The following is a 261,618-nucleotide window of genomic DNA, read 5'->3' on the forward strand; positions in this document are numbered from 1 at the left end:
TAAGATTAACCCAACAAATTACTCCTGGACTGGGTGAAAAACTTAAAATAGTTGAAAACACATAGTTCTAATGTATTTGTGTGGAGGATATATATTATGATTATTCGGGGTGATATGGTGATAGCAGACAAACAATTAACAAACAACAAAACTATGAAATCATATGAGAAATCATGTAGGGGGATATTAAAGCTGGGTGATAGGTGAAAATAGCCCTTAGCCCATAACTTGGAGGTGTAATTTGGAAGTGATGGACCCAGTAAAGACAACACTGGGTCACTTCAGAATGTTGCAGTTTAGAAATACCAAATAATTGTGTCTTGAATAGTAAGTCAAACAGGATGACCAGCAACAAAAACGTGCATGCTTCTCTGTATTTCACAAGTACATGGTTCCTGAAGCCAAAAAGCATCAAAATATAAATTTGCACTGATGTAATGACTTCACTTAGTCCAAGCAATTCTCATCTTTGTTTTGAGCTCCTCACTAGTGTTTCTTTGCATCAGTTCAAACAGAAAGGTTTATTTCAAGCAGCCATCTCCCAACAGTGGATGATGAAATGCTAGATTTGCTATTTGAACTCTGGAAATCACTGCGATGCCACTTTTGGGAATCCGCATAGCAAGAATTGGACTCATATTCTGCAGCAGAAGTAATTCTGTGTCTTACTTTTCTGGTCTTTCTTCATTAAAATATCTGACACTTAAGATCATACAATACAGTAAATCTGCAAAAGAAATGTCTTGAATGATCCAGAGTTTTGCCTGGTACAATTGCTGCTAAAAATATTAATAGCAACTCTATTCTAACCTAAGTGTCCTCTTGACTGTGTAACTGAGCCAACATGAGCAACACCAGACCTGAAATAGCTTATCTGACATCAGAGATCATAATTTGTTAAACTACACCAGCACTTTTCTCACTGGTACATTAAAATGCCTTAAAGTACAAAATAAACCGGAAAGTGCTGTAGTTTGATTTTAAATGTATTCTTTATTTATTCAAGCAACTACACTTTACAACCTAAATGAAAATGAGAAACTGGGGCTGCGTTAGAGGGCAGCGCCAACTAGCTTATAAAGAGATAAAATTAATATTGAGCAGTACTGAGTTCAGAATATTAACCTTATTTCTTAATAAACTTTTTGGTTTCTCATGTGGCTCCCTGGGAAATTCATTGTTCACCCTGAAGAGCTATTATAACTATTATTAACTTTGACCTTTCTCACAATTTTAATACAGTGGGAGAAATAATTGTTTGATGGCCTGCTGATTTGTAGTTTTGCTCACTTAAAAAAAGAAACGAACTGTCTGTAATTTTATGGTGGTTTCATTTTAATGGAGAGAGACAGAATATCAAAAATCCAGAAAAAACACATTACATTAAAGTTTTGAATTGATTTACATGTTACTGAGTGAACAAAGTATTTGATCTCAGAGCAAAATGTGACTTAGTACTTGGTGGGAAAACCCTTGTTGACAAGCACAGCGATAAGATGTTTCTTGTAGCTGGTCACCAAGTTTCCACACATTTCTCTCCTCTTTACAGAAATTCCCTAGATCCTTCAGGATGCTTGGCTGCTGCTTGACAACTCAAAATTTCAGCTCCCTCCACCAACTTTCTATAGGATTGAGGTCTGGAGACTGGCTCGGCTGCTCCATGACCTTAATGTGCTTCTTCTTTAACCACTCCTTTGTTGCCTTGGTGGTTTGTTTTAGGTCATCGTTACGCTGGCAGACCAAACTTCCACCTGACGGTCTTGTCCCTGATGTCCTGTGACATCGCCCATGATGGTGGAGAGGTTGCAATGGCAGAAACTGATTCTGTGGGCAGGTGTGTTTTATATACATAATGAGTTTAGATCAGGAGTATCTGTAATTGAATCATTGATTTGATTGATATAGACAGAGGCCTACTTTTAAATGATTTATAATAAGTTGAGTATTTCACCCGGTTTGTCTTATGGAGCTCATAGTTTATTCATCTAAACCTGGCCTCTGAATTTTTGACCCTGGAGCCAGGAGAGGATAATGCTGCTGAGCTATGCAATAAAGAAGCAAGGACAGTTCTGCTTGTCTGCCCTTCTTCTGTCACTTGATTCACACAGTCTAATGATAAATGCAAGGACAACTCAATAAGGAGAGAAACGAGCACTCAGATACACATACAGTACCATTCAATATTTCAACACAAATCTAGGGAGGGATTGCAGTGAAGATGTGATTATTCAAACAGATTAAATGGTGTGAAAAGTCCAAACCCCATTGTCTGTGTGGAAATGACCAAAATAGAATTTCCTCTCATGTTCTTGTTGCTAAATTTAGCAACTATGTCTGGACCAAGTGGCACGACAATAGAACACAAGGTCATGTCCTGCAATCTGTGTGTCAGTGCCTAGCTGCAACTCTTGGGCCCTGAAGAGCCATTACCAACAGCAGGAGGACAGGGTGTACTGAGAAAATGACAGACTTGGTCAATACTGGCAGCCTGTTAGCCTTGCCGCTGCACCGAGCTAATTATGTATAATTGGCCCTCACTGCTTTGAGTGCATTACTGGCACCATGACTCCAGGGATGAACGTTATCGAGAAACTGATGTTCTGTAATGTGAGACTGAACTCAGAGTTGAACAGGTGCAAACATACACGGGCGATTTACATAACTCATGTACAAATGCACATAGATTTCTACATGAACTCATACACACATGCAAATGCTGACCTTCACTGCACTCGCCTACCTGAGCTGTCACCTGAACCCAAGAGCAATCTCATTCTGATCTGCGTCATAGCGACTCTTGTTTTCAGGCTATTCTTCATATCTTAAATTGACCCACCATGTTTATGGAGCCTGATAGTGATCAGCATCCCAGAAGATCAATCCCGTGCACCCAGCTTTTCTCTGACCTCAGGGAACCTGGCTACTTAAGCCTTACCAAGGACAAGTTGTACAGGCGTGTATCTGGCTGAACTCTGTATTACCTGGAAAGACCTTCTCCTGGCTGTGATGAGAAGGATATAATTCATTAATGGTTAAAGTGGAATTTTATTATTTTCTTGATAGTTCTTAAAGTACTTGAAAAGTTAAACAGAGTTTAGCTTATTAGAAAATAGCCATGGATGCTCCATGGATATCCTTATGGAAATCCATGGAGTATTACAGTAGGGCTCTAACCCTTTCATCATTTTCCCAAAAATGCACAAAAAATGTTTTATACCATTAATTCTTACTACTAATTCTTACAACTTACTATTTTAGAGGCTTTAATCAGATATTGAATCTATACATCAGGGGTGGGGCGGCGGGGGGGGTCTGGAGTTCCCCACCCCTGCTATACATAATCTGTTGCTGAATTGAGCTTTTGTGAAACCCCTTTAAAAGCTTACTGAAGAGTACACATTTTGTGCTACTCAAAAGTTGCATTTAAATCCATACTAGGCAGCATTCATATGGACTAGTGCAGGTTCTTGTTCTTGTTGGCAATTTTGTGCTCTAGCTAGCGAGATTATCAGACATCAATTTAAATTCAAGGTGTTGGTGCTGATTAGATTCCCTGACCTTACCGAATTCTAACCTTTATACTAGTTTCATATCTGTTTAACTACAAACCAGCCATATAGCCCACTGCTCATTGTTTGTTGAATTCAGTTGGCTAAATCCACAAAGAGTAGTGAACGTCAGTGTAGCAGCACAGGTCAGCTGATCATCACCTGCACACAAAGAAACATCTACTGGAGCTCAAAAGAAACAAATTACGTTTGAAAAGAATGACTTGTTTCTAAGTCATTATTTTCCCCCACCTGCCAAATGCTTTAACCCCAAAAAGCCACCCCATGACTCACTAACCTTTAGAACCATCTATATGTATATGTATGAATTATTCAATCTCTTTCATTACTGTGGAGGAATTTTCTCCCACTGTTCTTTACAAGACTGCTTAATTTCTTTGAGTTTGGTGGGCATTTGTTGATGCACAGGTCTCTTGCCACACCATTTCAGTCAAGTTGTGGTCTGGACTGACCACTGACTGGGCCATTGCAACACTTTGATTTGTTTCTTCTGGAGCCATTCTGCTGTTGATTGGATATATACAAGGGGGGTTGTGGTTGATTCAGTTACAATAGGGTGCCCTGGTCTTGTGACTGCAAAAACAACCATGCTTATTAGTTGGTTGAAGTATTTGTGCTAAAGTGGCACTATGTGTTGTAGCCAAACATCTCCGCTTTGGTCGTGTATGTCCAAAAGCCTTTGTTTTAGAAGTCTTGTGGTGCAGTTTTGCAAGCCTAAGCTGTGTTGCTATGTTCTTTTTAGCGAGAGGAAGCTTTCTCCTAACAACCCTTCCGAGAAAATACTTGTTCAGTCTTTTTCTAATTGTTCTGTCATGTCAAGTTCATTTCATTAGCAGCACCTGTCTGCTACTTAATGTCTTCATTCCTGTGGAAGCTTCAAAGATGAACTTAATTTTCCACAGCAATGCATAAAGTCTTCTTAATGCTAATTAGCTCTAAAACGACCTTCTTCCTAAGATAGCTATGTGTCACTAAGTTTTCTTTCACTGAACATCAAGCACTCAACAATGCTTTTTTCAAAGTAATCTCCAGAATTTAAAGTTAAAACCTTTTTGTTTTTCTTTTAAAAAGACCTCTCACATTTTTGCACTGAACTTAAGTTTTCAGTTGCATTTACATGGAAATGTAATTTCAAAGAAATTGTTCTGTGATATTACTCCGTGTTCAGCCTGTGTCAGAAGAACACTTCATGAAGACACACATCACCTGCAATGCAGTCAGGTGTTGTCATTCACAGGGGGGGAATTTTGAATAGTGTATTGTTCCTTCTGTGTGTTACGTCATGCCACCCTGTTGACCCTTTTACATGCAGTACGAGATGTGATTATTTAAAAAAAAGCTGGTTTGACTTACTGACTTACTTAGGCTCAGTCTTGTTATTTAATACCCAGACCTTATATTTATGAACATGTACTCATTTTTATGGTTAAGAGAACATGAACTAATGGATACAAATCTGAATATACAACAAAATATCAGCTTCCTCATTCTCACTCACCCTGGTACCTGCTGACAAGGCAAATTACTCAATGGCAGATGTCTAACAAGAGAAGATGCAACAGGCTAAGCTACAATTGATTTGTGTCGTTTAGCAAAGCTGGTAAAAGCAAATCTGCGTGTTAGATTAAAGGGATGCAGGAAGACAACGGAAAAAGGGATTTGCTTGATGTTGCACTTAAATGTGATTAGTCTTGCTATCCTGTAATAGCTAATCGGGTGTCGCACCTCCATCCTTTTTCGATTTTCTCAAAGCCTTTGAAGATCAAAGGACAGAGACTATGACATCTTCTATGTTTGTCTATTAGACGCATTGAAAAGAAGATTACATAACTTTCAATATGACTGCAGCCGTTAATGCCATAACTGAAAATTAAATATCACCCCCAGCAAGATTATAATGAAAATAGATTTATTTTTGAGCGCTTGATGTGAAAGTCAATATTCTTTCCTGTTCTGTGCTATAATAAAATGGCTTGATGCGTGTTTATGTGCTGTAACAGGACTGTACATTCACAGCAAGGCTGATTTCCAAACACAGGTAGTACCGTATATCCCTATTTGTGTCCTTGGTATCTCAGTTCTAACAAAAATGATCTGTTGTGAAAACTCTTTCCAAGGACTTTCTGTACTTTTCTGTATCACATGAATAAATATCAACTATTAAAATTTTAATAAAACCAGTTAGTTTAGATCTACATGGATGACAAAGAAAGTAATAAGGTCTGCACCTCATTCTCACCCCACTCTAATTCAACAACAGCAGATTTTGTATTTGTGGCAACAACTTCAATTTAATTAAGAATATGTTTTTATTTTTTTTTCCTATATATCCGTACAAAGGGCATGTCCCACCAGGAGGAGGCCCCGGGGCAGACCCAGGACACACTGGAGAGATTATATCTCTCTGCTGGCCCTGGGAACGCCTTGGTGGGGAGAGGGAGGTCTGGGCTTCTCTGCTTGGGCTGCTGCCCCCGTGACCTGGGCCCGGATAAGTGGAAGAAGATGGATGGATGGATGGATATCAGCACAAAGTTAAAATTAGTTAAAGATGGTCAGTCTACTCTAGTAATGTGATGTTTGATCATGATTCAAACTTTTTTCTAAAAAGTTAAATATTACTGCCATCAAATCTGGGAAAAAATGTAAAAATGCTTTTTCTAGTATAATATACATATTCTTTATTTTCATCTATGAAAACTGAAGTGAATCCCAGTGAGATTGATTAGAGATTTCTAGTAGAGAGCAGGTGAGACCCATGCCTACATATCTAATAAAATAACACAAATCATTTATTTGCAGAAAAAGAATTCAGATAAGTCTGCATTGTTTTTTATAGATCCAAGAGTAGATTCAAAATCAACACGTATGTATTCTGGGTGTAATTATTTTGAATGTGTATGCAATTCTCCAAAAATGTTGAGCAATGGATTACAAAATCTTGAAGAGAAACCACAATCACCAAATCCTTCTTGGGATTATCTGTTTATTTGTGTCACAAGTTAAATTTGGCACATTTGGTATTTTTTATTAACACTACACAAGGACTAATAAGGGCAATACATCTTCTGGAACATATACAGGAGAAGCCTGAACACTGAGTTTCAGCTATGACTGCTGCAAGAACAGCTGGGAGGGAGGGCTGTTATCCAATACATGTGCTCCCTCTGTACAAGGACAAGGACACACCTGTCCTTATAGAGCTCTATGGGTGTGTTTATTTTTGCCGGACCCAGTGACCCATTACAACTGCATATAGAAAACCCTGTAAGAGGATTATTGTTTCTGGTATGCATTTCCATTATTAAAAACAGAAACACTATGTGAATCACCCTTCATCCCCTTGTTTCAAAAGCGTACTGAATGTTTAATCTACCTGCTAAACGCTGACTGAATCTATCTTTATTATTTAACAAACTCTCAATCTCAACATTTATGCAACAGAAACAGAAGTTTATTGTGTCCTGACTTTCTCTCATTCTGAACAATTTACACATTAAGCTCATGGTGAGCACTTTTGCTCACCATTGCCACATAAAGGATTTTGGCCGCTATTAGAGTGGAATAGAACATTCTCACCCTTTGGCTCATTGTCTAGCAGGTTAGTTAGTTACTTTAAATAAAGCTTTTATATGAAAAGAAATTTGAATTTGACGCAGACGCTGAATCTCAAAAGCAAGTGCAAGGGAGAAAGAAATATAATGAAGTTTTCTTGACCATCACATTCTGTTCTTTCGCGAGAATGAGGAAAAAAGCATCCGCAGACACTTTCATTAGCTCTGTGGCAATATCACAAGACCCCGATGCCACCTAAGGCCATCACAGCAAGAGCATAATTAAAAGAGCAGAACATTATCCCAGGTGCTTAGCACAGCCTGGACCAAAAAGTAAAACCTGTAGTGGAAAAGGTTAAGAGGAGAGGACGCCTAGATCTGGTTCTCTAACAGCTAACACACACACAAGCTCACACACAAGGGCGCACACATACACACTGGACAAGCTGTTCCCTCTCCTGAATCTGCTAGCTAAACACAGTCTGATCTGTGAGTGTGCACGCGCTCTTGTTTTGCACATCTTCTCTACACTTTGCGCAGTTATTTTTCCTCTTGGTCTGTCCCAATTACAACAGCTGACTCTCTCTCTCTTTCTCCGAAACACATACACTCACATAAACACAAACACAAGTGCACACACAAAAGACGCATACTGTTCTTGTTTGCATTTAACAGGGCCAGAATTTTTTTTTCTATTCTTCAGACCAAAAGGAAAAGTGTCATCTTCCACTCATCATTCTGGACATCCACCCACTTGGACTGCACAGTCAGGACTCTTTTAATCCCTATCAGTGATATCGAACAGCAGGTAAGATCTTGACATTCTGACTTGTCATTTCCAATAGGAAGAAGATGAAACAGATGATAAAGCATATGTTTATGTATGAGTACATCTTGCACTGGGTAATCCTGTTGAAATGTATTTGAGTTAGTGGTAGGTGGCACGTAACAAAAAACCTGCTCGATTCAGAGAATACCCAGTCTTTGTTTCTGTTCCTTAGTTTTATTTGTTTTTATTATACAATATACATATACATATATGTGTGTGTGTGGAGGGGTGGGGTGTGGGTTATGACCCTCACCTCCCCTTTGCCTCCATATTTGATAGACAGTAATTGAAAATGATTTTTTAAAAAGAAAATAACTCATTCCCAGCCTTTTAGAGTGTTTGTCTAAAGACTGTGGCGAGACATGATAGGCTGAGGATATGTCAACACATTTACAGGACCAACTCTAACAGGGAAAACATGTTTTTGTTTTTTTGCAGTGCCGCTTAGTAGTGGATAACCTCAGGAAGCGTGATCAAGCCAATACATCAAATTTGCTGGTATAAGAGCTCATTTCCTGTTTGGTAGCTTTGCCAGAGACTTTGACTATAAACAGCCAAAAGGTCTTCAAAGTTAAAAACAAAGTTAGAAACTTATTATGAAGATTTTCTGTGCCAGACCTAAACCGGACAAGCAGTTAAAAAATATGTATAGATGGATTGCTCATGTCTTAGAAAAGGAAGGATATTTAGCTGAACAATTTAAGCAAAATCAACCTTGTACTTCACCTTCTTTTTTCTGGTACAAGAAAGATTTCTTAGGTCATCCATCCTTCCTTTCATCCATCTTTTTTTGTAAGGTGGTGACTAATCTGAGCCCCAGCAAAATGCCTGAGCAGTTCATTCTATTTCTAACACTCAGCCCAGCCAGCTTTTACTGGAAGCTTATTTCTGCCACTTATATCCCACCCAGGTACTTGTACATTGCTGTGTCTGTCTGATCAGGTGCTGACTGCAAACAAGAGTCAGGAATTCCCCAAATCAGGCACAGGGAAACAATACCCTCACCCACCAGGGAAAACCCCAGCACAAGCCAAACCAATATGAAAACAGGTTTTAATCAGGTTGGTATAGTTGTTAATTTCTTGGTTGCGTATAATAATAAATAATAATAAGCTATGCTTTAGCTATTAGCAATGGCTCATGGTCAAAGTAGTCATTCATTTTACATGAATCTTTAAACCTCTTTATTCATAATTATGTTCCTCCATCAATTTTCTTACCACATTAATTTCACCTTCCTCCACATCTTCCTCACTTCTTCACAGCTGGTGCTAGCAGCATTACAGGGATAGCTCAGTAGGTAGAGTGGTGGACAGGTCAGGGGTTCGAATCTACTGAACAGCTACCCTGAGGTACCCCTGAGCAAGGTACCGTCCCTACACACTGCTCCCTGGGCGCCCAATGGCTGCCCACTGCTTCACTGAGTGAATGGGTTAAATGCAGAGAACAATTTCCCCACGGGGATCAGTAAAGTATACATTATTGTTATTAGCGTCCTGTGACTGTGAGGCTTGGTTACTAGTTGTTGCTGATGCTACTGCTCATGGTGCAGCAGCCCCGACAGCCAATATGCCAGTTAAGTTGACACATTTTCCTGCATCTATTTTTAGTTGATTTTTATTTTTTTCTTTCGGCTTTTGAGCTCCACTTTTTCTCCACTTCCTTCACACTGAACTTTTCTACAAGCTACATGAGCGGACAGCCAGGTACGGGAGGGGCCGGCCACATTAAGAGACATTGGTGTAACTTTGTTTGTTTGATTAAACATGCAACTATTTTGCTCGTAATAACTGAAATGAGTAAAGAAAATCAACAGCCTGTTTTTGCAAGATAATTCATAATTTGGTTGTTGGGGGGGGGGGGGGTTATATTGGTTGGGTCCCTAACCCCCCTGGAAATTACACCCCTGTTAAGAGATCTAATTGGACAATTCAGTGTCAGTAATGAAAATGAACTAATGGGCTGCTGTCAGTGGCTGTACGGCTGATGCGCATTTGCCCTTCAGGCTGGACCTTTGCCCGGTATGCCAGATTACCAGACCACCCCTCTACGCTACCTTTCTCACCGTGACTCAGGAATCGCACGTAGTGTGAGTGGTACAGTCCCTCATCAGTCTCCTGGTAAGGGGCTGGACTCTGTACCAATGGCCATTTGCCATTTTACTCAAATATTAGACATTTTCCTTAAGAGGAAAATTCTTCAAAACATATGTGTTTACTTTAGATGGCTCAGAGAAGTACCTACTTAATGATTTGATCAGAGGTTTTTAACCTGTGCTAGCTTCAGCTTCATTTGGCCTGTTACAGCTACAGTTCATTGATTGCAGTGTATTGAAAAACAGAATTTGCCACTATTCAGTTTAATTGGGACATTTACAGTAATTGGGACAAAACTACTGCAATTTGCGTCCTTCCTAAATGATTACAGGCTTTATGTAAAGAAGAAATGATGCACCACAGTGGTAAACATATTGCAACTCCAGTCTTGCTGCATAAAAAATTGCCTTTTTTCAGCAGCAAGATTGTTTCTAAGTTATTTGAAATTCATTGCATTCTGTTTTATTTCATATCTTAGATAGATCTCCAGCTCTTCTGGTTTTAGCAGAAAACTTATGATGCATGGAAAATCACAAGCACTTGTTATTTCTTTTGAAACCTATTATTCTACTGTTAGATAATGTAACACTCAAAAAATCTATAACTTTGAGAAATTCACTGATATATACTGAAGGCCCTCAGGCTGGAGGAAAACACACAATTTCCCAGCATATAAGCAAAAGTCTCCTCTACTGATGCCTTCATGCCCACATGCCCAGGCCTGTAGCATTTGCAGAAATTATTAGGCAGTAGTAGCGCCTGTGAATCATCATCCCAGGGTGGAGGAAGACAAAAGCAGAGGACAGACCTTGTTACAGGCTTTGTGCTTCACATTGCTCACACACAGAGTAAAACATACTGTTGAGCACATGAAAGCAACATTGTTACCAGCCTACTGAGCTGCTGACGTCGAATCTGTTCTCCAGCTCACACACAAAGACACGTGCCTGGACCGCAATGAGACACACACTTTGAAATACACACAGATACACATTCATTGTTTATACACATGTATGCAATGGCTTAAAAACAGGAGGTTTATACCTTTTTGTGCCATCAATGGTTTTAAAACAACAAATAATAAAATAATAGAGCTGCCACAAATGAAATGTCCAGTTCATCAAATAAAGAAATCATATTCATTGTCATTAGTGACTAGAATAAATCTAAATCATCTAGTGAACAATTTTAAGATATTTTCAGTGGGGTTAAATATGAATGAATTATAAGTCAGGATGTGGTTGTTAGGATGCAGTTAAAATACAGTTAAGTCAGACTGGTTGATTTGCATGATATAGGTTCTTTCAGATTTCTTCTAAATGTGTGTTACTAGAAATAGAAAGAAATCGCTTTTCTGTTTTGCTTTATTTTCTTAATTTTTGTTTTACTGGGTTCAAAAAATGCTTACAGCATAATGGTAACTCATAGAGGCAGCCTGACTCCTGAGACTTACCACTGACTGCATAATTAACCATTATAGCTGGGTCACTGTCAGGACTTACCAGAGCAGAATGAACATAGAGGTATTTTTCTGAAAGGTGGGTAAACAGGCACAGCAAACTGAATAAAAATCAAAAAGTAAACAGTGAATTTATGACTTATGTGACTAAACATATAGGGACTAAAGCAAAGGTATCCTTGTAAAGGATTGAGTATTGTGCATTAAAAGTCTTTATACATTAATGAAGATGAGTAATAACAGACCCATTAATTCCTGACTTTCTGTTTGATCTGTTGGCCTCTAGTTGGCGCTATAGGTTCCTAAAATCAAAGTCTCAGAAACAGCTTCTTTTCAAGTGCCATAGCAACACTGAACCTCTGTATGCTCTAACTCCCCACACTACAATTACCACCAACTCCTTCTCTTCCTCTTCCTGGAAGGATTTCTCTCCTGTGCAATATCGCAGCCAAGTGCAATAATTAATCAGTTAGCGATATTTTAAGTTATTAGAATATACTGCAACATTCTAATAGGAGGTGTACTTCACAAATGTGCCATTCAGAAGTCTTCTTTTTGAATTTCTCACTGTAGTCTGTTTACTCATAAACTTTCCCCATCTTTGGATTTATTTCACAAAATGTTTTCATTCTGAAAAGTCGGTCACACTTGTCCAATTCAGGCTCCCCAGGGAGCTGGAGCCTACTCCGGCTAACATAAAATAAAGGGTAGGGTACACACAGAAAGAGACAGATAATGTTTCTTAATTTTTCTACAACCAAATTAGAATCACCAATTAACCAAACAGCTAAAGTACCCGAGAGAACACATAGAGAGAACATGCAAGCTCCACACGAAAGGCCCCAGCTGCCGTTAACCAGTGCACCACTGTGCTGACCCACTGGTGATTAAATCAGGCTGGGTTCTTTTTTTTCCTCTAATTAATTAGACTTCATTAGACTTTAATATGACTTAGTTACAATAAACAAAAATGTTTTGTTGTACAAAGATGACACATTATAAAGATATTTTCTTGTTGAGCTTCTCTGTTGAGTTTATGTAAATGACATGCAGGTACATTTTACATTCACCTATTCACGTTGCTACAAGTGGTGGCTTAACTTCAAAACCAAAGAAATTAAAGTTAAAAACAGAGTTTTCAAAGCTTCCATCTGCTGTTTACTTATTAATACCTGCGTCTGTTTACGTCACCAGGAGGTGGAAAAGAAGTTCATGCCTTTTTTTGTTTGTTTTTTTTTAAGTAAGGTAATACTTCACATAGTACACATAATACTTCTTCGAGAAGCCCCTAAATTATCAGGGGAGAATCTTACTGGAAATTATTATCACAGGGGTTCATGACTTAATCCTGTTCTGAGCAAGTAAGTCAACAACATTCGAGCATGATGTGCCAATAAAATTCAGTTTCTTTGCTCTTTAACTCTGACATCCTAAGGTCAATTCCTACTTGAGAAATACTACAAAACAATCAAAACAAAGACGATTTGGACTGAAGCTGCTATGTAGCTCTGTGAATGCTATGTGTGTATACATATGTACAGGGTTAAATATAAATTGTACAAAACCAGTTCATTTTTAAAGGCGCAACATTTCAGTGTCCGACAGACTTGGTAAGTGCAATATTTTTAAGCCTGCTTCTAGACAGACAAAGCTCTGTCCGTCCCTCAGATCTCTCCATGGCCTAAAATTTTAACCTTACCAGAAAAGATCTCAGAGTTATTCTCCTTTAAATTTTAATCGTAAGTGTCTCTAACATCGTATAGTTTTACATGTATTGCCATATACAGGATCTGTAAGTGTGTCTGTGAGAGTGAAACCTCTCCAGAGAAGGGCTAATTACCAGGCCTGGAACAGATCTTGTGGATATGAAACGGATATAAAAAGTCTAGTTTGCTGTCATGGAACAAGTTACTTCAATCCCTCTGTCTATTAATTAACTTTTACTTATAATTTTCAATAACGTGTTTTGTGTCTGTCTATTTATGTTAAAATACGAAACAATATACAGATCTAGTATTCAAGGTTTAAAAATGGGGGTGTTTCCTCCACAGATTCTTCTATTTATAAAGCCTCAGTCAGCTCGGGTTTTTCACCCCCACCTTATGTTCAGTTAGCATTTTTCTTGACTTTTCCTGAACATCTTCTTTTCTCCTTCTTAATATAAGGCCTCAGCAGTATTGCAATTTCTTTCTCTAGCCCGCCCTTTCAGTCACAGCTTTTTAGTAGAAAATGTCAAACTAAAATTGAAATCAAATCTTAAACTTTTGTTTGTTTTGAGTAATTAATAGTCTAATTTGAGCATGTGCATCAGCAGGGAGTTAATCTGCAGTTTGTTGAAGCTTTACTGTGGAGGTAAACCTCTTCTCAGCATCAAAGCGTTTTAAAAGCTGATGCGTGGGATTAAAAATAGACACTTTTGCTCAGGTTGAGTCGCAAACATCATCAAGAAATCTTCTCATCCTGGACACCACCTTTTCACTCTGGAAGGCGCTACAGATCAATAAGGGCCTGCATATCCAGACATCAGAAAAAATAATGTCCAAGCCATCAAAGTACCAAACAACATCCTGTGCCATTAAAGTTTGCTATTTGCACTGCTCAGAGAGATGTTCCAAATGTCATTGTGCACCCACACAATGACCACATATAATCACAGACACCAGAATGGTGTTGGGCCCAATTTACTGTTATTTCAAAAACCAATTAGAGTCTTTTTGGCATCTTGCCGTTGGGGGTGTCTTTAAGGTAAAATAAATAAATAAAAAAAACAGGAAATTGTTGTTTAAAAAAAAGCACATATAATATTTTCATGTAATAAAATTACATTGTAATAAAAACAAGCAAGTACACAAGGAAACAGTTAACAGTTAATGGAGACCATTTAGTTTATGAGCTTTTTGAAAGAGTGAGGGTTTTTTTTACACTATGAAAAAATGTAGGGACAGAATGAATTTGGTACCAGTGGACAAAGTATATACTTAAAGGCACAAGTATATAAGCACAGCTTCACCAAGGAAACTGAAGCTATAAAATTAAACCCTTTTTTTCACAAAAGTCCACAAGGGGACTCCAAACCACTCAAAACAAAACAAATCAGGAATGTAACTCTTCTCATTTCACCTCATCCCTTCTAATTTCATCTTATTACATCTCGTCATATTCATCTCAAATAAATCCCCGGTGAAGAACAAATACAGCTAGTAGTCCCTTGGATGGTTTTAAGACCTGATTAAGAAACACTGATCTGCCTTCCTAGATGATCAGCCACATTAATCTTCTTTAATGAGGAAAAAAAACTTGTTGCTGATGCATCAAAAATATGTTTCTACATGTCCAGCACCATAGTAGCGACAAGATGCAGTCCAATTATGCCTCTCTAACTGATTAGATTTCTAATTAAAGTAAAGCAACAGCTGTAAAAAAGCACTGTATCAAGGAGAGTGGTGGAAAAAAGAATAAGCAACAGCAGCACTAAACAGCCATTAAAGATTCTACTGTTAATAAATTCTAATCAAGTGCAAAGACCTCTTTTTTGTTTTATTGTTTGTTGTTTTTCAGTAAGGTACCTTCAGTGTCTTTTTTTTTTGTTCTTATTACAAAAAATCTTGTAAACTTGAAACACCTTGTCCTACCTTTACAATAATAAATACATGTGAGTGTATGTAAAATAATATGTAAAGTATTTTAGTAATATAATGGATAAAGTTTTGTCTTTCTGTACAACCCAAAAACTGTTAAAAAAAAAAGCCTTTTCCCCCAGCACTTTTCCACTCACCAGCCCTTTCATCTTGCTAGTTCTGATTTTAACCCCTTGACTTAACAACTGCCGTCTTTCTTTCTACAAGGTGCTGCAAAGATTTTGGTCCATAATGACGGGATAGCATCACACAATTGCTGCAGATCTCTCAGTTCCACATCCATGATGTGAGTCTCCTGATTCGCTACATCCCAAAGGAGCTTTACTGGACTGAGATCAGGTGACTGTGGAAGCTATTTCAGTATAGTGAACTCATTGTCATGTTCAAGGAACCAATCTGAGATGATTTGAGGTTTGGGACGTAGTGTGTCACAATGACATGTGTGTGCTGTAGTCATAACAGGATGGACACGGTCATAGTCAGAAACAATACTCAGGTAGGCTGTGGTACTGCTCAGTTTGTACTTAAGATCATGGTGTGCTGATAAAGTATTCCTCACCCCATTATACCACCAGTTAATTAGGTGTTTATATTAACGAGCAGTTTATTAGGTACACTTAATTAGCTGTATCTTATATGTTGAGATATAATAGGCACTTACAAACCACTTTGTTCAAACATAGTTAGCACTGTTAACTTGCCTTCATTTTCTCTATTCATAGCAGGCATGTGAGTCTCCTGATACTGGTGATTCACTTAGGAAGCTAAATTAAAAAGTCACTTTTGATCAAAGACAGAATCATTACTGCACACGCAAAACACATTAGCATGTGCGTGCATCCACAAATGTCTGCACGCACATTAGCATGTGCGTGCATCCACAAATGTCTGCACTGAGTGACACAAACATACACACAGACATGCACGAGGGCAAAAGTAGATGGATCCAGGTGGGTCAGGTCACTAGATCAGCCAGTCACTAAACAACAAGTACAGCTCTGTTACATGAGGAACATGATAGGGCCGTGCAAAGCTGATGATCATCGTACATCACAGGAACCTTAGAAAGCGTGTGTTCATACGATACTTGAATATGTGTCTAGAGCCCTGTGACACCCATATAATCTAATTCATCAACGTCAACGTGTGTGTATCCATGCCACACTAGCAGCATCTGCCCAATCTTAGCACATGTTGTCAACACAGCTTTTGTAATTCTAGAGTTACTTGCATTTGTTCAACACCGCACTTGTATAACTCATTAACTACTAACAATATGACAGTGAACAAAAAAGTCAGTGGGCAAACCTTTCCCTTAGATTAAACTCTTTAAAATGCGTAGTGAGTCTTAATAAGATTCTTTTTTTAATGAAAGGCTGCTGATCCGTGGGATATTTTAAAATGGAAGCTGCCTTTCTTGTGGATAAAAGCTCTCTGTTCTGCCGTTTCCTGACTGCAGTCTTGGCAGAAGAGGAAAAAAAGAGATCAAAGATAATGTGGAAGCAAATAATAAAAGTCCTAATCGGACTTCCACGTGCAGGAAAGGTGTTAATACATGTGCATATTAATTGAAAAGGCATCATGTGCCAAACCGAGAACACTGAGATTACAAAGAAATTTATCACACTGCACATGGGAAAGCACTCAGATGTTCTTTCAAGAACTATTCCGCTAAAATATGGTTTTATTCAGCGTTTGCATGCATTAAAATATTTTTCTAATATGCTTTCTAAATACTTAAAGAGTGTTAATTCCAGCTCAACTACTCGTCATTTCAGGGTCAGAAAACTTGCATATAATGTGTTCCTATTACACTGTATATATGTTATTCATGATGTCTTATTGGGAAGAAGAAACACACACACACACACACACACACACACACACACACACACACACACACACACACACACACATATATGTATGATGTCTTTTTTAAAAAAAATATATGTTTAATTTAATTTAATTTTTTTACATTTTAGATATTCTATATGTCATATAAAAGTTACCTTGCAGAATGCGGTTACCAAGCTCTAATACAAAACCAATGGGGCAAAACACGGGAGGGGAAGAGAGTTCACCAAGTTGTAGGTGGTGTTCTCAATCCAGTTTCATCCAGTCAGGCAGATCCAAACCATGGGCTACTGTTGAGCTTGCATTTCATTTATTTCCACTCAGTGCTAACAGATGGATTCCTTACTGGACAAGACATAAAGCCACATTGTTTTCACTGCCCTCCATTACGCACTTGAGACCATTAATATATTTTTTTCCTACCTCACTAACATCCTTCACACAGAGGTCCCACTGCCCTCCACTGGCACATGTGTGTGTCTGGCAGAGCCCACTAATTCAAAACACCTCATCGTGGTTATTTTGCTGTGGCATTAAAAGGAAATGAATTTCTCTTCAGCACAGAGAATATGCCTCTTTCCCTAAGGGTGTTTTGTGCCGAGGCTCTTTTTTTCGTTCCTTTCAAGATCCATTAAGGGCACAAATGTAATACAACTGAATATGTCTGATTGATAAGAGGGCTGTCTGTGTACTTTTTTTTTTAAGATACAATCTTATAATGCATTTCTAAAAGCAAAAGGAGCACTCCAGTGGCTGAGCGTGGATAAGGGCACGGTGAAATTGAAATAGAAAAAAAAGACTTTAATAAGCACAGGAGAGTTTAAGGTCGCTGCGAATGTGCTTGTTCCTCTCTTAGCGACAACTACACAACCAAATTTAATTTGCTTGTAGCTTGCCGGTACAGACACTGGGTCACAGGCTGAGCTCCAAAAAGTCCTTCAACCTGAATGGCCAACAATTTCTCATCCCAGGGCATCTGATACTGCTAGATATTGGTCATGGTTGAAGGATGAGACCTTCAGTTTAAAAATCCAAACAATTAGTAAGTAGTGCCTCGTTTTATTTTCTGGGTTTTCTTGAGCCATCAATCGGTCCATCACACACCGTCTTTGTTCCACAAAACATTGATGTATACCAAACAATACAACCATAGTGGACAAACTGTGACATGTGACATCCCATCCCATCCCATTCCAACTAATAATTTATTAGTTAGTAGTTGATCAGGTGACCCTGGGCCCTACCTTAGTTAAGCTGAGGCCTTGGTCTGTCAATATACAGGACTATGATGAATATGTGACTGGGTACATTAGCACCTTTGTTGACAATGCTGTGCCCACCACACACGTCAGAAAGTTCCCCAACCAGAAGCCTTGGATCAACAGTCAGGTATGACACATGCTGTATACTCGGTCTCTTGCATTTAGATCAGGCAATGAGACAGAGTACAAAGCTGTGAAGTATGGACTGAGGAAAGCCATTACAGCGGCTAAGAGGCAGTACAGAGAGAAGCTGGATGGCTTCTACTCTTCTGCTGACTGCGGGTGGATGTAGCAGGGCTTACAGCACATCACAGAGTACAGGGCCACCATCAGCACCATCAGGTCTTCAGTCAGTCTGCTGGATGACCTCAATTGATTCTACGCCCACTTCGAGACCCTCCAGACCTCCCAGACCTTCCAGAACCCCCAGGTATGCCTACGCCGGTGTAGTGTAGGTAACACTCGGCCTACACCCAACCCTATGTGACTGGCTACAGGACTTTTTGACTGGCAGACCCCAGTCCGTCAGGATCGGCAACAGGACTTCAGCCAGCATTAGTACTAACACTGGCATTCCACAGGGTTGCATCCTCAGTCCCATCCTCTACACCCTGTACACCTACGACTGTTTCGCCTCCAATAGGGATAACACCATACTAAAGTTCGCGGACGACACTGCAGTGATTGGTCGCATCACTGGAAGAGATAAGCGGCTTATAGGAGACTGGTGTCATGGTGTGAGGACAACAACGTCACCCTCAACACTGATAAAACAAAAGAGATGATATTGGACACAAGGAAGAGGAGGAGGCCTCACCAACCACTGTTTATCCGGGGGCTTGAAATGGAGAGGGTGAGCAGCTTTAGATACCTGGGCGTCTACATCACTGAGGACCTCACCTGGACTACAGCTGCATTGTGGAGAGCACCCTGACCAGCTGCATCTCTGCAGCATGGTGCAACAGCACTACTGCTATGGACCGCAAATGCCTGAGGAGAGTGATAACAACTGCGGAGAAGATCATCAGAAGAAGTGTGAAATCCAGAACTCAACAACTCCTTCTTCCTCACTGCTATCAGACTCTTGAACAGCCGACCTATTTTTAACAGTAGGGATAATTATTGCACAGCAGGTCATCTCACAAATGAACTAGCATATTAAGCTCATAGCTCTTTTGCACATAAATCTATTTAATACTTCAATTTTTTCTTTTTTGTCTCCATTTATTTATTCATGCTATTTGTATTTTATCTATTGTACATATTAACCGTCATCTGTGTGTGGACAGCAGAGAAAGAATTTCATTGTACAGAGAAATGCTTTTCTTGGTACACATGACAATAATATATAATATATATCTTGGTCTCAGCCTCAAGAGCTTCCTATGATGCACTTAGTGTTTTTTCTCCACTCGCCTCTTTTCATGCTTTATGTGTTTTTGCACAACTTTCCATTTAATCATTAACTATTATGAATCTCAGTCTTCCTGGTTCTGTTGGAGGTTTCTTCCTGTTAAAAGGGAGTTTTTTCTTCCTACTGTCGTCACGTGCTTGCACCAAGGGGGTCGTCTGATTGTTGGCGTTTTCTCTCTATAATTTTAGGGTCTTTGCTATACAATATAAAGTGCCTTGAGCTGACTGTTGTTGTAAGCATAAAACTGAATCGAACTTAACTGAAATGAGTGTTAGCATATTTGTCACACATCTGTTGCACTGAAGCATGTTCAAATGGCATCTAATGGCTGGAACCAGTGGGAGCAATAACTATAAAACAAACCAATACTGTTACAGGAGGTCAGCGAAGCATCTTAACTAAACACTTATCAAACATTTCAAACTGATTTATTTTGTGATGACCAGACATAAAGAAAATATTCAATGGGTGATTAATTATGCCTTTGGCACACCTCACATGTACATTTAGTTGAAGTCATAGAGCGACATGATATTTTCTGTGTTTCACTGATGGGTTCTGCTTGAGCGTCAGTTGTCCGTCATTCACTGTGACTCATTTTGCTGCAGGCTAAAAAAAAGACAAGAGAAACCTGCTGAATTATAATCCTAATGTCTTCTTGTGCTTGGAAAATCATTTTAAATTGATTAATTTCTCCATAACCCCTGTCCGAAATCTGTAGCAAGGGAAAGGATAAAAGGTAGAGATTTTAGTTGACTTGTATGAAAGGATCGCCAAGCGGCAGCTTAAACATTATATCCGCTTTATCCTCAAAGTGAACTATGCAGTGTTCTCAGTAAAGATTCTAAAGGACAAGATAAGAACGGCTGGAGTTATTAAACTGTAGCAAGTTTAATAAGTTAATTCATACCGGTGACATTGCGTCCCCCCCCCCCCGCCAACGAACACCTCAGTGTCTTCAAGCGTAGGCTTAGCCTCTACATGTACATTAAGGCATTTTTTTTTTTAACTTTTTATTTTGTACTTTTTCCAATTTTATAGTACATGCAAACAAAAATATGAAAAAAGAACACAAAAGAAACAAACTTAAAAAAAAAAAAAAAAAAACCCAACGAGGAGAGGTCCCTGCCTTATGGGGCTGAGTGAGTCTTATAGGCTATCCATTTTGTCCACTGTTTTCGGTGTTTGTTAGATTTCAGTCTCAAAGTGTAGGTCATTTTCTCCATTATATATATGTCCTCGATTACATCAGTCCATTCTTCCAATTTTAAAGGGTCACTTTTCAGCCAGTTTTTTGTTATTACCTTTTTGCTTGACAACAACATAATTTTAAACAAGTAATGGTCCTCCTTTCTTACATTTTCCCATATTCCAAAATACATTACTTGTGCCTCACACAGCACGTCATACCCCAGCACTTTCTTCATTGTTACCGCAATGCTTTCCCAGTAAGGTTTGATATTTTTACACTTCCAAAACACATGAGAATGATTGGCGTCCCAGTCTCCACATAATCTCCAGCATTGTTGGGGTGTTTTCAGCTGCTTGCTTTTGATATAAGGAGTAATAAAGAACCTAATCACATTTTTCCAGCCATATTCTCTCCATCGTCTAGAGCTGGTGGAATTATGGTGTGTGAGACATACGGATCGCCAGTCATCCTCTGACAACTCAAGATGTAATTCAGATTCCCACTTTTGTTTGATATATAATGTTTCATTCCTATTCAAATTTTGCAGGCCATTATATAATTTCGATAAAATTCTTGATGGAGGATTTTTATATGCACCTGTTATTATTTCTATTATATGGCTTCCTTCTCTCAAGAACTTCTTCCTAATTTCTGTATTGTAAAAATGTCTTAATTGAAAATACCTAAATAAATCTGATTTATCCAGTCCAAATTGTCTCTGTAGATTCTCGAAGGATTTGAATGTTGTCCCGTCTATTAATGTGCACATTGCTGTAATTCCTTTATTGACCCATCTTAAAAATGTACTATCCCATTGTCCACTTTGGAATTTTCGAGAATATGCAGGCCAAATCAGTAATTTACAGTCTTCTATAATTCTATATTTCTTCACTATAATCCACCAGAGTTTAATAGTGAATTCAGTAATGAGATTTGTGTTCGTAGACTGGATAGTTTCTTCTCCCAATCTTGCTTGTGGATAACATGATAAGCAATAATTTATCTCCATATGTTTCCATTTTGAGGTGTAATCCGGTGAACACCAGTAAACAATATATCTCAGCTGGGCTGCATAGAAATATTCCTTGAAATTCGGGAGGTCAAGTCCTCCTTTTTCTTTTCTTAATTGGAGTATTTTAAATCTTATTCTTGGCTTTATCCCTTTCCAAATAAATCTACTAACTAATTTATCCCATCTACCAAATTGTGCATCTGGTATATGGACTGGCAATGAAGTGAATAGATACAGTAGTCGAGGAAGCACATTCATTTTTATTACCTCTATTCTTGAGCTAAGGTCCATGACAAGCGGAGCCCATTTAATCAAATCTTTTTGGATTGTATTACTAATCTTTACATAATTTGCCTTGTATAGTGTACTTATTTCGCTAGTTAGATAGACACCTAAATATTTGATCTTATTTGAGTCCCATTTTAGTTTATATTCGTTTTGAATTGATTCTTTGGGGAAATAATTCAGACAGAGTACTTGAGTCTTTACGATATTTAATTTATATCCTGAATTTTTGCCAAAATATTTTAATGCTTTAATCAACCGAGGAAAGGTCGTGTCAGGATCCTGTAGGTATATAATTATATCATCAGCAAAGAGACCTATTCGTTGTTCAATTTTGGAAACTAAAACCCCTTTTAAGTCTGCACTTTGCCGTATATACTGAGCCAAAGGCTCGATATACAGAGCAAAAAGGGCTGGACTCAGGCAGCAACCCTGCCTGGTTCCTCTGAAGAGCTCAAAACTGTCTGTCAGGTCCCCATTTATTTTAACTCTAGCCAATGGCCTGTGGTACAAGGATTGTATACACTCGATGAAGATACTGTTAAAGCCCATTCTTTTCAAAACAGCAAAAAGAAATATCCAAGAGACTCTATCGAAGGCCTTTTCAGCATCTAAGCTCACTAAGGCTGTTGGGATTTTCTCTTTATTAACTTCATTAATTATATGCAATGTGCATCGTATATTATCTTGTGTCTGTCGCCCCTTAATGAACCCTGTCTGGTCTTCATCCATCAGATCTGGGAGAAACAGCTCTAAGCGTCTTGTGATTATGGATGTAAATAATTTATAATCCACATTTAAAATAGAGATTGGGCGATAAGAGTCACAGTTTTCCTTGTTTTTACCTTCTTTTGGTAAGACTGATATAATGGCCTCTTTCCAAGAGGGTGGAGTTTTAGCGTGTTTTAATGTCCAGTTAAAGGAATCTATCAAAATAGGAGCCAAAACCTCTTTAAAAGTCTTATACCACTCATTGGGATACCCATCACTCCCTGGACTTTTATTAGATTTCAATCTCCTTATTGCCTTATCCAGTTCTTCCTTAGTGATTGGTTTAGTTAAAAATTCATTTTGAGTTGTCCCAATAGAAGGAAGGTCTAACTGATCCAAGTACTCTTCAATTTCTTGTCTGTTTTTCTGGTCGGGTTGATTATACAATGTTTTATAATATTTTTGAAAGGCATTTTTTATCTGTATTGGTTCATATAATAGTTCCTTGGTGTTTGGATCTCTAATCTTATTAACTGCATTACTTATTTGTATTGATTTTAACCGTTTAGCCAGTACTTTGGTTGCTTTAGGAACCAGACTCATAAAATGTTTGTTTTGTGAATCTCAGTTTCTTTTCTATTTCCTCCATAGACAGATCGCTTAGTTGTTTTCTTACATCTTTAATGCTTTCGACCAAGTCGGCACTCAAATCTGTATGCTGTTTTTTTTCTAAATCCCTTAATTGCTGTTCTAATTTGAATTGTGTGAGCTTTTTCATTTTTTTTGATATGGGTAGTCCTTGATATCAGATACCCTCGGATTACTGCTTTAACAGTATCCCAAATTATTGTTGGATCCATCTGTTCATCCTTGTTGTCAGCAATACAGACTTGTAATTCTTTTTTAATCTCTTGCACCACAGATTCATTGTTGAGAATACCAGTATTTAATTTCCACAATGATTTCTTATTCTGATTGTATAAGTGAATAGTCAAGTGTATGGTGTTGTGATCTGACAGATCAGCTATACCGATATTACACTCTATGACTCTATGTTTATCGCTTCTATTTATCAAAAAGAAATCTATCCTTGAGTGTACCTTATGGGCTACTGAAAAATGTGTATAGTCCTTCTCCAGAGGGTGTAATTCTCTCCATACATCGCAAAGATCCACTTCCTTTATAAGTACATTAAGAGCCTTGGATTTATTATTTTTGCGTCTTTTTAAGCTTGTAGTATCTTTAGTATGATTTAATACACAGTTCCAGTCACCCCCACATATCAGAGTCCCTTCACTAAAACTAATCATTTTTTCAGATAATTTTTGATAGAATTTTGGGTTGCCCTCTGGAGGGGCATACACATTTATCAGAGATACCACATTATTATTAATCCTCCCTTTAACAGCAACATATCTACCATCCTTGTCACAGACTTCCTCTAGCATTTCAAAATTTACCGTATTAGAAATTAAAGTTATAACTCCTCTTCGTCTGCTATTCTTACATGAGCTGTAAAAGGAATTTACATAGCCAAACTTTTTAAATTTTTCATGTTCTTCTTTTGACATATGAGTTTCTTGAATGAATATACATTAAGGCATTTTATAGTTTCTCATAGCCTATGCAGTTTGTTCCAATACTATTTGGAAGTGGGCTTCTCAGCCTAAGCAGAACCCAAAGCAATTGGTCAACATTTACTGATCTTCTGAGTGTTACCTGCACACAAGACATCACACCATATGCAGTTCTGAACACTATCTTCATATTAGCCTTTAGTTTACTGTGCAAAGTAGACAGACTTTCTTAGAATTTTTAAGTGGTCTTGAGCTACGATTTTTCAGGTCAGATGGTCTTCCAAAGTTTTTCTTTGGACACTGCCTGCTTTTTAACTCATCTTGAAAAGATGGATGGAATTGTGAATGTAGAAAAGTATCATCGCTTTACAATAAGTGTCTGGAAAGTGTCTGATATAGCAACAGCTTGATTTTTCAGGATAACAGTGATTCCAAACACTGCCGGGTAGGGCTGGGCCATATCATACCGTTCACGGTAACGCCGGTATAATGTTGGGCAACGATAAGAAAATGAAATATCGCGATAGAATATGGGTAAAACGCACATGCGCAGTGCCTTTGTTTTCATACGCACATGGCGGAAAAAGCATGGCGGAGAATGAGAAGGGCGAAAGCGGATTGTTGAATGAAACGGTTGAACCAGAAGTGGTTTGTAAAAATGCTGCAACTTCAGTGGTGTGGAACTGGTTTAGCTGTAGTCCGTCAGATACACAACAAAGCACTATTTTTGGTAGAGCATGCCAGCGGGCCGTGTTTTTTGGAAAATACGGCACACTTAAAATCAATCCTTTGATTTTTCTGAAAATCCACAGTGCCCCTTATAATCCCGTGTGCCTTATGTATGAATTCTGGTTGTGTTTACTGACCTCGAAACGATTTTATGTGGTAGATGGCGCTCGAAAATCTATCAAGTGTTTTAGCACGACTTTGCTAAGCTACGAAGCCGCACCGCTTGATGGATTGTCGGAGCATTACGGCTATCGTAGGCAGGAGCCTCGCGGAGTGATACGTACTGTGCTTCAACATAATGTTACCGTATTGTGTGTGTATAACCTCTTTTTAAGTTTTGTGGATATTATACATGGTTATGCTGAGGATATGTCAGCCAATTTCCACTAGAAATGCCTCTTGGTTAAACTGTCAGCAAGAAATTTGCATTTGCACTGTTAAATCTTTATATAACTTTAATGCACATAAAAAACAGCTGCTTGTTTAAGTGAAAATACATTGATGATTTTTTTTTTTTGCACTTATAAAGTTGTGGAGTTGTAAAGTGTTTTGTCTAGTGTCAATTATATCGTCAGTTATATCGTTATCACAAATTTTCAAATGTATATCGTAATAAATATTTTTGGTCATATCGCCCTGCTCTACTGCCGGGAAGTAAAAGCATACCTGGATTGAAAAACACAGACACTACCATGAACAGGTTTGAAATGGAAACTGCACATTGATATGGGTTTTTAGAACAAAATATAATGATTCAGGCTTTTTGGTGTTATTTTAAAATGTGTGTCTGTGTGTGTGTGTGTGTGTGTGTGTGTGTGTGTGTGTGTGTGTGTGTGTGTGTGTGTGTGTGTGTGTGTGTGTGCGCGCGCGTGTTACATCTTCAGTGGAACTTGTATCAACCACACTGCAGGAGGTAATAGTCACATGTTGATTAACAGTTTTTTGCCATCTTGGATCCTCTTTAGATTCATTTGTAGGTCAGTCATGTTTGTGCCTGCTTCATTCAAGAACCCTCTTACAAAAGCAGAAACTGGCAAATTGGGGATTCTCAGTGTTGTCTAAGAGGCCACAGAGTGAAGAAAAGAAAGGCCAAATGGCATTATGAGGGCATGCAACGAGACACCCAGTCATCAATGAGAGCTGCCACAGTGAACTATGACACTTTTTCAGTGTGTTACTCCCTGTTCTGGTCACACCTCAAAGTAAAGGTCAGTCACACCTATTATAGACACTATTATGACTTGTGGCAGGAAAATGCACAGATAACTGCATCATGTTTCAGGCTTACTTAAGTTTTCAGCTTCACAGTAGCAAACATTAGATAAATTGGCCTAATCCCTGCTACGTACTCCTTGTGTGTTCCTTAAACTTGGTTTGTCAACCAGAGTCCCAAAAGTCTGAGGGTTTTGTGCCATGTCCTACCTGATTCCTTGGACTGCACTCTTCTGTACAGAGCCCTCTGATGTGGTCTCTGGAATCTGTTGGAGCCACTCTTCCAGCTTGAGGTTTACCATCCCTAACACTTCCATTACCACTGGGATCACTTTGGATTTTGCTTTCCACATCTGCTCCGGTTATTCCTTCACCCTCTGATACTTCTCTATTTTCTCATGCTCCTTTTTTGTAGTGTTGCTGTATCCTGAGAATGCCACATCTGTCACAGCTGTGTTCTTCTGCTCCTTTTCAGCCACTGCTATGTCTGGTTTGTTGACCACCAGCTTCTTCTCTGTCTGGAACTTGAAGTCCCACAGGACCTTAGCTCTGTTTAGTGAGGTCTTCCATCTGCAATTGGGCATTTCTAATCCATATGTGACACAGATGTTGCTGCTAACTATCCCAGCCACTTGGTTGTGTCTTCTCGGTGTATTGTTCCAGTTTGCATTCTACATCCTGCTACTATGTGATGAATAGTCTCCGAGGCACCTTTGCACAACCTGCAACTTGTGTCTGGCAGAGTTCTACCTCTGTGGATCTGCTGCTTAGAGCCTGTTCTTGTGTTGCCATGATCAGAACCTCTGCTGTCTGTTAAGCTGGGTTTTTCTAGCCAGCTTGTAAACAAGAACAATAATACAGCAGGAGATGAAACTAAGACTCAAGGAAACCACACCGACAGGAGTGCACATGAAATGAGAGATGAGGGAGGATGCGACAAAGAACAGAAGCAAACTAAGGCTTTAAAAACACAAAAGCTGATTAGAGCGGAATGGATTCAGAGTGAACCGAATCTAACAAATTATACAGGGAAAGCAAAACTGAACATAATGCACACAGAATGAGGGACTGTCAAAATAAATCAGGAAGTAACAGAAACACAGACTTGATACAAAGACAGAAAGGGAACCAAACACAGAGGTAAGACAGTCGTCATACAGTAGACACTAAGGATAAAACACAAACAAAATATTAGGACACACTGGACATGAAAGCCAACAAAATAATCAATAAGGAAAATATTAAGTATAAAGTATTAGAAGCAAAGATAAGCTCGAGCATTACAAAATAACATAATACTCAAAGGCTAAATGAAGAATTTGGTAATAAATCAGATCATAAATTCAAAGGACTTCATCATGAGTCCACAAGAACTAGGAACGCTGGGTCAAAAGGCCCAAGATCATGACGCTAACATCCTTTCAGACTTCCCTGATTTTGTCTTTCTGCCCTGTTCTCCACAAGGGGCATTCTGCTTCAGTGCTTGATCTTGTACCCAAGAGTCTCTAGGATTATTGTGGCAGAGGCATATATGAGTTCACTGGTTTCTGTTATACTAGCATTGAGAATGGTGAGCAGAGCTGTGTTCATGTCTGCAAGCATCTCCTCTGATGGAACTGTCAGCTCAGTAGATGCATCTGTTCAGTTAAACTGCTCTTTTTTTTTCACCAGTGTCTGCTCATCATGTCCATACTGGTCGCTATTGTTCCCATTGTACTGTAGCCTCTGGATCTGCAGCTTCAATAGGTTTCTTCTGCTAATGTGGTGCACTGAACTATAACACCTCCACATCCTCAGTTCAGTAGATAATTATTCCAGGTGGTTGGGCATTATCTAATTCAGTTGCACTGCTTTCTTTTATATATAACTTTTGTATTTTATTTGACATATATATATATATATATATATATATATATACACATACATATATATGTGTGTGTATATATATATATATATATATATATACATATATATATATATATATATATATATATATATATATATATATATATATATATATATATATATATATATATATATATATATATATATATGTGTGTGTGTGTCTCCATGTCAACAAATGCTGTTGCTAAGCACACTGTGGTATAGGAGCACATTAATACCTTTTCTGTTCATCCCCCTGCTCTCTCTTCTTCTCTTCTCACTGAACTTGTCTGGCATCAAAAACTAAAAAACAACAACTACAACAAAAAGCTAAATCTGTGGACTTTGGTCAAACAAAGTCAGTTATGAAGCAGAGCTTAATAACACTGCTATTAATTGCACCTGTGTAATTTTTGTATTTGTTAATAGTAGTATGAATTTTAATGCAATCTACAACAGCTCAGAGGAGCCCGGACAGTGCAATGCATTTTAGAAATTGACATATATTTATATTCAGTTTTGGTTTATTTAACTGCACTTTCTTTTAGATTGCTACAGGAATGAGGCACTAGTCTGATCATTCACAGGGCTGATACACGGATACAAAAAAGCACAAGTGAGCTCAAAGAAACATACCTGATGTGCCGTGTCGCTGGCTTTTCTTTAAATTTTGTTTAAACTCAAAGTTCATTTTTTCCAGTTGCTCCACACTGTGTAAGTGTGCTTGTTGTATGCTTTAAAGAGCTGACCTAAAAGTTTAATGAGGCATCGTCTGACATCAGTGATGCCATTTGCAGAGCCCAGGATATCAGTTTTGTTTGGTAAATGTAACTGAATAATAAAGCTAAGGGCATTAGACAGTGTAGGATTTCTCCACTGAAATCTGTTGGCATACTGTATTAGCACCATTTATATCTTTCCTCAAGCTATTTTCTCTATTTTTAAGGCATATCGTGACTAACAGCCAGTTGATTGTCTTAGGTGAAAGAACATTACATTTCTGCATATGGTGCATTTCCTCATATACATCAAACCCATGTTCTTCTAATGATCCTAAGACATACAGTCACTTCCAGTTATATTTCTATTCAACTCATTAGTCTTATCTAATTGTGATCATCCTCTCTTCTGGTCTGGAACTCGATACTAAACTTGTATTGATTCTTGAGCAAGAATTGAGAATTTACAAAGACCCACCAAGCTCTCACACCTCCAAATCTTTTTCTTTCTTTTATTCTGCCATCCTGTCCATTTAAACAAACAAGTGCAATGTGAGTGGCATCTGTCTCAGCTCTTATTGGAAGCTTTGCCGTGTCTAGTTAGAGGGCAACACCTTTATTTCACCCATTTTAAAAATTAACTGTCTTCAGACACATGAATTAAACAAAGCGCTAAATATCGAGACTTTTTCTGCATTCTCTAGAATGAAATAACAAAATAATAATAAACAATAAATAATAACAGCAATTTTTTTTCCCCAAAATTATTCATACAAATGCAATCTTTTTAAAATTCTCTAGAGTAAAGCTCACCTGGTGACATTTGACCTTATATTCGGTGAATTATGGTTGTGATGGAATATACTAATGCATACTAACATACTAACGCTTTATTTTTAATCCTGTCTAAAATTATTCATCCCCTTTACCTGCATTAGTATTAGGGCATATGTTATTTACAGTTTATGTATTTTAGCAAACCCAGAGTCTGTTGCAGAAGTTCTAGAAGTGTCTAGCGAATTCCTAGTGGGCTAAAAATTCAAGGGAGTTAGTAAAAGCACTTCCAATTGATAGTACAAGGACATCTGCCTTGAGTAAGAAGACAGAGGTAAGAGATGACCTCAGGTCATGTATTCTAGATTGTATTATCAAAACAGATTGGGGTAGGACTCAATAAGCATTTGCTTCCTCCTACTCCTTTTCCAACAGTAAAGGTTTTTGTTTTTTCCATGCAAATAGTTTTTCTCTCAATGATTTCATGTTTATTTTGATTTTTTATATGCCTTAAAGCTTGATGCTTATATGTTTGAAATAAAAATTTGGTTGACTGATGATGTTTCTAAGGATCCCCTGGGCTACAAACCCATATCCAAGCAACTCCAAGCCACTGAAGGTATAATCCAATGAATCATTGATGTTCACTAACAAGATAGGGGCCAAAATTCATGTGTTGAATTTTGTTAGGTGATTAACTACAAGAATTTAAAGGCTGTAACTGCAAATAAATGTGTTTCCACTGGTCAATAAGACAGTGTAAATAGATCTGAAGATTAGTTTTTTGTAAATATGTCAAATAAAATACAAAAGTTATTTAAAAAACGAAACCTTATGTGATTCTTATATTAATAAGAATTCATTTGATTTGTCAAAAGAAAGAAAGAAAGAAAGAAAGAAAGAAAGAAAGACTAATTTGGGGCATAATTGCAGGTAAGGGGCATTTGTAATGTGTGTTTTTGACCACTAAGTGGAGCAACAGATCCCAGAATCAAAATAATTGATTTAAAGTGCTGCAGTGCCATCATGTGGTGACCTGCTTCCTTTCAACAATCTCTCTTGGTACCAGTCATCTTTATGGAACTACATGTATCATTTACAGCATACAGCATGCTTGTGTAAGTGATTACATTGTTGTGAGAGTTAAGCTAAATATTTGCATGAACTGAAGTTTTATTTCACATACGTAGGAGAGGGTCATGTTACTCAGCGGCGACTGGTTTCTGTGGTAACAGGAAGAACAGGTGGAACATAGACTCTTCTTTGGGGAGGAACCTTCTCCAAAGCAACTCATACCACCTGTGCGTCTTAAATTTTCAAGTGAAAAGTGATGATGACACGCAGAGTCCCCAGTTGCAGTTCTGTAAGTTGATCATTTCGTTGGCTTGATTCCACTTTCCCCCTTGTTAAAAAGAGTTCCGAGGTGGGTCAACAGATAGAGTGAGTTTTAAATGTTACAAGAGACTCTGCATCTACTTCCTTTTCTGGTTGGATTAAATGTGCTTATGATAATTCTGGGATTGTAGGATGGTGGATAAACTTAGCATGCTTTAGAATGAAGTAGAATGAATATTTGCACAATTTAATTATTTCAGGTAGGACGTGCAGTCAAATAGCAGCAGCTATGAGGGGCATCTGTGGGAGATTATGTTGGCCCTCGTGCTACAAGTAAATAGGTTGAGCCTCAGCTGTTGTTATGAACTAAAGACCTGGGTGACTGGACAGCTGCAAGGGCCAAGAAAGCAAAAGTTCTTACTGCGCAGAGCAGTTGTCCTCTGTTGGGCTGCTGAACGTTATGATAGCACACAAAGAAAGTGAGAGGAGAAAGCTTTTGACCCCCTGTGATCACAGTCACATATAGATCTGCACATATCAATAGAAAATAGACAACAAAAGAATAAAAACAGCGTTTGGGATCAAAATAAAGCGTGTCTCCTAATAATAAAAACGGTTATATAGCGCATTAAATCTTGCACAAATGCCACTTTGCTGAAATAAAATTTGTAATAGTAAGCTAAACGTATTAACTTTGGAGATTTGATTAAACCAGCATGTGATATGCATGCATCTTCCCTTCCTGTCAGACGCAGTTTGATGATATTATACGACTGTGGTTTATATTTTTACTGAGATGGACCGTAGAACACAAATTACGGGGAAATCCCCTCAATGTTCCAGCCAGGATGCGGCTTGTTTGCTGTCAGGTGCCCTGGAGAGATTTCAGAGCAAAACTGGGAACAGGGAGGGGAGATGGGTAGGGCAATAGAAAGTTTGGCATGAAAAGCCAGTGATACCTCAGTGATGATGATGCCAGTGCACCTTGTGATGAAAGATCATGAGTGATATTTGGAAAGTCCCTGCAGGGCAAAAAGTTTACACAGCAAAGACTATCTATCTTTACCTTGGGGGGGAAATAAGCATCACATTTTAATCATCTTTTGCTTATCTTCACTTTGTTTTTGCTTTTTTTGTTGTTGATTTTTTATGTTTTGATGGGACTGTTCCCTGGGCAGAGAGGGTGACTGAGCTTCATGCAGAGGGAGTCTAGAATTATGGGCATCTGAAAGCTTTTCTGGACTGGGTTCAAGAAGTGCTGACGAAGCAAGACTAAACATCGCAAACCACAGTTGAAAGATCTGCACATGTGCTCGCACCCCCTTCTCCACTCCTGCCACCCCAGGATTAGTCCTGGAAGAGCAGCTACATTTACATGTGTGCAAACACACTCACTTGCTCACTCATGCGCATGCATATGCGCCCTATAATTGGAAAGAAAGAAGCAAAGCTTAGGGAGAGGGGTGTCAAGTGTGATGGGAAAATGAAAGAAAATGCAGATTCTTTACTGACCACAACTACTGCTGCAGCATAAATAAAGTAAGCAAAACCCATTTGCAGTGGGATCAAGTATTATGGGCCCAAGAACAAAGTGTACATTAGTCTTTATTTTGATAAGTAACAAAACCGTGAAGCGCAATATTTTTATTGAAAAAGATTGCTGTGGTGAGATTAAAATCTTAAATGGGTTTATGAAGGTACTTAACCAAGAAAGAAAGAAAGAAATCAAAACAATGACTTTACTTATTGGTGCTAGTTTAGAGAAATTTTAATAAGCAGGTGCATTTATTTACACTCTACCTAGACTTTAATTGCCCAAATCAGCCTGCCTGGTATATTTACCTACAGCTGTTCTCAATGCTGGCTGTTATCAAGCACAGCTGCATTATTATTATTATTATTATTATTATTATTATTATTATTATTGTTGTTGTTGTTGTTGTTGTTGTTGTTGTTATATTTTCCAATTTCTTATGCTTTCCAAACAATACAGATAATCTGAGAGCCTATATTATTCTTTAAAAAAAGACATTATTACATTAAATTTTCTGCTTACTCGAGTGACTTCATCCATTATTGCGAGGATTTCTAACCTCCAGTAACCTTCCCTGCAGCAATGAGAGCACCTCTTCTCAGGGATATCACACAGCAAAACAGGGAAAGGTCTGTTTTAACAAAAACTGACCCTCCCAAACTACAGATCATTTTTCACAGTTGATCAAATAATCCCTGCACATCATCCTACCCCACTTCCAGCACTCCCAGACTGTGAAATGCTCGCTACCTGTGTGTTTCCTTGAAGCAGGGCAATGCTTGAGTCTTAACTTACATGAAGGGTGATGATAATAATATATGCTAGCTCAGTATAAAGAGATCTGAGTCAAATTAGCAGGAGGATAATCAATATCTGTCCAAAATTACAGCACAGTTGCTTTCTAACCAAACCAAATGACTGAAAACAGTGGACACATGAGCTAATGTCATACTGTATGGCTGAAATATAGTTTTAGCGACACACACCATACATGTTTTCATTAGAATGTTTTAGTCTTCCAGCTCATTCCACCTTCCAAAAACCATAAAACGTTTAGGCAGCAACTGGGGCAATGTACCACCGAGTCCCCAGTCTATATAAGGGGTCAAAGTTCAAGCTCATTAGCTGCTACAGTTAATAGTCCCTCCTGCTGGCTAAAAGCACCCTCCTCGGCTCAGTCTTCTTTTTTTGTCTTTCTCATGTGTTTGTCTCAGGCTATTAAAATTTGACACAGGCGTTACTTCGTAGCCATGTGACATCATGGCTCTGTCATTAAGACAAATGGCACGTTTCATTTCTTTTCTCTCTCCTAATGAAGAGTGATGTAGCTCAGTGGGTTGTGACATGTGACCACGAGTGGGGTGTAGGATGACAATGGAGTGTTGTGGAGAAAAGCAAGACCTTTCCCTTTAACTTTTGGCTGGAGAACTGAGAAGATACTGATGAAGGAGACTTTTATCTTTGGTCATGGGGGAATTTTAGCCCGAAGCTTCATCAGAAGTGAAATTTAAATCATTTTATTGAATCTTTTGGTGTGTCTTTTTTTATAAACACACAACAAATGCCACTTAATGGCTGTTCAACCAGGCAGACATTTGATCCTTTTTGAAAACCAGCCGGCCTATTATACAGGCTGCTGCTTCTGACTGTGGATTTACCAACTGAATGCTAACCTTATGCTTATTCCCAGCATTCCTGTAAAGTCAACAAGGCGCCATCAAACGTCATTGTTGTTTCTCTATGAAATATCGTGATTGTAATAGTCGCTGAGCACTGACTGTTGTCGTTGCCGATTTTCAACGTGGGAGAAAAAGAAGACCAAAGCAAACATTCAGGAATACAGGAGTAAAGAACGGAGGGCTGGAAACCATAGAGTGTAGTCTCATCCCTGTCCTGTGTTACTGGCTGTTTGTGGTCAAGGTTTGCCTTTCCAGATGCAAATTCCACCTTTAAACATTTACATACAGTGAGTCATTTCTTCCTCCTTGTACGACTCACACTGAAAAGCACCAAGTTTGGAGTGTCACACTGGTGATGAGCTAGCAAGATCGTAAAGAGTGTCTTCTGCCCAATAATATCTCTTCCTCAAACAGCAAACAGGCTGATCTCATTTTCATTCATGCAAATCACCCTCTGCCTCTGCTGCTCCAAATATAACGCATTTGCATTGAGCAGCATTTGGCTGCTGCAGTTAAATCAGACTGCTGGTCTCCAGCACAGGAGCGTCATCAGATGTGACGCGGTTAGAGCACCTTAAAGTCACAGTTCAGGGTCTTTGCATCCCTTTTTGTCTGTGAGAGCAAGCATCGGTCAGGGACCCAGTGTCGGGTTGGAGGCGCCAGAGCATTGCGCAGCGGGTGACCTCTGCAACCACGGAGGTTTGCTGCTTTCACCATAGCTCAACCATAATGAACTCTGCAAACCACTAAAAGGTTAAGGCACTCGCTCACGATACATGCTCAGTCTGAGTTCCTCCAGCCTTGCTGAGGCTACAGTAACAGGAAAAGGGGTATCAAGCCACAGAAAGTATTGCTTTAAGCTGTAGTTGTGTTTGTTGCAGTACCGTTGTGTTTGTGTGTTGACCAAATGCAGATGATCAAGTTCTCCGGTTTGGTGTCAACCAAACCTAAACTTTGATAATTTTCTGTTGCATAACAGGAAACCCCATAGTGGGGAGGTACGAAGGTTCATGATTCATATTAGAGAGGATCTTTTTGATGCTACCCATTTGTAGCTCTTGCAAGTGGATAATAATCTCAATAATTTATATCAGGTTTTATGCTTATTCTTTGCAGGTGTGTGAATGGAAAAAAACAAAATAGCAAAAAGAGAAAAGAGAAAAGGAAAGATTGAATGAATCCTGGAAGGTTTTGTCATTGAATGCATGTCTCACTATGCATTCAACGTGAGAAACCTGTTTGGAGACGGTTGCTGTTAATACAGTGTGTAGTTCACTTGGAAGCCGAGGTAGGGAGTGCTGTTCACTGTGTGAGGACTGCGATAAGGAGAGAGAGAGCGGTGTACATACCCTTTTCAGCCACTCGCTTTTTAGGTCCTCACACAACACACCTCTGGCCTCATATTGTTTTATTCTTTGACAATAAATTCAGTTACATAATGAACCCCATCCATATCAAAGGCTGAACCAAGGGTAGACTGGCGTGGCTCCAAGCCCACTCAGAACAGGCCCAAACCACATGGGAGAACAAACTCTTCCCTATTTTTTCCTCCCCCCCCCGCCTACCCTGCTCTTTGTCATACCACAAGCGCTATCAAGTGTGAGAGAACAGACATGTGTTGCTGATCATATGCATATTAAATAAATATTGCAATGGTCACCTAATATGTTGCGGTGTACTTTCCATTTCACTATAGGCCCATAAACCAGAAAAAGTGTGGCAAACAACACATGATTTTAAAATGCATTCCCCATGGCACTGCAGTACAGCCATGTGAAAGCTGCAGGCTTATGGGGAATATTAGTGCTAGCTGGGTAAATGGGTTTTGATGGGCTCTGCTGGTTGTGTGTGAATCGCCATGTTTTGCTGGGCGTCAAGATTTGGTGCTCCCACAGAGAGCACTCACACACAGCTCTGCCAACACTAAGCAACATTTAAAACTCTGGTCCTGCTGTCCCTGCTGCACCTTCTGCCAAGCAGCTCTGCAAATAACAAGAGAAACGTTTTTTTTTTCCTTCTTCTTTCTACCTGAGAGTTTCCGTCCTTCTGTCCGCTTCCTCTGAATTCTTTTCCCCCTCTCTCTTTTCGTAGACCGCCGACTTCTTCTTTCCTTTTCACTCTCTCCTCTTGTTTTGTCTCTACCTCAACCACCTCTCCAAATCAATAGCGTTAAAATTTTATGGCAAATGTTCCTCCCACACCCGACATTCCGGGGTCTTGCTGGTGGCTCAGTCTCTCTCTCTCTCTCCCTCTCTCCCTCTCGTCCGTGTCACTGGTAACAGAAGAGTGTAACTTGTGTGGGTGTTGGGGGCTGTGGGACTGGGCAACAATGCAAATTGGGAGGGGGGGAGGCGGGGGATAATTCATCATCCTTAATTATATCAGCCAGAAAATAAATTCCCTAGTTGGCATGATAATTTTGTATTAACCATTGATTACAATTAAGTTCCTGCGTATGTCACTTTAAATGACAGAAAGCTCTAAATAATGTTTATAATAACATTTTTATGGTAGCTTAAAGGGCCATAATACAATAAATCAATACATCTACAAAATAATCTACATGCAGAAGCAGAAGATTTGCCATAAGTTAAACTTTAATTTCGCATATTTTAGAAATGTTTTGTCAACCATTAAAAGTTGTTTCATTGAGACAGTAAACTCACTCACAGCATGGGACTCAGGATGCAGGAAGGGAAAAAGGTTTAGATGAGATAACTTCAAGTAAAGATGGAGAAAGTACATGATGATGGAATGATTCCACAGTTCAACAAAAGCAGAAAGCTGTGACAATGAAAACACAGCCTCAGTTACTAATCAACAAGTCTTAAAGCTGTGGAAACAAGATGAGCAGCTATGCTGCCACCCCATTCACAATTGCGATGTGCCAAGAAAAGTGAAAAGGAGAGAACAAATGAAAAAAGAAAGTGAAAGACTGTGGACAACTGTTCAGGGAACAGAACATGACCAGATGTCAAACTGTTGCTGTATTTTTTCGCATTTCTTTATTTCTTAAAAAAAGGAGAATGTTCCACCTGTGGTAAAAGATATCACTAATATAATTTCAGAGGGCTGACAAAGCCCAATTTTAATAATATCTTTTTCATTATTTTGAATAATATCTAACCTTTTTTATGCTTTTATCAGAATTAGAATTTGTTGTTTTTTTCCAAATGTGAAATTCATAACAGGAGAAAGTTTCATTAATCAGAAAAGTAGTAAAAGTAACCTGACATTCTCTGACTCTCCCTGGTGCAGTAATCCCTCCCATCTGGCGCTCCAAGCAGGTTGAAACAGACACAGAATTATTTGCAAATACTTTTAGACCCAGGTCTGATTATCTTTTCAGTAAACAACTGTAATCAGACACTCCATTGAGACATTTTTACTTCAGAATGTTTTTTTTTTCTTTTAATGCCCGACTAAAGAATAGATTAAAAAATTTGCGATTAAAAAGTTTTCAAAGAGCTTAATTTACGGATCCTTCCTAATTTACCGAGAAACATTCCAGTACCTAAACTGCAACTTCATAAACATTTAAAAAATGTTTTTGAATTTCAAACTTCTGTTCTTTTTTTTCTGTACTTATTCTGTTCTCGGTTGAGTAGTTGCAGCATCAAAAAAAGAAAGGTTGAAGTAAGCATTGCCGGCCAATCTTAGGTGACCTTGGTGGAGCCGGCATCAATTTAGTGCCATTTAGAAAACCTTAGTGTTGGCACTGTACCTTCTTCAATTCCTTTCTGCGCTGGCCCATCTGTGAGGAATTGGGGAAGTTAATGTTGGTTCTGTCTGCCACTCTGTTTTACTTGGCCTGGCGATCCCAACAAATACAGGACACACCAATAATAAAATAGATTCCTCTATTCGATGAGAAAAACAGGGAGACAAGACCGAATAAGCCACGGGGAATCGTTTACTTGGGTGGAGCTGCTAAAGTTTAGTTGAAATTGTTTGTTTTGGAAGCAGCGTGAGTTACTGAAGTAAACAAGAGAGCCCGAGAGCTTTTCTTTAAAAACATGTCATATGCCATCTTGACTTAAACTGGTTTATGCAAATACGCAGCTGATGTAAAATTCACAGTAAAATAAACTCAAGCAGCGTGGCTCTGTCCTCAAGTCTTAGAGATAATACCTGATTTTATGACAATGATAAATAAATTGTTGTGAAAGCAAAATGTAATAAAGGGGTTAAAAATACACAACTTAATCTGCCCTATAACTCAATTCATTTTTATCATTTTGTGTAGGAAGTATATTTGCTTGGTTTGCAAGGCAAGAGAAAATGCCATCAGTGATGAGGTATGAGATAAATGCATGATTAAGATTTGGAGAACTTAAAAGAAACTCAGTACATCAATTGGAATGAGGCTAGGCGGATTCGGCGGCGGGCAATAACCGTGCTTTATGTCCACTCCATTTCCCTTGCAAATCAGCCTCACATTCTTAGGGTTTTCACAGTTCCCAGCTCCCCTTTTTCCCTCCCCCAAAACATGCCCTGAGTCAGCCAGGCTCATTAGGCAGGATGAGACTATTACCAGGCGAGTTATCCCAGTCTGAACAATGGGATGTGGTCAGGTGGTAGAAGCACCAGTTTCACTCGTTTCATCTTGCTTTCCCCTCATGTCCCCTGGGTCCGAGACCACGACTTCGACTTTGGCAAATAACGCTCTTCCTCCATCAACAATTAAATTGACAGCTGGAATGCAGCACAGACTCAACGCTGCAAAATGAATGTGCATTATATTTTATTTTCATTTCCAGTTCCTGCATGAATGCGCATGTGGACTGACAGGGTTTGTGTCAGTGTGCGCACGAGGATATCTGCATGCTGTTGAGCTATTTTTGTGCATTAAGTAGGTTGGACACATACCTATGAACTGCTTTTACTGAAAGCTCTGATTGCGACACAAAACTGTTCCATGCGATTTCCTTTTTTGGTTTGTTTATTAATTCAGTGTATTGTGCTAATGTAGCTCGCAGTAAAGTTCCCTGCTGCACTTCACTTTTTCAGTTATTTACAGTAGGGCTTTTCAAGAGGCCCAATCAGAAACTGTGGACAAGTTCCAGGGAAACAGGACCCAAGCACCCTGAAGAGCCTTTTTGCCTCACTTTTATTCACTCCTGTTCTTTCTCAAGAGTTCCTCCTGAAAGTATTTGGCAAACACTTGTGAAAAAAAAAGAGTTTCAGGGAAGAAAAACAACAAGTCGTTCTTGAGCCACCCACACCCCATCTGCTGTGGTATTATCTTCTTTTATTATCTACAGATTATGTGCGCTGATATTATTTCTGCAGTTTGGTCTGCTGGTCATTGTGGTTGTTGTTCTTGTTGTTTTTTGTTTGTGGAGCACTGTGATATGAGACAGCGACAGGGAGGGGAGGGGTCCTCCACCATGTGCATCTAATCGTCCATTCAGGACCCTCTTAATGGCTTGTCAGTTCCCCTTGCCCTTCCATTTTCTGTCCAATTAATTCCTTTCTAGCTGTCCGGATAAAGGGACACAATGGGGCCCCTCCACAGCATAATGAATCATTAAAATTCAGCAGCGCGGCCCTGGCACTTGGCTTCTCCCTGGGCTGGTTAGGGACGGCTGCTTGGCATGCATGCCAGGGCCAACTTAAGCATTCTACCCACTGGACCAGCGTAGATAGGATCTCTCCCCATTCCTCTCATTTATGGTTTAATGGGTAAAAAATCATAAATATATATTTGTGAAGATAGCTATTCTGATATATATGACTACAGGCACATATGAAATGCTGGAAAAATCTCCGGTGCAGTCCAAAGGTTCTGAAAGTGGCAGAAGTAATTATAATAAGATGCTTTTTATGGTTTTTGTTTTTACATATAACATTACACGCTACGTTTAAATTTCAGAATAAAGGCTCATGAGTTCTTAAAGCAAAATATTATTTTTGTTATTTATGTAAACACAATTCAGCGCATGATCGGAGCACAATCCAATTAGATTTACTGTGAAGGGATCACAGGGAAAATAATGACTCTATAAAAGTCTCACTACAGCTATAGCAAACAGTACAGATGTTAGACAAGGAGTCTAACAGCTGGTGTTCGGCGAAAAGGCAAACCCAACAACACGGCGTGCTTCTGTTCAGTTAATTCTTTTTTTTTTTCCAGTTTTGTTTTTTGTTAAGAACAAAAACATCGGAAACCATATGTGAATCCAAAAAGGAAGGACGAATACAAGTATCAACAAAAAGTTTTTTATTAAAAAAAAAAAGTCAGCGCATGAGTTAGCTGTGCATGTGCGAGTGAAACTCTAGTTAATAGAACAACAATTCTTTTCACAGCCTCTCTCAAAAACTGATACACCATAAAGATACAAAACACAGTTCTGCGGACAAAAGCATGATTCTCTGTACGTTTCACATACAGCATGTCACACAACATTACAAACCAAGGCTGTAAGGAATGATATCAAATTAAGGACATAGCCAGAAGCAAGGTAACTGTTGGAGTCTCTGGTGTTGATTACCGATTGTGTGCTGCCCGGAGTTTGTTAATAATTCCTTGTCATATAAAAATACTGACAATAAGCATTAGAAGGCACAAAAATGTTTTATGCGACTGCAGCAGTGAGTTGGCACTTAATGGTTGATGATAAACTGGCAAATACTCGCACACTTAATTTCACTTTTAAACCCTAAATTCTCTTATTTGAGAAAAAGTTAAAAGATGAATTTCGGTTTAAAAAAACAAACGAACCAAAAAACATATAGTTTGTGTCACGGGTTATATATGCAACTTTTTCCCAAGGAAATGGCTCGCGCATGCATGTGCATGTTTGACACCACATTATCTCCCTGACACACCAACGCGGATGCATGTACGTAGACGTAGTCTTGTGTTGTCCATCGACATATACACGAGATCCAGCTGACATGTCACTCAGAGTGTGTGGTGTTATTTTACCCCATTTCCTTTAACCCTAGATCATGACTAATCGCAATTTGCCAAGCATAGATTTCAGACACCTGTTCTGTCCTGTGCGAGTCTGTTGGTCCCGTCTGTTTGTGTGCAACTTGGAATGGAGATGTTTCTGGAAAAATTGGTCTTTAACTGAATAATATCAAACACGGCACTTGTACCACCTTATTTACCTAGTTTTCATTGAAAGCCAAACAGTACTCTAAATAACCAAACCCACATTATATGTGTTCATCTACTTAAGAACAAAACCAAATAATGCATGAACATAAATAGATATAAGACTTTTATGCCAAAATGACACTAGATTCATAGGAGCCAGTTATTTAAGACTGATCCACTGATGCAAACAGTGTGCGGCGACATGGCTCTGGCCGTTAAGTGTTACTGAAAATGCACATTATAGGTCATGTGTACATTGACAGAGTTTGGCCAAACCATTTCAGTCCTGCACGATTCAGCGTCAGGCCTTTTCTTTACCTCAAGTGTGCACACACATGCAATCTTTAACTGGAAAGAAGGGTGTACAGGATGTAGGCGTAGGCGATATGTCCTCATGGAGGAGTCTGGCTCACCAACAACACAATTTCTCTTTGTGTAAAAAGTCTGTACAAGTGTGTTTTCGTCGCAACAATAAAACTCTGTATAAAATCAGCAGGCACTTTTTTCTCGTCTGTCTCAGGTTCAAATGGTCACATTTAGCCTACTAGCCCCTACGCACACTACTCCTTCTCCTCCTTACTTCCTTCGTTAGTAGTGCATCGATCTGAATGAGTCTCCAGTGCGAACGGGCTGTTTCTGTACTCTTAAGGTCGAGACAGTGTGGTGTAGACCGGCTGGTCCCAGCTGGATGCGTTGGGGCTGTGAGGAGGAGCCATGGACAGACTGTTGAGGATTGGGCTGCTATAGGGCCGCCTGGATGAATGGAAGTAGGGATACTGATAAAGGCTAGAAGGATAGCTAGAGTAAGGGTTGTAATAGTTGGAGCTCTGAAGGTCAGTATAGTCACACTGGGAGCTGGAGAAAGAGGAAGCGGCTGAGGCAGCTGATGTGGCTGATGTGACACAAGCCTGGCTACTGTACGAGCCGTAATCAGAGTGTGAGGGCGAGCCGTGAGAGTGCTCGTTGTAATGGCTGGGGCTCAGTTGCTCTGTTTTAATATGGAGACGGTGCTGGCCCACCTCACCGGTGGAGGGAGAGGAGGAGGACATGGAACTCTTTCGGCTCCACGTTGACCCGTTGCTGCTTGTATGGCTGTATGAGGAAGTGTAAGCGCTGCCAGGCAGTGGAGCCTGGCTGTGGCTGTGGCTGTGGTCTGAGGAGCCTGAGGCGTGGCCATTGAGCGGGAGGTACTGGTCAAACTCGTGAACGTCAAAGGTCTCCATATTGCTGATGACATCAGTGCTGAGCTCAGAGATGTCTACATTGCTGAAGTCAATGTTTTGCCTGCTGCTGTCAACAAGTCGACGGCCTTCATGTTTCAAATCCTGCTTCACCCCATGGTGGAGGTCTGTTTTAGGAGTAGTGGGTGGTGTAGGTGGACCATGGGGCTGTCCTGAAAAAAAGAGATGTAAATCAGAAATGAAGGTTCGTCACTTCAAACACAAAATTATCTCAAGAATTAAACAAATTAGCCGCAAAGTACATACCTGCATGGTCAGGATGGTGGTGTCCATCACTCATTCCTCCCAGTCCTCCCATCCCTGGTTCAGCTTTGTACATGTGATGAGCCAGTTCTGCTCCAGAATCTGAGTCGCTCTGGCCTGGTTTCACATTCTTCCGTCTTCGAGGCTGGTACTTGTAGTCTGGATGATCTTTCTTGTGCTGAACTCGAAGCCTCTCTGCTTCATCTACGAATGGCCTCTTTTCACTCTCTGAAAGCAAGCTAAGGTAGAAAAATAAATAAATAAAATAGAGAAAATTATTGAGCTGAAGTAAACAAAGACACAGTTGTTAAATTTAAAGTTACTTTAGCGCTTTTGTTTCCTAGAAAAACGTCGAGAAAAACACGCATTAAAAGATGTTTTCTGTCTTGGTTTGTTCAAAAAATCTATTTATTTCCAAATCATTTCACCAAATACAACAAAAGAAAGCGTTATAATATTATAATCATGTCCGTGTTCAAAACTCCAGCCACAGCGTCGTTTTTATGTTACTTTACACTTACATAAAATATTCTTGAATTTCTCTACACCCCAATCTACATACATAAATATATATAATTTTATTGGAAATATATATTTTTTCTTACCGCCAAAGTTTCCCCAGGGTCTTGCTCAGTTCTGCGTTGTGCAGGTGTGGATACTGATCCGCGAGCTTTCTGCGGGCCGCTTGCGCCCAGACCATGAACGCATTCATGGGTCTCTTGACGTGAGGTTTACTCTTCAGGGATCCGTTCCCTCTCACGGGCATTGGCACCAAGGACCAGTCGTACCCCTTTAGGACCTGAGAGACGGCATCTCGTATACACGCAGGGAACCTTTCATCATCTTCGGAGTCCAGTTTCTTGCCCATACCGGCGAGCAGGGATCCTTGACCATCGGAGCCTGTCGGCGAGGACGGAGCATCGGAGTCGGACTCGTCCTGGGACATGGAACTGTTTGTACCCGATGGACTGCATGGCTGGTCACCGACACACTTGTCATGCTCCTCCGTCATTTTTAACATTATTTGTTCAGTCCTTTGGAAATGAAAATTCAGATGTTGCCACTGAAGTTCAAGCCTTCACCAAATTGGCCAGTGCGCTTTTGCGCGCGTTGCGCCAAAGTAAATTCCTTTAACAGTTTCAGTCAGTGCGAGCCTGTTGTTTTTCCCCCGCTTTCCTGTTTGTTTGCCTTGTTGTCCCGGGCTGTCGTGGAGGGGGGTGCTGTCGTGAAACTTGTGGTTCTCACTGTGAGCTGAAGTGCTGCATGTTAGAGCAACTTGAGTTGGAGTTTTAAAAGCGTCACTCCACCTTCGGCCTCTGGTTGGCTGGAACAAATCGCTACTTTCTCCTCATTGGTTCAGGATCTATGTGGGCTTCATTATGATAATGACTTTTTAATCGGTGGCACAATTCTGTTTTTGTTAATTTATTCACGAGGTGTGACAAGCAGATATTTCACAAATTGCGCATTTCTACAATAATTTCTGAACTCAATATGAAAAGCATCTTCATTGTGTTAATGTCAAAATAACCTGACACATTATTGATTGTATACTTTATGATACAGAGTTATATATTTTTTATTTTTATATTTCTATCATATTTATTCAGATCGGATCATCAAAAGATGTTGCATGCACAGAGTAAAAAGAGAACTTTTGTATAATCTGACAAAAACAATAGTATGAGGCGCTCAAAAATGTTTTGAAACGTGGAATAGCTCAAAAAAATCTTACTTGGCATATTACATCAGGTCTGACAGACTCTCCAGTCAAATTCACAGCAATAGGGTGACACCCTCCACAAGATTCAACTGATGGGTTTCTCTTTCTTTTTGCATAATACATGTGCTCTTTTAAAACTCATGCAACAATATTTTTAGCGCGATCATCACACGATACCAAGCCTTTCAGATCTTTTTATTTAAATTACTTGTCTCCACACGAACTTATAGGAAAAACTAAATTTGAATCTAAACAAATCATCAAGTCTCATCCCAGAACACACCAAAAACAAAGGTTAAAAAGTTTGATAATAAACTGCAGCCCAACTGCAACTTTGACAAATGCTCCAACTTTAGACACGGAAGTTAACGTGTCCCGTTTGTTTGTGATCCATAATTCACTTCTCATCTCCAGTGAAGCATGCTTTTTACGACACAGAAGATACTGAGAGCAGAGAAGATAAGAGTGTAGATTGAATCACAGCCTTTGTTAAAGGTGTCTTTGTTCATATATTGTGGGATGATTTTTATCACTGGCCTCCCCATGAAAAGACAAGGTATGTTTGTGCTGGACGGCAGTTTGCTTTGCTCAATGCACACTGCAGGTGGCTGAGGGAAGAGGAGAGCTTGTAATGTGGAAATAATAGAAACTGTGGCTTGGTTATACAGACGCTGTTTTTCAGTGTGAAAGGTGATGGCTTGCACAGAAAGGTAAGGAGTTTTTATTGTTTGTTCTTTTATTATTAGCAATGTTTTTTTATTGTGACTTTGTATTAACCTTTAGTGTTCAGTGTATTGTGTTTGAAGGACAATGACTGCATGGTCCATGCAACACAAAATAAGCTTGTTTTCCTTGAAAGTATAATTCACAGTTGATATAGTTAAACTGTGTTGCTCTGGCTTGAGCTGTCTTACTTTCTAGCAGCTGCTTTGAAAACACTTAGCTGGATCAAGTTCAGAGTTTGTGTGCGTGTGTGTGTGTGTGTGTGTGTGTGTGTGTGTGTGTGTGTGTGTGTGTGTGTGTGTGTGTGTGCATGAATTCAGACAGACAGGACAGCATCTAGCTTTCAGATGAGAGTGGCTGTGGCCTGTTTCTCTTGTAACACACACAGAAAAGTATTAAATATGCGCTGCTATTTTTTGCATGTATAGATTCAATTATATTTCTTCATACTAATTTTAGTTATTCACCAGTTGCTCGCTCTGGTATAAAGTTGCTCTTATTGTTAACAGCTAAGTAGAAAGATCCACTGGCACAATTATCAGTAACATCTTGTCAAGTCTCATGAGGTTTAATTCTTGTCACATTTTGACTATTTGAACATCCCCTCTGGATTTCCAATCAAATCATCTCATCTGGGTAACATATAATGCTGTAAAATCCTTCCTCTAATACACCTTTGAAACTGAATCAACTGTTCCTAGCTCAAGTCCCACCTTCCAACCAAATTTCATGGAAATTCATTTGCCCGGGCTGAGGTATCCTGCAGAAAGACAAACAAACAAGCAAGTAGATTTCAGTAAGTGTGATGTAGTTCCAAAAGTACTTTATTTGGGTTTTTATTTCTGGGGAAAATTAAGGGATCCATTGTGTTGTAATACCATTTTAATAGCTCCATGTTGACGTAAGTGTGACGCTAAACATATTAAAACTCACTTTAGCATTTAATGAAAAGGCAGAAGAAAAATAAATTCCAAGCAACTCGCACTGACATGACTCTTCAATCATCTGCTCACAGGTATGACAGTGAGTGTAAATCAGCACGAGTCCAACATGAGTGGCAGCTGCCGTCACTTCCCACTTAGCTCTGGGATCGTATTCGTTTTTGGGGTAGACAGCAAGAGACAGAAAGGAGGAGACAGACTTAAACAGACTCCAGCCTTCCCTCTTAATGTCTGCCTGTATTGTGGGGAAAAACTCTGGTCAGAGTTTGTGGGCTTTGGGCTCTTGATTAGAAAAGGAAGAAACAACAGAGGAGAGGCAACCGCGCATGAACCTTAAGTGTCCTAAAGAATGAAGGAAGGTTTTAATTTTCCTATTTTTGTGAGCTTCATCTCAAAAGAAAGACCCGGGTAAAGATTTTCAGACTTTTGCAGAGCATGTTGGCCAATTTCTCCTGGGCCTCAGTCACTTCTACCCCACATGTAAATTATACTTTCTGGCTTCTAATGTGCATACAAAATTAAATTACACAGTCACCCACAGGAATCTTGCTTCCTTTGGTCTCTGCTTCTGTGTTTTAATACAGTTAGGCACATTTCTTTGTTCAAGCCAAGTTATAATGCTGAGCAGTTAAATTGGCATAAATTGCCACAGTATTGACATGATTCTGAAGTTCATCTGGTCATCAGGTCCATAAATACCATATATAAAACATTTAAAACCATATTTTTCTGTGCATGACGTGTAAATCCTGCAACACTGGAATCTTAAAACAACTTCTTTATAATTTCCTACATGAGGATAAGCTCTCTTTGCAGCCACCACAGCATCCTAAACCTAACCCAAAACAGCAGGCCTTCATTTTGTCTAATAATCTCCTTGATTGCACTCTGAGTCAGTTTAAACTTGGTGAACTGTGAAGACTGGCATGCCCCCCATCTCACCCAGTCAATCCCAACCACTCCATAACCACATGTGGAGCAAACTCCTGGGCTACTAACAAACCATATTTCACCCCTGCACCGCATCAACCAGACCACTTTTCTTTGGTTTCACACTCTTTAGGGCAGAATTTACAGTTGTAGCAAATGCTAATGGAAGGCTAAGATGCAGGTTTTGGACATTATTTATTAAGTTATGAAATCTAACATTTAACATGTCTGGGGAAGTTAAAGGATACATACACTTTTACATCTTTAAGCCAAAAAGATGCAGATTTTTAGTTAGGTTCACACACAGTAAAGCAAACTCTCAGTGACGGATGTACGCACTGTTTTCAGATTCATTGCTACTCATCACACCTCCTCTGAAACCGTGTAGTGGTGGATGTTTTCCATTTTGGTCTGCAGCCAAATGTATTTTCCAGGTTGTCTACTTAGCAAGGTCAAAGACCCGGGGATGCTTGACTCCACTGGTTCCAATCACAGTCCAACCCCCATGACAGCTGCTGCGCGTTAGGTCCTCCCATTGACCTCTGACCTCACACTATCCTAAATTCATTCTATTAAAATACCATAATGTGGGGTTTACTGGACCAATTGCAGGTTTTATTTAAACCTATTAGTAGATGCAGAAAGGTGGAGGTGAGGGGTTGCAAAGAAAGGAGTTTTGAAGAGATGTAAGGGGGAGTGTTTGAAACTGAAGGAAACAATTAGTCCAAAACATCTTTGGGTGTGTTTGGCCTTTGGCCACTCTCACATTTTAATGTCAGGAGCATAAAAAGAGCTCAAGTGTTTCCAGATTATTTGCTGTGTTTTCTCCCTGACACATAACTGCTTAGTGAGGCAGTGGTTTTGCTTGCGATAGTTGTATATGTTCATATGAATTAGGGATTATGAACAGGGAGGTTTTGGAAGTGGTTGCAGTAGCCTGTTGGGAAGAATTATTTTAAACAGTTCCTCAGTCTCTTGTCATTCGTAGGCCTTTTTGGAAATCTTTGATCTAAAAGCTGTTAGTAGGTATCCTGGTTGTGTGACTCAATTCATGTGCAAGCTTGTGAAGTACAGAAAAGTTGTGACTATCAGCATAATAGTTTCTTAATATTGGGTAAAGGTGAAGCTCTAGGTCGATTCCAGGAGAACAGATCAGTAAACTTTCATTTAATCTTACACATGCACAGTAGAAATGTCCATTCCACATTATTTTCTTCTGAAATAACAGCCTAACTGCTTAGATGCTCGGATCGGACAATATTTCACATATCTTTTCTCAGTATTTTCCCAGGAGGAGTGAGGCGGTATGTGGGTTCCTTTTTTTACACTTTGTGATCTATACCCCCATCATTCTTTCTTTCTTTCTTCCTTGACATCTTCAGGGCATATGTTCTGAGTAAAACTTGTGGTGTGCTCAGTTTTCCACATTGTCTACTTTTTTGATCCTTGATTCTCATAAATCATCTCCCTAATTTGCTTGAGAATTAGATGGTGCGGGACATGTAGACATTAAGAACAGGACTCAGGGGCGGCGAAAGAACAGAAAGCCCACCCCTTGACTTTACGGGAAATGAGAGCCTGTTCCACAATACTAAGTCTATTTAAAAGAGTTGTCTGGCTGTGGGGCCTTTGCCTCATCGTGCTATGATAACTGCGGTCCATTGTTTTTATTTACAGATAATTAAAACAAGAATAAAAAACCCATTTTCACTCTTGATTTTTATGTCCCTTTTACGAGCACAAGACTGCACTGATTTTTGCACGCATGCAAGTGCACAAAGCCAGTGTGCAGCACAGTGCACACACACTAACCAGAGTGAAACCTAAATCTCTTGTGTACAATTCGCATAATTTATAAGCTATTAAAACGATTATTGGTGAAGTGGATCAAATTCTCCAATTAGGCTTTTAGTGCAACAAGCCAAGACTTTCAGTGTTTATGAGCGGCAGTTAGTCTGCATGTCTCCAGCCTGTCTGCAACCTGATTTTGCAAAAACTTTTTAAAAAAAGCGCATAAGCACACCTGCTCCTAACCGCATGAAGAAGTAGTGTGTTGTGATCATGTTGATGAGCTTTATAGTATGTGATGTTACAGCCCTGAGGGTATTCCCATGGCTTGATGTGGATTCACTTAATGTGCAAGTGAAAACTGGTTGGTGCTACAGGATTTACCGTCCCCACAGGGCTCATGTCAGAGAAATTGCAAAACTCCTTTCACGAACTTCAGTTGGACTTTACTTTCAGCCTCGTTCAGAGTAAATAGATTTGGATACTTCTCACCCGGCGTATCGACGGCTGAAGTAAACAGTGGACTGACGGCCTTCCCAGATAGCAAAAGACTCTGGGGCGGATCCGGTCAGGAGTCGCTGTCTGGGTACGCTCACTACAGATGATGGTGGCCACAGTTTTTAAGGTTCCCTTAGGGGTTAAAATATAAAACACTGCAAAAATATTTAGTTGACATATATTCTGTCCTGATTTATTGCTAGGTGATGATTTTATTCAAATATGCTAAAATATAGTGTGTACAAAAATGTAGTAGGAACACGTTTGCTGTGGCATCTAAATCTAACGACTAATGTCTAAAGTTAATGTTTTTGATCTCTCTCAGCTGACTAAAACATCTTTGTTCTATAGCGGCCCCGTAGCTAGTCTTATTCACTTGAATTGCTCAGGGCTAAGAACAGCGCAGACAGTTGGTTGCAGTCTGCAATCTACTGACATCTAGAGATGATATTTTACCCTTTGTAACTTTAATTAGTCATTCAGGTTTGTCTGAATGGACCAGGGGATCAGTGTTGTAGCACGTAAACGACCAGCATATACAGATCATAAATTAGCCACACACAGCAAAGAGCCAAAAACTAACTTCAGGTGCTCCCTTATTCACAAGAGCTTGCCACAACAGGGTAATGCCGGCTGTTTGATTGCCAGTTTTTTGTTGTTTTTTTTACACTGGATGCAACCTACAAATGATTTGGATCTCCTCTTGGGAACAAACTGGGAAGCTTTCACTTGTTAGGTGAATATGTAAAGCACTATACTGTGAAGCCACTACAAACAGCACAGCGTAAGCCAACAGAAAAAGGAATCCTGCACATCTGTGAAAGAGCGCCTCCTTTTTGTTGTTAGTTTTTTCTTTGTTTGTTTGTTTTTTTGTTTTGTTTTGAGTTTTTTGCTCATTTACCTTGTGTGACACGTCGTGCCATATAGGTTCCCTACTGACGGTTACACAGACATCACCCGCCTCAGGCAAGGAAAGAAGGAAGCAATTGCCAACCGTTTCCACTGGTTATAGGTTGCAGGGTATTTCCTGGTTACCACTTCACTATTTCTAACTGTTTGGCTGCCTGTTGCAAACATGCAAAGCAACAAAGTGAAATGAAGTCATGTGTAATATTTAGGCTCACTCTCACAGTAAACTTGAAGTTAAACATGGATGTGACGTACAGTGAAGGTAAAGCTGTTGTTCTGTTGAACATATGGGTTTGTATGTATGTGTGCTCTGGTCAGGTGCTGGTGGTGTCCACCTTCATAATACAGCGTGGGAAACCAAGGTCATCGAGGTCACTTCCTGTTCACTCTGAATAGGTGCAGAGGTGTATTTTGGGACAGAAGAGTCAGTGGGAATATTTGTGTAGCAGGAAGGATAGGGCTTTTTAGATGGTCATTAAGTCTGATGTTTTCAGAAGAATTTCACTTTCTCCTAACTTTTTCCCTTTTTAAATATTTCATGTTCTGCCTTTGGTTATTTTCTCTAAATATGACTATTTGCTTTTATCTAATAAGTTATATGTGTTTTGTCTCCCTAATAATTAACCTTTTAAGAGTTTTGTATGGCTCAGATCACTTCAGGCCACTGTATCACTTTTGATGAGTGTTTACCCTCAACTCACTGGTGACTCTGTTCAGCTCTGAGGGTTATCAGTGTGGAGATGAAATTACATATTAGCTGAAGATGGTCAAATCACCAACATTTGATTCCACTCAACACACTCACCTTGGATTACCTCTGTGTTTGTTTGTTTCAGTGCTCTTTGCCTGTTGGTTCAGTCACTTTTTCCTTCAAAGATAATGATTTCTAAATATTTTGATCTAAATAACAGTAGGATTTTTAAGACGAATGTTTTCAGTTACACTTATTACTAGTTATCTGTCTATTTTAGCAAAATTAAGAAGATATACTTTTACTTTACCACTTTTTGCCTGCTAATGACCACCCCAGGACAGCTTTGGCTGCATTTAATGCAGCGTATAAATCTACCCAACTACAGGGTCCTTATGGTGATGTGCAAAAATTAACTTCCTCTTGTGGATTATATAAAGACCCATTGCTGGTTAGCCTGATTGATGAAGGCCAGTTTTACTTTTGGGAATTTCTCATTAAAATTTGGCCCACTTATAACCCTTTGAATCGAGACTTAAATCTAAGAGTAAAACAGCTCAATTCTCTGACTTGTTTGATGAAAGTTTTAAAAATATTTAAATACTATATGTGTGTATGTGTTGAATATGTTTGTGGTGATGAATGTTCAGCTCAGACCAGTTTTGTAGCCACAAATAGCTCCATGCTTGTGGATAAATTGGGGCCAAATTTAAAAACAGCAAATAACCTTGCCCCCCCATAGCCCAATTTTAGCTCCATTGGTGCCTTTATAGCTTGAAACTCAGGTACATATATTTATGACGGCTGTAAAGTATTGCTGCTGTAGTTAATCTCCTAATGACGTCTCTCTTCCTCTGCTACCAGTATACCAGTAAGTCTGGGTTCGGACTTCAGGGACCAGTTGGCTGGAGACAGGAGGGGGGAACGTGGTCTATGATTTTGGGATGCAAATTTTAGGGGGCTAGGGGCTTAAACTAAACTGTGTTTGTGATTGAAAAAGGTGAAAGAGACCGGGTTTCTTCTCTTTCTTTTTTTCCTTTCCTTTTCTTTTCTTTTCTTTTCTTTTCTTTTTTTGATGACATGCATGTGACATGGCATATTTCAGACGCATGAGATCTATTACAAGTGAGAGTGCCAGGAAGAAATTTTGCTAATGGGAAACAAATGGGCCACACTTCTGAGCTCGTGTCACTTTTGCAGGCAGTTTGTTGCCATCTTTTTTTTTTTCTTTTTTTTATAGACATTCATTTGCAAAGATGCTTTGCATACACCTTATAATAATATTCACCAAACCATCGTGCAGTCTGCTCTTGCATACGTGCTTGTGCACAGGTGAGAGTGTACAGTCATATCATTTATGTGGATATGAGGTTGTTGTTTTCTTAGTACCTGACCCTTCACTTATAGATATAGGATGATGCCCCGGTGACACTGGTACACACCGAGCACAGCAGTTACTGCCTCTTCCCTCTTTCTGTCTCCACTGTCCATCTTCCCTCCTCCTTCCTCTCGCCTCTCCTGGTTGCAGTTGTATTTGTGCGCCTTGGGAAGATTACAAAGAGGTGCTTTGTGAGGGGATGCAGCTGCTGAAATCCGACTAGATCCAGCTGAAGAGAGAAGGGAGCAGGTGGGTCAACAACGCCACCCTGCTGTTCCCAGAATATCAGGCTGCAGAGCTGTGCCTCCCTCCCCCACACAGGCACTCTCGCACAGACAAACACACAGCAACACATGCACACACATCCTCAGAGCACCCCAATCCCAGCCCATTACACACAAACATTATAACATGTCAAAATAAAAACACAGCAACACCCACAAAACAGCAATACAGCAATATGCACATGTCAAAGGACTACCTCTGTGGAAATACTGCCCACTCAAACAAGTGTGTTTAACAAGAATCATTCATGTAGTGGGAGAATTTTGGCAGAAAGTTTGAAAGCTACACAAATTATTCACGCACACACACTTAGTGCTGTGTACTAAGGCCTTATGCTAATTCTAGGTCGCACCTTATGATTTAATTAACAGCAGCAATGACACGGGCAGTCCACATGCTGTAGAAAGCAGAGGAAGATCCTGTCAGCTTTGTGAAGCTAAGATGTTAACAGGTCAGGATGCTGCCAAAATGTTGGATTTCTGAATCACAATGGGGACATTGGTAAGATGACCCTCATCCGGCTTTGTGCAGCTCAAAAAAAGGGCGGCAGGAGATGGAGAGAGGAAAGGAATGAAAGAGAGAAGAGGAAGTCATGCAGGCGAGCGTTCTCGCTCCCGTTGAAGTGGATCAGATGTCTCATCGCCAACCTGACTGCAGGGGACACGATGCTGGACCAAGGTGACATAAAAAGCACAAAATTTACTTTGTTTTTACTTCTTCTTCTTTTTTGTACTGCTGAACTTGAAAAATTCAAATGTTGATGATGTTTCCACTTTCCTTTATCATCTCCTTCTACAGCCTTAATCAGCTCCAGATCCAAATTCTGTACTTTATACTTTATAGAAACACCCACCAAATTATAGATGCATTTTTGTATTAACTTTGCATATGTGTCCTCTCTCCTGTCATGTCCCATAAGCAAGCTTTTTGATAATCATAAAAGAAATATGCTAATAGGATGCAAAGCAGTTGTGCTGCACTGAAAGCTGTGGGCTTTGTGAACTATTCTTCAGCTTTATGTTTCTCTTACTGAAGTCTTTCTGTATACTTAATGAGAGTTTTGACGCACATGGCTCCCTCCCCATTGCCTTGGAGCGCCCAACCCCCCTTCATGTGTGGAATAATTCAGCCACATTGATAATAAGTTCTTCTGTCCCTCCCTGAAAATGCTTGAATGTCATTTCATACACTAGGCTTTACTCTGAAAGATGCCACTGTCCTGCACACTTAGTATTCTTTGCTGTCCCTCACCATATTCGCCACATTTTTGCTTAGGTAAAAACCAGCAACTTTAAAATTTCCTTCAGCTACTTCTTCCACTTCTCAAAACAAAAACAAAATAAACGTAAGCTGGCAATATGTCACCAAAATAATCCATATTTCTTTCCCTCTATTATGTCTAAATGACTTCATTTTTTTTATGGGTCGGTTATCGTCCACATTTCACGTAGCTTTATCTGTGGGTACACTTGAGTTCAGTGACATGATATCCATCACAATTCTGTCACAAGCACCCCGCTGACCTCTCGCTGCCTCTTGCGCCAGCGTGGAAAACGCGGGTCCCACTGTTCGTGCAGTGCTTCAGGTTGTTATTCTTTTTTCTAATATGTCATCCCGGTTCATGTGATATCGAAGAAACAACACATTCTGGGTCATTGTGGGTTTCTTTCTTGCTCAGATAACAGTTTGTGTGGGAGAGTGATCGCCATTAGAAGGTGGATCTCTGAAAATGCAGACTCTCAGCCATCTGGAGTTCCATCTCTACACATGTTTTAGAGTGTGGGAAGCTGCAAGAGTGTGTCACTGGTTTATATCAAATCACTAAATATTTCATCAACTCTGTGCTCAGTCGTGGGTGTGTGGAAGTTATTCTTTGAGTGGTTTTCCTTTTTTTTTTTCTTGTGGCCAATTACTCTCCCATCGCTGTCATTTACCTTCATTTACATCAATTCATTTGTCATATTAAATTTGTTTAAGCCATGCAATCTGTGTCCAACCCACGTTTCTGGAGTTTGACAAAATGAAGCCATATGCTGTTGATGTGGCACTAATCAGATGCGTTTAGCTTAGCACTGTCTAATGTTAACCAACTCTAGGCAGCAGCAGAGGATGAGCCAGCTCCTACCTCTTTTCCATATCTTTGCTATAAGTGTAATGGTCCACACATTTCCTAGTGAAGCATTGGGCCCGATTGTCGTCATTCTCACATCTGCTTCCTGGAATAGCAGTGGGGAAGTCTCCAAAGAGCTCCCAGTGGAGTGTGGGGCATGTGTGCTCACATATGAGGCGAGAGTTTTGAGACGGGGGCTTGCCGGTGTGGTTTATTTTCAAAGGGTTGTGCTGAGGATGTGTTGAGAGGTTGAGGAGTAGAGAGAGTTCTCTGCACTCTGGTTTGGGTTTCACCTCCCCGGGACACAGCTGGGGAGTTTAGGTTAGGAACCGGGGGATGGGCCCGCAAGGATTTTGTGTTTAGACCAAAGCACAAACAATAGAAAATTTTATTTTCTGTGTGTATTTTAGAGCGACAACAAATAGAAAGTGCACAGCCTTGTTCGTAATGTTATAATCTTGCTGTGAAATGATTACCTAGTTCTTTTTGACATTTCTGTGAACTGGTACACATAGTCTGAAATGAGAAAAAAAACATGCAAACAACTAAACTGAACTCCAGCAGAAGAAGGAAGTAAATTATCCACACCAGTCTACCTAACTGTCATATTTGCACCATTCATTTCCCTATTTTTCACCAGCCACAGTAATGTGGGCAGTGATGGGCATCGCTCCAAGTGGGCCACTTTGCATTAAAAAAAAAAGCTTTGGCAATATGGAAAATGCACAGAGGTAAACTGAACTTATTTGCTTATTCAAAGCTGTCACTCTCTCTTTTCTGGGCCGCGTTCTCCAGCAGTCATAGCAAACTGGAAAGTTTTGAATGCAAAATAAGATGCAAAACAAAAAAATTTGCATCACTGTACAGTTTCAGTACAGAGCCGCCTAGCCTCACATGTTAAACAGAGACATTATTTAAGATGGTGTATTTAAGTATTTAGGGTGATAAATGTCTAACTGAGTGTTCAGTGCAATTTTGAGCAAGTGGAGCATGTACTCTCATTAAGCCAAGTGTGCTCCCAGCAATGTTTTCTCTGTAGAAAAAATCACTTTAAAAGCGTCACAGGCAAGATCACTGCACGCAGAGCAACTTGTTGACTATAAATTTGAACTATATTAGTTTAAATTTAGTGGGCAGTTACTGAGTGGGATTATTTTTAAATGTCTTTTGTGCTCATCGTCTGCTTGTCAGTACTTGTTTTTCCTTTCAGCTGCAATTCTGATTCTTTTCCACACTTTCATTTTTAAACTGTAAACATCCTATTTTACGCCCACCTCTGGGTTACTGCTGCCTTCTTGTACTTTATGTTGAGAATACATATTGGAAAGCAGACAGACAGCGTGTCTGGATTTTTTCCCCTCCCCTTTTTAATGATTCTTACTGTTTCTCTGCATTTGCTGCATGGTGTTGCCTGCCAAACCCCAAGAGTGCCACAGTGTGCTGCTAGCTGCTGGTGTTTTTTCAATCAGGCTGGTGCGGACCTGGGAAGCATTGTCCGTGCCTTGTTGAAATTCAGGTGCCAAGAATATAATTTTCCTTAAGTGCTTACAACTGTAAAAACCAACGCTGAGACTGAAAGCAATTGCAGATCATTTAAATTGGAGAAAAAGGTGAAGCAGCAAGTTCTTTAGTTTTCGTAGAACTCGGGAAACATTATGCGGTCTGTCTAATATATGTTTCATTTAAATGGTTTAATTTTTAACTTGGTAATTTATGTTGGCTGTGTGTGATTCCTCTGGGGGAAATGCCACTGGCTGTGGTTAAACCGAAGACTACAATTTGTGGAAGATGTATTGGGCTTTCATATCAATACTAATTTACCAAAGTAAAATATGGAATGAAAAGGACAGCAACATCTAGTCTTTAACATCTGCCTATGGCTGTCACTTGAACTGATTGCCTCTGTTTAAACTAGTCTGTATGACTGTCTATAGCCTGGTTTCTCTTTGCTTAGAGGTGAACTTATAACTATGTTCTGTTTTGGCTCAGCAGGAGTTCATCACCCAGACTATGTGAGCATGACGTTGCACCTGTCAGAGAGGAAGGCTTCAATCATTTCTGTAGGCTGTAGCTAGGGAGAGCCTTCGGTCAGAGTCATCTTCCGGCCTCAGGCACGCCTGAATTTAATCATTTTTATTATTTTTTTTAAAATGTTTTAAGTACAGTAATGATAGAGAATTTCCCCTGTGATTCCCACGCCTTCTCACTGTTCCCACTGCTCCTTGGAGCTTCCCCTTTCCAACACTTTTCTATCTTTTTCAGACATCAGAACATTTCTCTGTTTTCCCTCTTAACTCATCTGACTATTAGTAGGATGATTACAACCTGATTCATATTTGCTGACTCATCTCTGCTGTTCTTGGGATTAGCTGGCTTGCCATTGGCTCCCTCAGGTCCGAAAGAGTGGAGAAGGTTTCTCTGGTCTCTTTCTTTCTCCCTCTTCCACCGTATGTTGAGTCATTCTCTGGGAAAAGCAAATCAGCGCTCCATAGAGATTACAGAGAATACGCTCTCCAGTTCTGTTGACGAAGGGTGAGGTTCTTCTTCTTCTTCTTCTCACCTCTTGAGGCAGGACCACACAGCATGTGAAAATCTGCTCCGCAGACACACCTCGGTTTCCATGTGCAATAAAACATACATGTTTTCCCACAACGAATTGCTTCACATGACAAATGAGAGATGCAGACTCATCCGCGCTTTGTTGTGGGAATAACCTCAAAAATAATTCAATTTGTGCATATCTCAGGAAACAGGTAACAAATGAAAGACGGCGGCACTGCTGCAATCTAAACAACTGAAAGCAAATAGACATTTTTCCTGGAGTTCAGCGGCATTAGTATGTCAATTTTTTCCAAACAGAAAAAAATTTTCTCCTATTAAAATCAGATGTGGATGTCAGAGCCTACCTCAGTTACAAAACTTGCGAACACCAGTCTTTTTCAGTTGTATATGTTTTCTGTTTTGTTTTCAGTTCCAGGAAGCTGCTCCAAATTTATATTACGTCGAATTTGGCCAGGCAGACTAAGATTGAATTTTGTAAAGTCATTTGTGTTTGCGTGTGTCTGGTGTAACTAATTGCATTTGGTCGGCACATTCAGCCGCTTCATGTTTGTCAGTAATAATTCGAAGTGACCACCATGACATTCTTTGAAAATTCAAACCCTCGATTTCATTGAACTAATCTCTTTATACCTTCCACATTGTTCATTTTCCTTAAATAACTGTAACCGCTGAAGCAGCCCAATTACTGCAGCCAGTAATACAAAATCTTAGAATTCTAAAGGTGTCTTTTTGCAGCTTTCTTTGTTGGAAGAAAACTGAGAAACCAACTTTCTAACAAGTAAAGAAGCAAAGGCCATCTCTGGTGTTTTTAGTGCTTCAAAATAAAATAAAGTCACAGTTTAAATGAATTCCCCATGACACCATTAGAGACCAAAAAGTGTCTTAGCCACCGTTACACAACTTTCTTTTAAAGTGGGAAGTGTAGTGGAGGTGGTAAAAAGGAAAATAAGCATAAAAATATCACAAATACCATGTAATTGTGTATTAGACATGATGTACACTAAATCACTGTGGGTGTGATGGTGAAGCAGTGTTTAACATTTGACTTAAAATCCAAATAATGTGATTTTAGTTGGAGTTTTATGGAGTTTTATGTCCCAAGTGAATCGTCAATAAGCAGTCATTTCAACAGATCTCTACTGAAGAGTGGACTAGGCGTGAAAAGGAGTGCCTGCCATCATCAGGGTGCTTCCATTTATAGCCACCACCTCCTTATTTTTTCACTTTTTGTCTTTCACGCCTTTCCCTCTGTGTCTTTTGACCACGTCCTTCATCCAGGGGACAAGGCCGAAGTGGTACTTCTTGAGTTTTGTTTCCTAAATGGGCTTGTTTGTTGTGTCTAGTGTCTGAGCTTTTGCAGGGCTGAGCTGAAACATAATATAATGCTGCACTGGGCACATGGCAAGTGGTGGTTTTTGGGATCCTCTTAGTGGCTGGTGGCTTCTTAATTCTGGACACTGCAGACTTCTTGTTATGGGCAAAGACTTCTCATCATGGGAACATGGTTTTCTGGCTTCCTCTACCAACTGTGACCTAAATTTTCCTTAAATACAGCTTACTGTCTTAAGTTTTAGTTAGTGAGATAGAAAACTTGTTGAAGCGTTAGTAACAAAGAAGAGCATTATGGTTAGAAACTGACTGCGTGAATAAACATTCTACTACTGTAGGCTTTAACCCCCAAAAATCTATCAGATTTTCTAACTATAGAATCAAGACCTTATCTCAAAGCTCTCATCTTCTAACATCCACATAAATTCACTGGCTAGAAATGCACAATAATTCCTTTTTTTGTTTTTGTTTTTTTGCATTTTTTCTTAAAATTCAGTTAAAAATTGGGCTATATCTGGAATCAAACTTGATAATCGCTCTTTTGTGAAGCCCGTTTTAGGGAAAGGCCACATGATTGCAAGACACCTAAATAAAATTCCGTTTGTTCATTCAATCATTCATTCATTCAATAAAGGTGGCGGTTAAGAGTCTGACGCTTTTTTTTAATTCATGAGGAAATGGTATGATCTGCTTGGATCATACCATGTGAGGTTAAAGTGTGTTTCCTTGGTTAAAACAAAAAAAACCATTCTCATGAATCTCTGCTGCAACATCCAGATGTTGGGATCAGTATTTGGCATAAACATGAAAGCATGTATCAATGTTTTCGTGCTGCTGGTTGTGGTATAATGTTCCAGGGGATATTTTTTGGTACATTTTTCATTCAATTGTGCATCAATTAAAAACCACAGCCTACCTGAGTATTGCTGCTAAAAATGTCCATCCCTTTATGGCCACCATCTACCCATCCTGTGTTCACTGCTTCCAACAGGATAGCATGCCACGTCACGTAAATCATTTCAAAAAGGCTTTTGGTTTAACCATAAATTGAATGTGCTTAAATGGCCTCCAAAGCCACCAGATGTTGATCCAATAGAGAACCTTTGGAAAGCAGTGAGAGATTCATATCATGGATCTCTAGATGGGAAAACCACCAGTAACTACTTGATGCTACTACGTCAATATGGGCCAAAATCTTTTATTAAGGCATTAAGGACTTAAGGCAGTTCTTAAGTCAAAAGAGGGTCCAACCCAGTACTAGTTCATTGATCGATAACTGTCTTGAATTGGATTGAGCATTGCTGAATCACTATTTCATGACAGCATTGTATCACAGTGTATCGCTAATCTGTAATTCCTCCTTATGAGTGTTTCCTATGATAGATTTCCGTGGCTGTGTTGTGATGACACTTTAACAGCAGCTTCTTCTGTTAGACTGCTACTGTGGCTTTCTCCATCTACCTGATAGGCCACGATGCACAAACACAGTCACACAAAATACTGTGGGTCCCCTGGTCTGGCTGGGCTGTGGGTAGCTTGTAACCCAAGTGTTTTATTAGCAACTGGTCCAACACAGCTAATTGCTTCCTGAGGGAACCGCCTCCCTTCGCTCAGTGAATGATGAACGGCCCACATTATGTGTCTCGACAACCTTAACAATTTTTTTTTCTTCTTGGTCACAAAACTTTTTATTACACTGCGCTGCCACAAATCTTCAGTTTAAACATTCCTTCAAACCACTTTTAATTGTGAAGCAGTTAAAGCATTCAAAAATGATTTTGTTGCTCTAATTAATGTTAAACAGTGTTATATGTATATATATATATATACATATATATATATACATATAACACTAATATATATATATATATATATATATATATATATATATATATATATATATATATATATATATATATATATTCCACAGTATGTATCCATCTAGATAAATCTCACCAGTTTTTCATTGTGCATTACACATCAGCACATCCTCAGACAGCTACACAACTGCACCCTTCTACAAATTTTATTGAAACTTGAAAAGAAAACAAGATCAGATTTGAATATTCGGTTACTACATTGCACGCATGATGTAACTATATATTGGTGGGCTAAAACCATGCATCATCTGGTTTTTGACCTGTTACTCCCAAAAAGAAAATCCCCAATATATGTTTGATCATTTAATGTGTGTGTGGGTTGACATCAGATTTGTGAGGGCTGAGAACTTCTCTTCTTTATTTTCTTTGTATGTGTGTGTGAGCGTGTGTGCGCATGTGTCTGCAGATATTTATTTAAAATATGCCTTTTCATCCTCTCTAAAGCTTTGTTCTTGAAAATCTTAATTACAAATGCCGAATTTCTGGTCATAAAAAAGTCACCGGTTTCCGGGCTGTTCTTCTTGCATGTTCTTGTCTCATATGTGTCTTTGATGATGCCATTGGGAGCTATGAGATGGGTTTCAAAAGGCTGCTTTCCCAAACAGGATATAGATGATGTGTAGGCCCATGATCTCTGAAGCAAGGATCAAATGGTGTTCTTCCACCCCCTGCTGCTCCCTCCATCTCTATAGGGTGGAGTCCGGATGGATGGCCTGAGAAGGAGGAGTGTGCTTTAAGGTCAAATTGTCATAGCTCCATCACCTTTATTTCCTCTGGTTTTCATAATATGTACAGTCATCTGAAAAACAGATGATGAGGTAGTACTGTTAAAAAACAAAGTATACCCTTACTGCTTCCATTGGAATTAAAAATGTAAGTTGTAGCCAGATACTGCTCATCAAATGGATTTGATCAACTAATCATCAGCAAGAGTGAGCATGTCTACAAAAACAGAGGTTTGGCAATTTGCAATGTGAAGCATTGAGGTGTATGTAACATAATGTTAAAATATTGATAAAAACTTTACAAATGATCAGAGGTCAGACTGTGCAGTGTTCACAGAATCTGCAAAACACCCAAGAGCTACATCTCAGACTCTACGGACCTCAGTTTACAACTTAAAATGTTAAAGTTCATGACAGTACAGTTAGAAAAAGACTGGTTGAGTAAGGCTTGTTTGGATTGGTTGCCAGGAGAAAGCCTCTTCTCACTGTTTGCATCTGAACAAACGGCAAAAGTTTTAGGCTAATGTCCTTTGGATAGATGGGAATCAACTGGAGATGTTTGGTCACAATACACAGCACCATATTTGGTGGAAACCATACACAAGAAACCATACACAGAATTATAGGGGAGGTGATGATTTGGCTTGTTTTGCATCTACACGACCTGGGCACCCTCCCTTCATTGAGTCGACCAGGAACTTTGTATACCAAAGTCTTCAAGAGTCAATTGTGGCGCCATCTTTACAACTGCTAAACTTTTGACCAAAACTAGATCACGCAACAACACAATGGTGGCAAGCACGGCAGCAAATCTACAGAATGGCTGAATGAGAAAAGTATTAAGGTGTTGCAATGACCCAGTCAAAAGTCAGGCCTAAACCTGACTGAAATGCTGCACATAAACAAATGACGACAAGGGTCAATGAACTGAAGCAACTTGACAAAAAAGTAGGCCAAAAATCCTCCACAACAATGTGAGGGATTGATAACGTCAAGGTGGTTCTACAAACTGTTCAAACATGGGGTGTACTTTGTTCTCACAGGACTGCATAGATTCCTGTGAAAACTTTCTTTTTCACATGACTATGAAATCCACATTGTCTCATTCCTGATGTTTTTTTAAAGGGAGTGTTCACTCCAAAATTAAATTTACATGCTTTTCCTCTGGCCTATAGCACTGTTTATCTAAACTGCTTAGGTTGCCTAGTGTTGGATATTTTGCCTGTAGGAAGGAAGGAAGTTAAATGACACTTGCTTGTCAAAGTACAGAATTTTTTTTTAATTAAATCAAATTAAATTAAATAAAAAAACATCTTAAAACCCTTTCAATACCAGGATACTCAAAAAAACGATTCCATGGATGTAGTTGGTTGGCCAGTTTCAACCAACCTACATTCACCAACCAAAAGAAGTGTGCAGCTTGCTGATGTTACGATGCAGCTGGGAAAATGGCGTCACTAGCTTGAATGCATGCTTTGTAAATGTGTTAATTTGCAATCTGACAACTGCAAGATAAGCTGTATTATTTTAAAGAGAGTACAGACATCTCCACAGCACATATCCCAAGACTGGGAAAACTCCATTATAATCTAGTTGGATAAATACCACAACAGACCAGACGAAAAACATGAGCAAAACTGATTTTGGGGTGAAATATCTTTGAAACCAAATCATATCATCTTTCTTCATCATTCGGCACCTCGTTTTGACCCCTACACACAGAACTCTTTAATTATTGTCATAGTTGCATATACAATGGTAAATCATGGCTCTGAAGCCATGTTCAGTCAAACTGTGGTGACAAATGCATATTTCTGGTTTGGATTTGGAAGGAGCCCTCCTGTGTCTTTTCTCTGAAGTTCAGAAACGACATCAAACACAGAAATACGTTATTGACATGGATTTCTTTTGTACCGTTTCTTTTCAGTATTTTTTTCCATAAACATGACTGAATCTGAGACATCTGTCTCAGTGTGGACTCATCAGATGGATCTGTCCTCTGCAGTGCACTCAACATGTGTTTCAGCATTTGCGCAGCTATTGCTTAACAGAGGACAGTGGCACTAGAACTGGCACTGACATCAGGAGCCGTAGAGCAAACGCAAAGACTCATTTGGTTCAGACAGATTTCTCTGCCCAGTGTGGTGGCAACACTTTGGGCAAAGCAATTGGATGTGGCTAATAGGAAAGAGACAGGAGGAGGAGGAGTCACTTTTGCATTAGCAGAATCACATTTTGAGATAGATGCAGCATTCCAGGACCTCTTTATTTGATTACTATAATGTCATAAATGCAAGAATGTACTCTGATAAATGGCAAAAGTAGCTGATGAATTAGTTATTCCCGTCAGCAAATACCCACGCTAGCTTGCCCTCCCTGTCCTCATCCCACGGGCCACATTGCCTCCTCAATCTGCAATATGGAGCATAATTATACTAATTTCTCTCTATTGCATTAGCAAGGGCCTGGAGAAAAGAAAGGCTGTCTTTCTAAGCAGGAGTCTTGACTATGCAGTCAGCCTCCTTCCATGCACCTCAGAGAGCAAGTACAGGGGGAGGCAACATGACCTCTGGTCACCCCCCACCCCCCTCCCCAACACACATACACATAACCACCCCTTCATTTGCCTGTACTTCCCTTGCTTGCTTCATTCCCCCCAACTCTTGTCTCTTTTCCTCATTCTGTGTTTTGTTCCCACACTGACAGCTTCATCTGATGTGAAATGAAACTTTAATACTCAAAACACAAAAGTGTTTCTGGTACTTGTTAAAATAAAAATTTAGTCTTAGTGTGTGTATTTCCGTGTGTGCATGCATTTGATGTTTCCTTTTCTGTCCTTAGAGGAAGAAATATGAAGTTTTAGAGGCTTGTTTTTATATGCCCTTGAAGACCTTTAACTTTTGTTTCAGCTTGTGTTCAAACAGTCCCACTCCATAACATTAAACTCAAAGCTGGAAAATCTTTTTAGCTGTACAGCTGTTAGGGTCAGTTCTGAAAATGTTCTATTACTTTAAAATTTTCATCTACACCCTAGTCTCACATTAGAAACTATATTTTGAATTTAAATTTTGCTTTAGTGGATAGATATTTATACGAGCAAAATATGATTTAAAAAAGATTATACAAAGATACAATTCCTTCTTTCTGTGTTTCCTCCTTAAGAAGAACCAGTCCACCATGACCAGGTCACATCAGATCAGCCTGGTGGATGAGGGACTCTGGGGGACAGCGGGGTGCTGGTAGTGGGAACGCTGCCTCAGTTATGAAAGACGCCATTGTCCTATCTGGCTCGCCAACATAGAAAATGAATAAATCAAAGTGGAGAGATCAAGAGTGGAGGAGAAGAGGGGACGGTGAAGGGGGGGGGGGGGCTATCTGACATCTGCATTTTTAAACTGGGCATTGAGCTCTGGAAGAATGCTGTTATCATCCACCCGCAATTGCTACAATGGTGAAGAATTCTGCATCACATTATAGCATGTTCAGACATCTGAAAAGCTCTAAATCCCCTCTTTGCCTCACACTCCCTACACCCATGAGATGGGGGTTCTACTTGTAATCCCTGTTTTGTGGTCATGCCTTTGGTTTTAGGCTTTTTGTAAAGAATAGTCAAAAAAAATAAAAAGTTTTTTTCAAATGTATATTTTTTTGTCCATAGATGCTATGCATTATGAAATAATGGAATTGCTACAAAGTTTGTTAGTGTAAATAGGTTAAAGTGGAGGTGATTTATATCCACGAGTCTGTAATGATCAATCAGATAGGTCAGCCAGGATGGTTGCAACAGATGCTATTTTTGCCTCCATATCAAGCAGTTGCAGTGATGCATGCAGACACAATTCTATTTCTGTTTATTTGATTGAGGGATTAGATTTGAAATCAAACAGCAGTTTTCACTGATAATACATTATTTGGCATTGGTGCTTTTAGTAACACAAATAGATAGCCTTTTCAGCAGATAAAGCTAACAAGACTTGGATTCATCCATTGAGAATTGTGCTAATGCAATCATCAGAACTCAATATAACTGAAAAAATGTGACGTTCTGGTCAAAAGATCAAAGGATGAACATAGTGAAGTAGCGAAGACAGTTTCTTTTTTAAACTCTAGGTAGCCATGACTATAATATTTTCCAATATAGCTGAAAAATATTACATTTATTCTTTTTTTTCAGTCTCATGCTCTACTCACGTCAGTATTTGCATGCCTTTTTTGTGGATTTCCCATATTTAGCTCACTTTAAGCAACATCAGCAGTTGCTGCTAATCCTGGGGTTTGCAGAGCGTATGAAATCCTTCCAAGTAAAAAGTAAAGTCCTTGCCGTTAGACATTTATACTGAATTCAAGGTCAAGTTCAAAGGGGTTTTTTGTATTTTTTATTTTAAAAGCTAAAATCCCTTATTTATAGCATGAGTCTACATCTGTGATAGATTCAAATGTGAGTACAGTATATCATTAGATTTGTATGTGTAACATTTTGGGGGATATATTGGAGAATTGTCCATTTTCTCGTCTTCATTTCTAAGAGGGGGAAAGACTTTATACATTATAAATGGTTACATGTCAGTGAACTATCACTGTCTGGTCACTCTACTTGTGAGGGGCGCACAGGGCAGCCAGTCAGTCACCCAGCCTCTGCCTGACCTCTCCAGTTGCACAGCCAGTCCAGACCAGTATACTGGTAGATCCCTTTAACAGCAAGACAGCAGCTGGCTTGCTGATTCAATTCAACATTTAACACAGTGGGACTTTGCTACTGCCTTCAGTCCCAGGTGTGTGTGTGTGTGTGTGTGTGTGTGTGTGTGTGTGTGTGTGTATCTGTGCGTGTGCATGTGTGTGTATGTGTGCATAAATGATGACCACACAATGGTCGCCCTGTGTGACCCTGTGCATCTGTGTCTGCCCGGACAAGCTCCACTGTCCTGCCTGCCGCTGCAGTCTCTCTTCAGTGTTGACGGCATGCTACAGGTGCCCCGCACATCTGGTGCTTCACACGACCAAACACATCTGCTGAGGCACTGATAAGTTAAATTAAGATGGCCCTCAAAGGAATACACTATCAAAATCGGCAGGAACATAACAGAATGCTTTCAGTTGCTACTCTAAGACGTGAGAGAAGTTAAGTGACTTTTTTTTCTTTTGCTGGACCACAAACGGATTCATTATTTGACCAGGCCACAAGTTCATGACCAGACCTCTGCTCATTAATGAAAGACTGTGTTTGGGGCGGGATTTTGAACAGTCATCACACTGTTATTTCATCTAACACCCCCCCCCCACACCACCACCATCTTTCAGTACCAAACACATTCTGCACATAATCAATGCTCTGTCTAACAACAACCTCTGTTTGCTAACTCTGGACAGGCAGAAAAGTTTGGTTGAAAGAAGCCATTTATAGATGTTTTTGTACGCTAAGAGAATATTTGTGAATCATTTGGCTGCTTCTGAAACAGTGGCACCCTACAGTTGTAGCTGCTTATTTGTGCTTCACTCTGCATACTGCTGTTCAACACATCTTGGCTGCAAATTAGAATATAAACCACTCGCTGGTCGCAAAATAAAAAAAAGAAAAGAAATTTCAGCCCAGCCCATCCCAGCCCAGTTATGCAGTAAGCTATGCAAATAAATCATGTAAGTTAGTTTCATATTTCTGGCAAATAAATGCAACAGACAGATCATCATCTCTGGTTTGTCACACTGAAATGCAGACCAAAGGTTAAGCTGTTCACAGGTGCACTTCCTCCTTCACCTGCATGAATATTTGCATGAATATCCAATGAGGAACCATCATCTGCGCCACCTGTCATACTGATCAGTGAGCAAAGCTTGTTGCATGCTTGGTGTTTAATCTCTTCCTCATTAACCTGTGGAACAGGTTTCTTTTTTAAGATACCAGAACTGCTCGGGGAGAAACTCTTATCATCATGTTTAAATGATTTGTCCAAGCTCAGATCACTTTAAAGGAAGTTTTTGCAGCATCGGTAACAAAATGTACATTGTGTTTTAGGTTGTCATGTCGAGGGGGGCTAAATATCTTTACAGAGTTACATTATGAGGGTGCTATTTTATGCAGAAGATATATTAAAAGGTATTATTAGGTTAAGATTTTGGTTAGGGTTGGTAAAAGTTAGGGCTAGGCAAGCAGAAGTTATGGTTAAGGTTAGTCGAAGTGTCCAACAAATTCATATTTGTCCTGTGAAGTCATGAAAACAAGGCTTTTTATTCGTCTATGTTATTGTAAGTTCCAGGTTTGGTAGGTCAGGTCACAGGACATGACAGTTTGCTGGTGGAATAAAGCCTCTAGGCTAGTGCAAGCCCCTTCTCACTCTGGGTGGCCTGTGTTTACGAGTTCCAGGAGCAGGTCATCACTGTGCTGAGAACATGGTCTGTGCAAGGGGACTGTTATTGGGTCATACCCGGAGGAGCAACCAGGAATTTTTTCCTCGCTGTGCACGTCTTAATGTGTGTGTGTGCGCACTGACTGATGTGTGTTGATTCAGACTTCCTGTGTGCAACAGTGCGGGGGAACTGGAGGTGGGGGGGGGAGCTGACCCTCGACCCTGACCACATGTCCCAGTCTGTTGGTTGATCATCCACACTTCCGCTGTGCAGAGGCTCTTTGGGCTAAAGAAACCTCCAAACTCATCAGCACCACTGTTATAATAAGGATGATCATCAGCAGCATTGTGCAAGTTCACACTTCAAAAAAGCTAGTGAAATGTTTCATCACACTGAATAAAACTTTAGACTCTAGAGCCAAAGTTGACAGTCAAAAAGCAAACTGGTTCACTTTTATGTTTTTTAGCTGTTCTCTTTCAGTATTTCTCCACATATCCATCAGTACTGTTTCCAGTCATTCCTACTAACCAAACAACTATATAGTCACAGATTTATAACTTTAAAAAAAAGCACAAAAAAACGCAAGTATATGTTTTTATCATCTAAACAATGTAAATGGTGCTGGTGTACAAATTTAATGCTGTTACTTCTGTTGGATCAGGTTGTCGTTCTTTATTATTATTTTCTGTTGTCGTCGGTCTGTGATTGATGACACCAAGTCAATAATGGATGTTTCACAAGACTCTTCAGATGCTTCTACTCGTGGAGTTGTTTGAAACTCAATTGCTGATGTGGCTGATGCAGAGAAAAGTTTGAGTGCTTTACTAAAACTTTCTGGGAATGTTTTTCTAACAGTATAAGTGTAAACGGCATGTTGGATTATGGATTTTCCAAATTACCTCTTAAGAGCTACATATGTAATAGCCATTCCATTTTGTGAAGCCATGTTGAAAATCAAATGTTTATAGTGTTAGAGGTCATGCTTTACAGCCAACTTAAAGGCCCAATGTCACAGAGAAGCTAGGATGAGAGATTGTCTTTTTAACTCATCTCCCCACATGTGAATAAGGTGTGAAAATTAGCTTGACTGGTTCCAAAAGTTAGGCAGCACATAATAAAGCAGCACAGATGTTGGAGGGGAATCTGACAACCTGACACGCAGTTTGGACAGTCCATAAATCCCGCTTATGTTTCAGCTCCCATGGCAGTGCCTGTCTGACAGTTGTGTGTCAGTGCTGTTAGACGGTTTTCCACCAATTTGCATGGTGAGTCACACACACTGTAGCTTGTAGCACAGCATATTTTGTCACTTTTTCTTTGTCACTCCCACATATATATTTTTTACTTTCTCAGGTATTTGTAACTTTAAACTTTATATATTTTAATATTTACCAGCCAGATAGCATAGCAAAGTCATTTGGTGGGTAGTTGGTGTTACAGGTGTTGGGCAGATGTTGTCAAAGGAACTGTATTAAAACTGTGCTCAAAACAGTTTAGTAATTTTTATAGGTGTGTAGTGTGTTTAATGGATGATATCTAGCTTGGGTAAAATGGTGCTACTAATAAAAGTAATGGATTTTTAGACTGTTTTAGAAGATACTCCGAGAGATTTTACAAAAGTTTCCAACATATGCAGACAATTGATAATATACTCGAAGCACAAGGTGGGTTGGGATCTGCCAAGCGAGTTAGCATAGCTTCCTGGCTAGCTTGATCTATTTCTTTTTAGCTCCTTAAGGTGACAACAATTAATCATACTGTCAAATACAGTAAATGTTTTCCAATAATAGGTCTACGTGTTTATTTTTAATTTAAAAAAAAAAGGTTTTTCCATTCTAAACTTTTTATCTGTTTTAGCCATTTTCAAACCCCGTGTTGATTTTTCAAATACGAAGACGTTAATAATCAACCACGATGCTTGATCACTGGAGACCTTTTAACCCCCCGGTTTCCCTGGGAACATGCTCATTCCTGTGCTCTCACTCACACAGCAGTAGTCACTGGCTCAGGTCAAACCAACCACAAGGCTTCCTTTGACTACGCCTAATGAGAAGACTATGGTACAGGATTGCAACCAACACAGAGAGGTTTACATCCATTACTTTTCTGCTTATTGGCGAGTGAATCACAGATTATCCAATTATGTACATCTCCGCTTTCCAAGGATTATGCCCACTCCCATTAGTGCACACTATTCTATTAATGTAGTTAAATACAGTTAAATTGTGTAATCACAGAGGCTGCAATTAGTGCAGTATGCTTGTCAATAAAGGGCCTAGTATGTCTGTTGGCAGAGTGCGCTCCCCCTACGACATCCCAATTCCTGTAATTAAATGTAGGGGTCTGCATTTTAGTCTATTCAATTTATTTCGACTTATTGGCCCTGGCATTGACTGATGGGTAAAACAGCGGTGGTGTTTGGCTTAAACAGAGAGGGATCTGGGACGATGTGTGAGCAAATTGTCCTACAACTGCTAGGACAATCCACCCAGAAGGTCAAAGGGCAACACATATACAATCAAATGTAAAGCCTCTTTGCGCTTTCAGACACAAACACCAACGTTTATTTGCTTTCTTTCCTGAATAATATTCCATGTTTTTCCTTCAGAGCCTGAAATTTGCTTATGTGCAAAGCCAACATTTGTAGGTTGTGGGAGTGTGTTTGGAGTGGCATTTACTGTGTTTATTTGGTCAGGGGTGTCAGACAGATTAGCTGGTGTGTTACAGGTGCTATAAAAGTTGTTGCTTTGGACACGGCTCATGAACAGCATAATGACTCTCGGTTCATGTTAATCTCACCCTGCCTGGCTCCATCTTGGGCTGCTGGACAGTTTAGTTGCCAGGCTCAGCCTAAGCTAAGATGACGCATAGAACAGGACAGCGCTACAGCATTACGCCTACTGGCACAGGTTGGGGAAAAGGCCAGAGAGGGAGGGAAAAAAGAAAAGCCTGAACAAGGAAGAAGCTGAATACTATAATCAAGGTCCTTATTTTTTGTAGCTTTTTTCATCCATTACTGTTCTCCTTTTTGTCATATGCTTTCCTGTCTTTTATTTACAGATATTGTAGGTTCAGTTTTTTGTTTTTTGAAATAGTTTGAGATTCAAAAAAAGAGAATGATTTAGTGCAGAGCAAAGGAGAGCACAAGAATATGGAGAAGAAAAGAGTAAAGGAGAGGGTTCAGTTGCTGTCTTCTGCTCGGGGGGAGGTAAGAGTGTTGAAGAGTACATGCTGTTTGTTTTATTGCCCTTTAGAGGGGAAAAGGAACACAACATTTGTGCTGAATACCAGGAAGCACATGGCTTGTACCTTGTTTGTGGATGATATTCAACTCTTTGAAAGATCATTACAGGTCAAAGATTTGCTTCTAACTGTCACCCTAGTTTTCTGGTGCATCTGTCTTCCTCCTAGCTGGCCACTGCCTCTCACTATAACTTTTGCAATTGCTGTCTGTATTATCTATCTCTAGCTCATTCTTCAGTTACCTTATTTTGTTCCCCCTCTTTTTATAATCTTAATAAATTATAGCATGATGAGAGCATCAGACATGGTTCCCTAGTGAAGTAGGGCTTTCGGCCAGCCAGCACAAAGGTTGAAAACTTAGATGCAGTTTAGAACCACAGCGTTTATGAGGCAAACACTGGTGTAATCCAAGTAATTGTTTATTACAGACCTCAACCTATGTTATAAGTAATTACTTTCGGGTGCCCCTGCTCTGTAAAAATCAGTTTTGTTTCCTGTCTGGCTGCCTTAACACCAAAATCTAAGCCCCTCCTTTCAAAATGAATGTATTTTATTGCGCCTTGAGAATGACATTACATATAATTGTTGGTTTTCTGTTAGCTACACGGTTGTAAAATACATGCATTTGCTATTAGGGATCATTAGAGCTTTGATGGTGCAGAGCAATTCCTCAGTGACACTCCATCACCTGTGCCCATAAAATTCTGTGTGCCAAGTCAGTGGGGGAGGATTTTTAAATGTGGCATAGGGCTCTAATAGCCACTTCCTTATGCGAACGGCTGGCCAAATTGCAGTCATGAGCAACGTGCACGACATAGCTCTTGAAACACGTTAAAGTGAGTTAGCAGGGATAGGGAGCACGTGAGGGAGGATACGAAGGACGGGAGACAGGAGGAGAAGGTTGCTATCACAACCTGTGGTCCTATTAGGCCCTCGCTAGCTCAAATCAGCAAGGCTGATGTCATATTCATGCCACACATGCATGTAAGTACTCCTCTCACATGTATACAGTAGGCATGTGTGCAGGGATAGCCAAACGTGTGCACTGAAACCCACACAAACTGTGATTACAACAATCACACATACGCGCACACACTCAGCAGGGGGGGCAGATACCGTTCACACTCTGATTCACTCTGTTGTCCTTCTGTGCTATGTGAAACCGACTGCAACAACAAGTGAGCCTTCAAGTTACTGATACCTGTTCGTTTTTTTTCTTCTGTGTTCTGGGCTTAGTTTCCTTTTTTTTTCTCTTTCTGCCTTTGTATATTTTCTTTGGCCAGTTTCTTATCTCCTACTCTTTCATGTTCACGAAGTAGCTAATAAACAATCAGGGAACATTAAATACAGAGAACATCTTGAGTCGCCCTTCCTTTTGTTGAGAAGCCAGAATTCAAAAGACACACACATACACGGGATCATTCATACACACGCTGATAAAAAAGACTGTATGGATGACTGTGTACAAATACTGTACGCAGAAGTGCAAAGACGCATGTGCACGATTCACACAGCTGCACATGCTTAAGCAAAGCCAGCATCTGTCGCAGATACATCCGTCAGTGCCTTCACATCTGTGTGCTCCAGCTCAAACCTTTGGCTCCAGCCCCCACACCCCGCACACGTTCCCCTCAACAGGTTTGGCCTCGAGCCACCCTCCCTTATTTCTCCAGCTGAGTGATACATACACTAACCTCAGACAGCCTTACAGTCGTGTAGCCTATTTAAAGTATTCCTAACGGGAATGTGATACAGTAAGTTTTATTTGAAACATCTTTTTTAATTAAAGGGGAGACGTGACAATTCCCTATAACTGCAGTTCTAATGGCCTTAACATGGAATGTCTTTTTTTCCCCCACTGTGACACATGTTCAGGGATTTTCTGGCATGCACACTGAAGTAGCAAATGTTGTCCAGTGAAAAAAGTCCTTCATCTGTCTGAAACTTGACTTTTCTTTGTAGCAGCCTCACGGACGGGCATGAGTTAAATCACTGATACTGGCTCCTGAAGCCATTGTTTAGAAACAGTGACTGACATATCATATGCAAATCCAGAGCAGTTTCAGTTGTGAATCTAATTTGGATAGATTTTCATTTTGAGAACATTTTTGATGTCTTTTCAAATGTTGTTGCTGAGGCATCGACAGAGGCTGGGTTTTGACTCCTGTAATGATGTTATCCCTACCCCGCGATCATCAGTCCTGAGAGAGAGGGAGAGGGAAAGATTGCGAACAGTGTAGAGGAAATTGTGCAGAATGGATCCCATTGTCGTAGCCCCACAGGCCAGAGGGTGCTGTCTCATCCAGGAAAGTATCACCATTTGGACTACGCTCGTGGCCAATTGTGTTTTCTTGGGTGTCTGTGCAAGTGTGTGTTTATTTTTCTGTGAATGCTTGTGCGTGTGTGCGTGTTTGGCTACACGTCCATGTACAGTATGTGTTAATGTGTTTCTTCCCAGACATATCACCATGGCAACTGCTCTTTTTGGTTGTTCACATGCGATGTGACACCAGCTGACACCACCACATGAGCATGTGAAGCTTCTTACAAGCTCATTTGTAAACTTGTCTTTCATTATTGTTGCATCTAAAGGTATTTCCATATGTTGGCCGTGCAACCGGGAGCGTATGTGGAATTGCGTATGCGTGTTGGTGGGCGGATGGGTTTGCAAGAGATGGCTAATGTGAATTTATGTACTTGTGGTGAAATTATTACAGATTACCATAATCATATCTGGCTGTGACGTGACATTGATTTCCGGCCAGCTCTTTTTTTATGCATGTCAGCAAACCCATTCCCTCTTGGCTCGCCCTTTTAAACTGGTGTCCATTGTGTGATCGTACCTGGTTTCAGGATATTTGAGCCAAGGGAAAAATCAGCCTTTAATAAGTAAAGGGAAAGATTTAAACTGCCAACATGGCAGTACACTGTTCAGCTGGCGGGCTGCCAGCCAGCGAAAGAAGGATGGGATTAGAACCTAAGCAAAAATAAGAGTGATTTTTCTCCCAGGCCTCCTGTTGACAGCATGTAAGAATGTACATGTGAGAATGTGAAGACGCACTGCACCAACGCAACCTTGCAAAGTATGGAAAACATCCCGATAACAGGCTTCCAGGTCACGTGACCAGTAGCTACATCAGTAGCCACAACAACATTAGGACCCTTACCTATCTTGTTATTCCCCTACACTTTTGCTGCTGTGCTTTACCGGGTGCTAGTAGTTGTATGTTTTGTTGTATGTGAATCACAAGTCTGAGCTGAGTGGAGCTTGTTAGGGAGGAGGCTCCAGCATGTTGGAAAGCACAGAACTAACGGCGCCAACTCCAGTGAGAGAAGAATTATAGCTCCAGCTTCCCTGAAATCAAATAAATAATCTTTCCCTTATTTATTTACTCAGACTCTCTTTCTGATTTGTAGCCTCTTAATTATTCTAATTGAGTAATTGACCATGGTTTTCTTGTCACACTTTGCTTTCCCTCCTTGTACAAACGTCACTGCTGATATTCAGACACACACTTGTCACCTGTTTCTTTCATTTATATCGACGTCTGGATATTTCGTAATTAAATTAATTGCAGCCAGCCGGTCTATAGCAATGTAAATTCATTGTTAGGGCATTTATGCAGCAGCAGGCTTTGCTATTCCTACGCATGAGCACCGACAGAAGCAAAAGCATTCAGTCAGCCTATAAACACGCACACACACACACACACACACACACACATACATTCACACAGGTCCCAAGTAGCAACAGTGTTGCACCTATCAGAGCCTCTTGGCCATGTGTTGAGTGCAATAATGTTAAAGGCAATGACAGGCTCAGCTCATACTCTCAGTAAGGCTCCCCAAGTGCTAGGTGTGGAAAGGTGTCTGGCAAAATGCCTGACCACAGCACTCAAAGAGCACTTTGTCTGCACACCTCACACCCACCGTACCTGCTCATGTTGGGGTAACAGCCCAATGTTGTCACACAGTTGATTTAATAAAATTGGATCCTCAAAATGAGTCTTCTAGTGTTTCAGGGGCGCAATATTCGTAATGGAAACATATACTCCGCCACCCGTACCCCCACTTTGGCTTTACAGGCACCCTTCCAGAGTAAGAATGAGCAGGGGAGACCCGGGTAAACGGATACTTCCCCACTATGAGCCCAGTAGTCTGGGTATGGCACAAGTAAACCCACATCCATTGCAGGCTCATATCTAGCAACAGTCCTTGGCATTGCTGGAGCTCACAGAGTTGTTAAATGATGATTACTTAAACAGAAAAAGTCCCAAATGAAAATAAAGGTAGCGGCAGTGGAGCTGAGGTGTGGCTGTGGTTTTGTAAGTTGGTTTTGGGATTTTCGGGGAATCTGTTTAGTCTCACGTAGCTGAGACTAGTGCACAAGCTTTGAGAATGTTTACAGTAATTACATTTTATAATAAGTCCAAAGCCAAGCTTGATTTACTGAATTTATGCATATTTTTAAAGTATATCAACCAGTGTTCGCCAAAAGCTTGGAATGCAGGAGGATGATCAAATTGCCAAAAGGGTTGGCAGCAGCTGAGCTTGTGAACACAGAGCAGTGTGACATTATTTCCTGGAAATAAATTTACTTTGATGACGCATTTTTAAATAAGACTTAAACACATGAAAATAAATATGAAATGGAAAATATGTTCTTCATACGCTCTGTGTGAAAAACTTTTTTAAGGTGCAAAGACAAGAAGATGCTACTTTTGTAAGAAAAAAAATAAAAAATAGCCTGACTCTGGAGCTCTGAATCAATCAGTGCACATATATGCTATCTTTTATCTGGAAATCTGCAATCACTACTAGGTGTTATTACTCAAAAGGTAATGTATTAAACAAAAACATTATTTTATTTAATTTTTTTTAAACTGATGCATTAATGAAATGCTCTTTGAAGAAAATACTAATTGCATTGCTTTTGCATTAACTCATAACATGACCTGAGATGCTCTGTCAGATAATTACCAGGTAACAAGATAAACCTTAGGCTACAGTTTCACACACTAGCACAAATGCCTATCCTAATGAGGACACACACAGAGAATTGTTCTGTTTTAAGTTTTAACACATAGCTGACAGCAGGCCTGAAAACCAGACCAAAGATCCCTTGACAGCTATCACCACAGCAGTTCTGCTGTAGAAAACAAGCACTGGTAAAAGTGGAGGCTAGAATGCTACAAGCCTAACGTGTTTCCTTTTCTTTATGTTATGATCCTGCCTGTGTATATGCTTGCAAAGAATCAATCTAGTGCTATCAAGAGTTGGTTTTGGCCTGGACACTGTTTGCACTTCGCGGTTATGTTTTTAATCTTTTGTGCAATAAACATAAAATGTATGTCCATAGCTCCAATACTATAGCTCCAATAGTTTTGGACACTACTTTTCTCCTCCCTGCACAAAAACCAAAATAAGTTGATTGTAACACAAGTGTGTTTGAAACCCTCTCCCCAAAAAAGCATGTTTGATGACTTAAATCATACAGGCAAACAATCAATGAGCATATACAATGGCAAGGCAACCATTATCCATCTTTTTCAGTTCAAAGGAGTTCCTTTAAGAGTATTGATCAGATTTTACTGCACATAATGATCACCTAATTGGTTCACCCAAACTGTGCTCAAGGTCACAGTTTCCCTTTTATGGGCATTTTTCTATTGTTTCCTAATTATAACCTTCATCCCCCTGACATAGCTACTAAATAATATTCATTTTAAACCATTTAGCAAAGTCATTAACTTAATATTCTCAATGTTAAATTAGATTTTTTTTTTCCTTGCACAGCATTGTATCCCGTTAGATGAAGATAACGTCCTGTTTGTTACTATCATGGAGAGAGTCGTCCTATTAGTTGACGCCAACATTAGAAAGGCATGAATGGAGCCTTGCTACCAATATAGTCAGAGATATGAAATGCTGATACATTCCTATATTTTCATGGTTTTTCTAGCCCTAAAGCCATTTGGAGATGAGCTAGATTAATTCATCTGTGCCATTTTTTTTTTTTCATTTAACCTGTATTTAACCAGGTTATTACCATTGAGATCTAAGATTTCATTAACAAGGGACACCTATCCAAGAAGGGAGCAACACTGATTCACAGAAACACACATCATACTCAATTAACAACATTAAAACTCACTCACATAAAACACTTGCACACAGACAAGTTAAACTGTAATGATCTCACCAGATCTTTAAACATCTTTACTGTAAGAAGGGCGTGAAGCAAAATTCAGATTGATATGACAGTCGTGTTGATTTCTCAGCTTCATTTCTCATGCGTGTGCAATATAACAATGTATGAAGTATTTATCTACTTCATACATTACAGTTATCTGTAAACTGCAATGAGCCGGATGAGCTATAGTGTCGTCTACATCCTCTGTTGTTGTTACTGCACCTAATTTAGTGCAGTTTGCATGGCATTTTTCTGTAATCACGTTACAGAAAAACATAATGTGACAACAATAACATGTTGTTTTGTAACTTATTACAATTCAGTCTGCTAATTCAGCAATAATGGTCCTAAAATGTGGAATAAATTAGGACGCTGCTCAGCATATTTCTGGCCACTGTTAGGATAGGTGGCATTACACATAACAGACTCCCAGTTTCATGTTCTAATAATATAGTGATTTTATCAACAGATGATGATCCATATGTCTTTTCCACGCTATTCTTCTATATATATACTGTGTCTTGGAGTGATTTCCTCTCTCTTGGAACACACTTTTGCCAGCAGCCACCCAGCATTTTATGTTAGTATGCAGAATATAGCCATTTGCACATTTGACAATGTAACTGCAACATGTTTTTCTTTATCATTTAATCCTTAATGTTACCAGAAATGTCCCTGGTTCCTTCAAGCGCTGCTGTGGCTCAGGAGGTAGAGCAGGTTGTTTAATACGGTTCGTGGGTCCATCGCCGCCTTGTTTGAGAGAGATCACATTGGCCATGATGCTATAAAATATTTTGGTTAGGTTTAGATTTTTTACACACAGATAAAAAGAGAAAGCACAAAGTTACATTTTTATACAATGGAAATGCTTGCAGGCAAACAGAAAAGCCACTAGTGGGGTAAACAGTTTTTTACAGCCACCATAAAACATCTAATGTTGTATAATGTTTAATAATGCGTGACATTATTAAAGTTTCATGTGAAAAGTGTCATTTAAATTTGAAGATCTATAATAATACATACATTGTTACCATCTTAAATTCAGCTCTTTGAGTTTCAGGATTTTGGTTTGTTGCTGTTTAATATTCAAAAACAAAGGGAACAAAGGCAAACGCTGCCACTCATAGATGGCTTCTTTAGGTAAATACACTATGCTTTCTCCCATCTTGTTAAATTGTGCAAAATATTAACACACCCATTTTTTTCCCTTCTTCTGTGTATAACAACACTTATTTTTCATTTTCTCGTTTTTCTATTACCGTAATACTAAATATGATAGCAGCATAGGCATTTTAAAAAAACTACAATTATTAAGCCATGCAGTCAGATTACTCTCACAGGGTGGGGGTAGCATAATGGTCACTTGGTAAACAGGTAAACACCCTGCTGAAATGTGTATTTGTTTACCCGCCAAGGTGTGTTGACACACACATATTGCCACAGGGCTCTTAGGAAGGGGTGGGGTGTCACAGGCTTATTTATGCATCCATGTGTGTGGTACGGGGTCGTTAAAAAACACACATTATGGATGGAAAGTGGGTGTAACAGAGACACCTTTTTAAAATGAAGGAAAATGGTCCTTAACTGCAGGAAAGTTTCCTCAAAACAGTGTAATTTCTAAATCAGGTACTTTTAAAAAATGGTCTTAATTTACACATTTTCATTACAGAAAATTAGGTTGAAGCAGTGAAGAGTCTTTGATCATGTGATTGAGATTAGAAATAACAGGGCTGGCTGTGAGTTTCACACAGCTTGTTCCATAAATGGAAAAAGCTTATTCGCTCCAGAGCAATTTGCTATCTTTAAATGTGTTCATCTTAAACTCGGTCTCTGTTTTGTCCTTACAGCGTGTTCGAATGCGCATGCACGTCCATACATCACAGAGCCATCTCCAGCCACGATGATGTAGATGGATTTGTGAGGTTAAATCTTGTGGCCTTCAACGTGGAGGTTTACTTCCATAATTACACTTTGCAGGGTTATTCGTGTATTTTATGGGTCTGAACTTGTGACCCTGGATGCATCGTGGAACCATTTATGATTTCTATTTCTTTCCCCCCTGTACATGATAAACATCTGCAAACCTCCCCAGAGCTGACGACGATGACAGCTTACAGAGAAAGAGTTTTGTTTTTTTTAAATGAGAATAGCAGAAATCTCTCTTTTCCTCTCTACCTCCCTTGTGCCTTCCCTGTCCTCTTATCCCTCTCTTCTTCTTCACTTCCATGTGTTTCTGTAGTCTTTGGAGTCTGGAGACAGAGTGGGGGGACAGATCCTGCTGCACATCTGAAGTTTATTTGGCCTCCCCCTAGGGAGCGTGGTGAATCTCTGCATTTCAAGGAAATTGCCAGCACTTTTTGGTCAGCTTGGCACACTGTCAAACACACAGTACACACACACATTTATATATATATTCTCACTCCCAGTGGCAAAGTTTCTCCAGCTTTGCAGCCCTCAGCATCCAGTCCATATTATTTTAATATACATTCCTGTTGTTTTAACATTTATGTGAACACACGATGCTTGAATTGTAATTTTGATACCTGGATTTTTTGTTTTTTGTTTTAAAGTTGCACTTTTGAAGGTCATACGTAAAAAAATATATACATTGAGTAAGCTGGTGTCAAAGCAGATCTAAAAGCTGCACAAAACAAATGAAATTCAGATTGAAAAGATCAGATGGATGCTACCAAACTGCAGTAGATTGCTCATATTCTAATGTACAAATACTGTATAACCACACAATAACATACAGTACCGCTGCCAGCTTGCCACGCTGCCATTTTTCTCATTTTTCTTTGTTTAAGTGAGGAACACAATTAGTTGGTTTTTTGTCAGATGGACATGTTGGATTGTTGCCAATGTTTCTACCTCACTCCTACCCTCATTTGTGCTCCAGACTTCCAGCTGGTGGAGGGTGGACACGAAGACAAAAATTATGCCATCTCCCTGCTCAAACACTGACTTCTTCCATTTCCTGCTATCCTCTCTAGATCCAGCACCCATCCCCCCTCTCCCTGCCTCTACTCCCCACCTGGCTGTCATTGAGGTTTCCATCTACGGGTGGTGGGGGCTTCAAATGCAGAGGCAGACAATCAGACGCAGGTGTCTCCTCTAGTGACCCGGATGTACTTATCCCCCGATGCCTGGTGACCCTGACAGGAAGTGATTCGCTGGCCAAGTGACCTCCCCTGGTGGCCCTTCCTGTCCCCGTGTTGCCTCTCAGGAAGGAAGGATGCGGTTTGTTGTCCTCAGGCGCCTCTCTCTCACTCTCCTGTCCTCAGCCTGACGAGAGAAACTAGATTATTGATTCCAGGCTCGTCTCTCCTCGTCCTGTCTTTTTTTTATTCTTCTTTTTCTGTCTGCTCCATTCTTCATCTCTTTCTCTCTTGTCTCAGCACCCACTTTATTTTCTTTTGACATCATCCCTTTCTTCTTTTGTTACTTTTTCCCCGTCCGTACGAGATGTGAGTAAACACTGCGGACACAGGCAAACCGCATCGTCCCCGATCCCATTCAATTACACTCAGGGGGCTAACAAGTCTTTTGATTTATAGGCTCCGCTTTATTTTATTTCTGACACTGATTTATTTATTTGTTTTACTGTTATTTTATTGCCCATGCATTCACATTAAATATGGCAGTCAATTCATGTGGTGGAGAACTTCCAAGGTCAGGCTTCTGGGTTTAGTCTGCTCTAAAATGAAGTGCATGCACACTGCAGATTAAAGACACCATTTGGTCATATTTAGGATGGGAAGGGGACTTCCAGGCAGAGACAGAGACAGAGACCTCACTAACAGCATCAAATGCTGTTTTTGTTGTTCTTGGCTGTAGATTAAGAACAGGAACTTAAACCAACAAGGTGAAAAGGTCATGAAAAATCATTGCCATTGTTTGTTAATGTTGTATCTGTCAAGCAACAATGTCCAGGCAAGGAAAAACCTTATCTCCTGAGGACTTTCACTGCTTTCCAATGTGAGCATAGAGCATAATTTATAATAATTTGTTTGGTGTAACGATGGCGACAAAACCGTTTTTATGTTTTATTATAGTAGAATATTTCTCTTTGTCACTTGTTAATTAACATTTTGTAATTTCTGTCTTCAGGTGTAATAGTTTTATTGTGTTTGGTAATGTGCCTTCAGTATGTTTATGGTTTTAATTATTAAATGCATTAACATCAAAAATAATAAAGTTAAACCTTTTGTGAGCTTGTCCTAATTGTGTCTTTTTGTAGTTTTAATATTATGGGGGAAAAAAAGTAGAAACAGAAAAAGCTAACAGCAGAATATGATTTGTATCAGTTCAGGCAGCTTCAGCTGTAACTTATCTTTTATTGGTTAATGCTTCTTTACTTTCTTTAAATACAAATTAAAATATAATTGTCACTCCCGTTATAACAACTACTATAACAACTAACAATTGTCACATAATGAGAATAAATTTGTGTTTCTAAAACATTTGGATCTAATTAAAAAAATGACTGCAAAAACCAGCAAAACTGAATTATGTCTATCTAGTCCATTCTCGTTTTCTTTGTGTTGTTAACGGAGAAAATAAATGAATTTAGCTGTTAATAGGGTGCTCGATTCTTTGTTTTCTAAACGGCAACATAACGTGTTCCAAAAGAGACGGGAGAATAACAGGACAGCAGGGAGAGAGTGTGAAGTGAGATGCTGTAGTCCCACAGGTGTTTTTCTCTCCTCTGTAATGTCAGTCTGCAACTTTATTGCCACCTAGTGGGAGTGGATGTTTACTGTTTTTAGACCATGGCGGTTTTAATTCATTTATAGCTGTTAAACGTAGATGGTCTATTTAAAGTTTAGGTAAAGCAGTGAAATAATTAAGCCCAGAATAAGTGTTCAGATCAGCAGTTTCTTACCATCATTGCCTATGTCAGCAAACTGCTGTACTGTGACAGTGAATTTTTCCAGCTGAGCTCCTCTGTCAAGTCCTCCAGTAAATCTCCAACCAGTGAGTTCACATCTGGAGTCTGAGTGGGGAGATACACATCAGCAGGCCTTCGGGCGATGAGCTGGGGCTGAGGAGCACATCTCCACAGTTGCAGAGGATCAAGAACACTCAAAATGAATAAATGTCAAAAGGCAGTACTTTTGTAAGAGCGGGGAGGGGGAATACACAAAGGAGCGTAAGGGTACAAGGACAGAAAATCCTGTAAAAGCAAGGGAGGTTTGGCTACATTTGTCTAATTGGTTTTACGTTTGTGTCCACTGGCAACTAATGAAGCGTGTAACTGCTGAGTTTTATGTAATTTCGGCATTTTTCCGAGAGACGCAGAATGCAGAACCACGCGTAGCACATCCTGCCACTCCTTAATGTATTTAACAGATGTTAGGCAAAGTGAATTTGAACCTGTTTCATCCATTTAAAGCTATTTTAGGTTTTCACACTCTAAACGTCAAGCTTACGTTTGAAGATTTTTAAAAAATGCTTTCATCTACTTCTTCCATCTTCATACCTATCTTCCATCTCTTTTAACCCTATCAAGTTATAAATGGTCATCCCTCTGACCTTCACCATTCTGTTTTGTACATCTTTCTTCAGCCATAGCTAAGGAGGTATGCAACATCAAAGCTCTGCTGTGGTCAGATGGCATCTGTCCTTTTAATAATCCTGGTTTTATAACTACACATCAAAGCGTTAAAGGCTAACATAATTGAGTTAACGAGTGTGTTTGGTATGTAACCTGATCCATTTTCCCTGTTAGGACTGTGGTCACAGTGTGTTGACCACAGATAGAGACAAACAGAGAGAGAGAGAGAGAAGGAGTGAGAAGGCCCTAAAGCCTTGCAACAACTGTAGATTCATGCTGTGGGTCTGGCAAGCTCCACAGCACTCTGGGCCAGCACCAAGCTAATGAAAAAACAACACAAGGGTAATGCTGGTGTGGAGCTGGGATCGCAGCACCGCGCACACGGCACAACTGCCCCGGTCAGCACTGGCACTGGCCACAGCGCCAGTTGTCACGGCCTTAATCCTGCCTGCTGAATGACCTCATCATTGCCTGCCTGCCTTGCTCAAATAGCTGCTGTGACTCGTTACAGCAGCAGCAATAGAATGACCTCACCGACTCAACACACTCACACAATCACATGCAAAGTAGGCTAATTGGCTGGTGTAATATCCAAAACATGCAAAACCAGAATAGATTAGACTTCTTCTTTTTTTTTTTTTTTTTAGATCATTTTAATGTTCAGTGTGAGAGTTCTACTTCCAGCTGATAAAGTGGAGGTGAATTAGTTTTATTTTGAGTATTTGGGGTAAAATTTATTCATTGTTTTTTATCATTCAATTTAAGCCCATAATAAAGTTTTGGCAGTAAGAAATGTGAACTCATTGAACTAGTAAATGAAACAGGATGAATACATGTTTGTTTGTTTTTTAAGATTAGAGCTAAAGTGTTGTGAACAAGCGTTTGCCCCCTTCCTTCTTATTTTTCCATTTTTGTCACAGACCATCAACTACATTTTATTAGACAAAGATAACCCGAGAAAATTGAAAATGCACTTTTTAAATGATGATTTTATTTATTTAGAGAAAAACTTTATTCAAGCCTACCTGGCTCTATGTCAGGTAGAAACACATGATGCAAAACACACTCTTCTCTGCAGAATTGTTTTAATTCAGCCACATTGGAGGGATTTTGAGCATGAACGGTCTGTTTAAGGTCATGCCAAAGCATCTCAATTGGATTTAAGTCCAGACTTTGACTTGGCCGGACCAAAACCTTCATTTTGTTTACCTTTTTTTTTCACTTAGCAATTGAGAGACAGACTTGCTGGTGTGTTTCAGCTTATTGTGCTGCTGTACGTCCTGACATTCTCCTTCAGGTACAATTCTTGGTAGAGAGCAAGAATCATGGTTCATCCATTTGGGCAAGTTCAGTCCAGGTGCTAAAGCAGCAAAGCAGCCCCAGACCATCACACTACCACCACCATGCTTGACTGTTTGACTATCGGTGTGATGCCATTTTTATGAAATGTGAGATGGGTTGCTTTTTGAGATCTTTTAGGCTACTTCACTTTCTCAAACAGGTTCTATTTAAGCAGTTTCTTAATTCAACAGGTCTGGCAGTAATCAAGTCTGAGTGCTGCTAGTGAAACTGAATGCACCTTTTCAAAAAGAATGGGGCTAATCACAGGTAAATCATGATTTAACAACAGGGGGCAGTCACTTTTTCACACAGGGCCAGGTAGGTTTGGATAGTTTGCTCCCTTAAAAAATGAAATCATCATTTATGAACTGCATTTTTGATTTAATCTGGTTATCCTGGTCTAATTGTAAAAGTATCTGATGATCTGATATATGGGCAAAAGAAAAGAAGATAAAATAGGACAATCAGAATCAGGGCAAATACGTTTTTAACAGCACTCTATACTTGTTTAAACTTTTCCTTGAGCATCCTCAAAAGTGACAAATACGACAAAACACATGATGCAAGTTTACATTTACTGCACTCGTATTAAATAAGATCCTGTCCTGCACGTACAGCCCAAATTATCATGAACATAGCTATTAACAGACATAAACACAGATGTACCTGCTGTCCATGAACATATATCCACACACAGACACACTTGTCTGTGATGAAAATAAAGAGACACTTGCTCTGTTGGCACCTCCTCCAATCACACAGGCCGCCTCCACTCCTTCATCCCAGCTGTCACAACTGCAAAAACTCTACAAATACACACGCGCACTCTTGCATATTCACACTCACCCACACACACCACTTTTCCTGCTCACACCTTTTCCCGCTCACCATGGCTCTCTCCAGTTGGTGCTCGTGTGCCCACTCTCAGCTGCAGCTTGTATGTAAAGTTTATGTTTGTGTGCATGTGTCGTGTCTTTTGTTGACGTGGTTCCAGCTGCGTGCAGACATGAAGAACCCACCTCTGCTCCTGAAGCAGTAGAGTGGACAAAGAGTTGCCGCCTTGAAGCTGTGAAAAATTACAGCCACCTAAAAGTCAGTCTGCTCTGTGTCTGAGAGAGGGGAAAGTATTGAAATGGCATCGGGTAATTTTGCATCTCCTTGTTGTGAATCTCTGCTTTTTCTCTGCTTTACACACCCTTATATGTTTGCTCCATGTGTCCAACCTGATACAGCTCACCTACTGAGTTAATTTTGGGCCACTGGATCTTATGATTAGTGCGTGTGAAATCACTCCTGTGCTTACTATGCATGTTTTCGTCTGTGTGTGTGTGAGAGTGAGTAAGTGCAACAACAAATGCTTCCTGTTTGACAGCAACACCATGTGCAAGGTCATAAATCTGATCACCAGAGCAGCAGATACAGTGACAGTGTTGCTCGCAGGAAGCACCCTGGATTAGCAAGGATTTATGGGTGGACTTTGGATAACACAACCCATCACTTGTGAATGCACCCAGTATCCTGTTTCTTAAGATGGCAGACTGGGATTTTTGCAAGTGAAAAGAAAAGTGTCTTGATACTTCAAATCCACGAAAATAGAAAATGCTCAGACTGAATTCAGCTTTAGTAACTATCTGCAATTGAATAGGGGAACTGAAATAAGGAGCAGATATCTGGGAGGGGAGTTGGACCTCTGTTAGTGATTATTGCCCATGTGGAGTTTTTTCCATTTTGGTACCCTGGCTCAGACTCTTATGTCTGGATCTTTTAAAGGGTCCAGTGAGGTTTGGGCATGTCTGATTTTCAACACTTCAGATTAAACTTTTCTACAGCTCCCCGAGGCCTTACTAATGCAGACCCCCTGTTGACTTGCAGCAAAATTGAAAAAGAAAAAAACACAACTGTGAAAACTAGAGGTGGAAATTGCATGTGTGACACTGGGATGATGTGGTGACGTCTTTGGAAAGGTAATAATTATCGTTGTCACCTTCGTTTTTTATGATGCCAAGGAAAGAGAATTAAAACATTTTCAGGATGACAGGTTTGAAGCGGGTGCTTGGCTTAATTTGTTTAGCACATTAAAAGAATTGAGGCATTGAAGGACATGATTGTGCCATGGCAATTTCAAGCAGCCTTAGCACATTGTTTCTGCAAAACACCGTTTCTTTGCAATTTCTCAGCTAAAGTACACAAAGGTTCCTTTATTTCTGCTTCTAGGTCAAAATTTATAAGTAGAGAAAAGTTAACAAAATGACCTTACGGCTGCAAAGAAACTGCATTAAAATTCAACTGAAATATCAGGATTTCACATTAGATATTCATGGTGTTAGTCAGACTATCCATCTAAAATATTTTCATTTGTCGTGAACTGGGCCAGAATTAGCCCGCCAAAGGCTGTCAAAGTGAAGAAGGGCATGAATTTTAGACTTTTAACTGTATTTTCAAAGGTTTTACAATTTTTTCTACTGATGAAACTAAAACCATTCATGTCACACCAAAGTAAATAAGCAATAGATAAACAATGAAATAGCAGAAGGTTCCTGTTTTCTATAATATTATCTAATATAGAAATGTGTGATCTTTAGAAACAAAGACAAAAAGAGGACATCAGTACATCTGTTAACAAAAAGTATCAATTTTATAATTGCAGGACAGTCAGCACAAATAGATAGTAGAACTTTTTTTTTTTTTTTTTTTTTTTACAATTTAGGCCCAAAGCAGCATTTCTTTCTCATGCAGAAAAACTGAGATGTACTCCTGAAATTGCACTTGTTTTTTTATTTTAGAATATGTCTAAACTGACATAAAGAGGAGTTTCTCTGACCGTTACAATGCTTTACTCTGTTGGGAAACCTCAGGTCTGTCCTTGGTAATATGGTAGCACACACACACATAATTATTGCAAACAGTCACAACAGCACTCCCTGATGGCCGGAGCCTCCAGCCTCCTCCAGAAGGGCAATTCACTCCCCCACACAGTGCCCAAACCATTAACCCAGCCTCACTTCAAAACATGATATGCCAGAACAAGCCTGATCCACAGAGGCTGACACCCCAAAACCCAGGCAGGACCCAAGTGATAAACTTCCAGCTTACTGGTGCTAGAAACCACAGGACATCCTCAGTCGTCCCTGTCCATACTCCAGTGGATCAAAGCTGTTTTCCTGGCATGTGGAAGCGCTCCTGATAGGTGATTTTAATATTGTGGTTTAATGGTCTATGAATTTGAATTTATTTTTGAAAATCAGACAAAGTGTCGTCAATATTTTTTTAAGAAATCAGAAAAAGAGTCCTAAAATACTGACAGCTAATGGAAACCTGGAACACAGAAAGGAATCATAAGTAATAAATGAAAAAGGTTGGGGAACATCACTACATAACAGTGTCAAAATAATCCAATAATACCTCTTTTTAATGTGTGTGTCCTGTAAGTATAAAGCTGTTTCCCTCACTAACTTATAACATGTGGCAAATGTCATGGAGTAAAAAGCAGGATAAGACTTATGGAATTATAGTTGAAGTAAAGCATTCCTTGAGTATTTAAATATCTATAATAAAAACTGTTCTGTTCATATTATACTTGTGCACTCTTTTTTAATGTTTTTTATTAAAATATATTTGATATAACCACATACAAACAACTAGCACCCACCCATACTTTTCTCTGAGACACACATATACACTCAGTGTGTTTTTCTCATTTAAGTTGCCTCGGGGAGCGAATAAGTGCCAGGCGGTACCAGTCCACTGTCGGCTGCTCTCGCCAAGGCCTGACAAACAGGGGTTCGGGCTGGCAAGATGCCCCCTGCCCCCTCTTGCAGCACTCAGGCCACAGGCAGCTGACAGAAGAAGCAGCCAAAAGATCAACAGTTGCTGTGACTTTGGTTGAGCGACTGGCCAGGCTGCTGCACGCCACCCAGCACACACTCAGGGCACCTGACCCTGAGTAAACTGACAAATGCCAAACATTTGGGTGTGCCTGCAGAGTGATGTGACCCTGAGGGTTCGATGACCTTACTGCACCAGGTACCCAGACACATACAAAACTACAGGTATTATTTTAACACTTTTTCCCCCTTTTTTGTCTGTCTTTCAAGCTCTCGACCAGCTATATTCCACTTGCAATCTCCCACACAGTAATCATCATGGAGCAAATCTAATGACCCTTGCACCAGGGAAAGAGTGCTGTAATTTGTGCCTGATTACCATGTTTATGTGACTGGATGCTGTTTTACAGTGCGCGATACTTAAACAAGTGCTTGAAATTAACGTCTGGTTTGTTACTTTCAGCAAAGAAAAAATACACTCGCTTCATTAGGTTTCTCTGAACTGCCTCCACATTTTGTATTCATGGGCCTTGGCACAGAAACTCATAAACATGCACAAGCATATGGCACCCTAACTGTACATTACAGCCTCTCGATGTAAAGTACAGTCGTCAGACATATTTAACTCATCTTGACAAGGATGTTAATTTTCCTGAAAGCAGGGATGGATTCCAGTGACCTTCCCTATCGATGTCCCTAATTCCCTCCAAAATGCCCAGCTGTTGCCACAGCAGACAGCTGCTTTGGGGGCAGAAGGAATCTCAGCTGTTGAAGGGAGCTGTGCAAAAAGGTTGGTGGATTTTCGGATTTGTATTCCCCCAAAATCCACTCACTGCCCTGCATGAAGCTGGGTGGAAAAATGCTGACAGACAGCAAACTGAGGGACGGAAAGCAGAGGCTACAGCTGTCCGTGTGTTAACAACCAAACTGCTCTGTTTCTACCCCCAGCTCAAAAACGACTGACTTTTGAGTTGGGGGTCAAATTAAGAGACATCCCCAAATAATCTGTGGGATATAATTTGGCTTGATGGGAAATTCAGTGTTGGGGATTCAAAAATAAAGAAAGGAAGAGATTAATTTGCCATTTTAGCAGCAAAAGTTTACTACAGTTATGTCAAAACCACTTAGGGATCAGCTAAATTCCAAATGCAGTGATTTCAATACACTGATCCCTCTATACATGTGACTCATAACCTGTTTAATGCTCTGTTGTTTCTTTCTGGATTGATTTTCAGTTGTAACTTGCATATCTAAAATGTGACTTCCTCTGTGGAAAATTCAGCCTGATATTACAATTACGGACGCACACTGAAAAGCTGAGGGGATAATGAGAGCTCACTTTGACTCCCTGATGTGGGCATCAAATAATGTCTCTGGGCTATGATTGCCATTAATAGACTAATGAGCCTGGACAGTCTGGAAAATGAACGGAAAGAAAACTGCTGCGGAAGTCATGCTGCGGAAGGAAAAACTATTATATGAATTAGAAAGGGCGTGGGTTAGTTCAGAGAGGATCAAGTGACCATCATTTACCATTCTTGATTATGGAGGCAACTGAAAAACCTACTGTAGTTTGGACAGAAGCAACCAGTAGTACTGATATATAAGCCAGACTCATGCAACAGTAGCACCTCTTTCTATTTTACTCCTAATAGTGATCTATTATAGTCGTTTCTCAATTTCTAAAACTCACACATTTAAATCAATCATATTCATTTTCTAGAAATCAAAGTATAAAGTGCAACTGTAGGTCTGAGTTTTAAGCTCTAGGACTTTGTTTCTTATTGCTATGCCGCCCTCTTGCGGCGCAATGTTGAAATCACAAGACAAGAACGTTCCACAGGTGGCCGAAGCGTTTCAGCTGTTTTTCTTTTGATTATTCATGTATAAGAGAACCTTTTAAAATTATTTGTACTGACCTGCAGCCACACGCCATGCATACAGAGAGAGAGAGAGAGAGAGAGAAAGAGAGAGAGAGAGATACATACATACCAAACAAAAAAAAAAATCTAAGCTAATCATCAGTATAATACATGGAAATGTTGGCGCACTCACCTTAAAACGGCTGCTGTAACACAAAGTAGGGTAAGCTTATTACTAAAAAAGCAAAACTAGCTGCTTTAAAAGCAGTTCTGTTTTAAAGTATAATGCAAATTATTATGAGGCTTTACAACATATCACCTTTATTACATAAAAATCAGACTGCTGACAGAGAAATATCTGAATGCTCTGTACTTTAGCACACACTGACCCAAAGTCCTGCAAATATCAAGGTTTCAATGAACGCAAAACTTCGTTTTTAGGTGGAAGAATTTCTTGCACACAAATCTGTAGCAAAGCTGTGTCGCTGATTTTTTTTTTCCTCCTCCTTCTCTTCTTTTTCAGGACCGCGGAGAGCGCCCCTGACCCCCTCGATTGGAGGTTATGCATTTGGAAGTCACGTGATTGTGTTTAAACCTGAAAATCCCCCCTCCTCTCTAAATCGACTTCAGCTCTGCCCCCTTCGGCTTTGCCGTTACTACGCGCAGTGCTGAAGCTGCTGTCCTGGAAAGAGCAACCTATCAAGAGCAGGAAGCGGCAGATCAACAACGGAAGCGACAGCGATTTGCGACAAATTCACTCCTACTTTGAGTGGAAAGGTGTCGAGGAACATGCGTTCAACGCACAGGTGAAAAAAATCACCTGATTTAACTTCTTCGCTGCTCCAACTTTTCGGCCCTACCTTGCGCAGATTCCGGTTAGATTTGCTTTTTGTTTGTTTGATTCTGTTGAGAATAGTTGTTTTTTTAAAGAAACAAACAAACTATAAAATCTTGAGACATGTCTCGCAAGAAGGCAGTCAAAGGCAAAGCAGCGACCAGCAGCCCGTCCGCGGGCAGCCCCTCCGGGAAAGGGACCGGGAAATCTGCGAGAGGAAGCCCGGGCATCGTTCAGATGAATGGTGTAGTCCATCCCAGCAGACCGTCCATCAGCAACAGCAGCGAGTTTTATGACATCGCTTTCAAGGTAAAGGTGTCCGCCGATGTTACTCAGTCAACCCAAGTCACGCAAAAGTCGACTGTGTTGTAGGACTTTGCATGAAAACATGAAAGGGTGCGGTGGGGTATAATTTGCGAAACAACACACCCACGAAGGTCAAAAACTAAATATTGAGCAAATGATATGCATGCTTTTGTGTATGTGTGTGTATTTTAGGCACGATAACCCCGATTGTAGTCTACTTTATCCCTGCTGCTGCCGTTGTCCTGCCCAGCTTTCATTGTCTTCCGTTTTACCACCACCTTTATCATTTAAACAGCAGCGAACCCGCGACAGCAGCTGTGTCAATAAACAATCGATAACCCGGAGAAGGGGCGCATCGCACTACAACAGCCAACCAACAAATCATTTGCTCCTTCCGTGCAACCGGTTAATAGCATGTTTTCCTCAGAAGCAGGTTGAGTTGTTGGTGTACACAACCTAATGTGAGAGTACTGGGTGTGAGCTGCCACTTCACCTCAACACAAACACAGATTTACACCCACAGATTCCCTGTGTGTACTCCCAGCATAGCTTCAAGGGGCCCTTGCCACCTACTCCGTGTTTTTGAAGCAGCTGTTTGATGTGAGAGGAGAGATGGCTTTGTGTTGCTTTTTTTCCATTTGAAAGAATGGATTGTTCCATGTAAGCCACTTAAATGAAGGGCTTCTACTTCCATATTTCCAAAAGGTTGGATTAACCTGTTTCAGTTTGGGCTCAGATTTCTACTGGTGAAAATCTCTACTGCCTGGCTTTTCTTCAGTAGCATCATATGCTGCCACACTGATTTCCTACAGCTCTGACAAGTGCTTTCGAAATTCTCTCTAATCCTTCTCTTTTGATTTCTTTTGATAATTCAGCACTGGATTATAGTCCAACCTGCAGATTCAAGGTTAGCAGCAGGCTTTTGAGAGATTGCACTGTACCTCTATCTGATCGTGCTCTGAAAAGTGTCATTTGTCGGGCATTTTGCTATGTTCCATGTATTATGGCTCTCTCTGGTCAATAATCGCATTAAATATAAGAGAGACAGAGAATCCAAGCACCTTCTCTTGCACACTCCTTCAAAGGTCTGAATATGGGTGAGGCTTCAGAGGGAGGGGTCATAAAAGAAACAAGATTTTTAGAGATAAAAAGAAGTGGGAGCAACTCCTTTTTTTATTCTCCTTCCTGGTTCTTTCGTGTTCTCTCTGCTTCCTCTCTACGGACCCAGGAGGCGCTTTTAATTTCCATACTCCAGGTCCCAAAGTGCCTCAGCTAAACTGATAATAGTAATCACATAAAACCTTTAACCTAATCACAGCTCTGAATAAAAAGAGAAATGTACAGCTCGCTTTTCTGCAATAAAGTTAGCCGCGTACGAATACATCATGCACTTACAGAAAGGCTTTAAGGACATCAACTGGCCGCAGCAAGGAGTCACACATTCATCCACATACACCTTCTTCCGTGGCCAAGCACCAGAATACCAGGACCGATTTAGCCGAATGATTCAGATGCGGCGATGACAAACAATCAGACGCTGATAGTTAATTAAACAAATGAGCAACAGCTCCCTCCTGTTCATGCTAATTATTTCAGTTATTTCTGGCATTTACTTTTTTTTGGGGGGGGGGATCATATCCCTTGCATGCCTCTAACTCACTCCTGCTGGAATACCTGTGCAGGTGATGCTGGTTGGAGATTCTGGTGTGGGGAAAACCTGTCTTCTGGTCCGATTCAAAGATGGAGCTTTCCTGGCCGGCAGCTTCATCTCCACTGTGGGCATCGACTTTAGGGTGAGTTTAAATCACGAGAGCCAAACAAAAACAAACATAAACCAATTCCCTGCACACATGCACTTTCATACACACTTTCAGATTGTGTTGTTTCTAAATGGGGCCATATTCTAATGGGGTTTTCTTTTTAAAGCTATTTAGTCACTTTACATGTCCCAGAACTCTGACTATCTCCTGTGTGAGATGTCTCACAAGATAAGATATTGATTTCTTAAATTAGTTCGACATGCTTTAGTTTTTTAGTCTCCCTGGGCAATCACAGTGCCTATCATGTGCCAGTTTCATGGTCCCGCATGGGCAACTATAGAGAAATTTATCCATGTCTTCATTTGATCACATTCAGGTGTCTGTGCATGTGACAGAAACAGGTGTTCACTTAGGTGATACTGAGAATCATATTTGCAAAAATGTGCTACTTTTAATCATTAAGTCATAAAATGCGTTGTTCAGTTTGATGCACATAGATTAAAATAAAAGTAGAAACAGGTATATCTTTTTGCTGTATATTCCTTTTCTTGATAGAATCAGGCAGATACAGTTGTGGTCAGTTTACATACACTTGTTATCAGAATGATTGTTGTAATAATTTTGGGTGCTTTTAAAAGATTTGAACTGTTCTTTTTCCAGGATGCAATAATTATACAGCACACATCTTTAATTACTTTTTTAAAAAACAAGAATTGGGTGTGCAATTTGAAATTTTGGGGGGGATTTTCTCTTCTCCACACACATTTGAAAGTATACATACAGGCTTAAATACACACACTTACTAATTGATGCTGAAGGCAATAAAAAGTTTTTTAACTTGACAAGGCCAAGGCTTATTAACATCATCGGTGATCATGATTGACTGCAACTGGTAGGTTCTCTTTGCCAGCATAAAAAGGATTTGTTTGACAGAATTTATTGGACTGATGTACTCAGAACAATGGGAAAGTCCAAGCAACTCAGTGAAGAGCTAAGAAGGAGAATTCTAGCTTTACTTTTGGTCACAATGACGAGATGTATGTTTAAAAGATGATAAAAGTGAGGCCTTCGCCAGCTGTCAAGCAAGGTGGTGGTAGCATTATCCTATGAGTCTGTTTTGCTGCCAGTGACACTGGATCATTGCACAAAGTGTATGGAATAACGAAAAAAGAGAACTACCTCCAAATTCTTCAATTTCACTTCAAATCAACAGCTAGACAGTTGAAACTTGAGACCATCAATAAGATTATTGAATGGCCAAAAGCTCTGACCTCAACCCTACAGTAACTGAATTTGTGGACTACGCTAAAAATCCAGGTCTGTGATGAGAAACCAATTGATTGAAATTGCCTCTATCATTTCTGTCAAGAACAACATTCATGCCCATGATGAGTGACTGCAAATCAGTTCAAACTCCACATGTAACCGAGAATAACATAAAAATAAATCTTTACATGTTCATGCTGAGATATTTTTTGCTTGTTTTTGACAATTATATGCTAATACTTTGTAGACTAATTAGATTCACTGGCGATAGTTCAGCAACATGGCTGGGTACAAAAAGCAGTTGTAGGAAAGTTTGGTTAGGTTTGCCGTTGTGTAAAATGTACCCCAATGATGGATGATGTACCCATCCACCCATTCACACACACATTCACACACTGGTGATGGCAAGCTACATTGTAGCCACAGCCACCCTGGGACTCACTGACAGAGGCAAGGCTGCCGGACACTGGCGCCACCGGGCCCTCTGACCACCACCAGTAGGCAATGGGTGAAGCATCTTGCCCAAGGACACAACGACCGAGACTGTCCAAGCCGGGGCTCGAACCAGCAACCTTCCGATTACAAGACAAACTCCCAACTCTTGAGCCACGATCGCCCCAGTTTAAAGAGTAAACTGAAAATTTTCAGTGTAGAAATGCAAAGAATTGAGATGTGATTAATGTGACTGCAAGTCATCACTACATCTACAAATTCTTTACCATAGAAAGTCAAAAATTTATATACTGTAAGCACTTTCCCCAGAAAGTAGTGTCATCAATACTATACTACTGTAAGCACTTTTTTTATTATAAGCATGTGCACACACTGCTGATCTACTTGTAGCAGCTGTGTTGCTTTCAGTCTGTATTATGTGTTTAATCTCTTCATATTTCTCTAAAATTAAAGCTTTTTAGTTTTAGCTTGCTTAATATATAATTCTGTTTTTGTCATAGGTTGCACGGCTTCCCAACTTTTTGGGGGGAACAGGGTTATAATATTACATAAATGTACAGTAGTCTAGTAATTTATGTTTGTGTGTGTCTGTGTGTCCCTGTGTGTGGTAAACTAAATATCCAACCATTGTATAGTCCCGTGTGGGCTGGACGAGTTTGTGGGTGGGTGAGCGGTTGAATTATTTACTTATGCAATGTCTCTTATGACACTTATAGCACCGTAATGCTGATGCACATTTAGGCCTCTCCAAGTACAGAGGAGGCCTCTGTCTGCTACATTTAATGCTAATGGAGGAAAAAGAACCGGATGCATAAAGTTTAGCACTTACTCAGCTCTTTTGCCTTATTGACTTATTATTTAATCGCAGTGTAGCACAGAGCTGTATTACGTGAATAATGATCTCTCGTCAAAGCTCCCTTTGTCTTCTGCATGGTTTCGCGTTAAGCAGTTCTGTTCTTGAAACAGATCGCCCAGGACTCATGAGGATCGTCTGCAGTTCTATTTCTCTTATTATATTTTGTTGGGGTTTTTAAAAATTTAAAACAGATCACCGAATGATTATAATTACATAATCGCTTAAAACTGGACACGGATATCTATGTAAACATGAATGTGAACTTGTTTAAACAGTGACAACAGTGAGCGGCTTATCTGTTTGTTTTTAAGACAAAAAGACCAGGGCTTTGTTGAGTTGGAGGGAAAAGTTGAAGGTCTGTGGTGTTTGTCTTCCCATGGAGAATACACAGAGAAAGGAAGAAGGATGGGGAGTGATTCTTATTTTTAGGACAGACAGTTTTGATCCCCTTTAGTTGGTGGGAAAGAGAGGCAATTTGCTTCGTATGGGGATTTGATCCAGTTCTCACTTCAAAGCTCTCCAGCAAGACGCAATGTTTTCCTTTCCCCTCTTGTTTATTGCATTCTCATCTCATTTAAACCTCAACATGTTCTCAGGACTAGAGTTGCACTAGTACATAGTTTAGCTTAAGATACAGTGAGTGTGAATGCAAAATGTGCTGCATCTCTGCATTTGTGTTTCGCTTCAAAAAATCCATGCAGGATGCTTATAAAGGATTAAATTACAGATAAGAGTGAAAGGTTAGACCGTACCTAGCTCTCTATTCCACACTCACGGCGATGACATGATATCAACCCTACCAGGTTAATAGGGTGTGAATTCAAGTCTCTAGCTGCCTAATGAATCACACCAAGAAATGTTTGTGTCGCAGATTTATCACTGGTTCCAGAAATGCGTAATTCTGTCTTTCAAATGCATTTCTACTTTCACATCACTGTTTTGCACATGTAAAAGTTTTTAGGAACTAAAATTTTAACCAGAGAAGTTCAGTTTTCAGGGTAATGAACTGTCTCTTGTTATAGTTCAATTGAAATTGAAAATTTGCATAAAAGTGGGACAAGTGATCATCTTCAGAGTCAGTGTGTTGACAGTTAATACAAGTGCTAATGGATCGGGACTTTGCAGGTATTAGTGTGTGTAAATGACTTCTTACCCAAGCATAAATAAATTATGACAGATATTAAATGATTGTTTTCAGAAATTACAAGAAATAAATTTTGATATTTTACTTTCATACACTGTGTTGCCAAAGGTTTTTGTCTACTGTCTGATGTCAGCCCACCCTTTGCTGAAACAGCTTCAACTCTTCTGGGAAGTCTTCTATCAGGTTGTGGTTAGGACTAAACTGTAAAGGCCACTCAAGTTCTTTCAAACTAAACTCATTCATTCATGTCTTTATGGACCTTGCTTTGCGCACTGGTGCGAACATGTTGGAACAGGAAGAGCTCATCCCCGAACTGTTAGCACAAAGTTGGGAGCATGAAATTTTCCAAAATGTCGTGGTATGCTGAAGCATAGGAGTTCCTTTCACTTGAACTAAGAGGCTAAGATGAACTCCTGAAACACAACCGCACCACAATCCCCCCCTCCATCAATCTTTACATTTGGCACAATGCAGTGAGACAGCACAGTTCTCCTGGCAACCTCCAAACTCAGACTCGTCCATCAGATGGCCAGACAGAGACGCGTTATTCGCCACTTCAGAGAATACGTCTCCGCTGCTCTAGAGTCCAGTGCCGGCATGCTTTCTAGCACTGCATCTGACATTTTGCAGTGTTCTTTATGACGTAAGGTTTGGACACAGCTGCTCAGCCATAGAAACCCTTTCCATGAAGCTCTCTACGCACTGTTCTTGAGCTAACCTGAAGGTCACATGACGTTTGGAGGTCTGTAATAAGGTCTGTAATAAGACTCTGCGCATCAGCATCCCCTGACCCCCGCTCTACCACTTCCTCACTGAGTTGCTATTGTTTCCTATCGATTCCACTTTGTTACAATGCCACTAACAGTTGACTGTGAAATATTTAGAAATTTCTCAGTGAGAAATTTCACGATTGGACTTGTTACACAATGGCATTCTATCACAGTACCACTGAGTGACACATTCTTTCACAAATGTTTGTAGAACCAGTGTGCATGCCTAGGTGCTTGTTTTTATACACCTGTGGCCACGGAAGTTACTAGAATGACTGGAATGGGTGAGTGACAGCTTTTACAATATAGCGTATGTTTGTGATTTACACATTTGCCTAACAAACAAAAGATTCCTGGTTTGATCCTGTGAGAAATTTTGGTGTCGCATCAGAAAGGGCATTTGGCATTAAAATCTGCCAAATTAAACAGTCTACCTAACAAGAGGCAAAGTAACTAAGGAAAAAAAATCACAGCATAATGACTGAAATATTATTACAAAAAGTCAAAACAATGGACAAACAAAAAAACAGCAAGGTTTTTGTTTCAAATTCTTCTGGAGACATCTCATCTTTTTCAACTCTTTTATCAATCTCCCTCTGCGCCATCTGTGAAAATCTACTCTCCTGCATTGTTATATCGCTGAAAAGCATGTGAAGCTCCTCTTGGTTGTGACTTGAGCCCAACTAGAATGTGCATGTAATATGCCAATATTAGGAGGTGCACAACACCAAAGTGCAGAGGAAAGCATGCACAAGGATAACAGAAGTGAGCATAAACTACCTGTATTAGTATTAAGTCCATCAATCTATCACCAAACAGTATTTAGCATGTCAGCCTGTACGTCTCTGTCCGTTGCAATGAGATTTTCATGCACTGAGAAACCAATATCAACTGTAATTGTTCACATCCATCATACATTAAGTTTCCTTCATTTTCCTGTCACTTCCCTCCCTGGCATCCCGTTTGGCATTTCTTGCATATTCTTGCTAAAAAATAATGTTTTGTTTATCCTTTTAAATGCTGGAGCCTGAAGGGATGCATTTTTTTCACGTTTAACTCAATCCCACAGTTCCAAATAGCAACAGGGAATTTATCTGAATTTAATTCAGTTTTATTTTTATAATGCCAATTTACAACAACAGTTGCCTCAAGGAGCTTTATATCACAAGGTAAAATCCCTACAATATTAGAGAGAGATCCCCAACAATCAGATAATCCACTATGAGCAAGGACTTGGAAACTGTGGGAAGGAAAAACTCTTTTAACCGGAAGAGCCCACTGCCTTATCGGGCTCAAGAATGGGCAACCATCTGCTGCAACCAGCTGGGGGATAAGTGGGAATTATAAAAGCTAGAGAAAGAAAACAAAAGTTAACAAAATGTATTTATAGCTTAGATAAGAAATGTTGTCTGAATGAAGAAACAAAGGGAAATAGAAAGGGAAATGATGCCAGAGAGAAAAAGAAACACAAAATGCTCAAAAAGAAGCCATTACTCCAACAAACCTTCCTTTTATGCCTGTACTTGGAAAAACAACCTTTCCTGCTGCTTCTTTTTCACAGTCTATTTCATTTAAGGACAACAGAGAGAACGAATACTTCAGTCCTTCATTTGACAGAGTGGTTGAGAGAAGAGCATCACTTCTCACCTCTAGTAAGAGACAAGGGAGCTGCTCTCAGCTGTTAGTTATGTCTGCTGCACCCAAAGTGATAGATCTCTTATGCAACCACAGATTTCGCCTCGGCTGGGCAGTTTCATTTTTCAGCATGTATTTCTATAGTAGTGAAATGAGATATGGGATGTTTATATGAAGTTTATATGGATATAGTTTAATGTTGTATTACCTAACCTGTTCTTCTGTAACTGTGTGCTTGTGTTTCTGTCCTCCCTCACATTCTCCGAACAGCCAGAGCCCAGTTGAAGAATTCATTATTATCTCAATATTTAAAGCTATATGTTGACTCAGTGTTACAGTAATATGTGTGGGAACAACACAGGTTCAGCGGCCATTGTTTGGACTATGTTGCTCTTATCCCCTTGCACTTACGGTGCTAGAATTAGACAAAAAGGGTTAAACATACTGAGCGGAAACACCTGATCAGTGAAATTGTTATTTTTAAGAAAATGTCTTAAAAAAATATGTCATGAGACCTATATTGCCTATAACTCCTGACTAACGTTTTCTCATTCAATGGGCTTAAAGTTAATGTTTCTTTTTCAGTTTGTGGTGATCTGCAAATTGTGCTTTACAGCAGCGGTCCCCAACCCCTGGGCCTCGGACCGGTACCGGTCCGTGAGTCGTTTGGTACCGGGCCGCGAGAGATGAGGCTCAGGTGTGAAATGTATGGTTTTCAGGGTTTTTATCAGTTTTCAGCGTTATTTTGTTATCGTTTTGATCGTTAACACGGTTTTCCTGGGTCTTTTCACGTGTGTTATGAATAAATCTTCTTTTTTTCGGTACCGGTACTAGTTTTATTTTGTTGTATTTATCCGCGACACCTTAAAGGCCGGTCCGTGAAAATATTGTCGGGCATAAACCGGTCCGTGGCGCAAAAAAGGTTGGAGACCGCTGCTTTACAGTGTGTGTGAATTTATGAATCATCCTTACCGACTGATATGCATTACCACCCTTGACCTAAGTTCTTTCCCTGCTTCTGTCTGATCTCTGAACAAAATTTCCAGGGGGCTCATCTCGTACTGGCATGTGGGCTAACCAGTATACTGAAAGTTGCCCAGTGAGCTAGGAACAGATCATTTTAACTCTGGAGGTGGGTCATATGGCCTTATGTCACTATATTTCAAAGAAACTTGCAATAATTATATAATTGATGATTTATATTTAAATACTAAGGCGTCCTTATTGGAGATTGCAACTTGCAGGCATCAGCATCTATAAGTGAGCTGCTGTCACTGATGTCATATTACCTAATTTGAAGTGTGAATCTACTGAGGTGCCAGCAGCTGGAAGATTATAATGCAGTATTAGTGACGCATTATATACAGTGACACAGCATGGGTCAAATGTAAGCACAAATGTAGCCCAGTTAGTGTCGCCAATGGAAAGTTTAGGCAAACGTATGACATAACTGCTTAATGCTTTAGTTTAATAGTGACAAAGGTAATGTCAAATGTCATTTGGGTCCCCCCTCTCCATCCCCACACACTTGATTGTGACCACAGCTGGCAAATGCTCTAGCGATACTCGATGAGTTATTTGTTGACTTTTGGGGTATCACATCACCAGCTGCTAGCATCACTTCTTCTTGTGCCTTTGTAGCCTTATTGTAGTTGCTGGTGTGCCTTTTTTCCTTTAAGTAATGAACAGTTGCAAATAATGTTGCTTTGCTGGAGGTTTTTAAAGTAACCTCCTTTTTAGCTAGTAAATTGCCATTGGAGACTGACACCCAGCTCTCGCTCTCAGACATAGCTGGGCTTGGTCATTATTGTGTATGCACGCAGATTTTTGTACAATACAATACAACTTTATTTATATAGAACATTTGAAACTGAAGGTACACAAAAGTGCTTCACAACAAGGTTAAAACATAAATCAGCTGGTTCTAACATCGCATTTTTCTGCTCTACTGGAGTACTTAAAGCACTTTAAAGAAGCAGTTTTTTCTATGTATGTATGTATTTGGCATGCAGACTGGAGCAGTCAAGGATCAAACCACTAACCTTCCAATTAGTGTATGACCTGCTCTACCTCTTGAGCTACAGCTACCCCATATAATACTGGTATTTTAATTATACCAGTATTATCGTGGACTTTATGATATGGCACAGCCCTAATAAATATCTTTATTTCTGAGGATTAAATCAGTTACAACTGACCACAGACTACAGCCCAGAACAGATGAAATATCACAACACAGTCTCAGTTCTCCAGTGTTCTAGTAGCGCTCTGTCTAGGAGTGGTCTATAAAATGTCCCTGACACATTTAAGAGACATGGATCACATCTTGAATACTAATTAATGTCTTCCTGCTTGTAGTCTGTATTGTACTTAAGACCTTTTATCAGTGCAGTGCAACTCTAGGCAATATTCATTCATGCTCTTCAGCTACAATGGATGAGTCCATGGTTATCACTGCGTTATGGGATGCACAAATATTGTTGCAGTAGCCTTGTCCTGGTAAACACTTTAATGCTCTTGTCTAGTGGTGTGCGTGTAAGAGAGTCAACCATGTTTTTTTGTGAGTCATAGAAAACCAAACTCTTTCTGAGCTGGATAAAAGAATGAAATGAATAATAGGTTGTGTTTTTGGTGGGGGGTGGGGGGGGTTAAATAACACACCATGTTACATAATGCATTTACTATACTTCAAAATAACTAAAACACAAGGTACTGTCTCTGCCTTCGTAAAGCTGCTTTCAACCGCTTCCTTATTGACAGGGCGTGGCCGAAGCGGGTGGCTCTGCATGTTTGATTTGGCTGGTGTTTATGGCGGATGCTCAAGGAGGATCTCTCGCTTGTTACGCAAATATGTAAACCAGTACACCGTGGAGCCACCTGCCCCTTACTGTATACTAATCATTATTCTTATCTGTAAATGTTCTCTAATATCCTCCTCCACTATCTTTTCCGCTTGCCTACAGACGTCACCTTGCACTTTCTCATTTGTACTAATGAACCTCAGACTCATGTGTGTCAGGATTTTCATACCTCACTGATGACGGAGAAGTATGTAAACATCAAGCTTCCATTTTTAAGTGCAGCAGGCGTGATTCGCACATTCACCAGGGAACAACATTGATTCATATTTCACTTTCCGCTGACGTTATTTGTGGTAGTACTTAATATGTGCAACATATGGGGGTGGGGTCTATGATGCAGGCAAACTGCAGAGACTTCCTACTACTGTTATAATGACAACGAGAGGTAGGCTCACTTTTATCTAAGTTAATGTGGATAATGGAGACATTTTTGTAATTGAAGGATTTCTTACAAAAGCTGGTATAGTCATTATCTTACACTGTGTCCATTTACCTTCATTTATCTCATGGGAATTGCCCGGTTAATTTTACTGAATTAGTCATCAGCAACAATTTATTTATAATTGATCTTTTTTCATCTGTGAACAGAGCAGATGTTGAATAATTCAAAGAAGTCTAGTCTTATTATGAAGGCAGTGCTGAGGATTGTCTGTTAAAGTGTGTGCATTTACATGACAGTGAAGATGGGTGTGTTCCTCCTGCCAATGCAGAAAGCACAGAGATATGACAGAGGCAGCGGCAGCACAGAGAGCTGAGAGAGAAGGTCAGTGGTGTTACAGAGGATTTGAATCAGCTGTAAATTATGTTGTCATCTTGGCACAGGAACAAAACATATCAATGAGCATGAATATGTTACATAATGAGGATGAAATGTAATGATTAATAGGGATTAGAATATTTCTCTGTGCTTTAGTCATTTCGTCTGTGAAATGTCAGAAATATCTATATTTTAAAACAGGACCTTGAATGAAATACACTGAAACCAAGTCTTATTCGTGTCTTAAAAGCGAGGAATCTTACCACGATGCAGAGGCCTGAACAGTACATGATTATTTTAAGTTGCTGCCATGGCTCAGACTTGTTACAGCACATACCATGTCAAAGCAAATATCCTGGTTAGATTTTTTTTTCTGGATCAGACCGTGTTTGGTAGGTATTCACTGTTACTGAAAGGATTGCGTTGCTTCTGGCCGAGTCACTTGGCAATAATAATTTGGCCCTTCCAAAAGTCACTCAGGTCAGCACGCCTGCCTATTTTCCTCACTTCCCATGGGCTGAGCATGATAACGACTGTTCTTTTATGTGGTATTCAGACTTGGAAAAAGCACACATTCTGAAGTAGAAGTAAAGATACTAGAATAAAGAAATACTCCAGTAAAAGTTGAAGTTCTGCTTCAACTTTTACTGGAGTAAAAGTAGAAAAGTACATGCTCTGAAATGTAGTAGTAAGAATGTAAAAAGTGGCTCTTTGGAAGATGTTTCTAACATCTATTTTTGTGCAAAGACTTAATGTAATAATAAAATAATAATAGTAGATGGGATACGAACTTTAGTCATTTTTTAATTCTGATAGTTGTAAACAAAAAACAGAAATGTGTTTTAGAAAAACATCTTTAAAACAAAAAATGGCATAAATATTGATTAGGCAAATCTGAGATGGTCTCAGGGACAATCCAGCACATAACAGCAGTGTGTACAATGCAAGCAGGCAGGGCATGACCAAGTGGCCAGCATAGTGTACAGGAACATCTATGATGAGTATGGCCAGGAAGTCCCATGGTCAAAATGGAATAATAGGGTGGTTGAGAATAACAGAGTTAAGATCCAGACATAGTAGTGGTGGACAAGCAGAAGAAGAAGACTGTAGTAACAGAGGTAGTTACACGAAGTGATAGCAACAAGAGGAAGAAGGAACACAAGATACTCGAGAAACCCGAGAAGGGAGCCAGAAAAGATGTGGACGGTAAAAGCAATAGTGCTACCCTTGATAATCAGAGTACTTGGAGTAGTGACCCCCAAAATGGGTAAGTCGCTCAAGCAGATTCCAGAAATGACATCTCTTCCCAGAAAAGTGCAGCCCTATGAACATCAAAGATACTGTGCAGGACTCTCAAGCTTGAAGGATAAAGACCACCCACAGGGCGAGTGGGGAATTTTTATTTATATATATATATATATATATATATATATGCTACAACAGAACTGAAAGGAAATTTACAATGGAAAATCCCACAGTATCAAAGCCTGAAGGCGGCTCATCAGATCATAAAGTGTGACCACAAGCATGTTAATTGTTTTTTCACCACTGATAGAGCCATGCACCATGAATTTGTCCCCCACAGTCAGACTGTCAATGCAGAGTTGTAGAACATCCTGAGGCATATGAAGAACATTTGCCACAAATGACCTGAGATGTGATGCGTGCCCATGTATGCGCCCACTCACTGTTTTGAGCAGTGATCGCAGTGCATAAGATATCAGGTCCTAAAACACATGCTCAGTGCAGCTTTACTACAAAGATACTGAATGCTTAAAGCGGTTATTTTTATTTTTTTTTAACCAGTTCCCTTTTGATTTAAAGTCATTAAACGTCATTGTGACCTTTCTAATTCTAAATGGAACTAGAAGTGTAATAGCTGATTTACTGTCTGACCTCTCACTCCAATAATACTGAGCCAGTCAACACACCTTTATGTGGTTGTCTTCGGTAGTTTGCAGTTGCACTGGAAGGCATATTTTAATCTGTGGTCAGTTGTTTTGATAGCAGCTTTATAGGTAAATGGGACATGCTTAACAGTCGGTTTATCAATCTTAAATTGACATTTTAGTGTGATTATCAGGCAGCGTTATCTTTCCAAGTAGATAATTGTGTAAAATATGCTTGTAATCGGTTGATTTGAATGGCCGTCCGGATGGGCTTAGTTGAATCATGGAGCGAGATGCTGGTGTGGTTTCCTTTCATTTCCTTTCAGTCACACGTTACGCTGCACATTTAGTAGCTGTTACGGACACGGACACACACAGATGTACGCAAAATGTACAACAGCAACCTGATAACGCTGCTCAACAGATGTGACGACTGTTAAGGAACCAGGGGAGATAAACGCAGGCAGCAGACTGTGTGTCTTACATCAGTGTTTGCACATACACTGCAGGTGGGCTGTTCTAAAGCAACATTTTTTATAAAAATAGGCTGCAAAGAAAAAAACGCATAATATTTTTAGCAAGCTTTAAAAAATGCAAGTGAGATAATAAAGAAAACATTTCTTCAACATTAATCAACATTAGTTCATCTGAAACTAGTTTCTTATGACTTCATTAATTGACCTTTTTTCTTTTTCTATTGAATGTGCGAATTTGTCACATTATTGTAAAATGACACGTTAAGTAACTGCAGAAAGTACATTTTCTTTACTTTTCTTTATATTTTCAAATCTGTTCTATTTTATCCTTCAACTCCACTAAGTTTGAGGATTTAGTATAGCATTTTTAAATATAGCTAATAGTAAATTTTACAGATTCGGATAATAAAAAGTATAATAGATGGGATGTGTGGCATCAGCACCAATGCAAATGGTCTGTTTTGAGCAAATAGAGTGCTGACCATGAAGCAATGTTGTTGACTCACCAGTCATTGAATGTTCTTACCCCGATGCAGGGCTATCACAGAGAGACAGACAACCATGGGCAATTTAGATTCACCGGTTAAACTGAAACCAGGTTCATTAATATTATAATTAAAAGTAATATATATGATTATTTAAGAACTTCTCAACAAAAATAATTACATCCCTCTGAACACACAACTTTCACATGAATCAACAGACACATTCATGCTCATGGTGTGAGCCACCGTCCTTAACACCGGTGAGTCATGAGCCAGACCATCTCAGCAAAGGCACTCTGAAATAGACTAAATAAGTACAAGTATGATATGAATCATTTTACTTTAATGCTGGATGTGTATGTGTGCGTGTATTTACCCATTACTGACTGCAGGTTGCCTTTGACTTCTGTCGTCAGTGTACACACTTCATAGCTGCTGATTGTTGACCTTACTGAGTGCATTATTATATGCACTGCATTTTAAGTGTCTGTGTAATGGCTAAAAACTGTTTTATGCAAAGTAAGATGAGGTCATCATCTTTAGATGGCGTTGGGATGGTGACTCATGCAACAAGTGGATGTTAGTCATCACATCATTACAGCAACTCAGTTGGTCCTCAGGAAAAATAATAACATATTTTCGATAATAATTTTGCTCCAGTGATGTGAAATACCCCTACTTTCTGTTCTATTGTGTTTTTGCTGTTGTTTTTCTGGTGGAAAAATGCACGTAATTGTTTGCAACTCCTGAATGCATTGCAAATCTTTACTTGTAATATTTAAGTTCTTTAGATGATTCAAACCTTTTCTAAACTTCTGCTTCTGCTTTTTTCTCAAGTGGTCAGAATTTTGTATAAAATGTAAGAGTCTATTGAAAGAAAGCAATGAAAAGATGAAAGCAAGACAGCAGGGAGAGACGCATCTTTGGCATGTGAGAGGCTGATAACGGACCCATCCTAAAAATCAAGCTGTGGCTTGATGATTGCATCTTCTTTTCTGAAAGCTTCCGCTTCTCTTTGATGTATCACCTGTCAGTGTGCATGTCACTGACAGTGCATTGCCTCTCTGATAATGGTCTCTTTGCATCTGTCTGTCAGTAGTTTCCAGCATCTATACTTTTTTATTATTTATTTTTTGGTAGTTTGTGTCAAGATGCCTGAGTGATTTCTCCATTATCCACTCTCCCGCCTGCCAGTTTGTCTGCCCGCCTGCCTTTTCTGAGTAGGTGGAATTAAAGTGCCAAGCATAGTCATGCACTGCAAATGGCAGTAATGGGGTTTTTTTTCTGCTTTAAAAATAATTTGAATCAAGATGAACTGGGCCCTAAAATGCATATTTGGACACATTAAAAACGAGAACTAAAACAGAGAACCAATATGCATGAATATTTATAAGTAAAATTTTGTGCAACTGTTGGCAAAATGTTACTGTTACCAAAGTTAACTGAGAAGAAGGTTAAGGTTAGTGGAATTCCTTATGTTTTGCATACTTGCAGAGAAGTAAGCAAAGGGCGAAGATCAAAGATTTGGGCACTACAAGAGATTTGATGGCTCAGAAGAGTTCTATAAAGATCGCTAACTTAAATTAGAGCTTAGACGACATTTGAGGAGTCACTCTGCAGTCGTGGGTTCCTCTACAAAGCTGCGTAGCATTCGAAATGTATTTGCTGTAACTGACACCCACAAAGCAGGAGAAGACAATTATACAACAAGGAGGTGTTTTTAGCAGTCATAGTGAATCTTAAAAGTGACTGTTATTAGAAATATTGGAGATCGCCTGTGTGGTGGTGCTCTGGTGCACTGGGCAGCAACACCTGCACATAGAAGACCGAGCCATGAGAAGAAAAGCTCAATAACAGGAGTTTGCAAATAAATATCTAAATGAGCCTGAAGCTTTTCCTATATTCAGAAGTTAAAACTGAATTTTCCATCATCATATGTTTGGATATAAAAAGGAAGAAAGCAACACCCCATGGGGGGAATTGATCATTCGTTGTTTGTGTTGCAGCCATTGACGTGAGGTACATTTCACCAACATCTTCTGGAAGCAAATATCACACTGTCTGTATTTTAAAAGTTCTGCTTTTGCCATGGTTTTCACAATCCTGGGACCTAAACGCCATCAAAAAATCTGCAGCCAGACATTAGAAGAGTAATACATATGAGAGGCGCCCAAGAATCTAACAGAAATGCAATGCTTTTGCAGGAAAAGTAGGAAAAAATCCCCCAAACAAAACAAGAAGTGAAATACTTCTAAATGCTACAAAAAGATTCTCCACGCTGTGATATTTGCTGAAGGTAGGGCTACTGAGATCTACAAAACTTTTCCTTTTAGGCTTTTTCCCATTTTCTTATTTTGAAACTGTAAAAGGCAGAGAGAAAAGTGTTTTGCTCAAAAAGAGCTTTTTTGGAAATCGACTCATTATTCGCACCCTGGGTTGTGACTGTAAATGCGCATGAAAATACCTCTTTGCTTGCTTGTCACAGTTTATGTTTTAGGGCTAAGATATTTAGCTGTGTTTTATATGAGCCCCAGTTCCTGCTAAATTAAAAGTATTGGGCGAGGGTTCACACCTGCCTGGAGATGTTTGTAATTAATGGCAAGCAGCTTTGCCACCTGCTGCCCTAATGTCACTCCGATCTAGAGAGGCGAGCCCTGAGGAGCACGATGAATATTTAATGATGACATGAAAGAGGTGGGGGGTGAATTGTTGGACTGTGGAAGCATCAGTCAACAAGCTATGAGAGACAGAGATTGTTAAGCAAGATAAAGCAGAGGAAGATGGTAATTTCGTGTATTTTGTTCTTTTTTTTTATATATAACTCTGTACTGGTGCTGGAGGGATTGTGGTTGTCTTTGCAGCTATCACATTTTTGTGAGTGTGATATTTGTCAAATCTCAAACACCTTGAGGGACTTTCTTGTGGTTTACTTGAACTCCAGAATGAACTTGTCAGAATTTGTTGTGGTGTCATGTGAAGGTCACGGTGACCTAACAAAACACATTTTTCATCTGCTTTGCAATTCAACGATAGGGGAATTATAATCCCAGCATGTGAAAATGCCAAGAGATAACCCCGACAGGGGACATGTGTTCAAGTCCAAGATTTGGTGTATTTTTGTATTTTGTTCCATACTGAACTATGTTTTGTTTTTGATGATTTGGTTCATGCAACCAAATCAAGGACCAACATGGGGAAATCAATATCATTAATAGCAAAGTAGTGATATCACAAATCTAAAAGTTTTCACAAAAAACTGTTGTTTTGTTGTTGTTGTTTTGCTTGAGCAATATAAGCTAAAGATAATGCATCAAGGGTAAAGTATGACCTTTTTTTAAGTCCTTCTCTTATAAGAGTCCTAGATATCAAATCCTGAGGCTTTACACTTCTTGGAATGCAAATCTAAAAAGTTAGCCAGAAAAAAAAGTGCCTTAAGTTGATCTACTGGGACTACATGCCTCCATGTCGTGCATTTTAACCAATGCTGTACTGACAAAATTGGAATTTATTCTTTGCCAGATAGATCCCAGGCTCTTTCCTTGTTCTTAGTGATGTATTTTTGTTTTGTTCACCTGTGATTTTCCTCAGCACATTGAAGAAGCATACTTAATGGCAGCAGTTTGCTGTAGTTTGCAGGTTTTCATCTGAAATGCCCCCGAGGCCTTCTGCTCCTTCAATTAGTCTCAGTCTCGAACTTCGTCTGGTCACCCAAGTGGAAAAGTCAATAACAGCAAAGGTTCCCGTTAACCCACTGAATATATACAGTCACAGGTGCTTTTTCAATCAAAGTCATGCACAAAAATGTACTTCTTATTTTCAGTCATCTCATGTTACTGCTTCACTGCTTTGCAGACATTTGGAAGCATACAGGTAAAAACATTATTGCCGCAGCAGCTATGGCCTCGCTGTTAATTGTGCAGGGTCAGCAAGTTTAGCCCATCCATGAATGAATTCCATATTGTCTATAAGTTGCACACTGTTTGTGTGTCTGGTGTAATGTGATTTATTGTGTTTTCTGTGTCTTCAAGAGGTTTTTTTCATTGCATTTTAATAAAAAGTCCAATATTTTTGAATTGTATCTTGTGGCTTAAAAATGCTGATCAAGCTCTACTCTGAATGTGGAGGAGAAGAAAGGATCTGTGTTCAGTTATGCTTCAATAACATGATATTTATAAAGCATCATTTATTCCCTTAAAAAGTTAAATGTGTGCAGTCAGCCTTAAATAACAGAGCTCTTGCTGTGCCCAATTCACTCACACTCCATTATGATGATTACACTTTACGCTGAGATACTAAGGAGTTACAGATTGGCATAAAGTAAATGTCAGAGATGAAAGCTAGCCATGTAAACTTGCCACCAGCTCAGTCCCCATTTTGACTTCAGAGCTGCCTTAATTTTCCGTGGAATAGATTCAACAACACGCTCAAAATATTCCTTAGAGAATTTCATTGAGGTACTGTTATGTAATTTACTGATTAGTTATGTGTGTCAAAGAGCGGCTGAACAGGTGTACCTAATAAAGTGGCTGGTGAGTATCTATCGTCTTTTGGCTAATCCAGTGTGCTGAAATCAAATTTCAATTTGAACGTAATGTTGTGCTACACCGGTTTTAGCTGTATACATCAGTGACTTCTTTGTAGCTTCCACAACACAGATATAACTTCAGATGTGAACTGAAAAAGATGCAGCGATGACATGAAGTCTTCTATTTTACATTCACAAAGAGATAACTGGTTAAATCTTTGCCCTTTTGTAGCGGACAAACTTTTTGGGGGTTGCATGAGGAAAAGCATTCAGTGCAGAATGAGCCACTGTGGTGACCCCCTGTGAAGGAGGAAGAAGCCAAAAGTATCTCTTTCTTCTGCTTTCTGTAATAGCAGGACTGGATATTTTTGTGCAGCATGTGTGAGAACATGCAGCATATCTCTGTCAACATAACTCAGAGAGCTTGACAGCTTGGAGTTGTGTTGACTGTAGAGTCCTGCCTTTCTGTACTGTATGCCTACATGCAGTTTTTTAGCTGATTACCCCAGGGATTTTATTTCTGGTGTCTGTTTTGATGGCAGGGGCCCACGTGCACCACATTAAAGAACAGAAAAATATTTGTTTCTGACATTGATGATCTTAACTTGAGTTCCAGTCACTACTGCATTCTACATTGATTTACTCTCTTTTACATATGGGTTGTATCACCTGTCTCATGCGTAACCTTTTTGTAGACATCATGCTCCTGTTAGCAGTCTCATGCTACAGTCATTAATGTTTTATTGGCTCACACTTCAGAAAGCTCCTCATACATTTGTAATTTATGATCCCTGTAAGGTGCTGTTAGTCATTCTGTACTAATGTGTACGTTCTCACTCATGAACCATTAGGGAAAAGAATACATCCAGCATCAAAAAATCAAATCAAATCAAATCACTTTTATTGTCACATCACATGTGCAGGTACACTGGTACAGTACATGCGAGTGAAATTCTTGTGTGTGAGCTTCACAAGCAACAGAGGTGTGCAAAAAAATACAACAACATAAAACAAGCAAAATATAAGAATGGCCAAATCTGAGAGTAATAAATACATGTACAATATAAGAGTGTATGCATTACTGGATGTGTATACTAAATATGTTTTTCTACGTGTGTGTGTGTGTGTGTGTGTGTGTGTGTGTGTGTGTGTACATATTTTACAAATTAAATAGAGTAAACAATAAATAAAATATACAGAGGTTGGTAGTTGGATATTGTGCAAAACAAGTGGCATTTATATACAGTGTGGAGTGCATAATGTTGAAGTTCCAGTAGTGAAGGTGAGGTGTCTATGAAGTGTTCAGCAGTCTGATGGCCTGGTGGAAAAAGCTGTCTCTCAGTCTGCTGGTTCGGGACCGGATACTGCAGAACCTCCTTCCTGATGGAAGTAGTCTGAACAGTTTATGGCTGGGGTGGCTGGAGTCCTTGATGATCCTCTCCGCTTTCCTCAGGCACCGCTTCCTGTAGATGTCTTGGAGGGACGGAAGCTCACAGCTTTGCGGTTGTAAGTGGTGCTGTTGCCATACCAGGTGGTGATGCATCCAGTGAGGATGCTCTCAATGGCACAGTGATAGAAGGTCCTGAGGATGCGGGGGCTCATGCCAAATCTTTTCAGTCTCCTGAGAAAGAAGAGGCGCTGCTGCACCTTCTTCACTGTTTTGTTTATGTGTACTGACCACGTAAGATCCTCAGCCAGATGTACACCAAGGAACTGGAAGCTGCTCACTCTCTCCACAGCAGCGCTGTTGATGGTGATGGGGGTGTGTACTTCTCTGCACCTCCGGAAGTCCACTATCAACTCCTTTGTCTTTGCGACGTTGAGGGTGAGATGGTTGTCTTGACACCAGTGGGTCAGGGCGCTGACCTCCTCCCTGTAAGCCGTCTCATCACCGTTGGTGATAAGACCCACCACTGTAGTGTCGTCCGCAAACTTCACAATGATGTTGGAGTTGTTAGTGGCCGTGCAGTCATAGGTGTAGAGTGAGTACAGGAGAGGGCTCAGTACACACCCCTGTGGAGCACCAGTGTTCAGTGTGATGGGGTATGAGGTGATGCTGCCCAGCCTGACCACTTGCCGTCTGTCAGACAGGAAGCTAAGGATCCAGCTGCAGAGGGAGCTGCTCAGTCCTAGATCCTGCAGTTTCCTGTCCAGCTTCGAGGGAACGATGGTATTGAATGCTGAGCTGTAGTCTACAAACAGCATTCTCACATACGTGTCTCTCTTCTCCAGGTGTGACAGGGTATGTAGTGTCAGGGCTATGGCATCATCAGTGGACCTGTTGTGGCGGTATGCAAATTGTAGAGGGTCCAGTGAGTCGGGTAGTGCAGAGCAGATGAAGTCCCTGACAAGCTTCTCGAAGCATTTGCTCACGATGAGGGTCAGGGCTACAGGGCGCCAGTCGTTCAATGAGGAGATGGTGGAGGATTTGGGTACAGGGACGATGGTGGCCATTTTGAAGCAGGCTGGGACTACAGACAGAGAGAGGGAAAGGTTGAAGATGTGTGTAAACACTCCAGCCAGCTGAGCCGCGAATGACTTGAGGACACGGCCGGGAATCCCGTCCGGACCAGTAGCTTTGCGTGCGTTCACCTTCCTGAAGCACCTCCGCACATCCTCCTCAGACTGGTCAAGAGGTTTGCATTTGAAGATGTCCTCTGCTTGGAGGGTGTTTGCAGCAGCTCAGGGATTGAAGCTGACCTAAAAAGTATAGCAAGCTTCTCAACTTCTCAAGCCTCCTGTGAGCCAATTGTAATTACACAGAGCAGAGCTGTGTCAGGCTGTAAGTTGTAGCTTTAGAGAAGTCTAAAGGATGGTGGAAACTGTGTCTGCCAGAGTGGGATTGACACTCTTTAATTTACAATACCTAAATTTTCTGTCCCACAAAATGTGATTCTGTTATATAAGCTGCTCAAATATATATTATATTTTATCCAGCTCACTGTTTTATTACATTCTGTTCTGCCTGATTTTCCTATTAACAAATCCAACATAATTATCAGTGCAATCAAGCCTCAAGAGTAACCACCCAAAATACTCAGTGAGTCTTTTTTTTATGGGTCACTAAATATTCATGAACCCTCCAAGCACATTACAGATAGTTTTTAGACACAACAACAACAACAACAACAGGGACATGGTCCTTTGAGACTGATTCCTATCAGAAAACACTTACAAAGTAGCTTCAAGCTTGAGTCCTCCATGAATATGTATGGCGTTCCTTCTTTGTGACTCTCAGGGAGGTAGATCAACTGAAGACATTAACAAGGACCATATCTATTTCTAAGTGCCCTGCTGGAGGATTAGCAGCATCTAGTCAGGGCTGAATATCTTTGGTTTCTCCTCAGGGATCAGGGAATTAGAAGGTCATCAGCAACTCTCAGAATATCCCAGAGGGGATGACGTTAGGAGGAGGCTTTTCAGCATTGCCACAGCACCGACTGATATAATGCACATTGGCATAGTAGAACAATGAAGGGCATCTTGACCTCCTCTAGCAGACATTAACTCACAGAAAACAGAAATTCAATGTGAAGAAATGCAGTGCTGTGCAAAAGTCTTGAGCCATCCTATGTCTCTTTATATTTTCCTTCCTAGTAGCCCGTCTTTCTTTTCATTTTTCTTTGGACATTGGCTACTTTTTCAGTTTCAAAATGGTTATTTACATTTTTTTAAGTCTTTGTTAAACCACTAAACACTGACTTATGAATCATTCAAGCATAAAAAAGCACCTAAATCGAAATATTTGCCCCTGTGACCACAGTAACAGTGGTGTTTTAATGCATCTGCCACACACACACACACACACACACACACACACACACACACACCATATGGCTATTTCTCTGAGGACATTAATGAATGCACTCCTGGGCCACTAACCCTAACTCTCTGCTAAACCCCACACTGTACCTCACAAAGAGAGCCATATGAGTAAAAAAATTAATGATCACGAAAGCTTCAGATAGATATAGGTAACATAAGGGATGACTTGCATGTTTAAAATAACAGAATTTTTAGTAACAGGAAATAAAAAAACAGATGGAGTAAGAAGAATTAAAGTAATAAGAAATCATAGAAAGGGGTGGAAGGGAGGCATGATGTAAAGCTAAGTAGGAAATATAAATGAAAGAAAAAGGGATGGATATGAATAAAAAATGAAGAGAAACATGGAAAAATTTGGAAGGGGAAAAAGAAAGTAATTAAAGAGAAAATAAGGGAAAGAAGAGTAAAAGAAGAGAAAAGTAAAATGTGGAGGTAGATGCAAAACTGAAAGGAAATAAAGTAGGAAAAAGGAAACAATGGGAAAAAGTAGGAAAAGTTAATTTCTTGGTTCAGTTTGTGTGTGATTTCAGTTTTAGGTCATTTCACTACAACAACTTGTGATTTTAGTTGAAATGTTCACTAACCTTGAACTTCTTTCTGGTGTAGCAGCTGATTTAAGTTTGGGTACTCTCGAGTAATAAAATACGTCACAGATGTCAAGCAGTGTGTTTCAGTGTACAGGGAATTTTCTCATTTGGACTACCTGGTATGAGTTTTTCCCCTTTTTTTGGATCCATCACATGAGTTTACAAACATTTTTCAGCATTTGGTAAGCTAGCTATAGTTTCAACTGAGGAGCAGTGAAACCGGAGCTAGATTACTTCATTGTTTCATCTTGGAAAAAATATAGCTGATTTCCTCCAACTTGTACAGACTCTTATTCATTGCATTTAATGTGTTAGATGCCCTGTCAAGTAGCTAAAACCTATAATCAGTATAAAGTAAAATCTTATTTTATTTTATTTTATTGTCATTAACACTGAGTTGAGAGGTGTTTTTTGTCTCAGTGGTGCTTCTGTTTTCTAATCTAAAGTAGGGCAATAGCAAGAAAAGACAGACAGTCCTGCACAATAAACAATGTCTTTTAATGTTGCTCATATTTATCTTCCTCCATTCAGTGTTTACCAGGTTCACATGAACTATAAAACTCGTCTGATCCCTCCAAGCATCTGATCCCTTGTTTTAAAGAAAACTTTGATTTTCCAAAATGTTTCCTACTGTTTACATTAAGTGACCGAACAGTCAGTGCTTATCATTTTTCTCCAGGTTTCCCAGCACAAAGAGGCTGAGATGAATATTGGCACCTCCATGCCTGAGAAACATGGTCTTTAGGTAACTCATACAGAGTGTGTTACCCACTCTTTATGAGCTACTGCCTTAGGTGGAGGAGTTAGAGTATATCAGGGTTTTGTTAATGTGTGGCAGAAAAGCAATGGGGCATTGACAAATGGATAGTAGCAGCATATTCAGTGACACAAACAATGTACACATATACAGTGCAGTGAAGAAAGAGCTGAGTGTGTCGGTAATGCCGTCGATTTACCCTTGACCTATGGCCACAAGCTGTGGGTGGTGACGGAAAGAATGAGGTCGTGGATACCTAAAATTCAGGGAAGAGCTTCCTCCAGGTTTTGTCGGACCTCACCCTTTGAAATACTTTGTGGGGGGACTTTGTCTTTTAGTAGAGACTCACTGCAGAGCCTTTGCTCTTCTGTATAAAAATGAGCCAGCTACTGTTTTGTTTTGTTTGGTTTTTTTTTTCCTTTTTTTGCATGGAGATTCTGGGGCAGACCAAGGACACCCTTGACTGGCTTGAGAATGCTTCAATTTTTCTGAGAGCTAGAGGAGGTGGGTGAGAAGAGAGAAGTCTGGGCAAAGCTTCCCAGACATACATACATGGATGGATGGATGGATGGGTGGATGGGTGGCAATGGCAGGTGGTCGGTTCTCCTACTAAAGTAGATCTAAAGATCTAGTCTAATGACTAAAGTCACTCAAAATATAGACTGTAGAAATTGTGTCCCATAAGTCTGAGCTTTGTGGTTTTGGTGAAATGTCTTGATGACTACTAGAATAAATGTTGTGACACTTCTTGCTGACTTTTGTTCCTCTCAGGAAGAAAAGTACTAACTCTGGTGAAAAGTATCATTTTTACTAGCTGTTTTTTTTTGGGGGGGGTTTTTAAAGTCAATGGTTCAACAAGTGTAGATGGTTCACCACCACGTGACTGTTGGTATGAAGTTCTTTTTATGAAATGCTGTTAGTTTTACCAGATATAACAAAATTTAAACTTTTGTCTCATCAGTCCACAGAATACCTTCCCAAAAGTCTTTGGGATCATCATGATGAGGTTCTTAGGTCAGAATTCATGATTCAACAATAACCTGAACACGATACAACACGACTTAGGCTACGTTTACACTGCAGGCGAAAGCGCATCAAATCCGACTTTTTTGACCCATATCCGATCATGGTATGACAGTGTGAACGGCACAAATCCAATATTTTCAAATCCAATCTGGGTCACTTTCGTATGTGGTACTGAATCCGATACATATCTGATGTTTTAGAAAGCGACTGCTGTTTGAACGGTCATGTAGCATTAAAGCCGTCTTTTCCGTCACTGGCACAAGACAGACGCTATTTATCAGCGCCGGAGAAGCGCCCGATAAGACATCGTGAACGCTTCCTGGGCATCCAGTGTAGATGTTAGTAAAACTGTTGGGAAGACATTTTATTTGTACCGTATAATCTGCAGATACTGACAGAAATCTGCAACTATCCTTTGAAGCACCGCTCCTCTCTAAAACAGCAATAAGGATAATTATTAGGCCATATGTAAATAACAAAATAACTTTATAACTTAAAGCAAAATTGGGAAACGTAAAGTCTGAAACAAGTCTTTATATTAAGGGCCATCAGTCAAACAATACTGTTTGACTTCTAAACAGAAGGCGTTGTGTGTGACGTCTTCTTTTGCGCATGCGGGCCGCTTTGAGGGTTCACACTACAGCGCATTTGCTGTCCCATTTTATTTGTAGTGTGAAGAAGCAGACAAAAAAATTGGATTTGATCAAAAAATCAGAATTGAGCATTAAGACCTGCAGTGTGAATGTAGCCTGAGACAAGGTCTGCAGTTAGATGTTATTGGAATAAGGTTGGTAGGGCAGCCAAGGCCTGTCAAGGACATTGTTTCTTTAGATCATGGTATGACGTGTTCCTTTTTTAGATCTTTTAGCCTAGTTCACTTTGTCGGGATGGTTCTATTTATTACTTTATTTACATGATGATCATGGAAGAAAGCGCACGGAAAAGCTGTGACGTTTACTCTTAGGTCAGGTGGACTACACAGTCCACAGTATGTCCACAGTCAGGTGCACATATGGACTACAGTGACTAGTGTTGATCATCGGGTTAAAAATAAATATTTCTGTAAATGATGAGTCATGATTTATTTATTTTTTTTATTTGAACCAAATCTTTTTTGTATAATTTTGACAAAACAGAAACCTGATGGAAGGGTGTGAAACCGGCTGTCAAGACCAGGCCAACCTCAAACCTGCCAGGTCCATTTGGCTGAGCATCACTGAGCTGTGTGCTAGAGCAGATTGAATCAGATCAGAGGAGTGTCTCCATATGATTAAAAAAAAAAAAAAAAAAAAACAGAGGCAGGTAAGGAGAGCAAAGGGGGTTAATCCTCTGGAGGAAAAAGGCGAGTCTGCTTCAAAAAGGGGGCAAAGTAAGGTGCACACATGCAATATTGATTGAGTGGAGAGGAGACTGTGGAAGGAAGAGACTAGAGGATGAGGGGAGAAATATTGTAATAACCTCAGATACACACACATATACACAGAGTGCTTGTGCCATATACAGAAAAATATTGTTGCACGTTGGAAAACATGCCTAAATTTAGGTACTGTCATTTACATCACTGCTTACCTACATCATTTCTATCTTTCATTTTCAGAATAAAGTCCTGAACATTGATGGAGTCAAGGTGAAGCTCCAGGTAAGAAATCTAATTTATTAAGATAATATTCTAAAAACACAGTCTGGTATGTAACCTGTCCCTACAAAGGTGGAGATTATTGACAGACATCTTGAAATGCTATATTTATTTACTGTTAAATAAAAACGTTGATAGGTTGAAGTCATTATCACAGGTCTGTCATGGCGAGTAGAAAACATTACTGCCATTGGAGCCAAACTCTGGGGAGACAGTGCTGATGGGGGAGAAAGACTTAATGAGCCAATTCCACTGAGATTGGAAAACTTAGTATCAGCCAGGTGATTTCTGTTCAGTGTTATGACCCTGACTGAGGTAAAAAAAATAAATCTGACACAAGAAATTTTTACTACTGTATATATCCAATCTATGGTATGATCTTCAAGCTGCAAATTGGGTAATATTTTTATACTAATGATTATGGACCAAATTACAAATAGGTGGTTGCAGTGACCAAAGATGTTTTGGCATCTTTTAGTGAAATGGCCTGTGACTGGTTTGGTTTCACCAATCATATCAATATTTTTACAAACCTTGCTTCCAGCAACAACTTTTGATACTCAGTATAGACAACCTCCCTAGCAACAGATAGCAGACTGATGAAACTGACTAGCTGGTGATAAAATATGAGCTTGAATTGGAATTAATTTACACAGTACCCACATTTTTCCAATGTACAGAAAGTTGACTTTAATTAATACCATCGTTTTTTGTTGTATGTGACAAGTACAAAGGAAATTATTTGCATACTAGCCAGAACAATTCTGCCGGTGTTGTTGAGAGCTACCAATCCTTTTCAGTGCTGTGTTAGTAAGATAGTTTGAGTCCCATAGATCTAATTACCATATTCTATGCTTATCCAAAATCACAGAGTGAATTGAATGGGTGGTTTCACAGTGAGTGCCTTCCAGCTGAGTGAGCAAACATAAGGCTTATTAAAAAGACGGAAACTTCTTCTTCTATTTCAATGATCACCTCCCTCTCTAATTATCTGCAGATCTGGGACACAGCTGGACAGGAGCGGTTCCGCAGTGTCACTCATGCCTACTACCGTGATGCCCACGGTGAGACACACATAAATACACACTTTAATATCTTTTCCTGATTATTATACTAATGATTTAACTTTGTTCTTGTCAAAATGTGTTATTATATGCAGCTGCCATTCAGCCATTATGCAATGAAAGCCAGTGAATTTGTATGCAAATTGTGAACTTTATTTTTCCTGCTATTACATGAATATTTTGCGAATGGCATTGGATTCGAGTTCATACACTGCACACAATGAAAGGGAGTGTTGATGTTTTCAAAGACAATGCATTGCCATCAAACTAAACTTTTACAGCAGTTGTATTTCACAGCCTTTTTTGTATCAAAGCGTAGAAGAGATTGCTTTTGTTCCACGCTGCAGAATTGTCAAGCACTGAAGCTTTATAACACTTCAGCTGAGATAGAAGGGCAGCAATTTCAGGATTCGGGGACTCTCTGATGATGTGTAATCAGTCATCACATATGGGTGTGAGTCAGCGTGTGTTTATGTCTACTTTGTATTCATCTTGATGGCATTAGTCACTATGTAAGTTAATTAGAAAGCTCTTAGTTGTGACATTACATTGAGTTATCATGGAGTTGGTAATCGTGTTAAGTCTTTTTTGGAAGTGTCTTTGATCAAATGTGAATAACCTGGTGCATGATACACTAAATCTGAACAAACATACTCTGATTTCTCAGGCTTTTTCCTATCCAGGATCTTATCCTTACTAAATAATGTTCACCAAGGAATTACTAAATAAAAATTACTGTTTAATTCAGATTTCTAAGCAGACCTAACCTGTCTTTGAGTAAGTAAATATCAGCTCTGCTTCTATGTTTTGTTTTGTTTTTTTCTGCTTGATATTCACTGAATGTTTCAGTATGTGTTTGTAATTTTGTGCACTTATGTGCAGAGATGGGCAGTAACGCGTTACTGTAATCCGATTACTTTTTTCAAGTAACGAGTAAAGTAAGGGATTACTATTGCAAAAACGGTAATTAGATTACCTTTACTTTCCCGTAGGAACGCTGCGTTACTGCGTTACTAAAACCGTGATTTTTTTTGCGAGAATGTCTCATGACGGTGACGTAAGCAAGTGCGACGGTCGTGACAACAGCTGTGTGCAGATCAACAGTGGATCATATATCGAGTACGGGAGAGAGTATGAGCGTGCAGCGTTTAAAGTGTGGAAGTACTGACCTTACTTTAAGTTTGATTCCATAAAAAGTAACATAAACATTAGTGTCCATTAGCATTGTGCGTGGGAAGAAAACATCTTTTTACAGCAAAAAAAACCCCTAAACTTCCAAGCAAGCACCGAGTGCGCTACCACGTAATGGGGAAATTCACAGAGAAACTGCCGTATCCTTCCACTGACCGCTGCGGCACACCTGCACCAGGGTAAACCTCCGCCTACCCAACTCCTGCTTTACAGGTGAAAATAGAGCAAAAGGACCGCTAGTCTTTGATTTTATTTATTTTCTGCTGTGTTTTACTTGCATCTATTTGAAAGAGTGAGTATAAACACAAAAAAAAATATTTTATGTGCTGGAATGTGCAGAAAATGGGTTTAAATATTAAACAAATTTCTTCCAGTCAGAGAATGTTGCATATAATTAAATTTTTGCTTGATGCATAACGTCACAAGATTAAAATTAATAAAACTATAAAAGTTTTAAAAGGAGACTTTTCCATTTGATTACATTTTGTATGATGGATTATGCAGAAAAAGTAGAATTGGGCTGAAAGATCTATCACTTTATCACCTATTCAGGTTGTAAATCGTGTTTTTAAAAAGTAACTAAGTAACTAAGTAATTAATTACTTTTGAAAATAAGTAAAGTAACGGGATTACTTTTTGGGGGAAGTAATCAGTAATTAGTTACTGATTACTTTTTTCAAGTAACTTGACCAACACTGCTTATGTGACTGCATCACTTCCTTTCATCTTATAATCTCTGGTCATTTGGGGATTCTTGTGGGATCAACCATCTGGATCAGTGTGCCTGTTTAAATCAATTTAAGTTTGTGGAACTTAAGCTGGGGTTTGGTTTGGTGTGTGACCAACTATGCATAAATGATAGAACAAAATCATCTGTTTCCATGTATTATCTATGCTAGGGTTTGGCGGTCAGCCTGCATAATTACACCAGTTTCACCGAATCGTCTCTGTATCCTGTAATAAGGGGACCCTAACAGACTTTTAGCAGGGTAAGTTTCAGGCAAGATGCCCTGGGGACATATCTTGTTTTCTCAAAACCACATCACATATGTCTGGAATGTAGCCTTACTCGTCTTTGTGTCGGAATTTTGTTATTTTTCCATTAGTGCCGTGGAGCAAATGAGAGAATGTTCCAACATCCTAATCAACTTTAGGTTATTTTAATGCCGCTCTAAGAGCGTGTGTGAGACAAGAATTTAATAAAGCCTGAACTGCTATTGGAGAAAAATATCCAGGATGTGATGTGAATATTAAATTCTTTTTGTGGCCACTGCAGCATTAATAAAACCGTGACAGGTTCATTGAAATAATGTAGACTTTTCTTTACACAAAACTCTTTCTTTGTGCCTATTGGCACACACCTTCACACATCGCTTCAAAACTCATGTTGATACCAAGCCTATAAGTGCTGCTGACTGTGAATCTGTGCAACGTTGTTTAATCTGAGCAAACTCCCGTTTCAGGACCAGACTGTCAGTCGATTTTTGAAGTCTCTGAAGCGTTGTGCAAAAGGTCTGCTGTAGTGGTTCCCCAGCTTTCTGTGTGAGCTTTTCAGCTCACACAGTTTGATCTCCCTGTCTGTCTTCATGCTGTGTTCTGTGCTTCCCCCAAAGCCTGCAAACAAACCAAAGTTATTTCCAGCAGTGTAACGTTTTTCTGCTTCTTCGTGTAACCAGGCAGCTGTTGCAGGTTTTGTGTTATTTCTGACTGTTTGAAGCTGCTTTATACGTCTGTCTACATCAATGTACTGCTAATGCAAAGAGACCTTGGGGCAAGGCTATGACTGAAATGGTACATAAATGTTTAAGTGCTTTACGGCACAAGGTGTTTTATTTCAATTAATTTTGCAACTATATGCAAGCTGTGTACCACAAGATTAAATGTTTATAAAACATGTTAAATTTTCTTTTCCAAATGTTAAATCTTTAAAGTCCTGCATTAAATTGACTCGTCTTTAAGGTGGTATCCATGGGCAGCTTTGCACCACTCCCACAGCTCCTGTGTTTTGGATCACTCTGTGGAATTCCTGTTCTGAAATCTTGCTTACAGACAACAAATATCAACTTTTGTGTCAGATTGGTCCAACCACATTGTTGAAGATCATCACTGAGAAAGAGAGCTGCTTCTCTGACTGCAACCTAGAGACTAAACCCCAGCCTTCAACTGAAGAGCAGAATTCTCGAGCCCAAAGGCAGCGCTCATGCTCTGTATTTATTTCTGCATGCACAGGCACGTTCATTGTGAAGTCGTCCTCCAGGGTCAGACTTTTAATGTTTTGTTAATGCTTCAGTTCTGCTGTAACATCACATGGCATCAGTAATAAAGCAGTTTGAGCCTAACAAACATCATCACTACTCACCAACCTGGCGTCTGTATCATCTTCCTTAAAATGCAGTCATAATATAGATTCAGTCAGAATGGGGTGATCCGAAAACTGCAGCGATGCTTGAAGCGGTCAGCAGGTGCACAAGGAGACAAGCAGATCTTTTTGACCAAACCTTATACTATATCCAATGCCAAAAACCACACAAGAAAATTGTCAAAGTCCCCCAAAAAACTGATCAGACCCACAGGTAACTGTAATTGTTTTATGATTTATTTGTGACATTTTGGCATTTCCATGTATTTCCACTTCATTCAGTTTGGAAAAGTCAAACAATTCCTTCTTCTCCCTGTTTACACTCGGTGGATTTGCACTCCTTCATTAAGCTGAAATGGACAATTATAAATGAAGCCATTTGTCAGTGAAATAATATTTAGGCTATTGGAGTAGAGCTGGAGCCAGGGGCTCCGCAGCTAAAGTAGCACTGCAGAGAGAGAAGTGTAGGAGCATAAAGAGACTCTGAATTAGGAATTGTTCTGCAAGAGGACATGGAGAGAACAGCAGGATTATTTTAGATGTTGGTGGATAGGCAGCGTATTTGGTGTGTGGGAGAAAAATGCAGACAGTCATCAGGTATTTTTCAGCTCAATTAAAAAAAAAATCTGTGGTTATTGTTTCAGCACTGGGACATTTCCTGTAGTTAAAATTTGTATGCCTTGCTTTAACTTATCTACACAAGCACTGCATTAAAACCAAGATCAGAACAAGTTATGAATTAAAGACAGACAGACACAGAACAGAAGAGGTGGGCTAAAACAGAAGACTGTGGTGCATTTCAGTATTAAAAACTTCATTTGTCCAAGCTACATCTCTAAAATATATACAGGCCATTTGGTGTAGAAGAAGGGATCAGTTAATCCAGTTATTTCAGACTGCATAAAAAGTAACTCCTCAGTGGGGAATCACACTTGGAGCTGCTGAACAGACTCTTAATTAAGGAGTAAGGTAGAAATACACTGATAAGCTCCAAATGCCCTCAGATGGAAGGACACTAATCTTCTGCAACATTTTTACCACTGTCAGATCTATGTATGCCTGTCATGGGGTCTTTTTTTGCTTTGTGATGGACAATTTTATACCAGCTTTTACAACAAAACCTCCAAAAATGCTCCTATTTGGTAGTCTGTCTTTTTTATAATTTATAAATAATGGAACACCTTTTAGAAACGAGTACAAAGTCATGTACAACCTTTCCCCAAAAACCATTTATTTCTATTACTGAGTCCATCCAGAAATGATGAGTGAGGAAAGAAGTTGTATTTGTATGTGTAGTGAGTCCACAATCTCAAAGCTGGTTTGGACGCTCATTCAAGGTGGTGTACTGTTCACTTGGACAAGAAACTAAGTCAATGGGCCATATTGGAACTGAGTCTAAATACACATCAGGGAGAGGGGTAATGCAAGGTCAGATAATAATGGGACAGGGAAGAGAATGGATATAAGAACGAATAACCTTCAAAATATAAGAGGAATCAACAGAAATAAAGAAATTCACCTACACAAACAAGAAGAGCCAGGCAGGCAGAAAAACATCTCAAGGGTAGAGCCAATAAAAGTCTAAAAATACAAATTTCACAGCATAAACTGTGACGTGAAAGTTGTGAGTATGCTTTCATAATAAAGATTCTTCCGTTACCTATTAGTCTAGCTCTGTCTTGGAGCCACAGTGATGGGAAGTGGTCCCCTATTTCATCTTAATAGCTTGGCTGTTTTTCTTTAATTGTTGCTTTTTATCAGTTCCCTTCTTCTATCCTCACAATCTCTTCATTTAAAGCTTAGCTTGACTGTGCCGTGTGTTCTACAGTTCAAAAACCTTCAGATTTGTGAGGGGAAGATACTAACCAAACACCTGAAGCTGACACCTGCTGACATTTTAACATTAGTAATATAAAAAAGCTGGATAAGATGTTGAATTCAGATAGCAGAAAGATATCCAATAAAACGGAGACTTGCAGGTTATGATTTTAATGTGTCCTGACTTCATCCACTTAGTGGTGACCAATTGCAAAAGAGTGAGAAACACCTGCAGCACAAGTCTGGCAGACCTCAGCTTTGTTGCATAGCTGTCAGTCCTCATCGTGTTCATCCCTCCTTGGGCGCTGCCTTTCTCAGCTGCAGTGTCTCTTTTTCTTGAGTATCTTCAGGTAAACTGCTACATAGAGTTAGAACAGCTTAGGGGCTCTCTGTATTTCATTTATATTCATTAGAATCCTTGAAAATATTAAACTTTTATATGTTTTTGTTTGCGAAATTAAGTTGGTACTCACATGAAGTTAATGCATCAAGGTTAAAGACAGTTGTTTTTTTTAATGCCACAACTTTCTACATGGCATCTTTTGCTTTGTTTCTTTCAGCTCTTCTCTTGCTGTATGACGTCACCAACAAATCATCCTTTGACAACATACAGGTTAGTCATTCTCTTGATTAAATAATTGTGTCCATAAAACAAAATAGTACTCACTTTTATGCAAGTACATAGTATGACAGCATCACATGTCCATTCCAAAATTCACCTTAAAAGTAGTGCATGTAAGTGATCAGAGTCGAGGATGAGAGGAAGCTGCTAGTGAAGACGTCTGGGGTGGGTCAGGGACACGGGTTTCGATGCCTGACGTGTGCTTTTCACTAGTCTTTAAAAAGTGAAAGGATGTGGCTGGATCAGGGCCACAAATGTCAAAATTATTCATCGTCACTGGAATAAGTGGAAGTACAATCTGACTTTGTAATGCTGAACAACATCATGACCAAATGGCAATCAGGAAAATGGAGATTGATTGTCATTGTAATTTGTGGTGGGGTGGTTGGGCGAAGGCCTTATGGAGTTCTTCCCATACTGTCCAGTGGGAAAAGTGTGAATGAGGTCTGTGCAAAGGGGAGACTTGAATGAAATAACTAATCAGATCAGGAATATGAAGGAAGACTGAAAGTTACTGAGTGAGGGGTAGCATGGTTACCTTATTGTCTAAACTTTGTGGTATTTCTCAGAACTAAAATGCAGGACTATTTGAATTTTTAGGTGAAAAATATTTTTTACAAATGTAGTTAACTTAGTTTCTTTTATGAATCACTAGGGGGGCATCTGTCGGCTACATTTGGCCTTATCATTAGGCACCTAGGCCAGTACCACTAATACTGGCCAGCGGGTCAATATTAGTATTTCTGCAAGGTCATCTTAAAATTCTCTTTTTGTCTACTGGATGCACTCGGACAGCAGGAGCACTCAAAACAGATTAGATGATGAAGGATTAAACTAATAATAATCACATGACCACTTGTGTATATGAAACCATTTATTATTGTTTTTATAATGAGACCAATTCAATCCAGAACTTGTTGTGGGCTTATAGTTTTGCTTAAACACAGCAGTTAGATCCAGTCACTCTCATATAACACTGTTGAAATCCCAAATTGCAGGATAGTGTTTTCTTCCCTGAACTTTCTGTATTGATTCACAGATTTCAGAACAAAACTGATATTTTCTGTCATTTAATAATTATGTTATATACTGCGTTAAAAGAACAAGCAAAACTCTTTTAGTTAGAAATCAAAAAAGAAATGGCAGCAGCACAGCAGGGGAGGACATGAAAAGATGCACTTAGTCTATAAAGAAACCAATTTGTTCCAATATTTAAATGGGAAAATAGTTTTCACTGATGTTAAGAGCACAGGCTAAACAATTACTCATTCATTATCAAAAATAAATTTAAATTATTTGACACCAGTAAAAGTGAAATAACTGTCAGAAAGGGCTGCAAAATGGCAGCTTTTACAGAAACCTCTATTTCACCATTTACCCTCCTCAGTAATAACAGTTGTCAAAAGAGGTAGAGCTGTGTCAGCTGGTGTCACTTTGTAATCATAGCACTTGTTCCCCTCTGTGTAATAAGTATAACCTGCAGCACAAGGGGACACAATTTGCAATTGCTTTAATTTACAGTGACCAAAAAAGGATTCATTCAGTGCACCAAAGGGCTTGTTAAGGCACGAAGAGCCTGTTTGTTACCAGCCTGTGCTAGAGAAATGTGATGTGCCTATCTGCCCTGTGAGATCACTGAAGCAGGAATGATGCTTTTCAAGTCCAGATTTGAACAACAGCTAAAGTGAGAGTGGGGGTGGGGGTTGGGGGGGTTATGTGAGTGCAGAATGCAGAGAGGAAGGACTGATACGTTGGCAAAATAGTAACACAGGGGAGTACGAGTAGCAAACTGTCAGCTATCTGACACAAAATCTAGCTAGAACAGGCCTCTGGCCCTTGTCTTCATGGTCCAACACACCGTGCTTCGGGCTATTTTTTATATGGAAGTCTTTACTGTCCCAACAATCTTCAGCTTGTGAGGACACCAATGGGTATACCTGCATACTCCTCTAACCTGCTGTGTATCAAATTTGACTTTTTAACTACATATTTACTCTATATATTTCATATATAGATATATTAGCACAAAATATAACAAATTGCTATAGAAATTTCTTAAACCCAGTGTGAGACTTTCTTTCATTTGTCCCAAATCTAAATTTATTTAACAAAGATAAAGGACAACACTCAGATTTGAAGACTGCAAACTGATTAGAAAAGATTTAAAAGGGAGTGCAGCAGGAGAGAAGTGTAAAATGCATCTCTGTATTAATTGTGACATTAATTGTGCCTTCTTATTGCATTACTTTGAAAAACCAAGCATATATTATTCAGTGAAGTGTATGTACAAACATACCATATTTGAGAATGACTATAAATTAGCCTGAAAGCACTTTATTTTAGTAAACTAAGTGAGATGGGTTGTGTGGACTTATTGTTGTACTGTTGTGAGAGGCTGTGGAGCATTTTTGTGTTTGTTTCGATTATTAGCTTATAATTTACTGTTCGGGCCAACTTGGATCAAATTGCACAGTTTGTGGCCTATGAGCAAATAGAAGTTTGAGACCTCTAGCTTAGTGCGCTGCAAATATTATTACATGTATACATTGTAAGCTTGGTGTAAAATGATAGATGAAAGGTGTCAGTTCACTTCAGGTAATGGATCTGTGGATGTGTCAGGTTTCATAGCAGCTTGTTAAAAAAATAATTGTGTAAAATTGCCTCAAAAAGGTCAGAGTCAGTCTGATTTATTCTTTGGAGAGTATGGATATCTGCTTTTTTTTATGGAGCTACAGTCTGAGTAGACAACCAGCCCCTTTACGTGATTTAAATATAACTCAACAATTTTCCAAGTTGAACAAATGGAGCAATTCACAGTATGGCCTTCCAAAAATCAAAATCTGCCACTGTTTTCGTCAAGTCTCCCACTTGTTTTCGCTCTTACCTAATTAAAACTCCCTATTTGTCTTGTTCATACAAGACTATTTTTACTTTTTAGAGTTGTAAATGTAGGCACAAATAGTATGATAAGCAAAGTTAAATGAACAGCTTGACTTTCTGTCTATTTTTGGTTGTCTTGTTTGATGTTTCACAGCTTGGTGGAGTCCCCCCCACCACCACTGCCCCCGAGATTGTTGACGTTTATTTAATACAGTTATAGTCTCCTACTGATACATTTACACTAATCCTCTGAGGCACAGATTGACAAGTCCTTCCCCACCCTGCTCAGCCTTCTCCCTCCCTCTTTCATATCCTTCCACCACTCTCACACTCAGTCAGTGCCTATTACAGGCAGGAGGTATGTTGGCGGTAAGCTGCAGATGCCTGCTGGCATACTGCTGCCTAACGAGCACTAACTCATGTTAATGAACACTAATGGTGATGAATGCCACTCTGAAGGAGAAGCAGAAATGAGATAGGCAAATAGTTCTCCTTTTCTCGTGCCCTCAGACCCGCTCCCCTCTGCAGTGTTTCGAGGACACAATTACAGCAGCGCATTAACATCATTCGAGCTGTCCATCATCTCGGAGAGAAAGACTCAACATGTAAGGCAATAGAAGTCCAATCAGTTCATCTCATGAATGTTCCAGCCGCTGTCACTTGGATTGTGTTTTAAGTGGTTTGAAGATAAAGTCAAATTCATCCACAAATGATTTCTTGTATGTGCGCTGCATCTTAAACATCTGGCTGTTTCAGAGTTACTCAGGTGTTTCACGCCGTCCTGGCAAGCGCTATCAATCAGTGGTTTGTTTATATAATACACAGTGGCAAGTAACGCAAGTCTTTATTTTTGCAGAACTACACAACCCATTTAGTAAGATGATGAATGCCTTCTTGTCAGAAGTGGTGCTTCAGGGAGACTATAAAAGTCTATTTAGACCTCTGCCGCAAATTATTTGTCTGGGCTTGTGTTTTAAATAGCAGCCTGGCTCCTGTGGTGCCATCATTCAGGAGTAAGATCATTTGCTCTTTGTGGGAATTAGAGTGTCCAATCAAAATTATTCACTCCTGTCTGTTTGTCTGTTAACCATCTAGTCATGAGAGAGTTCTCCTCATCATTAACATCTGGGGCTAACAAAAAAGTTGGTCTTAAAATAGATATTCAGTTATTATTAGACCATTATAACAGCATGAGGTCAGGGCAAAATCGATAAACATTGGTAGGTTAACATTTATGCTTTTTCTTTTGCAAGTCTATATTTTTATTCTGGGATTCCTCTAAAGAAACTTTGCATAATTCATAGTTTTAAAAAATGTCTCACAGCCTCTCAGTTAATCATCTGTCCTAAACAGAGATGAGATAACTTCTCTCTCTTAAATGTCTTTCTAAGTAGCTGCAACAGAGGCAAACTAACTGTAAGTGTTCTTAAGACCTATTTTCTCTTTGTTAAAACAAAATCCATACTTGGATTTACACACTGCAGTCGCTTCAACACTTTTTCTACCTGAAGGGAAGCGTCTGTCAGTGAAATAGTTACATGGCTGCTTAGATACATAAAATAAGTAAGTTTACTTAACAGTTCTATCTAACATAGCCTCATTAACTTTCTGTTACAGTTACCAGTTTTACACATGTACAGTAAGCTGTGTATTAATTCAAGGAATTTAAAATAAATTTCATTTACATAGCGCCAATTCACAGCAGCAGTTGCCTCGAGGCACTTTATATTCTAGGATTAAAAGCTCTACAATATTAGAAAGAAACCCCAAAAATCAAAATGAGCAAGCAGTTGGCAACAAAGGGAAAGAAAAACACCCTTTTAACAGGAAAAAACTTTCTGCATAACGATGCTTAGGGAGGGCCAGCCAGCCACCAAGACTGGTTTAGGATGAGGGGAAGAATGAAGAGGAAAGACTCAGTGCATCATGGGAAATGACCCAGCAGCCTACACCAACTAAAGCGTAACTAAGGGAGGATTCAGGGTCACTTGATCAACCCTAACTATATGCTTTATCTAAAAGGAAAGTTTTAAGACTAATCTTAAAAGTAGAGAGGGTGTCTGTCTCCTGAATCCAAGCTGAGAGCTGGTCCCATGCTAGAGTGACCTCCAGTCACTCTAGGAACCAAAAGTAAGCCAGCAGTGTGAGAGCGAAGTGATCTGTGAGGATAATAAGATGCCATGCAGTCTTTAAGATGTGACGGGGCCTGATTATTCAAGATTTTGTATGTGACGACGAGAAGGATTTTAAATTCAAGTCAGAATTTAACAAAGGGCCCATAAAGAGCAGCTAAAATGGGAGAAATGTGCTCTCTTTCTAGTCCCTGTAGAAATATGACTTCTGAGATTATTCAAGTATTCTGATTCTGATACTCTCGCTGCAGCATTCTCGATCCACTGAAGGCTTTCAGGCAGCTTTTAGAGCGAGCTGATGGTAATAAATTACAGTAGTCCAACCTAGAAGTAATAAATGTGGGAACTAAGTTTTCAGCATCACTCTGATGTTTCTATTTTTATTCACTGCACAAATGATACAGGCAGGCCCTGTATACTTGCTTGATGTGCACACTGAAGGGTATATCCTAAACAAAAATGACTCAGAGATTCCTCACAGTGGTACTGGCCAAGGTAATGCCATCCAGAGTAAATATCTGGTTAGACACTATGTTTCTAAGAAGCAACCAAAAGGTCACTAGTTTGATTCCAGCCAGAGACATAAATCCCTTCAGGGTTGCATCAAGAAGGGCATCTGGCGTAAAACTCTGTCAAATCAAACATGCAGGGCTATCCACTGTGGCCACCCCTTGTGACAAGGGAGCCTCCGAAAGTGACATTTGAGTTGGACTCAGAAGTCAATGGACTGGAAAGAGAGCGATCAGGTGTATTAACAACCAACATGGCTTGCATTTATTTCATGGGATCTATACCGCTTCTAATCCTGCAGTTTTATTTCAAACTTAAAATATTAAATCCCATAGCTTTCTGATAACCTTAGAATTGATCAGTCCCCAGACAGGGATCAAAATTAATCTCTCCAAAGGCACATGGTGTCTGTTGGGATATTGACTATGCAGATCAGTCGCCCTAGCCTAGATTGAAATTCATTTTCCGCAAATGAAATGTAATGTTTCTTATTGAACAGTCTGGCTTTGGTACTGATCATTGAAAGATTAATTACCATCTAACTGCACTCGCATTGCCGATGTCCAAATGCCTGATCATGCTTACATGTCTGCATTGTAGAAACACAATGAAAGCAACGAGGGGGATTAAACCTTCATCTGTCTGTCTTCATTCATCTCTCTTGTTGCGTCCCCGGGGCATGGATTGGCTTCAAATGAAATGGCCGCCTGCCTACCACATTGCTGTTCGCTAAATGTCATGGCACCACTGCACCAGATGGTGATGAGAGAAACTGTCATTAAATAATGCAGTGATGTGAAGTCAAATACCATTCATTTCACAGTCTGTGGAGACTTTTGGCATTTGTGAAACGACCTGTTTCAAGCTTCCAGGTGTTTTATGTTGTTGTGCTTTGAAATCATGCTGATTATTCTGCACAGTCGGTTCCTCTGCAACCTAGTTACCTTGTTGCTCAGACATCACCTTTAAATTGGCGTCCTGCATGGAACATTATTAGTATGTCAGCTCCATTGCTTTTGCAGATTACTGTAGTCATATATATGATGCAGCCAGTGGACCGTGGATCTGCCAAGGCAAAGCGCCAGAGGAAAAAATGATGTACCATTGTTCAGGCAGCTGCTTTCTGTGGACATTTCCATTTACTTTGATGTCAGCCCCAAAGTGACAAAACAAATGGGGGCACTTACAGTACGTGCACACAAGCAATGTAAGATGGATGAAGACTCAAGATTTAAGTCGCTTGCTATTTGTTGTTGTTGTTGAAGCAATTCCGGAAGAAGTGATATGACCAGAACCCCAGCGGATGGATTTATGTTACAGGTGCCTCATTAAAATAGCTTCAAAATCAGTGATTCTATAGGCCTTTTTCTCTTCCTCATCTCACCATTTTTTGTTATATAACACCACATTTGTGCACCAGAAAGCTCCTTTTATGGTCGTCTGAGTGTATTGAAACTCTGCTGAAAGAAGCTCTTTACCTGTGAGGGGGCTGGCAGGTCAAAGGTCAAAGCCGTTTATCATATATTTTCAGAAGAGAAATATGATTCGTTGGCTGCCACTGTCTCTCCTTTAGCTTCCTCAAAAAGCATCATTACCCACTTAGAAGTTAAAGTAAAGAAAACAACTTAGTCATAAATGAAAGTACTCAATTCTCCTGTTAATATATCAACATTAAAGATTGTACAAGCAGTACAGGCATGCCTTTGCTGCACTCACACTTTCCTTGGCATAAAATATCTTCATCTGAAGGGATATATAGTTTATTTAGGAGTTGCTTTAAGGAGAAAAAGAAAAGAAAAGAAAAAAACCCAAACAAAGGGTTGAAAAAATTGGGGAAGGTTTTTTTTTTATTATATTTTGTGTGAAATGTGTTTGCCCAAGGTGAGTCATGCAAGTACCTTACACATTGTTTGTCTGTGTCTGTATCATTTTATCTTCAGATAATGTCATTTTCTGTCACACTGCCTCTTTTGTCTTTTTTGGAGGGTTGTATCGCTACCCTGCATGAACAAAGGCAGAGGTGTCATTGTGTTTGTTGTGGTTATTCTGGCTTTTTATCACATTGGTGCTGTCCTTTTATCATCCAGACAGAGGGACCTCACACTGTTTGTTTTTCGATTATTTGTTTAAGCAGAAGAGAGCTGTCATTAAAAAAAAACACACTCACACACATACATGAATTTGTGATGACGTGAATTTAGAACAACACTATTAAATCAGTCGAAGCACAAGAACAAACAGCAATCAAAAGGAAATTGTTAGCACTTCACGGGCTGATTAGCCATTGTTTCTGGAACAGCTTGTGGCTCTTGTTTTTAAAAAAGATCTCTCTTTTTGCATGTTTTTAAAGATACCAGAAAGTAAACACTGGATTCATTTAATACAGCTGGTGTTTAAGTAGCTAACATCTTAGTATTCGTGCAAAGAAAAGCAACCCTCATACTATAAGCCAGACATGGAGACACTATTTTTTTCTCGCTTAGAAAATGAAAACAAAATTGCTGAAATTTACACACTAACTTGGTTGATCTGAAAATTGAAAAATTAATAGAGGATGTATAAAAGAATACCTCTCAAAGGCTTAAAAGAACTAGAAGATTTAAACGTTTAATTACAGTGCTATACATGTTTGCTACCACCTACAATATGTGTTTACACAACACAGCTTGCTGTATTAGATTTCTCTTATTGTCTCATGTGTTAATTAGCCTGCAGCATGTCAAGGCAGTGGTACCGAATCAAAGATGTTCTGTCTTTAAAACAGAAGTATCTCAGCATAGGCCAAAGTCTTCCCACACAGGCTGACCCCATATCAATGTCTCAAAGTCAGCTAAATCTATATGCGGCTTAAGGTGTTTGTGGAGCTTTTCTACACGTTTAACTCTTTGTTTTATCACTTCCTATCAGATCAACTTAAATAAAATATGTCCTTAGATTGTTCTTTATTTTTCCTCTCGATTAATAAGAAAACAAATTTTGGCCAAAAGTTCAATTTTTAAAGTTGACAATAACTAAACTAGGAAAACAGGCACAAAAATAAACCTGATGGAAGACACAGAGGGAAATGGAGATGAAGGCTAAACAACAAGGAAGAAAGGATAACCTGAAGCTCTGAACCATAAGCAATATTAACTAAAAAACAAAAACTAGACTGCAAAAGGTATTAAAACTAAAACTAACAATACCTTAGAATAAAAAGATGGCAAAACCAACAGGGAATAGCAACTAGAACAACAAACTCCATAAATAATAAGTAAACCAAAAGTCAAGCAGAACAGGCCCTTAAAAGTTCATAATATGACACCCATTCAGTTTTTATATACCATCATGCATGCCATTACATTTGTTTCTCCCCCACAGACACCACCTCCCTCCCTAACCCTGGTTTTGCCCACAGTTTCTTCTTGTTTAAAGAGACTTTTTCTCCCCACTTCCACAAAGTCTTTCTTATAGGGGTTAATTTGATACTGTAGGGTCTTTACCTTGCAGTATAAAGCGCCTTAAAGTGATTATTTATACAGCACCAACTCACAACAACAAACTTGAATGTATTCGAATTGAATTGGATAAGCAAAAGAAATTGAATTGAACTTAACTGGTGGATTACCGCAAGTCAAATTCCTGTCATGAGGTAATATTAATTCATTGTGATGAAAATCTACCAAAGTGGCACATTTGCAGATAAATGACTTTTGTTCTTTTTCTATTGCAGCTTTGGGAACCTTAATCCCCTTTGCAGTGAGTCAGTATTTTACTGCCACTTGGCATTTTGAACACTCCATTTCTTTCTCTTCAGAACATACTGAAACCTTAAATTACTGATTTTTCTCTTCGTTAGTCATGCATGCATAATTTGAAGAAACACAGGTCCATTTACAAGACTGGTGCCATCGAGTGCACTGGCAGGGTTTAAGAACTGATTTAAATTACTCCTCCAATAACTTCTTTTTCATAACCAATTGTTCAAATCGGGGTCATGAGGGGACCAGAGCATACCTCAGCTGTCATACCAGCCGAAGTAGGCTACACCCGGGATAGGTCGCCAGTGTATTGCAAGGCTACAGAGAAACAGAAAACTACCCACACTCACATACACACCTACGGCCAATACAGAATCACCACTTAAACTAACAAGCATGGGAGGAAACCTGAGACACAGGCAACAGTGCTAACTACTGCACCACCTTGATTTGAGAATTTGTGTGAACAAATGCAGTAAAACATTATTTGACTTTACCTTTTCTTACTGTGAACTGAACAATCAGCCAATCACAGAGAAGCAAGGGAGTACATATAAACACGTAGACCTGGTAAAGACGACTTGCTTAAGTTTAAAACAAGATGGGGCTAAAAGGACTTAAGTGGCTTTGAATGGCATGGATGATTTTGCCAGATGGACTGCTATGAGTATTTCAGATACTGATCTACTGTGATTTTTTTCCCCACACAAGCATCTCTAGGCTTTACATAGACTAGTCTGAAAAAGAGAAAATATCCAGCAAACCACAGTTCTCTGGTCAAAAGTGCTTTGTTGATGCTAGAGGTCGGAGGAGAATGGCCAGGCTGCTTTGAGCTTACAGGAAGGCAACGGTAACTCAATTCAGTTCAATTCAGTTTTCTTTCTATAGCGCCAAATGACAACTTTATATTGTAAGGTAAAGACCTTCTCTACACAGATGGTCTCCACAGTCACACGATGTCAATCGAAATACCTTTCTATCCAAAAACCTTGAAACGGAAGATTCGCATCACATAGTTGCTGCAACAAATCTGCAGCGACTGTGTCAATATGAGCCAAAATCTCTTAGGAACATTTCCAGCACCTTGTTGAATCTGAGCTGCAACACATTGAGGCAGTTTGAATGCAAAAGGGGGGTCCAACCCAGTACTAGCACGGTGTTCCTAAAAAGGTGGCCAATGATGAGTGTGTGTTTTTTATGCTTGTTGTGCTTACACTTTGAGATCTTGCCGAGAAGAGCAAGAAGCTTTTACTATATGCATTTTCTTTTCTTTCTTTCTTTTTTTTTTGTTCTAGATCAATAGAACAATTCAGGCAATTCAGAGGAATTTATGTTCTACGTAGAGGGCCAAGCTGAATCCCATAAATGTTCTTAAAGAAGAGATTTAAAAAGTGGAAAGCAAGAGAAAGTAAAAATGTTATATACTTCACTCATATGTCATATACAAGACTTGATGCCCCATTTCCCTGTTAAATTACAGTGTAATCTGGTATATCTCAGAACAGCTATTTATAACTGTAAAATATAAAAGCACCATGCAATATAGAATATAACTTTCAATAAGGATAACACCATGTGTTTGGCTGCCATAATACCATTATGTTAGTGTTCCTGCTGTAATCTCCATCTACAGTATATTGTTGGTTGCTTGTACTCATAAAACCTAAACATGAGCAGTGTAATGAGTGTTTGCACTCATCAGCCACACTTCCTCCGGTGACAGCAATATTTTACGACAAGCTTTTAATTTTATTAACTTTGCTCTAAAAAATGTTGTGTGACTTCTCAATGAGATTATATAGTTGATGCTTGTTGATATTTAGTGCTGTTTAACTGGATTCATAAAGAGCAGCACACTGCTGTACATGATTTCAGCTGCAGTTTGATGCGGTGTATGTAAACTTGGAAACGAAAGAGACAAAAGTTAAGGTCAGCAAATGTGTTTATCGGCTCGAGTGCAAAAACAACTTGGAGGAGAGCGTCACTCTTACTCATGCTCATATTCACTACGACTGCCGCTTTTCAAAGCACATCAGTCATCCCGACATGTCTCACACCCATGTTTGCTGGCAGATGTACACGTCAGCTGCTCTTTTATAAACATGAAAGCCTTTCTCTTCCCTGTCAGGCAACAGACGTCAACTTACAGGCCTGTCGTTGTCAGTGTCTTTTTCTTTCTTTCTTTCTTCTTTTTAATTGTCAAGTTTTATAACACACCAGTTGCTTGTTAAATTTGCTTTATTCACTAATCTAAATAGTGTATTCCCTTACAGTCTAAATCTACCGAAGATGGCACATGCAATGAGTTATTCATAAAAGCCAACAATAAATTTTGCCAACAATAAAACCACTTTTGTATTATTATTGTTGTTATTATGCATCGCACGTGCATGCAGATTTGTTTCTGCGTGCACATGTGACAGGATTGCCCCAAGTGTGACAGGATTTCAGTGTGTCCTCCCCGCGTGTCAGGCGGTGCCACAGTGTCACTGTTTAGCACAGCTGCATAAACCTCCTCTCAGGGGAGAAGCCCTATTTTCTCTTTGCGCTCCTGTGGGTTGGTTCATTTTGACTCTGCCTGTTGTTGAGAGCAGATTTCTCCCCTCTCTTGTCTCTTGGTGTTACACTCTGATCAAAGCTTGGCAAGAATAGCGTTGTCACCCATAGCAAATCTGCTTAGACAAAAGTGCAGCAGAGGAAAAGTTGGGTCAAACTTCGAGGCTCCTTGAGGATTGTCACCTTCATTATTATATGCAAAGAGATTCTGCATATTGTATTGGGAGTAACTAATGTGTTATTGGTGTTAATGTATGGTATTTATTACACAGGTTTTGGGGCTTTTATTGTTCCTTTATTTTGGAGCCTCAGTTTAGCATTAGAGCAGTCACTATTTTGTTTATTGAGTCAGAAGTCACCAATCTAAAATGAGAATTTTGTCATCAGTATCCGTAGACCGTGTTAGGGCATCATAACATCACACCTCCTCAACTAAAACACAAAAAACTAATTCAGAACAGTGGGTTTGAATCCACTGGACTTTCTGTGTGGAGTTTGCATGTTCTCTCCAGGTACTTCGTCTTCATTTCACAGTCCAAAGACAACTTTTTATGTAGACTAATAGATCAATAACTCCAAATTTTAGGAATGCTAACTTTAAGCGGTCCGTAAAATGTATGGATTGTATATTCTGAATTTGAGCAGGCTGAGGAATCTTGTGATGAATGCTGATATTGTGAATAAAAATGACCTCACCACCCCACACTACTGCAGTTGTAGTTTTTAATGGGTTGGTTTGTTTTTGCTGTAAGACACACAGCTAATCCCACAATATGTTAATATGGCAGTAGCATATGTGCGATTTTATTTCCAAGGAAGAATTCAAATTTCCAATCAGTCTTTCTAAAGAAGAGAGAGAGAGAGAATGAACAGCTGACCAGGCTGGTCCAGTATCCTGGAGTAGTACACATACCTGCTGTCTCCTGTGACAACAAAAGAAAAACAGATGCAACATCAGAAGTACCCTCACATACCTCTGCCAGTGACAACTTGTCTTTGCCAATGTCACAACGCAGCCACCAGCAGCTGTGTGCCTGGCTTCATATTTTCCTTCCTCTTTGATATAGATCCTTTGGTCTTTGACTTGTCTTTTACTGTCCTTTTCTCCATCTTTCTAAGAACATCGTTACTGGCTCTTCAATTGTTTGATGAACCCTGACATTTGGCATTGCAGCTGTATGAAATATTTGATGGAAAATAGCAGGTAATAATTTGTTGCATGGAGCGTTTTAGAAACCAGTGGGCATTTTAATTCATTAGAGCTCAAGTGAACAAAAATCAGAGGTGCTATTTATGAAACATGAATCATGTTTCTTGCTCATTTTGACTGGGTTGCTTACAAACAAACAGAAAAGCACAACAAAAACAAAAGAATCCAGTTCCATCTGATTTGTCACATAATTTATGGACTTTTTAATGTCAGAAAAACAAAGAGAAAATGTATTACCTCCTCTCACGCCATGCCACGATCTCACTGACATTTGGTTCCCTGAGCGTTTGGCCAGAGATCCTGGTATTAGTCTTGAATAAAAGATGAAGTGAGCCCTGAGACTTCCCCAGCAGCCGCTGACAATATTATTTGGAAGCTGGTATTTATCTGCTTAATATTTAATTAGATAAATAAATGGATTCTTTTCAAAAAACGTTGCACTACCTGCACACCTGCCTTGATGCTGGTAAGAACTAATGATAAAAGGTGCTTAATGTATGTAATGTTATTATTTAGTGTTTATTGATTTAAAAATTGACTTAATTATAGTATAAATTATGTGTGTAGTCACACTTAGAGTGCATTGTTTGCTGGAAAAAATTAGATTTATTAAAGTATACGAAGCAACAACAGAAAATTTTGTTTTTTCACTTTCTTTTACTTTCAGTTGCACTAAAATTGCTTTCACAGTATCTACCTAAAAAGCTTGTGCTAGTCTTCTTTCTTTTCTATGTTGTGCTATGTCTAATTCCCTTTCATCTCTACAATGAAGGTAAAGCCACTATAGCCACATGAATTTGTTTTATGCCCAGTTAAATTAACTGTTATTGTCCTTTAAGTCTGTTTAATATTTTATTCCTAGCTTTAGCCCCAGGCATTAGCAGACTACTCCTGCTAACTAAAAGTGATTTGGCAATCATAAACTGGAATCCTTTCTAGTTTTTCCAGCTGTATTTTTATTGAGTGATGTGCTGTTACAGTTGTTACACTATTAGTTTTACAGTTAAAAGCTCTTGTTGCATACAGTTAGGACACACTATCTGCCTTGAACGTTGACCTTCTTGTTGTAATGTTTAGCTTCCACTGAGATTTGTGGGTCAGAAAAGCTCAACTTGCCTGTATCCTGTAGCCAGATGCAGTAGGACTTTCTGGTATTCTTGGAATGCATTTCACATACTGGATACAAAATCACATTTTCTGGAATACTAAATGCTATGTTAGTGGGACTAGAAATGCACCTAGAATCTATTGATTTGCCACATTGATTCATTTTGTTTTCTGCTGCACCATTGCATGCATATTTCCTCTGCTGCAATAAAAACACAAAAGAAGACTGCAGTTCTCCAGGATGAAAGTGACAAGTGGCATCATGATCAATGATTACATCCGTGAAATGACCCATGAGGCGATGTGCTATGAACAGCCAAATGATCTAATTACAAGCTATGGTTCATCACCAGTAATCACAGCATATGGAGAGAATCACTCAGAGGCAGGCTGTCAGATTTTATCCTGCAGAGGGTTGCTTGTAGTTGTGGGAGGATGAAAGTTTGCACGGCTGGGAGGTAGATAACAATAACCAAAGGCCAAATGCATGATCCAATATTTTGATAAATATTGTATTGAACAGAGGTTACATCATACAAACATAAGCGACTTTCAAAGGATGCACAGAATTCAAAGATGCTTCATTTTCAGAGACAAGCAGTTGTAGCAGCTGACCTAGCTAAGCAATATGTGAAACCTTGACAAAAAGTTGAATTATACATGAAGCAAGTGATTAGCTACATGGAAGGTGTTCCTCTGAAACATTTCCCCCCCTCAGTACTATGCTGAAGATCACTGGTGATGCAAATTCAAATCCAGCCCAGTCTTTTTTATCTTTCTTAAAATAGCAAAGGGCTCAGGGCTCTGATTAAAGAATCTTGGAGCCACCATCAGGTTTCTCAAATCACCAGACCTCGCTGACCTCATTAACTCTGAAGCCCATCAAAACACAAATGAGATTCAGCATTGATTTTGAGACAACCCATTAAAGTAGAGTACTGGTGAGATGACAAAGACTGTACAGGTGAACAAAGGGAGTCTACATAGTAGTTTCTTTAAAAATAGCTCTTGTGTACAGATGTAGCTTAAATAGCTTTCACTCAGTTTACCAGTTCCCACAAAACACTATTTGAAATGTAAGACTAAATCTTTTTATGTATGTCCCAAAAGGAGCTGCTTGGCCATGAAGAGCCGTACCATGAAGCTCCTGGCCCACAATCTTCTATTTTTCTTTCTTTCTTTCTTTTTTGTGCTGATCTTAGTGCAAGTGGAGTTTTGGAACTGTACAGTTATTGAGTCAACTGAGCTTTGGGGACTTTTACACAGTATACGCCTCAGTACTTGTAATCTTACATGGTCTTCCACTTTGTGGCTGTGTTGCTGTGGTTCCTAAACATTTCTACTTTGCAATAATACCACTTACAGCTGATCATCTGGGATCAGGGAAGGAAGGGAAGAAATTCCAGAAACAACAAGTCAACATCTGAATTCAAAGATTAAGAAATTTGGTCCGTTTATTATAGCTAAGATATTTTTGGCTTTTGACTCAATGTCAGGATATTCCAGAAAAATATTGAGTATAGACAGTCGATTTAGAAAAATAGAACAATAGATGTTCTCCTCCCCCTTTTGAGGTGCCTATAGCTCAGGGGAATAAAGCTGGTCATCTACTAATTGAAAGGTTGGTGGTTCAGTTCCTGGCTGCTCCACTTGCCAAAGCTTTCTTGGACAAGATACTGAACCTCAAGTTGCTCTCTGATGCGTTCAGTGGGGTGTGAATGTTAGTTAGAAAGCTCTTAGGCATTGGGTTGTGTGAATGTGCCAAGCTGTATAAAGCACAAGTGCTCCAGTAGAGTAGAAAAGCTCTATATAAGAATGAGTCCATTTATCATTGACTCATATTAAAAAGTGGACAGTATGGTGGGATGGCAGTAGAGTGAAATCCACATCTTTTTGAATGCAGCTGTGCATGTGAGCCTGGTCATGTTCTATTTCCAGAAGCACGTTGGTCACAAGGTGAGGCAGGCAACTGCTTGGGGCCCAAGACCAGTGGGAGGCCCCCAAAGGATGGTAATGTGCAAAGTATCCAATGAGTAGGAGAGACCTGACCTCCCTCAGGGGCTTTGTTTACTTTGACGTTTAATATTTGTTAATTAAGCTAACAGAGCAGGCAAGTGTGTTTAGCTCTGCTGGCCATGATGCAACTGAATCTAATGTGGGCATTGCTGGGAGTCAGAGATGAGTAACTGGTTTATTAGCATATCTAACAGGCTGGAATATAATAGAGGGTGGTGGTTACAGTATTAACACTTTTTTAACCAGTATACTTAGTCTTGAGCATTGTTGCTGAAGTAAACATGGTTTCTTCCTTTCTTCCAGTCTTACCTGTCATTTTGTAGGACTTTTGGCGGCGGTGCTGTCATGTTATTTATAATGAGCTCTAGTTGGAAGGCTCCCCTGTGAATTTTCACCACTGTCTGTTTCACTACTGTAGCTTAAACTGATGGGAATAATTATGAGGTATACACTAGAGGGAACGATTCTTAGTTGGCCTCATTCAATATGATAATCTCACCTTATATAATTTGAAGTTCATTTAATATACTGGATGTAATCTCATTAAATATGATTTGAAGTTCACTTAATATGCTACATGTATCCTCTGTGGGAAAACTACTGTAGCTGCCTTTATTGTGTGCCTTAGTGAGTGAACTCTGTTTAACCCTGTGCCTTAAGAATTGCAAGCCTTATTTGTTGGCCCCAGCACAGTAGACAGGCCTCGGAGGAAGGCTGTCATACAGTCAGTGGGCAGAACACACTGGGAAGCATGCTGAACATATTGGGAGTTCCCAACCCTGATGGGAGCTGTTGTGTAGTTGCCATGCTGAATGCAATGGTAAGGCCGAGTTATGCCTGATTAGTACTCAAATATTGTGAGAGGACCGGTCTACTTATTCCATGGTGGAGGAATTTGGGATCATTTTTGATTTTTCTAACAATTCATATCATAATAGTCTACAATTCATGTTTGCAGAAGGCTACCCAGATGTATTCTGAATGTCTTGATACAATTTAAAACACATATACTCTCTGTGTGATATATATTTTTACGAGACATAAATAACTTAATTCAAATTATTTAATAGACTAGTCGCTACCTGTCCCCTCAGTCATGGCCTCTTCATGCTTATCATTATCAGCAGTGTCAGATGGGTTTATCTGCTGCTCCAAAGCTACCACAAAATTCTATTATAGGGGAGTTATTCAATATCACATAGATCATAATGGAACCTTTAAATTAAGTTGTTTTTTTTTAACTTAAAATGGTAGGCCATCTGTGATTCATCTTGTACCTACTGGGCTGCGCAAAATAAACTAGGCTAATAACCTCAGTTATATGAATTGGTTTTATATCAAACGTTGTACTAGCCTTGTAGCCTAAGCTAATAACACAAAATTTCATCCACATTTCCTCGTTCCCAGCTGCAACTGGGATCTGTCTTCTGGTAAACAGGTTGGTTCACATAGCATATTTGACAGCATCTTCCTCCAACGCCCCTATGAGAAATCCCTCAGATGATAGAAATCATCTGATTTACTATGATGCTGTTAGATGAATGGAGATAGTGGAAAAAATAAAGTAGTTGTCAGAACTATTTTTTCCCACTCATCCGTCTCAAAAGAGAGGTGAACATAAACCAGCCCATCAGCAACCAGCCCGACTGTCCTGATTAGTCAGCTGTCCCTGCATATTGTGACTGATTAGGATTCACATATCGTCTGTGCTTGTGTACAATATATTTGTTGTGTTTTTTTCTTTGTAACAAAGAAATCGGAGCCAGTGGCTCCTGTCTCCCTCTGCCTTTTGCTTGTCCTTCGTCTGTCTCTCACTCACTTTGCTTGCTTAAGGTTTGACGTCCCAGGATCACTTTGTTGTCGCTTTACTGTTCCTTCTGCTTCTTTTCTTAGGTGACTCTGCTTTTATCAGGAGAAGCTCAATAAACTGCATTGCAACAAACTCTGCTTTTCTCCAAAAACCTGAATTTTTGTTTTAGTGTTTTTCCTTTAAAAGACGTCAAAAAAGCTGAATCCAAAACTGGGGAGACAAAGTTTATCGGTTAGGTTCCAGATTTTTGAATAAACAAAACTGTTGCATACCAAGAAGTCACATCAAGGCGACACATACTGTTTATAGTGGATTTACATGAAACCTGCTTATAGTCTCCCTTGGCCATATGCTGGCACACAGAGACGCTGAGAAATTCCTTTACAAATGCAGTGTCATCAGCAGACTTAACTGTAGTTGTCTGAGTGGGACCACTAAACAAAAAAAGATTGATCACCTGCAGAAACTTATGCAGAATAACTCGCTGTGGGTACAATTAGGCATTGTGCTGAGACGGCGGGTAATATTTCAGCAGGTGTTTGTTTGAGCTAACTAATTGCTCATTAACAGTGAATGGACGGTTCAGCAGCTGTCGAAGCTCACACAGTAAGAAAGGCTGTTTGTTCCCCTGGATGACTCTATCTCTCCCCACGGCACATATTACAGTTAAACCACGATGCAGCTGATTTTAACTGATGATGATATTTTTTACAATCTTACTATACAGTTTGTTAAAATCTTAAAATATTGCGATTCCCCAGATCCTCTGTCCTCTTTCTTTACCCTTTATTTTTGTCACTCTTTGTGATTAGATTTAATGTTTAAGCTTGTCCTTGCAAAGTCCCAGACAGGGTTTGCTTTTTCTGAGTCCTTCCATATGCATACCACACATTTATCCTTGTCTCTTCTTTTCTTGTGTTTATCAGGCATGGCTGACTGAGATCCACGAATACGCCCAACAAGATGTAGTGCTCATGCTACTTGGAAACAAGGCAAGGCGCTGAAATTCTTTCATAGCAGTAACAGTTTTTTTACACATGCATTGCAATCCCGAACTTTTCTAGAGATTACCTGAGTGAGCTGCCAGCTCACATGTACAAAACCCATCTGACAGGGATACGATAGTGGCACAGATAATTGCCCTTTGGATACACAGTGAGTGGGCATGTGGAAATACTTTAAACACATGTGTTACATGTTTGAAAGGACAGCTTTGGGCAATAATCTGACCTGATTTGTGCTTAAAGGTACTCAATCTGACACTCACAGAAGTCCCATCATTTTTATACTCACCCATTACTGTGGCACCTAATGTAAATTCTTCCACTATCAAGTTAGCACCTGACAATGAAACTGTTGGGTCTTGCCTTTGGTTTATAGCCTTTAATAGGGCTTGGAAGTGAGGGACAAAATAATGCACACTTGATTTTTGAACTGGATTTTGTCTTTCATGGGATTTGTTAATAGCGACAAATACCAAAACACACACAAAAAAAAGTTCTCTAATGTTGCATCTAAGAAAATTCAGAAAAAATAACTATTGTTGTATTTTTAAGTATCAGTAATAATTTGCTGCTCCAACAGACGCATGCTTAGCATCAACTGATGTCTGTGCTTAAGCACAACTACTTGCCAAAGCTGTTTGAAGCTCAGTCAGTTGATTATTGGTGACATTTGCTTAAAAACCTGTTTTTTTATGTATCCTTTATTTAGCCATGAGGGTCCAGTTGAAATACAACATCTCTTCTGCCAAGGAGTCCTGAGTCATTCTGTGTGCGCACACATCTAATAACTGTCAATCAAATTTGCAAATATTAGCGAAACACATTTTCTGGAACTGTCATTCTCTCTAAGCAGAGAACAGATGTCTCTGGCTCAGAGCTCTGTCTACTTTCAGTCACCTAACATGCCATAACAGCCTTTTAATAGCATCCCGAGACTCCTTAGCTGCCATCAGATCAGAACGAGGCTTATATATGGCAAAAAGCCTGCAATTGGTGAAAGCATATTTGGCGCTGATGCTGATGGTTGCTTGATGCTGGAATGTAACCTTGTTTTTCCTGTCTCATCAGGCTGATGCCACTCATGACAGGGTGGTGAAGAGAGAAGATGGTGAGAGACTTGCTAAGGTAAAGAACTAAGATGCATGGGGATTTGTTTAGCTGTGTCATAGTCTGAAGGTCCACACAATATAAACAGAAATTTTGCCCCAATCTTTTTCTAAACAGTGAAGACATTAATTTTTCTGTATATGTGCTTTTCCAAAGGGATTTATATGGCTGATTGGATTTTTATGGCAAGCATGAGGATTATAAATATTACAGAAATGTTTGATTATCTGGAGATCCGTTTGCATTCTCACTCTAGCTCTTTATCTGAGATTTCCTTCTGCTGTTAGGAAACGGAAGATAAGACTCGGATGTGTTTTCTCCCCCATAGATAATAAAAATGTGATAGTCAGTATTTACTCTGTAGAATTGTGTCTTATGGCTCATCATGTTTTATGAGCTTCTGCATAACATGTATCGACTGTCAGTCATCCCCAGTTTTATAGCTCTTTCTTCAGTGCGACTGCAAATCCTTGCACTGCCTCAAAACCAAGTGCACTGAAAAAAAAGGTAAACTGCCAAGCAATTCTTTTTAGAAATGGCAGCAATAAAGTGCCAATAAGTAACTCGGGGCTCAGCCTGGAAGGAAAAAGACACATCAGTTATCATCTCTGTTTGCTGATACAAATTTGCCTCCAGAGGGAAAGCATGGAGACGGCACCGAGCTGGATTATCTACAAGTGAACAAGTGTGAAGGTGCTGGGCACTACATTTTTATGCAGTTTTTATCCACCAGTCACAATTTGTTCTTTCAAGCTTAATCCTGCTGTGTTAACTTTTTATACATACACTTATAGGCCATTTCATGAGGTTTCTTATTAACACAAATATCTAATGCAACTCAGTACATTCAGGCATGTAGACATTGTCAAGACAAAGTTCAAACCGAGCATCAGACCGGTAAAGGAAGGTAACTTTGAGGCATGGTTGTTAGTGTGTTTTCAGAAACTGCTGATCTACTGGAATTTTACCACACAGCTCTCTCTCGAGTTTACAGAGAAAGGTGTGAAAAAGAGAAACTATCCAGTGAGCGCTATCTTGGTAAAAATGCCTTGTTTTTGTCAGAGGTCAGAGAAGAATGGCCAGACTGCTTGGAGCTGATAGGAAGGCAACAGTAACTGAAAAAAACACTTGTTAAAACCAAGGTATGCGGAACAGAATCTCTGAGTGGACGGCATTGCGAAATTTGAAGTAGATGGGCTACACTTGGAATGGGAAACTGAGGCTACAAATTTTACAGGCTGACCAAAATTGGACAGCAGAAGATTGGAAAAAATATTTCCTGGTTTGAGTCTTGATTTCTGCTGCAACATTCATTTGGTAAAAACTAAATGGCTCCTACCTTCTATAACCATTCAGGCGTCTGTTGGTGTAGTAATGGTCCACGGGATATATTTCAGCACATTTTTAATTCATCCATCCATCTGCTTCCGCTTATCCTTTTCAGGGTCGGTGGGGGGCACTGGAGCCTATCCCAGCTGTATTAGGGCCAGAGGCAGGGTACACCCTGGACAGGTCGCCAGTCTGTCACAGGGCTAACACATAGACAGAGACAACCAATCACACTCACATCTAATTTAGTGCTTCCAATTAACCTAACCCCACTAACTGCATGTCTTTGGACTGTGGGAGGAAGCCAGAGCACCCAGGGAGAACCCATGCAAACTCCACCCTGGCCTGAACTCAGGACCTTCTTGCTGTGAGGCAATAGTCCTAACCACCATGCCACCTGTTTTTAATCAAATCAAGCATTTTTTTTTTTTAAACAGCACAACCTACCTGAGTGTTATTGCTAACCATATCCTGCCCATCTTCTGATGGCTCAGACTGGTTTTTGGAACATGACAATGATTTCACTGTGCTCAAATGGCTTCGAAAGTCACCAGATCTCAATCCAATAGAGCACCTTTGGGATACGGTGGAACAGATGTTTTGCATCAAATCACAAATCAAAATTTAGGAAGTTCAGACCTTAGCAATGTTTCAATGCAGCACATGGCTGAATGTTTGCCATAAATGGCAAACAGATTAATGGACAGGTTTGCAGTTTATTATGACTGTAAACATCTTTCTCCAGTGTCTTGAGCTCCTCTGCTCAAAGCTGCTTCTTAAAAAATTAAGAAAGAAAAGATTATTTTTTTGAGGTAGGAACATTGGGGATTTTTCTAAGTTTTAGTACAAACATCACAGAGAGCACAAAAAAAGCACTTTGCATTAAGATTCATTGCTTTGGCTCTGCAGGAATTCGGAGTTCCCTTCATGGAGACCAGCGCCAGGTCAGGCCTCAATGTAGAGCTGGCTTTCACTGCTGTGGCCAAGTAAGTATATTTCTCTTTGCAAGTGTCAGGGATTATATAAAGGATGTATGAATATAAAATGTGGTTTTTAATTTAAAACGTTTAGTATTTTCATGTAAACATGGACGTCAATGTGGAGTCAAAAAGATTTGTTACTCGTGTAAATGCTTCCTTGAAGTTGCAAATGTTTCAATAAAGATCTGAAGTACAGATTTAAATAATAGTTTTCCCTTACTAGTGTTTATTTATGTCTTTATTTGGCTAAAAGGATGGCAGAAAGTCAGGTGGTTACACAATATTACATTTTTTTTGCCTACCTCTGACTTCTGCTTGTTCTCCCCTTTTCTGCATGGGCTTTCTCTCACAGTCCAGTTTTAGTATTTCAGTCTGAGCATTTTCTAATTTGTCCATAGGTATGAATGTGATTCTCCTGTGTTAGTTGACTGACAGCCAATCCAGTCAACTAACACAGGATTTTCAAAATAGGTTAATGTGTGTAAAGGTCCTTTACCTCAATATCCTCTTCCTTTTCCTCAGGGAGCTGAAGCACAGGTCCATGAAGGATCCCAGTGAGAAGTTTAAGCTCCATGAGTACGTGAACAAGGAAATGAAGGGCACTGGCTGCTGCCGGTCTTAAAAGCCTGCCCCAGTCACTCTTTGGCTCTGTGTGTGTGTGTGTGTGTGTGTGTGTATGTGTGCCACTTATTTCCATACTGTACATGTTCATATCTGGTGTGATCAGAAAAGAGGAGTCAGCTCCAGCGAGGTATAAACCCGTTCGACCTTCTGCTTGTCCATTTTCAGATGTCATTGTGTCAGTACACACAATCTCACTGTTGTCCTCACTAGTCTTGTTGCCTTCCTGCATCATGTGTATGTGCGTCTTGCTTTTCCCCACCCATCTCCTTCTGTAGCTGTAAATGTAGCCCAAGGTTATAATTGGCAAAAGGCAAAGATGGCACACCTCAGTTATTACCCTGTTTTAACTGCAGCTACACAATTATCTTCACCGTTGCCTGGTGTCCTTCTTTTATTTTGAAGGGTCTTTTTTGTTTTGTTTGTTGCAGAGATAAAATGCATGTTTTTAAAGCAGTTTAATTTCTGCATATAATTAATGTGTTAGATGCAACTGTCATTTTCTTCGGATGTTACGGATGAATGTTCAAATAGTAAATGTGTAGTGAAGTGTCCTCTGTACAGTTTGTGGTCAAATCAATGATTCAACAGGCTCCCTGGAGCCGGGTTAGCTCACCAGCATAAATTTAGTCTGTTTCAGCTGTGGATTTGGGGGTGGGGGGGGGGGATTTGTATTAGTTTAACACAAAAATCTAGTAAAAGCAAATGGGTGTCGCTATTTTGGATACAATGAGCATTAACAGCATTCAGATATGAATCCATATTAATATAATGTTTAAACAAATTTAGACATTTGAGTTTTGAAGAGCTGTAATGCGACCACTGTTCCCGATCTGTATTTTTTGTTAAATTATTAAAAACAGATAGTCAAACACACTGTATGCAATATACAGGAATATAAAATGGGGGCTTTTTTGGTCATTATGGTGTAAATACAACATTTTTTTTCTGCATGTAAAATAGTTTGGATAGAAGAGAACAGCACTTTAGATAGGAATAAGAGCATGGGAGTGAAGTGAGAAATAAAGAGCTATAGAGACCTGAAGTATTGTACATGAAACATATGTAATTTTTTTATTTTATTTCTCTGTTTGTTTCTTTTTTGTTTTTGTTTTTTGTAATCCATGCAAATCACGACAGTGTATTTAAATGCTAAGTTTTGAGCCACCTCTCATTTCTTTATACTTTGCAGGGAAATAGCTGCAGTGATTTATCGAAACGTGCGAACATACATTGAAATACTGTATATAAGTCAAACACAGAGATCATAGAATTCTAACAAGCTTGAAATCTCTAGATAATCATTGGGAATAGTTCTTTAGGGGTCTTGAAGGACATTTGAAGCTCTTCTTTGGATGTTGGATGCCTTTTGTTCTGTTTTTTTGTCAAGATGATCCCTCACTGCTTCAGTAAAGTTGACCTCCAGTCTTGGCAGTGTGTTTGGGATCATTTCCATGCTATAGCGCTTGAGAAATCAACTCAATCTTGTTGATGCAAAAATAATATTTTTATGCCCATCTTTGTTTATCTTTGGCATTTTTGGATTCAACTAAAGAAATGGGAACAACTGATGTGTTTTTGCAACAGTAACATCGAAGCTAAAGATACAATTTTTAAAAAGCCTTCATCCTTTGAGTTGCATTAGTTTGTGCCTTTTTAAATGCTTCAATAATTTAAATCATTTTTTCTATAGCAAAAAGCGACAAAATGCTATTTTGTGATGTCAGGTACAAGAATTGGACTGAAAATGGGTGAAAATGCAGCCAATCTCCAGAAAACAATAACAGGAAACCTGGAGAACTAATCCTTAAGACCACTTTAAAACAAGAAAGTCTGGGTCTTTGGAAGTAGAATAAAAGGAAATGACCGATGACTCAAAACCTTTGCAAAGTACTGCATGTATGTGTTTTCTGTACATTCGTATATAAATTGGGTATATAGTGCCATGTTTTCTTAACATTTTGAGCAGTATGTCACCTTTAATCGGTTAACAGTATTTAACTTATAATTAATATAAGAATCACAGATGACATTTTATATACTGTTGCTTAGAAAGTCTCCATCTCAGTCACAGAAACCACATACTGTACTGCACTTACTGTACATGCCCATGTTTCTTTTTTTTAGCCTTGAAGTTAAGAGTATTGTTTATTTGGTTTACTACCTTTCAGTGTGTAACTTCTTTCTTGTAACTTAAAACTACAATAAAAAAAATATGTATACATCATATTTCAGATTCTCTTACACAAATTCTCTTCTTGGACAGTTACACAATACAAAGCATGCAATTACAGATCACTGAGCGCAGCAGAGAGCATGTGCGTGTTCACGCTGACGTCAGCTCTTCAGGTTTGAACAAATTGTGCGACAGTCCAATGAAAGTAGTGCTCAAACCTTGTTGTGCCTTTCTCCTAGGGCTGCTTTCACAAATCACTTAAAGTGTAGACCAGCAATCACTGGTTTGATGAAGTTAAGCCGCTGGAGCCTTTTTTAGTCTAAAGCCTTTCCTATGTCTCCCTCTGCTGGATAATAACTCATGACATAAAGGAAATATTTAAATAGTTGTATATATAGAAGAAGCAGTAAGGCTAGGCAGTACTTAGTTGTTACATTGATTACATCTGTGCTAACAAAAAAAAAGCAAAAATTGTTTATTCTACCTGTGTGGCACATAGAAAATTAGACAGTTAAAAAAAAAAAAAATACATTCAGAATTACACATATTTTTACAGAGAGTCTAATATAAAATAATGTATGTATACCACCTTAATGATGTTAACATGCAGTTTTATGTCAGATAAATCTGTTTTGGTCTGCATATAATTGGTCAGAAGTTTGCAGTTCATACATCTGAAATGTAATCTTGTTACTGATGACAGAACACTACACTGAAATCTCGCGAGCAGCAACAGTTCTAACTCCAAGTTTACAGACACACACACATCTGCACATTCAGTGTAAATGTCCTGCTTCAAGTATGAAAGTAAGTCAGACCACATAGCAGATAAGTTAGCTAACATTCATGCTCCCCACGAAACGTGTCTGGCACATCATGTAGGTGAGGCTGACGAAGACGACAGGCAGAGACAAAAGGGTAACTGCTGGAATGCCAAATAATCAAAGCTGTGTCACCGTGAGGCTGTTTTCTATGTGAGCCTTCAGTTTTCATAAGTGCTTCTATTACAAGATGTCAAGGTTTTTTTCTTCTTCCAGCGGCAGTTTCTATATTCCTCACCCTGCACCAAGTTCTTCGTCCTCATCACGGTTTGTGCTTAAAATATGCCTCCACTGTAGAAAAGGAGAAAGAAAATAGAGCCACATGAGTGAACAAAATAGTGCCACGTTCTTCTATGTATTAAAAAAAACGATTTACAGTATTGTGCAAAAGTCTTGAGCCGCTCCTTATTTCTTTATATTTTTCTTCCAAGGACCCAACTTTGTTTCATTCTTTCTAAAGATCTTCTTTTGACATCAGCTGCTTTTTCACTCACTTTAAGTCCAGGTCTTGTTCTTGACCTGAAGAATATCTTATGTTTTGTTTCGCTAAACCATTCAAGACTAACCTGTTACTCTTTCAAGCATTATAAGGCATTTAGGACATGAGGCGGTGCTGTCTCTGCACATAACAGACTAGAACCAATTTAAAATTTGTTACCATTTCTTTTGTTGAATCTTAACAAATGCCAAAGATAACACCGTTTGACAGGTACAAAATAGTATTTATGTACTAATAAGGTGATTCCCAAAGAGCTTTGAGCTAAAAAGTGTACACAACAGTGTAAGTTTCTACAACCAAGCTCTGTCATGGTTTTCAGCCAGTTGTGTGTCAGATTTTGTCAAAATTGGTGGAAATATGAGCCTTGCATCAGATTGGCGATCTCTCCAGGGTGTACCCTGACTCTTGCCCTATACCTGCTCCAGTCCACCCACAACCCTAATAAGGATGAGCAGAAAAGGATGTTTGGATGGATGGACGATGGAATTATGAACACAGAAAAGTACCATCTGATTTTGATCCACTGTGCAATACTATCTAGAAATTGTCAGATTGGCAGCAGCTTCATTTTTCACTGCAAGTGCAGTAAAAGCATACCTTTGATAGAAAACACACAATGGGACAGTATCAGCTATGGATTGGCCTCCCCAGAGCCCGGAGGTCAACGTTACTGAATCAGTGTGAGATCATCTCAACAAAGAATGGAACAAAAGCCAGCCAACATCCAAAGAAGAGCTTTGAACATCCTTAAAGAAGCATTGAGAACAATTCCTGATAACTATTTACACAGCACTTTTTTGTATCTTTGCACATTTCCTAGCAAAATATTTAAAAATGAGGAGTGGCTCGAGACTTTTGCACAGCACTGTATGTGTTTTGTAATTTTTTTTTTTTTTTTTTTAACCTGCATACTCCTGAGGCAGCATTGGTCTGTTAATAACTGTAAGGAAAGCAGTGATCCATTCTTTCTGCTCCACTTCGGTCTCACATGCAAAGAGGAACTTCCTATCTGGGGTCACTATTGTTATTCCAAATGGCCAATGGTAACCCTGGATAGTGGAAGGGAGGTTGGTAAGCACAATGTAGCCATTTTCCTGACTACCGATGAAGACCTCACCACGTGCATAGGCATCCTACAAGCAGAGAGAGAAGCAGTTTTAATGTATGTAATGTAGTTTTATGTACCTGAATCAAACTTAAATTCAGAAGAGTTAATGGATATGGAAATTGCTTCATTAAAGTATAAAAACACACAAAACGTGTGAATAAAATCAAAGGCGCTGTGCTAAAGGCTACTTGCACAAATTCTGGGACATGGTCTCTTAAAAACAAGAATTGACTGTAGAGAAACATCACAGCACCATCTGCTGGTCACAGTGTGTAATTAAAATTCTTTTCATATGTTTTACTGGTGAAACTTTACTACCAGTGGATCCTTGAAATACATGAGCCTCCTGTCATCCATCGTAAACCACCTCTTCTTGAAGCCCTCTGTGTGCTGCAGGACAGAAAACAAGACATCGAAGTCATCTTGACGGCATCACTGTGATTTTTTTCTTTTATTTTTCTCCTGTGATATATGATCGGCAATTTATCTACACAAAACAAAATCACCTTTGGACCAGTCTTCTCCATGTAGCCCTCTTTTAGGTAGTTTCTGGTTACCTTTGGCAGCAGCTGCACAAAGAAAAAGAAACATACTCAATCATTTCAGGAAAACGTTTGATTTGTTGTTTGTTTCTTTTTTAATATATATGTATATGTGCGCATGCTTATATTAAACTGACTACTGGTTTGCAGTTAAACCACATTGAGAAGTTGTTGTTATTTAGTGTTTTATATAAATAAAACTGAATTGAATTGAATTTGACATTTTAGAAATAAATACAGTTTACCGAGCTGTACTGAAGTTAAAAACACCTGCAAAAGGTTTAAATTAAACCTCTACATGAGCTTAAATCATGAGTACAGCAACCAGATTGAAGCACAAAAGATGTCATTATTGTGTGCAATATTACCTTCATAATGACAAGTTCAAAAGAAAAGGAAAAACTTGTCTTCAGCCACCTTAGTTGTAGCTGCCTTCATGCAGGAGCCCATACGTGAGAGCACTTACTCACCTCAGAGTTTAGAGCTAGAGGAAAAGCCACCTGCAGGTAGCGCAATCGAGCTGCTCTGATGCCATTGAACCAGTCCACTATTTCCTTAAGAGAAGGACATAAGGAAGTATAATGGCTAAGTTACACATTATCATGTCATTTAAACCATTGGTCCCATCCCCAATTAACTCCACCAACAAGGTAACTTCTTAAAAATGCTTTGTAAGAAAACCATCTGAAACTAAGAAACTAAGCTATTGGGAAATATATTGGTAACTATTTTTAATTAAACAGATCCCTGTGAAGCTCTTACCAAAGTAAATTTGTTACATGTTGAATTGTAATTGCCAACCTTTTCCTCTAGAGGGACACATTAACGTTCCCAAGCTCACGATTTCCCATCTGAAACACCAAAACGGGGCGTGTCAGCTCACCTTTCCATCCTCATGGTAAACAAAGACATTCCTAGTGCTGTTGTCCTTTAAGTAGGTTATCTGCAGGCCATGGGCAGTGCCCATTTTGGATGGCTGGAAAGTGGCATTCAAAGTATTGATCTTCATAATCGCTTTAGGCTCTTTGGCCTGCAGAAAGTAAAGACTTTTTGTTAAACATTCTCACCATTATCAAGGGTGTTTTTGCACATTATTAACCAATTGTAGACTAGGAGATAACCACATTTGCCAAAACACACAGGCTCCTTATTTATACAACTTCATATATTACAAAGAGAAAAATCAGGACATGTATGAAGTGATAGAGTGTAAGCAAAACAGACAGAACTCACGTCATGCTTGTTAAAGTATTTAAGCACGCCCTCTCGCTCGGACAGAATAAATTTTCGGCTTAGGTATTGTCCATTGTCTCTGCCACGTTTCCACAGAAACCCTTCTCTGTAGCCTGCCAGGAGGAGAGAAACACAGGTTGGGGGTGAAAGCAAAACAACTTTTATTAATGCTGAAAATCTCAGACACACATCTAAGAAATGTCCACAAATAAACAAACTGTTATTAACTTGATAATCAGATAGATAAATGTGCACTGGGTGATTTAGAGCAAGAAGAAAACTGTCACTTCTAAGGCTGATCCATTTACATTATAAAACAATGATAGCCTCTCTGCATATACTGTAGCATTGGCATTTGTTTTGGACCTTTGTTTCTGACCCTGTTCAGTGTTCAGTTCCCATCGCTTATGTTCATGCTATGTTTCAAATAAAATCTAAAATTATATGGTTTATTTTGCTTTGCCAGTTAACTCCTACTATTTTAATATATTTAGACAGAAATTGTTCTGAAGAGTTGCAGCAATTGCACAATACACAAAGCTTTTATATCCCCTTGCCATTAAAAAAAAAAAAATTGACTCATGCCGCCTTACACTCATAGCTGACACTTTAATTCCAGAAAGCAAGTACGGAAATCCCTAAACCCACATTGTCTTGCTAAATACGTTTAAACTAATCCAAATGCTAAAGAAAACATAAGTTATATTATTGCACAACCACGTCTTGTGGTTACTCATCCGGTGAATTAAACACCTATTACACAATCCCTTGAAGAGCTAACCAGTAACAACATTGGTGGAGGCCACTGAAAGACATACTGATGACCTTGTGCTTGTGTGTGTACGATTTTAGTATTTGTGACCACTGTTCTAAGAACCTCAGTAATGGCTTTTACTATACGTAAATAATTAAGCTTCTACTGATCTACAAGCCTGAAAATGACAGAAACAAATATGCTAGCACATACACTAAGCACGTTTGTTTCATAGCTGTAACTGAACAATCGGGAGCAGTGAATGACTCCACTTATTTTTAGTCATACCTAAATAATCATGTCAATCATTCACCTATTTTCTCCTCCCCACAAACACATAGACACACACACAGTAGTAGATGGTCCTATTCTTGACCATGGCCACACACAAAACCGTAATAACATTATTCTCATACAGACAATTAAAACTGAAACACTAAGGAAATATAAAATGCACCCAAATAACAGAGAGCTAGATCCTGATGCTGAAGTTGATACGAAATCAAAAAACACTTGGGTATTGTTCCTCAGCTGTTACTCTACCAACACTGTGATGCTACAACACAATCGCCATAGTCACACGTGAACTACAAAGTTTCCCCATTTTTACATGTAGCACTCAAAAGGCTAATTAGGCAGCCAAGTGTTTAAGGGTGCATACTACGTGAGCAAATAGTCTTAATCAAAATTAAATGGAAATCTGACAGGATATGAATAGCTGCATGTGTTCCTAGTAATATATTACACTGATTCGTCAGAAACAACGAAAACTACTTCCCCCGCAAGAAACTGTACCAAAAAAAAAAGCACCTCAGTTAATTGCTGCTGCTGCATGAGGTTAAATACATTGCTATAGAGGCCAGAGGCTTCAAAATAAGAGGAGGATGTGCCAGAAATTTATACAGTAAATTACAGTACCTAGAATTATGGTACACCTGCATCTTTCTTCACTTTCCTACTTAAATATGCATTTTGAGTCACAAATAGAACCTATTGCTGTGGCTGAGCAATAGCTTCATCAATAATTTATGAACCTGAACCTGTTTTCTTCCACCTCTGGGATGGGGTCAAACCTTCCACAACGACAGAACAGAGGAGAAGAAGAGAAATGATTCACTGAGATAACAGAAAGTTAAAGATTTGCAAACACTTGGAAGAGCAAAGGGAGTTTCGGATGGCAGTGTCCGTCTCTCTCCAGATCCTGCACAGATGAATACTGGATGTTTTGGCATAAAATCTATGTGCGCTGTTGTATACAATGCTCATGCACAAAAGAGGGCATTCTTCCTCCACGGCAGGCACGCATATCCACATGCTCTAAACCTCTGCACAGCACAACACAAGGGAGCATTGACAGAGAGACAAAGTTGACTGTCATGAGACTATGATAACATGGCTTTATATTCTCTACCTGCAACTGAGAAGACTTTTAGTTTCTGCATGCAAACATCCATATGTGTGGCAGGATCTTAGCCCAGACTCAATCATGCAGTCTACATTTTAAATATGTTCAGCTGACCTGACTAACACGAGACCAGAGCAATTAGTTACAAACCTTCCTGCTTGCCTTGCACATCTACTCTGCAGCACTAACAATACAACGCACAATACACTTCAGATTGTATATTGGCGCACAACAAAAGCAAATCTTAAGCTTTATGCTAATTTTAAAATGCACGAGGTTCCTCAGAGACACCCAGTGACAACCTCATACGACTTAGTTAAAAGGGAACTGTGTTGATTTTACCCATCACATTCTGCTTCCTCATCATGTGGACTACAGCATGTGAACCTACCATCTGTGATGCTGCGCTACTACAAATTCTAAGACACAATCGCACACACACACCTTCTGAAGGTGTGGTTTTGAGTAACAAAGTATTGTATTATATAATGTACAATTTTTTTTTAAACTGCTTTCTGTCGGGTTGAACAAAATTTAACTTGCCTTGTTTCCTGTTTTCCAAACAGACGTTACCAGGGGAAGCAGTCTTTCAAGCTTGATAGTATGTATGGTTTGTGACCATCATTTCTTATCTGGGTAACATATACACACGTCTGACAGCTTCCCATTTCCTCAGACTTTGCTCAACTCAACTGAGTAGTTGCTAAAGAGAAGAGTGGATTTCTCAGAACTTAGCAGCATTGTAACATTGTGGGGTAGGCCTATCCTTTATGTGTGGCTCTTTTAAATAAGATCCTATGAATAGGTATGAACACACAACACAAGATCCCCATTGCCCTGAAAAACAAGACAGCCTGCTCTGTAAAAAAGGTCTAATCACAATAAAAATACTTCAAATTACTCCGTTCTGTTAAATCATTTATCTCAAAGAGTGCCGGGTTAACTATTCACACATTAACCTCAACTTTTTGCCCATTTTCAGCACTTATATTCTGTATCTAAACATTTCATACAGTGTCCAAAAAAGTTGTAAATATTAAAATAAATAATATTTTTATTGTCATTAATACAACTACGCCTATCTTTTTGGCACCGATTAATAGAGTTTGGTGAAAACCATACATGCACTGTGTATAACGGTCTTAAAACAATATATAAATAAATAGTTACCAACAGTTCAGACATTGGTTAGAAAGAATAAAGATGTATAAAGATAACAATTGAATAACTGGAATTTTGTTTTTATATAAATAAAGTTTCTCCTGTCATCGGTGTTAAATATATCATCTACTTTAAATATCTTAAAGTGCATTTTATTGCTTTTAGCATGGATTCAATTCAAATACATTTTCTGTTTGCTATTTTATTTAGGTATGTTCTGAATCGACTGAATACTGCCCTTACGACTGTAGAAAAAAAGCAATTTTTATGCCATGATTTAAACAGCATAGGGATTTTCTGCTACACACCCAGCGATGCAATGCACCTCATTTTACAATCATGGCCATTGTGCAACTCAACAGACGATACTGACGATATGAAATGAGAACTCTAAATGTAACGTCCACTAATGAGGGTGTGTCCATATTATTCAGAGAAGTGAATAAGAGAACATTGTTTTGGAAACACTACATAATCTTCGCATCATAATCTTAGCTGTGTCATACATTCGTGCATGTGAAAATCACAATAGTCATAACAGGCAGACTCATAGTAGTCCAGTCTTGGCATTTGCACACTCATTGCCAGTCAGTGGCAGAGGCGTCCATTATTGATTAACTGAGTCTGGTTTACACTGGTGCTTCTTTGTCTCTTATGAGACTGCATTGGGCAATTAGCCAGACGTCCATTATGAAAGGGAGATGATTCAGCACAAAAGGCATGGATAAGTGTTCACACATTAAGTTTGAGTTTAGATAAACTAAAAAGAGAAAAGGGTGTTTTGGTAATTAGTGACAAACGAGAATAAAAAGGACAAATCTATAGGGCTGAAAAAGACCGTTTTCTTCACTTGATGACAAACCCTCATTGTCTCTGCAACATAAGCCATGCTGACACACCATCTATCTCTAAACAGCTGACTAATTGGGCTGGGCTATGTAAATGAGCACTGGGTGATGGTGCCTGGTGGACCATGACTATTTATTTCCTATTACACCCTTTGAAAGTATGATGCCATTACCAAGTCACATAGCACCTCCTGCAACAACTGCACCTGCCAACATCTCACCAATTAAGCTGATATATCTCATTTCTGTTTTTATGCCCTTCAATTATTTTCTTTATTCCCAAAATCCTGAATTATTACTTGAAGTGGAGGTGGTAAAGTGGCGTGTTTTCTGTCCTCGATCCTTGTTTGGGTTAATAGATGACGCTTTCTCGCTAATTCAATCAACACTGAATGGGTGGTGCAGCGTAAGACGCAGAAATACTTCTTCTTTTGGTCATGTAAAAGGGTATAACTATATGCATATAACTGTGCACAGGTATGTTGTATTCTTACCTGCCGAGTAGGGTTCCTGCTTTTCCACGCACAAAAACTCCTTCCTCTCGTACTTGGCTCGGATCCACTGATCCCGCAGGACCCTGCAGAACGGAGGCTGTTAGACACTCAGCTTTGCCTGGGTTTGATGTGTACTTCATGCCTCAGCTAATTTGTTGTAAACATCTCATTAACTTGCGCAGATGCCGACCCTCGGGGATTCATTTTGTGCAAACATCTATCAAATACAACCTCATCATCTTGTAATTATCATTTGTGTCTCCCTTGTCCTGTTTCAAACGTAATAACGATTAGATGGTGTGTGATGTTCTTTAGCGTCATATTCTTCTCCTTTTTTCCATTTTCTGTATTTTTTGGTTCCCTTAATAATAATAATCATAATAATTGCACTTGTATGCATCTTCTCAGTATGTTCAAACTGCTGCGGTATTACTGTGTGTACAGCTCTTCACTGTAGTAAATGGATCTGCCCTTTTCATCCCTATTTTCTTCACTCATCAGTCACCCCTCCAAAACACAACACATGCCCGTTTAGACTTTCTGACATGACAGGTCACTGTGGTGCTGTTCAAAATTGTTATTTATATCGCTGAACAGTTAAGAAGAAACCCTCGTGCTGAATTGCTGCTTCCTGTTCATACTACAGGAACTGGGCATTCTTATCAATGTCATCCTGCCAAACCAAAACCACTTGTTAATAAAGACATCCATTTTCCCAACAGCTGCAGGCTTAAAGGCACCATTGCTAATATTTACTGCATAAAATAACAATTAACTTAGAGTATATATAGAGAGAAATTTACTAGTGTTAATAGTTTTCAATACTTATTACTAAAAACAAAAACAGTTTCTGTCATATCCCACTGCTTTGTGCTTATCCATGTTACAGTCATAATAAGAAAAGGAAACCTTCTTTCAATTTAAAGGTTTTACATATCAAGACATAATAAAAAATAATCTGGTCCTTAGCCTGTGTTAAAATGATCATCATCACCCCTTTGTCACTGTGCTCGACTGTTGGTTTGGGGTGTTTGTGCTGAGGTGCTGCGTTTATTTTTTACCAAACATAGTTCTTGGCATTATGGCCAGACTTTTGACTTTTGGTTTCATCTGTCCAAAACACATTGTTGAGGAAGATTTCTGGTATGCTCAGATGCAACTTTGCAAACATAAGCCATGAAGGCGGCATCAAGGCGACCCTTCTAAAGTGCCATATTTCTTTTGTTTTTCTAATTTTCTACTGTCATGTACTTTAATATTTAACATGGTTGGCAAGAGGTCTTACAATGTTTTCCACTTGTGAAGAATCTTTCTCACTCTAGGAAGATGGACTTGAAATTGTTGGAAAATGACCTCATAACCCTTTCCAGACTAGTGGGCAGCAACAATTGCTTCTATAACATCACTGCAAATGCCTTTCATCTTGGGCATTGTGTCAGTGCGTATCTGAATGATCCAGAACAACAAGCTGCCAAAACTTCTTTGTTTGAGGTGCTCACACTTACTGATGATCAATCAATCAAGTTCATTTGATTAGTAGAACCTGTGTGCTACCTTCCCTCTCAATCCCTAAGGTTATACTTTCACACGGCTTCTGCAATTTGGCTTAATCTTTGTTAAATATACAATGGCACAGTGCAGTATGTCGTGTATTGTAGCTTGTCTGAGGTTGTATTTACCAAATTTCAAGATTTGCTGAGGAACATAATATTTTTTATTATGTACTAATGTGTAAAACCTTCGAAGTGAAAGAGGGTGTACTTTCTTTACATTTTGACTGCGTATTTAGAGGTGACTCAAACATAAAGTGGAACAAAAGAGGATGGATTACTTACGTGCAATCCTTGAAGGTGGGGCAGTAGTAAAAGGCAGGAACTAGCTGTTCATATATGGCTTTGGCAGCATTGTTACCAACAGAGTCCATAAACTGTGGAGGAGGGGAAAAAACATTCACTCTATAAGGAATATCTGTTTGTGTTCACAGCTTTCTGTAGATATTCAAAATGCTGTGTTTGGAGCTCAGTGTTAGTTTGGCTGACTCTTTGCCCAAAGTTTGACTGCTGCACTTTTGTGTCTTCGTATTTAAAATTGAGGACGCTGCTCAGCACGCAGAGAAGTATACACAGACACGCCTTTGCATAAGTACACAAAGAAGCTGGTTGTGTCCGTCAGCTGCTGGCCCATTTCTTTTAGTCCAAGCTTAATTCATATAGATGACCTTTATTATTTTTTCAAGCAGAGATGCAGGGGGAAGAGTGGGAGACAGAAAGATAGCTGCTCATAGATGCTTGAGGGAGATGGGTGCAGATGTGATTTCAAGCCTGATTGCTGATCCCCTCTTACTAGAGGATCTCCTACTGGGTTTCTCACCTCCAACTCAGAAGGGGTCCAGGGATCCAGAATAAGAGATTTGACCTTGCTGATCTGAGCAATGTTTCGATGGAGGCCTGAGCAGCTGTGACACACAAACACGCCAAGGGTGTACGATGCCCACTCTGGGCCTGTAATGCAGGATAAAGAGGTATATGACCACACACACACACACACAAAATATTTTACCTTACGTAACTGCCACACTGAAAAATTCCTGACAGACACTAATGGCTCCAAATAGTAACTGGGAAAAGTGGTTATTACAGGCAAATAGAACAACCATTGCTGTAGTTGATTAAGATTTCAAATAAACACAAATATGTTACAAATGTCGCCTGAGAAAGAACAGAAATCAGCACAGGCAGAAGCATAACAAGATTAAGACAAGCTAACGATAAAAGCTTGACTGTTTCTCGGTCATTCTGCCTCTTCGTCTTTAACATAAGCAGATGATCAGCGCACCGCATAAATAGATTTCCACATATGCTCACTATAGTATACACAGGAAGTTACTAGTGCGCAATAAGCTTGTTTCTAGGACCTACATTTAGGCAGCCTAAATCTTCAGTATTTATATCAAGACCCCGTGTTTTAATAAGCGTTTGTCTGCAGGAATAGATACATAAATACACATCACATTCACCTTTAACATGAATGCTTAAGCGAAGGTTTAAAAGTTGACAAGCAGGGAAAGAAACAACTTCACAGAGTTTTATATATACCACACACTCTCTTTTTTTTTTTTAACTCATGCAGTATGACAAGCTGCACTAAATGTTTTTACATTTAGTACAGAGAACAAACGCTGAGCAGGGTTATAATATAGTGAAGGTGTGAGGAGATGCAGATATAGTTCGAAGTTTAATTTTTAGCGTCATTGCACTGACCAGCGTGAGGCTATATTATACCTGCCATTGTGGTTATTTCGTAACTGAACCGCAGAACTGGGGCAACAAGATTGGTGTCAGCATTCAGCAGCCTTTAAACCGTCTCTGAGGAAGGCAAAGCCGCACACATGCAAGAGAGCATGAGAACAAAGAGCTCGATTACTTCCTCGAGCATAATTTAAAAACTGTGCACATGCGAAACCGTGTATCTGTAACACTGAGACAAGATGCTGTCGCGTGGTTAGCAAGTCCCACGCCGACTCACCCTCTCGGTCTAACACTGAAGTCATTCTACACAGAAAGTGTAATGCACGCAGAGCCTAAAAATATATTTAAAAATGCATGAGTGTGTTCAAAACTTAGAGCTGAAAGAAAGGACTCCAAGAGAACTGCAGCCGTGTTTATTACTGGTATTTTAATATGATGCTCTCATGTGCTTGTCGCCTTCCACACAAGAGAATCTTGAAGGCTGCAGAGTAGATAAGTGAAAGTAAATTTCACAAGCAACACCTTTTTGAAAATGCATGCATGCTCTCATATACTGAGCTGCAGATTTGATTAATGTTAAACAACTAGGTGTGTTCCTCAGGATGTGTGACCACATGTCTGCAAGCTGAAGAAGAAAACCAACCACGGACATATAAACCTATTTGGCTACTCAGTATGAACAGTAAAAAATAATTAAAAAAAAAAAAATTATACTGAAACTACTGAAAACCTCCGACTGACAGTATTGGTTGTTGTTGTTGTTTTTTATCAGAACTCACAAACGTATTGCATCAGTGTGAAAATCTTCATTGTGTCAACTATCGCACAGGTGTCATAACTGTCCGAGAAGAGAAACTAAAGCAGTTACGTTCGTGTGTCTCAGTTGGGATTGCCACAGAATGTATGAACACTCTTAAAACTGGATGTCCAGCATCTGAGAGTGACTCCACTCCTCCAGCTTACCTGCAGCTCCACAGTCGGCACAGTTCCCATTCCCAGGTTTGTCCAGAAGCGCTTTCACACGCTGTCTGATCATTTCGTGATCGGAGGTCATTTAAGTTTAACCTATTTTGCTCCGACGCCTGATCAACCCCTAAAATCCTCCAGCAGTCTTGCATAGAAAGTAGCCCAGAGACTGTGGCCGGACGAACTGAAGTAGGGCGTCGGAGCGCGCTTGGCCAAACAGGAGCGGCGTCGATTTTAGGTGGTGCCTCGATGAGAAGAAGAAAAAAACGAAGCACGTTCAGCGTTGTGTAGATGCTTTAACAATGAAACAGCAAATGCAAACACAACTCTTCTTTGTTTATTTGGAGGGAGACCTCCAGTGGTCATAATGGAGACTTACGCAGAGAGTGGATCCACCCATATTTGACCTCTTCCTCGCTATTTCACTTCACTACAAAATGTAGTCTGCCAGATCAGTCATTCAAATCTACTAACAAACTCGGCAGGCACAGTCACACAGAAAAGAACAATTTAGATCAAGGTTTGATTAATTTAAATATGCTAGGGACAAACTGATTTTAATGTGTATAATAACTGCATTTCTTTTAGATCTGTTCCATTAGACTGTACAGAGGTACATTGTAAGCTGACTCACTGGCACAGTTTACTGGACATCCTCATTAATAAAATTCGTTTCACCCCACCATTTCCTGTTAAAGAAGATTAAGACTGCATGAAATTTACTATAATCATGATAGAAAATTTCATGGGAAAAGGGAAATATGTGAAGAAGGAGCCTATTTTTTACAAACTCATCCAACTATACCAGGAATTATATGCTGAAAGGAGATAATAAAGGAAGTAATAAGGAAAGTTTCCTTAGTATTTAGAAATTTTGACTTTACAATGTTGTCACATAGATGCTTCTGGGTGATGTCACTCAGGCAGGAACCTTCCTAAGCAAAACGGATTATTCCACCACACCCTGAATGTCAGCAAAGGCCTCTTTTTCCTTGTCCCTTTCTCTTTTCCTGTGGCTGTAATGCCTGTGCTCTTAAAACAGGAACCATTAGGAAATGATCAATAACAGTATGGCACACATATTAAATATTAATAAGGTAAGGCCTTTCACATTGTTAAAGTTTTATTTTTCAAAATGTCTAAAAATTCAAGACAAGGTAAAAAGAAGACACACTCGAAGACTGGTCGATCTGTATGCAGAGCAAGCTCAACCTAAAAAGACACATACTGGTCTAGCTTTCCAAAATAAACTCATACAAAACATGGAAAAAAAATGTTGCACAAAGAGCACTATTAAAGAAATGTCCATGTTGGCTACAATGCAGATGAGTGAATTCTGTTGAGCCCACATGAATACTGAGGAATCAAGAAACGAAGCCGATTCGGCACTATGAGAGATCACGTACAGTACGAAAACCCGTCTATCGAGAGGAGTTGGAGCTGGAACGAGAGCGGTGACGCCTGCGACCGGGAGATCTGGAGCGAGAGCGGCGGCGTGCTGGCGATCGCCTCCTTGGGGAGCGGGACCTGCAAAAACATAAATCAATAAGTAAGTGTGGAAGGGCAAGTAGGCCTGATAAAAAACACAAATGTCAAACACAAATGGAAACAGTAACTGGTCGAATTATTCATAGTACCTTCTCCTCATGCGCGGTGGGCTGCGACGCCACATAGGTGGTGGCGGGGGCATTCTGCGGGGTGGAGATGGTCTACGGGGTGGAGGGCGGACTCGCTGAGGCAGCACAGCACAAGCGGTGATTTCCTGTCCATCAATCTGACCTATTCGTAAGAGTCAACAAAGAGTTACCCAACACGAACGCAAGTCTGTCTAGATTAATCTTCCATGACGAAGCCACAGAACTACCCACATACCTCCATCCATGTGTTTGAGTGCCTTCTGGGCCTCCTCGGGGGTCTCAAACTCCACATAAGCACAGCCCCTGTGCAGGTGCGGGTGGAGTCTGTCCATTGGCATGTCGACTCCTTTGATTGTCCCATAAGTAGAAAAGATTTCCTGGATATGTTCCTGTTAAACAAACAAAGACATAGCTGTTAACATAAAAAACCTTTGTGTTCTAAAAATACAACATTTAAATTAAAATAATTACATTATGTAGGGAAAGTTTTTATTTTCAATTCCATTTTTGTAATATATCTATATTATGGCTAAAGCAGTTTCTGGATGGATGCAAACTGCATTTTGTTGCCTTGTACTTGTGACATGTGCAATGACAATAAAGTCGAATTCTATTCTATTCTTATTTACATAGCACTAAATCACAACAACAGTTGCCTTAAGGTGCTTTATAGTGCAAGGTGAAGACCTTGTAAAAATATAGAGAAATAGGATTACCACCTATAAGCAAGCACTTTGGTGACAGCGGGAAAGAAAAACTCCCTTTAAACAGGAAGAAACCTATGGCAGAACTAAGCTCAGGGAAAGACAGACATCTGCCAAAACCAGTTGCGGGTGAGGGGAGGAAGACAGTACAAACACATGCTGTGGAGGAGAGCAGTTATTTAATAAAAACTAATTACTAAACGCAGAATTACGTATAAATATCAGGTGGGGAAAAAAGCCAGTGAAGAAGAAACCCAGAGAAGCCTAGGGAAAATAACCAGCCAAATATTTAAAAAAAAAAAAAAAAACTAAACCTTGTTAGAGAAAAAAGCCAAAATGGGCAGTAAAACATGTGATGCTTTTACCAGGAACAATCTGACAGCTGTAACATACACAATGTTCTGATTTTTACATCAGAAATTTTGTCACTAATAAGCGACGCCCCAAAACACCCAAATTTCACTTTTAGGCAACTATCTGTCAGTTAAGCTAAAGTACTGTACTGGTGTGCAGCTGGTATTACAGAGGAATGTAGAAAAATCAGTGACAACATGTTGCCACAGCTTTAAAGCCCAACCAATGTATGATTTGTCAGATCAGTACTGATATTTGGCGATTTAAAATCCTTACTAAGAAAAGTGCAGTCACAAATGTGTTTTACTGTTACAAGTTGTCGCCTGTTTACACTCTAATGGACTCTAGATCGCCTGGTTGATGTGTTGCAAACAGGAAAGTTGCAGTGTGCCCTCTGGTGGACAAACTATTTAATCCCAACAGTAATAACATGCTTGAAGGACGTTTCCTCCGTCTCCATTTATGTCAAACACCAACACAATATATCAGTATATTTATACTGATATCAATATACCCCCTCTATATATCAATATACAGAAGGTCGTCTAATTATTGGAGTTTTCTATCTATTATTGTTAGGCCTTATAATATAAAGTGCCTTGAGCCGACTGTAGTTTGGTGCTAAATAAATTTAATTTAATGTAATTTCAACCCTCAGCTGCATAGTGTGTTATCGCCTGTTTTCCCCTCCAGTGTGAGTGGTCCTCAGGTCTCCCTTTTGCTATAAAAACCAACCTTGGTGACATTCCTGGTGAGTCGCCCTAAGTAAACTTTAGTTGGTTTGGGTGTTGGGCTTCTTTTCCGGCGTTCCTTGTCATCTCTGGTCTTTTGTGTTTTAGAGCTGGAAAATCACAAGCAAAACACTAAATAACCTTATCAAGACTCAAACAAGAGAACATACAACACATCATTGTGCACAATTACCAAGCAGTTGCATTGGATGAAGACTTACACAGAGCGAGAGCGGCGACGGTTATCGTGGCGTCTGCGGCTGGGGCTCGGAGAACCCGAGGAGCTGGAAGACGAAGAGGATCGGGAGCTAGAAGAGCCGGAGCGGCTGGAACCAGACGAGCTGGATCCGCTTGAAGAACCTGAGCTGGAACCAGAACTGCTGCTCGAAGAAGAGCTAGATCTGGTGACAATCAATAAAAAAGAGAAATATATGAGGAAAGAGGACAGATTTTTATTTTCAACACTGGGATAAAGGATCCCATTAAGAGGGCAAACCTGCTGCTGCTGCTGCCAGTGGATGCGCTGCGGCGTTTCCTTGCTTTCTCTCGTCCTCTCTCCTTCTCTCCTTCCTTTGTTCCAGGCTTTTCTTTGCCTCTGTCTTTTGTTTTTTCATCCTCCTTCCGCTTTGTAGGTGAGGGTGCCCTTAGATGAGAGGAAAGCCACTGTTATTTTGATATGTTTACGTTAAGAATAGCACAAAGTTTGCCACTTTAAGATTATTTTCACTGCAAATAAATATATTTTTACTAAATGCTTAATTGAAAAGTTGACAGAAAATAGAGCTCAACATATTTCACGGTTCTAAAGATAAAAGCTTTTTTAAAACACAAAGGTTTTTATGTTAACAGCTATGTCTTTGTTTAACAGGAACATATCCAGGAAATAAATTGTATTTTAGGTCATATGTTTTCTGTTAGGTAGCTACTGTTTCAGAACAAAATAACAATTAACTGCACTGAGGAAATAATACAAGTTTTTCTAAACTTACAATACTTGAACAATTCATGATGAGCAGCAGCCTCAAATCTCTCAATCTACAATTAGAACATCCTTTTGATATGTTTAAATTTGTATTAATTCGCCCATTTTCTCTACAAGCTTTAATTTTTGTCTCCAACTGCTGGAGCCCATACCAGCTGTTACAGGCCAAAAGGCAGGGTACACTTAGAAAGCCTATCACAGGGCAGAGACAGACACCGATTCATACATTCACATCTATGGCCGATTAAGAAACATCGGCCATGGATGCAAGAAAACGCCTTCCTGTGTTTTTTGGTTGTGGGAGGAACCCACCCAGACACGGGGAGAGAACATGCTAACTTCACACAGCAAGGCCCCAGCCAGCGCATTCAATGGCAGGACTTTATTGCTTTGAAGTAACAGTGCTAACCACTGCACCTCTGTGCGGCCACTTCTGTGTCCATTTAGTTTTCATTAACAAGTATGGAATTTAATTCTCCCTATACATCTAAGTAATAACTGGTCTGATATTGGAACCTTTAAATGCTTGGTGTCTATGGATGTCTTCTTTTCTTGAATGTTTTCAAGTTAATGTTATATTACTACAATCAGAGTCATTCAGGTTCTGTATTTTTCATTATGTTTTGCTACTACAGTTTTTGTCAGTTTTTATTTTCGTTTTCCGTTTAATTTAGTTTAGGTTTCCTGGGTATGTCTGCATGTTTAATATACCTATTTATTTAATTTGAGCTTTCTTTATGCTCTTACCTTCTACATGTTCTCCTTCATTACATCTATGAACATTCTTTATGGTCTTACTCTTTTCCTGTCTAATTTTGTTGACCCCGGGGTTTTAAACTCATCCACCATCACTTCCTCTACGTTTTTATAATCTGGCAGGTATTTGTCACGTGCAGGATTACATTATTATGATGTAAGCAAAAATTTTGTGGGGGGAAAAATCTCCAATATATATGTAGGACAAAGCCTATTGCCTTGTATTAACAAACAGAAATTACTGGACATTATTTAAATAGTTTTAGAATTATTTCTCTTCTTATTAGATTTTTATAGTAAAATTCCTATAATAACATTGTTTATCAAGGGAAAATAATCATTAAAGTAAACTAGTTGACTTCACATCTAACATCTTGAGCACGAACGCGCCGCCATTGAATTTCATTCAAACAAGGAGAAAGCGACGCACGAGCTGCTGTTTCACCCAAAACCGACTTTAACTGCGATTAAAAAATGTCGCATAATTTTCCGCATAAGCCTAAATACGTTTTCGGGTTTAAAAAAAAAGCTCAACTAAAGATAACTAAAAGGTTAAACTTACATGTTTTCCAAAGGAGCTAGGCGCAGTTCGACCACTTGCGGCCTGAGAAAACGTCGCACGGTGATGACGATAAGCGGAAGTTACGTGACCACCTGAGCGCCACTTACAACTCATTTGTTTATTTTACATTTTTTGACGACAAAATGTGAGTTTGTAAGTGAGCGCGTGTGCGACCCAGCGCACTCGTGAAATAACCTCGTCGAGCTACGTGAAAAGAAATAACCGAACAGGAAACATCGATCGAGCTTCCTTCTTCTAGATCAAGTGAGTGCATCACTTTCTAAGGATACTGTGCTAGCTGAGGTGGTTACCCCGCGCAGCTAACACGGAGTTACTGTACAACACTACCTTCTCACTCAGCAATAAAATGCCCTTGTTTAAAAAATAATCCTACACTAATATGTTTTTCTTCTTGAGGAAATTTTAATTAAATTTAAAAAGCACACAGCCTTGTTCCTAGAAGAACTTACAAAAAGAAGAAATAAAAAAAAAAACATTTTTTTTATGCGCTGGATTTATAGTTGGTTGTATTTCATATTTATATGATAATGTAAGATATTGGCAGTGTTTTCAGTTTCCTCCGTTTAGCCAGTAAGTTGATGTTTTTGTTATGACAGCCACATTTCCGAAAGGAGAAGTTTCCTGATTTTGTAGTTTAGCTTGACATGATGATGTCTTTTATTTATTTATTTTTACAGCAGTTTAAAGACACACACACACTCTCTCTCACTCTCTCTCTCTCTCTCTCTCTCTCTCTCTCTCTCTCTCTCTCGAGAGAGAGAGAGAGAGAGAGAGAGAGAGAGAGAGATACATATATATTAGGGTTCTCATAATATTCTCATAATATTAGCAGGAAGAATTCATAATGACATTCAAAGTATCTGAGATGTGAGGTAATCATATATCCTCCTATATAATGGACATTTGTTTTCGATCTATGTCTTTTGACTTATTTGAGTTACCCAACTAAGTCCTAATGTATTAAACCGAGGACATCCTGGGCTTTCCATCGATATCTCACATGTTTGGGTGGCCTCTTTTAGCTCCAAAGAGGATGATTACAATTTACTATATTATCATATGTGTATTACATTTGTGCTATGAAGAGTGCTATGACAAAGTATTTGCCCCCTTCCTGATTGTAAGAAATTAGAAAGGAGGCAAATACTTTTTCACAATATGTGGATTTTTAGTTTTTTCATTTCAAAGCTATTGCCAAGGCTGCTATTACCTTACACCTCTAACATTGTTACAGAGATCCCATTTTTCTATATTATTATACATATTGTTATTAATAATAATAATAATAATATTAAACATACTCTAAATTTCACTTTTTTATGACAGGTCAGAGCAGGTGAATTCACCATGGGCCGGCTCGATGATGCTGCAAAGCACAAAGTGGTAGAGCTGCGACAGGCTGGCCTGAGTTTCCGTAAAATCAAAGCTGTGCTGGAGCTGGAGAACATTAAGGTTTCCGCTCAGGCCATCTACTTGTTCCTGAGAGAGTTCCAGGGGAGGCCGCCAGGGAGGGTGAGACCTGTAGAGCCTGGAAGTAGCACATCACCAGCACAGGTGCAAGCTCAAACTGGAGCAGTACAGCAGAGCTGGAGTAACATTCAAATCCGAAACCTATTACGGGATTCATCTCAACGTCTTGGCTTTGCAGCTGCTGCTGACTTTGCTAAACAGACTCCCACCAGCTCAGAGGGCTCTTCCTCTGGGGAAACCAGTGGAGGCAACAGGAAAGAACAGCAACCTGAAGAACATAAGGATGAAAATGATATCCAGATTGTCAGTGTCACGTCACTCGCACAGCAGAGCCAACAAAGAGCTCCCCAGTCCACTCTACCAAGGTCAGAAACCAGTGCTATGACTTCCACGCCAGCAGTGAGGCGGAGAGTCACACCTTCTCCAGCCACTAGTTCAATGCTGGCAGCTCGAAAGAGAATTTTGGATAAAGCATTGTCACACAGACTGAAGGTACCTAAGCATTAGTGTACTTGTCATAATCCCAGTTGTACCACTTATATTTACTGTCTTCAGGTGCATGGAATCTGTGTAATTTACCATAAACTAGCCTCCAAATATTATTCAGTCTTTCATACGTTGTTTTTCACCAGTTTTCAACAGTGGCGTCATTGTTAAGGAGAGATCCGTCAAGTGTCCAGGGCGCTGACATGAGGAATGCTGTGCCACAGCCACCTGAAACCTACGATCTGACCACTGAAAAGGTGAGATACATTTAGCTTTAGCTAACACTTAGCTTTTGAATCCCTTTTACTAAACAAAGATGTGAGTTTATCACCATCAGAGAGTACCTGTTAAATCATAGGCTTTATTTCTCCTTACACAATTTTAGCTGTCACCTCATGGGAGTGATATGGTCGGGTCTTTAGACTCTTTATCGCCACTTTTATTTCTCTTAAAACATTTCTGTGTTTTGTATTTGGTAAATTTTTTGCTTGACCCAAAAAACAAAATCTTATTTTCTGATCTGAGTCTGGGAGCCTGGCCATACAAACACCATCTGTTTTTGAGCTTTTTGTTAGTACGACTGCAATATGAACACCATTTTAAATGAAATGTTTTCAATGTTACACAGACTGTTACAGGGAATCAGCCTGGAAGTAGCAGCGCTCCTAGACGTTCTCTCACCCAGAGACCAGGGCTATCTGTTCGTTCCCTTCCTCCTCCCCCTCATCCTCCTCCTCGAGTTGGGATTCGTCTTTCTAACCGACCACAAGCACCTTTAACATCTGCGTCTCCCGGGGGCGCTGTTATCCGCATACAGGCCCCTGGGAGTCAGGGTGCTCCTCGTACTGAAGGGAACCCGAGTCCACAGCAGGCAGCCCAGGACGCTGGAGTCAGAAGCGGTTTCCAGGATCAGATTCAGAGTTTGGGCTCTGAAGTGCGCAGCTTGGGCCTTGCAGTGAAGATGCTTGTAGAGCAGCAGTGCCGTCTGGAGAGGGAGCAGTCGCAGCAGACCCAAATTCAGAAGCAGATCCTCAACACTCTACAGACCATTGCAACCAAAATGGGTCATGGTAGCAGTGTTCAAAAGCAGAAAAACAAGACTCCTTCACCCTCTGCTTTGGCAGCAGCTTCTGCCTCTACCTCGTTTAACCAAGACACCTTCAGTTTTAGTCAAGGCACTTACACTCAGTGTAGCCAAACCCAGCCTAGCTACAGCTCTTTAGAAGGTTTAGAAAATGTGGAGGCCTTTAAATTGCCGGGACTCAGTCCTACAACCGTGAATGGGTTTCCACCATGTAGCAATACTGAAAGCCTTCCTCTTACTCACACCCCTTCTCAAACACAACCTTATTCAGCTGCATATATTCAGCAGACCAGTCAAGCACTCATGCCACCCTACACACAATCATATGTCTCCACATACAGCATACAGTCACATCCTCAGACTTTCAGAGCATTGGAGAGTAAAACATCGGAATTCCAAAGCAGCTGTTCAACAAGGACTTTCCAGGACTGCAGCGTTTCCACTCAACCAGTGCTGAACTCGGACCACTCTTCACAGGACCAGCAGATCAATATTATCAAAGTGGAAGGACCATAGATGGCTTTAGATTCCACACACTGTTTGAGGACCACAAGGGCTTTGATGTACTTTTTTAAAGTGACTGCAGCATTATGAACATGTTTTCAAATATAACAATAAACAATGTAGCAAGGGAGAGGGTACAATCAGCAATAGGATACTACAATCTTTTACTAAATATTATAATTTGTATTTGCTACAGGCAACAATTAAATAATTCTGACATTTTAAATGACATGTTTATCTTATATCACCATTACTGGCGTTATCAACTGTTAATTTTCATACAGCTGGGCAAACTGATTATAAAACACAAGGACCTTATGATCCAAAGCATGCTTCCATTTCACTATTTTAGAGATGACAAGCCATTCTCATATAAAACTGAGAATGCTTAAATAAAAAACAAAAAGAAAAACGTGATTCTTAAAAGGGGAGATTCAGGACAAAATCAGATGTGTGTATATTTTTTTCTGTGGTATTTGTATTTATCCATCTAGATTGGTGACGAGTTTTGGGTGTTTGCCTTATTTTGAATATAAAGGAAGAAGACAACACTTTCATTGTTATGCTAAAAGACAAGTAATGGTAATGTTTCTTTCTGTAAAACTTTTTTTTTTGTTATACAGAACAAAAATCCGGTGCTTTTAGCCTTACCTGCTGTATACTGTTGTGGGCATAAATGGGTAGTAATTGGGCTTTTAATTATTTCTTTTAAGTGTTTTTTTTTTTTTTTCAGGGTGGAATGATTGTAATGCATACATCTTTAATGACTTAAAAAAAAAAAAAAAAAAAAAACAAGAATTGGTTGCCGTTTGAATTTATCTTGGACTTTCTCTAATCCACACAGGACCAAATGTCTTTTAAGTTGACAAGGCCAACTCCTATTAACTTCTTGCTAGTGATCATGTTTCACTACAGTTGGCAGTTTCTTTGTGTAGCAGATAGATGGATAGATGCAGATTCCAAGATTAAATAGTTTAAATAAGTTTAAATAATTGTAACTTATTCAGATGTGTAGCCACTTTGCCAAAGTGAAAGAATACTCAAACTGTCACCCTCCACATGAGAGGAAATTGGTTAGGATGTTCAGAAACTACAACGTCTCAAGTCTGCCATTAAGTGGAAACTGCTGGAACGCCAGTGTCACCATCCACAATGAAGTGAGGCCCTGGGTTTTAATCTGCCAGCTGGTCAAGACCGTAGGTGTGAATGTGAGCGTAAATCTGTCTCTGTGTTGGTCCTGCGACAGACTGGTGACCTGCACAGGGCATACCCTGCCTCTCGCCCTATGGCATCTAGAATAGGCTCCAGCCCCTGTAACCCTGAATTAAATGAGGAGAAAAAGATGAATGGAGCAATTTAACCAGTTCAATCATTTAAAGTTACTTCTACCAAAGAAGCCACATTTATGCCAGAATTCTGCTGATGGTGACCATCTGGTCGAAATGGAGCTTCCTGAGGTTTATTTAATTAAATATTAGTTGGGTTATATGCATATATTTGACCCTGTGTGCATTAGAGAAAATAGACAATTTATAATAATGTATAAACGGAAAGTTTAAAGAAATCCTTAAAACCCAAAATTTACCATGACATTCATCCCCATGATGAGTACATTTCTGACCACAACTGTACATCTCTAGACCAACAGAGGGATACAAATAACCACCATTCCAACTCAGCTGAGGGGAGTGGCATTATAATCTCTTTGATCAGCTAGTACAGGGTCACTGAATCCAGGGCTGTGGCATTTACCTACTGGGCCAATGCAAATATGGGCCCCTCCACTACCTTCACCGTGCGCTCATGTACCTTGAACAGAGTTCGGTGTGTAAAAATTGATTGATACACATGGGGAAATCAAAAGGTCAACCTGAAAAGCTAAGAGAGAAAAATTAAATGAAAGAAATAGATGCAGTAAAATGTGTCAAATTAACCAAATATTGTACATATGCTTCCAGTTGACCCTGAATGACCTTTCCGAGTTATACGCATAAGATTAGGACTCGGAAGTTTTACGTTGCTTCCATCTAACTGCAAACATTATACAGGACAAATACATTGAATACCATGCTGTGTTCTTACTCCTGCTTTTTTTGTACATTTATTGCATTTTGCTTGATGGTTGTGTGATTTCTGCTGTCTGAACAACAAATTGTCCTTTAGGGATAATAAAAATATCCTTGCTTCTTTATTGAATTCTTGATTTATTGCCAAAAATGTTTCATGAGGTTACAGTGGCTTTAGACCACCAAAATCTAATTAATTCATCCCTGATTTCATGGTGTTTGTAGCCAAATTTTAAAAACTTCACTCAGGGGATTTATGATAGGTGTGTTTAAAAAACAGCAAACTTGGTTTTGACAATGACAACAATACCTTTAATAAGAACAAGCAGATCAAACTCCTACAGCTTGTTGTTTGCGTTTTTGTGTAACCAAAATGGTTAAAGAAAGATACCACTTGTGTGTTCTACACTTAATCTTTAAAATCTGCTGATGGCACAGAGCTTATGAGGTAAAGGGGTGAGGGTGAACCCTACAACTGGTGTCAGATCCAGGTCATCTCCAGTCATTCCAGGTGGAGGAGTGAATCGAAAGCGCTGGAGGAGGGAGGCGAAGAAAAGGAAAACCTCCATTTTGGCCAGACTCTCTCCAGCACAAACCCTCGACCCTGCAAGAAATCAGGGAATCGCAAACTGTTAAGCCATCTTAATGTTTGTCTTAGTCTTATATTTCTTTGTGTTAAAAAAAAAAAAAAAAAAAAAAAAGAACCCACACACTTACCTACAGAGAATGGGATAAAGGCCTCTCTCCTTCTAAAATTGCCTTTCTCATCCAGGAAATGGGCTGGATTAAAAGCAGAACTCTTTTCCCAGTTATTCTCATCCGAGTGAGCTGATGAAAGCAGACCAATCACTGGGGTTCCCTAAAATATGGAGAAGATTGCTTTCTCATTGTCTTAAGACATTGTCTTATTTCTCATGAAATAAATTGTACTTAAGTTTCCGAAAATTAACTCATATTGTAAATTACCAAAACAGCAATAATGTGTATGCTGAGCTAATTTCTTCCTTTATATGTATTCATTAATTGTTCATTTCTATATTAGGCAACAAAAAATTCCTGAGTTTAATTACTTGTTGTACATTTTACATAGTTTGTTTTAAAAAAAAAAAAAAAAAAAAAAAATTTATAGCAAGTTGCATTTGTCAGGGGTTTTTCTTGTTATTTTAGCCTCCCCCTGTGTTCCTTTTGTATCTTTTGTGCAGTAATGTTATACAATATATTCATTCCTTATTGTTTTCTTATTGTAACTGTTTATTTCAGCACATTTGTTGTTAAATAAAAAAATTACCTATAGGGTAACTTAATATATTAAAGCACCCATCGTTTTCAGTGATTGTTTTAACACTAAAATCTTATTTAGAATTTCAATTTGTCATAATTTATGGATATGAAAATAAAAAACCCAAATAAACAGACTAAGATCTACTATAGTTTGAGAACAATGACAGTCTGAACAAGAGTCATTATCCTACATAGTAGCCTGTACATCTTGGTGAGGGTCCTACAGAGCCCAGTGTGTTAGTTTCATGTTACTCTTGATGCTGTTTGTTCTGCTCTCACGTGTCATTTTTTTAAAAATAAAAATGCAGATGTGTACAGTGTCACTAATTGGTTCAGAACTGGAACTGTTTGACTTTTGTTTTACCTTCTTGATGAAGTAGGACTGAAAGGTGACATCTTGTGAAACACAACGTACAATAAAAGGCGTAGTATTAATCACTCTTTGTATTTCATGGATGACAGCGTCAGTGAACGGCAGGCTCTTTCTGTCTCCCACTCGGACCTGGCGATTTTCTACTACCTGATCCAGTTCCTCCTGGACTTTGTCTACAAAAAGAACAAAAAAAACAAACCAAGTAATGATTAAAACTGTAGTAGTGTTGTTACACAAATTATTCTATTTAAGAGCAATTTATTAATTTGCTGTTAGGTTTGAATTCACGTTTATATCTGCAGTATTCTGCACACTGCTGGAGCTAAGTAAAAGGGACATCTAGCAAACCCGGTGAAGCCGTGGCAAGCCTACTGTGGTTTGTTATTGGTTTTGTGTTTGATATTGTTTTTTCCGCCCTTCTTTATCTGCCACTGTCTTATTCTTAGCCAGTAGTAGATAGTAATCTAATGAGTAAATGGACCAGGGAGTGGAAATGATGAGTATTGCCAGAGAGCCAGTTTGACAGTATTCTGGGTTACTAGACAATGGCTATTTGTCCATGGGTAGGACTGTTTTTGTTCTAAATCATTTCTCACATTTGCTTTTTCTTTGACGTAAGTGTTTCTCACCATCTTTTCTTCCCCTGTTAGAAAAAGCTGCATAACCCGGTCTAAATTTTATGAAAATGTTGTTTTTTGATTTTGCTTTCTTTTCACTTAAAATACCTTTGTTTCATTTCCACATTGCCCAGATGTCTGGTGAATGAAGCATCACCAGTAAATAAGTGTATTATATTTCTTACCTTGTATTTCAGGGTACTTGGCCATGAGCATTAAGCCATATCTTATAGTAGTAGATGTAGATTCTGAGCCAGCAGTAAATAGGTTGACAACAGTAATCAGTAGGTTGTCTTCGTGATAGTGAGAACTTATATTTTTATCTATATTTCCAGATGCCTTACAAGTAGAAAAAAAAGGGAAGAAATGAGTCTCAGTAATAAGATTACTTTGGAAAGGTATTTAATCAAATTTAGGTCTTACCTCAAGCTGAATCTTCCGAGCGAGAAATGAATCGACCAAACTGCTGCACATCTGTGGATCAAGGGTGTCCTCTAAACCTTTAATCAATGCTGCGATCTGTCTTCTATTAGCAAAGGCGTTCTCTATCAGCTCTTTGCGGGCTTTAACCCAACTGAACAGCATTGGAAAGTAGTTATACAACTGTTGAACAAACAAGAAAGTTAGAGTCACCACACATTACCAGTTTAACAAATACATTGTATTTATATGTTTAATTATAGAAAACTGCATTACTGGACATGATATCCTGTTGCTATTAATCTTCCATTTAGATAAGAGATCCTGAAATCCTGTTCGTGGCAGGGCATGGATGACATGGTTATGATTTTGCAGATATTTTGTAATGACTAAATACTATTGGCCTTAATGTCTTCTTTTAACATTCTGAATTTACACTAAAAACTGCATTTTGACTAAAGGTAAATAGTAATGCTGATCTACTGAACTTAGAACACAGGAGACAAGAGCAAGACAAAATCTACATTTTTAATCAAAGGTTAATCAGGCTCATGAGGTCAGCAGCCAGAAAGGCAAACAGGCAGACAATAAGAAGGGTTCTAAAACCATTCCAACAGGTTATAAGCAATGGAAACTAGACTAGGTACTAGAAAGAAGACAAAAAACAAAACAAAAAGACAAATAATTACAAACATGTAAAGGAGTAGTAGTAAGTAGCAGTAAGCAGCAAAACAACCTGACAAGTGACAGGGGAGTGAGGATGTGAAGAACTGTTTCTGTCAGATTGTTATCATACCTGCACTGAAGCAGAGCCCAGGAGTTGAGTATTCCTAATAGCTCGACTCAACATCACTCTGAACTCTGGGTCATCATATTCAAATCTTTTACCATAAACAATCGAACAGATGATATTGGAAACAGCAGCGTTCACAGCCTCAGCAGTGTCAAAGGCTTTACCTGACAGAAAAAGGAAGGTGTTTTTATTTAAGGACCAACACAGTAAGAACTAGAAGCCTCAGGTAATAAACATTCACAAAGGCAGGATGCAGGAACAAGTTTGTTTTGTGTGTTACAACACAGCCCTTCCTGATATGTTTGCTTAAGGTCTCCAACCAGGGATGAATGTATAACTACCATTTTATGAAAGCGCTAAGTTGGGACTATGAGTAAAATGAAAATAACAAAATAAATGCAGTCATGCATTTTGCAGTCATTCAGTCACACAATCTTAATTGCTGTAAATTACAAGTCACATTTCATTAAACTGTATAAACAAAATATATTAACCCAAGAAATTGTTTTCGATGTTGTTTATAAACATATTTGTCTTGAATTTAAAGCCAACAACCTGTTCAAATAAGTTAAAGTGTACAAGTTTGAAGAGCAAAATGTGCACCAACATCCCTGGTTAATGACTAATCTGCCTGAGAAAATCTAGGCAAATAAATCAGGATCTGGTGCCTCTGTTACCCAGTGTCGGGTATTGCATAAAGGGAAGGGTCATAAGTCAAGACGCTTTTCTTTCGAAGCTCCTTAGACTATCGGGGAATGTTACAGAATGTGGTTGCACAATGCGAGTGCTGAATTACATATTACGTAAAAATCATTAAAAATGCTAGTTATTGTCCTGTGCTGACTCAATAAGTACAGAGTTCCAAGCCTCATAACGGCATTAACACCAGCACAAAAGTGTGCGCTGGGAGTTTCATGGCATGAGTTTCAATGGCCAAGCTGTTCCTGTAGCTGCAATGTGTTGATTAAATGATAATTGCTAGTGTCACAGAAATGGCTTATGTATAAAGAAGTTTAATAGATGGTTCCAGCAGTTAAAATGTTCCTGCTTGTACATTTCTGTGGACAATATTGTAAAGGTGCGTTTTCTTGTACAAGAGACATGTTTATCTTGTCACAAAGAACAAGTTTTTGTTACACCGCTATTATCGCGAGGTTTTGCGTGTGATAATATAGGCTGTGAGCCCACGTTTAATAATCGCACTAAGGAGTTCAGCGAGCTATCTGCAAAAGCCTGGTTAGTCTACCAGCTGTTCAAGATATTTGATATAATTGTATTGTAATATTGTGAAAATTTGTTATGTATGGTGTTCTAATTATTTTATGTTTTTATTTAGAATGCACAGGACTGTAAAGTTATTGTTCTAGGACCTCCGAAGTTCACGGAAGAGGATTAGGGCCACTGGGAAAAAACAAAAGTGGGCACATCTTTTTTTTTTTTCCTTCTTCTTCTTTTCCTGAATTCTGAGAAAAAAAAGTCAGAATTCTGACTTTTTTCTCAGAAAAGTCAGAATTCTGACTTTTTTCTCAGGTTTTTTTTCCAGTGGCCCTAATCCTCTTCCGTAGAAGTGGCAGGTGGCCACGAGGTAATTTTTTTTGTTGTTAAAACACAAGTGTTACTTTTGATAGACTGAAGCGCTTAAAGCCTTTGTGTTTTTTCACAGCATTCAATAAATGCAGCGAAGCGCTCGTCTTGAAGAAGCCGTGCCTGTGTTGTCATTTCGGAGTTACAATAATTTTAAATGAATGAATACAAATTTAAGACTGATTTGTAAAAACAGAGCTATTAGCAAAAGTTATTGTGTCAAAAGGTGTTTTACCTTTTTTTTCTTCAAATACTTCAATCAGGCACTCAGACTCCTCTATGATTTTTTCTTCGATTGCCGTCTTTCCCATTCCAAACTCTTTTAAGTTTGTTAATGCAAAATGCCTCATCTCTCTCCATGAATCTCCACTGGCAAAAACAATTCCTAGAGAATTTTTCAAGTACCAGAAGAAAAGCAAATATTAAAAAGAAACCTCAACATACACACACAGAAAAACATTTTTTCCACCCACCATGAGTTAATTTTAAGTCACTAATAATTGGAAGTATTTCTTTGTCTGAAAAGGCATCAACATTCAGCAGAGCTTGCTTGATCATCTTGTAACCTGCCAGCACCACTGTCTTTTTGGGCCCCAAATGGACAGTGAATACTGGACCATACTTCTTGGACAGCTGAAGTGAGTAAAACACAAGGAGACAAAAGTTTTTAAGTTTCTCCACATCTGAGTGGAAATAAATTGTAGCATTTAATAATAAATCTGTTTGCCTTTGCCAACAAACACTGCGTCAAAAAAACAAACTTTATGTCGTGAATTTTTTTTAATTTTAGAAGTCTGTCAAAAACTTGTTTAAAACTTAGAATTCAATTGTTATTTATTAGGCAAATTCAATTCATAGTTTTATACCTAAATTTGAGCGGGCACACTGGACTCCTCGGAGAAGTCAGAAATTGTTCAAAGAGAACTTTCAACTGCACAAACATTTTTTTGTTCAGGAATTCAAGTAAATAATCGTAAATTAGCATCTGCTTTAAAAAATATATAATAAATTATAGTTTAGCATGGAATGTCAGTTTAATTACAAAAACATTCAAAAAAAGATTTTGGTAATAGCCAATGCTGTTATTTTAGAGCAGTTGAAGTATAATCTTTACATTGTATGGTGGCTTAATAATTTTGTCAAGCACTGTATTTGATTTTTTGCATACCTCATAGAGCGCAATGTGAAGCGGCTGACGATTCAACTGTAGCAAATTGCCAAACAGCGGCAGTGGTGTGGGACCTGGAGGGTAGTTTCTCTCAGAAGCAAGTTTGGTGCAGATTAGATAGAAAGCAAGTAGGATCACAACTGTGATGAGCAGAGATGTTACATTCGGAGTATGTAGTAAAAAATCTTCCATTGCAGCCATACTGACCTAGAAACAAGAGTAGTCTGCCTTACACTTGTGTTTCAACAGACCTTATGGTTATTGTCAAACCGATTTTAAACATTAACAACACAGACATACCTTGTTTGGATAACAGCCAATCAGACCCCAGCCTACTGAGACTATTGCTATTCACACACAGGCCCAGCCCCTGGGGCCATGGGAATGCTGAGTGATCAGAGGGCAGTTTAGGTGAGCTCAGTCTGAACTTGTTTGGATCAGATTCAGAGCATGGGGTTTGAGGTTTGCAGCATGGATCCAGCAGTGACAATTCTTGTAGAGCACAGGTGTCGAACTCTAGACCTCGAGGGCCGGTGTCCTGCAGGTTTTTAGATGTGTCCTTGATCCATCACAGCTGATTTGAATGGCAAAATTACCTCCTCAACAAGTTCTCCAGAGGCCTGGTAATGAACTAATCATTTGACTCAGGTGTTTTGACCCAGGGTGAGATCTAAAACCTGCAGGACACTGGCTCTCGAGTTCGACACCCCTTTTGTAAAGCATCGGTGCCTGCAGAGGGTGCCATCACTGCAGGGCCTGCCAGCATACAGTGCCATGCATCCTATATTTGACTCACTGTCTTGAACAAAAGACTCCCGCTTCCTGCCACTGGTATGTCAGGTTGCTGGGCAGAATTTGATTCATTTTTCCAACATGTGTATTTTGATTATTGTGTGTTTTCATTTATTTCATTATCTAATTTCACTTTAAATGCATTGCCTTAGTTCAGTCATGAAATATTTGATTTGGTAAAATTATAATGAAGGCAGGATTGTGAAAAAGACTGAAAACTAGATATGACATTGATTCAGTTTGCATAGTAAAAATACAATACTTAATTTATTTAGCTGAAAACAGGGCTAACACACAATTACTGAGTTACTAGTTTAACATTTTTAACACATCCTTTAAGAGTATAGTAACCAGAGTGCAAAAGTGATGATTAACACCAGAATCAAACATTGTTTTATTTAAATTAAAGCATTCTTTGAGTATCATGAGTTACATGGACCACAATCACAATATTGCCTACTGTAGCCACACAGGTTAGCCTGTGCTTAATGCCTTTAATGAACATGAACGTATTTATTTTCACAGTCATCTGAAACTATGAATTAATTGGATAACCTCAGGAACACTTCATGTACACATCTTATTAACATGTAGCAAAGATGAGGACATGAAGACGTGTGCAGGCGATTTGGTGGTTTTGGAGGTTAACCACTGCATGCTATCAGCTTCTAGTTCACTAGGCTGTTTGTGTGCCCGTGGTGTCACAGAAACATATTCCTCATCACATGTCTGTTGATTCTAAACTGCTACTTTGTAGAGCACTTGGCTTATATCTATTATGTAACTGTGCAGGAGAAAGAGCAAAATCAGTGGGCATGATTACTGGTTGCCAAAGGTTATTTTGTCTTTTAAAGTCAATTTCTCATGGAATTACTAAGAGACTTTAGTCTGTGGCTTACATGTTATTATGTTATTAAATAAGCGAACACTATAACAAAGACTGATACAGTTTAAATGTCTGAACTCTGAATTAGTGTGGTCTTCATTTCTGCTTGTTGGATTGGAGTTAAAGTCATGAGAAAAACATGGTCAGGGCTCTGTAATTTAAGTAAACAGCGGCAGGGGAACTTCTGCAGACACAGGTAGGGCCCCAGCTGAAATGTGCTGATTTTAGCAATAATAGGCTGCTATTCTGTAACTGTGTAGTAACCTTTGGCCTAAATCAGAGGCTTGATGCAATCTTTCAGCAATATTGCCATGGCAACATTTCTGCATAACCTGTTTCTGCAAAATATGTGTCATTCAGTAGTTAAACACAGAAACTGTGTATGTGTTAGCATGGATTTACTTTATTTACAATACAAACATAAGCGTAGATATATTGAGACTGTTACGGCCAGAGGCCTTGGAGGGAGTGAAACTGCCTTTTTTTTTATGCAAATCCAAGAGTGCTAGGACTCGTGGAGGATTGGCTGCTGGGAGTCCGGTGCCAGCCTTCTTTTATGCAGATCGCAGTGTGTCAGACCTCATGGACGATTGGCTGCCGGGAGATCCCATGGCCACTCCAAGACCAATTGACTGGCTGATTGTCTGCACCTGGGAGTATAAAAGGCTGAAGATCCTTCACACTATGGGGAACTGCTGCGCTGAAGTGACATGCAGTGTCCTCCTCGTTGCCTCTCACTTGAACGTTGTTTGTTGAAACTGTTTGCTGTGTTGCTCTTTGTTTGCTAAACCAGCTGAACTTAGTTTCATTAGAGTTTTGTGATGCTGGCTTGCCTTAGTTAACCCCTAGCTTTTATTTTGTGTGCTGCCAGCTTGCCTTAGTTAACCTTTAACTTATACTCTTGACTGTTTTTTCTTTATGTAATAATTGTTTGCCCAGTGGTCTGTTGAACTGCCCTGTTGGTTTTCTGTTCAAAGTTTGAGATTAAAACCTTTTTCTTTACTCGGTTTTGTGTTGGGGGCTTGTGTATGTTACTCCTTCCCTGACGCCTAGCAGAGGGGGTCGTAACATAAGTGGCGGCTCGTCCGGGATCCTCCTTTTCCCCATAAGGAGAATTCCCTTTTGTGAAAGAGAAAACGTGTTTTGCTCAATTTTGGGTTTTTTTTATTCTTCTGCCCTCTTCCCTGTTTTGAGCGCCATGTCGGCTCCATTTTGTTTAGAGGATTTTTTAAAAGCTCCGTCTGTTGTGCTCCTTGAGAGCTGCCGCAAATGCGAATTGCTGCAAATTGCAGAACACCTTAAGCTACAGGTCTCTAAAACACTCCGTAAGAGTGACCTGAAAAAGCGGGTAGTAGACGAGTTGGTGGAGGCTGGTCTAATGCAAGTCCCTGATCTGCCTGAAGTGCCTGTGGTCTCTGGTGAGCCTAGTCAAACTTCGTCATTTGAGGGGGACCATAAAGATGGTACGGGTCATGACAGTGTGGGAGATGAGCGGGGGAAGACGCCGCGCACGCTCCCTTGCTATGATCCCCTTTCCTCTGGAAGTTCAGAAGCACGGGACGGGGCCCGGCTAAAGGTGCGCTTGGCATGGCTCCAGTTGGAGGCCGAGGAGAAGGCTCAAGCCAGGCGAGCTCAATTAGAGCTTGAGATCAGAAAGCTGGAAATAGAGGCAGATAAAACAGTGAGGCTGCGTAAGCTGGAGCTGGAGTCTCAGCCACGAGCCTCATCTGTCTCCGCTGATGGTCCAGGTTCTGCCCCCGTGTCTACTACTCCTTATGACATTAGTAAGTGCATTTCTTTAGTGCCTGCCTTTAAAGAGGCTGAGGTGGATTCTTATTTTGCAGCATTTGAGCGCATTGCGGGTGCTTTGCGGTGGCCTAGTGAGATCTGGCCCCTTTTGTTACAGTGTAAACTGACTGGAAAAGCCCAAGAGGTGGTAGCTGCGCTTCCCTTAAAAGACAGTTTGGAGTATTCTTGTGTTAAATCAGCTGTGTTGCAAGCATATGAATTGGTTCCAGAAGCATACAGGCAGAAATTTCGGCTACAGAGGAAACCTCCCTCCCAAACGTATGTGGAGTTTGCCCGGAAAAAAGGTATCCTCTTTGACAAGTGGTGCGCTGCGTCAAAAGCCAGTGATTATGATTCATTGCGTGAATTGATGTTGCTGGAAGACTTTAAAAAGTGTCTTCCAGAGAGTATAGTGTTATACCTGAATGAGCAGAAAGTAACCACTTTAGCAACTGCAGGAGTTCTCGCAGACGAGTATGTGCTCACCCATAAGTCCTCTTTTCTGGTTAAAGAGAAGTCAGTTTAGTGCTGCGCAGCAGGCTCGCACTGTTACACCCTTAGGCTCTAAAGAGAGTCGAGAGTGTTTCTACTGTCATAAACCAGGACATGTCATTGCGGACTGTTTGGCCCTAAAACGCAAAGCCGTGAATTCTCAGCAACCCAAAGGTGTTGCCTTTGTGAAAGCAGCGTTCCATCCTGAGGTGCTTGATTGTGGTAGTAAGGTGCCAGACCCTTGTTTTAATCCATTTATCTTTGATGGTTTTGTATCACTAACTGATAAATCCACTGATCTAAAATCGGTGCGCATACTTAGAGACACTGGAGGGTCTCAGACCTTAATCCTGTCTAGTGCTCTACCATTCTCGGCAGACAGTGCATGCGGATTTAATGTTGTGCTGCGTGGAATAGAGATGGGTTATGCTCCCAGACCCGTTCACCAGGTCTATATCAAATCAGAACTTGTTACGGGATTTTTCCCCGTCGCAGTCTGTCCGACCTTACCAATAGAGGGGGTGGCCATGTTGCTAGGAAATGATATTGCGGGCGGATTAGTGCGTCCTAGTCTGGAGGTGCTGGATAAGCCCCTCAGTTGTGATGCCCCAGAGATTTCTGTGACCCCAAGCCCGTAAAGATGGTGACGTTACCCTTGCTGATTCTGTGTTGATGTCCTCATTTTCTGAGGAGGGTGCCACGTTACCTGACGACAACAATGTTTTGTCTTCCCCAGACCTGGTAAACCCTGAAGAGCCTAGTCCATCTGTAAAAGAAATACCACTGCCTTTAACCAGAGAAAATCTGTCGGCGGCCCAGTTGGCTGATGAATCGTTGCAGCGATGTTTTAAGCATGTGGTAAGTGCTGAGCAAGCTAAGAATGAGCAACAAGCCTATTTCATAGAACAAGGTGTGCTAATGCGTCAATGGTTTCCACTGAAGGCTAGGAGTGTGGACTGGAGTAAGGTTAAGCAGATTGTCATACCCACGCTGTATCGGTCAAAGATCCTGGCCCTTGCTCATGAAAGCCAGTGGTCGGGACATTTAGGCATCACAAAAACGTATCAGTTACTATTAAAACACTTCTTCTGGCCTGGCATGAAACGTGATGTGGCAGCTTTCTGCCGTAGTTGCCATGTGTGTCAACTTGCGGGTAAACCAAATCAGGTTATACCCCCCGCACCATTATGTCCCATCCCAGTAATCGATCAACCATTTGATCACGTCATAGTAGACTGCGTAGGTCCACTACCAAGAACAAAGTCGGGAAACCAATATTTACTCACCATTATGTGTGCTGCTACACGTTTCCCTGAGGCTATTCCACTGCACAAAATTACGGCAAGGTCGGTTGTGAAAGCCCTTACTAAGTTTTTTTTTCTACATTTGGCCTGCCTAAAGTCATTCAAACAGATCAAGGTTCTAACTTTCAGTCTAAATTATTCAAGCAAGTAGCTAAAAGCCTACAAATCAAACAGGTTGTGTCCTCTGCCTATCACCCAGAATCCCAAGGAGCTTTAGAGCGGTGGCATCAAACCTTAAAAGCCATGCTCCGCAAGTATTGCTTAGAGGCCAAAGTGGATTGGGATGAAGGGATTCCCTTTGTGTTGTTTGCTGCTCGTGAAGCCGTCCAAGAGTCACTCGGGTTCAGTCCCTCTGAACTAGTGTTTGGCCACACGCCTCGTGGCCCGCTTAAAGCAATAAAAGAGGAACTCTTGATCCAGGAAGGGAGCCCTAGAGTGGGAGTGACCAAGTATGTGCAGGATTTCCATGAGCGTTTGAGTCAGGCTAACGCTCTAGCTAGGCAGCACCTCACTGTTTCACAAGGAAAAATGAAACACACTTATGATAAGGCTGCTGTCAAACGACAATTCCAGACAGGAGATGAAGTACTTGTTCTCTTGCCTGTCCCCGGATCATCTCTTTCTGCTAAGTATGAGGGGCCTTATGAGGTACGCGAACAAGTAGGAGAAACTGATTACATAATCAGCACGCCGACTCGAAGACGCAAAACCCGTGTTTGCCATATAAACATGTTAAAGTTATACCACTCCCGACCCCAACCAAAACCCACTGGGAGCTGTGCTCCTGTGGCCGTCTTCAGTCACTCAGAGGTAGAAAGCACAGACGAGGCTGATGGTTTAAAACTGAACTACTCTAGTTGTTCTAAGCCCCGCTTGCCTAACTCTGAAGTGTTAAAATCATTCCGGAGTCAGCTTGATCACCTGTCTTCCGAGCAACAAGAAGACGTAGCTAATTTGGTCCATGAGTACCCCTGTTTATTTGGCGATGTGCCAACACGGACTACCATGCTAAAACATGACATTGATGTCCAAAATGCAAAGCCCATCAAACAACACCCTTATCGCGTAAATCCCACCAAACATTTGTTGATGAAGCAAGAATCTGAGTACCTGCTACAACATGGTTTGGCAGAGTCCAGTCAGAGCCCCTGGAGCTCACCATGCTTGCTAGAAGCGAAGCCAGATGGTTCACCTCGTTTTATCACTGACTTCCGCAAAGTAAACGCCGTTACTGTCCCTGACTCTTACCCCCTCCCTAGAATTGACGATTGCGTGGACAGTATTGGAACGGCCCAATATGTGACCAAATTAGGCCTTCTCAAAGGCTATTGGCAAGTCCCCTTAACCAAGCGTGCTTCTACCATTTCGGCTTTTGTAACGCCTGACACCTTTTTACAGTACACTGTCATGGCATTTGGGATGTGTAATGCACCCGCGACCTTCCAGAGATTAGTGAATAAGGTCCTCTATGGCCTTCCCAACTGTAGTGCTTACCTAGATGATCTGGTAATATACACTAAAACATGGTCGGACCATTTGCACACTCTGCGCCAGGTATTCCACCGTTTAGCTCAGGCTTCCTTAACCCTCAATCTAGCTAAATGTGAATTTGCTAAGGCCACAGTGACGTACTTGGGCAGAGAGGTGGGAAGCGGGCAGGTGCGACCTCTTAACGCCAAGGTTGCAGTGATTATGGAGTATCCCATGCCTACCACCCGGCGGGAGTTGCGCCGATTCCTGCGAATGGTGGGTTATTACAGGAACTTCTGCAAAAACTTCTCCTCCATAGTCCACCCGCTGACCAACCTGCTAAGCCCTAAGGTTGATTTCCTATGGTCTGACAAGTGTCAGGATGCCTTTGAAAGTAAAAAAAAGCCCTCCTATGCCACACTCCCGTGCTAACTACACCTGACTTGACGCGTCCATTCAAATTAGAGGTTGATGCCAGTGCTGTTGGGGCTGGGGCAGTACTGTTGCAAGAAGACTTGCAGGGATTGGACCACCCCATTTGTTACTTCTCCCGCAAGTTTAACAAGCATCAGCTAAATTACTCCGTCATTGAAAAGGAGACATTGGCCGTGTTGCTAGCTCTTCATCACTTCCATGTGTACTTGGGGTCTGGCACATTACCCATTGTAGTGTACACTGATCATAATCCACTTGTATTTCTTGCCCGAATGTTCAACCACAATCAAAGACTCATGCGATGGGCCTTGCTGCTACAAGAGTACAATTTGGAGATTCGGCATATCCAAGGATCAGAAAATGTACTAGCTGATGGCCTCTCCCGGTTGTGAGTATAACTTGTTTTGTTGTCTGTCATGAATATGGAAATCTGTATATACAAAACGTGGTCTTGTATTTTAAGGGGAGGGGTGTTATGGCCAGAGGCCTTGGAGGGAGTGAAACTGCCTTTTTGTTTATGCAAATCCAAGAGTGCTAGGACTCGTGGAGGATTGGCTGCTGGGAGTCCGGTGCCAGCCTTCTTTTATGCAGATCGCAGTGTGTCAGACCTCACGGACGATTGGCTGCCGGGAGATCCCATGGCCACTCCAAGACCAATTGACTGGCTGATTGTCTGCACCTGGGAGTATAAAAGGCTGAAGATCCTTCACACTATGGGGAACTGCTGCTCTGAAGTGACATGCAGTGTCCTCCTCGTTGCCTCTCACTTGAACGTTGTTTGTTGAAACTGTTTGCTGTGTTGCTCTTTGTTTGCTAAACCAGCTGAACTTAGTTTCATTAGAGTTTTGTGATGCTGGCTTGCCTTAGTTAACCCCTAGCTTTTATTTTGTGTGCTGCCAGCTTGCCTTAGTTAACCTTTAACTTGTACTCTTGACTGTTTTTTCTTTATGTAATAATTGTTTGCCCAGTGGTCTGTTGAACAGCCCTGTCGGTTTTCTGTTCAAAGTTTGAGATTAAAACCTTTTTCTTTACTCAGTTTTGTGTTGGGGGCTTGTGTATGTTACTCCTTCCCTGACGCCTAGCAGAGGGGGTCATAACATAGACCAATAAAAAGACTACTGTTTTGAAAGCAGTAGTCTTTTTATTGGTCTTAATTTGTCATTAGAAAGGATTAATCAAGGAGGATATGTAGATTAAAGTAGATGTCAGTACATAGAATACCATCACTGTGCATTAGATTTACGGGTACTTCACTCTATAGACTAATGCTAATTCATAAGAAAAACACATAGTTATCAAAAATTTCTGGTTCTTTTTCATTGGCGTCTGACAGCACACAGCTTCTGAGGTGAAGGAGAGAGTGTGAAGCCCACAACTGGTGTCAGGTCCAGTTCATCCTCTGAAACTCCAGGAGGGGGCGTGAATCGAAAGTGCTGAAGGAGAGACGTGAAGAACAGGAAGATCTCCATTCTGGCCAGACCTTCTCCGAGACACACCCTGCGCCCTGCAAGGACAGAGGTGAAAATGGTCCTAGGTATATGCAAGCATAAAATATCTGTTTATTTATTTTTTTTAATGGCACCTGCAGAAAATGGCATGAAGGCATCTCTCCTGACAAATTTACCCTCCTGATCAAGGAAATGAGAAGGGTTAAAAGTAAACGGGTTCTCCCATTCACTCTCATCGTATAGGACTGAAGTGAGAAGGGGAAATACAGTAGTTCCCTGAAGCAGAAGTAAAGCATAATGTTCAAAATGTAAGTTAATATATAACAAAGAAAGAAAAACTAATTTGTGTTCATTGGAATAAATGTTAGCAGCAAACCTCTTTGATAAAATAGCCATGAAGGGAAACATCTCTGCTGGTTCTGTGAGGAATAGCCATGGGAACAAGGTTGCAAAGTCTTTGTGACTCATGGATAACAGCGTCAGTGTACGGCAGGTTCTTTCTGTCCTCGACACAAACTTGTCGACTTCCAACCACCCTGTTCAGCTCTTCTAGAACATGGTCTGCATGTAAATGAAATATAAATCAAATTTGACAACATGTAAAAAAAATTTAAGTTTATGTAAATTGAAACAAGCCTGGCGAGGAATTTCTGCACCTTGGATATGAGGGTACTTGGCCATGTACAGCAGACACCACTGAAGTGTATTTCCTGTGGTATCGGTTCCAGCTGCAAACAGATTTATCACACTGTAGAGCAGGTTATCGTCATGATAGTGTGAATCCTTGATTTCAGACTCCTAGCACGACATATGGAGAAGAGTAAATGCCGTTAATGAACAACATTAACAGTATAGGAGTGGAGTGACCGCTGATACCTCACCTCCAGTTTTTGCCTATGAATCAGAAACGCATCAACAAAGCATCTGCACATCTCAGGGTTGAAAGTCTCTTTAAGGTTTCCTATGATCCTTTTCATCTCCGCCTTGTTGTCTTCAACATTTTTCATCAAATCCCTCCAGTCTTTAAGAAAAGGACCCAGCCACGGAACTATGTTGTATATCTGTTAGAGTGACCAATACAAATAAATTATAGCCAGAAAACATAACTATGAAAATCATGAGCCCCATTTGAGCCTCATTTACTTATTATTGTTTGAACATGGGTTTCAAATTTTGACCTATTCGTCCTGATGCTGATAATCTTGGAACATTTGCCTTTTTCGTTATGTTTGAAGAGGTGTAATGATGCTTTTCTACACATTGTTGTGCTATTAATTGAACATGTTTGTCTTGTTAACATTTAAATGAATTCATTAGACAAATAAGGAAAATCTTACAATTTCTAATTTCAGAAGAAATGTATATCTGTACTGATTTTCCATGTCAGCATTAAGTTATATAAGTACCAGAAGGGAAGCTGAGCCCGTCAGACGGATGGTCTCATTGTCTCTTTCCACCATAGCTTGGAAGACAGGATCTTTGTATTCAAACCTCTTTCCAAACATTATAGCTGATATAATGTTTGAAGCAGCACAAACTAGTGTCTGCCTATTGTTGAAGGCTTTCCCTGTAATAAAAAATAGTTATAAATAATTAGATATAAAATATATAATGAACTGCCACACATTATAAATACCTCAGTTTAGGCTCACTTTGATATAATGTAGCATTAATGTCATACTGGCTGTTCTGACTCAGTGTTAAGGTTACTTTTTTTTTTAAACTAAAGTAGGATTATTGTGAAGTGTTAGACATCATAACCCAAAAATGTAAATGTATTGTTAGTTGAACAAAATAATGTTAATATCCACTCACTGACCATTTTATTGGGCACACCTGTTCAACTGCTTGTCAACACAACAATCTCACTGTCATTTAAGCATGTAGACATGGTCAAGAAGACCTGCTGAGGTTCAAAATGAGCATCAGAATGAGGATGAAGGATGACGTTTTTACTCTGATTTTCCAGCAAAACCTACTCAAGGGTTTACAAAAAATTGTCAAAAAAGAGAAAATATCCAGCAAACAACAGTTCTCAAACTGCTAAGAGGTGGGCAATGGTAACTCACAAAGCCACGTGTTGCAAATAAGGTATGCAGAAGAGCATCTCTGAATGCACAACATGTTGAACATTGAAGCAGATGGGCTAACAGCAAGAGATGGGCACACAAGGCGTCACTCCTCTCAGATAAGAACAGGAAAGTAAGGCTACAGATTGCACAGACAGTTTGAGTACAGTTCCCTGTACTCAAATGCCCTTCACAGTCAACAGATCAAAGTCCAATAGAGTGCCTTTGGGATGTGGGATTTAAATCCACAATGTGAAGCTGGCAAATGTACAACAGTGATGCCGTCCCGTTAATGACCAAAATCTGTGAAATGTTTCCAGCACCTTGTTGAATCTGTGCCATGATGAGTTAAACCACTTCTGAGCCCAAAATCGTCTCTAACCCAGTACGAGCATAGTGTACCTAATGAAATGGCCGTGGGTATATTTATATTCCTCTCTGCTAAGGTTACTAAGTATTTTGTTTATTGAGTCACTTGTTTAACCAATGTGACTGTTTGAACTTGTCAAATTGTTCAGTAGAGCTCATGTTACCTTGATGCTGTTTAAATTCTTGGATCAGATAGTGACATTCCTCAATGATTTTTCCCTCACTAATCCTCTTGCCCATTCCAAAATCTTTCAGGGTACTTAAAGCAAAGCGCCTCATTTCCTTCCACGAGTCACCATTGGAAAATAGTATTCCTGGAAGCAGATAAAACTGACTTTTTAACAAGAAGAAAATGAGAAAATAAATAAAGTCACTAACTCAAAGAGGATTTTCTTACCATGTCCTTTGTTAAAGTCATAGAAGACGGGCGTGACTTCTCTGTTTCCAAACTCTTCAGCATGGTTTACTAGAGCCTCTTTGACTGCCCTGTAACCTGCTATGACTATGACCTTCTTTAGTCCAAAGTAGACTGTAAACACTGGTCCATATGTTTTAGAAAGCTGAACAGAAATCATGTGCACATAGGTGAGACTCATAATCCGAAACAACAATGACAAAATTGTATTGTCTAAGATTTTTTTTTTTTAAAGTTTCTCACATCAAAGAGAGATTTGTCGAGCCTCTTGAGATCGACCTGCAGCAGGTTACCGAGCAGAAGAAAAGGTCTGGGTCCTGGAGGCTCTCTCCTTTCTTTAGAGCTGAAGCTGGATAAAAGAATCTGAATGATCAACAGGCCAATGATGACCCCCAAAAGCAAAACGGAAGTGGAGGACTTAAAAAGCTCTTCAAACATGATCCTGGAAGCTTCCTTTTCTGCTTTTCAGAAACAAACACTTTCACAAGTGTTCTAACACTGAGTGTAAAGCACTCCCCACTGAAACGCCAGGCAGCAAGTCGGCATGTCAGAACAAGAATTTCCTGTTTTGCAAATTTTGCCCCACACTAACGCAGGTGACGTTACAGACTAGACCAAACTCACCAGTCACGCTGTGAGTTATTATCAATCCATAGATCACAAGGAAATTAATGGCACTCTTATTTGGATAAGCAAATCTTCTACCCTGTTTAACACAGCATCTACAAATAAATAGCTGATAGAAGAAAAACTGTTCTAAAAATAGAATGATTTGGGGTTTTTTAACCATTTATTTAACAAAATTGCAAATAGAGAAGAGGAAAAACTTAAACGTTTTAAATCTGTTCAAAAAAAAAGTATAGGGTACCAAACTGTAAGTTAAATAGGTGTAAATTTTCTCCAGCGGTATTATCAAGCAAATGTTTCAATGGCAATAGGTAAAATGTGTGTGTGTGTTTGTGTGTGTGTGTGTACGTGTTCCTGTCTAGCTATCTTTGTGAGGGCCGAAATTTGCATTCTACTATACTTGTGAGAACCAACAGTCACTTGTGTCACAGTCACTCACCGGTCCTCACAAGTTTGAAGGCCTTTTTGTTTCTCAAAAAGGCTAGGGAAACTATTATGTAAATGAAGATCCTCACTAAGATAGCTGAACGGGCTTGCGTGTGTGTGTGTGCGTGTGTGTGTGCGTGTGTGTGTTATCTTATGTGATGTGTTTTCAACATTTGTCCAAGTTAAAATTAGAGACAGTAAAGGGTAATCTAAAAAAAAGAAAGAAATGGAATCCACTTGTTTTGTCTGGATGTACTCATTTTAATGATTCATAGATTCAAAAGGGTGACAGAAAAGAAAACAACACAAAGAACACTCACAAGTGCTCTAATTGTATACCATGTCCCTTTTCAACATCAGAAATTTGATCTCTGCCTTTTCTTTATTTCAGCAGAGAATAAAAACTGGCTGGGCTGAACGGTGTCGTGAGGAATTTTAATACCAGAAGTTTCACTTTATTTATTTATTTCAAGAGAAAATTCAACACCAACTTGACGTTTGTCTGGAATGATCTGCAAATGTAAAAGACGCATTTGTAAGTTTAGCCAAATCAATTTTTATCTTCATTTTGGCCTAATATCAGATATTTTATCTGATATTTTATACATTAAATTCTAGTTTGATGCCAAGAATTTGTAATTGTATTTTCCTGATAGTTATTAATAGCCATTTACAAAATCATAATTCAAAAGTAGATCAAACACACTTTTTTCCATCTTTAATACTTTAATCATTTATGTGAATGTGTTTGGAATTTTTTCTTAACAATATTATTTTTAAACACAAAATACCCAAAGTGACGAAAATTAAAGGCCATTAGAAGAGTTACTTTGTCCAAATGTATTTACAGTATCCAAATAACATGATAGAGCTCTCTTTTTTATAAATATTAAACCCAGAACAATATAAAATTATTCCATAACAGTCCATGGAAATAGAAAATATAGTACAATATAAGATAAGATAAGATAAGATGAGATAAGATAAAACTTTATTAATCCCTCGGGTGGGTTCCTCTGGGAAATTCGGTTTCCAAAAGCACAGCACCGACAGAAGTTACAGAGTTACAGAATATTATATATACACACACACACACACACAAATACAGAGACATATATAAATAAAATATACGAAGGGGATAAATAGAATAAATAGGAATAAAAATACAAGTGAATTGCACATTTCAAGTATTGAGGTCTATTGCACCGTTGACTATTAAAAAAAGTATTGCACAAAAGGTATTTGTTATATCTTCACTCCGGGTTACTAGTATAACAATGATACTCGGACCACGACGTAACTTGAGGTATTTATTATAACGGCATAACTTAACATGGAGCTAGCCCGAGCGACAGCCTAAAGCTTCTTTCCCATAATGCATCTGGGCATGACCGCTACGGGTCCTGTTATAACCCAAAATACACATCTCCTCCCCTCTTACAAAGGATGTACTACGAAATAAACAGGTGATCTACTCACAAACTTCAGTCTTCACTGGCACATGACAGTAATAGCCTCACAAACATTTCACCTCTTATTAACTGTAAGGTTACAACACCAACTCTTTTAATTGCTATCTTGGGGAGTGAGGGTGGACTACCTCAACCTCCCCCATGACCCATGGGGATTATTCTGCCCCGTTCATTTGGGTCAGGTGCCATCTAATAACTCAGACGAACAGGAGGCCGCCGCTCTCTGTTGGGGTATCGGCGGTCTGTGGTAACGTCAGTCTGTGTGCTCTCTTGTGGAGCCTTTGTTCCTGACACCGAAGATGTCTCAGTCTCTCTTACAGTCTCATTTACAGGTGGAACCACTGTTCCTGATGTGGTGGAGTTCTCTACTTGTGTGTGTGAAGGGGCTGACGAGTCGATGAGTGCATTTCCAAGATCTCCGCAAGACCCTTCTGCAGACACTGGTGCGGACCGGAGTAGCTGATCCACGTGTCTTCTCCACACTCCATCGGCCACCTGAACTGTATATGAAACTGGACCAGTTTGAGCAATGACAGTTGCAGGAACCCACTTGGGTACTCCTCGGTAGTTCCTGGCCTGCACTGACTCGCCGGTGCTGAAGACTCTGTCCTTGACCTTTTGACCCCTGTACATGATTTGTTTCTCTTGTTGTTTTTGTACAGTGTCCTTCACAGTTGAGGGTTTCAAAAGATCAAAGGTAGTGCGCAGATCTCTTTTGAACATTGCGTTGGCAGGAGATGTCCTTGTGGTAGCATGTGGACTATTCCGGTAGTTAAGCAGAAACTTGTGCAGTCTCTGATGCAGTGTTCCTTGGCCTTGTGATGTTTTCAGTGCATGTTTCATTGTCTGAACAAACCTTTCTGCAAGACCATTCGTTGCAGGATGGTATGGAGCTGACGTAATGTGCTGCACTCCATTAGCCTGTAGGAAAGCCTCCATTTCCTGTGAAACCAGTTGAGGTCCATTGTCAGAGACTACCTGAGTAGGAGATCCAAACCTACTGAACATTTCTCCTAGAGCTTCTATGGTCTTTTCAGTGGTGGCTGATTTCATGATGGTCACTTCAGGCCATTTACTGTGTGCATCAACAGCTACAAGAAACATTTTGTCCTCGTATGGACCTGCAAAGTCAATGTGTACCCGATGCCATGGCTCCTGTGGGAACTCCCAGGGATGGAGAGGAGCAAGTGGTGGGTTGTTCCGGACCATCTGACACGAAGAGCAGTTCTTAGCAATCTCCTCAATCTGTTTGTCCATATTTGGCCACCAAAAATAGCTTCTCGCTATTTCCTTCATTCTCACTATTCCACTATGTCCTGCATGCAGTTGCTTCAACAGTTTTGGTCGCAATGACATGGGAATGATGACTCTCCTCCCCCACAGCAAACATCCCGCCTGAACAGAAAGCTCCGCCCGCTTTCCCAGGAAAGCCTTCAGGTCTACACCCTTACTTGCAGGCAGACCCTTAATGATCCAGTCCAGCACTGCTGCCAACACAGGGTCATTTCTGGACGCCTTTTTCACCTGCACAGCCGAAACAGGTGCTGTCTCTACCTCCCTGAAGTAGAGGATCTCAACTGTGTCAGAGACGGGTTTTTTAACAGGAAGGGGTAACCTGGACAACCCATCTGCATTGCAATGAGACTCCGATTTGCGATACTTGATGTCATAAGAATGTCCTGACAATATCAACGCCCACCTCTGGAGACGTGAAGCAGCAAGAGATGGAATCCCTGTATAGGGTCCCAGGATGGTTGTGAGAGGCCTATGGTCAGTAAACAGTGTAAACTTCCTACCGTACAGGTACTGGTGGAATTTCCGAACACCGAATACAATGCTCAGCGCCTCTCGTTCCAGCTGAGCATAGTTGGACTCTGCTGTGTTTAATGTCCGTGATGCGAATGCAATTGGCCTTTCTTCGCCATTTGGGAGAATGTGGGAAATCACTGCCCCCATCCCATAGGGAGAAGCATCACAAGCAAGCTGAATTGGGAACTTGGGATTGAAGTGGGTTAGCACCTCAGATGCAGTCAGTGAATCCTTTGCCTTTTGAAAGGCCTCTTGGCAGCTTGCTGTCCACTCCCATGCTTCTTCCTTGCGTAGCAGGTTGTGCAGTGGTTTCAGGAGTGATGCCAAGTTGGGTATGAACCGTCCGTAGTAGTTCAACAGCCCTAAGAAAGACTTTAACTGACTGACATTTCGTGGTGAGGGTGCATCCACGATTGCTGTGATCTTCGAAGGTGCAGTGTGAAGTCCATTTGCATCAATCACGTGCCCTAGATATTCCACAGATGACTGGAAAAAGTCACATTTCTCCTTACGGACTCTCAATCCGTATTCCTTCAGCCTCTGAAGGGTCGCATCCAAGTTGCGCAGATGCTCTTCATCATCTGCTCCTGTACACAGGATATCATCCAGATGGCATTGCACACCAGGTAATCCGCTCAGGATTTGATCAATCGCTCGTTGAAACAATGCTGGAGCTGATGTGATGCCAAAAGGCAACCTGCAAAATCTGAAAAGTCCCTTATGTGTGTTAATAGTCAACATGTCACGTGACTGCTCTTCAACGTGCATTTGCAGGTAAGCTTGGTTGAGATCTATTTTGCTGAACTTTTGTCCTCCACTCAGACCAGCAAATAAGTCATCAATCAGCAGAAGGGGATACTGCTCTGCTGTTAATACAGGATTCACGGATACCTTGAAGTCTCCGCAGATCCGGATTCCGCCGTCCTTTTTAGGAACTGGAACGATGGGCGTGGCCCACTCGCTGGTCGTAACCGGCTCCAGAACACCATTCTTGACCAATGCGTCTAAATTAGACTCCACCTTGGGCCGAATAGCGTACGGCACAGGTCTAGCCTTCATAAAGACTGGCTTGGAGTCAGGCTTGAGATGCAGCTTCACTGTAATTTTTTTCATGCTGCCCAGTTCCTCACGAAAAACCTCCTGGTGTTTTCCCAGTATGGCCTGTAGCTGAGAGGAACCATGCGACAGCTTTCTCACTCCTTGCCAGTTGAGTCTGATTGTTTTGAGCCACACACGTCCCATTATAGCAGGGCAGTTCTTCTGCGTAACATACACAGGCAGCTTAGCAGTTTGGCCATTGTATTGAACAGTCACCTCTGCCATTCCTTTCATAGGCACTCGATGTCCAGTATATCCTTTAAATACTGTGTCGGAGGGTTTGAGTGGAAGGTGCTTCAGACATGTCCTATAGACATGATATGACACCAGTGATGCTTTTGACCCAGTGTCAATCTGCATTTTTACAACATGTCCCTCCAGTTTGGGCTTGACCCAAAAGCCGTCTGAGGTTTCATCCACCTTCAGTATTCGCACAGTATTTATTGCAGACAACACTTCTTCATCTGAGGAGTCATTTGCTCTATTCTCATGAAGCTTAACTGCGTGAACATGTCTTTCTTTTTTGAATCTTGCAGTGCCTCTTTTATTTCCAGGCTTTGAGTCCTTATCCTTGCACCTTTTGTTCCTGCATGCCCGTGCTACATGACCTTTTTTTCCACAGTTGTTGCAATCCATTTCCTTGCACCAGCAATCACTAGCAAGGTGTCCTAACTTGCCACAGCGGAAGCATGGTCCCTGTGCATTTGCTTTACCATTGTCTAGGTTGTGTACTCTGTCTGTAGCATGTAGCGCATGGGCTTCTTTTGATGCCATTTCCATGGTCACACTGATAGTAATTGCCTTCTCAAGAGTCAAGTCACTTTCCGTGAGCAATTTCTTCTGTGCAGCTTCATTTCTCAAACCACACACGAGTCTGTCTCTTAATGTGTCATTTAAAACATCTTTAAACTCACAGTGTTCAGCTAATTTGCGTAACGATGCAACGAACATTGTGACAGACTCACCCTCTTCTTGGTTTCGCTTGTGAAACCTGAACCGTTCAGCGATCACGAGGGGCTTGGGCGAGAAGTGTTTGGTCAGTGTGTCCACGATCTCTGTGAAACTTTTATTGCCTCGCTTTGCTGGCTGTAGCAGGCTCCTTAGCAGGGTAAAAGTCTTTGGGCCTATCACACTCAAAAAAATGGGCACCAGTTTAGCATCCTGTATGTCGTTAGCCGCAACGAAATATCCAAAACGCTCCGTATATGAGCTCCATTGCTCCGTGCTTTCGTCGAAGGGACCGATAGGGCCAGTAACTCCAGCCATTACTCGGCTCCTGGTTGAATGGCACTCTTCCCCTCACAACTGTTCCTTTTCGTAACGTCTCTTTTACCCGTTTATGTTTTGGTTAACGTCACTTACGGAGTCTGCCTTCGTTGTCCTGTCCGCTGTACATTCCTCCCCGTTTCGCTGAGAAAAAAAAAAAAAAAAAAAAAACGGCATCCACCTTCGCACACCGGGTGTGTCGTCCTCCCTCCGGCGCCGTCTAACACCAAGTCAGCACGAGGCATCAGCAGGAAAAAAAAGTGTAAAACTCCAAGCGGACTGCAGCGTCGGTCCAGACGTCCTCGTCGCCACTTTTGTTATATCTTCACTCCGGGTTACTAGTATAACAATGATACTCGGACCACGACGTAACTTGAGGTATTTATTATAACGGCATAACTTAACATGGAGCTAGCCCGAGCGACAGCCTAAAGCTTCTTTCCCATAATGCATCTGGGCATGACCGCTACGGGTCCTGTTATAACCCAAAATACACAACAGTATTGCACAGTGAAGTGAAGAGGCACTACAGCTTAGTTGTTCCCTCCTCCTTTGTCCTCCTGTTTCCCCTCCCTCTCCCCTCCAGAGAGGAGTTAAACAGTCTGATGGCGTGTGGGACAAAGGAGTTTTTAAGTCTGTTAGTTCTTGTCTTGGGGAGAAGCAACCGGGCGGAACTGCTGAACTGGGCCCCGGTCTGGATGGGCCTGGGCCCCCTTGCCCTGGTGGGTTGAAGAGTATGGGGGTGCCTACTGGGGTCAGCGAGGGAGCTGGCCCCAGGGAGGGGCCACTTGCCCCTCCCTTCCTTCCCTCCCCATCTCCAGCTGCCTCCCTGAAGGAGGAGTTGGCCGTCTGATTGGGATCTGGAATGTGGGGCCTCCCTGCTGCTGCGGAGTCGGGGCGGTCTGCTTCTCTCCACCCCAGGGAGGAGGGTAACACTACCTGGGTTTGGGTGCAGTTTCCCCCTCCAGGGGCAAGGGTACCTAGACCTGGGGCTTAGAGTACGCTTGGGGAGTGTGATTGTGTGTACAGTGTCTCTCTATGTCTGTCTCCACGTTGGGTGAGTGCTGAGTATTTGCATATGAGAGCATGAGGGTGGGAATGGATGTTTTTATCTGTGTGTGCCTGTTTGTCTGTGTCTATATGTCAGGTCGGGTATCAGACGCCACCTCTCTGGGGACATCTCAGGCCCTCCAAGGTATGGAGGCCTATCTCCCCCCACCACTTCCCCTGCCAGTGGCAGGCGCCCTCAGACATCGGTGTGTTGGTGGTTCTTTGTGTCCGGGGATGGGCGTCCAGGTACACACCGGCTCACTCCTGGTGGCTGCTTGTCGGGTCCTGGAGCCTGGGGCTCGCTCGGGCCCCTTCGGGGGTGGGGTGCCCTCGGCCTCTCGGCTTGGGGCTCGGTCACTCTGGCACAGCTGGCTGCTGGCGGAGCTCACGGACACGTCACTGCAACCCCCCCTGGCTTCTGCTCCGCGGCTGCTGAGTGACCCCTCATCTGGGGCTCTCCTCAGCTCTTTCTGGGATAGTGGCGCGGCTGCCCCTCTGTTGGTCTTCCTTGGTCTCTTGTGCACTGAGGGCCTCTGGATGTCTGGAGCCTGGATCTCCTCCATAGCTGCTTCATGCCCTGGGGGACGGGGCTGTGGCTCCCCACACCCTCTAACAGATCATTACATGAAGGAACCTTTTAAAAACAAGCACGCTCATGCTCACAGGTGTACACACGGGTGCTCACACACACAAACTACACCCTTTTTGGCTCCTACCTCAAAGCACACTGTGTGCTGTCGATCTTACGTGCTGCACAATAATATTCAATATTTAGTATTTACTGTTGTATTCACATAGATCATCGCGATGATGTTGTTTATTATATTGCGCTTTCTTTTTTTTTTGCTTGTTTTCTCTTTTTTCTTTCTCAACAGGTGATAGATATATGTATTTTTTGTCTGCTTATTTTGTTGGTTTTTGTTTTTTGCCCTTTATCCCCGTCCCTCTTCCCCGCTGTTTTTCTTTCCCTCTTTCTTTCTCCCCTTTCTTTTCCCCAGTCAAATCTGTCCCGTATTTAGCAAGTGAAAATAAAATAAAATAAACAATAAAAGCAAAGGTGAATCAAATAGACCAATACGGCAAGGCTGGGATGGTCCATTTGGTAAAGTAAATCTGTTGGGCATCTTTCTTTGCCTTTAGACAATAATTCTGATGGCAAAAGAACCAAACGGGACAGGCAGGGAAAAAAAGAGATTTTATTGTCAAGTAGTGAAACTGCAGCAGTTAACCTGTTCGATAAAGTTTCCCTGGAAGCTCAAATCTTGGCTGGTTTAATAAGGAAAGGGAGCTAGCCAGCCACTGTGCTCATTACACACAGAGGAAAGTTCAGTTTCTTCTTTTCCAAACCAAAATAATACATCAGTCTGAAAATTGTTGTTTACATGTGCAAAAGAATCAGCTAAATGGAGATGCCAGCCTATGTTAAACCAAATCTGATCAGGTTTAAATATTACAACTTTTGAATTCACAGTAAACAGAATTGAATTGATTTGAAATGTTCTCATATTTTGAGATGCTTTGTCTTTCTGTAACATGGTATGGCATTTTATATATTTTTGGTATTTCTTAAGGAACAGTTTCTTTCTGATTTAATAGATATTAATAGAAAATAGAAAAACTAATAGAAAAACAGCAAATTCATGCAAAAAATAAGACCAGTTTTTCCCATCTCTAAAGAACACCCCTCATTCCTGTTAATACAGTTTTATTTGCCTTCATGTGAAGGACTGAAATACATTCATATCCTTTTATCTCACAACATCTGCTTTTGCTCAACAATCCAGGTGTTGAGGATCATGACATCTGCTGGTGGTGGCTGTAAAATGATCCTTCTGCTTGCCGCAGGCATTCACTTTAACCTCCTAGGACCTGGCGTCCACATATGTGGACATCACATTTTGGGTTATGTAGACCAAAATACTCAATTTTGGTCTACAAGCGCCTGATATCCACTTACGAGGACATTATACTGCTACTGTTCTATCGAAATTTTAAACGAATATCCTCATATGTGGCTCTCATTTTTCTTAGAAACAAAAATTAGGTAAAAAAAAATCTGGTAATTCTTTGTTTTTACATTCATCGGGTTCCAATATGCCCAAATATCAAAGAGAAATTAAAAATGCATGCGATGAAAGAGTTCGGGTCTTAGGAGAAGCCCTGCTTAAGCCCTCGCTCACTGGCGACTGACAGCACACAGCTTATGGGATGACGGAGGGGTGGTGAATCCCACAGCTGGTGTGAGATCCAGTTCATCCTCTGTAATTCCAGGTGGAGGAGTGAAGCAAAAGCGCTGAACGAGGGAGGTGAAGAAGAGGAAGAGCTCCATCTTAGCCAGACCTTCTCCGAGACACATCCTGTGACCTGCAAATGCGAAGAGTTTACGCTTATTTAAACGAGTCATGTCTGTGCAAGTGCAAATTTTCTTAACAAAAGCCTGATAAAGTTGTCATACCTGCAGAAAAGGGCATGAAGGCATCTCTCCTGACAAATTTACCTTCCTTATCCAGGAAATGAGAAGGGTTAAAACTGTGTGGGCTCTCCCATTCACTCTCATCGTACAGGACAGAAGTAAGAAGGGGAAATACAATAGTTCCCTGTAGGCAAAAGAGCACATTTAACATAGATGCGCGATTCAAGTTATCAGAGGTGAATCAAAATATCTATTAAAAGGTATTTTTTGTGGATGAGCAGTTGACCTTTTTGATAAAGTATCCCTGGAAGGTGACATCTCGGCTAGTTTGGTGAGGAAGACATACAGGTAGAATATTAGCCAGTCTCTGGATCTCGTGAATGACTGCATCAGTGTACGGCAGGTTTTTCCTATCATCAACACTGACTTTTCGGCTTCCTACTACATGTCTCAGCTCCTCATGGACCTGCTCTGTAGACACAAAATAAATAGATAGGTTTTGTCTGCATTCATTTTACCACATATTACCAATGATCACTTTATATTATAAGACAAAACCCTTACAATATTACAGAGCAAAACCCAAAGATCAGACCATCCACTATGAACAAGTTATTGGTGGTAGTGGGGAGAAAGAACTCCCTTTTAACAGAAAGAGGTCTCTAGGAGACACAAGCTCAGAGTGGGACAGTCAAACTCTCCATCATGAGTACAAACAGAGTTCAGGAGCAGACTGCCCTATTACAGTGGCTTGCAAAAGTATTCGGACCCCTTGAACTTTTCCACATTTTGTCACATTACAGCCACAAACATGAATCAATTTTATTGGAATTTCACATGAAAGACCAACACAAAGTGGTGTACATGTGAGAAGTGGAACAAAAATCATATATGATTCCAAACATTTTTTTACAAATAAATAACTGAAAAGTGGGGTGTGTATAATTATTCAGCCCCCTGAGTCAATACTTTGTAGAACCACCTTTTGCTGCAATTACAGCTGCCAGTCTTTTAGGATATGTCTCTACCAGCTTTGCACATCTAGAGACTGAAATCCTTGCCCATTCTTCTTTGCAAAACAGCGCCAGCTCAGTCAGATTAGATGGACAGCGTTTGTGAACAGCAGGTTTCAAGAGCTGTATCTTTGTCAAAGCAGGCTCCAGTAAACATTTACTGAACGTTTAACAAAAGATTTCATATCAGAAATGTATTATCTTTTTACAACCTCTTAACTGAAGAGTTTATACTATAAGGTAAATGCATAGAACAAAGACTGAAGAAACTGAAATACTGCCAGAGGAACGGAAATCAGTGGATACTTACTGCTAACCCCAGCTCCTTTTTTCTCTCATTGCCAGATTGTTGACTTCTCAGTGAAGTAGTATTGCTCAGGCCACTTAGGTTTTCCAGGTAAGTAAGCTAAAAGACTATCAACCAACCTCATTCTTAAGGACACCTGCCTGTTCCACTCTCACACTGTTGGAAGCTTAAGTTTTAGCTTTAGGAAACCCTAACCCTCCAGCTACTGGAAAGGAAATGAAGTTCTAGAAAATTAACCATAGTTTTTGAGTGGTGTGTTTGGTCCTGTTGTTGAGTTCCTTGTTGTACTTACCTGAGCTGAACATTAAACTTTAACCAACACTATTTTTTTTTTTTTTGCCTTTGTCGACATCTATTTAGAAAATATTCAGTTTTCTAATGGCTGAGGGGCTTTATGAAAACAGAAATAAAATTTCTGGAGGAGAGTTCTGCCTCCTTACCCTGTATGTGTGGATATTTAGCCATTAACAGCAAACCCCATCTCAGTGTGGCTGCTGTGGTGTCAGTACCAGCAACAAACAGGTCAATCACTGTGAATATCAAGTTCTCCTCACTGTAGTGAGAGTCGTCAATACCAAATTCCTAAAAAAAAAAAAAAGAAAAAGAAAAGGTATAATAACAAAACTGAAACACTGTTTTGAACACTGAGCCACTTTTTAAAATGTTAGAAAAGACAAAACATGCCGTCTTACTTCCTCTTTCTGCTTCCAAATCAAAAAACAGTCCACAAACCCTTGGCACATGTCAGGGTCCAGTGTCTCTTTCAGGTACGTAATTAAATACTTTACATCTCTGATGGTCGTCTCAACATTTTTTAACACCACTTGATGGTTTTTAATCCATCTGAACAGCCGGGGAAACATGTTATAAAGCTGTAAAATTAAACAGTAACAAAGTAAAGATTCAAGTAATGCTTTCATTTTTACAAAAGCACCATCATCATGCATTGTTTTACGTATACATTTGGTATTTTCCATATCTTTGTGACCACTTTATGCTTTCAATCACTATTTTATATTTTGCCTTCCCATCATGAAATGTGAATATTTTTGTTTGGCTCAATGGACAACAGTAAAACACTCCAAATATATTTCACCAAAAGTATACATTTGTTAACTGATATACAGACAGAGTCTGCTTCAACATAAAATCAGATGTTTACCATTCAGTTTATGCCACACAGGTAACAATAGTCACTGTTAATATTTTATGTCATTCTTTTTTTTTTTAAAGAGTAAAAAAAAAAAAGGGGGTGAAAAAGCAAACCTGGACTGATGCAGAACCTGTGACACATGTGGCATGATTGGCTCGCTTCACCATTTTTGTGAATATCGGGTCATTGTAGTCAAATCTGCATCCGTACACAACGGAGAAGATAATATTGGCTGTTGCATAATTTATTGGAAGTGCTGTATCAAATGGTTCTCCTGTAACCCAACATGTGGACAAGATTAAGACATTAATAATTAATTCTAATAGCATTAAAACAAACCTCAGCAAAATTAAATAGATCTTTGTTTTAACACTGCGTATACATGCTATCTCCATACCTTTATGCTCTTCGATCACTTGAATGAGATAGCTACACTCTGCCAAGATTTTATGAGAAAGTCTTTTGCCGAACTCAAAGTCTTTGAGGGTGGTGAGGGCAAAATATCTCAGCTCTTTCCATGATTCTCCATTTGCAAACAGAATCCCTACAAGACATAAAATTTTACAACAGAAGGTCAGTTAATTACAGTTTACAAGCAGTGTTGGGTTTAACATATTAATTTGTTGCTTTGTGACCCTTTACATCCTGATACAACCCTCCCAGGGATGCGCGTTCCACCTGGTTTCAGAGTGGGAATCTTTCCCTGCCCGTTAGGCGAACATGTTAACTTTGAAACAGGTTGCAAAGTAACGCGTTACTGTAATCTTATGAGATTTTTCAGTAATGTACAGCTCAACAACAAAGACAGTGCAACACCAGACAGAACAGAACGATACAGTCAGTAGACAGTGCAGACACACCTGTGCAATAGAAATGTGCAAAAGACTGAACATCCAAAAATCTAAAGTCATATCATTCAGTGATTCAGTAAAAAGGACCAGATGTTACAGTCCCTGATTGTGCATTGCTTTAGATGGAGAGACTCTTGAGGGATGGCTAATCTGCCATTTTCCTTCCTTGGTTAGGTTTGGGGATTAGAGATCTGATCTAGAGTATCATTTTAAAATTTGGGACACATCGTCAGTAGTGGACCTTGGATTCATCGGGTGTTTCGGCCGTTATCACTAGACACCCTCATCCAAGGAGGCCCTGCCAGGGTTGATCAGGCCCTGGAGTGTGTCACTGGTTTATGTTAAATTGTTATTTCTCTCCTTTCTTCTGTTTAGTTTCCTACAGTTTATTTTCTATCTATTCACTGCAACTGAGAAATAATACTTACCTCTTTAGTATTATGGAGCCTAACTTTTTCAAGGGGATAGAAAAGGTGATAGAGAGAAGTAAGACAAAACGGACAAGGTAGGAGAGAGGAGCGCCGGAAGGGGGGCGCCCGATCTGGCTTCCCACACCTCCCCACCGGATTGGGCTATACACTCTACCTCCCCACTGCCTCCCAGAAAAGGGAAGAAGAGCAGAGGGGAGTAGAGCGGAATATTTCTTTTCTCGCGCGGTTAGCTGACTGCCTTAGCTGCCCAAGTGATGTCAGCCCTTTTTAGCCATAGCCAGTGACTGGTGTGGGGATTAGAGAAATATTTTGCTGCTATTGTTAATAATCATCATCATTACCATTGCATTAATAATTAATATTGATATTGCATTCAGATGTTTAAACATATTGGTACCCAATTAGCCTTTATTACAGGTGCAGTTATCAATAATCTTAAATGCTTTTGAATGCTTGTTATAATCTTAAATGTGTACGTGTTGGCCTTCTGTCTGGTGGAAAGGTTACAAGGTTTAGCTGGTGAGGTGAGAGGTGAAACTGAGTGCATTTCAGGTTGACACACACACACACACACACACACACACACACAGCAGTTAGACTCAGGGGTAGGTGAAGGTTCAAATGATATTTTGTAAAAGCTTGCAACTGCAAAATTGTGCCTGCAAGAGAACAGTTTGTTGCAGAATGTGTGCCTGATGTTCCAGACGATAAGCGGGCAGGACGTGCGACAGGAAGACACCTGGGATGGAGACGAGGCGGTGTTCTTTTCAAACTGTGTTAAAAGTCATTGTGGTTTTGATTTGACGTATGCATGTATTGTATCTGATGACGCATGAGGGGGCGTTAACCCTGATGAATCAAAAGCAATCTGAAGTGTCTTTTTGGGCGGAGATCTACAGCTGATGTTTTGCAGTGTACATCTCCCCACGCTGCGTGTGGTCATTAAAATCAATTGTTTGACCAAGCTCTTCTGGACCATGGTTGTTTTTACTCTCGTCCTCAATATTGAACCCTTAACACTGGTCCTCTCAGCAGTGTTAGGCACAAGACAGTGCAGACACACCTGTGCAATAGAAATGTGCAAAAGACTGAACATCCAAAAATCTAAAGTCATATCATAGCTGTCCAGTAACCCCAGTCCAGCTGCCAGAGTCCAAAGTTCAACAGATTACAGAGTCAGTGGTCAGCAATCAGGCTTGCAGCACTGAAGCTTCCTTATCTACTTGTTGATGTCTCTGTAGTAGTAGTAGTAACCGTAATTATGTGATTGTTGTGTTTCATGTCATTTTGCAGAGTAACGGGAAGGTAATGTAACGAGTAGTGTAATTAATTAGTTTATATAGCAGGAAATTAAGTGGCATACTGCATTTTTTTTAAAGAAAAGTAATAAGTAATGTGTAAATCATTATATTTTTTGAGAAGTGACCCTGATGGACCTGCAGATAATGGAGACATACAGCCCTGTTTCTACCAGTTGAGAAGCTGTGTAAAATATACATAAAATAAAACTCATTTCTAATGTATTGGCAGCGATGTGTTTCAGCATGTATTTCTCATTCTCCGCAGTTGAGGTCCTACTTTATCATATTTATCATTTCATAATGATCCAAATGTTTTCAGTGGGTGTGATGGCTGCATGCAACCACACAATTGAAATACTTGGGTAATATTCATTTGACCTTTTTGTCTTATGTTTACATTATGCTCTAAAGCTTCTGTGATCATAAATTAACTAATTTAATATTTTGAGTTTACCTGTAATGCATGACAGCACTAAGCTATAGTGCAAATGGTGGCATAGACTCTGTTTTGCGTTGTTTGTTATTTTATATGGGTATATGTTATATTAATTATATTTCAGTTCTTTCTGAGTAACCTGGCCTCCGCTCTAGTCCTGAAAGAGGAGGCTGAAGGTGGAGCTGGTTTAAATTCAGAAGCCAATAAAATGGACTGGACCATCTATTGTGATCATGTAGGGGGAATGGGGTTCTTCTTAAATGAGGGTTAGCTGTTATCTCTCTAGTTTTCACCTTTGGGGTATATAATGATTTATTCATTTGCTATATAACTGGAGCTTTTTCTCATTTGGGCAGGTCAGTTTGTTGAGTTATGTTTTGTTAAGTGACTTTTGAGTAGAGTGTTGTTAGGTTAACCTCTTTTATGGGCCGACTTGGTTCTAAAAAAAAAGTTTATTTTTGTCGTTTTGAATTTTTGTAATCATCTTGTCCTTTTGGGGGTATAATAAAACCTATTTTTTGTTGAAGATTACATTTGTGCCTACATTTTTTTTTTTTTCTCTCCTCCTTAGATTAAATTATGGGTTCAGCCTGGACTATCGGGGTATGGGAGAGCGGGGCTCAAGGCAGTGGTAGTTAAGTGTATGATTACGGACTTTGGTAAGGGGGGAATCATTGCCTGGGGATCCCCGGCATGGTTGAGGTATTGTTTTAATAGTTTTGTTTTATGTGGGGTTTTTTTTCTTTTATTGATTTTTGATGCCAAATTTGCTAGTCATTATTACAGGTTTCTGAACATCCCGCTTTATATGTACCTTAAATTATCTATAAGTAGAAATAATCTGAGTATCATGAGCTGGAACGTCAAGGGCCTCAATAATCCCATTAAGAAAAACAAAATATTGTCCTTTATAAAATCTAAGAAGTGTGACATTGCATTTGTTCAAGAGACCCACCTGCTGCCTCAAGATTCTCAGAAGCTATGCGTGGGTTGGGTGGGATATGTAGGGGCAGCCAGTGGTACTAGTAAAAGCAGAGGAGTGGCCACTTTGATTGGTAAACATTTACAGTTTAAATGTATCCAAAAGAGTAAGGATGACGCTGGGAGAATGATGTTAATGTTGTGTGAAGTTCAAGGGAAGGCGGTCATCTTAGCTAATGTATATGCTCCTAACGTAGATGATCCATCCTTTTTTGGACAATTAGAGAAAAAAATATCTGACATGGGGGATTACCCTATTATTATGGGGGGGGGGATTTTAATGAGGTTATGGACCCGGTACTGGATCGGAGTTCCAGATCAGTCTATGCTTCTAGGGCTCATAGGGCCCTAAAAGGGCTGACTGAAGCGTGTGGCCTCATAGATGTGTGGAGGTTACAAAACCCCTCTGGAAGGGACTATACTTTTTTCTCCCCCCCCTCACCACTCCTTCTCCAGGATAGATTTTTTTTTGGTATCCCAATCACTAATACCTGCTGTTGTATCGAGTAATATTGGTACCATAATCCTCTCAGATCATAGCCCTGTTTATCTCCTCATGCTACTATCTAATGATACAGCTAGGACGCCTAGATGGAGACTTAATTTGACCCTTCTATTAGATGCAGCATTCAGAGAGTCTCTTCAATTACAAATCAATCTGTATATAGAGACGAATGTCCCTACTGCCCCTTCAGCAGGAGTAGCATGGGAAGCACTAAAAGCTTTCCTGAGAGGCTATATAATACAGTATGCCTCATTTAAAAAGAGGGAAAATATTACTAAACTTCAAAATCTAGAATGTCAAATTAAACTTGCTGATTTAAAATTTAAAAATGATTGTTCTTCATTGAATTTGAATGAATTGACCAAGTTAAAATATGAATTTAATGCAATACTGTCACAAAAAGCTAAATTTTCTCTATTTCATGCTAGACAAAAACACTTCGAGGAAGGGGATAAGGCCGGAAGGCTCTTAGCGAGATATATTAAACAGAGAGAGACTATGGCTATGATCTCAGCTGTTAAAGATAATAATGGACGTCTTTTCTTTAAACCTAAAGAAATTAATACAATATTTAGTAACTTTTATAAAGATCTTTATAGCTCGGAATCAAGCATTTCAGAGAGTGATATAAAGAAATTTTTGTTATCTTTAAATCTTCCTAGGGTGACAGTGGATCAACTGAAATATTTGGACGCTCCCATTACCGTTGAAGAAATAGTGGGAGTTATTAAACACCTGCCCTCTGATAAAGCACCAGGCCTGGATGGATATACGGCTGAGTTTTATAAATCCTTTCCAGAAGATCTAGCGCCACTGCTTTTAAACACTTATAACGAATCTTTTCAAGAGGGTAGGCTCCCACCTTCACTATCTGAAGCCATCATTACACTTATCCTAAAGAAGGATAAGGACCCCACTGACTGTAAAAGCTACAGACCGATAAGTCTGACCTCCTATGATAGTAAGATTTTATCTAAAATTCTGGCTAATCGATTAAACCGGGTAATAACCTCTCTTGTACATGTAGATCAAGTTGGTTTCATAAGCTCACGCTCTTCAGCTGATAATATTAGGAGGTTAATTGATATTATGTGGGCGGTTCAGGACAGCCATTCTCCCATAGCTGCGATTTCGCTGGATGCCGAAAAGGCATTCGACAGAGTCGAGTGGAGATATTTATTCGCTACTTTAGAGTGTTTCGGTTTTACCAAAAGCTTTATTAATTGGATTCAGCTTATATATGTACACCCCAAGGCATCAGTACTCACAAATGGAATAATAGGGCCTTCTTTTGAACTAGGTAGAGGAACCAGGCAGGGGGATCCCCTCTCTCCACTTCTTTTTGCTCTGGCCCTTGAGCCGTTGGCAGTGGCTATTCGTAGGGAGCCCAATTTTCCAGGTGTCAGTATAGGGAGAGACTGTCATAAACTGTTGTTGTACGCCGATGATATTTTGCTTTTTATATCAGACCCAGAAAAGTCTTTAAACTCCTTGCAGGCAATAATAAATACGTTTTCAGCTATTTCTGGTTATAAGGTGAATTGGACCAAATCAGAGGCCCTCCCATTAACTAGTTATTGTCCTAGGTCACTTTTTCAAACCGGTATGTTTTCCTGGCCTCAGAAGGGCATTAAGTATTTAGGCATCACCTTCCCGCCTCATTTGTCAGACCTGATAAAGATAAATTTTGAACCTTTACTCAGCGATATGAAAATTAATATTGATCGTTGGTCTCAGATGTATCTCTCAATGTGGGGAAAGGTAAACGTAATCAAAATGGTATGTACACCTAAGTTCAATTATTTGTTGCAGGCTCTACCAATCCATGTTCCTTTGAAATACACCAAACAGTTTGACCAGCTCTGTAAGTCATTTATATGGAATAATAAAAAGCCTAGATTGAATCTGAGAAAACTGCAGAAACCAGTGGACAGAGGTGGGTTAGGGATGCCTAATCTACTTTTATATCATTATGCTTTTTCTCTTCGGCATTTGGCACATTGGTTCTTACCCCCTGAGAAAGCGCCTCCTTGGTTTTCCATTGAAAGTACTGCTTGCTCGCCATTTACACCATTATATAGCTTATCAACTAATTTGTCCCCCCGTATCCAATCACATCCAGTACTTTCTCATTTGAAAGAAGTATGGAAAAGAATGTCCAAATTATTCAAATTTGATCCATATCTTAGCCAATCTGCTGGTATTTGGTATAACCCCAAACTTGCTATTGCTAAACTACCCTTCTTTTGGAAGCTCTGGTTTCAGAGAGGTATAACAGTGTTGGGGGATCTTTATGAAAATAGTATATTTAAATCATATGGAAAACTTGCAGAAGAATTTGATTTACCTAGACAGGAATTTTGGAAATATCTGCAACTAAGACATTTGATGGCCAATACATGTGGTTCATTCGCAAAGTTCCCTTTAAGCTGCGACTTTCTGGAGGAAATAAAAAAAACCTTTGGGCGTGGACAAGAGGCATCAGCTTATTACGCTTTTATTAGCTTCTGATCCTAACACACTGTCCCTCAAAAGAACGTGGGAAATGGACTTAAATCTCAACTTTACAGTGGAGGAATGGAATAGCATCCTCAGGAATCTGAAAAAAATGTCACGCGAATTACGTTCAAGATTGGTTCAATTTAAGATTTTAAATAGAGTATATTGGACACCCTCACGGTTGCATAGGGTGGGTCTAGCGACTGATGATGCATGCTGGAAATGCCAGCAAGGAAGTGGCACACTTTTACATTTGCTTTGGGGGTGCTCCAAAGTCCAAGATTATTGGATTCATATTCACACTGTAGTAGAGAAGGTTGTAGGTCAAGGGGTCCCATTTATGAACAGTCTTTATGTATTAGGAGACCCTTCAGCTTTGAGTCACTTATCCACTTCTCTTGCTCATTGGGTACAAACGGCGATTATGCTGGGGAGGAAGCTGCTGGTGAAAGAGTGGAAGGCCTCATCGACTCCCACCTTCTCTCAGTGGTATATCTCTCTGGGACAAGTGGCAGCTTACGAAAGATTATCATATAGACTGCTAAATAGACTGGACGACTATAATGATAAGTGGGCTAATTACTTTTTACATACAGGTCAGTGACGTATCCGGCTAAAGTAGTTAAGATCGGACTAAATAGGATAGCTGTAATCTGGTCTATGTGAAATGTTGGCATCACCTTTTTATTTTATTTTATTTTTTTTTTTGGGATGGAAATATGCATTGATTCTCAATTTGTTCTGTTGTTGTTACTGGGAATGTCCATTCTGCTATTTTCTGGGTGTTTTTTTTTTTTTTTTTTTTGGGGGGGGGGGGGGGGGGGGTGTCTGGGTTTTGTTTTGTTTTTTTGTTTTTGTTTTTTTTTGTGTATATTAAAATCTAATAAAGTTTGAGTCATAAAGAAGATTACATTTGTGCCTGTGTGTTCCTAGATGCTTGGTTCATGATAGTGGGTGACAGGTCAGTGTCACCAACTATCAGACAGGTCAGTGTAAGATCTGTGACTGGTAGAAAAGAGCATGTTTAACAGACCTGGATATCTTTTTTCTTTCATGTGTAAATTTACTTTAACATCAGCAATCAGGTAAGAGGTCAGATGACTGTAGTTATCAACTCGAAAAGTCAGTCCAAGGTTTTCCAATCATGTGGTGATAACTTCAAACATGGATAAGTCTGCAGGCAGCAGATAATGTGATGTGTGCTATTGTGCTAAAGTTTCTTCACAAAGAAACATCACCCTAGTTTAAAGAGTTCAAACACAACTCAGTAGGTCTTTATTTGTTTTGTTTTGTTTTTATTTCAGAGTCATTTTTATCACTTTTGATCTGGCATTTCCATCTGTGTCATTGGTGAAATGTTATTATAAGCCAACTATCAACTGAACTCAAAGTACAACACAATGTTGTCACAAACAGCAGAACTTAACTCACAGCAGACATCAAGAACAAAGGAATATGCACCACTAAACCTTTAAAATATTATTTTGAAATATTATTTTTCTGATTGAAAGGAAACCTGGACTTCATGATATTGGTCAGCTGTTGCAAAACATGAGGAAACATGCTGTTAATTGTGTAGCCTGTTTTGATCATGTTTTCTTATATCTCTAGTGATCACAAATAACAAAACCTGCAATTTCCCTGGGCTCACACAGAATGGGTGGATGATTTGGGAACATGAAATTAAACTTAATAAACCACAATATAAAGAATCTTACCATGACCTCGGTTTATATCATTAAGTATCGGGGAGATGTTGCGCTCCCCAAACTCCTCTGCATAGTTGACCAGTGCCTCTCTGACTGTCTCATATCCAGCCAGGACCACGACTTTGTTGGTTCCAAAGTAAAGAGTAAATACAGAGCCATATTCCTTTGAAAGCTGGAAGAATCATTCAAAAAAAATTAAATAGCATGTTACGTTCCCCTAACATTTCACAGGAGACCCTGCTAGGGCCATAACATAGCATTAGGTATTGTAATATGTTTAAACTGGCTTCTTTTGATTCAGATCTTGAGAAGAGTTATCTTACCTCACACAGAGTTTTGTGGGGTCTCTTGAGATCTAATTGCAACAGGTTACCAAGCAGGGGCAGAGGTCTCGGTCCTGGGGGTTCATTTCTTTTTTCCTTAGAGATGAAAATGATAGCAACAAGATAAAGTACAAGCAGGAGAACAACGGCTCCCAGCATTGTGGTGGGACTGAACAAAATGAAAAAGATAAAATCCCCAAAATGTTCCATTTGCTCTGATGTTGATGGTTCTCCTCTGTGCTGTCCTTGCAGGTAACACACTTTGCTTTGTGCCAGACTGCAGGGGCAGGAGGCTTTCTTTGTCATATATCTTTACAATCTCCTGGATTTTGACTGCCTTTGCAAAAAGTAAACACTGCATGGAAGACAGTTTACTAAAATCGGGCTTTTTCCAGTGGCTGATAAAAAGACCAAGAAGGGTATCTCTCAGACACTCTGATGTCAATAAACATGTGCACACTCAGTGTAAACTATGAATACTGAAACACAAAGTGTGAAGGAATATGTATCCCCTGCAACTTTTAAAGGGAAAGACTAATCTTCTCAAAAGTCATCCAGGTTAGGTTCTTCCACCTCTTCTTTGTGCTCCCAAGAATGGGATCACGATTTCTTCACAATGCCTTACTTATTTTAACCTCACTGTCACCATTGCACCTTAGTATGAAAAAGAAACTTTTTTTCTTTGTGGGTGTGTTTGGGTGAAAATGGGAAGGAGTTATAGTTCTTCTGGTTGGACTTTCCATTACAGAGTGCGACATTTTGGGAGGTAAGTATTTAAATGAGTCATACAAAAACAGTTTTCTAAAGTTTGCAGCAGGTAATTTACTGCAAAATGAATGTTGAAAGAGCACAGCTTACATTGTGCCTGATGTGGCTGTGATAAATGCTGTTATGAATTTTTAATTCAATTCAATTCAAGTTCTTGATGTTACAAAGACAACAGAAGAAAATCCCAACAGTCTTGCTCCCTATGAGCAAGTGCTTTGGCAACAGTGGGAAGGAAAAACCTGCTTTTAACAGAAAGAACACTCCAGCAGAACTAGGCTGCCACTACCAGTTGGGGTGAGGGGAGGAAGACAGGACAAAGACACACTGTAGAATTGAACCACAGATTAATAATAACTAACAATTAAATGCAGAGAGGTGTAAAGACACATAGTGAGTGCATCATGGGACTCCCCAAGAAGTCTCGACCTATTGCAGCATAACTAAGGGAGGATTAAGGGCCACCAGTCCTAACGATATGCTTTATCAGTAGTTTTAAGCCCAATCTTAAAAGTAGAAAGGGTGTCTGCCTCCTGAATTCAAACTGGATGCTGGTTCTAAAAGTAGCCTGAAAGCTGAAGGCTCTGCCTCCCATCCTACTGTAGGAACAACAAGTAAGCCCGAAGCCCAAAGCAAGCACCAAAGCCTTGACTCTGTTCTTCAATTCTTCACTGAGTCCTCAAACTGGATATTTAGATGAATAACTGTAAATGTTCTCCTACATCCATCTTTTATACAAAGATCTTTTAAAGAGGTGATAAACCAGTTGTTGTTTTTTAAATAAGCAGATATTCTCTGCATGAGTCCTCAATCTCGAAAACCAAAAGTAATGTAAATAAAAGGTTAAAAGACTGTAGATTAATATGTTTAAGGATGTTACTTGGGTATTAACTACTAAACATAGACACAACATACACACAGATAACGCTGTTAATAAATTATTGACTAAAAACAAAAACAAAACAAAACAAATTAAAACAAAGGTCTGGTCGACCCTAAATCTGACTGTTAATGGCTTGGACTGTGAGTGTTCATTATAGAACCCAGTTTCCTCCAAAGGTTTGTTGCACTAAAGATTTAAATATTGAATAAATTAGAGTACAATGTAAGAATACCGATCTAAACCTGATCCAACATGCTGTATTTTTATATGCCATTTGTAGTATCTTCACTGTTTTGGTAAAAGTGTGTCTTCTTTATGTTCATGATGTGTTTCACTGCATGCAAAAAGCAAACTGAAAAGCTAAAGACTTTAGTTTATTGCCATTTTAGATCCGTAATTGAAAATGCACATTTCCAAATTTATCTGCAGAAAATAAAATTTGTCTCAATTTTTCTGCAATTGAAAGAATGAACCTGTAACAAATCACACTCTAAAAATAACAATCAGAGACAAAAACAGTGATATGATGCACAAATACAATGTATCGTGTTGATCACTTAGTAAAAGCACACATTAGAACAAAATTCTGGTTGGTGATCCCAAATTTGAATGACAGAACTTATTGTGTGTATTATAATTTTATTTTACTTGTTAGAAGTGGCTGAAATAAAGGGTTCCTTTGTAGAGGTGTCAAAAGTACAGAATTCTGTCCTTAAGTAGCAGTAAAAATACTTCTGCTAAAGAAAATACTCCAGTAAAAGTAAAAGTACTGATTCAACTTCTTTACTCAAGTAAAAGTAAAAAAGTACAGGCTCTGAAATGTACTCGGAGTAAGAAAGTAAAAATAGCTCTTTGGAGAATGTTTCACACAGGAGAATGTTTGGAGATGATCACACAAGAATGAACAATATTAAAGAAGTGGTTTGATATAAATAAATTATCATTGAATCTAGATAAAACCAAATGTATGTTATCTGGAAACCAAAACCAAAACATCAAAGTAGAAATATGGGTTGGTAATGTATACTTAGAAATTGTAAATGAAATAAAATTTCTTGGTGTAATCATTGACCACAAGGTCTGTTGGAAACCACACATTACTTATGTTCGGGGGAAAGTGGCACGGGGGGCATTGCCGTCCTGGAGAAAGCAAATATTGGATCAGAAAGCACTGCACATATTATACTGTGCTTTACTACTGCCATATGTGAGCTACTGTGTAGAGATCTGGGGAAACACATACAAAAGTAATACACAAACAATAACTATAATACTGAAAAGGTCCATTAGATTAATAAATAATGTGGGGTACAGGGACCACACAAATGCACCCTTTGTCCAAATGCAATCTATTAAATTCCAACACTTGGTGAAGATTAAAACAGCGCAAATAATATATAAAGTAAGAAATAAAATACTTCCAAAAGAAATTGTTTATAGAAAGAGAAGATGGGTATAACTTAAGAGGGAAATGGAATTTAAAAATACAAAGTGCTGGAACAACTTTAAAAAGTATGTCTATCTCAATAACAGGATTTAAATTATGGAACAGTCTAACAGAAGAAATAAAAGGAAGTAACAAGATAAACCAGTTTAAAATGAAATATGAAAACCTAATTTAAAAAAAATATATAAGCATGAAGAAAACGGGGTTAACCCAGGACGGTAATGTTGTTGGTAATGGTGGGTTTTTTGTTTGTTTGTTTGTTTGTTCATTTGTTTGTTTCATAAATTGTCATTGTGTAAATTTACACATTCTGTCTTTATTTATATGAAAGAAACTAAACTGTTTTGAGACTTGTTTATTCCTTGTTTTTGTTTTGTGTATGTTTGCTTGTTTGTTTTGCTTTGCTTTACTTCTGCTTCATATGTTGTTTGTTTAATTTAAGACTCAAAGAAAATAAGTATACACTTCTGCCTACTCCTTTTCAAACAAAAAATTGAATAAAATTTTGTAATGATTGTGAATGTACAAGTTTGAAATAAATAATGAACTGAACTGAAAAGTAAATGTTCCCATTCCTGTCCAAAGCTGAATGAACCTTGTGCTGTGTTAACATAATGACAAAATAACATCAGTAGATGGGAAACTTTAGTCTAACATTTTTTAATCCAATTATAGAAAAATATTTTCTGTTACCTACATTGTTTCTCTAAACAGGAAAATGTGTTCAGTCAAGGGTTAATGTGGGATTCAGTAGGTGGGAAAACCCTAAAATCGGTTCTAATGTTTAGTGTGGGGAAAAGAATCATAACTCACAATGTCTTCTTTTGAGAGCTTCAGTAGATTTTCTTAATGTACAGGCTATGATCAGCTGACCTGCTGCTCTTTGTGGATGTACACAACTGGATTCAACCATCCTCTACAGTGCACTGTTTATCCTGGCTTTTATCCAGATAGTATTAGGTTGATATGAAGGTGGAATTTGATCAATGGATTTCAGCATCATCAGCTAAAATTCAGATGACTCCCTGCTACACTTGATGTAGCCCAACTCTCCACATGAAACCACAGCCACTGTGCACCAGTCACACACTGTTCCTAAAGAGCAGTGTGTTCTTCACTTTTCACAGTACAACAAACTAACCTGTTTATCTTGCATTAACCTGCAGCAAGGTTTTCATGTAACCTTTAGATAATAAAGCTAGTCTACCTCAGTTTGTTTCACAGCGTGTTTCACAACATTAAAAAGCATAATGTCACATGTACAAAAACAACATCTGATTCAAAAACCTGAGGACTTACATGTAAGCTTTAAATTTCCAGTTTATCAGATACCTTTGAGCAGTCGTTACCTTTGAATCTAACCTCTCTTCTTCCTCTCCTGTCCTGTCTTTCTTATCTTTCTCCATCTCTGAGTGAAGTTGGCTGCGTTATAGCCAAAGTAATGAGCCTGTTTTGAAAACGTAAAAAGTAGAAAGTACAGATATTTGCTTGAAACTGTAGGGAGTAAAACCAAAAAGTAGTCAGAAAAATCTGTTCCCTTGACATCTGCCTTTGCCTGTTGTTCAGAATGCTGACATCTGTTTCCTGTTGGGTTAGGATGATAAAAACAATGTTTATGCTATTGTTACAAGTAAACGCTATAATGTCAAGTTCCATGTGTCTCTCACTGGCGACCAGAGATGGGCAGTAACGCGTTATGTGTTACAGTAATCCGATTACTTTTTTCAAGTAACGAGTAAAGTAAGGGACTACTATTGCAAAAACGGTAATTAGACTACCGTTACTTTCCTGTAGGAACGCTGCGTTACTGCGTTACTAAAACCGTGAGTTTTTTGCGAGAATGTCTCATGACAGTGATGTAAGCGGGTGCGACGTTAGTGACAACAGCTGTGTGCAGATCAACAATGGATAATATATCGAGTGCGGGAGAGAGTATGAGCGTGCAGCGTTTAAAGCGTGGAAGTACTGACCTTACTTTGAGTTTGATTCCATAAAAAGTGACAAAAAACATTAGCGTCTGTTGTGCGTGGGAAGAAAACTTCATTTTTCAGCTAAAAAACCCCTAAACTTCCAAGCAAGCACCGAGTGCGCTACCACGTAATGGGAAACTCACAGAGAAACTTGCGGATTCTTCAACTAACCGCTGCGGCACACCTGCACCAGGGCAAACCTCCGCCTACCCCACTCCTGCTTTACAGGTGAAAATAGAGCAACAGGACCGCTAGTCTTTGATGTTATTTATTTTCTGCTGTGTTTTACTTGCATCTATTTGAAAGAGTGAGTGTAAACACAAAAAAATATTTTATTGCTGTGCTGGAATGTGCAGAAAATAGGTTTAAATGTTAAACAAATTTCTTCCAGTCAGAGAATGTTGCATATAATAAAATTTTTGCTTGATGCATAAAGTTAAGATTAAAACTAATAAATTAAGTTTTAAAAAGAGACTTTTCCATTTGATTACATTTTGTATGATGGATTATGCAGAAAAAGTAGAATTGGGCTGAAAGATCTATCGCTTTATCACCTATTCAGGTTGTAAATCATGTTTTTAAAAAGTAACTAAGTAATTAACTACTTTTGAAAATAAGTAATCAGTAAAGTAACGGGATTACTTTTGGGGGGAAGTAATTAGTAATTAGTTGCTGATTACTTTTTTCAAGTAACTTGACCAACACTGCTGGCGACTGACAGCACACAGCATATGAGATGAAGGAGGGGTGGTGATTCCCAAAGCTGGTGTGAGATCCAGTTCATCCTCTGTGATTCCAGGTGGAGGAGTGAAACGAAAGCGCTGAATGAGGGAGGTGAAGAAGAGGAAGAGCTCCATCTTAGCCAGACCTTCTCCGAGACACATCCTGCGACCTGCAAGAGCAGTTTACACTCATTTAAATCCAATCACGTCTGTGGAAGTGTACATTTTATCAAAGTTGTCACACCTGCAGAAAAGGTCATGAAGGCATCTCTCCTGACAAATTGACCCTTTTTGTCCAGAAAATGTGAAGGGTTAAAAGTGTGTGGGCTCTCCCATTCACTCTCATCATACAGGACAGAGGTGAGAAGGGGAAACACAATAGTTCCCTGTGGGAAACCAAGAAGATTTCTCATGTAGATGTATATCTACAGAACCAGTTCAGGTTATCAGAAGTGAATCAAGATATCTATTAAAATATATTTACAGCAGCTGACCTTTTTGATAAAGTATCCCCTAAAGATGGCATCTTGGCTCGATTGGTGAGGAACAGACTCTCTGAGTCTCATGAATGACTGCATCAGTGTACAGCAGGTTTTTCCGGTCATCTACACAAACTTGACGGCTTCTATGGGCCCAAATTGTGGTCATAAATATTTTGTACTTGTAAATCAGGATTTGTATGTGTAAAAAGAATTTGTGTGTGCGTAAAAAAGATTTGTGGACTTAGCCAAAAAAATATGTGTGAAACTCTGCAAGTTACAAGTACGAATTTTGACCCTATTTTTCTTTTATCTGATTGGCCAATGTCATGTCAATCACAAATTTAACTATTACTATTAACATTACCTTGGCCTCCAGTAATGCTGTGAGGAACCTTGGAGTCATTTTTGACCAGGATATGTCCTTCAATGCACATATTAAACAAATATGTAAGACTGCTTTCTTCCATTTGCGCAACATCTCTAAAGTTAGAAATATCCTGTCTCTTAGTGATGCTGAAAAACTAGTTCATGCATTTATTACTTCCAGGCTGGACTACTGCAATTCGTTATTATCAGGATGTCCAAAAAACTCGCTGAAAAGCCCTCAGCTAATCCAAAATGCTGCAGCAAGAGTCCTGACAGGGACTAGAAAGAGAGAGCATATTTCTCCTGTATTGGCTTCCCTTCATTGGCTTCCTGTTAAATCCAGAATTGAATTCAAAATCCTGCTCCTCACATACAAGGTCTTAAATAATAAGGCCCCATCTTATCTTAAAGACCTTGTAGACAGGAAGAAATGATATCACCATATCATTTCTTCCTGTTAAAAGGGAGTTTTTGCTTCCCACTGTCGCCAAAGTGCTTGCTCAGAGGGGGTCATATGATTGTTGGGTTTTTCTCTGTATCTATGAAGCGCCTTGAGGCAACTTTTGTTGTGATTTGACACTATATAAATAAAGTTGAATTCAATTGAAAATTGAATTCAATAGCCAAACCCATCTGTTCTCTGATTGGATAGTTAAATTTGTGATTGACATGACATTGACCAATCAGATGAAAGGAAGAAAAATAGGGTCAAAATTCGTACTTGTAAATCTTTTTTACACACACACAAATTCTTTTTACACATACAAAACTGATTTACAAGTACAAAATATTTATCTCCACAATTTGAGCCCATAGGCTTCCTACTACCCGGCTCAGCTCCTCGTGAACCTGCTCTGCAGAGACAAAAGAAAGAAACGCATTTGTCTGCATTAGTTTTAACAGACCTGCTAAAATGTGTAAAAACAAATTATATACACAAAATATATAGTGTACATGTTTGCATATGATATGTTGTGTATTTAATTTTTCACTGGCCGGTAGTAACAAAGACAAAGCTCATAATTTTTTGCCTTATCTCTCTGATATCACATGCTGAAATGTCAGTAAGCCAATAACTGAGGTCCTTGGTCTTGTTGCCCAACAGGACACTGAACTCTATTTATGTGTTATTGCCTTATATAAATATACATTATGTGTGTTGGAAACATACGATCAGGCACGTTTTGAAATAAAAACTGCATGATGCAGTAACTCATACATGCCCCACAAAGTCCACAAGAGACAGGTTCCACACAAAGTGACCACAAAATTTACTACCACCATCTTTTTGTGTTGTCAAATTCTCCCATATAGTTACATTGACAATTCTTTGAGTATCATGAGTTACATGGACATCAGAGTACATTGACCACAACATTGCCTACTGTAGCCACACAGTTTAGCCTGTGCTTAATGCCTTTAAATACCATGAACGTATTTATTTTCACAGTCATCTGAAACTATGAATTAATTGGATAACCTCAGGAACAGTTCATGTGCAGATGTTCATGTAGCAAAGATGAGGACATGAAGACATGTGCAGGCAGGACTTACATGCATTAGCTCGAAGCACCACTCAGCTGTTGCAGCCTCCCATGACGGAAGCTAACAGTCATTAACTGAAAGTGTCTGAAAGCGATGTGGTGGTTTTAGCTGAGGTTAACCATTGCATGCTTCTTGTTCACTAGGCTGTTTGTGTGCCAGTGGTATCACAGAAACATATTCCTAATCACATGTCTGTTGATTCTAAACTGCTACTTTGTTGAGGCTTATATCTATTATGTCACTGTGCAGGAGAAAGGGCAAAATCAGTGGGCATTATTATTGGTTGCCAAAGGTGATTTTGTCTTTTAAATTCCAATTTCTCATGGAATTACTAAAAGAGACTTTAGTCTGTGGCTTACATGTTATTAAGTAAGCGAACGCTGTAACAAGGACTGATACAGTTTAAATGTCTGAACTCTGAATTAGTGTGGTCTTCATTTCTGCTTGTTGGATTGGAGTTAAAGTCATGAGAAAAACATGGTCAGGGCTCTGTAATTTAAGTAAACAGCAGCAGGGGAACTTCTGCAGACACAGGTAGGGCCCCAGCTGAAATGTGCTGATTTTAGCAATAATAGGCTGCTATTCTGTAACTGTGTAGTAACCTTTGGCCTAAATCAGAGGCTTGATGCAATCTTTCAGCAATATTGCCATGTCAACATTTCTGCATAACCTGTTTCTGAAAAAAAAAATGTGTCATTCAGTAGTTAAACACAGAAACTGTACGTGTTAGCATGGATTTACTTTATTTACAATACAAACATAAGCGTAGATATATTGAGACCAATAAAAAGACTACTGTTTTGAAAGCAGTAGTTTTTTTGTTGGTCTTAATTTGTCATTAGAAAGGATTAATCAAGGAGGATATGTAGACTAAAGTAGATGTCAGTACATAGAATACCATCACTGTGCATTAGATTTACGGGTACTTCACTCTATAGACTAATGCCAATTCATAAGAAAAACACAGTTATCAAAAATTTCTGGTTCTTTTTCATTGGCGTCTGACAGCACACAGCTTCTGAGGTGAAGGAGAGAGTGTGAAGCCCACAACTGGTGTCAGGTCCAGTTCATCCTCTGAAACTCCAGGAGGGGGCGTGAATCGAAAGTGCTGAAGGAGAGACGTGAAGAACAGGAAGATCTCCATTCTGGCCAGACCTTCTCCGAGACACACCCTGTGCCCTGCAAGGACAGAGGTGAAAATGGTCCTAGGTATATGCAAGCGTAACATATTTGTTTATTTGGGGTTTTTTTTTAATGGCACCTGCAGAAAATGGCATGAAGGCATCTCTCCTGACAAATTTACCCTCCTGATCAAGGAAATGAGAAGGGTTAAAAGTAAATGGGTTCTCCCATTCACTCTCATCGTATAGGACTGAAGTGAGAAGGGGAAATACAGTAGTTCCCTGTAGCAGAAGTAAAGCATAATGTTCAAAATGTAAGTTAATATATAACAAAGAAAGAAAAACTAATTTGTGTTCATTGGAATAAATGTTAGCAGCAAACCTCTTTGATAAAATAGCCATGAAGGGAAACATCTCTGCTGGTTCTGTGAGGAATAGCCATGGGAACAAGGTTGCCGAGTCTTTGTGACTCATGGATAACAGCGTCAGTGTACGGCAGGTTCTTTCTGTCCTCGACACAAACTTGTCGACTTCCAACCACCCTGTTCAGCTCTTCCAGAACCTGGTCTGCATGTAAATGAAATATAAATCAAATTTGACAACATGTAAAAAAAAAAATTTAAGTTCATGTAAATTGAAACAAGCCTGGCGAGGAATTTCTGCACCTTGGATATGAGGGTACTTGGCCATGTACAGCAGACACCACTGAAGTGTATTTCCTGGTGTATCGGTTCCAGCTGCAAACAGATTCATCACACTGTAGAGCAGGTTATCGTCATGATAGTGTGAATCCTTGATTTCAGACTCCTAGCACGACATATGGAGAAGAGTAAATGCCGTTAATGAACAACATTAACAGTATAGGAGTGGAGTGACCGCTGATACCTCACCTCCAGTTTTTGCCTATGAATCAGAAACGCATCAACAAAGCATCTGCACATCTCAGGGTTGAAAGTCTCTTTAAGGTTTCCTATGATCCTTTTCATCTCCGCCTTGTTGTCTTCAACATTTTTCATCAAATCCCTCCAGTCTTTAAGAAAAGGACCCAGCCACGGAACTATGTTGTATATCTGTTAGAGTGACCAATACAAATAAATTATAGCCAGAAAACATAACTATGAAAATCATGAGCCCCATTTGAGCCTCATTTACTTATTATTGTTTGAACATGGGTTTCAAATTTTGACCTATTCGTCCTGATGCTGATAATCTTGGAATATTTGCCTTTTTCGTTATGTTTGAAGAGGTGTAATGATGCTTTTCTACACATTATTGTGCTATTAATTGAACATGTTTGTCTTGTTAACATTTAAATGAATTCATTAGACAAATAAGGAAAATCTTACAATTTCTAATTTCAGAAGAAATGTATATCTGTACTGATTTTCCATGTCAGCATTAAGTTATATAAGTACCAGAAGGGAAGCTGAGCCCGTCAGACGGATGGTCTCATTGTCTCTTTCCACCATAGCTTGGAAGACAGGATCTTTGTATTCAAACCTCTTTCCAAACATTATAGCTGATATAATGTTTGAAGCAGCATAAACTAGTGTCTGCCTATTGTTGAAGGCTTTCCCTGTAATAAAAAATAGTTATAAATAATTAGATATAAAATATATAATGAACTGCCACACATTATAAATACCTCAGTTTAGGCTCACTTTGAGATAATGTAGCATTAATGTCATACTGGCTGTTCTGACTCAGTGTTAAGGTTACTTTTTTTTTTTTAAACTAAAGTAGGATTATTGTGAAGTGTTAGACATCATAACCCAAAAATGTAAATGTATTGTTAGTTGAACAAAATAATGTTAATATCCACTCACTGACCATTTTATTGGGCACACCTGTTCAACTGCTTGTCAACACAACAATCTCACTGTCATTTAAGCATGTAGACATGGTCAAGAAGACCTGCTGAGGTTCAAAATGAGCATCAGAATGAGGATGAAGGATGACGTTTTTACTCTGATTTTCCAGCAAAACCTACTCAAGGGTTTACAAAAAATTGTCAAAAAAGAGAAAATATCCAGCAAACAACAGTTCTCAAACTGCTAAGAGGTGGGCAATGGTAACTCACAAAGCCACGTGTTGCAAACAAGGTATGCAGAAGAGCATCTCTGAATGCACAACATGTTGAACATTGAAGCAGATGGGCTAACAGCGAGAGATGGGCACACAAGGCGTCACTCCTCTCAGATAAGAACAGGAAAGTAAGGCTACAGATTGCACAGACAGTTTGAGTACAGTTCCCTGTACTCAAATGCCCTTCGCAGTCAACAGATCAAAGTCCAATAGAGTGCCTTTGGGATGTGGTGGGATGTGGGATTTAAATCCACAATGTGAAGCTGGCAAATCTACAACAGTGATGCCGTCCCGTTAATGACCAAAATCTGTGAAATGTTTCCAGCACCTTGTTGAATCTGTGCCATGATGAGTTAAACCACTTCTGAGCCCAAAATCGTCTCTAACCCAGTACGAGCATAGTGTACCTAATGAAATGGCCGTGGGTATATTTATATTCCTCTCTGCTAAGGTTACTAAGTATTTTGTTTATTGAGTCACTTGTTTAACCAATGTGATTGTGTTTGAACTTGTCAAATTGTTCAGTAGAGCTCATGTTACCTTGATGCTGTTTAAATTCTTGGATCAGATGGTGACATTCCTCAATGATTTTTCCCTCACTAATCCTCTTGCCCATTCCAAAATCTCTCAGGGTACTTAAAGCAAAGCGCCTCATTTCCTTCCACGAGTCACCATTGGAAAATAGTATTCCTGGAAGCAGATAAAACTGACTTTTTAACAAGAAGAAAATGAGAAAATAAATAAAGTCACTAACTCAAAGAGGATTTTCTTACCATGTCCTTTGTTAAAGTCATAGAAGACGGGCGTGACTTCTCTGTTTCCAAACTCTTCAGCATGGTTTACTAGAGCCTCTTTGACTGCCCTGTAACCTGCTATGACTATGACCTTCTTTAGTCCAAAGTAGACTGTAAACACTGGTCCATATGTTTTAGAAAGCTGAACAGAAATCATGTGCACATAGGTGAGACTCATAATCCGAAACAACAATGACAAAATTGTATTGTCTAAGATTTTTTTTTTTTAAAGTTTCTCACATCAAAGAGAGATTTGTCGAGCCTCTTGAGATCGACCTGCAGCAGGTTACCGAGCAGAAGAAAAGGTCTGGGTCCTGGAGGCTCTCTCCTTTCTTTAGAGCTGAAGCTGGATAAAAGAATCTGAATGATCAACAGGCCAATGATGACCCCCAAAAGCAAAACGGAAGTGGAGGACTTAAAAAGCTCTTCAAGCATGATCCTAGAAGCTTCCTCTTCTGCTTTTCAGAAACAAACACAGCAAGTCAGGATGTCAGAACAAGAAATCACTGTTCTGCCAATTTTGCCCCACACTTATGCAGGTGACGCTACAGATTAGACCAGGGGTGGGCAATCTCAGTCCACGAGGGCCGGTGTCCCTGCAGGTTTTAGATGTGTCCTCGAACCAACACAGCTGATTTAAATGGCTAAATTAGCTCCTCAACATGTCCTGAAGTTTTCCAGAGGCCTGGTAACGAACTAATCATGTGATTCAGGTGTGTTGACCCAATGTGAGATCTAAAACCTGCAGGGACACCGGCCCTCGTGGACTGAGATGTCCCACCCCTGGATTAGACCAATAGTGATGGGTCGGTCACGAATGAAATGGCTCTTAGAGCCGGTTCTTTGACGTGAACGATGTGAGCCGGCTCCTTATCGCGAGCCGTTTTTTTTTTTTTTTCTTTCTCTCACCCTCTCTCGCACTTTTTTCCGCTTTACTCAGCATGCGTGCTTTACGCTGGGAAGAGGGGGGAGGGGCGGTAGTTACACTCAGTAGCACAGGAACAGAGCAGGAGGGAGAGAGAGAGAAAGAGCCAAGGACAACAACGTCACATTAGAAAGATATAGTAATCATCCACAACTATTTTCAGTTGCAGATGATAAAGGATTCAGAAAATTTATTCATGCAGGTCCATATGACAGAGAATATGCATGTTCTTTTTGTTTTAATATTATAATTTATATTTAATTGTGTTGTGGTTTGCAGTGTTTTGTGTTGTTTCACTTTAAATTTGTAAAAGGGAAAAGCTGAAAATTTAAATAGTTAAAAGTTGAAATGTGAATAGTTGGTTTTTGTATTATATGATTTATTTATTACATTTTATGTGGAGTTAATAAGGCAAGGCAAGGCAAGTTTATTTGTATAGCACAATTCAACAACAAGGTGATTCAAAGTGCTTTACAGAGACATTAGAAACAAAAACAAATAAAAAGCATGATTTAAAATTGATTAAAACAAGCAAACAAACTAACTAACTAATTAACAAACAAACAAACAAAACAGTATATAAAATCAAAACAGATAAAATCAGAACAGTAGATAAAATCAGTAGTTAAATGTAAGTTTTGAAATTTAAGCTTAAAAGTGTGGATTTGGTGCTTTATTCAAATGCAGCTGAGAATAGGTGAGTCTTCAACCTGGATTTAAATAAACTGAGAGTTTCAGCTGATCTGAGGCTTTCTGGGAGTTTGTTCCACATATAAGGAGCATAAAAGCTGAATGCAGCTTCTCCGTGTCTGGTTCTGACTCTGGGAACTGATAAAAGACCGGATCCAGATGACCTGAGGGATCTGGAAGGTTCATACTGGGTCAGGAGGTCACTGATGTATTTTGGTCCTAAACCATTCAGAGCTTTATAGACCAGCATCAGAACTTTAAAGTCTATCCTCTGACGGACAGGCAGCCAGTGTAAAGACCTCAGAGCTGGACTGATGTGGTCCACTTTTTTGGTCTTAGTGAGGACTCGAGCAGCAGAGTTCTGAATGAGCTGTAGTTGTCTGACTGATTTTTTAGGTAGACCTGTAAAGATGCTGTTACAGTAATCAAGCCTACTAAAGATGAATGCATGGACTAGTTTTTCCAGGTCCTGTTGAGACATCAGATCTTTTATCCTTGAAATATTCTTGAGGTGATAGTAAGCTGACCTTGTTATTGTCTTAATGTGTTTTTCTAAGTTTAGGTCTGTATCCATCACTACACCCAAATTTCTCGCCTGGTTTGTGGTTTTTAGATGTATAGATTGAAGTTCTCTGGTGACCTGTAATCGTTTTTCTTTGGCGCCAAAGACTATTACCTCAGTTTTGTTTTTGTTTAGCTGGAGAAAATTGTGGCACAACCAGTCATTAATTTCCTCAATGCATTTACCAAGAGCATGTACAGGGCCTTGGTCTCCTGGTGACATTGTGATATATATTTGTGTGTCATCTGCATAGCTATTATAGTTTATTTTGTTGTTCTTTATAATCTGTGCCAGTGGGAGCATGTAAATGTTAAACAGAAGGGGTCCCAAGATGGAACCTTGGGGAACTCCACATGTGATACTTGTCTGCTCAGATGTGAAGTTACCTATTGATACAAAGTATTTCCTGTTTTCTAAGTATGTTTTGAACCAGTTTAGTACAGTTCCTGAGAAACCTGCCCAGTTCTCCAGTCGTTTGAGTAATATGTTGTGGTCAACTGTATCAAATGCTGCACTGAGATCCAGTAAAACTAAGACCGACATTTTTCCACTGTCTGTATTCAGACATATGTCATTGAACACTTTGGTCAGAGCAGTTTCAGTGCTGTGGTTCTGTCTAAAACCTGACTGGAAGGCATCATAGCAGTTATTCTGTTTTAAGAAGTAATTGAGCTGTTGAGAAACTGCTTTTTCAATAATCTTACTTAAAAATGGGAGATTTGAGATCGGCCTGTAGTTGTTCATTTGTGTCTTGTCAAGATTGTCCTTTTTCAGTATAGGTTTTATTACAGCAGTTTTTAGTGATTCTGGAAACACACCTGATATTAAAGAAAAGTTGACGATCTGTAACAGGTCTGACTCCAAAGTCTTTGAGACCTTTTTGAGAAAACGTGTTGGCAGGACATCTAAACAGCAGGAGGAGGAGTTCAAATAAAAGTATATTTACGGTGGCCCCTACAGACAAAGCACATACAAACTTCAAATCACGTACGAACTCCAAAACACGAACAAACTCCAAAACACGTAAAAACACGTACAAACTCCAAAACACGTAAAAACTCCAAAACACGTAAAAACACGTACAAACTCCAAAACATGTAAAAACTCAGAAGCACATAAAAACTCAAAACACAAACAAAAGACAACAGAAGTGCTCCAGGATGCTAGGGGCAGTGTTGAACTTTTGTTACCTAGTGGCTACACAAGCCAGCAAGTACCAACGACCGGATTTGGTGTGTGGTAATAACAGGTAAATGAACTTTTTTTTTAAATTATTATTATTTGACTATATATGAATGCTTGTGTATAAATACACAAACAATACACATATGCTTTCATGCTTTCAATTGTGTAATTTAAGTGATCTAGGTAGCTCTGTTTTGGAAGTTCAGTTCATGCTAGAAATGTGTTTTGGAGTTTGTATGTGCTTTTTGGAGTTTGTACGTGTTTTGTCTCTAGGGGCCACCGCATATATTTATATATAAACATATATAAATAAAACCACTTTTTTTTTTTACATTAGTAATTCCTTTTGTGCATAATTTTATATTATTGTTAATAATAAATTAATTAAAGCAACAAAACAACCTGAAGAGCCGGTTCGGAGCCGAAAGAGCCGGCTCTTTTTAGTGAGCCGAACCGAAAGAGCCGGTTCTCTAAAAAGAGCCAGAAATCCCATCACTATAGACCAAACTCAGCAGCAGTGTTGGGGAGAAACGCAATACATGTACCGGCGTTACGCATTTAAAATACCAAATATGAGTAACTGTATTCCATTACTGTTACCGTTTAAAAAGGGGGTATTCAGAATATAGTTACTTTGTTGAAATAAAGGGATTACACGCGATCTTTTCCTGTTTCATATGTTAGGCTATCCCCTCTCTATTTTTGGTAATTCCACGCTGGTGGAAACCCAAACAAAACAGGCATTTAGAGTCTCAAATGCTTGTGTCTCAATCTCGTGTCTCATAATGACGTGAAGAAATATTTTTTAATGATTTAATATGAAGGCAATATTTAATATGAAGGCAGAGTGTTCAGGCATCGCCTGGCTGTAACACTCCTGTAACAGAATGTAGCCTCATGGGCAGTGTAGTCCGTGCTGCAGGGAGAATGGACGGCTACCCGTTATGTGTCTGTGAGAGCCAGGGACGGAGAAAAAGGAAGTGGAACAGTAGGAGCTGTCAGCGAGCAGAAACGGGAGCTGGAAGCATGCAAATATAATAGTAACCACTGCAGCCAGAAAGAGTGTCTGACGAGCCCAGTTGTAAGTAAGCTATTAAGACTCGACACTTTACACTTTTTTCGTGTTTTCCTCCGAAACAATAATCTCCGTTGGAGCAGCCTTTCAACGCCCCTCTCTGTCTCTCGCTGGCAAAGTTGACCCAGACAGCAAAGTAAAGCTAGTTTTCGGCTACGAGCCCAACACGGAACCTGACGTTTTAGCCAGACCTGTTTTCTATATATGATCGCTAGGCTTCCGTGCTCACCGCGGCGGCCCTCCTACTCGTCATGGCATATCTAGATGGTGAGGAGTTTTAATACCAGAAGTGTCCCTTTATTTATTTATTTCGAGAAAAAATTCAACCCCAACTTGACGTTTGTCTGGAATGATCTGCAAATGTAAAAGACGCATTTGTAAGTGTAGCCAAATCAATTTTTTATCTTCATATCAGATATTTTATCTGATATTTTATACATTAAATTCTAGTTTGATGCCAGGAATTCATAATTTTATTTTCCTGAAACATAGTTATTAATAGCCATTTACAAAATCATAATTAAAAAGTAGATTAAAAACACTTTTTTCTATCTTTAATACTTTAATCGTTTATGTGAAAGTGTTTGGAATTTTGTTTTTAACAATATTATTTTTAAACACAAAATACCCAAAGTGACGAAAATGAAAGGCCATTAGAAGAGATACTTTGTCCAAATGTATTTACAGTATCCAATTAACATGATAGACCTTTTTTGTCTTGGTTGCTTGTACTATACGTGTGCTTATTTTAAGAGATTTTATTGTCAAGTAGTGAAACTGCAGCAGTTAACCTGTTCAATAAAGGAAGCCTGGCATGATGAGTTAAAGCCCTGGAAGCTGAAATCTTAGCTGGTTTCATAGGGAAAGGAGAGCTAGCCAGCCACTGTGCTCACTACAGACAGATGAGGAAAGTTACATTTTTTTCTTTTCCAAACCAAAATAATACATCAGTCTGAAAATTGTTGTTTACACGTGCAAAAGAATCAGCTAAATGGACATGCCAGCCTATGTTAAACCAAATCTGATCAGGCTTAAATATTATAACTTTTGAATTCACAGTAAACAGAATTGAATTGATTTCAAATGTTCTCATATTATGAGATGCTTTGTCTTTCTGTAACATGGTGTGGCATTTTATATATTTTTGGTATTTCTTAAGGAACATAAAGAAAAAGAGGGGGGGAAAGGACCAAAATCAAAGGCTATGTAACATTATTTATTTTTTCTTTAATAGATATTTGACGAAGCAGGTTCGGGTCTATATAATATAGTACAATATAGTATAATATAGTGTTTCTCCTTTTATCTCACAACATCTGCTTTTGCTCAACAATCCAGGTGTTGAGGATTGTGACATCTGCTGGTGGTGGCTGAAAAATGATCCTTCTGCATGCCGCAGGCATTCACTTTAAAGAAGCCCTGCTTAAGCCCTCGCTCACTGGCGACTGAAAGCACACAGCTTATGAGATGAAGGAGGTGAAGCTGGTGTGAGATCCAGTTCATACTCTGTGATTCCAGGTGGAGGAGTGAAGCAAAAGCGCTGAACGAGGGAGGTGAAGAAGAGGAAGAGCTCCATCTTAGCCAGACCTTCTCCGAGACACATCCTGTGACCTGCAAATGTGAAGAGTTTACGCTTATTTAAACGAGTCATGTCTGTGCAAGTGCAAATTTTCTTAACAAAAGCCTGATAAAGTTGTCATACCTGCAGAAAAGGGCATGAAGGCATCTCTCCTGACAAATTTACCTTCCTTATCCAGGAAATGAGAAGGGTTAAAACTGTGTGGCCTCTCCCATTCACTCTCATCATACAGGACAGAAGTAAGAAGGGGAAATATAATAGTTCCCTGTAAGCAAAAGAGCACATTTATCATAGATGCGCGATTCAAGTTATCAGAGGTGAATCAAAATATGAGATGAGAGATGAGATAGCCTTTATTTGTCAGTTGCAGGTCTTTTGCCCACATCCGAGATGACAGACCTTGCCGACCGTACATACAATACACAAACATCACATTGGGGAGACAGGTCAGGCCAGGTAGCGAGGAAAAAAAAACATCGAAATGTGTAACACAGAAGGATAATACAGGAATGCACAGATATCAACACACCATAGCACAATAAACACAGACAGCAACATGGGAAAGAGTTCCAGTGTGTACATCTGATCTGGGACCGCTGCAATCTTTCAACTGCGCCTCCAACTGACCCGATGTCCACATCAGAGGGGAGGTAAGCGTTGGAGGTGGCGTTGGATCCGGGGTAGGGAGGGTGATGCGTCAGTGACTGCTTATCAGTATCAGTATATGTGTGCGTGTCCATAGTTCAGCTGAGACAGTGTCCTTCGCCCTGCCAGGCTAAGTAAACAGTCTTCCAGCCAACCCAGGTGGCCTTGCATGGAATGGGAAGGAACAGACTAAACACAGTCGTTATCAGGGAGTTTTTGTTCGGCTCCAGCCTTGAGCCCACAGCTGGCGCCGAAAGGGTAGCCGGATTATGATGGTAATTTTTATTTTGCGACAACTCATGAGAATTTCAAAGCTGTTCTTTAACACATTAAAAGGTATTTTTTGTGGATGAACAGTTGACCTTTTTGATAAAGTATCCCTGGAAGGTGACATCTCGGCTAGTTTGGTGAGGAAGACATACAGGTAGAATATTAGCCAGTCTCTGGATCTCGTGAATGACTGCATCAGTGTACGGCAGGTTTTTCCTATCATCAACACTGACTTTTCGGCTTCCTACTACATGTCTCAGCTCCTCATGGACCTGCTCTGTCGACACAAAATAAATGGATAGCTTTTGTCTGCATTCATTTTACCCCTTACAATATTACAGAGAGAGCCCCAAAGATCAGACCATCCACTATGAACAAGTTATTGGTGATAGTGGGGAGAAAGAACTCCCTTTTAACAGGAAGAGGTCTCTAGGAGACACAAGCTCAGAGTGGGACAGTCAAACTCTCCATCATGAGTACAAACAGAGTTCAGAAGCAGACTGCCCTATTATGTGCTTCACCCATTTCTTTACCTCCACCCACTCCTGAACATGCCTGAAGAAATCAAGCACCTGTGAGGCACTTTGCAATCAGCTGACAACTATCCAAGCTGGGACCTGACTTTCAATTTTCACCTGAGTGCGGTCTAACCGCAGTAGCAATCTCCTCATCATCTCTGTAAAAAACTCTCATTTTCTCTTCACAAAGATTTCTAACTCATATTTCCTGTGTTAAGGACGTCCCAGTGGAGTTTACGGGAGAGAGTTTTGTGTGGCTGAAGAGGAGGAATTTGTTTCTGGAAACCCTTCAGCTCTGGAAGTTTGGAATCACCTCCCCTGTTGTAAATAAGAGACTCTTGAACAGTGAATAGCTAAAATACTTTGTAAATAGCACAATCCACCATCACTGTAAATGAAATCACTTAACTTGCACAAGTTCTGCATTTGAGTCCGGCCCAACACATTATGATAGTCTAATAGTTTAATCCATCTGAACAGCCGGGGAAACATGTTATAAAGCTGTAAAATTAAACAGTAACAAAGTAAAGATAACAGTAATGCTTTCATTTTTACAAAAGCACCATCGTCATGCATTGTTTTACGTATACATTTGGTATTTTCCATATCTTTGTGACCACTTTATGCTTTCAATCACTATTTTATATTTTGCCTTCCCATCACGAAATGTGAATATTTTTGTTTGGCTCAATGGACAACAGTAAAACACTCCAAATATATTTCACCAAAAGTATACATTTGTTAACTGATATACAGACAGAGTCTGCTTCAACATAAAATCAGATGTTTACCATTCAGTTTATGCCACACAGGTAACAATAGTCACTGTTAATATTTTATGTCATTAATTTTTTTTTTTAAAGAGAGTAAAAAAAAAAGGGGGGTGAAAAAGCAAACCTGGACTGATGCAGAACCTGTGACACATGTGGCATGATTGGCTCGCTTCACCATTTTTGTGAATATCGGGTCATTGTAGTCAAATCTGCATCCGTACACAACGGAGAAGATAATATTGGCTGTTGCATAATTTATTGGAAGTGCTGTATGAAATGGTTCTCCTGTAACCCAACATGTGGACAAGATTAAGACATTAATAATTAATTCTAATAGCATTAAAACAAACCTCAGCAAAATTAAATTGGTCTTTGTTTTAACACTGCGTATACACGCTATCTCCATACCTTTATGCTCTTCGATCACTTGAATGAGATAGCTACACTCTGCCAAGATTTTATGAGATAGTCTTTTGCCGAACTCAAAGTCTTTGAGGGTGGTGAGGGCAAAATATCTCAGCTCTTTCCATGATTCTCCATTTGCAAACAGAATCCCTACAAGACATAAAATTTTACAACAGGAGGTTGTGCCACATTGAGTCGTCAATGTAAAATATACATAAAATAAAACTCATTTCTAATGTATTGGCAGCGATGTGTTTCAGCATTTATTTCTCATTCTCCGCAGTTGAGGTCCTACTTTATCATATTTATCATTTCATAATGATCCAAATGTTTTCAGTGAGTGACAGGTCTGAAATGCAGACAGGTCAGTGTAAGATCTGTGACCGGTAGAAAAGAGCATGTTTAACAGACCTGGATATCTTTTTTCTTTCATGGGTAAATTTACTTTAACATCAGCAATCAGGTAAGAGGTCAGATGACTGTAGTTATCAACTCGAAAAGTCAGTCCAAGGTTTTCCAATCATGTGGTGATAACTTCAAACATGGATAAGTCTGCAGGCAGCAGATAATGTGATGTGTGCTATTGTTCTAAAGTTTAAAGAGTTCAAACACAACTCAGTAGGTCTTTATTTGTTTGTTTTTTTTATTTCAGAGTCATTTTATCACTTTTGATCTGGCGTTTCCATCTGTGTCATTGGTGAAATGTTATTATAAGCCAACTATCAACTGAACTCAAAGTACAACACAATGTTGTCACAAACAGCAGAACTTACTCTCATGGCAGACATCAAGAACAAAGGAATATGCACCACTAAACCTTTAAAATATTATTTTGAAATATTATTTTTCTGATTGAAAGGAAACCTGGACTTCATGATATTGGTCAGCTGTTGCAAAACATGAGGAAACATGCTGTTAATTGTGTAGCCTGTTTCTATCATGTTTTCTTATATCTCTAGTGATCACAAATAACAAAACCTGCAATTTCCCTGGGCTCACACAGAATGGGTGGATGATTTGGGAACATGAAATTAAACTTAATAAACCACAATATAAAGAATCTTACCATGACCTCGGTTTATATCATTAAGTATCGGGGAGATGTTGCGCTCCCCAAACTCCTCTGCATAGTTGACCAGTGCCTCTCTGACTGTCTCATATCCAGCCAGGACCACGACTTTGTTGGTTCCAAAGTAAAGAGTAAATACAGAGCCATATTCCTTTGAAAGCTGGAAGAATCATTCAAAAAAATAATAATTAAATAGCATGTTAGGTTCCCCTAACATTTCACAGGAGACCCTGCTAGGGCCATAACATAGCATTAAGTATTGTAATATGTTTAAACTGGCTTCTTTTGATTCAGATCTTGAGAAGAGTTACCTTACCTCACACAGAGTTTTGTGGGGTCTGTTAAGATCTAATTGCAACAGGTTACCAAGCAGGGGCAGAGGTCTCGGTCCTGGGGGTTCATTTCTTTTTTCCTTAGAGATGAAAATGATAGCAACAAGATAAAGTACAAGCAGGAGAACAACGGCTCCCAGCATTGTGGTGGGACTGAACAAAATGAAAAAGATAAAATCCCCAAAATGTTCCATTTGGGGGGGGGGGGGGGTGTTTAATGGCTTTGCAAAAAGTAAACACTGCATAGAAAACAGCTTGCAGGTCTCTGTGACTCTGGCCATAAAGGTGCAGTGGGCGGCTTCAACCTTCCCTGTGATGCTCACCATGACCCATGGCTGCAATGCTGGTTCATTCAGTCTTTGAGAGTGCCTGAAACATACAAAGTTAATTTAAAGACAAGGACTTTAATGAGCCAAGGCCGACATAAATGTGTTTATCTACTTTCTAATCCATTTATCATAAATGTAACAAAGTGTTTAGAAAGTTAGCACATACATGTAATTTTTCTTCTTTTTTATGCATCCATCTATAGAACACTGCATGTTATATTCTAAATCTGCCTGTTCTCTTTCAGAAACCTGCCTGCAGAAAATGAACCTAAAGTATGTAATGCAAGGATGTAATCACTTTCAAGATGGAGAAAGGGTGGATTCTTAAGAATTTGCTAAACAAAAGACTTGCCTTATAGAAAGGGGCCCATTTTAAGGCATACTGAGACACAAAGTCTGAAAGAATATGTATCCCCTGCAACTTTTAGAAGGAAAGACTAATCTTCTCCAAAATCATCCAGATTCGGTGCTTCCCCCTCTTCTTTGTGCTTCCAAGAATGGGATCACGATTTCTTCACGACGCCTTACTTACTTTAACCTCACTGTCACCATTGCACTTTAGTACAGAAAAAGAAACTTATTTTCTTTGTGGGTGTGTTTGGGTGCAAATGGGAAGGAGTTATAGTTCTTCTGGTTGGAGTTTTGGGAGAGAAGTATTTAAATGAGTCATACAAATACAGTTTTCTATAGTTTGCAGCATGTAATTTATTGCAAAATGAATGCTGATTTTAACATGTAAGAGCACAGCTTACTGTGTGCCTGATGTGGCTGTGATAAATGTTGTTATGAATTTTCAATTAATTGTATTACAACCATCATATGACTCCCTATGAGCAAGTGCTTTGGCAACAGTAGGAAGGAAAAACCCGCTTTTAACAGGAAGAACAACTAATGTGGTTAAGGATGTTACCTGGGTATTAACTACTAAACATAGACACGGCATAGGTAAATTAAAAAAAAGAAATTAAAAGGTTGCACCAATGGAAAAGGTAAAGCCTTTAATAAATTACTGTCTAAAAACCAAAACAAAACAAATTCAAACTAAAGTCTGGTCAACCATAAATCTGACTGTTAATGGCTTGGACTGTAAGTGTTCATTATAGAGCTCAGTTTCCTCCACAACTTTGGTTGTTGCTCTAAAATAGCTGGCTAAGCAGATTTAAATATTGAATAAATTAGAGTACAATGTAAAAATACCTATCTAAACCTCATCCAACATGCTGTATTTTTACATGCCATTTGTAGTATCTTCACTGTTTTGGTAAAAGTGTGTCTTCTTTATGTTCATGTGTTTCACTGCGTGCAAAAAGCAAACTGAAAAGCTAAAGACTTTAGTTTATTGCCATTTTAGATCCGTTATTGAAAATGCACAATTACAAATGTATCTGCGGAAAACAACATTTTTCACAATTCTCCTGCAATTGAAAGAATAACCCTCTAACAAATTACTCTCTAAAAAATAACAGTGAAAAACAAAAATACTGATATGATCTGTTAATCATTCAAACAAAGTTCTGGTTGGTAATCAAAAATTTGAATGACTCCACTCATTCTGTCCATTATACTTTGATTTTACTTGTTAGAAGTGACTGACATCGGTCGGCCTGCCCGTGATGTTGTGTTCTCGGAATTTCGAGGGTTAATCACCACCTGGGACGAGGGTTATTGGAGGACACGGGGTGTTTATTCTCTACTCGGGCACGGACGAAAAGAAGAGGAGAAAACCACCCACTCAACTTTCATTGTACCTGGATCAGCTGTTCGCTGTTTTTACCACTTTGTAAATAAACCACACTGTTTATCTGTAAGGAGCTCTGCTGTCGAGTCCACTCTTTCTCCTCTTTCTCTGTTCTTAAAGAGCAGTGTGTTCTTCACTTTTCACAGTACAACAAACTAACCTGTTTATCCTGCACTAACCTACAGCAAGGAAATACAGCAGCTGGACCTTTAGCTAGCAACACACTTTGAGACAAACTGCACACAAACACTTTGTGTGTTTGTGATGTTTGTTGAGCTGAGAGGAAAGTTGCACTGGAAATTAACTGACACTTAAAAACAATCACTTTTAATCCCTGACTTTGACACATGTCATCTTTTTTTTATCCACTGGTGATTAATAAACAAACAAAGGTCCGCAGTCTCCAGAAGTTGATTCTGTTTATCTGGAAGTAGCGTTTTCAGTGGGAGAAACGTTTCATCTCTCATCCAAGTGACTTCTTCAGTGTCAGCTGACTGCAGGTTTCCCCAATCTTATAAACAGTACATTTGCATAATGACTGAAACCAGCCCAGTGAAGGAACAATGGGCTGGGAGGTCCACAGTGACGAGATAATAACGAGATAATGACTCCCCCCAAATGCGTTATAGCCAAAGTAATGAGCCTGTTTTGAAAACATAATAAGTAGAAAGTACAGATATTTGCTTGAAACTGTAGGGAGTAAAACTAAAAAGTAGTCAGAAAAATCTGTTCCCTTGACAGCTGCCTTTGCCTGTTGTTCAGAATGCTGACATCTGTTTGATGCTATTGCTTATGCTATTGTCACAAGTAAATGCTATAATGTCAAGTTCCATGTGTCTCTCACTGGCGACTGACAGCACACAGCATATGAGATGAAGGAGGGGTGGTGAATCCCACAGCTGGTGTGAGATCCAGTTCATCCTCTGTGATTCCAGGTGGAGGAGTGAAACGAAAGCGCTGAATGAGGGAGGTGAAGAAGAGGAAGAGCTCCATCTTAGCCAGACCTTCTCCGAGACACACCCTGCGACCTGCAAGAGCAGTTTACACTCATTTAAATCCAATCACGTCTGTGGAAGTGTACATTTTATCAAAGTTGTCACACCTGCAGAAAAGGGCATGAAGGCATCTCTCCTGACAAATTGACCCTTTTTGTCCAGAAAATGTGAAGGGTTAAAAGTGTGTGGGCTCTCCCATTCACTCTCATCATACAGGACAGAGGTGAGAAGGGGAAACACAATAGTTCCCTGTGGGAAACCAAGAAGATTTCTCATGTAGATGTATATCTACAGAACCAGTTCAGGTTATCAGAAGTGAATCAAGATGTTAAAATATATTTAGGTACAGCAGCTGACCTTTTTGATAAAGTATTCCTTGAAGGTGACATCTTGGCTAGTTTGGTGAGGAAGAGACATGGGAGCAATATTCGCCAGTCTCTGAGTCTCGTGAATGACTGCATCAGTGTACGACAGGTTTTTCCGGTCATCTACACAAACTTGTCGGCTTCCTACTACCCGGCTCAGCTCCTCGTGGACCTGCTCTGCAGAGACAAATGAAAGAAACGCATTTGTCCACATTAGTTTTAACAGATCAGCTAAAATGTGTAAAAAGAAAAAAAAATCCAAAATATACACAGAATATTGTTATGGTGTACATGTTTGCATCTGACATGTGTATTTATTTACCACTGACTGGTAGTAACAAAGACAAAACTCCTAATTTTTTGCCTTTTCTCTCTGATATCACATGCTGAAATGTCAGTACGCCCATAACTGAAGTCCTTGGTCTTGTACCCCAACAGGACACTGAAGTCTATATATTTATGTGTTATTACCATACATAATGCACCATGTAGTATTTCTAATCATGCACATCCCTTTTGAGGTGAGACTTGCATGTCTTGTCCAGTTCCTTACCCTGTATGTGTGGGTATTTAGCCATTAACAGCAAACCCCATCTCAGTGTGGCTGCTGTGGTGTCAGTGCCAGCAGCAAAAAGGTTGTTTACTGTGACTGTCAAGTTCTCCTCATTGTAGTGAGTATCCAAAACACAGGAGTCCTAAAAGAAGTAACACTCACATTGCGTATTGCTATCAAACCTAAAGTGTAAATAATGATATCATAATTTAAAAAAACACATATTGTCTTACTTCTTCTTTCTGTTTCAGAATCAGAAAACAGTCCACAAGCCCTCGGCACAGTCCGGGCTCCAGAGTCTCTTTCAGATGCTTAATTAAATTCTTTATATCTCTGACAGCCATCTCAACATTTTTTAACACCACCTGGCGATTTTTTATCCAACTGAACAGCCGGGGAAACATGTTAAAAAGCTGTGGAAAAAACAGTAAAACAAAGCTTATTCCAAGTAAATACACGTAATTATCAGAAATAAAATTAAATACACTTTACTTTGTCATATGACACAGTTTACATACTTAAAAATGTCAATACAGTATTATTACACAATTTTTCACTAAATCCTGGTTTTCATTTTTGTGAAAGCACCAATGACTTAACTTATTTCAGAATTTCTCTCACAGAAATCATTGAAATCACAATTAACAAAGTTACTGTTGCTGTGCATCTAAAGATATCTAATATTTTCAGGTAGCGTTACCATGTATTCTCTTAATGACTGTGAGTGCATATTGTGTCATATATACATTTTATTGTATCTCATGATTAAAAATTACTCTCTTTGGCTCAATGAGCAACAAACAAATTTATAAAATAAGAAGAAAAAAGATTGTGAAAAAGCAAACAGTCAGATTTCCAATGCACCACAGAGCCACATTTGCTAACGGCAGCGCTACAGCTTTGGCTCTATCCTGTTGTGGTGGGGTGTGGTCTGCGGGGCAGCCTGTGTGTAGAACAGCAACCGTGAGAGTTTAAAAAGCATAAAAATAACGTCGGCTCTGCTTTGGTTCTTTTACAGTGGTTCTGAAACCCGGGGGGGGGGACACGGCAGACCCAGGACTGGTGTTGGGGGCCAGCAAGGGAAGGAGCTGGCCCAAATGGTGGCCGAGCACATGGCCAAACAGCGGGAGCAGCAAGAAGAACTCCAGGATCGAATCGAGCGTAGGATGGATTGAGAACCTGGCAGCTCAGATCTGGTCCCGGCCACCACCGCCGCCACCCCCACTGGCGTTCCCCGAAGGCGTGGAAGTGGCGGAGGTCCTGACTGTTCCAGTGCCCGTCGTCAAGGGTGGGAGCGGCTGGTGCCTGGCAGCCTTATACGTGTAGTAGACATCAGGTCATGAGGCCTGTTTGTTGTTGCTAATTTAAGCTGCTTTTATAAGATTTTATAGTCTCACAGGATGTTCTACTTCCATATATGAATGTATGTGATTGTCATCAAATCTGAATCAGCATGAAAACGGATGCTGATTGCTGTTAAAGCTGTAACAGTATCAATTTATACCTCGATCCTGTGCACAGTGGTAATATTAGTGGATTTTAATCTTTTGTGTAATTTATTTTAAAAACAGCGTCAAGTCAAAAAGCCAACCTGGACTGATGCAGAACCTGAGACACATATGGTTTGATTGGCTCGCTTCACCATGTTCTTGAATACAGGGTCACCGTAGTCAAATCTGCTTCCGTACACAATAGAGGAGATAATGTTGGCTGTTGCGTAAGTTATTGGAAGAGCTGTATCAAAAGCAATTCCTGTAAATTGACACACAAGGGGGGGGAAAAAAATCTAAAATAAATAAATTCATACACGGGCTAACAGAAATGCACAAAATTTAGAGGTGTGCTAATTTTTTTTAAAAATCCTTTAAGTTGAAGTTCAGGGTTCAAAACTGCTTCAGCACACAATGTCATCACTTACATGTACACACACTATCGTCATACCTTTATGCTCTTCAATCACTTGAATCAGATAACCACACTCCTCCAGGATTTTATCCTGAGAAAGTCTTTTGCCCATCCCAAAGTTTTTGAGGGTGGTGAGGGCAAAACGTCTCAGCTCTTTCCACGATTCTCCATTTGCAAACAAAATTCCTACAAAACATAAGGTATAATGCATGTCTGCTCCAGCCTAGCAGCCAGAGCCTGACATTCATCAGTTCAGCAGAGGCACAAATGAACAATCAGGCTTGTAGCACAGACCTTTGTCTGTTTCAGCAGTAGTCTCTGTGACAGAGTTCTCAATTTTGCATTCATGCCTTAACTCAAATAAAGAACTGACAGTATGTGTTTCATGTAATTTTGTATTTCAGCATGTACTTCTCGGGCTCCACAGCTGAGGTCCTACTTTATCATATTTATCATTTCAAAGTTTGTTTGTTTTTTCCTGTGTTAATTCTCTTTCACATCACCAATCGGGTACGAGGTCAGATGACTGCTATCGTTATCAACTCAATATGTCAGTCCAGGATTTCCCAATCATGTGCTGATTATTTCAAACATGGATAAGTCTGAAGACAGCAGAGTGACGACTTTTACAAAGCAAGAAAAAAAGATAATTACAAAATAAATATAAAGCATCAAACCACCTCAACCAAGCACTGATTCTGAGTTGGATAAGCAAGGGAAAGTGACTTTAGTTGGTTATATAACATGCTAATGTGTGTTAAATGTAAAATCCACAAAGTAGAACATTGATAAAGGATTTGCTGTTGAGCGATCTGTCAGGTCAGTGAGAGTGAAGGAGGCTGTTGCTCAATCTGATCTTAACCAAGCAAAACAGCAAAGATCAGAGCAAAAAAAGAAAAGAAAATCAGCATTTCTTCAAAAAGAAAATCATCTGTTTTTAAGGTTTTCAACCATAATTCTACGGGTCTTTAATTTTTTATTTCAGAGTCATTTTATCACTTTTGATCTGGCGTTTCCATCTGTGTCATTGGTGAAATGTTATTATAAGCCAACTATCAACTGAACTCAAAGTACAACACAATGTTGTCACAAACAGCAGAACTTACTCTCATGGCAGACATCAAGAACAAAGGAATATGCACCACTAAACCTTTAAAATATTATTTTGAAATATTATTTTTCTGATTGAAAAGAAACCTGGACTTCATGATATTGGTCAGCTGTTGCAAAACATGAGGAAACATGCTGTTAATTGTCTAGCCTGTTTCTGTCATGTTTTCTTATATCTCTAGTGATCACAAATAACAAAACCTGCAATTTCCCTGGGCTAACACAGATTTATGAACATGAAATTAAACTTAATAAACCACAATATAAAAGAATCATACCATGACCTCGGTTTATATCATTAAGTATCGGGGAGATGTTGCGCTCTCCAAACTCCTCTGCATAGTTGACCAGTGCCTCTCTGACTGTCTCATATCCAGCCAGGACCACGACTTTGTTGGTTCCAAAGTAAAGAGTAAATACAGAGCCATATTCCTTTGAAAGCTGGAAGAATCATTCAAAAAAATAATAATTAAATAGCATGTTACGTTCCCCTAACATTTCACAGGAGACCCTGCTAGGGCCATAACATAGCATTAAGTATTGTAATATGTTTAAACTGGCTTCTTTTGATTCAGATCTTGAGAAGAGTTACCTTACCTCACACAGAGTTTTGTGGGGTCTGTTAAGATCTAATTGCAACAGGTTACCAAGCAGGGGCAGAGGTCTCGGTCCTGGGGGTTCATTTCTTTTTTCCTTAGAGATGAAAATGATAGCAACAAGATAAAGTACAAGCAGGAGAACAACGGCTCCCAGCATTGTGGTTGGACTGAACAAAATGAAAAAGATAAAATCCCCAAAATGTTCCATTTGCTCTGATGTTGATGGTTCTCCTCTGTGCTGTCCTTGCAGGTAACACACTTTGCTTTGTGCCAGACTGCAGGGTGGGGGGGGGTTGACTGGCTTTGCAAAAAGTAAACACTGCATGGAAGACAGTTAACTCACTCGACACCGTTTACTAAAATCAGGCTGTTTTCCAGTGGCTGATAAAAAGGCCAGGAAGGCTATCAGACACTCTGATGTCAATAAATAACTCTCCAAAATCACCTGGATTATCAGGTATACTCTTAAGTATTTGCTAAACAAATAACTTGCATTATTGAAATGGGCACATTTTAAGGCAAGTATAATATAAGTAAAGTAGCCAAAATAAAAAAGTTAAGAGACTGTAGATTATTGGAAATGATAACACCTTTAATAAATTACAGTCTAAGCAAAGAGTTACATAAAGCAGGAATGTATGTCAGGGTTATGAAAGCAAGACCCAAATGCAGGACTTCCTGTAGAGTACAATGTGTTTATTTACAGGGAATAAAATGACAACAAGTGCAACAATCTTCCGCGTGTGTTTCTCTCTTCGTGTGCTCGCTCCCGTGCATGACTTCTCCAGTGTTCGTGGTGGTTGTCCTTTTCCTTTCAGTAACTATGAACAACATGCTCCACTTCCTCCACTCGTTTCCGCAACACTTTGGATATAAACACACTGCCGTTAAAGACACGCAATCCCCTCCACTCGAAACACTATCACACAGTAGCTGGGAACTGAATGATTTCTCACAACGATCCAGCATCGAGTGAAGCTCAGCTCGTCTGTTAAGTAGCTCTTCAGATCAGGCTGATCAGTAACAGGTGAGTTTCATTCACTTTCAGGTGTGGCTGGCTTAACGGCAGGAAACTCTGCGGGCCTGACGTCTCCAGAAACCCCGGACACCGCTGTACACACACACACACCCATCAACTCACAAGTGGAAATGAGGGACGGTGAGTGTTGTGTTGGGCTCTTGAATAAAACTCCCGCTCAAGCGATAACGTGGAGCAACAGCAATCTTTCTATATTACAGCTTACTGTCGTGCTGTTTTACATGCCACCCATTTCCTGTTTAGTGGGTAAGTACTGCCGCCTAGTGGCGCATGATGTACATCAATATAGATTACACCACAGTGAGCAAACACATTCATGGCCACGGCAGGTCATCAGGCAGGGACTGCAGACCATGACAATATACTGAGCTGATTACTTTTTCTTTTTTTCTTTTTTTTTAACACAAATTCAAATTCTTTTGGGCTTATCAACCCTAAATCTGAACCTTAATGGCTTGGACTGTGAGTGTTCATTATAGAGCTCAGTTTCCTCCACAACTTTGGTTGTTGCACTAAAATAGCTGGCTAAGCAGATTTAAAGATTATATAAATAAGAGTACAATATAAGAATACCTATATGATCTAAAGCTTGATCCAACATGCTGTATTTTTACATGCCTTTTGTAATATCTGCACTCTTTTGGTAAAAGTGTGTCTTCTGTATATTCATGATATGTTTAACCGCATGCAAAAACCACACTGAAAATCTAAAGACTTTAGTTTGTTGCAACTGAAAGAATAAACCTCTAACAAATTACTCTCTTAAAATAACAGTGAAAAACAAAAACAGTGACATGATGCACAAATACATTTTGCCGTGTTAATCACTTAGTAAAAAAGCACACATTCAAACAAAGTTCTGGTCGGTGATGAAAACTTTGAATGACAGAACTCATTCTGTGTATTATAATCTCCTTTTACTTGCTAAAAGTGACTGAAATAAAGGGTTCCCTTGTAGAGGTGGTAAAAGTACAGAATTTTGTACTTAAGTAGAAATACTACTGCTAAAAAAAAACTCCAGTAAAAACTGAATTACTGATTCAACTTCTTTACTCAAGTAAAATTAAAAAAAAACAAATACAGGCTCTGAAATGTACTCAAAGTATGAAAGTAAAAATAGCTCTTTGGAGGATTTTTCTATTTCTGTCCAAAGCTGACTGAACCTTGTGCTATATTAACATAATGACAAAATAATATCAGTAGATGGAAAACTTTAACATTTTTTTAGTCCAATTATAGAAAAATATTTTCTGTTACCTAGATTGTTTTTCTAAACAGGAAAATGTGTGCAGTCGGGTGTTAATGTGGGATTCAGCAGGTTGGAGAACCCTAAAATTGGTTGCAATACCTCAGTGTGTGGAAAACAATCATAACTCACAATTGGCACGTCTGCTGTGGCAGACGGTGAGGAGTGGAGAAAGATTGGACCCAAACGCAGACACTGATCACGGACTTGAATTGAGAGTAAGCCTTTATTACGGCAGAGCAGAATACAAACAAAAGCAAAAGGTGGCAATGAGTAAGCTAGCAAAACCTAAACTGGGAGAAACCTAAAAAAAAACAAGAATAAGGACACTAAAGCCCTGCAACATAGGAAATGCAGTTTGCAGACATGAGGGAATGAGACAGAGGAGGAGAAATCACAGGGAGAAATCACACACAACGAGACCGAGGAAATAAAACTGAAAACACTAACATAGCACACGAGACTGTAAAAGTGAAACAACAAACAGGAAACAGGCACAGAGGCACAGACTTGACACTGAAACCAGGAAAAACACAGACATGAAAACTCGATCAGACGTGAAACAAGGAGCACAGGGGAAGCACATAGACAGACATCAAGAGACAAGAAACTAAATAACAATGAAATCAAAGACTATTAATAATTCAAAACACAAAACACTGGATCACTGACCCAGGACTGTGACAACAATAATTGGTGCACAGTGGCACAGTGAGATTGTCTAAGTGTACAGGCTGTGATAGCTGCTCTTTGTGGATGTGCACAACTGAATTCAACCAGATGTCAGCAGATGTGTCATAAGTTGTCCTGGCTGATTTCCTCTACACTGACAGTACACTGTTTATCCTGGCTTTTTTCAGATGGTATAAAGTTGGAAGGTGGAATTCGGTGAATGGATCTCAGCATCATCAGCTAAAATTCAGATGACTCTTACGCTTGATGTAACCCAACTGTGACCATGAAACCACAGCCACTGTGCACCAGTCACACACTGTTCCTAAAGAGCAGTGTGTTCTTCACTTTTCACAGTCAAACAAACTAACCTGTTTATCCTGCACTAACCTACAGCAAGGTTTTCATGCAACCTTTAGATAACAAAGTTAGTCTACCTCAGTTTGTTTCACAGCGTGTTTCACAACATGAAAAAGCATAATGTCACATGTACAAATGTACAACATCTGATTTAAAAACATCATGACTTCCATGTAAGCTTTAAATTTCCAGTTTATCAGATACCGCTGAGCAGTCGTTACCTTTGAATCTAACCTCTCTTCTTCCTCTCCTGTCCTGTCTTTCTTATCTTTCTCCATCTCTGAGTGAAGTTGGCTCTCTTTCTGTTCTCTCCCTGTGAAATACAGCAGCTGGACCTTTAGCTAGCAACACACTTTGAAACAAACTGCACACAAACACTTTGTGTGTTTGTGATGTTTGTTGAGCTGAGAGGAAAGTTGCATTGGAAATTAACTGACACTTAAAAACAGGGTGGCTGTAGCTCAGGTGGCAGAGCAGATCAGCCACTGATCAGAAGATCGGTGGTTCGATCCCAGGCTGCCTCCTGGCTGCATGCCAAATATTCTTGGGCAAGATACTAACCCCATGTTTGCCTACTGGTGGTGGTCAGAGGGCCCGGTGGCGCCAGTGTCCAGCAGCCTCGCCTCTGTCAGTGCACCCCAGGGCAGCTGTGGCTACAACGTAGCTTGCCAGTGTGTGAATGGGTGAATGACTGAATGTAGAGTAAAGCGCTTTGGGGTCCTTAGGGACTGAATAAAGCACTATACAAATGCAGGCCATTTACCATTTAAAAACAATCACTTTTAATCCCTGACTTTGACACATGTCGTCTTTTTTTTTTTATCCACTGGTGATTAATAAACAAACAAAGGTCCGCAGTGACGAGATAATAACTCCCCCCGAATGCATTACAGCCAAAGTAATGAGCCTGTTTTGAAAACGTAGTAAGTAGAAAGTACAGATATTTGTTTGAAACTGTAGGGAGTAAAACTAAAAAGTAGTCAGAAAAATCAGTTTCCTTGACATCTGCCTTTGTCTGTTGTTCAGAATGCTGACATCTGTTTCCTGTTGGGTTAGGATGATAAAAACAATGTTTATGCTATTGTCACAAGTAAATGCTATAATGTCAAGTTCCATGTGTCTCTCACTGGCGACTGACAGCACACAGCATATGAGATGAAGGAGGGGTGGTGAATCCCACAGCTGGTGTGAGATCCAGTTCATCCTCTGTGATTCCAGGTGGAGGAGTGAAACGAAAGCGCTGAATGAGGGAGGTGAAGAAGAGGAAGAGCTCCATCTTAGCCAGACCTTCTCCGAGACACATCCTGCGACCTGCAAATGCAAAGAGTTTACACTTATTTAAACGAATTATGTCTGCGCTAGTGAGAATTTTCTCAAAAAAGCCTGACAAAGTTGTCATACCTGCAGAAAAGGGCATGAAGGCATCTCTCCTGACAAATTGACCCTTTTTGTCCAGAAAATGTGAAGGGTTAAAAGTGTGTGGGCTCTCCCATTCACTCTCATCATACAGGACAGAGGTGAGAAGGGGAAACACAATAGTTCCCTGTAGGAAACAGAAGATTTCTCATGTAGATGTATATCTACAGAACCAGTTCAGGTTATCAGAAGTGAATCAAGATGTTAAAATATATTTAGGTACAGCAGCTGACTTTTTTGATAAAGTATTCCTTGAAGGTGACATCTTGGCTAGTTTGGTGAGGAACAGACATGGGGACAATATTCGCCAGTCTCTGAGTCTCGTGAATGACTGCATCAGTGTACGACAGTTTTTTCCGGTCATCTACACAAACTTGTCGGCTTCCTACTACCCGGCTCAGCTCCTCGTGGACCTGCTCTGCAGAGACAAAATAATGAAACAAATTTGTCCACATTAGTTTTAACAGATCTGCTAAAATGTGTAAAAAAATAATAATCTAAAATTATACACAGAATATTGTTATGGTGCACATTGTTTGCATATGAAATGCTGTGTATTTATTTACCACTGACTGGTAGTGGTGGTGGTTTTTTTGCCTTTTCCCTCTGATATCACATGCTGAAATGTCAGTAAACCCATAACTGAAGTCATTGGTCTTGTAGCCCAACAGGACACTGAACTCTATATACGTATTTATGTGTTATCACCTTATATAAATATCAACTATGTGTGTTGGAAAGGCTGTCGACTGTGTTCGAGAGCCCCCTTGTGGCGAGAGAGTTGAACTATTGAGAACATGGTCCAGAGCATGTAGGTTAAGCTAACACATAGCAAGAGGCACCTTGTAAACTGACTTAACAGTGGACGTCTAGGCATAGTGTGAGTTGTGTGCGTCTCTAAAGAACTGTGAGTAGACATCATGATTGAATCCTTATTATAATCAGCATTCTGTATATGTTTTGTTTACAGACCACACATATGGGCTCAAACTGTGGGCATAAATATTTTGTACTCTTAAATCAAATGTGTAGTTGTGAACTGAGTTTTGTAAGTGTGTAAAAAAATATTTACACAGTTACAAATTTTTTTGTTAAGGTCTGGTTACAACGGTGGCCCTGAGAGGCCAAACGGACTGCAACTTACACCAGCAATAAGATATACGTTGCAAAAGCACACAAAACACAACGGAAATAGGAAAAAAGAAAACAGAAATACGAAAAACAACAACGGAAATAGGAAAAAAGAAAACAGAAATAGGAAAAAACACAAGGGAAGTGTTTCTGGGGAGACAACCTGACGGACCAGTTGCAGGAACCGAAAAAATGGTAGGTGTGTTTTATCATGATTCATATAATACTGCTGACGTATTTTCAGACTAATAGTTAGGCTAACACACTTACCTCTCATCTTTTCTTTCCTCACAAAACCGATAGATCCTTCACTTCTTTTAAGTGTCTCCCAGCGCAATTCTTAGCATATTTTGGTTCCTGCAACTGGTCCGTCGGGTTATTGTCTCCCCAGAAACACTTCCCTTGTGCTTTTGGAAATCAGTTTTTTCCTATTTCCGTTGTCGTTTTTCCTATTTCCGTTATTTTTTGTCTGCTTTTGCAGCGTTTTTCTTGTTGCTGGTGTTTTCTTAAGTTGCAGTCCGTTTGGCCTCTCAGGCCCACCGTAGAGGTTACAGATACAAAGCAAAAAAACTGCATATTAAACTCTACACTCAAGTTCCCTGGCTATGTGTGACTTTCAACTTACAAGTACGAATTTTGTCCCAATTTTTCCGCCTTTCACCTGATTGGTCAATGTCATGTCAATCATAAATTTAACAATCCAGTCAGAGAATAGTTGGGTTTGGCTGGCAGAGGGGTGCTTTACTGAGCTTCAGGTCCTGGAAGGGTAATACAGTTTGAAGCTGGAGGATCTCTATATGAATATCCTAAGCTAGGTCCCTTAACTTTTGGTAGCTACTGAAAGGATAAAGTTGTGCTATACCAGAAATACCATTATTACTTTAGTATTGAGCCCATACACACAGACCCCACCTACGAGTTGTACACCACCCCTGTAAGCCTGTGGTTGCATCACCGTGCTGTTGTGTTAAAGAATAACAGTAATAAGGAATAACCTTATTTGTGCGTCCTGTGTGTTCTGACCGACACCCCAAGGTGAACACCATTGTTATTCAACCAACGCCTATACAGTCCTGGGTGAAACCCAAATTAACAGTGTGGTATTTCTTATCACCCACATTCTTTTGAGGTGAGACTTGCATGTCTTGTCCAGTTCCTTACCCTGTATGTGTGGGTATTTAGCCATTAACAGCAAACCCCATCTCAGTGTGGCTGCTGTGGTGTCAGTGCCAGCAGCAAACAGGTTGCTCACTGTGAATGTCAAGTTCTCCTCATTGTAGTGAGTATCCAAAACACAGGAGTCCTAAGAGAAGTAACATTCACATTGCTTATTGCTATCAAACCTAAAGTGTAAATAATGATATCATAATTTAAAAAAACACATATTGTCTTACTTCTTCTTTCTGTTTCAGAATCAGAAAACAGTCCACAAGCCCTCGGCACAGTCCGGGCTCCAGAGTCTCTTTCAGATGCTTAATTAAATTCTTTATATCTCTGACATTCATGTCAACATTTTTTAACATCACCTGGCGGTTTTTTATCCAACCGAACAGCCGAGGAAACGTGTTAAAAAGCTGCAGGGGGAAAAAAAAAAACTTAAACAAAGCTTATTCCAAGTAAATAAACTGAATTATTAGAAATAAAATTAAATAAATTTTACTTTGTCATATGACACATGTTATAGTTTAAATATTAAAAAAAAGATTAAAGTCCACACATTATTATTACACATTGTTTCACTAAATCCTGGTTTTCATTTTTATGAAAGCAGCGATGACTTGACCTATTTTAAAATTCCCCTCACAGAAATAATTTAAATCAAAATTAACAAAGTTACTGTTGCTGTGCATCTAAAGATATCTGATATTTTCAAGTAGCTTTACCACCTAATTTCTTAATGACTATCAGTGCATATTGTGTCATATATACATTTTATTGTATCTCATGATTAAGAATTACTGCCTTTGCATCAATGAGCATTAATAACAATAATAAAAAAAAGCTTGTGAAAAAGCAAATAGTCAGATTTCCAATGCACCAGATAGAGCCAGATTTGCTAATGGCAGCGCTACAGCTTTGGCTCTAGCCTGTGTTTCTTCACTGAATGTTTAGAGCCTTGTTATTGTAGGGAGTTGTGTATGCCTTCCAGAGAGCCATATCGATGGGGACTTTAGCCCCTGGGATCCCTGTTCAGCCAGGCAGGTCACGAGGTGGAGGCCAGACAACAATCAGCAAAGTCAGATAAGACAGACATGACATGAGATGGATCAGTTATCAGGCCATCCTAACTCCCCGAAAAGCCTTCAGTTGCAAGCATATTTCTCCCATATTCACTTGTCTTCACTGACTTCCTGTTAAATCCAAAGTTGAATTTAAAATCCTTTCACTTACAATCAGTCAAGCCCAGTCTAATCTTATAGACCTCATAGGACCACATAGCACTGCTGGTTTACTTGTGGGACCTAGGGTATTCAAAAGTAGAATGGGAGCCTAAGATACGAAGCACGTAGTAAACATCAGGTCATGAGGTCTGTTTGTTGTTGCTAATTTAATTTATAAGATTTTAGTCTCACAGAATTTTCTACTTCCATATATGAATGTATGTGATCGTGGCTAACTTCACCAACTCATCGAATCTGTCAAAAAGCCAACCTGGACTGATGCAGAACCTGAGACACATATGGTTTGATTGGCTCGCTTCACCATGTTTTTGAATACAGGGTCACCGTAGTCAAATCTGCTTCCGTACACAATAGAGGAGATAATGTTGGCTGTTGCATAATTTATTGGAAGAGCTGTATCAAAAGCATTTCCTGTAAAATTGATACACAAGAAAAAAAATCTAAAATAAATAAATCCATACATGGGCTAACAGACATGCACAATATAACATTTAGAGGTGTGCTAATTTTAAAAAATCATTTAAATTGCAGTTCATGGTTCATGTACTTTTGCCATACCTTTATGATCTTCAATCACTTGAATCAGATAGCCACACTCCTCCAGGATTTTATCCTGAGTAAGTCTTTTGCCCATCCCAAAGTCTTTGAGGGTGGTGAGGGCAAAACGTCTCAGCTCTTTCCATGATTCTCCGTTTGCAAATAAAATTCCTACAAAACATAAAATCCTTTATTTTAAAAACTCAATTAACTGATTTTTATGAGATGGAAATAGAAACATGCTGACAAGGCTTAAACCACCATTAAGGAAGGGCTGAAAACAATGAGTATTTTTAAATTTTTTAACTTTTGAAGTAGTTTTTGTTTTTGAATATATCACATTTTGTACCCCCCAAAAAGTCAATTCTGTTCATCTGGATGTAGTGTTTTTACTACAGTACAGTACATTTGCATTTGTCTTTTTTTCCCTAAATAGTTAAAAATTGTACATGTGACTCTATTGTTCCTCTATTGTATTGAAATTAGCACCGCTGACTAAAAATGTCAGATTCATGATCATTGGTCAATGAACATTATTTATAAAGCTGGGGAATCTTGCAGTCAGCTGAGACTGTAGAAGTCACTTGGATGAGTGACAAAACGTTTATCCCACAGAAAACGCTGTCGAGATGAACAGGATCAACTTTTTGGGATTTCCTTACCTGGACGATTGAAGCAATTTCATAATAAAAGTGCTATATTGCATAGTTTGCTACACAAACAGGGTCACATACTCACGGAAGACATTCAACATTAAAGGAATATGTAGCACTAAACTTATATAAACTTTTTTTAAAATTCTGGATGGAGAGGAAACCTGTATTTCATGAAGTCATGTGAGTCACAGCAGCTATAAGTGCTGTTAGTTATTTCTAAGAAGCCAGGTATCATATGTTGACCGGACTATTTGTGATAGTAAAATGAAACAGAATAAATGGTATTATGAAAGAATTTCATACCATGACCTCTGTTCAGGTCCTTAAATATCGGGGAGACGTTGCGCTCTCCAAACTCCACTGCATAGTTAACCAGTGCCTCTCTGACTGCTTCGTACCCAGCCAAGACCACAACCTTGTTGGTTCCTAAATAAACTGTAAATACTGACCCATATGTCTTTGAAAGCTGAAAGAATAAAAATTAAGCAAAAGACAACTGAAATAGCATTAAATACATTGCAATCTTTCATTAAAGCTGCTCCTTTTGAACGAGAAGATGGCCTAATTTACCTCATGCAGAGTTTTGTAGGGTCTCTTGAGGTCAATTTGCAACAGGTTGCCTAGCAGAGGCAGAGGTCTCGGTCCTGGGGGTTCCTTCCCTCTTTCCTTAGAAATGTAACTGACAGATAGGAGATAAAGAACAAGCAAGAGAACAGCAGTAGCCAGCACGGTGGTGGAACTGGAGAAGTTAAAATCTACAAAAAGTGCCATCTCCGTCTGGTGTCAGTGGTTTTTCTCTGTGTTACTTATGTGAAAACTGCTAGAGCTTCCTTGTAGGGACTCCCATGATAGGTTTAGCAACCATGTTCCCGCCCCTGTGGTAATGCACAGGTGAGATGCATATCTCACCTGTGCATTAGGTAACTCCCCCAGCGATTTAATTACAGGAACTTGTTTTGCCAGAGCAAGTGAGAGCTGCCTCACCCTTCAAAAAGCCACAGCTATGTTTTTTTAGGGTCAGCAATGTTTCAGTTACCGGGTTGCTATTTATCACACAGAGACATGTAGAAAATTGAGGTCTGTTAGGCGCCACCTCTGTCCCCCGGGGCTCCACCTTGTTTATGCTCATGGTTGGAACATTTTAATCTGATTAAAAAAAATATATCGCTTGCTGTGTGATACAGCTCATCGTTCCTTTGGGATTAATAAAGTATGGTGATTCTGATTCTGATCTACTAAGTTTAGGGAGTGGAATTCTAATATTTAATTAGTTTGTCGCATAACAATAAGTAAGTAGCATATACATCCAAACAGTTCATGGGTGGCAGCTTGTTAATGAGGCTCATACAAATATGGTCACTAAAGGCTCCAGAAGACTAACCTGGTGGAGGTCAAAATGCTTACTTGGAAACTAAAGAAGGACCTTACAGTGGTCTCCATTATCCAAATTCTGCTGCATATATATATTCATTCCCCTATGAGCAATGTCATGTGACTCTCCAAACAGGCTGCTGGACATCAGGATGTGCAAACATTAAATTATAAATGTAGCAGGGAAGGAGTATTTCCAGGATTTCTGAAATGGGATGGAACAGGGTGAGCAAGAATGAGAATACGTAATCGGAAATAAAATCAACACAGAAAACAATAGGCATCATTTTCAGGCTCATGTGTTCTTGTGCTCTTTAATAATTTTAATTAGTTATATATTGTTGGGTAGTTTGAGTTATAACAATGCAATTAATCTAAAAAGAATTAAAAAAAAATAAAAACTTCAAAATAAATGGAACAAAGAGCAAAACATAGTAGCATAAAAGCTTGAAGTAGCATAAGATTTAAAAAAAAAAAAAAAGAAGAAGAAGAAAATACTTAAGTATGTACTTCATGAATACTCGATTACATTCCTACTGGTCTGTCCCTGCTCTCCTCCAGTGGTGTTGGGCATCGTAAAACACTCGAACACCTGGTGCTATCCACTCTATCTCACTCTAGCCTACCTCAGTTCTCCTGCTTCTCTGTGCAGGTATGCCATGATGTCCAGCTTTAGGTTGGCTTAGATTTACATAAACTCATTTCTAACATACATTTGTTTTGTGTGCATTTTGTTTTGGGGTTTTTTGTGGGGCCTAAAGGGAGAGTTAGCTTTCTGGGGATGATGTGGTTGCCCATCCTTGTCTGTCACAGTGTGGTTAATCCAAGAAGAGGTCAACAACAAAATAAACTCAAAACCCTTCACCACTTACCTCTGGTGGCAAAACCATTCAGGACAAATGCTGAGCAAACTGAAATATAAAAACAGGATCCCACACTGGGCTTTGCATCCTTTTGCATAGAGCATTATTTAATTTAAAAAGAGTAGCGATACATTTAGAGTTGACAAAGTCAGTCCCATGGCATGGTACAGTACAGTACAGTACACAATTACAATGATGTAAATTCCCTTTTTAAATTTGATACACCACATTTCAGCATTAAACATTCTTCAATATCAGCAGCGCAAACCTTTTAAATGTTTATCGTTTTTCTACTTGTCTAACAATGCTGTTATTTCAAGTCACACACATAATGAAAGAGGATTTGTGCAAATACACAGAAATTATAATGTAAAAACCTTTGAAAACCTCTAAGCAACACATCTGTGGGGGTTTTAGGAATGTCAGTCTCTTGTTTAGCATAAAGAAAGCACTGCGGATAATATCAAGCTGTTAATACAACTGTCAGAGAGCTTTTTGTGTGTAAGACGGTATACATTCATTTCATTTCTTGGAAGTGTTTCTTTGAGGACAGGAATGTCAAATAAAGGACTCTGTGTGGTTATCCCAGATTGTAACAGCAGGATACTGAGTAAGAATTCATTTTTGGAGACATTAAAAGTCTTCAGTCTGTTTTGCAGACTCTGGGATGAATCCAGGAAGTGTGCTCCCATTTTATCTGTCGCTGTCTTTACACATGCACAGGTGCAGCATGTGAAATGCACAGCTGATGGGAAAAAACAATAAAGGCATCAAAACACCTTAAAGGTCATTGCAGTCTCGGTGTTCTAGGCCAATTTTAATTGAAAGACTTTGAGTTTCACCAGAACAATGGCACGAGTAAAATCTCCAGCGTCACTTTGTGGGTTTTTTCTTTTTTATAAACAGCTTCGACGTAAGCACTGAAGCTGATATCCACATAGTAACACACTGTTCCTGTACTTTTGTTGGGCAGATAAAACTGAATAGTTACCTCACAGGAGCTGAAAATTGAGATGTACTAAATGCTCTAAGAAGAGACTAAATGTACCCTGTGGATTAATCCTCAGTCTGGACGGCCTTCTATTGTTCACTAGCAGCTCTCTACTCTCCCAGTTTCGTGCATTTTGCAAGTCCTATTTTAGGCATGCATCCATTAATGATTCCAAAACAGTCTTTAAATGAGTAAATGGTTTTAGTACCATGAACACATCGCATTATGTACATCTGGCAACAACATTAAGAGGCTCTTAAGGAAAAAAACAAAAACAGTCCTTCTTCATAAGGGCGACATAAAGAAACAGGAACCCTCACTTGTTAGATAAGGCTCAAAGGTGTGCGACAGTTACACAATCAAATCAACTGGAGTGGTCCGTTCTCTTGCAATGATTGACAGTCACCGAAATAAAGCACACATTTTTGAACACACACAGAAGTAATAAAAATCATAAATAACAAAATGACAGTCTGTACACTCAATTAAAACACACACACAAATAATCCCTGTCACACACATTTCATAGTAGTGGTAGTATCTACTGAGTGATGCAGTTTTCTTTGTTTCACCTCGCTAAAAAGAGTCAGTGTAATCGTGTCGTAATCAGAATCAGTTCTTCTACTTTTAAACAACAGCAAATGGCATGAGTGACCAAAGAAAGACACATCCGGGTGATACAATAAAAGAAATGCTGAAGTTGGTGTTTGCCACTGACCCGCAGAGTGTATGTTCGTGTTCAAGGTTAAAAACGGCGCTGGAGACGAACTGTGTTCTCCTCTCCACGCCTGGCGATGTAACCGAGGCAAGTCCCTGCGTAAGGACCGTGTGCACGTAGTGTAGGAAATGGGCGATGGGATGGACAGATTCTTCACCTAGTTCCTCTCGCTCTGTGTGCAGTGCTGAAACTGGGCAAAGCTAAGGAACACCTGCTCCAGTGATATCTGACTCACGCAGTAGTCTTCAATGTGGTATTTCTCTTTGGCTGCCTCCAAAGTGCCAAACACCTAGATGGGAGTTGAGAAAGAGAGGACATGGAAAAGTGAAGATCACATTTAATACCTTTAATTTGCACACAGTTAAGCAGACAAAAAAAAGAAATCTACTTTTTCATGCACATCCAAATACCGGTTAGCTTTTATATATACATTTTTTTTGTTTTTCAGTATTTTTCAAGGCATTTTGTGCACCATGTGTCACAGAAAGTTTGTATGTTAAAGTTATGATATGAATACAGACTTTAAAATTAAAACACGGCAATCAAGACGTGGAAAATGTCAAGTTGAAACCTTGATCAAGAGGACTAGAAAAAACTGACTTAAACAATGTAGTTACTATTTTGTCCAATAGAGGGAGATATAACACAGCACAAGTGCAGGGACTTATTTTCTTATTTGTGAGCGATCTACTTCAAAGTTCCTCACAGATGACTAAAAACAATAAATTAAAAAAAAAAAAAAGGACAAAAATAAATATAATTTCCATCATTTGTGCATTCATCTTTTTTTCTCTTATCCAGGGATAGGTCAGGGGTAAACGTAAGAAAATAGAACATAATACGATCAATTAAATCAATTAAAGTATAGACAAACAGATGCTGGGTAAAAGAACAAAAAAGTAACTGTACCTGTGCCCAGGTTAGTGTTTTGTCAGTCAAATGGTAATGCACCATTCCCTGGTGTTCATCCTTGAGCTGACTTCCTGTTGTGGAAGAAAACTGACAGTTAGATTTGCTTTGTTATTCTTTTACTTTGAAAATAATAGCTTAATCTGATGAGCTTATCGTCCCACTTGAGTGTTTCAGTAAACTGTAAATGTGCCGCTTGTGTGTTGTTTACCCTTTTGGAATATTTAGGTTTGACCGCATTGGTCAAATACAGACTCATTAAAAGGATTTAAAAGGCTTCACCACAAAGAAAAGGAACTTCATTGTATAGTTTATTAACAGTAAGGTCTTTGGATATTATGGCTTCTGTCTTTTGAGAAAGAGTAGCATACATTTTTGTTATTGGATATAGTCATAACACCACCAAGTGGCAGCAAACAGCTACAACAGGTAGAATTTCCTCAACATGCAATGCCATGCTTGAAGCTTAAGATATATATAATTATTTATGATCTTGGTATTTTCAATCCCTGAGAACTTACTTCTAGTAACTCACATTTTTTATGAGAAGTATTTATAGTTAGATTTAGAAATATTGAAACAACTCTTCCATCACGAGGCTCTGACCTGGGAAGGTGCTTTCAATGAAGTCTTTAAATAGCAGCAGGTCGCTGTCCTCCAGTTCAGCTTCTACATGGACTTTAGCCAGCAGCGTGTAGCCACTGCCAAACTTGCTCTTTAGATGTTGGGGACTCCCGAGGCACTTGAACTGACCGTTGACCATCACTGCCAGCCTGGTGCACAGGGCCTCACACTCCTCCATACTGATGAACGAACATATTGGTGGGAAAGTTAGGTAGGTGTAAGTTTAACGAGATAGAGCAAATGAGCTGCTATCTACCATATTCTTTAGCATGTACCTATGAGAAGTGATGATTATAGCCTTGCCAGACTCCCGTGTGCGTGTAACAGCGTCCCACAGCAGCCTCCTGGCAACGGGGTCCATCCCAGTCGAAGGTTCATCGAGGAAGATGACAGGAGGCCCACCAATCAGAGCCATTCCTGCGCTCAGCTTCCGCTTATTACCGCCGCTGCATATGTGCATTACGCCAGATTATTAGAAACACTTTTTCAAGCATTCTTCAGGATAACATGTGTATCCTCCCTCCACCAAAGAGCTACCTACCTGTAGCTGCGGACCAGTTTATCAGCATGAGGCTCCAACAGCAGCGAGCGCAGGACATTCTCCACGCAGCCAGACACGTACTTCTCTGGGATTCCTCTGAGCCGGGCGTACATACTCAGAGTTTCTCTTCCTGTCATGTGGTCCAATACTGCATCAAACTGAGGACAGTACCCTATGCGCTGCTGCACCTGTTATACAGAGATAAATCTTCTTTTTAAATATTTGTGTGTGTTGAAAGCAGTGTAGTTCGCCACTCTAGACTTTGTGGATTCTCCCATCTCCCTCCCTCTTACCTTCTTAATGTCTCTCCGGATGCTGTATCCATCAATGAAGGCATCTCCAGACGTAACGCTCTCATCGCCTGTCAACATCTTGAAAGTCGTGGTCTTTCCTGCTCCATTGAAGCCCAGCAGGCCGAAACACTCCCCTTTTCCTACAGCGAGAGACAGCCTGTCCACAGCCAGGAGACTCTCCCCGCTGCTGTACACCTGTGAAGAGGAGATAACAGTTTTACATGTATTTCAAAATTGGGACACTCAGTCCAAGTATTTAAAAAATAAGTCAAGACCTTTGCAAATAAGCAAAATACAGCTAAGCCACTTACTTTGCTGAGCTCCTGCAGAATGAGGGGGCTACCAACCATAGACTCTACTATCGGCTGGCACTCCAGAACCCGCTTCCTCTCATCGGCCACATCTCTGTCCTCTGGGAGCAGTGCTGTTGCCATAGATACCTAAAAAACACACCAAAAAATGATATGATATCCACCTGATATTAAAAGGAATCATACTGTACAGATAACAAGTCCGTTTTAGGTCAGTTACACTGCAGAAACATGTTTCAACTGATTCCCTTAAAAAGAGCATATAGGGTCTTAGGATTTGGTAAGTAGCTATTTTAGGAAACATTGTGCAGCTGTCTTTGCAGTGTGCATCGCTGACATGAGTGGGTCTGTGGGAAACACAACAAAACAATCATTTTAGAGCTGGACCTTCAGAATAACATGCCCATTAATAAAATACTGGCATTATAGAAGAGATGGACAATGGACACCTCGCCATGGTTTAATCTGACCTTTAGCTGAGTGACCTAAAAACAATCTGAAACTGAGCATTTAAAGCAGTCTGAAGCTATAGTTGATCAGTATGAGCAAAAACCCATAGTGGCCATAATTAATATATGCATTTATCATTGTAGCAGCGTAAATATGACAATTTGAGCACAGTCAGTGCTTTCTTACAACAAGCTTCATTCACGTGGCTTTGTCTATGCCTAAGCCCTTTCAATATCTGGCCCAAGGATTCTTTTTCAGGTAGGTTGGAGGAGCCATGTATCAAACTACCAAACTTCTAATTAGTAAAGGTCACGCTCTCTCTTCTGAGCCTCAGCTGCACCCAATACTAATAATATTATCTCCATGGACCACCACAATAGCCATGCATAGTGTCACAGTGCACCCTTGAGAAATTCCGCATGCGCACCACTACACAAATTCAAACGTAAGCATTAAATATTAAAAATAGAATGTTTTCTGCGATCATTAGTCATAACCCTGACCCGTATACTCAAACATGACATCTTTCAAAAGCCTTTTGTGTCCGACCAGCCTGACACCAGAGTTTACAGCCTTCCATTGCAAAGAAAAATCAGTTAATCTTCAACACGAGAAAAGAGAAAATGACCGAGATTGTGACTGTTTCACAAATGAAATAAATCATTTTTCTTACAATCACCTAATCACTTTTACTTCTAGTTTTAGCTCTGAGGTGTTTTCTTAAATTAGCAACACAAATGATAATTTCATATGCAATTTTTCAATGTCAAATAATCCCTAAAGTCCAACTGTTCAGCTTTGCATGGATTTTACAGCTCCAAATATTATGTCCTTGTGAGGATGAATGCAGAGGTGGTAATCCATTTTAGAACTACCAAGTGCCTCAAGGGTATCTATTCTGGTGAAGCAGATTAATATACTAATCAATATTTAATTCCTCCAAGACTCAAAACTGTTCCCTTGGAAAAAATAAAAAACACAATTCAAACTGACCGCATTTCAAATGCAACATAATATAGACCACACTAGTAGCAGAAATGTTTGCAAATTAACCATGAAGAAATATTTTAGTCTTTTTAAGCATCCTCTTAATTCATCTACCTTTTTGCTCCTCCTGAACAGTGAGGTGAAAAGTCTCCAGAGAGTGTGGATGCACTGCAGCTCGATTACAAACAGCAGAATGATGAAGACCACACCCTGCACGGAGAAGGCCACGAGAAATCGTCCCACCCCGGGCTCTGACATTGAGAAGTAGTTTTGCTGGTATGTGATGTCTACAAACAGAGAATCACCAGGTTATCTCTGCACTTCACAGGTAAACTTCTGTACTCGCGGCACAAATAAAATAACTTTTAAGAATAAAAATCAAGCGATTAATCTTTTAGGCAGTACTTACTATATTGCTTGCAGATTAATTCAGTCATAAAACTGGAGGTGCAAAACGAGATATATTCATAGTTCTGGTAGAACTGGCTGAAGGACATTCCCAGGCAGTAGTTTGGGAAGATCAGGAACACCTTATCCAGCAAGTGTGACATGTGCTGCAACTCCAACTCTAGACAGGAAATATTATAATAAAAATATATTTAACGGGATGGATTTATTTTTTAAGCATTCTTCATCTTTTTTCCCCACGAGGACCTAAACGAGTGTG

At 39.6% G+C, this 261,618-nt stretch overlaps 13 protein-coding genes, 1 long non-coding RNA gene and 1 pseudogene across 18 annotated transcripts in view; 3 read left to right on the forward strand and 12 right to left on the reverse strand.

The window, feature by feature from the left end:
- Positions 1-40,521: 40,521 nt before the first annotated feature.
- Positions 40,522-44,164, reverse strand: LOC146388543 (transcription factor Sox-8). Its single transcript, XM_084925916.1, has 3 exons — positions 43,513-44,164; positions 42,911-43,146; positions 40,522-42,816 (listed from the first exon to the last, which is right to left on the reverse strand). The coding sequence occupies exons 1-3, from the start codon at positions 43,926-43,928 to the stop codon at positions 42,068-42,070; spliced, it is 1,401 nt and encodes a 466-aa protein (XP_084782042.1). The 5' UTR covers positions 43,929-44,164; the 3' UTR covers positions 40,522-42,067.
- Positions 44,165-45,055: 891 nt separating this feature from the next.
- LOC146388544 (uncharacterized) lies at positions 45,056-81,370 on the forward strand. The gene is made up of 4 exons (XR_014800057.1): positions 45,056-45,340; positions 52,639-53,451; positions 79,397-79,517; positions 80,151-81,370. It is a non-coding gene; the product is annotated as an uncharacterized LOC146388544 (long non-coding RNA).
- An 8,929-nt stretch (positions 81,371-90,299) lies between these two features.
- Positions 90,300-149,875, forward strand: LOC146388545 (ras-related protein Rab-26-like). Its single transcript, XM_084925932.1, has 9 exons — positions 90,300-90,885; positions 92,565-92,675; positions 117,552-117,593; positions 118,588-118,654; positions 124,583-124,635; positions 143,532-143,597; positions 144,678-144,734; positions 146,955-147,031; positions 147,548-149,875. The coding sequence occupies exons 1-9, from the start codon at positions 90,700-90,702 to the stop codon at positions 147,645-147,647; spliced, it is 759 nt and encodes a 252-aa protein (XP_084782058.1). The 5' UTR covers positions 90,300-90,699; the 3' UTR covers positions 147,648-149,875.
- LOC146388546 (arf-GAP with dual PH domain-containing protein 1-like) lies at positions 148,693-163,898 on the reverse strand. The gene is made up of 11 exons (XM_084925929.1): positions 162,899-163,898; positions 161,058-161,188; positions 160,523-160,614; positions 158,688-158,770; positions 154,026-154,138; positions 153,676-153,822; positions 153,263-153,346; positions 152,757-152,819; positions 152,569-152,640; positions 152,047-152,275; positions 148,693-150,934 (listed from the first exon to the last, which is right to left on the reverse strand). The coding sequence occupies exons 1-11, from the start codon at positions 162,987-162,989 to the stop codon at positions 150,906-150,908; spliced, it is 1,134 nt and encodes a 377-aa protein (XP_084782055.1). The 5' UTR covers positions 162,990-163,898; the 3' UTR covers positions 148,693-150,905.
- Positions 163,899-164,006: 108 nt separating this feature from the next.
- On the reverse strand, positions 164,007-168,724 carry rnps1 (RNA binding protein S1, serine-rich domain). The gene is made up of 7 exons (XM_084925931.1): positions 168,628-168,724; positions 166,824-166,970; positions 166,549-166,728; positions 166,332-166,437; positions 164,774-164,927; positions 164,539-164,680; positions 164,007-164,428 (listed from the first exon to the last, which is right to left on the reverse strand). Coding segments are annotated over exons 1-7 (837 nt in total). The 5' UTR covers positions 168,630-168,724; the 3' UTR covers positions 164,007-164,322.
- A 53-nt stretch (positions 168,725-168,777) lies between these two features.
- LOC146388548 (uncharacterized) lies at positions 168,778-174,383 on the forward strand. The gene is made up of 4 exons (XM_084925919.1): positions 168,778-168,891; positions 169,975-170,610; positions 170,751-170,861; positions 171,233-174,383. Exons 2-4 carry the CDS (start codon positions 169,996-169,998, stop codon positions 172,202-172,204), a joined length of 1,698 nt encoding a protein of 565 aa, XP_084782045.1. The 5' UTR covers positions 168,778-168,891; positions 169,975-169,995; the 3' UTR covers positions 172,205-174,383.
- LOC146388549 (cytochrome P450 2K1-like) lies at positions 174,370-181,033 on the reverse strand. 2 transcript variants are annotated; one of them, XM_084925923.1, is made up of 10 exons: positions 180,795-181,033; positions 180,495-180,582; positions 179,800-179,959; positions 179,562-179,711; positions 177,746-177,906; positions 176,953-177,132; positions 176,715-176,868; positions 175,904-176,085; positions 174,976-175,117; positions 174,370-174,862 (listed from the first exon to the last, which is right to left on the reverse strand). In XM_084925923.1, exons 3-10 carry the CDS (start codon positions 179,882-179,884, stop codon positions 174,675-174,677), a joined length of 1,242 nt encoding a protein of 413 aa, XP_084782049.1. In that variant the 5' UTR covers positions 179,885-179,959; positions 180,495-180,582; positions 180,795-181,033; the 3' UTR covers positions 174,370-174,674. The 2 variants fall into 2 exon arrangements, with proteins under 2 accessions (XP_084782049.1, XP_084782048.1); XM_084925922.1 differs by having other exon boundaries at positions 180,495-180,701.
- A 6,323-nt stretch (positions 181,034-187,356) lies between these two features.
- Positions 187,357-192,482, reverse strand: LOC146388550 (cytochrome P450 2K1-like). Of its 2 annotated transcripts, XM_084925925.1 has the most exons (9): positions 192,206-192,482; positions 191,945-192,107; positions 191,712-191,861; positions 190,516-190,676; positions 189,991-190,170; positions 189,766-189,907; positions 189,486-189,670; positions 189,244-189,385; positions 187,357-189,165 (listed from the first exon to the last, which is right to left on the reverse strand). In XM_084925925.1, the coding sequence occupies exons 1-9, from the start codon at positions 192,398-192,400 to the stop codon at positions 188,978-188,980; spliced, it is 1,506 nt and encodes a 501-aa protein (XP_084782051.1). In that variant the 5' UTR covers positions 192,401-192,482; the 3' UTR covers positions 187,357-188,977. The 2 variants fall into 2 exon arrangements, with proteins under 2 accessions (XP_084782051.1, XP_084782052.1); XM_084925926.1 differs by lacking the exon at positions 189,244-189,385.
- A 9,404-nt stretch (positions 192,483-201,886) lies between these two features.
- On the reverse strand, positions 201,887-214,084 carry LOC146388551 (cytochrome P450 2K1-like). Of its 2 annotated transcripts, XM_084925928.1 has the most exons (10): positions 214,065-214,084; positions 213,633-213,801; positions 213,319-213,481; positions 204,994-205,140; positions 204,710-204,870; positions 204,136-204,315; positions 203,884-204,025; positions 202,410-202,594; positions 202,166-202,307; positions 201,887-202,074 (listed from the first exon to the last, which is right to left on the reverse strand). In XM_084925928.1, the coding sequence occupies exons 1-10, from the start codon at positions 214,082-214,084 to the stop codon at positions 201,887-201,889; spliced, it is 1,497 nt and encodes a 498-aa protein (XP_084782054.1). The 2 variants fall into 2 exon arrangements, with proteins under 2 accessions (XP_084782054.1, XP_084782053.1); XM_084925927.1 differs by lacking the exon at positions 214,065-214,084 and having other exon boundaries at positions 213,633-213,877.
- A 5,278-nt stretch (positions 214,085-219,362) lies between these two features.
- On the reverse strand, positions 219,363-221,158 carry LOC146388552 (cytochrome P450 2K1-like; annotated as a pseudogene).
- Positions 221,159-222,543: 1,385 nt separating this feature from the next.
- Positions 222,544-226,533, reverse strand: LOC146388553 (cytochrome P450 2K1-like). The gene is made up of 9 exons (XM_084925924.1): positions 226,053-226,533; positions 225,792-225,954; positions 225,559-225,708; positions 224,349-224,509; positions 223,824-224,003; positions 223,599-223,740; positions 223,316-223,500; positions 223,074-223,215; positions 222,544-222,991 (listed from the first exon to the last, which is right to left on the reverse strand). The coding sequence occupies exons 1-9, from the start codon at positions 226,245-226,247 to the stop codon at positions 222,804-222,806; spliced, it is 1,506 nt and encodes a 501-aa protein (XP_084782050.1). The 5' UTR covers positions 226,248-226,533; the 3' UTR covers positions 222,544-222,803.
- Positions 226,534-231,451: 4,918 nt separating this feature from the next.
- Positions 231,452-236,034, reverse strand: LOC146388554 (cytochrome P450 2K1-like). Its single transcript, XM_084924848.1, has 7 exons — positions 235,825-236,034; positions 235,506-235,668; positions 234,443-234,589; positions 234,099-234,319; positions 232,836-233,063; positions 231,952-232,093; positions 231,452-231,860 (listed from the first exon to the last, which is right to left on the reverse strand). The coding sequence occupies exons 1-7, from the start codon at positions 236,032-236,034 to the stop codon at positions 231,685-231,687; spliced, it is 1,287 nt and encodes a 428-aa protein (XP_084780974.1). The 3' UTR covers positions 231,452-231,684.
- A 1,458-nt stretch (positions 236,035-237,492) lies between these two features.
- LOC146388555 (cytochrome P450 2K1-like) lies at positions 237,493-243,698 on the reverse strand. The gene is made up of 9 exons (XM_084925920.1): positions 243,433-243,698; positions 243,114-243,276; positions 241,762-241,911; positions 241,412-241,572; positions 240,054-240,233; positions 239,821-239,962; positions 239,260-239,444; positions 239,010-239,151; positions 237,493-238,935 (listed from the first exon to the last, which is right to left on the reverse strand). Exons 1-9 carry the CDS (start codon positions 243,640-243,642, stop codon positions 238,748-238,750), a joined length of 1,521 nt encoding a protein of 506 aa, XP_084782046.1. The 5' UTR covers positions 243,643-243,698; the 3' UTR covers positions 237,493-238,747.
- A 2,228-nt stretch (positions 243,699-245,926) lies between these two features.
- On the reverse strand, positions 245,927-253,664 carry LOC146388556 (cytochrome P450 2K1-like). The gene is made up of 9 exons (XM_084925933.1): positions 253,464-253,664; positions 253,197-253,359; positions 252,259-252,408; positions 251,951-252,111; positions 250,693-250,872; positions 250,460-250,601; positions 248,401-248,585; positions 248,153-248,294; positions 245,927-248,062 (listed from the first exon to the last, which is right to left on the reverse strand). Exons 1-9 carry the CDS (start codon positions 253,662-253,664, stop codon positions 247,875-247,877), a joined length of 1,512 nt encoding a protein of 503 aa, XP_084782059.1. The 3' UTR covers positions 245,927-247,874.
- Positions 253,665-255,207: 1,543 nt separating this feature from the next.
- The window catches only part of abca3b (ATP-binding cassette, sub-family A (ABC1), member 3b), a 31,047-nt gene continuing 24,636 nt past the window's right edge, over positions 255,208-261,618 (reverse strand). For both annotated transcript variants that reach the window (XM_084925917.1, XM_084925918.1), the window contains exons 23-31: positions 261,361-261,519; positions 261,066-261,238; positions 259,515-259,643; positions 259,204-259,398; positions 258,911-259,098; positions 258,645-258,815; positions 258,352-258,548; positions 257,746-257,819; positions 255,208-257,125 (exon numbers count right to left, since the gene is read on the reverse strand). In XM_084925917.1, coding sequence (XP_084782043.1) covers positions 256,994-257,125; positions 257,746-257,819; positions 258,352-258,548; positions 258,645-258,815; positions 258,911-259,098; positions 259,204-259,398; positions 259,515-259,643; positions 261,066-261,238; positions 261,361-261,519 — 1,418 coding nt within the window. In that variant the 3' untranslated portion in view covers positions 255,208-256,993. The remainder of the gene's footprint in view (positions 257,126-257,745; positions 257,820-258,351; positions 258,549-258,644; positions 258,816-258,910; positions 259,099-259,203; positions 259,399-259,514; positions 259,644-261,065; positions 261,239-261,360; positions 261,520-261,618) is intronic.

This window comes from Perissodus microlepis, chromosome 4, assembly GCF_051167445.1.
Source record: "Perissodus microlepis isolate ML-2025 ecotype Zambia chromosome 4, ASM5116744v1, whole genome shotgun sequence".
In the NCBI taxonomy this organism is placed as follows: Eukaryota; Metazoa; Chordata; class Actinopteri; order Cichliformes; family Cichlidae; genus Perissodus; species Perissodus microlepis.

Bases quoted from the DNA above. Each gene is read 5' to 3' on its own strand.
- LOC146388543 (XM_084925916.1), bottom strand. From the start codon at position 43,928: ATGTTAAAAATGACGGAGGAGCATGACAAGTGTGTCGGTGACCAGCCA. The intron at 43,147-43,512 runs GTAAGAAAAAAT...TTTCTACCTTAG, and splicing joins ACCCTGGGGAAACTTTGGCG to CTTGCTTTCAGAGAGTGAAA. The intron at 42,817-42,910 runs GTATGTACTTTG...TCTTTTTTTCAG, and splicing joins CCACCATCCTGACCATGCAG to GACAGCCCCATGGTCCACCT.
- LOC146388545 (XM_084925932.1), top strand. From the start codon at position 90,700: ATGTCTCGCAAGAAGGCAGTCAAAGGCAAAGCAGCGACCAGCAGCCCG. The intron at 118,655-124,582 runs GTGAGACACACA...TGTTTCTTTCAG, and splicing joins CTACTACCGTGATGCCCACG to CTCTTCTCTTGCTGTATGAC. The intron at 143,598-144,677 runs GCAAGGCGCTGA...CTGTCTCATCAG, and splicing joins TCATGCTACTTGGAAACAAG to GCTGATGCCACTCATGACAG.
- LOC146388546 (XM_084925929.1), bottom strand. From the start codon at position 162,989: ATGACCTCCGATCACGAAATGATCAGACAGCGTGTGAAAGCGCTTCTG. The intron at 152,820-153,262 runs GTGAGTAAGTGC...TTCTTTGTGCAG, and splicing joins CTCTAGCTCTAAACTCTGAG to CTGCTGCCAAAGGTAACCAG. The intron at 150,935-152,046 runs GTTAAAAAAAAA...CCTTTTCTACAG, and splicing joins GCTGCCTCAGGAGTATGCAG to TGGAGGCATATTTTAAGCAC.
- rnps1 (XM_084925931.1), bottom strand. The intron at 166,438-166,548 runs GTAAGTCTTCAT...GTGATTTTCCAG, and splicing joins CGTCGCCGCTCTCGCTCTGT to CTCTAAAACACAAAAGACCA. The intron at 164,681-164,773 runs GTATGTGGGTAG...TCTTACGAATAG, and splicing joins ACTCAAACACATGGATGGAG to GTCAGATTGATGGACAGGAA.
- LOC146388548 (XM_084925919.1), top strand. From the start codon at position 169,996: ATGGGCCGGCTCGATGATGCTGCAAAGCACAAAGTGGTAGAGCTGCGA. The intron at 170,611-170,750 runs GTACCTAAGCAT...GTTTTTCACCAG, and splicing joins CATTGTCACACAGACTGAAG to TTTTCAACAGTGGCGTCATT. The intron at 170,862-171,232 runs GTGAGATACATT...AATGTTACACAG, and splicing joins ACGATCTGACCACTGAAAAG to ACTGTTACAGGGAATCAGCC.
- LOC146388549 (XM_084925922.1), bottom strand. From the start codon at position 180,695: ATGGCTGCAATGGAAGATTTTTTACTACATACTCCGAATGTAACATCT. The intron at 175,118-175,903 runs GTAAAACAAAAG...TCCATATTTTAG, and splicing joins AGTCCTACTTCATCAAGAAG to GGAACCCCAGTGATTGGTCT. The intron at 174,863-174,975 runs GTAAGTGTGTGG...GATTTCTTGCAG, and splicing joins CTTTATCCCATTCTCTGTAG to GGTCGAGGGTTTGTGCTGGA.
- LOC146388550 (XM_084925925.1), bottom strand. From the start codon at position 192,400: ATGTTTGAAGAGCTTTTTAAGTCCTCCACTTCCGTTTTGCTTTTGGGG. The intron at 192,108-192,205 runs GTGAGAAACTTT...ATTTCTGTTCAG, and splicing joins TCGACAAATCTCTCTTTGAT to CTTTCTAAAACATATGGACC. The intron at 189,671-189,765 runs GTGCAGAAATTC...ATTTACATGCAG, and splicing joins CAAGTACCCTCATATCCAAG to ACCATGTTCTAGAAGAGCTG.
- LOC146388551 (XM_084925927.1), bottom strand. From the start codon at position 213,842: ATGGAACATTTTGGGGATTTTATCTTTTTCATTTTGTTCAGTCCCACC. The intron at 202,595-203,883 runs GTAAGGAGGCAG...TTGTGTCTACAG, and splicing joins TAAATATCCACACATACAGG to AGCAGGTCCATGAGGAGCTG. The intron at 202,075-202,165 runs GTATGACAACTT...TCGCATTTGCAG, and splicing joins CTTCATGCCCTTTTCTGCAG to GTCACAGGATGTGTCTCGGA.
- LOC146388553 (XM_084925924.1), bottom strand. From the start codon at position 226,247: ATGCTTGAAGAGCTTTTTAAGTCCTCCACTTCCGTTTTGCTTTTGGGG. The intron at 224,004-224,348 runs GTACTTATATAA...TCACTCTAACAG, and splicing joins CGGGCTCAGCTTCCCTTCTG to ATATACAACATAGTTCCGTG. The intron at 222,992-223,073 runs GTGCCATTAAAA...CTGTCCTTGCAG, and splicing joins CTTCATGCCATTTTCTGCAG to GGCACAGGGTGTGTCTCGGA.
- LOC146388554 (XM_084924848.1), bottom strand. From the start codon at position 236,034: ATGGAACATTTTGGGGATTTTATCTTTTTCATTTTGTTCAGTCCCACC. The intron at 234,590-235,505 runs GTAAGATTCTTT...TATGTCTTGTAG, and splicing joins TGATATAAACCGAGGTCATG to GGATTCTGTTTGCAAATGGA. The intron at 232,094-232,835 runs GTCAACTGTTCA...TTTTGCTTACAG, and splicing joins AGGGATACTTTATCAAAAAG to GGAACTATTATATTTCCCCT.
- LOC146388555 (XM_084925920.1), bottom strand. From the start codon at position 243,642: ATGGAACATTTTGGGGATTTTATCTTTTTCATTTTGTTCAGTCCAACC. The intron at 243,277-243,432 runs GTAAGGTAACTC...TGATTCTTCCAG, and splicing joins CCCACAAAACTCTGTGTGAG to CTTTCAAAGGAATATGGCTC. The intron at 238,936-239,009 runs GTGTGACAACTT...CTGCTCTTGCAG, and splicing joins CTTCATGCCCTTTTCTGCAG to GTCGCAGGGTGTGTCTCGGA.
- LOC146388556 (XM_084925933.1), bottom strand. From the start codon at position 253,664: ATGGCACTTTTTGTAGATTTTAACTTCTCCAGTTCCACCACCGTGCTG. The intron at 252,112-252,258 runs GTATGGCAAAAG...TCAATTTTACAG, and splicing joins AGTGATTGAAGATCATAAAG to GAAATGCTTTTGATACAGCT. The intron at 248,063-248,152 runs GTATGACAACTT...TTGCATTTGCAG, and splicing joins CTTCATGCCCTTTTCTGCAG to GTCGCAGGATGTGTCTCGGA.